The sequence below is a fragment of the Phyllostomus discolor genome, chromosome 13 (assembly GCF_004126475.2).
Source record: "Phyllostomus discolor isolate MPI-MPIP mPhyDis1 chromosome 13, mPhyDis1.pri.v3, whole genome shotgun sequence".
NCBI lineage: Eukaryota > Metazoa > Chordata > Mammalia > Chiroptera > Phyllostomidae > Phyllostomus > Phyllostomus discolor.
Window position 1 is genome coordinate 60,805,631 of NC_040915.2, and position 266,608 is coordinate 61,072,238.

Below are 266,608 nucleotides of genomic sequence, written 5' to 3' on the forward strand. Positions count from 1 at the left end.
TCCAGCTCCTGAGGTCCCTCAGGCCTCCCAGCCCAGCCGCCTCCCCTGGGAGTGGGAAGGCAGCCTCGATGTGGCTGAGACTTTCCCAGGCAGATAAAGCTGCCTCCTTCTCCCCTGCTGTGCCCCAACCCAGAGCTGGCCGCGGAGGAGCAAGAGCTTTTCTGGGCCCCAGATCCCCCTGGGCCTCAGGTAAGCCCCCCTGGGGTTGTGAGGAGCTGGGCTAGGGTTTGAGGCCAGGCGCTGTGCCCGATCTACTCTCTGGCCTTGGTTTCCCCTCCTGGTACTGACACGTGAGAACCAGGCCTCGGGGCTTGGACATTGTTTATGGAGTCTTCGAGAAAAATATGGGGCGGGGAGTGCAAGCCTGGGTCTCCCAGCAGGATGTCTTCCGAAAGGCAGGATTTGTCTGCCTGTGGGGGGCTGAGCCAGCCTCCCTGCTGCCCGCCCAGGGAGGAGGGGATGCGGGTCAGCACCGCTCACACCCTCCCTGCACAGCCTGGAAGTCTAAGCCACTCTGGGTACCCCTGCCCCTTGGGGAGCCCACTTGGGTTCTTGGGTGGGTGGATGGAGTGTGTGGAGAGGGGAGGCTGGAGTGTGGACCTAGGAAGTCTTGGCTTGCTCAACCCAGGGGCCTGAGGGGAGAGAGGAAGGCCCTGAGGGGCGTCTGAGCCGATGGCTCTAATCCCTGGAGAAAGGAGACCAAGCCCCCTAGGTACCCAGCATGGCCTGCGCCAGTGGAGGGCTCCTGTCCCACCCAGCCCTGCTCCACCGCACGGGACGGGAAAGTCCTGTGTCCCCAACAGACGCTGCCTGCTGCCAGTTAGCTCCTAAGGTCCCTCAGACCTGCCAGCACAGCTGTCTCTACCCGGAGGCCCCCCACCGGGACCCAGGGTATGTCCCGGGGGCTGCCAGGTCTCGCAGAGGCTGAGGGCGGAGCACATGGGCTGTCCCTGGGGACACCGGCAAGGGGCAGGGCCTGCTTGGCACTTCGGAGAGAGCCCTTGTGCCAGCTTCTCAGAGGACCGAAGACCAGGAGATGCCGGAGGGGGTGGGGGCGGCAGTGCGGTGTCCTGCCAGAAACCATGTGCCCAGATTCTGTCAAGGTGGAGCCGAGGGGCTGGCTGGAATCCCGCTGTGGGTGTGGGGTGGTAAGCGGCCTGCTGCGTGACCGCCCCCTGAGCCAGGGGAGGAGAAAGCCCTCCCATACTGGTGTCTGGGTGCCCCCCACGTGGGGTCGGGGCTCCATTTCTAAACTGTCTCTGGGTCACCACCTCTGGCCCTGGCGTTAGGACCCTCGGAATAAGGAGAGAGCGAGCCAGACGGGTGCCAGCCCGGGGCTCACCGACAGACACCCGCCCTTTGGAGGGACCTGCTTCTGGGGGAGGGAGACCCAGTACCTCTGACACTTCCCCCCTCCTTCCCTGTTGGGGTCATGCCCCTCACCTGCTGCCCCTACCTACCAGGGGGACCTCAAGGGTAACTGCTGTCACTCCCAGCACAGCCTGGAAGGAAGTCAACAGGGGAAACATTGAGGAAGAGGCTGAGCAGCTTCTCAGCCGCCCCCTACAGGCCTCCAGGTGGCCCCCCCACGCCCCTCACCCCCGCCCAGCATAGCCCAGCGTGGCCAGCACTGACCTAGCTTTTCACACTTTCCGGCCCACTTAACCTTCATGGCACCCCAAGCGGAGGGCCTCTGTCCTTCCCGTGGGACAGATCGGGACAGATCGTCAGTGTTGCCCAAGGCCCCACAGCAGCAGGGGGCAAGTCCAGGCTCAGAGGGAGCAGGCGGCACGCCCCCCCCAGCCCCAGCCCAAGCCAGGCTTCACCACGTGGCCACATGACACACTCACCGCCCGACGGGCCTTGTACAGGAATGCCCCCGCCGCTCCCTCGCTGCCTTGCCCAGCAGAAGGAGTGCTGGGAGAATTCATGCCAATGTGTGAGCTGCTCACAGCCTCCACTTTGACTTCAGAGCTCCTCTGGAGGCAGAGAAGCCTCTCAAAGCCCCCTGGGGAGGGCTGGGGCACCTCTCCGGAGCAGGTTCTGTGACGCAGCCTCCTGCAGTGGGGGAGAGAGAGAGACCTCCCCCATCCCTCGGTTATTCCACCCGCTGCTTTAGCCAAACTCTCCCAGCTTTTGCGGCCACCTCCCCAGGCGAGGCTCGGGGCTTCCGTCCATTGAGGACGGCATCGCTCCGTGGCTGCTGACCCGATGATTTCGGGAGACTGCAGGTGTCCCCGTTGGGGGCACAACGGGAGCTGAACCCCATACTCTGTGGAAGGCCACTCCGGGGGACCCATGGGCAGTGCTGGGCTCTGAGATGAGGTGGGGACACAGAGGAAAGCAGGCTAGAGTTGTCCCTTCTAAAGCAACCTGTTGGCGGTGGAGGGCTCGGTCCCCAGGACGAGGCAGACGAGGCACCGCAGAAGCAGGTTCATATAAAATCTGGGAGCTCCCAGGAGTGGTCCCTGCTAGAGAGGCGGTCCTCACTGGGCCGGGCCCTGTGGGGAGGCAGGGAGGGTGTGGGCGGGCAGAGCTGGGACCAGGAGCTCCTGGCAGAGTGACCCGGCCCCCACGTGTTCCGGGCGGCAGGCAGGGAGCACACGCAGGGACATCTCTGAGCCTTGACTTTGGGCTGCGCCCTGCGGGGGTGAGGGTCAGGATGTGCCCAAGGCCAGGCTGGCACGGCTCCCTGACCCTGCTCCCCGCCCCCTCTGCGTGCCCACAGAACCATGAAGAAGCGTTTCGTGGCGGTGGCCTTGACAGCTATCGTACTGGTGCTTGTCATCATTGGCCTCTCCCTCTGGCTGCCCACCTCCAGGCCGCCCAGCCACGTGTACCCCAGGGCGGCTGTGGCCGCGGACGCCAAAGTCTGCTCGGAGATCGGGAGGTGAGTGGGGCGGGGACAGCCCTAGGGGACAACCACCGGGAATGGACCTGGGCAAGACCCTTGCCCCTCTCAGTTTCCCCACCCATAAATGGGCTGCTGGGCAAGGGGCATCCTTTCTTTGCACCTTCACTGCAGCCTCTGCTCAGGGGAGAAGGGACACTAGCCCCAAAAGCAGGACACGGGCCTGCCCGTGCTCAGCTGGGCCCTTGCCTCTGTGCTGAGGGCGTCTGTTTCTCCGGCTACACTGTGCTGGCCGATACGAATCATTCTCAACTCCTGCCTCACAGGTGCAGATTAGTTCCCACTTAAGGACTTAAACAGAAAAAATGTTATTAATGAAATGAATGTTACTAATGTAACAATTCTTTTAATTATAAAAATTATGTGCATTTGTTTGCTTAAAAAAGAGGGAAATATAAGCCCACCAGTTTTAGAGTTACATTTAAAATAAAATAAAAAAAAAACTCCTGCGGACTTCTTTTCAGTCTCTGTGGGTGGGACACCGGGCTGGCGGACGCCGGGGGTGGAGGCTGGGCGGCAGGGCTGGGGGTCCGCCGGCTCTCAGCCTCACCAGTGTGCCGTGCCGTGGGCAGGGACGTGCTGCAGGAGGGCGGCTCGGCGGTGGACGCCGCCATCGCGGCCCTGCTGTGCGTGGGGCTCGTGAACGTGCACAGCATGGGCATCGGGGGCGGCCTGTTCCTCACCATCTACAACAGCACCACGCGTGAGTGCCCGCGGGAGCAGGGGGGGATGCCAGGGAGTCTGCCTCCCGCTGGACCGGGGCTGGGGGGAGCGAGGTCGGGTGGCCCCTGGGTCCCGACGGCCCACCTGCTTCTCCCTCCAGGCAAAGCAGAGGTCATCAACGCCCGGGAGGTGGCCCCTGAGCTGGCCTCCCCCGACATGTTCAACAGCTCGGAGCAGCTGCAGCAAGGTGAGGGGCAGGTGCAGGGTGAGGGGCAGGTGCAGGGTGTGGGGTGCCAAGGTTTAACATGCCCCTATGGGGCCAGGGACAGCTCTGGCAGCCCCTGACGCCCAGCCCCGTCACATCCTCCGAACTGAGTGTCCGGGACCACCATCATGGAGCATGAAGGGGCAGAGATTCTGCTGTTTCTGCTCAGGCCGCCCAGGGCCTCCCTGTGCTGGTACAGGGAGGGTAATTACCATTACAGCAGCTTGCCGTCCCCGGGGGCACTGGGGCTCACTCTGCTCAGCCCTTTCCACTGACCAGGCCCTTGAACCCTCCCTGTGCCCTTGGCCAGGGGAGCGCCACGTCGGCTCCCATTTTATAGGTGGGGATGCTGAGTCTTGGGGAGGTCGTGCAAACCAGCTGAGGTCCCACAGCTCTATGCTGATGAAGCAGGCTGTCCAGACCCTGCATGTTTCACAGATATCCAAGTCGTTTGTTTGTTCATTTGTAAGGATGAGTATGGGGGGGAGTTCCTTTTTTCTACTCTGGACATAAGCAAGGAGCAGACCTGTCTCCTACAGTGGCCACCAGGGGGCGCTGCTACAAGGCCACACCTGCACCCCTGCCATATGGACTGGAGGAAAAGAGGTCCAGAAGGAGGAGGGGCAGGGCACGGGGACCATAGTTAGCCTGAGTCCTACTGCAGGCCATGGACGGCCTCTTCAAAGTCCTCTGCGACGTGCAGAAGCTTTGAATTTGTAGCCATTGAGCACTCCAAATGTGCAGAAGAGAAGTTAGAGTGTGAGATTGCTGGAAGCTCAGGGACCTACTTACTGGCATGGTGGGGACGCTCAGAATTCACTGATTCACTAGGACTTACTGGGTGTCCCTACAGGGTCAGGGGCTGTTCCTCAAGCTGGCGTCCGAAACAAAAGCAACAGCGGACATCCGAGGCCTGGTCAAGCCGACCTCGCCGGTGCAGAACCGGGGCTGAGGGGAGAGGGGTGTGCCGGTGCTGCCCGGAGAGCAGGGATGGGAAGGGCCAGTGGGTGTGCGATTCGCCGAGGGCGGCCTGGTCAGGGAGGCGGCATGGAGCAAAGACCCGGAGACCGGGGTGTAGTGGGGGGGGGGAGCTGCGTGGGTGCTGGGGGAGGGGGAGGACATGGACACGGGGTCAGACAGAACAGCCCAGGCTGCATCAGACCGTGCGGGTCACTGTGGAGGCTGTGCCTCTTATTTGAGGAGGGAGAGGTGTCTCCTGGGTGTCTAAGCGTGGGGTGGGTGCAGTGGACCTGGCCCATGTCTGGTGGGACTCCTTGGGCTCTGTGGCAGGAATAGAAAGTAAGCCACCTGCCCAGCAGGTGGTCCATCATGGGGTCTTGGGGATCCAGCCGGGGAGAGATGAGTGGGTGGTTGGTGGTTGACGCCTGTGGGCTTGCTGACGGGTTGGGTGTGGTGTGTGTGCTGGGGTCCTGGTGGCGGATGTGGGGGGCTCCGCCCACGGCCCCCCCCCCCCCCCCCACGGATGAGAATAAGTCTACCAAGACATGATCTGCTTGGGGAGGAAAAGTGGCCGATCTCTCAAAGGAGAAGGGCCAAGAACCTTTTCCTCAATGGGCTTTTATTGGGTTCGTTTACACAGGAATTCAGGTAAAGCTCATTAATCATTGCCAGGCAGTAAGGATCAAAGAATAGATAACAAAGAACTCTGAGGGCCTATTCTGAGTCAGGGTCAGATAGCTAAAGAGCTGTAAAACTTTGAGGAACAAACTACTTCTTGCTTGGACCCTTATTGTTTAATTGAGAGCATTCTAAACAAAGCAGGTTTCACAGGATTTTACATATTCTTTCTTAGGCCTGATCGCCCCAGGAACCCACCCTTTCCAGCACAGGGCTGCACCACCCTCTGTCATTGTTTCAAGTTTAGGTGGAGCAAGAGAAGTAAGGCAGCCAGGAGATTAGGAGATTTCTCAAAGACAGAATGAGGACTCAGGCTCTGTCAAAGCCAAGGGGTAAGGGTCCATCACCCCCTTTTGCTGTAGCCCCCAAAGTCCTTCCTTGGGGGCCTCCCATGTGATTGTGCCTGTGTTAGGTCATTCCCCCCTTGGGGAATCTTACCTGTCATTGGCTAACTGACCAAGCACTGAGGGCCAGTTATGGATGAAGTAAAAGGAGCAGAAGCAGTGCTCCTGCCAGGCAGATAAGCTTTTGTCTCCTTGCTGGCTTACCGTCCAAGGTCGTTCCCTAAGCCTTCGCCTTGGCGGGGGTTACAGCTTCTGAAGCCAGGCAGGGTGGTTCGCAATAACCGAGGGTCTATGTCTGCACCTGGAAAGGCAGGGAGGCCCTGGCGGAGACTGTCAAGGTGACAATCAGAATTTGGGGGTTGGCTGTGTTCAGTATGAGATACCTTTTTCTGATGGGCCGGTGCACCCCAGACCCGGCCCTCAGGGAGCTGGCTGGGGAGTAAATCTGGGAGCTGTTGGCTTGCAGATGGAACCCGAGGCCCTGACCTGGGGCAGGTCGCCAGGGGAGTGAGTGCAGACGGAGGAGAGGGTGGGGAGATGTGGGGAGAGCCAGGTGTGTGCGGTCCAGAGGTGACGCAGGAGGGTCGAAGGATGGGCTAGGCAAGGCGAGGCTGGGTGGGGCCCTGGTCTGGCCGTGTGGGGGTCACTGTGAGCGTGGTGAGGGGGGTGGTGTGGGGTGCTGACCGGCCCAAGGTGATGGCAGCATTTATTTCAGGTGGGAGGAATTTCGTGCTGGGTGTCAGACCTGAGATATGCAGGTGTTGTCACAACCCAGCCCTGGGAATCGAGCCTGGGCGTAGCTGAAATGAACCTGTAACCTCACAGGGGGAGCAGGAAGGGGTCTGGAGTGGGGGCTGTGGCTGTACCCTTCTGTCAGTGTCGGCTGAGGGCCAGGTGGGCAGTGGAGCCCGGGGGTCCGTCTCCCGTGCAGTCGTGGGCCCCTCAGAGGTCAGAGCTGGAGACTAAACACTCCCCACGGTCCGATGGGAACATGAGGCCCAGAGAGGGGACGGGGCAGGGATTTGGGGTCGGGTCCCAGCCGGGACAATAGAAGAGTGGCCCTTGCTTTGGCACTGGCCTGGGTTTGCACTGGGGGCTTTGGCAGGTCCTAGTGGACCCTTGAGCCTCGTGGGACGAGAGGCCTTGAGGACTAGGCGGCTCAGGCTGAGAGGTGGCCTGGGTCCAGCTCCCCACAGTCTCCCTGTGCCACCGTGACACTGGCACAGGATCTCAGACACAGTGGCGCCTGCGGACATGGACAGCGAGGCCCAGGACAGCGAGACCCGGCACACACGCTCCCACTCTGCCCTCCCCTGCCCTGTCAGACACCCCCGGCTGGTCTGCAGCCTTGCCGGCCGAGTCCAGATACGACCTCAAAAATCCATTTCCTTCCTGAGCCTCGCTGGCCCCATCTGGGGACTGTGCCTGGGACGATGCCTGGGAGAGGCCCTGAGGTCCCTTTTCTGGAACCACTAACTGCGTCCCTCTCGCTTTGTAGGGGGGCTGTCGGTGGCGGTTCCTGGTGAGATCCGAGGCTACGAGCTGGCGCACCAGCGCCACGGGCGGCTGCCCTGGGCTCGCCTCTTCCAACCCAGCATCCAGCTGGCCCGTCAGGGCTTCCCTGTGGGGAAGAGCTTGGCGGCAGCCCTGGAGCAGAGCCGGGAGATCATTGAGCAGCAGCCCGCGATGTGGTACGTCCACCAGGCTGGCCTGCTCTGGGGTGCGGGTGGGGCAGGCGCACCCCCAGGTCCCTGCGGGCCATGTGTGCCTAGCTGGTGGAACACCGTCAGGAACCTGTGCTGATGGAGGGGCAGGCTCCTGGAGACGCAAAACCGTCCCGTCGTGTGAGGGGACGCATTCAGAGCCCGGTGCCGGGGCTCCGGTCCGTACACCCTGAGTGCAGGGAGCTCTAGGAGGCCTGGGCTGGATGCTGGAGGATGGGCCCCGAGGGATGGGCCACCCGCCCGTGGACAGGAGCTGACTGTCCTTCGTTCTTGTTCCCCGTGCCGGGTGGCCGTGGGGATGGTCTGGCTACGCCCCCCACACCTGTCGGCCTCACGGGAGCCTGCTCTGCCCCAGCGAGGTGTTCTGCCGGGATGGGAAGGTGCTGCGAGAGGGGGACAGAGTGACCATGCCGCGACTGGCTGACACGTACGAGACGCTGGCCTCCCAGGGCGCCCAGGCTTTCTACAACGGGAGCCTCACGGCCCAGATCGTCAAGGACATCCAGGCGGCTGGTGAGTGGGTGACCTCCGGGATCTGGGGTGAGGAGCTTCGCAGAGGAGACCCTGAGCTGGGGCCCAGAAGTCTGGGGCCCTTGGGTCCTGCCTGGGTTGGACACTGGGCCCTCGGGGAGCACCTGGCAGGGGAGAGTCACAGATGTGTTTGCAGTCAGTGATGCACCATGGGTCCGCAGGTCCTGGCTAGGTCAGAGCTGAGAGACGGTACAGTTCAGGAGAGAAAGCCCTCCCACCCTGGGCTTTCTGAGTGTGTGTGTGTGGGGGGGGAGGTGGTAAAAGCAGGCATAGGTATGAGCCAGGGCTGAGGAAGTACTAAGTGTAGATCTGGGAGGCCTTCCTGGAGGAGGCAATGCCTGAGCTATAGACAAGATTGCACTTTATAGGCAGGAAGTGTGTTTCTGGGGGAGGGAACAGGCTAAAGCCTGGAGAGGAGGGCTTTAATTCTTCAGGAAGTCTACTGGAGATGAGGGTGGGCTTGGTGCGAGAGGCATTGGAGGGTCTGCACACAGGGTCCCATGGCTGGAACCTAATGGGGCAGGCTCTGATGGAGCCCAAAGCTGCTGCTCTATCCCTGAGCTGTGGCCTTCTTCATCTGCTATTTCTGTTAGTGCGTCATGCAGGAAGGTGATTGGCATGTTGACCTTCACCACGGCCTTCACCACGGATGCTGGGAGTTAGCTTGTAAATACTTGTCTGTCTGGAGCCCCAGAGAATTAAGAGCTTCCCTCCACCCACCCGTTAGTCACGGGAGGAGGGGCTGGGGGGTGGGGATGAGCGATGCTTTCCACTTAGTGAGGACTCCCTGGCTGCCAGGGAAGAGAGATGGCCAACCTGGAGGCCAGCGGGGCAAGCAGGTCGAGGACAGCTGGTCTGGGCCTGACCCCGTGGGGCAGTGCCACCCTCTGGGAGGCCCGAGGACCTGCAGGGTGGGCCAGTGTGGAGGTGGAGGAGCAGCGGCCCTGCAGGGTGGGCAGACCCCCTCCAATGGTGCGACCCCATCCTCAAATGGCAGCCCTGGCCCCCAGTAGTGCAGCCGGTCCCTGTGTCCACTCCCCCACATGGAGCTGCTGTCCTCTTGCAGGGGGCATTGTGACGGCCAGGGACCTGAACAACTACCGGGCGGAGCTGATTGAGCACCCGCTGAGCATCAGCCTTGGGGATGCCCAGCTCTACGTGCCCAGTGCCCCGCTCAGTGGGCCTGTGCTGGCCCTCATCCTCAACATCCTCAAGGGTGAGCTGTCCACCTCGGCCCTGCAGGGGGCGGCGCCCTGTGAGCGGGCACTGAGGGGACACTCTCGGGGCTGGGGCAGTGTCGGGAGGGAGCGAGGCGGGGAGCAGTGTCCCGGGAGTGGGGCTCAAGGGCAACGGAGTCTGGTTCGCCCGAGGCACCCAGTGCCAGAAGATCATCTGTGACAGAGGAGCAGACTGGGCAGCCCTCTGGCTGGATGTATGAGCCCAGGCTCTGGGGTCCCTGGCCCTCTCGCAGCGAGCACTGCGGCTGCTGGGTATTAAATGCTCTGCTTCTCCAGGTGGGCCGAGTGGTTCAGGGAGGTGTGGGTCCGCTCCAGGCACCCAGCTGTCCAGCTGAGCTGGGATGTCCCCAGGGCCCCGGGGTCACCAGCAGTTGCCGGGCTCTGCCTTACCAGGGTACAACTTCTCCCGGGCGAGCGTGGAGACGCCCGAGGCGAAGGGCCTGACCTACCACCGCATCGTGGAGGCCTTCCGGTTCGCTTATGCCAAGAGGACCCTGCTTGGGGACCCCAAGTTTGTCAACGTGACTGAGGTAAGGGACAGGGGCTGGCCCTTGATGGGCGCGGGCCAGCTGCGGAAGTGTCAGGAGGGTCCCCTGGGTTTCTCTACGGATTAATGAAGCCCCACACCTGCTTTACTGATTCGCTTTCACCAGCTCTGGCGGTGGGGCCGCCATGTGGTGGGATGGACTGGTGACTCTGAGCTGAGCCTCTGTCCCAGAGCTCATAGTGTGACAGGCTTGACCATGAGTGATCAGTGCCCCTTGCTCCCCCACACTCCCACCTCCAGGCCTTGCACGTGCTGTGCCCTCAGCCTGGAAGGTTCTGGACCAGTCAGTGCTGAGGTGAGGCCTGCATGGAGCTGGTGCAGCCATCAGGGGCGATGAGAAGGACTGTGACAGGCAGAGGACCTGTGTCCCAGGCGGGCAGAGGCCTTGGCCACCTGCAAGCTGGTCACATCCAGGAGCTGACACTTACTTCCCAGATCCCCACCTGGTTCTGCACTGCCCACCCTCTGACCACCAGCTGCCCCAGCCCCAGGCTGGGCCTCACTGTAACCCTGTGACAGCCCTCCAGACTGTGACCCCGTGACAGCCATCCTTACCTGCTTGGACACCCCGGTTCTGGAGCAGGCCCCTGGACCCCATACACTGACCCGTGCCGCCCAGGGCGGGCCTTAGCTGCCCAGCAACCCCTCTGGCCTCCCAGGCCTTTTCTCGTTCCTGGTGACCACTCTGTGCCCCCATCACCCACCCCGGCCAATGACGTGGTGTCTCGTATCCCAAGGCAACAGAAGCCACTGCATGGCCACCCACTCTGCCCCTGCTCCTGTGTCAGGTGGGCCTTTGCTTGCCCACTCGCTGACGCAGCCGCGCCCTCCCAAAGAGGTGGCTCTGCCTCTGGTGCCCCCTCTCTGCCCGTTCTGGGCCCTCGCTCTTGAGGCCAGAGTGCTCCCGTCTCTCCAGGCCCGCCCCCCCCCCACTACTCCTCTGCTCCCCAAGGAGCAGGCGGCCAGCTCCGGCCCTTCTGGAGCCCTCCCCTGCTGGCCTCTGCTTTGGTGGCCCCGTGTTTGCCCGAGTCAGTGGAGACCCAGTCTCCGAGGGCGTCTCCCGAGCGAGGACTTCTCCCACGCACATGGAGCCGGCCGCCCTGTGAGACGCCTGTGTTGGGGTCTTGCTGAGGGTCCCAGCGAGTTCAGGCCCAGGGCCCGTGGGGCCTGCCCGGGCAGTTTTGTCTCTCCGGTCTCCTGACCTGCAGCGGCCCCCTTGGCGCTCTGCGGGGGTTTTAAAGTCCAGGGCCGTTCTCCCGTACAAGGGCCCACATCCTGCGTTTGACTCTGTTTCCCTGAGAGTAGATCCAGGCTGCAGACTTGCCCCCTGGATTAGTCAGTTAATCTAGGAGGAGCTGCTGATACCTTCTGGAGGCATTTCCTCTGCTGGTCCCCCAGGGTGGTCCTGGCTGGCTCCTCCCTCCTCTCTGCCCCTCCTGTCCCTGGTTTGCCCTTCCTCTGCGTCTGCCCGCCCGGGCTCTCGGCTTCAAGCCGCTGTCTCCACACTCGTCCCTCAGTGGATCTCGCCCGTGATCCTGACACGGAGGTTCACCACCCACTCAAGACAGGTTCCTCGGTGTCCAATGGGCATCTGTCCCAATTTGAGCTCCCTCTATCCCCACACCTGTCCCTTCCACTGTGTTCATGTCCCCATTAAGGGCTGTTCTGGACCGAAGACTCTGGGGCCATGTTCAGTTGCCCCTTCTCTCCCACCTGCGTGAGCCACCTCGTCTCTCCCGGCTGATGCCACAGCCTCTCTATTGGGTTCCACTCATTTACCCCATACGGCCTTCAGAGGGACCCTGGGAGAACAGCCACGGCATGCCCACTCCTCTGTCCCAATCCTGGGTGGCAGAGAGCAGAAGCCAGAGTCCTTGCGAGGCCTGTGAGGACCTGTGAGGTCAGCCCCTGCCTGCACCTCCAACCTCTGGTCTTCGGTACCCAACTCACCATCTGCCTGCCTCAGGGCCTTTGCATTTGCCACCCAGGCCTCATTCAGTGCTCTTTCTAGATGTCACCTCCTCTGAGAAGCCCTCCCTGACCACTCCACCCCGCCCCACCCTTCCCTACCACCCTTACCTGGCTTGTTCTTCCCAGCATGTCCCTGTCTTCCTGGCTGTGAGGATGGGGACCTGCTAGTCTGTTCCCTGCTGATCCCCCAGTGCCAGGCACACAGTGCAAGCTCCGTGAATAAATGCATGTGGCTAGAAGAGAGGCTTGGGGAACAGACAGACAGACAGACAGACATTCAGAGTTGCCAGATGGCAACAGGGCCAGAGGCTGGTGAGGGGGCAGACGAGCCACAGGAGGTTGAGGGTGCAGGAGGCTTGGGCTCAGAGCCATGGCCGGGGGCTCCTGAGAGCTGCCTGCACAAGTCGGTGCCCCTTCCCACCCCTCCGCCTCCTCAGGACAGCTCTGGGGTCTCGGCAGGTGGTCCGAAACATGAGCTCCGAGTTCTTCGCTGCCCGACTCCGGAACCGGATCTCGGACGACACCACTCACCCAGCCTCCTACTACGAGCCTGAGTTCTACACTCCAGACGACGGGGGCACCGCCCACCTGTCCGTGGTTGCCGAGGATGGCAGCGCCGTGTCGGCCACCAGCACCATCAACTTATAGTAGGGGCTGCCAGGTGGCCTGGGTGGGCCGGGGGCTGCCCTCCTGTCCCAGAGGCGGGGCTCCATCAATCCCTTTCAGGGCAGGAAGCTGAGCTTCCACCTTGGTAGAACACTTGCCCCAGATCTCATGGGGTACGAGGCGGAGCTTCGGTGGGTGGGCGGGGCCAAGCCCGGCAGGCAGGGCACAGCTGTCTGACTTAGCCGGCCTGCAGCTTCGGTTCCAAGGTGCTCTCACAGGTCAGCGGGATCCTGTTCAACGACCAGATGGACGACTTCAGTTCCCCCAACATCACCAACCAGTTTGGGGTGCCTCCCTCACCAGCCAACTTCATCAAGCCAGGTGCGGGGTGGGGGTGTTGGGTGGGGATGGGGCTGGTGTCCCAGGTGGGCAGCTGACCGGCCTGTCTGTCCCCTACGGCCGGCAGGGAAGCAGCCACTCTCGTCCATGTGCCCAGCAATTATCGTGGACCGGGACGGCCGGGTCCGTATGGTGGTGGGTGCCTCAGGGGGCACCCAGATCACCACAGCAACAGCGCTGGTAGGTGCCCCCGCCCGGCCCCTCGGCCCCTCAGCCCCTGCCCTTGGGCCGCACTGACCCCGCGCTCCCCTCACCGTCCTGCGTAGGCCATCATCAACAGCCTGTGGTTTGGCTACGACGTGAAGCGGGCAGTCGAGGAGCCCCGGCTGCACAACCAGCTTCTGCCCAACACCACAACCGTGGAGAAGCACATCGACCAGGTAGGGTAGGCGGTGGGGAAACTGAGTCACAGCAAGGGGTGGGCACTGGGTGTCCTGAGATGGAGCTCTGGACCTCCCGTCCCATCATGGAGGGGCGGCGGCTGGCATCTCCTGCCAGAAGCAGGTGTCCTCACACCCACTGCCTGGGCCGGTTCGGGCCCCCGTGCCGTGAGGCCCAGGCCTCAGGCTCCAACAAGACCCAGCAGGCCCAGCTACCCCCGATGTACTCTTCCTGGGAGTTATCTGGGTCCGTGAAGCTGCTGACCGCATGGGTATGGTTCCGAGGGTGTCTCAGGCCCCCTGAAGCCTCCCTCCCCCGCTCCCCCCAGGCAGTGACCACAGGCTTGGAGACCCGGCACCACCACACCCAGGTCAAGTCCACCTTCATCGCTGTGGTGCAGGCCATCGTCCCCACGGCTGGTGGCTGGGCGGCCGCCTCAGACTCCAGGAAAGGTGGGGAGCCTGCCGGCTACTGAGTGTGTGGAGCAGGCGGGGCTGAGCGGCAACCCAGTGACAAGATGCCTACGCAGGACTGAGACTTTGGGGGTTGGGCTTCTCCCGGGAGCGGTGAAGCAGTGCAATAAATGGGGGCCACCGCGCTAGGTGCTGGCTGGCTCCCAGTTTTCTGGGCCTCGGCATTCTGTGTAAAATGAAGCCACCTGGTGGGGAGGATGGCGAGCCCCGCGGGTGGGAGGGGGCACAAAGCAAGCCCATGCCAAACCCTGTCCTTCCTCACCCTGAGCCCCAGCACCAGGGGCCAGGCCTTCCAGTCCCTCTGCCGGGCAGCGGTGCTTCCAGTTTTGGACACCAGGGGGCGCCATAGCCCTGGCTTTCCCGCGAGCAGAAGCCTCCCAACGATCAGAGGAACCTGGGTGTCTCCTCAGCCTGGCGGGTGTCCAGATCACCCTGCCGAGGACACAAGGAGGTGAAGCTGAGGTCTGGGGAGTGGGATTGGGCAAAAGAGTGGAGCAGAACATGCTGGTCAGAGCCAGGCCCCGGGGGTGCTTTCCAAGCACAAATGCAGAATGAAACCCAAGCTGCGATCAGCTCCAGGAGGCCGGATTCTCAGGAACAGAGAACTGGAGGAGGTCCCGAGATCCCCGAGGGTCAGGGCTTGAACCAGTGAATGGCTGGGGAACACAGCGGGGGGCGGGGGGTCAGTGAACACAACAGCCTGTCTCCCCCACCCGGGGCCAGCCCCTCACCTGCCCGCAGGGTCTGCTAACTCATGGGGCACCTAAAGTGAGGTGCTGGGAAGGGCAGGGGAGAGGGGGCCCCGGCCCGACAGATGCTGCCCGTCAGTGAGCATGAGTGGGGCCCGGGGTGCAGGGGCCAGCGTGGGCGTCTGGCTCTCCTTCCTGAGGTGGGAACACCTGTGCTTCCCAAGTGTCTACAGGAAAGCAGGCTTTGTGCCTGCAGGGTCTGAGCCCTGTCACTGGGATCCCCGGGGTGGGATGGAGGCTAGGCTGGGGGGTGTGCCGGTCACTCCCTAGCCCTCATGTGGCCCTAGAGGACAGTCCACGGCCACAGGTGCAGGGGAGCAGACGGAGGCAGAGGGGTGGGCTTTGGTCCTGACAGAAGTGGGGGCTGGCCAGGAGGCTCCCCAGACCCCGGCACAAGGATGGAGTGTACCCCAGTTTCCCAGATCCCAAGGGGCTCCACCACAGAGAGCTCCTTTGGGGGCCCGGGGACTCCGTTTCCCCTCTTTCTGGACACAGACACTCAGGGCCCTTCCCGGCTGGTCCTCCTTCGCTGCACCTCTGGCCGGGCCACTTGTGATGTCAGTTCCTTGCTTGGACCTTTGTTCTGTGGTCCCTGCATCCTGGCTTCTGCCTGATCAGGATGGCTGGGGAGAGGAAGGGGGATGTCCCACCCCTGACCCTGCCTACCCCCTCTCGCCCCTCCCCCCCATGTCCCTGCTTCCTGGAGGGTGACCTGGCCCTGGCCCAGGAATGCATTTTGGTTTCTGGTTGAGCAATGTCACTGGGACGTGGGGGTGGAGGTAGGGTGGGAGGAGGCACCCGCAGCCCTCACCACCCCACGAGGCAGCTGTGGGAACCAGCCTATGGGAAAGCCTGCTCCAGCCGGCGGACAGGGAGGGCCGATGTACCACCCAGGCTTGCTGGGGCAGGCTGTGGGAATGGCAGTGAGGGAGTTAACTGCCACCACTTGCTCCTCTAGGAGGAAAAATTCCCCATGAACGCAGTGGCCTTCCTGGTCTCATTCCAGGGCTGAGAGCAGGAGCTGAGAACTGGAGTGCAGGCATGCGACCAGCTCTCCTGCTGTAGCTCGCACTCGAGGAGGACAGTTGTCCTGCCGCCACGAGCCGTCTGTCCACACACCCACCTGTCCGCTTGGCTGTCCACTGCTCGTCTGTTACCCTGTCTGTCCTTCTGCAACCCCGCCTTTGTCCAGTTGTCTGTCTGACCATCCTCCTCTTGCTGTCTTCTCTCCAATCTGTTTGTCTGCCTGTCAGTCTGTTTGTCTGACTCTGGCCCCATCTGTTTGTCTATCTGTCCTGTCACCTGTGAATCCCTCTGGGAATTGTCTTGTCCATTTAGCCACGCAGCTGTCTGTGCATCTGTCTGCCCACCGGCCTCCTCTCCAGCCTCCTCCTGGGGCTGCAGAGCCATGGCCCAGGGCTACGGGGTCACGCTGGGCGTGGTGCTTCTGGGGCTGGGCCTGGCCCTGGCCATCATTGTGCCCGCCGTGGTCCTCTCCCGCCACCACCCTCGCTGCGGCCCCCAGGCCTTCGCCCATGCTGCGGTGGCTGCCGACTCCAAGGTCTGCTCGGACATTGGACGGTGAGTACGGGGAGGGCAGCGGCTTGTCCGCCCACCCAGAGACACTGTGGCCAGTGGCGAGAGGGTGGAGAAGGTGCGTCTGTTGTGCGCTGGCATGTGGGGATCACGTGGGTTTGGGCTCTAGCAAGGAAGCAGCCTTTGCACGATGCAGGCAGCAGTCTTGTGCACGGGACGGGTGAGCGTCTGGGGACAATGACGGCGTGGGCAGAGAAGGTGTGGTATGTGACTCTGCCCCTAGTTTCAGGAGTCAGGAGGCTCGGCGAAGGCACTGCCACAGTGTCACTGGTCTAGCCCAGGCTGACTTCAGTCACCAGCGTTGGCCCCCTCAGAGAGGTCGTGCCAGCTCCCCAAGGCTGGGTCTTCTTCCAGGGGCGTGGGCGAGGGAGTGGGGGACCCTGTGTACGAGTATTGGTCTGCTGGGGTGCACTCAGTGCTGTCCGGGGGCCCCGTATTCCTGGCTCAGGACCGGGAAACCTGCCCTGCTGGACCACACCCTCATGGTCTCACCTTCCAGGGTCAGGGCCTGGAGCTGGGCCAGTAGTGGGCGGAGTGATGTTTTGCTGTTTGGCAGGCGCGGTCCAGTGACGCAATGGAGAGGGACCCCAGCTGGTATTTGTGACCCTCTTCCAGGAAGCCCAGCCCAGGGGAGGCTTCTGCGGACCCCCCAGGGTTGGACAGGGCAGGGCTCATTCCCCTCCCACCCCCATCTCCTCCCTGCCCGCTGGGTCTGCTTCCCGGAACCTCTGCCTCGTGGGCTGTTGTCAGGATCAGGCTCGGTCGGTGAGCCAAACGGGGCTGTCCCTGAGCAAGGACCAGGGGGAGCACGGCCAAGTCCCAGCCCAAGGCGCCGCTGGGGAGATGGGGTTCGTTCCCACTCTGTCCCCGCATCACCCCGCCTGCACGCTTTCTTCTTCTGTTTCGTTCATTCACCTCTTCATTCATTCCTCCGTCCCTCCATCTGCCTGTCTGTCCCTGATCTGCCCACTCCTGACCTGGTCCCTTGGGCTCCTTCTGTCCTCTCCCTCAGGGCTCCTTATAGGATGGCAGTGGCTGAGGGTGGCAGCTTGGGGCAAGTTGGGAGCAGGCTGCTGAGTCTCCCCAGGGGCTTCCCAGGGGGAGGGAAGGGAGTGAGCCCCTCCGTGCTCATGAGAACCTGCAGAGGTGCCATGCCCACCTGAACCCACAGTTGCAAAGATGCAGACCCAATCGGGGGCTTCAGGCTGCAGACACCATGGAGGGGGACCAAGCCCCCCCCCCCCGAGCGGGGGCTGCTGCCACATATCTCCGAGGGGGTCCGGGCCCGCCCTGCCTCCCTGGGTCTTGCCTGGGGTCTCTGTGACGTGCCCGTGGGAGTCTGGGCTTGGGGTTTCAGTGCTCCCAGCGACCCGTCATGAGGAAAGCAGATGCGGTTTCTCCCCAGTGTTTGTGTACGCGTGCACTTCCTGTTCTTGTTTTAAGAAGCTGGAAGTGGGAGAGGGCCTGGAGCTGTCCCAGTCCCTGTGGCTCCAGGGCGTCCCGAGCCCCAGGGGCGGGGAGCTTGCTGGCCTGGCCAGCGCAGGGTCTCACAGGGGCCGCAGCTCTCGGCCCCTCCCCCTCCTCCCCCACCTCCGCACCGCCTCCTCCTCTTACCAGCAGGGCCCCCCAAACCAGTCTCCTTCTAACCTTTCAGGCTTTCTCCCTTCGGGCTGGGACCTGTGCTGCAGCCCGAGCCCCTAGGGGAGGGTTCCCAGGGTTCGCCCAGCCCCGTCCTCCTCCTCGTGGAGATACAACAGACCCACAGTGACAGGAGGTCTCCCCCCTCTGGCCTGTCCTCTTCAAGCATTATGTCCCGGGGTGTCAGGCTTGTGTGCAAACGGGGTGCCCTGAGGCTCTGAGTGTCTTCCAGGGGGTGGTTGGGGGGGGCAGGCTTTGTGCTGTCTGTCTGCCGTGACCTCTCAGAAATGGCTGTCCTCCCACCACATCCTCAGAAGGAGGAGGGTTTGCTGCTTCCCCCTGAGTCCAGTGGATTTATGGCTCTGCTTGGTTTACGAGGGAATTGGGCCTGCATGCGGGGGTGGGGGAGTGTTCTGCCTGGTGTCTCGGGGTGAGGGGGCCGGGCTGGGACCATGGTTCTCTGCTGCCCTGCTGTGGCAGAAACTCCCCAGGGCTGCTGAGGGGCGGGGCCTCCCCAGAGCCCCCCACCCAAGCCCTGAACCCCAGTGCCTACCCAGCAGCCTCTTGGCACAGAATATTCAAAGCGATGAAAAGCAAAGACCTGCAGCCAAGATTCCTCTGTCCAGCAAAGCTCTCATTTGGAATTGAAGGACAGATAAAGAGCTTCCCAGACAAGAAAACCCTTAAGGAGTTCATCGCTGCCAAATCAGTGTTACAAGAAACATTAAAGGGTCTTCTTTAAGAAAAAGGGGGGAAAGGATGCAGACTCTGGCCCGCAGGGTCCACGGTGTTGTGGATGAGATGAAACAAATTCACACAGACTACCGACGTCCTGTGGAGAAAAGGGGACGGCACGGCCACTCTCTCGAGGGGAGAGCGCCTCCACCCTTGCCTTGACAAGCTGTTATTGCTTTCTAATAGCATATCAGGAAGGTTCTCCTTCATTATGCTCAGGTTCGCTTCAGGTGATTACTTTCACAGATAACAAAGGAAATGATGTCACTGATTACTTCCTGCAGATTAACAAAGGAAAAATGTTGCAAATGCAAGGGAGTGATAAGAGTAATTGGTCTGGTTACACTCCGTCCTTGGGGGAATTAGCACAGACGTCAGGAAGTTACGTTAAAGACATGCAGTAAGCATTTGCAGCTTCAGTTCAGGGTGAGGGAGTTTCAGCAAGAGTGAGCCCCAAAGCAGCCTGGGTACAGTGCAGGCCTGACTCCCACAGGAGGGCCGATCCCTGGGTTTGGCTCCTGTGCACCTGTGGGCTTTCCGATGGGGCTGGGCTACATTCGCCATTCCACGTGGATCGGATCTCTATAGGAAAAAGATTAAAAATATGAATAATAAAATGGCAATGAATATGTATTTATCACCCACATGTTCGTTGCAGCATTATTTACAATAACCAAGATACAGAAGCAACCCGAGTGTCCATCAGTAGCTGCGTGGAGAAACAAGGGGCAGGTACACACAACGGAATATGACTCAGCCATAAAAAAGAATGAACTCATGCACCTGCAACAACACGGATGCACCTGGAGAGCATTGTGCTGAGTGAAACGTCAGGCAGAATAAGGCAAATGCCACATGATTTCACTTAAACATGGAATCTAAAAGAACACGATAAATGAACAAACAGAACAGAAACAGGCTCATAGATACAGAAGACAATCTGATGGTTGCCAGGTGGGAGAGGGGTCTAGGGGTCCTGCGAACATGGGCAAGGGGCTGAGAAGCACGAACTGGTAGTCACGGAACAGTCATGGGCACGGGACGTGCAGCACGGGGAACACGGCTGATACTGTTGTAGTAATCGCCTGTGGTGCCAGATGGGGGCTGGGTGTGTCGGGGTGGTCACCTTGTAAGTTACCTGGACCGGTTGTATACCCGCGACTAATATAATGTTGTGCATCTGCTACAATGGGAAAGTGAAAATGATTAAAAAGAAAAAAATAGAAATGCTGCCTGAGTTTCCAGCCTGCTAGTCTACCACACAGATTTTGAACTGGCCAAACTCCACAATTACGTAAGACAATTCCTCAGAATGAGAATCTTTCCCCACATGCAATCCCATTGGTTCTGTTTCTCCGACACCCCCCGCTGCTGTGGTTCTGTGCTGTGAGTGCCAACTGTCTAGTAACCTCTTCTTCCGCCTGTTCCTCCTCTATCCCAGTGTAGGGCTTGAAGGGGTATCTTTTTTCTCTCAGTTCATACCTATCAGGCAATAAATGAGCTTATCCTATTTTTCATATTGCCTATCCATTCTCATGCATCCTCCTTGGCTCTTCACGCAGCAGACCTCACCAGTCATTGGAGTTTCAGCTGCTTCTATATGGTGTCCCCTTTCCACCAGATGTGGTTTCTGTCCACACAATCATTGAGAGGAAAATTTTCATTGGTCCAATTAATACATTCATAACATCCAATTTTATATGCAGTAACACAGGCAAGCTTACTTTCATTAGTACTTTATTATTCAAGCCATAATACATATCATATATATTTGTATGCACACAAATATATGTAATATATATTTCAGAACAATAGCCATTGTATTGCTGTACTGTTTCCATTATAACCATCACTTCTAGTCTTAAAAATATATTTTATTGATTATGCTATTACAGTTGTCCCATTTTCCCCCTTTTATTCCCCTCCACCCTGCACACCCCCTCCCACCCGAATTCCCCCCTTCCTTAGTTCATGTCCATGGGTCGTACATATAAGTTCTTTGGCTTCTCCATTTCCTACACTATTCTTAAGCTCCCCCTGTCTGTTTTGTACCTACCATTTATGCTTCTTATTCCCTGTACCTTTCCTCCATTCTACCCACCTTTCAGCTGATAACCCTCGCATGTGATCTCCATTTCTGTGATTCTTTTCCTGTTTTGGTAGTTTGCTTAGTTTGTTTTTGTTTTTTTAGGTTCAGTTGTTGATAGTTGTGAGTTTGCTGTCATTCTACTGTTCATAGTTTTGATCTTTTTCTTAGATAAGTCCCTTTAACATTTCATATAATAAGGGCTTGGTGATGATGAACTCCTTTAACTTGACCTTTGTTGGGAACCGCTCTGCCTGGTATCAGAAGCTGTAACCCCCACCAAGGCGAAGACTGAGGGAATGACCTTGGACCATAAGCCACCAAGGAGACAAAAGCTTATCTCCCTGGCAGGAGCTCCGCTTCTGCTCCTTTTACTTTACCCTGCCTGGCCCCTAATGGTTGGTCAGTTAGCCAATGATGGGTAAGATTCCCCAAGGGGGGGAACGACCTAAGACAGGCACAATCACATGGGAGGCCCCCAAGGAAGGACTTTGGGGCTACAGCAAAAGGGGGTGATGGACCCTCGCCCCTTGGCTTTGACAGAGCCTGAGTCCTCATTGTCTGTGAGAAAATCTCCTAATCTCCTGGTTGCCTTAGTTCTCTTGCTCCACCTAAGCCTGAAACAATGACAGAGGGTGGTGCAGCCCTGTGCTGGAAAGGGCGGGTTCCCCAGGTGATCAGGCCTAAGAAAGAACATGTAAAATCCTGTGAAACCTGCTTTGTTTAGAATGCTCTAAGTTAAATGATAAGGGTCCAAGGAAGAAGTAAGTTTGTTCCTCAAAGTTTTACAGCTCTTTGACCCTGACTCAAAATAGGCCCTCAGACTTCCTTGTTATCTATTGTTTGATCCTTACTTCCTAGCAATGAGTAATGAGCTTTACCTGAATTCTTATGCAAATGAAACCAATAAAAAGCCTCTCCAGAGGGGGAACAGGGTGCTCTCCCCACTAGAGAGAGTGGCTGTTCCATTCCTACTTCCCTACAGGACCTGGTTGTCTCTGTGTATGTTTTTCTTGAGTGTTGATGAGCCATCCGCAGCATTCCCAGGTCACTGCTGGTCAGTGATGCGTCAGACCTTATCTGGGAAGCACTTTATCCGCCCTTCCTTTCTAAGTGATGGCTTTGCTGGTTAGAGTGATCTCATATGTAGGTCCTTGCCTTTTATGACTTGGAATACTTTTTCCAGCCCCTGCTTTACTGCAAGCCTTCTTTGGAGAAATCAGGTCTAATGGGAGCTCCTTTGTAGGTAACTGTCTCCTTTTCTCTTGCTGCTTTTAAAAAAAATATGTTTCATTGATTATGCTATTACAGTTGTCCCATTTCCCCCCTTCACTCCCCTCCACCCTGCACAACCCCTCCCACCCACATTCCCCCCCTTTAGTTCACGTCCATGGGTCGTACACATAAGTTCTTTGGCTTCTACATTTCCCATGCTATTCTTACCCTCCCCCTGTCTATTTTATACCTACCATCTATGCTACTTAGTCTCTGTCCCCCTCCCACTCCCCTGATGATAACCCTCCATGTGATCTCTATTTCTGTGGTTCTGTTCCTGCTCTGGTTGTTTGCTTAGTTTGCTTTTGTTTTTGTTTTAGGTGTGGTTGTGAATAATTGTGAGTTTGCTGTCATTTTACTGTTCATATTTTTTATCCTCTTTTTCTTAGATAAATCCCTTTAACATTTCATATAATAAGGGCTTGGTGATGATGAACTCCTTTAACTTGACCTTATCTGAGAAGCACTTGATCTGCCCTCCCATTCTAAATAAAAGCTTTGCTGGATAGAGCAATCGTGGATGGAGGTCCTTGCCTTTCGTGACTTGGAATACTTCTTTCCAGCCCTTTCTTGTCTGTAAGATCTCTTTTGAGAAATCAGCTGACAGTCTGATGGGAACTCCTTTGTAGTTAATTGTTTCCTTTTCTCTTGCTGCTTCTAGGATTCTCTCCTTATCTTTAATCTTGGGTAATATAATTATGATGTGCCTTGGTGTGTTCCTCCTTGGGTCCAACTTCTTTGGGACTCTCTGAGCTTCCTGGAAGGCTATTTCCTTTGCTAGATTGGGGAGTTCTCTTTTATTATTTGTTCAAATAACTTTTCCACTTGTTGCTCTTCCTCTTCTCCTTCTGGTACCCTATAATTCAGATGTTGGAACGTTTAACGATACCCTGGAGGTTCCTAAGCCTTTCCTCATTTTTTCGAAGTCTTGTTTCTTCATTCTTTTCTGGTTGGATGTTTCTTTCTTCCTTCTGGTCCACTCCATTGATTTGAGACCCAGTTTCCTTCCCATCACTATTGGTTCCCTGTACATTTTTCTTTATTTCACTTAGTGTAGCCTTCATTTTTTTCATCTAATTTGTGACCAAATTCAATCAATTCTGTGAGCATCCTGATCACCAGTGCTTTGAACTGTGCATCTGATAGGTTGGCTATCTCTTTGTCGCTTAGTTGTATTTTTTCTGAGCTTTGATATGTTCTTTCATTTGGGCCATTTTTTATTTGTCTTGATGAGCCTGTTATGTAGTGAGGGGCGGAGCTTTAGGTGTTCACCACAGCAGGGCAACCCAGTCACTGGGTTGTTATGCTGTATGTGGGGCAGGGTCCAAGAGGGAACAATGGCACTTGCTCCATTCACTGTTGGATTTCAGTCACTTCCCCCACTTCCCCCAAGCAAACTGGGCCCTTCTGGTGCTGATTCCTGGGTGGGCAGGCTTGTATATGTTCTAGGACCCTATAGGTCTCTCCAATGAACTCTCATGTGAGGTTGGGATTTTCTCCTGGCACCTCAACCCCCTCAGGTGTTTTGAGTCAGAGGTTTGAGGCTTTATTTCCCCGTGCTGGGGCCCTGGATTGTGCGGTCCATCCCACTCCCCAGTTGTTCCTCCCAGATTATCCACATGCAAATATGGGACTGCCCACTCCACCAGCCACTGCCTCGCCTGGGTCCTCTCCAACCCAGCTGCCTGTCTCTGCCCCTCCTACCAGTCTGGATGAATGCTTCTTCTTTAACTCCTTGGTTGTCGGACTTCCGTACAGTTCAATGTTCTGGTTGTTTTTTGTTTTTAAATTTGTTGTCCTTTCTTTAGCTGTAGGAGGAGGCACAGTGTATCTACCTATGTCTCATCTTGGCTGCAAGTCCATTTTTAGTCTTAATTATACATTCAAATATATATTTAAATCTTAGTCCAATTCTTATGCCAAAGTCTTTGCAGTTATTTGGTTGTCTTAAGTTTGTTTTTTATTAGGTGCCTCAGGAAGTATTGGTGGGGGAAAATAGTCACTGAGTTCTCACATGTTTAGAATAGTCTATAGGCCTCATAGGTGAAGGTCAGTTTGGCTGGATATAAAATCCTCAGTTCACATTCTTTTTCCTTGAATGTGTGATTATAACACTCCACTGGCTGTGGCATAAAGCATTGGTGTTGAAAAGTCCGATGACAACCTGATTTTCTTCCTCTTATAAGAGACTCAGTCTTTCTACCTAGATGCCCAAACGGTTATTAATTTTGTATTAAAGTCCAATTAGTTTATTAGAATATGGGTCTGTGTTGTCTATTCTTTTTTTAAAAGATTTTATTTATTTATTTTTTAGAGAGGGAAGAGAGGGAGATAGAGAGAGAGAGAGAGAAATGTCAATGTGTTGTTGCTGGGGGTCATGGCCTGCAACCCAGGCATATAGCCTGGCTGGGAATCAAGCCTGAGACACTTTGGTTCGCAGCCCAAGCTCAATCCACTGAGCTACGCCAGCCAGATGTGTTGTCTATTCTAAATTGATTTCCCCTTGCAGTGGAATGTGTTTTCAATATAGTGTTGATTTTTTAAAATCAGAAACGTTTTCTTGTAGTTTTTATTACTTATTCTGTTCCCATTATTGATTCCGACTCCTGTTAAGTATATGTTTGATTTTCTTTGCTCATCTTCTATATCTGTACTTTAAAATCTTTTTATCTTTTTTCATTAAAATATATTTCTCCCTTTCCAACTTATCTTTCTTTTAAGGTATCTCTGTAAGTACTCTGTGTTTATCCTTGTTTAGCTTTCATTTCTCAGAAGGTTTTCTTATTTAGAAACATTTTTCAACTACAGTGGACATTCAACATTATATTAGTTTCAGGTGTACAGCATAGTGGTTAGACATTTATGTGACTTACAAAGTGATCTCCTGGTAAATCTAGTACCCACCTGGTGCCATGTATGGTTATTATCATGTTATTGACTATATTTTCTAAGCTGTACTTTACATCTGCCTTTTGTAACTGCCAATTTGTACTTCTTTTATTTATTTTACTTTTAGAGGGAGGGAGCAGGAGGGAGAAAGAGAAGGAGAGAAACATCAATGTTCGAGAGAAATATTGATTGGTTGCCTCTCACATGCCCCCAACTGGGAACCTGGCCCGCACCACAGGCATGTGCCCTGACCAGGAATCAAACCGGTGACCTTTTGGTTCTCAGGCCCAGGCCAGCACTGAGCCACACCAGCCAGGGCCCAAAGGGACTTCTTAGTCCCTTCACCTTTGTCACCCAGCCACCCCCCCCCCCCCACCTTCCACCTAGCAACCATCAGTTTGTTTGCTACATCTACAAGGTTGCTTCTGTCTGGCTTGTTTGTTTATTTTGTATTTTGTATTCCACATATAAGTGAAATCACATGGTATTTGTCCTTCTCTGTCCAACCTGTTTCACTTAGCCTGATGCCCTCTAGGTCCATCCATGTTGACACAAACGGTAAGACTTCATTCTTTTTTGTGACTGAGTAACATTCCATGGTATACATGCAGGGTGGGGCAAGAGTAGTTTTGCATTGTGCCTATGGGAAATAACACACCGATTAGTAAATAGTAACACCAGAGTAAGTCCTGTGTTTTGTGTGCTCAGAACAGTGAGCATCCTTTACAAACTCCTCTATGGACTCCACCTTATTTACTCATCTGTCTTTCCATTGGAGGGTTTAATCCATTTACATTTAACATAACTACTGATGGATATGTAGTTATTGCCATTGTGTTAGTTGTTTTCTGATTGCTTTTGTCATTTTTCTCTGTTTCTTTCTTATTCTCCTGCTCTTTTCTCTTCTATGTTGAGAACCTTCCGTAGTGTGTTTTGGATTCCTTTTTCTTTATTTCTTATATATCTCTTACAGAGTTTGGTTTATGGTTGCCACGAGCTTCGTGTATACCAACCTGTTTGTTTCTAGCGGTCTATTTTATGTCGATGGTTATTTAAGTTCAAACACCTCTGTGATCACTAACATTTTTCCTCACCCCTCCACATTTACCTTTGTGTGTGTGCGCACATGCACATGTGCGTGCACCCCTTAATCTACTGCTGCAATTACGCCTGATCTTTCTACTTTTGCCTTTGCACCTTTGGGCTAGCTTTGTAGCTGGCTGATCCACTGCTTTTGTTATGTGTCTGCTTTCGTCAGAGGTTTTTCTCTCTGCAGCGTTTTCATATATATTTGATTTTTTCCTTCTTCTTATTCTTAAAGAGGTCCCTTTAACATTTTTTGTGATGCTGGTTTGAAGGTGATGAACTTCTTCAGCTTTTTCTTGTCTGAGATCTGAAAATATTTTCCATCATGCTCCATTGTTTCCTGAGTTCTGTCATTTTGTTTTTTCAGTCTTACACTAGTTTCCCGTCATTTTACTTCAGGATTTTTTTCCAATTCTGAGGTATGCTGTTTTTTTTCACAGATTTTTTTAATTTTAAAAAATTTACTTGAGCACGTTTTGAAATTCTAGGCTGCAGTCGGCTCTGTGGGTCTATCTTCTGGCACTCCTCCATGCAGCATTACTCTGCTCCTCCTCATCCTTTTTTTTCCTGTAACAATTTTGTATGGGGTGCGACTTCAGTGCTTTTTACCGTTCATGTTTAAGCAAGATGAATTTTCCTGTGCTTTGAGGATGATGGCTGGGTTAAAATAGCTCTTATAGCTTCTTGATTTCAAAAATACACACTGGCTGTGACCAGTGTGGCTCAGTTCGTTCGGCATCGTCCCACAGATTGAAAGGTCACAGGTTTAATTCTCGGTCCAGGCACATGCCTGGGTTGCAGGTTCAGTCCCCAGTCGGGGCACGTAGGAGAGGCAACGGATCGATGTTTCTCTCTCTCCCCTCTTCTCTCTCTAAAAAGAAATAAAACTTTTAAAAACTACAAATGGCTTCCTGCTTTTGTTATTTGTCTTCCCTGATCACCTCCACAACTTTAAAAAAATAATTGAACTCTTTCAGTCGCCCCTGTTGTTTCTGTCCTGCTCCATTTGACCCCTGCTCCCAGCAGCCTCTCCCGAGCGAGCAGACCTCTGCCCTGGAGGAGAGCACGTGTTCCCTTACCTGGGGGGTTCCTGGGACCCAGAGCTCTTCGGCATCATTCGACCCTTTACTCAGCCATAAGCTGGAGACGGCAAAACGCAGTCAGTGAATCTGAACCAAGGTGCTTGGGTGGATTGGCCTTCCCGGCTTATCTGTGGGGGTGGGAGTTCTCCAGGGCTCTTGCCTTCCCTCCCCTTCCTTCACTGAAAACCCCACAATTTTTGATGCGTGGCATTTTCATTACACTCAGTTCGAAATTATTTCTAATGTGCATTGTAATGTCTTCTTTGTTTCATGGGTTACTTATTAGTGCTCTTCCTGATTTCCATATATATGGGGATTTTCTCATCAGTTTGTCTGATTTAAGTTCTTTGAAAGTGGTTGAGACTTACTTTAAGGTCCAGCAAATGACCCATTTTTATGAACATGCGATGTGCTCTGGAAAAGAACATGTATCCCCTGCACGATGGTCGAGTGGGGCGTTCTCTGCGTGTCCGTTCGGTCAGTTCACTGTGACGCTGTCTGTCCAACCTCTGCAGCCTCCCTGATTCTTTCTGCATATGGAATCAGCTACTGAGGGAAGTGTGTTTGAGTCCTACACTGTCTATCTCTTCTTTTCACTCTGCCACTTCTCACTTTATATATTTTAAAACTGTTCAGTGCACGCTCATCTAGGTTGTTAGATCTTTCTGTTGAATTGAGCTTCTGTGATAATAATGTGACCCTCATTATCTCTAATATTACTTTTCTTCTTAAAGTCTACTTTGCCTAAAATTAGTGCAGTTACATAAGTTTTCTTGATTAGTGTTTGCATGTGGTATTTTTTTGGTCATTTCACCTCCTATGTCTCTTAATCTATTTTCTGAATATTCTATCCTTTTTCTCTCTGTAGTTAAATGTGGTATTTGTAGTGAATAAATCTTTCTTGCATCTGTGCATAACCTATTGTTAATACTGTTAGTACTGAGCTCCTAATTCCACATTTTATAATCTCCTGTCCTCTGTCGGAATTTTTAATTTTGTCTTTTATATCCTTGAATGTGGTTATTTATTTTTTCAGATTTATTTACTTATATTTTATAAAGATTGTATTTACTTATTTTCAGGGAGAGGGGAAGGGAGGGAGAAAGCGGAGGAGAGAGACATCAGTTGGCTGCCTCTCGAACACCCCCATTGAGGGACCTGGCCCGCAACCCAGACATTTGCCCTGACTGGGAATTGAACTGGCAACATTTCTCTTTGTGGAGCAAAGCCCAGCCCACCAAGCATACCAGTCAGGGCTTGAATGTGGTTATTTAAAGTCTGTGGTCTGACCGTTTCATAACCTGGAGATCCTATGGGCTTGTTCCTCTTCCTCATGTCCGTGCTTTCCCTGGGGTTCTGTTTGTGCCGTTTTCCTTGTTTGCCTGGCTGCTTTTCATTTAGCACTAGAGCGTGTGTATCAAACTGGCTTAGGGTAATTTTTAGTAATAATCTGAGGTCTAAACTACCAATATTCTGGAATCACCTTAGCCTCATTTGAGTGACGTGAGGTGATGTGCTTGGAAGGGCTGGTTTCCTTTTCGCTCACTGTTACTCCCGGAGTCGGGACCCCCCTCCAAGTGCAGTCTGCAGCACGTCCAGCGCACAGACACGCAAGGACGACCAAAGCACTGGGCCTCTCAGCCGCCTCTCCCAGGACTGGCGACCACGGCAAGAGGAAAGCATTTCTGAACGTCAGGCTCACCTCTCTCGGCCTGTGTTTCTTCCCTCCCTCCAATGCCTTTATAAGCAGGTATTTTCTGTATGTCTGGCTTTTTAGTTGTCTACAGGAAGTCTGACTTACTAGGTCAGTCTCCTGCTACTGATGTCTGATTCCCATTTTGACAGATTATTTTTTAAAAGGCAAGGGAGCAAGGTGCATGCAGCTTCCACGTGGGAGGCAACTGCCCCAACCCAGGCGAGGGAGGCTGGTGGCTTGGGCCAGGCGGTGGTTGTGCGGGCGATGAGGCAAGACCTGCATCTGGGTATATTTTGAAGGTATAACCAACTGGCAGGATTTTTCTAGTGGATTGATGTGGGGCAGGGGCAGTCACCAGTCAAGGACGACTCCAAGGTTTATGGCCCGGGCAAAGAACACTGCTGTGTCCTTTTCTAAGGCAGAGAAGACTAGGAGAGAAGCCATTAGGGGGCAGAGGCGGGAGGCACATGGGAAGTTCCGTTTAGGGCATGTGAACTGTGAAATGCCTCCTGCACGCCCAGGGGAGGTGTCTGGTGCACGGACGGGGGTAAAGTGTCTGGAATTTAGGGGAGGGGACTGGGGGAGAGATAAAATTTGGGGATCATCAACACAGAGGTTACATGGGCTCGGATGAGCCCCGAGCTGGGTAAGCTCATCCAGGAGGGGACACAACTGCCCCAGGACGGCGGACTGAGCCCAGGGCCCCCGACGCTGACGCCGTGAGGTCAGGGCAGTGGGAGGGGAACCGCAGCACAGCTGGTGGGGCGCATCTCCGGGAAGCCTCCGGCAGAAAACGCCCCGTGGGGAGGAGCAGGTCAGGAGAGGTGAGGTCTTTGTCTGCGATGGAAATTTTAAAATATTTCTCAGTTTGTCTTTTGACTTTCTGGTATTTTATTCTTATTGAAAGAAATTGTGTTTCTCTGTGCCTGAGTGTAACGGTCTTAGTTATTCCATGCTTCTGGCTTTGTGCCCACCTTCCCATTCCAAGATCATGTGGGTCCATGTGGCACCAGTGTGTGTCCATGTGCTGGCCCAGAGCAGGGACATGTGGCTCAGGGCAGGGTGTGAATGCGGGAGGGAGGGGCCAAGCCAAGGGGCTCAAGCTGAGGGAGGTGCTGGGGTCAGAGGTCCCACAGAGTGGAGGACAGAGACACACGTCCACTCCCTCTCTGCGCTATGGTTTCCCAGTCTGTAGCTGGGGCTTCAGTGCTGGCTTCCCAGAAGTTCTGGGGAGGGCTCCAGGGTGTAAGGGAAGAGGCAGCCCCTGGTGAGCTGGGCAGGGCTATGTCCCAGGGATAAGGGCATTTCCAACACGGGTCAGTACGACTGCATCTCAAAGCTGGAGGGCGACCTCCTTGTTGCCCATGGAGAGATGGGGAGACTGAGGCCGGAGAGCGTTCCCATAGACACGGGGCCCTGGGAGGGGTTGGGGGACCCATCAGCCCAAGCCCCACAACCTGATGGCAGGGGAGGATCCTGGGGTCTCTTGAGAAAGTCCAGTCTTTCTTTTTTTATTGTATGACATTTTTCTTTGTCTTATTTCAGCAAAATAAAATTATCGCATAGTTTGTGTTCTTCTGACAGTGTTTTCAGGTAGATAGCCTTTAGTAAATTTGGTTCTTATATCATTCTTTTCTTCTTTTCTAATTATATTTTATTGACTATGCATTTGCAATTGTCCCTATTTAACCCCTTTGCCCCCCTCCAGCCAGAGCCCCCCACTCCCTCAGGTAATCCCCATACCTTTGTTCAGGTTCATGGGTCATGAATGCAAGTTCCTTGGCCTGTCCGTTTCATACACAGCTATGCTGTGCTTTCCATCCCCATGGCTGTTCTGTCACCACCGATTTGTGCTTCTTAATCCCTTCACCTTTCACCCATTCCTCCAATCCCCCCTCCCATCTGGCTGCCGTCTGACTTCTCCCTATCTGTAATTTTGCTCCTGTTCTGCTTGTTTGCTTAGTTTGTTTTTTAGATTCAATTGTCAATAGGTATGTATTTATTGCCATTTTATTGTTCATAGTTTTGATCTTCTTTTTCTTAACTAAGTCCTTTTAATATTTCATATAATAATGGTTTGGTGATGATGAAATCCTTTAGTTTTTTTCTTGTCTGGGAAGCTTTTTAACTGCCTTTCCATTGCTGGGTAGACTAATCCTGGTTGTAGGTCTTTGCTTTTCACCACTTTGAATATTCCTTGCCAATCTCTTCTAGCTACAAAGTTTCTTTTGAGAAATCAGCTGATGGTCTTATCGGAACTCCCTTGTGAGTAACTACCTATTTTTCTTTTGCTGCTTTTAAGATCCTCTCTTTATCTTTAACTTTTGGCATTTTGGTTATGATGTATCTTGGAGTGGACCTCTTTGCATCCATCTCATTTGGGACTCTGTACTTCCTGGACTTATGTGTCTATTTCCTTCACCAAATTAGGGAAATTTTTCTTTCATTATTTTTTTCAAAATGACTTCCAATTTCTTGCTTTCTCTTCTCCTTCTGGCACCCCTATGATGCAAATGTTGATATGCTTGAAATTGTCCCAGAGGGCCCTTGTATTATCCTCATTTTTTGGATTCTTTTTCCTTCTTGTTGTTCTGGTTGGTTGTTTTTTGCTTCCTTGTGTTCCAAATCATTGATATGATTCTCAGCTTCATCTACTCCACTGTTAATTCTCTGTAAATTGTTCTTTATTTCAATTAGTGTATCCTTTATTTCCTACTGGACCTTTTTTATGCTGCTGAAGTCCTCACTAAGTTCATTGAGCATCCTTATAACCAGTATTTTGAACTCTGTGTTCTGAAAGATTGCTTAACTCCACTCTGTTTAGTTCCTTTTCTAGAATTTTTTGTTCTTTCATTGGGGCCATATTTCTTTGTCTCCTCATTTTGGCAGCCTCCCTGTGTTTATTTCTATGTGTCAAGAGAAATAATTTCTACATTTCTATGTAGAGCTGTCATGACTCCCCATCTTGGCAGTGTGGCCTAATGTTGTCCTGTAGGGTCCAGCGGCACAGCCTCCCCTATCACCCAAGCTGGGTACTCAAGGTGTGCCCTTTGTGTGGGCTGAGTACACCCTCTTCTTGTAGTTGAGCCTTGATAGCTGTTGGCAGGTCAATGAGAGGGATTTACCCAGGCCAGTCAGCTGCCAGGACTGGCTGTGACCATTGACCACCAACTTCTGCTCTCCATGGGGGGTCAGCTGTTCAGGGGCTCACTCTACAGAGCAGGGCTTTCTTCAGCAGGGCTCAGGTACCCCCTTGTGTCCTGTCTGGGGCCACTTGGCCTAAGCTATAAAGCAATCAGCAGCTGGCTGCTTCTTGTAACAGGCTTAGAGGTGCCCTAGTGAGGCCAGGCTGTGAACCAAGGCCAGCTGCTGCTAGTGTGAGCATGTGCCAACACAAGTCATTTCTATGGAAAAGCCATTGTTAACACTTGGGTGGGTCCCTAAGTTGGGTGGGGCAGATTCCCAGGGAATCGTCAGGGTGGGGCAAACACTGTGAGCCAGGTGGTTGGAGTCTCAGGTACGGTGCGTGCTGTGCTCTGTGGCATGAGGGCTCAGAGAAGGAGCAATCGCCTCTGTCAGCAGTTCTGTCTTGGAGAAAGCTGCCCCAACCTCTCACCCTGATACCAGACACTTCAGTTCCTCCTTGTATGCCACTGGTGCCTTTCAAGCTGCTGCCCCTGTGCTGGAGCTCAGAGGGAGTGAGTCTGAGTAAGTCTGTGCATGGGCCCTTTAAGAGGAACTGCCCAGGACTCCAGAAGTTTCTTCCACTGACTCAATCTTCATTGGTTTCTACAGCCAGAAGCCACAGGGACTTATCTTCCTGGCACTGGAACCCTGGGAGGGGGGGCCTCGTGTGCAACTGGAACCCCTTGCTTCTGAGATACTCGTCCAGATTTTTATTGGCCACATGTGGGTGTGGGACCAGCCCATTCCGCGTCTCCTACCAGTCTGGATGGATGTGGTTTCTTCTTTAATTCTGTGGTTGCAGCGTCTCCATTCAACCTGACTTCTGCTGGTTCGGAGTGATGGCTATTCTACAGTTTAGTTGTAATTTTCATGTGATTGTATGAGGAGATGAACCGTGTTTACCTGGGCCGCCATCTTGGAGATCTAGCTCTTCTATCATCCTTTATTAATTTCACTTTGGATAAATTTCACACTATGACAGTAGCATCCAAGTTTCCATAGCGGCAGATAGAGGTTTGAACCTTAGCACCACAGGAGCAGAGTAAGGACAATGGGCCAGACACAGAAGGTCAGCAGGGTGGAAAGCCCCAGGGCTCTAGCAACGGGTCAAACTGCAGAAACAAGGACCTCACCCCCAGGGCAACCTTTCCTCCTTTAGCAAATCCACAGGTCAGGCAGTCCAGACCCTCCCTTCATGCATAGAAGACACCCAGGAAACGGGAGTTACTCCAAAAAGTCCAGTCTTAAAGAGGCTAGAGTTCGTGTGTCCCCAGTGAGATGGGTAATGGTGGCTGGGCCCCTGGGACTGCTGGGAAGGACCGAGGGGCTGGCCCAGGCCTGATTCAGGCCTGGTTCTGCCTGTTGCAGATGAGCCGGTGCTGCTGGGAGGCCCTAGGGATAAGTGGCAAGAGAAGAACTTTGCATGTTGAGAAGCATCTTATACATGGCAAGGGGCCATGTACCTGGCACCGTGGTTTGCAATCTGTAGAGTTCTATGGATCTGTGAGTGGCTGGACTTGATGGGGCAGCCTGGTCTGTTTTCTGATGGTTTGGTGACAGCAGATAGGCCACCTACCTGTCACCGTTCCCCAGTGATTGCCAGCTGAGCAAGCCCGCTGGGGAGGTCAGGGCACAGGAGCCAGGCCCCTCCCTTACTCTGTGCCATGCCCTCTAGAGCCGTCCTCCAGCAGCAGGGCTCCCCCGTGGACGCCACCATCGCAGCTCTCGTCTGCACCAGCGTTGTCAACCCCCAGAGCATGGGCCTGGGTGGAGGGGTCATCTTCACCATCTACAATGCGACCACAGGTGCGTCCATATGGGACCCCCGTGGGGAAGATGATGGGCTTGTCCACAAGCACAAGTATCCGGCTGAGCCTGTTCCATCTGCCCATGCCCCTTCCTGGGTCTTCTCGGAGCCCCTGCTGCTCCCCACCCCCGCCTCACCTTCATGGCAGGTCCTGTCCTGAGTAGAGGATTCTCAGTTCACAATACGGGGAGGGAAACGTAGGGTGAGGGATGTGTGAGGAGGACCACGGTATGGGCTGAGGCTGGGCAGCCACAGGAGTGCCCCTAACCACTTTCTCCCCCTGCCCGGACTCCAGGAAAGGTAGAGGTCATCAATGCCAGGGAGACGGTGCCCGCCAGCCATAACCCACGTCTACTGGACCAGTGTAAACACACCCACTTCCTGGGCACAGGTGAGGCCCCGGGAAGGGCCACTGGTGCTGACCAGAACACCCCCTGGAGGGGTGGCAGGCTTCATGGACAGGCTGAGACCCTTGGGCACTGGGGGACAGCAGCTGGGGGATGGGGAGCCCCCACAGAGGTCCTGACCTGCTCGAGTTGGGGAGTATCAGGGGGGAGGAGCTCTCCGAGTAGGGAGGGGGGACCTAAACAAAGGCACCAGCCCAGGCAAAGACTGAGGGGTTCAGTGGAGAGGGGTGTGGGGCTGGGGGAGTCCTAGGGCCAGTCTGTGCTATGGACTTTGCACAGAGGGCAGCGGGCAGCCGGGGGCGTTCAGTGGGGAGGGACAGAGTCAGGAGTGGGCTCCAGAAAGCCCACTCGGGCTGCTGTGGCTGGGGTGCGAGGCTGGTGGGGTCCAGTGTGGGGGTGATGGAGAACCTGGGGCGGGCCGGGAGCCATGGGGCTGAAGGCCGAGCAGGGGAGCATGAGGGCAGGAGCATGATGCCGCCCCGCCCCGCAGGGACCTCATGGATAGGCGTGCCCGGGGAGCTCCGTGGCTACGCCGAGGCCCACCGCCGCCACGGCCGCCTGCCCTGGGCGCAGCTGTTCCAGCCCACCATCGAGCTGCTCCGCGGGGGCTACCGCACACCCTTCGTCCTCAGTCAGTTCCTGAACAACAGCCTGCTTCGCCATTTCTTGCTGAAGTCCTCCCTGAAGTGAGCGGCGCCCTGAGCGGGGGTTGGGTGCAGGGACCCTTGCTCAGCTCCTGGGTTCAGGCCATGGTCTGTCTGAGCCCGGTCCCCATCCCAGCTCCACCTGAGCCCCTGGAAGACTGACCCTCTGCGGTGTGAGGGGACCTTGAATGGTCAGCACTTTGCTGTCTCAGTTCCTACCTCTGGGCTCCTTGTGGCAAAACCTAATGGGAGGGGCTCAGGCTGGAGGAAGTTTGTGCCTAAGTGATAGGACCCCAAGGCCATGGATTTGGGCTCCACCAATGCCCTCTAGCTCTGCCCTCCTTCTCACGCTCTCTCAGATGGCAGGATGACTTTGGCCACCCCCCTGCCCACCTTGCCAGCCCCCTGGCCAGGTCCTCCTGGGACCTGGAGGGCAGGTCCTGAGTGGACACAGGCCTGACTGGGGAGCACGTCCTCCCTGGGCAGGGTGATGAGTGAGGTGAGAGGTGCCCACCCCGCCCAATCCTAGAGACTCTGTCCCCTCGATGTCCACCCCGGTCCCTCAGGACCAGGCTGCTCCTGTGTAGGGCCCTGCAGGCCACCCTCCAGGCCCCAGGCCCACCCTGACGCTGCCCGCTACCCCCTGCCCCTAGGCAGCTCTTCTTCAATGGGACGCAGCCCCTGAAGCCGCAGGACCCTTTCCCCTGGCCCGCGCTGGCCGACACCCTGGAGACGGTGGCCAGGGAAGGGGCAGAGGTCTTCTACTCAGGGAGGCTGGGCCAGACGCTGCTGGAGGACATTGCCGAGCAAGGTGAGCCACACTGAGGCCTGAAGCCCCTGCCTGCCTGCCAGAGAAAGGGCCAGGCTCTGGCCGTGGTCTCCTGGGGGCAGGCTCTTCCCTGGGGCCTGGAGGAAGTGCTGCTGCTCTCAGGGCTCGGAGAGGCTGTGTGCCCCGGCCAGCCTCAGTGACCCTGCTGTCACGGCCCTCAAGGAGCAGAGTCCCCGTGGTTTAGGACCAACAGAGGAGAGTTGTTTGTGGCCACGGGGGGCTATGGGGGGCTCCTGGGCCTGGAGCTGGCAACCCTCACAGTCTCCCGAGGCGAGCTTGCCTCTCCCACCTTCCCCTCCTTCCCCTCACCTGCCTGCTGTGACCCCTGCCCACCCATCCCCCACCTGACCCTAGGGCCAAGCCCTGATGCCACTGCTCACAGAACCACCCTCACCTCTCTGGGTCTAGACTGTTCCGGGACAAGGGCAGCCCCACTGTGTGACAAGTGGCTGTCACTCCCCATCCGCTTCCCCATCTGAACACGGAGGCTTCTCCGTCTCACTCCAGGCAGCAATCTGACCATGCAGGACCTGGCATCGTTCCAGCCCGAGGTGGTGGACGCCCTGGCGACGCCTCTGGGGAACTACACCCTGTACTCGCCGCCACCACCTGCAGGGGGTGCACTTCTCAGCCTCGTCCTCCACGTGCTGGAAGGTGAGGCCCGGCCCTCCTGCCCCGTCCTGCCCTGCTGGGCCCCTGAACTCCCAGCCCTGCCCCTGGGCAGCCATTGCCCTTTCCGGCTCAGCCCCTCGTCAGATTTGGAAGACAGGGCTCGCTGTGGGAAATGGGTCACGACGGGGTGCCCTAGGGCTGGCCCAGGGCCTCCGCGGGAGGGAGGGTCTGCGTCACCCACCCACTGGGAGTCCTCCCCGCAGGTGGCGAGCTCAGAGTCCAGCAGCAGGTAGGCTCACAGGCAGAGAGCTGCCGTCTAGTGCGCACACCCTGTGGGGCCGCCTGGCCTATGGAGGCCTGCAGGGCGGTGCGGGTCGGGGCGGTGTCGGGGGCTGGGCTGCCCGAGGCTGTGTTTGTTTCCTGGGGCTTCGGCAACAACAGACCCCAAGCCTAGGGCTTCAAACAACAGATACTTACTCTCTCATAGTTCTGGAGGCCAGAAGTTCAAAACCAGGGGGCCAGCCAGGCCACGTCTCCTCTGGGAGCTCTGGGGGCTCCAGAGGACCTTTTCTCTGCTTCTCCCAGCTTCGGTGACGGCCGGCGCCCCCAGGCCTGCGGCCGCATCACTCCAGTCTCTGCCTCTGGGGCCACAGGGCCTCCCCTCCTCCTCCGTGTGTGGTGCCGAGGGTTACACTGATCACATTTCCACCCCAGTTATATCCAGGATAATCTGCTCCTCTTAAGATGCTTAATTTAATCACACGTTTTTCCATAAAAGGTAATATTCACTCTTTTGCCGTATGTGGCAGTATTCGCAGGTTCTAGGGACTAAGACGTGGACAAATCTTTCTTGGGGGGGCTTGGTCAAACATTCAACCCACTACCCAGGGTGACCCCCACCTGCGCCCGCCCCCTCTGCAGGGTTTAACTTCTCTGCGGAGTCAGTGGCCAGTTCTGAGGGGAGTGTGGACTTGTACCATCACCTCGTGGAAACGTTCAAGTTTGCCAGAGGGCTGAGGTGGCGGCTGTGGGACCCTCGAAGCCACCCGGAAGTCCAGGTGAAGAGGCCGGGGAAGCCCAGGGCTCAGCAGGAAGGGAGGGTTGGCCAGTGGGTGCTGCGTCCGTGAGCCTGAAAGCCTGGCCGGGTGAGGTTGGAGGGCTGTGTACGTGGTTGGTTCTAGAACGGGACAGCCCAGGGCATGGAGGGGTCAGCAGGTCTGGGCACTGGAACAGGCAGGCTCGAGGGTGGCAGCAAGTTTCAGAGGACCTGGAGGATGGGCGGGGTGTCCCCTGGGCTCAAGGGAGAACAGACTGGAGAGTCTCTGTGGGCCCCATCTGGCCCCCCATTTACCTTGCCAACCATCCTCCCACCCCAGAACAGCTCCTGGGAGCTGCTGGGGGAGTCTCTGGCCCAGCACATTCGCCAGAAGATCGACGCCCGGGGTGACCACCAGCTCAGCCACTACAACCTGGATGGGACCCAGAGCCACGGAATGGGCACGGCCCACGTGTCTGTGCTGGGGGAGGACGGCAGTGCCGTGGCGGCCACCAGCACCATCAACACCCCGTGCGTGCGTGTGCCCTGCAGACAGACAGGCCCCACCCACTCCTTTGCCTCCTAGACCTGAGTCCCCCTCCCACTCCCGCCCCTGTCCCCGACCTGGTCTCCCAGCCCCTGGCCTCTTCTTGGTTGTCTCCATGGGGCAGCACCTTGCTTTTCCTGCTGTTTCTTCCTCTCTGTCAAGGGGCTCTACACCCCTCATCTCTCTGCTGACCAGGCTGGCCATGGGTGGCCCTGAGCCAGGACCCACCAAGGGGTGGGCTTCACCCAGAGGATGCCCTGATTGGGGCACACGGGTGGGTCTTTGGGGGAGGTGCCAGGGAGAAAATGGCAGCTCCGGCATGCTGGAGGGCCGCCACTAAAATGAGGGGCTCCCGGGAGGCTGGGGAGCAGGCCTCCAGGCCAGGTGTGGGCGACAGGAGCTTGCAACCCAAGCCTGGGCTCTGCGCCCCCCTCCCTCCGCAGCTTCGGAGCGATGGTGTACTCCCCGCGCACGGGCATCCTCCTCAACAACGAGCTCCTGGACCTCTGCTGGAGGCGCCGGCCTGGCTCTGGGGAGGCCCCTCCGCCTGGTGAGTGTGGGCACCAAGGGGGAGAGGGAGGAGGCGGGCAGGAGTGTGTGGCATGGAGGCTCCCAGAGCAGCCACCCACCTTGCCAGGCCACGGCTTGTGAGGTGGTGCACAGAGACTGAGATGGAGGGGCGCAGCCCTGGGGACGCTGGCTCGGATGCCAGGCTGCCCGTGACACCCATCTGGGCTCCAGTTCCAGGCGAGCGGCCCCCATCATCCATGATCCCCTCCATCTTGGTCAACACAGCGCAGGGGTCGAAGCTGGTGATCGGAGGGGCTGGTGGGGACCTCATCATCTCTGCTGTGACCCAGGTGAGTCTGGGGGCTCCTGGCTGGGGCGTCCCCTCTCCGGGCAACCCTGCTGTCCTGCTGTCCTGGGGGCGGGGAGGGGTGGTGGGGATGGCTGCTGCCCCCTCCCTCTCTGCATCCTCCTTCTCTCCCCCAGGCCATCGTGAACAAACTGTGGCTTGGCTTTGACCTGAGAGCAGCCATTGAAGCCCCCATCCTGCACGTGAATGACAAGGGTCAGGTGGAATACGAGCCCCAATTCAGCCAGGTGAGGCCGAAGTCTGAGCCACCTCTGGGTGGGGCACCTCCATGCAGGCCACTCGCAGCTCCCAGTGGGTGTCCACTCTAGAGCGCTTCCGGCCCAGCGCACGTCAGCTCTGGGTACTGTGGGCTGAGCAGCGCCGTGGGGGAGGCACAAGGCCAGTCTCACGGCCTCCAGGGCAGAGAGCAGGGTGGTGTTCGTGCTTTTCCCAGGCCGAGCGTCTCAGCACCTTGACCCTGGCTCTGTCTGCACCTTTCCCTCCAGAAGCTAGTTTTCCCGGCTGTGGCCTCTCAGACTCTTCCTCGTGATGATCTGTTTCCTCACATGATTTGTAGCTTTTACGTGCAAGTTTATTTATAAAAAAATTTATTATTCCCATGCGAGTCTGCAGAGGAGCTGAGGCATCAGGGCTGCACTGGTGCCGGCTCTTACGCCGTGTCTCGGTCCCCTGCACAAGCGGGTCTGGAAGCTGAGCTGATTCCACTGCACCTGCATCCCCGGGAAGCCTTCTCGATGCTCCTCTGGGCTGGCAGATGCCCTTTGCTAGGACCTAATTCAAAACACTAGCAGCTTTTCAAGGCTCCAGACTTCGTGCCCGGGGTCAGTTCAACCAGCCAGGGTTCAAGATCTTCAAAGCTGCCTTTTCTGTTAGGAGCCGCCCCTGGCCTTAGGACCCCCCACTAACCGCAGCGTGAGAGGCCTAGAGCCCAAGGGGACGGGTCAGCCCTGGGAAGCTTGGTCTGCGGGACAGGAGAGGGAGGGCCTCCACCGGTCAGGCCCAAATTCTCAGAGCCTGAGGCCTTTGCTGCCTGTTCAGGGTTCTCCCCATGGAAGTACATCATGTGCTCCCTCAGGGGTCGTCTTAGGCTCTTTGCCTTGACCTTCCCTTACTCTGTGAACACAATTCTCTGTGGACCTTGGACTCTAGGACCTTCTATGGAGAGATTCCTAGACCCTGGGTGGTGACTGGGAGTCTCCAAGGGCCTTTCACAAAAAGTCCCAGGGACCGAGGTCCAGAGAGCCATTGTTTCTCAGGGCCTCGGGGCTCGGCCAGTGGGCCGAGAGGAGCAGAGTCTGTGAGACTGCGGGCCCTGCCGCTGTCCTCGGGTTTGGGACAGAAATGAGCGTGCATCTCAAGCGCCTTCTGTCCTGGATGATTCTTCCCCATCATGCTTCTCCTTTGGGTCCTTTTTTTTTTTTTTTAAGATTTTATTTATTTAATTTTAAAGAAAGGAGAAGGGAGAGAGATAGAGAGGGAGAGAAACATCAATGTGTGGTGGGGTGGCCTCTCACAAGCCCCCACTGGGGGCCCACAACCCAGGCATGTGCCCTGACCGGGAATCGAACCAGTGACCTTTCTGTTTGCAGGCCAGTGCTCAATCTACTGAGCCACAGCAGCTAGGGCCTTCAGGGCCATTAGGGTGGGAAATGTAGACTCCACGTCCTCCCATCCTCACCCCCCACCCCACCCAGTCCTGTGTTCTCGGTCGGGGTTCCCAGGTTCCAGCCTGGGCCTTGTCCGCTATGAAGACAGAGCTAAGCTGCCCTCACCGACCAGCCGGCCTTCTCTCCTCTCCAGGAGGTGCAGCGGGGACTCCAGCTCCGAGGCCAGAAGGCAGGCAGCAGGCCCTTTTTCCTGAACGTGGTCCAGGCCGTGTCCCAGGACGGGGCCTGTGTGTATGCCGCGGCAGACCTGAGGAAGAAGGGGGAGGCCGCAGGCTACTGAGGAGGCTGCGCCTGAGAGCTGGCATCTGGCTCGACATCAGTGCGTGGCCCAGGCTGGCCACGGCCATGACTGTGAGACTGAGCGTTCCGCCAGGACCTGGGCCCCTCGGCTGGAGAGTCAGCCTGGGGTAGCGAGAGGCGGGGACACTGCGGGTGGGGGCTGAGCCCTCCCTCAGAGCTTCTGGTGGCCCTGCCCTGGCCCTTCTAGCCTTCCCCAGGCCTCTCCCCTGGACTGTGGCGCGTCCTCCCCCTCTGGCCCCACTCCCCAGCTGTATATCTTCCCGTTCAAGATTAAAGAGGAGGCTGACCATAGCCTCATCCAGGGCTGAGGTGGGGGAGGGGACCTTCAGAACACATCACACTGGTTCCTATAGTCCTTCACAATTAACCACAGTAGAGGTGGGGAAACCGAGGCCCAGAGGCAGCTGGGCCCCTGCAGGCCACCCTTGGACGGAATTGGTACCCCCTTCACTCACTGGGGCTCCAAAATGTGGCTGCCAAGGGGGCCACTTATTGGGGAAAAGGCAAGGGTGTGGCCTGGGGGCCCTTGGCCAAGGCCTGTCTCTGAGTCTTGCCTTGTGTGCCAGGAAAGCGTTGGGTGCAGCAAGACCTAAGACCCCAGCCCCTCCCCTGGCCCCACCAGCCCATGTTCTCACCCTTGGCACTGCTGACACTTTGGGTGACACATTCTTTGTCGTAGGGGCTGTCCCCACACTGTGGGATGTGGGGCAGCATCCCTGGCCTCTACCCATGAGATGCAGCAGCCCCCGGCCCCCAACAGCCAGTCACTGAATCGCCCCTGATCGAGAGCCACTGCTTGGAATGAGCCCCTGGACACCATGAATGGCGTTGCCCATTGGTGGGTGGGCCACCCTCACACTGGGGGGGTCCTCACTGGACTGACTGGACCCCACACTAATTCCTGAGGGCACTGGGGCTTCCCTTGCCCGCCAAACACCCCTTGGGGGCGTGCCTTTACCTGGCAGGGCCGAGAATCAGCATCACCTCAGGTCATCGCTGCCCCCTCTGCCCTGGAGTTGGGCCACACGGGGTGGGGGCGGGGGTGCGTTCTCCATGCCTGCGGAGACAGAGGACCACAAACGGAGCACTTCCGAACAGCAGAAACCTGTTTTCTCCCGGGTTAGGAGTCCGAAATCAGTCTCACTGGGCAGAAGTCAAGGTGTGGGCAGGGCCACATTCCCACAAGGCTCTGGGGGAGACTCCTTCCGGCCTCTTCCAGCTGCTGGGGCAACTCATGTTTGCGGGCCTGTGGCCATGCCTCTCCATCCCTCCCTTGTGGTCCGGTGGCCTCCACTGTGTGCGGAATCCCCTTCTGCTCCAAGCGAGTCTAGGCGGGGAAAGCACCCTCAGAGAGTGTAAGGACCCTGAAGGACATACGGGGCCCACCCCGAGAGGTCAGGAAAATCTCCCGTCTCACAGCCTTAACTCAATCATGAAGTCGCTTTGCCATAGGAGGCAACCCCCACAGCCCCCAGGCATCCGGACGGGGACCTACTTGAGGACTGTTACTCAGTTGGCCGCACAGGTGGAGAGCAGTTGACATCCCTGGTCTGGGCTTGTCTAGGACCATGGGATGTGCGGAGGCGGCACTCTGGCAGATTCGGGAGGAAGGTCAGGGACCACAGCACCCTGTGGGATGCACTCATGCCGCCTCGAAGCCACTGACCCCTCCCAGGGTCCGCCCTCGGGAGGCTGCGGACGGAGCAGACTTTCTGCAAGAGCGGGTCTAGTTCGGGGTCAGGGGAGGCAGAAGAGGTGGGCTTAGACACAGAGCAGAGGGGCTTCAGACCTGGGGGGACCCAGAGGCTGGCCCCCAACATCAGGACCGGCCTCGGGGTGGCCTCACACTAGGCAGGCTCCCTGGCCACCATCTCAGTGGCTCCAGAACATCCACCGAAGATCACAGTCAGCAAGGTTGACCATGCTTCTGCCCTGCGCCCCGGCCCCTTTCAGTTTAACAGAAGTTCTGGCCCAGCTCTCATGGGCCCCGCGGGGCCCTCCCTGAGCCATCTGAGTGGGAAGGGGCTGCTCCGCACCAGCCGCAGCCGTCCTGCCAGAGCTGGCATCTGTGCTCCCAGTCCAAGCCCGTGCTCGGCCCGGGCCCAGGGAGGCCGCCCTGCGCCAGTGAGGCCTGAACCGGCCTGCGAAGGCCTTGGCAGTCCCTCCTTGCAGTGCCTTCCAGCGTTACTCCTGTCCCTGCCTGCTGGTGCCCCCTTCTGACACCCCCTCAGCCAACCCTGGGGCTGTCACCCTCCTGGAGGCTCAATCACCACTGATGAGGGCACGGGGACCCTGACCAAGGCCCGGGCCCAGCTTCTGGAGCATCAGGCCACACACCCACTCTCCCCCCTTCAGAGCATGTGGGTCCACAGGGAGCTCAGACTCAACACACCAGACCGGGGAGCCAGTTCTGAGGCAGCGAAAATCTCTCTGCTATCTGCCTCTCCCCTTCCCAGATTACTCTCTGCTCTCCCTCCATCTACATGGCTCAGCCCTGGGTCCATTCCTTGTCCCTCTCAGCCTCCTCGCCACTGCCGTCACCTTGCTCCATTCCACACTCGTGACAATGACGAGCCTTGGACAAGCGTTTCTGCCCCGGTCCCGGGCAGCATGGAGCCCTGGGCTCCTGGGGCCCCGGGAGGAAGCCCACTTCTCTCCCTCCCTGCTCGTCCTGCCCAGGGGGACCTGCCCAGCCCCTGCCCACACCCCACCTGGACCCTCTGGCAAGGTATTCCCAGCCCCGCCGGCCACCTGACAGCCGGCTCTTTAAACCTGTCACACAGAGGAAATCAAAACCAAGACCGTGGGATTTTCAAAATAACATTGATGTCAGCACGGATCAGCTCCCACAGGATACAACTAAAGTAGGGGTCAGGGAAAATGTATTGCCTTAAATGGTTACATGAATAGGAATAAAAATAAAGCAACTAACTTACGAAGTTAGTAAAGGAGCAATCGGAACAAGCAGGAGAGGAAAAGGAAGGACACAGTCAAAGTTGAAGGAGAAAGGGATAAATGGGAACTCAAACAACAGGTCTTTGAAAAAAAATATGACAAGCTATTTAGCTAGCCAGTCAGAAAAGCAGAAGGAAGTGTGAACACAAAAAAGAAGAAACAAAAATGGGAAAACAACCTAAGGTATAGAGAAAGTTAAAATATTATAAAAGATTACTAACCTTCGTTCAAATAAATTTGGAAATGTTGACAAAATAGATTACTTTTTAAGACAATATAATTGTACTTGGGGAATACTTACACTAAAAACGTTTTTCTGAAACTAATTGGGCACCTTATATTTTTGTTTACTAAATATGGCAACATTGAGTGTAAATGACACGTGGACCCAAGAAGGGGCAAAGATCTAGACACGGCAACAACTGTTTAAAAAACGGAGGACGTTGGCCTGGCTGGGTGGCTCAGCTGGTTGGAGCATCGTCCTGTGCACCAGAAGTTTGTCTGCGGGTTTGTTTCTGGTCGGGGCATGTGCCTATGCTGTGGGTTCGATCCCCTGTCGGGGAGCGTATGGGAGGCAGCTGGTCAATTCTCTCACACTGATGTCTCTATCTGTCTGTCTCACTTCCTCCCTTTCTGAAATCAATAAATGTGTCCTCGGGTGAGAAATTAAAAAAAAAAATTGAGAGCATTGTGGGGACACTAGCCTACCTGCAGTGCACTTTAAGAAAGACCCACAGGTGAAGTTTGTCCTGCATGAGGACCAGAGACCTCACCTGCCAGTCAAGCTCCCGCAGTCGAGGGCGAGAGAGAAGACGCCCACCTTTGCCTCGTGAAGCCAGAGCAGCACTGACCGCGGGTCTGGCGAAGCCAAACACAGGCCGCTTGGGCTTGTGAAGCTCAACAAAAGACTCTCAAATAAACTACCAACAAGGAGAACCCAGCAACATAATAAAACGAATGCGTGCCATCCACCCCGGGGGAGACTCACCAGCTCTGCAGGGAAGGAGGAGAAAGGTCACGGGGCAGTCTCCATGGAGACTGAAGATGCACTTTCAACACCTATTCTTGATTTAAAACAAACAGACATACAAAAAACCCAGACCAAACAAAAAAGAAAGCCCACAATGCTGTTCCCCTACATGCGTTAACCTGAAAATAAAAAAAGCCCAGGTGGTCGGAAAGCGAGCCGCAGTCGGGGAAGCACTGACTGGGGTGGAAACCGGGCGGTGGCCGCTAGGAGGCGGAGGCGGAGGCGGCCAGGTGTTGGTGGGGAGGGAAGGGGAGCAGCCTCACGCCTGCTTTCTCGTGATCGCTGCGAACAGCTGTTTGGGATACAAAGCCCAGGCCAAGGGTTGTTTTGTCCAGTGTTAACGTCTGAAGTTGGAGCGTGAGCCGCGCGAAGCAGCCCCTCCCGGGATGGCAGCTCCGACTCCACTTTAAAGTGGCTCGGCTTGGGTGACTTCTGACACACGAGTGTATGTCTCAGGACAATGATAACGTCATTGTAACAACAATATGGCGTAGACCATGGGCTGGGCGCTATTCTATTGCTTTGCACGTGTTAATTCATACGATTCTCCCTCGTAGAGGAGAGCTAGAATGATTCCAGTTTCACAGATGCCAATACTGAGTACCAATGCTCCCAGAACCACGCAGAGGAAATGCCAAAGGTACAGACGCAGGGCAGACAGAGGGAGAACACGGACCTGAGCCTCCTCCACAGCACACATAAAAGTGAACGTGAGATGCATCTCAGGCCTCTCCAGGGAATAGCGGCCTGCACAACTGCTCCAGCATCAATTATGAGAAAGGCCTTCATTTCCTGTTTGAATTAATCACATCAGTTCCTTGGTAAGAAAAAAACCAGCTAAACACATCTCTCACTTCGTAGAGCCAACGCTAAACGTACAGCAGCTCCAACACCCCCGCGCGCAGGCGCAGACGGACCTCCACTGGCACAGCGCTCACGAAGCGGTGTGGGTGAGCGCGGGTCGGTCTCTGCTACGGGAAGGATCAACTCAGTGGGGAAATGAGTCATTAACAACTGGTACTGGAACGAGTGGGCAGCCATCTGGGAAAATGATAATCTAAGATCCTTATCTTTCTGTTTACACCAAAGTAAATTTCAGTTGGACAAAGATTTTTTTAAAGGGTTCAAAATGAGCCCGTGTGCCTATCGTGGGAAAGCACAAGAATGTTTCACTCCTATTCTTCCAGTGAGACAGTCTGCTGTAGGCCAGACACAAAATCGAGGGGCCATAAAAGAAAAAATGGGTACATTTGAACACATAAAAATTTAAAGTTTTGATGTGGAAAATATCTTAAAAGACCAAAAAAAAAAAGCGTGGGGGGGGGGGGATGCTTTCAATAAGTAATATGATATGGGGTTGGCTTCTAAAATGCTCACATACTTAAATATTTAATGTCAAAGACCAAATATCCATTAGAAAGATGGGCATGGATGTGACCCATTAGACCACGGAGAGCTACAAAGGGCTGTTTTGATACACAAAACACTTGCTCAACTTCACTCATAAGTGCGTGTTGCCAATTAAAACAAAAACTGAGATTCCACGGGGACAAAGGAAATGACTCCGGGCCCAGAAGTCATCCTCAGTGAGTTGTCCGAACTACTCACAGAAGAAAAAAATGCCGGTCTTACACAAGCGCTTTCACTGAACAGCGAAGAGAAAACATTGCTCAACTTTGTATTTATTTATTTATTTAAAGATTTATGTATTTGTTACTAAGGAGAGGGGAAGGGAGGGAGAAAGAGAGGGAGAGAAACATCGATCAGTTGCCTCTCACGGGCGCCCTACCGGGGACCGAACCCACAGCCCAGGCCTGTGCCCTGACTGGGGATCGGTGCTCCACCGACTGAGCCACGCCACTCAGGGCTTGCTGCCCGACTTTTTAAAGGAGACCAGCAGAAACTTGAGAAGGAAACTCAACAAAGAAATGTCATAAAGGAATAGTAGAGGGTGATTTTATTTATGCACAGAGATGCAAAACTCCTAAATAAAATATAAGCAAATCAAATGGGAAATGTAAAAAAGAGAATTCATCTCCACCAGTTTGGGTTTGTTCTGTGAATGACAGACTGAGTCAACATTTAAGAATCAACCGACGTAATTCACCATGTTAGCACAGTAACAGAATAAAGAGGGGAAATCATCAACCATCTCAGTAAGTGCAGAAAAGCATTTGAATTCCGTTATTTATTGATTTTAGGAAGAGTGAGGAAGGGAGGGGGACAGAGAGAGAGACAGAGATTGATTTGTTGTTCCACTTACTGATGCATTCATTGGTTGGTTCTCATTTGTGTCCTGACTGGGGATCGAACCTGAAGCCTTGGCGTACAGGGACCATGCTCTAACCAAATGAGCCACCCAGCCAGGGCCCTGAAAAGCACTCAATAAAATTTCACAATTTTTACTTCCAGTCAAGATATGGCAGTGCAGGCAGACATGGCTTGCCTCTTTGCAAAACCACATCAAAATTACAACTAAAACATACATCAATCATCATTCAGAACCATCAGAAATTGAGGCAAATGGAAGTCTGGCAACTAGGGAATTAAAGAAACCACATCCGTCCAGACTGGTAAAAGGGGCACAGGCGGGAACTGGCTGGTCCCACACACATGTGGTCAATAAAAACGTGCAAGCGCTATCTCAGGAGTGAGGAGTCCCAGACCCACACAAGACCCCCAGCCGAAATTCCAGTGCCAGGAAGATCAGTCCACACAACTTCTGGCTACAAGAGCCAGAAGGGATTAAGTTGGTGGAAGAAACTGCTGGAGCCCCAAGCAGTTCCCTTAAAGAACCCACACTCGGACTCACCCAGACTCACCCAGACTCCCTCTGAGCTCACACACAGGGGTAGCAGCTTGAAAGGCACCAGTGGTATACAGGGAGGGACCGAAGTGTCTGGCATTGGGGCAAGCAGAGGCCATTGTTCCTTTTCTAAATGCTTTCCCCCATAGAACCAGCAAGCTGGTGCCCTATCTGAGGCTCCATCAACCTGGCTAACACTATTTGACCTACCTAGAGACTCTGCCCCACCCAACTAACAGGCCCACTCAAGCTGCTTTTCCATATAAATGGCTGGTCTTGGCTCATGCTTCACAACTTCCTCAATCCTATCAAACAAGCAACAGCTGGCCTTGGTGAGCCGCAGCCCCAGCACTGGCAGCAGCAAGCCAAGATTCACAGCTCGGTTTTGCCTGGGAACCTCCAAGCCCAGCATAAGTAGCACCTTTGTCAGATTGCTTTATAGCTCAGGCAGGGTGGCTCCAGGTAAAACACAGGTGGGGGCTGACCTTGGCCTGCACCACCTGGGAAACCCCAGGGGCCAGCACACCCAGTGGTTGGCTACAGACCACCACCCTGCTCCTGCACAGCTGATACTCCACAGAGGGCGAGCATCAGTGGTCAGTGGTCACAGCCAATCCTTGCAGCTGACTGGCCTGGGTAAATCCCTCCCATTGATCCGCCAACAACATCCAAGGCTCAACTACAAGAGGAGGGTATACTCAGCCCACATGAAGGGCACACCTTGAGTACCCAGCTTGGATGATAGGGGAGGCTGTGACACTGGACCCTACAGGACACCTACTACATTAGACCACACTACCAAGACACAGAGTCAAAGCAGCTCTACCTGGTAGACAGAAACAAACTCAGGGAGGCTGCCAAAACGAGGAGACAAAGAAACATGACCCAAATGAAAGAACAGATCAAAACTCCAGAAAAAGAGGTAAATGAAATGGAAATAAGTAATCTGTCAGATGCAGAGTTCAATACATTGGTTATAAGGGTGCTCAAGGATCTTAGTGAGGACCTCAGCAGCATACAAAAGATCCAGGCAGAAATGAAGGATACGGGGTACTTCCGGTTCTGGTACAGGCTGGCAGTGGGCAGTGGCAGAGGCTGCCTGCAGAGGAGGTGGAGGTACTACCAGGCGACCGCTTCCCACCCAGAAGCCAGTTCTGAGTGAAGTGGATCTGAGGATGGGCCGGAGCTGAGCCCCCGACCATGGCCCAGAACACGCTGTCCTGACGCTTCCATCCAGTGGACATCAATGAGTTTGATGAGAACAAATTCTTGGACAAGCAGGAGGAGGCGGCGGTGGTGGCAGCGAGCCAGGCCCGGACCCAGGCAGGTGGATGGGCTCCTGTGGCAGGGGGACATGCTGGGGGCATTTCGTGCAGCCTTCCAGAACTCCCCTGCCAACACCAGGAGTCGAGCCGTGCAGGAGCGAGCCCAGGGCGTGGTGCTGGAAGTACTCATGTACTTTAAGAGCAGCGAAAGTGAGCAGGCCGTGCGGTCACCAGACAGAAATGGCGCTGACTTACTAATGAAGCACATTTATAAAGGGTTTGAGAAGCCCTCAGAAGGCAGCCGTGCAGGGCTACTCCAGCGGCATGAAGAGGCATTAGCAGTAGGAGGACCAAGCTCCCTTATAAGAGTGTTTACAGCAAGACAGACTTAAAAAAAAAATAAGACTCGTTACCTTGAGAAGAATTTTGGATGCACAGGCTGGTGAAGAAGGGATTGACAATGGGTCGTCTTCCTAGGAACTGCCAACTTTTTCAGGACGTGCATCCGCTGAAGTGTATTTTATTTTCAAGGTGGAGGGAGAAATTGTCTTACTGTTTCCTAAATCCTTTGCAGGATCTGATCATTTATGCCTTTGTCCACGAATAATGCAGAACTGACATTGTGACTGTCTGCCAGAGTGGTGTGGGCTGCCGTGGTTGCTCAGGCGCACCTGTGGGCGCTGCCTGTTTAAAATGGCGGGGGGCTGGTTTGGGAAAGGGCGAGCTTGTGTGTTTGGAGTGGAATCCCCCACTCCCCGCCGAGGGTTTGCACAGACGTCCCATTCTCCCAGAGAAGGCGGGCTCTCTCGGGTTGGTTGTGAACTGCCTGCTGCATCGATAAAGCTCTTGGCTTATTAGGACTAAAAAAAAAAAAAAGAAAAGAAAGAAAGAAACAAAGGACACACTAATTGAAATACAGGACAATTTACAGGGAAACAACAATAGAGTGGATGAAGCTGAGAATCAAATCAATGATTTGGAACACAAGGAAGAAAAAACAACCAATGAAAACAACAAGAAAAAAGAATTCAAAAAAAATGAGGGTAGTATAAGCAGCTTCTGGGACAACTTCAAAAGGTCCAACATTCACATCATAGGGGTTCCGGAAGGAGAAAAGAAAGAAAAAGAAAGAAAGGAAGGAAGGAAGGAAGGAAGGAAGGAAGGAAGGAAGGAAGGAAGGAAGGAAGGAAGGAAGGAAGAAAAGGGAAATCTATTTGAAAAAATAATGAAGAAAACGTCCCTAATTTGGTGAAGGAAATAGACATGCAAGTCCAGGAAGCACAGAGCATCCCAAACAAGAAGTTAGTTCCCTACAGGGGAGTTCCCATAAGACCATCAGCTGACTTCTCAAAAGAAACTTTGCAGACTAGAAGGGATTGGTAAGAAATATTCAGAGTCAGGAAAGGCAGAGACCTCCAGCCAAGATTGCTCTGCCCAGCAAAGCTATCACTTAGAATCAAAGTGCAGATAAAGAGCTTCCCAGACAAGAAAAAACTAAAGGAGTTCACCATCACCAAACCATTATATGAAATGTTAAAAGGGACTTATTTAAGAAAAAGAAGATCGAAACTAGGAGCAATATTATGCAAAAACACATATCTATCAACGACTGAATCTAAAAAGCAAACTAAGCAAACAATAAGAGACAGAATCATGGATACAAAGAGCGTTTTGATGGTTGCCAGATGGAGGGGCATATCGGGGAATGGGTGAAGAGGTGAGGGGATCAGGAAGTACAAATAGGTAGTTACAGAATAGCTGTGGGGATGTAAAGTACGGTATAGGAAATGGAGAAGCCAAAGAACTTATACGCATGACCCATGGGCATGGACAATGGTGGGGGGTTGCCTAAGGGAGTGTGGGTGCTGTGTGGATGGGGGTAAGGGGGGATCAGGACAACTGTAACAGCGTTATCAATAAAACATAATTTTAAAAAATGTTCCAACTTTCACTCACAATAAAAATTCTCAGCAGAAGGCGACTGGCTTGGGGTGGTGAACGCATCATACAATATACAGATGATGTGTTATAGAATTGTACACCTGAAACTTATATAATTTTACTAAATGTGGTTAATGGCAATATCATCTTTTGGTTCTTGAGTTTGGCGAAGAAAGGATTCAGAGCCAAGAACTTGGCGAGCTCTCCCTCCTGGGAGCACGCCCATGCCTTTCTTCCCTCTCAAGCATGCGTCTCTTCAACTCTAAGGGCCGCCACGAGACTTGCAACCAGGGGAGCAACGGGCAGCGGCAGCCCCTCCCAGGCTCACCCCTCAACCTGCCTCCAAGGGCCCTTTTCTCTGAGGTGGGCCGCAGTGAGCCAAAGCAGCCCCGCCTGCACTCCCTGCTGCTGCCGCTGCTGCTGCCCGACACCCTTCGCTGTTTCACTGGCCCCAGCTTTAGTAAGTGTACTTTCACCGTCACCTGGACTCAGGTCATGAAACCTTTCCCGCGTGACATCCGGAGCCCCCACACTACAGGCTGCCGCGAGGCAGACCCGCTCCGGGCCCAGTTCCTGTCTCATAACAATCGCTGTCCGACCAAAAGGCTGATCATCAGTGCATCCTATAGTTTGATTTGTGACCAAAGGGGGAAACATGGGCCACAAAAAGAGGGGGTGTTCAATGGAAAGTAACCTCCCAGGGTGAACTGATTATAAATCCCTAGCTGGGCAGCTCATAACCAGTAGTCACAGCTCAGGGTATGTGAGTTCTTTGGTAAAAGGTTTGTCTTTGCCCTAAGCAAGCCCCGCCCATTGTTTCCTTGCCTCTAGGCTAAGGGATCTTTGAAATAAGCTGTGACCACACTCGAGAGAGCACGTAACCTTGTTGACTGTTTTATCGTCTAAACTCTGCCTCACTCTTTCCACCTTCATGTAACCTTCCTTACCCTCCTTAAATTCTTAAGTACCAAAATGCTACTTCTGGAGCATTGGAGATTTTCCTCCCTGGCATAGGTCATCGGTTTGGGCTCAAATGAGCTGTATAACCCCCCTGCAGGCCCTGGCCTGGTAGGTAAGTTGGTTAGAGTGTCATCTCGATACACAAGGCTGCAGGTTTGATCCCTGGTCAGGGCACATACAAGAACTAACCAACGAATGCATCAATAGGTGGAACAATAAATTGATCTCCATCTCTCTCTCTTTCTCTCTCGCCTCCCTACCCCCTGTCTCTCTGAAATCAATTTTTAAACATTCTCAGAGCCAAAGAAAGCTCTGGCACAAGAGGAAGTTCATTTAGCAAGTGAAACAAAAGTACACTGTAGAGGAAGAATTTAGCGGGCCGCTCAGATTGCTGCCTGGGCCTCTTAGGACTAATGTCGCAGAGGCAGGAGTGAGCCAGCTGGGCTGCGCGTGCTCAAGTCGTGGTGCGGGGGTGGGGCGGGACGGGCTCCCAGAGTCAGGTTCAGGGGATTACCAGGGATGAGCGGCCATGGCTCACCGCTCCCTAAGTTGCACGTCTGGCGGGGACCCTCAGAACTTAGGAGAAAGAGAGCAGAGATACACGCTGAAGAACGGAGGTGCAGGTGTGCTCCAGAGAGAGAGCGTGCCCTGGGTCCTTTGTCTTAGGGTTTTAAATTCTTTTCTAAAGGCAGGAATTTTAGGGGAGTTCTCAGGGGACAATGGTAATAGAATACTGTACTTAGCTGTGTATAATGCGTGTCCACGTTTTTGGCCCAAACTTTTGGGGAAAAAAATCTTTCGTTTTAATTTTTTAAAAGCTTTTATTTATTTATTTATTTACTTATTAATTTTTTTATTTTAGAGAGGGAAAGGAGGGAGATAGAGAGAAACATCAATGTGCGGTTGCTGGGGGTCATGGCCTGCAACCCAGGCATGTACCCCCGACCCGGAATCGAACCTGAGACTCTTTGGTTCGCAGCCCATGCTCAATCCACTGAGCTATGCCAGCCAGGGCTTCATTTTAATTTTTAATTCAATTATTTATTTATTTATGTTATTTAGATACTTATTTTTTGTATTATAAAGGAAATTTAGCTGTCACTTTTGAACATATTATGGTACAAGAAACTTTATGTAACAAATAATTACAAAACACAAGAACAGATACACGGCACCAGAAGGTTTATGTACCGGTAACAAATTTACAATATTTACACACCACAGAAGGCCAAGAACCCTGGGTCACTGTCAATATCAGAAGTGTCATCTTCTCCAGTTTTGGCATCACTGGTGTCTTCTGAAGAGTCACTCTCCTCATCCCGGTAAATTTCATCATCTTCAGTTCCATCCATAGCATTGCTGACGCCGCATTTTTTAAACGGTTCCACAGCCACTTCCTTCTCGGCAGCGTTCCATGGTCTTGGGATCCAGTCTCCAACTGGGCGGCGGATGCTTCTGCGATCCTGCCCGTAGATGCCACGTCGTTAGCAGCTGGCTGCCCCCACAGGCCCGCCCTTTTTTCCTTCTGGCCTCCCTGGGCTTGTTTGCGGAGAGGCTGCAGTGGGCTGGATGGCCCGGCAGCTCCCACAGCAAGTTGGGCTGCCAAGCCTGCTGCAATTGCTTTTGCACTCTGTGTAAAAAGTACCACCCATGTACAGAGTGCACCCTTATTTTCCCCTCAAAAAGCGCTCATTATGTTACAGAACACAACAAGGGAGGCCTGGGATGATATACTATTATTGAAAGAAGGCCGCGGGTCCGTTATGTCCGCCGCCAGAGGAAAGACGTCTCTCAATGCCAGAGATTTGTGAAAAGGAAAGGAAACGTTTATTTAATGCTATACAAACTTAAAGTAGTGACCTAATGTCTTTATCAAAATATTCTAAAGTCCCTAAAAACACCCACAGTCCTTCCTTCCTTCCTTCCCCCTTTGCCCAGTCCAGAGTACCGTATCTCAGGGAAGGAAATAGAAGTCCATGGCTCAGGTAGTCCTCTGGTTCTTCCCAGTTAGTACTCCATCTCGAGTGGGAGACCTCCCTGTATTCCCAGCACCCTCAGCTGAGTCGCCAGGATCTCTGCTAAAACCAGGTGGTGGTTCCCCCTTCTAAAGCTGTGGGGGTCCCCACTCTGCCAGGCCGCGTGGTTCTCTCTCTCTCAGGGCTGCAGGAGTCTCCACTCCGTCAAGTCCGCATGCTTCTCCTTCCTTAAGCAGCATGGTTCTCCTCTTCAGGGCTGCGCATGGCTCTCCTTCTCAATGGCCACCAAAACTGGGTTTTAAATCCCCGCGGCCAATCTTCCTCTGCAGCCTCATTTCTGACTCCTCCCACACTCGGCTTCACATGCCGGAACTCGTGTCCTTCCAGCTTTACTGGGCTGCCATCATGAGTCTGGGCAGGTGTGGCCCCATGTCCTGGAGCCAATCCTCTCTGAGCTCCCACGCAGGCACTGTAACTCAGGGGACCTGCCCCCCCAGTTATATCTAGGTGGGGAAGTTACTTCTGGGTGGGGAAGTTACTTCTGTTCCCCTGTCTTAGAGCTGATCACAGCTACTTAACATATCTATGCAACCAGCCAAAGGCTATAGATATGTTAAATGACCAACCCAGAGGTTAGCTGCAAGGCTGTTGCTATGCTAAACAGCTCTCAATGGCCCTGCTCCATTTGTCCCTTCCCCCAACCCACACCCTAGGCGGGGGGAATGGAGACATCCCAAAATCTCCTGGACACCTTAAGTTCTGGACCCCATTTCAAATGCCTATTTGGGGCCCCCCCTCTTGGCTGCACCCTGTAACAACCCCTCCTTTCAGATATACACCCACTTTAAATTCTTTTAAAGGACAATGGACGAAGATCTCATCTTCTTGTAACTGCTTCCTGCTGGAAAATGGACGTTGTTTTACCCACCCATGGGTCAGGGGTACCCTGAAAGGGGGGTGCAGCGCAGAGGGAGTCCTTCCTGCAAGGGAAGGACCTTACAGAATCCTGGTCAGTTGGCTGTCACCAGGAAGTTGCAGGCTTGATGTCCAAAGGCTGGCATTACTGGACCATTGGTGTCCTGGTCATATTCTGGAGGTGACAGATTTGGAAAGAGTTGGAAGGCACAATTAAATCATAATTAGTAAATGCACTCGGGCTGAGGGGAATATGTTAGGATTTCCCTCCTTTCAAATATCTGGGCCTTTTCTGTCCAAGCCATCAAGACAGAAAAGGCAAAATTAGTTCTAAAGTGAAGCCCACAGACTACCCAAACCATTCACCAACCCAACCACTCAGTTCAGCCAAACCATTGAGTCTCGGGGGTGATGATGAAAATGGGCTCCTTAAGCGAGGTTTATATTCATTCACTCATTCAACCAATTACTCAGGTAATGAAGTCATAGGCATATGCCCTATGAAAACAGAAGAATACACAGGTTAATTCACACAACAATCCCCAAACCAGTCTCTGTGCCTGTGAGACTGTCTTTTGGGAAGACCTTCAATTGCAAGGTTCTTCCTACAATAACATTTAGCAATACCAATTTCACAGGTCCTCCGTACCTGTAACTTGTATATCTTTGGTGATATTACAAACTCAGTTTCAACTTTCAAATGAAAACAAACTTTCAAGACAGTTAGCTACACCATTCTGAATATAATACTAAGCACTGTGATTTTCCTTGAACCACAATTTTTCTCCTTAAGATCACCCTCACTGTTATTATAGGGATTACTTTGAGTCCTGCTTTTAATTTTGACTGTTCGTTTGCATAAACACACCAAGAGCAGCCTGGATCACTTATGATCCTTGAGTCTACCTTGCTGGAACTCACACAGGGAGCCTTTAGATTGACTTCTCAGTCCACCCCTCTTGGGGCACAGAAGCCGAGCCACACATTTGCCATCTGGCTTCGCCTGTACCAGTTGTTTCACTCAAATCCTTGAGGCTTCCATTGTGCTTATAGGTTCCTTTTGGCCATCTTTCAGGAAAGCAACCTTTGTTCCTTCCCTGGAAAGACTGCCATGAACCACACAACCAACCAAAGTACCAGGCTTTTTCGTGGGCTTACACTAGCTTCACAAGTCAATCCCAGTTCCTCAGGGCTTTCTGGTGATGACCAGAACCCATACATGCCTCCTTTAGGCGTGACATTCCAGTCAAAGTCTTGTTAACAAAACCACTATTTATGACCGGTCTTACTGGTTTTATGCAAAGAAACCTTATGTTATCACTCACTCTTTCAGAATGCCAAATTCTGGAGGGATCAGGTAGGGAGAAAAATATAAAGCGTGAAGGAAAATCCTTTTCTTTCTGATTATCAACAAGGCTTCTCAAAACTTTCCTACAGAGTGTGAAGTTTCAACCTTCCCTGGAATCCTCAATCTCCTTTTCAGAGCAGATACAGAGCAAAATCCAAAACACAGAGTTCCAGAATAATACCCAGGTAGAAGCATTCTCTTGCACCAATGCGTCCATTGGTGCCTCCCAGAGACATGCTCCTTCAGGTCCGGTCTCTTGGCAGAGACATGCCCCTTTTGCCTCTGGCTGAAGCACTCGTCAGCCCCAAATGACCCTTCCTGGGTCCCACGTGGCAAAGGCATTCTCCCCAACTGGTTACAGGTGACCTTTCCTAGGTCCCCAAATACAGGTTTCTAATCAGAAACAACACCAATGGCAGAGACTTGCTCTCTTCCGATCTGGTCTCATGGCAGAGACATGCCTCCCTTGCCTCTGGCTGAAGCACTCAGCCCCAAATGACCCTTCCTGGGTCCCAAGTGGCAAAGGCATGCTCCCCAACTGGTTACCGACGACCTTTCCCTAGGTCTCAAAGTACAGGTTTCTGATCAGAAGCAAAACCAATGTGAGAAAGTTGCTCTTTTCCCATGAAACCATAAAACAAGTAGTTCAGGTTTCCTCTACTCCAGGTTTAAAACTTTCACAACCTTTACACATAATTTTCACATCCAGATTTAGCCATCAATCTCTCTTAACCCTGGTTCCTTTCCCACACTGGGAAGGACTATACTTAAACTTAGTACTTAAACTCAGCATGTGGCAGCCAAAAGTCCCTAACACTACAGGTACCTTCCACTAAAAGTCCCTAGATTCGCAGGGACCTCCTGCAGCTTTCTGAAGCTTAGACCTTGCAAACATCCTATAAATCAGATGGTCACCTTTGGACTTCAGTTCATGACCTTCAGAACCAGAGCCATTCCTCTCAGAGCCAGTTACACAGAGAACCTGACTGATGCAATGCCCACACAACAGGAGCACACAGCCCATAATCTGGAGAGATCCCTTAGTCCACCTTGTCCAGTCCCAAGATGGCGGCGCCCATGCATGCCAGGTCATCCAAGATGGCGGTGCCCATGCACAACCCACCCTCCACGGTGGGGCACTCACGTGGCTCATCCTCCATTTTACCCAAAATGGCAACACACCCACATGGTTTGCTGTCCGATCCCCACCATACATGCAGGCTCGGCTTACAGAGCCTAGGGGTTTGCTTCCTCCCCAAACCTGAGCACAGGTTTCCTTACTGCCACCTGGGCTCACCAAAACTGTAAGTGAGCAGACAGGGGCAACCTGGAAGCAACATACTAACCAAACTATTATCCACAGCCCCATTATTCCAAAACGGTATTCAGAAACCAGTTTTCAACCAAACCATTTTTGCATTTCTGCTCCCTCCCCGTTTCATTTCCTTTTCACCTTTCCAAGCACGATAAGCGGCCGATGCCCCCAGGAGGAGTGCAGAGGAATTCTCAAGACTGGGAAAACTCCAGTCTCACTCTCTCGCACCTGAGGGGGTCGGTCTGCCACGGACAATTATCGTCCCTTCGTGGTCGCCAAAAACTGTTACAGAACACAACAAGGGGGGGAGCCTGGGATGATATACTATTATTGAAAGAAGGCCCCGGGTCCGTTATGTCCACCACCAGAGGAAAGACTTCTCTCAATGCCAGAGATTTGTGAAAAGGAAAGGAAATGTTTATTTAATGCTATACTAACTTAAAGTAGTGACCTAATGTCTTCACCAAAATCCCAAAGTCCCTGAAAACACCCACAAACACACAGTCCTTCCTTCCTTCCCCCTTTGCCCAGTCCAGAGTACCGTATCTCAGGAAAGGAAATAGAAGTCCATGGCTTAGGTAGTCCTCTGGTTCTTCCCAGTTAGTAGTCAATCTCGACTGGGAGACCTCCCTGGGTTCCCGGCACCCTCGGCTGAGTCGCCGAGATCTCTGCTAAAACCAGGTGGTGGTTCCCCCTTCTAAAGCTGTGGGGTCCCCACTCTGCCAGGCCGCGTGGTTCTCTCCTCAGGGCTGCCGCGTGGTTCTCTCTCTCTCAGGGCTGCAGGAGTCTCCACTCCGTCAAGTCTGCATGCTTCTCCCTCTCAATGCAGCATGGTTCTCCTCTCTAAAGCAGCATGGTTCTCTTCCTCAATGGCCGCCAAATCTGGGTTTTAAATCCCCGCGGCCAATCTTCCTCTGCAGCCCCATTTCCGACTCCTCCCACACTCAGCTTCACATGCCGGAACTTGTGTCCTTCCAGCTTTACTGGGCTGCCATCATGAGTCTGGGCAGGTGTGGCCCCATGTCCTGGAGCCAATCCTCTCTGAGCTCCCACGCAGGCACTGTAACTCAGGGGACCTGCCCCCCCAGTTATATCTAGGTGGGGAAGTTACTTCTGGGTGGGGAAGTTACTTCTGTTCCCCTGTCTTAGAGCTGATCACAGCTACTTAACATATCTATGCAACCAGCCAAAGGCTATAGATATGTTAAATGACCAACCCAGAGGTTAGCTGCAAGGCTGTTGCTATGCTAAACAGCTCTCAATGGCCCTGCTCCATTTGTCCCTTCCCCCAACCCACACCCTAGGCGGGGGGAATGGAGACATCCCAAAATCTCCTGGACACCTTAAGTTCTGGACCCCATTTCAAATGCCTATTTGGGGCCCCCCCTCTTGGCTGCACCCTGTAACAATTATACATGGCAAAATACGGTATTCATAAGCTTTCCAGGTGTGCCCTTTAATGTGCTGATCAAAATGAGCCCATTGAGTCAGAATCTCGTCTCTGTGGACTGGCCAGCGCTAGGGTCAGGGGTCATTGGTCATTGCGCCTGGTCCTGAGGCGGCTATGGCGTCGCTTCATCTGGTTATGGGCTTTTCTGGGCCTGGAGCTGAAACACTGCGAAGACCTGATGTCGTCTCTGTCTCTGTGGCCACAGACCCCAGGCTTGGTTTCCGGGGTTAGCTGATGCTGATCGGAACCTCCTTGTCCGGAGGGCGCGATGATTAACAGGCAGCCGTCCTGCAAGGGAGAGGGGGCAGCGGAGTCAGGGGGCACCCAGCGAGGCCGTGTGAATCAGCCGTGGGTCTCAGCTTCCTCCTTCCGCTTGCCAAGGACTTTCTTAGCTTCTCACTCTCCTGCCTCAAGGTCACCCCATTAAATTCAATAAAATTGTAAAAAAAAATCTCAGTAATTAGAATGGGAAGAAAAGTATTCTGGTAAATTGTGGCCACCAAACCACATAGTAAAAGTCGTACTTCATGGGAAAACATAAAAACCTTCCTTTTTGAGATGGGAGACCAGCTCCTTTTGAGGTGAGGTAAACATCACTAGCTTTCACGATTTCCTTTCCATGGCATAAGGGAAGTCCTGCCAGGGGAGTGAGGTGAGAAGAATAAAAGGTTAAATACTGGAAAGGAGGACATGAAACTGCCATTATTTGTAGATACTCTACAGATGAACTGCTAGAAATAGGTAAATCGAGCAAGACCACTGAAGTCAAGGGAAATATGCAAAAATCAACAATATTTCTCCATACTGGCCACAAATAGAAAAAATACCTCTTTGAACTGAAGTCGCTTAGAATAGCAACAAAACAAAACACACACACACACACACACACACACACACACAGATCGAAGCCCAGAAGTTAAAATAATGAAGGTATGGGAGACCTCAGAGACGTTCAGTGCCAGACCTCGAGACTGACCACTACAGAACAGACTCGGGAGGACTGGAAGAAGACCTGCGCAAGTGGAGGGCTATCCCATGCTCATGGACTAGAAGGCATGATGCTGGGAAGACGCCAGTTCTCCCCGCGTCCATCGATAGACTCAGTGCAACCCGAATCCAGATCCTAACAAGTTTTTTTGGTGGAAATTGGCAAGCTGACTCTAAAATCCACATGGAAATGCAAGAAGCTGGACACGAGAGAGCGCTGGCTCTACAGGTTCATCTCTGTCAAGCGCACAGCTCCACAGAACTAGTCTCCGGGGTGGGAAATCCGTGGGTAGCTTGGGAGGCGGGGGAGAGCGGGGCCTGACGGAGGAAGTGACTGGCGGAGGGGCAGGGCTAGTGCTGCCCCGTTTCTCCACCCGGGTGCTGGCTAGCCGGGCCCAGAGCTGGCTGTTCACTGCGGACTCACCCAGGGAGCTGCATCCCGAGCGGTGTGCTTCCAGGCATGCAACTTATGCTATATTTTTATTTTAAAAAATTTTTATAGCCCTGGCTGGCGTAGCTCAGTGGATTGAGCGAGGGCTGCGAACCAAAGTGTCACAGGTTCGATTTCCGGTCGGGGCACATGCCTGGGTTGCAGGCCATGACCCCCAGCAACCACACATTGGTGTTTCTCTCTCTCTCTCTCTCTCTCTGTTCCTCCCTTCCCTCTCTAAAAATAAATAAATAAAATATTAAAAAAATTTTTATAGCCAGAAGTTTGTATTCTTTGATTAATAACCCCCTATCCCTCCCCCCATCCTACCTGGCCCCCACCCACTCCCCCCATCCCCTAGCCACCATTCTACTCTCTGAGTTTGGAAGTTGTAGGTCCCACATTTAAATGAGATCAGGGAGGAATTGTCTTTCTCTGTGACGCATCTCACTTAGCATAGTGCCCTTGAGGTCCATCCCTGTTTTCACAGCTGGCAGATTTTCTTTTTTCTCATGGAAGAGAAAATATCCTAGTGTTTGTATAAACCACATCTTCTCTATCTATTTATCTATTGACAGGCATTTAGATTGTGTCCATATCTTAACTATCATGAATAATGTTGTAATAAACATGGGAATGCAGATACCTTTTCAAAGCCCTATTTTTATTTCCTTTGGATAAACACCCAGAAGTGGGATTGCTGGATTATATGGTAATTCTACATTTAATTTTTTAAGAAGTCTCTATACTCTTTTCCACAGTGGCTGTACCCATTTACATTCTCACAACTTATACTTAAGAAGAGTTGAAGACATCGCGTATGTATCAGTACAGGTTCAGTCTGAGAACTAGGAGCCCAGCCTGGGAGCCGGCTGCTGGCCTTCTTGTCTGTGATCGGACACTGGAGCTTGGGGTCCACATGGCGGGGAGTCAGGGGGGAAGTGGGCAGAAAGTGGACAGAAGGACCCGGAGCTGGCTGCCATCCCGAGTGTGGGCTGCAGCCCAAGATGGTAGGCTGAAACCCACATCTCTTCTTGTTGCCAAGAGCAACAAGATTTCTTGCAGAAGCTGGAACCCTTCATCGCACACCTGGCCCAGGAGTCTGGGAAGCCGCAGGTGGATGGGGGTGGGGGGTGGGGGCGGGTGGAGCAGTTGCGGGCCTGGCCCCTGCCCCTGTGGACCAGCCGAGTCAGCAGACACGCCACAGTGAGCGTGAGCTTAAAAAAACTGGATTCACTTCCACCCTCTTGGTCTTGCATAGGAATCTCTTGTGGCCCATCCTGGCCCAAGACACACAGGGGAGGGAATTCTGGGAATGTCATGCAGCCGAGCTAAACTAACACAAGCCTGCGGGCCAGTGGTTTTTCTATCTGGCAAGGAGAAACATTTGAAGTCCCCTCACCCCAACGAGGGTGTAGGGGGTCAGGCGCTCTCGTGGGCTGGTGGTGAGCACCACTGGGTACAGTTCTAGGAGGAAAGCGTGTGTGCTGTTTAACCAGCCAGGTCTTTCTTTTAATTTCTCCTACAGGTAAGCCCGGACTTGTTTTCAAAGCACAACAGTGTTTGAGGCAAAAGACTGAGCACGGCTTCAGGTCCACTGACTGGGCATTAAGTGAATTTGTCTTGTTTCCATTTATTCTTTAGTTTTAATTGTAGTGAAATGTACAAGTACATAACATTTGCCGTCTTAACCGCTGGTAACTGTACACTCAGTGGCCGTGAGTACATTGACACTGGTGTGCACCCATCACCACCCTCCGTCTCCAGAACTCTGTCATCTCCCCAAACTGGAACTTGGTCCCCAGGAAACAGTAACTCTTCACACCCCTCTCCAAGCTCTGGGCAGCCCCCGCCCTGTCTCTATGAGTCTGACTGCCCCACTCATGTACGCGGGATCCCACAGTACACGTCCTTTCGTGACCGGCTTGTTTCACTCAGCATAATGACCGCCCGGTTTCTCCGCATGGTAGCGTGGGTCAGGAATTCCTTCCTTTTTTTAAGGCTGAATAATATTCTGTTGTGTGGATGGATCACACACAGCTTGCTTACCCATCTCCCACATGCTTGATGCCCTGCGCTGCCTACCCCCTTGTCCGTGGGTGGCGTTGGGCCATGAGCCCTGTGAGGAAGGGGGGGGCGGGGGGCAGCCAGGATGTGCACTGGGCCATCTGGGACTTGCAGAAGGAACCAGCCTGGCTGAGGAGGGGCCCGCTCTCACTGTGTCCTGCTGGTCAGCACCGCCCACCGTGGTCACCCACAAGGAGTCCCCAGAGGGAGGCTGGAGACAGGAGGAGGAGGGGCACTCCCCCATCTCAGGCCCGCCAGGGCGTCTGTGGCGGGGCTGAGCTTCTGCGGCTCCTGCTGGGTCCCCACAGGCCTGTGTGATCCGTGCTGTGTGGGACCTGAACCTGGCTGGGCGGCACCCTCCTCGGTCGTCCCTCAACCCCGGGGTGGGGCTAGGAGCATGTGGCTGTCTCCTCAGCTCCCTTTGACTTCCCAGGTCTACCATCACCTGCATTTCCAAGTCCCTGGATCACTGCCCCCCAAACCCTGCCTGATACAAGGGTAGGGGGCTGGCCATTGGGTGTCGGTGTCGTGATTCCCAGGGAGCGCACTGGGGAGCACCTCCCTGAGGTGTGGGACCCTGCCTTTGGTGCCTCTAGGGAGTCCATGCCTGGTTCTGGGAACCTCCCCCCTCATACAGGCCCAGATGGAACCCGTGACTCGTCGGGGCCCCTGGGGAAAACCTGCCAGGTGTTGGGGCTTCCCAGCCCGGCGGGCCCCTGGCACAGACAGCGCCTGATGTCTGGTGCCAGGGCGACCGACCGTGCACCCCTTCTCCTGCGGGGGCGGTCAGAACAGCTCTAGGGCGTGTCCAAGGGGGACAGGGGTGGGACTCGGGGACACTAAGGGGAGCCGGGCTTTACTCTTAGGACGAAGCCTAAGGGCCATGGCCTGATGGGGGAGGGGCCTTGGCTGCCACCAGTCCTCAGGCCCAACCACACTTCTCTTCCTGAGCCTTCGCACCTGCAGGGACCTCTCTGAGAGTCCCATGGCCCTCTGCAGCCTGTCACGGGAGCTGTGAGACCACCCCAACCCCTCGGCCCCTGTGTGTCTGCTCCCACATGTCCAGACTGCCTTGACCGTGACACCAACATTTCACCCACTGACAATGGCCCAGCATGGGGTGGGGGTTTGAGGGGGTGTGCACTGGGGACTCAGGTCGGTGGGGGCCAGCCCTGCCTTACTTCATCTGGAGAGGAAAGTACCTGCCCAGCAGCCAAGGAGCTGTCCCTCCACCCCACCCTGTCCTGAGTGGAATGCCAGAGTGGTCGGGAAGTGGGGGTGTGGGCTCTGGAAGGGTGGGAAGCACCAATCCTATCCCCGTTTTAGTCTTCTGAGCAACCCCCCCCCCCCCCCGCCGGTGTCCCCCAAGCCCCTCAGTCTCGGCTGTCCCTTCACTTGTGCCCCTCTGCGCACCCACCTTCTTCCAGAAACCCTGCACACACAGCCTGCCCCGCCACCTGGCGCCCCACCTCTGCCCAGAACCTTCCACCAGAGACGGGCCTGAGGGGCTGGGGAGGTCTGGGCTCTGAGATCTGGCAGTTGGTGCCCACTGGATGACCCCCGGTTACCAGTGCGACCTCTCTGAGACCTGCATTACGGAAGCTGGGGATGACTCAGAAGCTCCTCCAGCTGAGGGGAGATGCAAAGGTGGGGCTGCCTGAACTTGGGCTGCGGTTGTGACCACAGGCTTGCTGGCCTGGGCCCTAGTGCAGCCTGCCCCTTGGTTCACTGTTCTGACCCTCTGCTGCCCCCACGTGGCCACTCTTGGTGCTGTAGGCCACTGTGAAGAGGGCGTCAGCTCATCGCCTCACCCAGGGCTCTTCATCCTGTAGGTGAGCATACCCCCTGACCCCTGCCCTTCTCAGGCTGAGGGGCCTGCTGGTCTAGGGGGCACCACCCTATCATCCCACCCCCCTCAGTGCTTTCTCTGACACCTACAATGCAAATCCTACCCTGTCCAGGCCCTCCCACAACCCCCATTCAACTCCCTCATTACAAAGGGGCACTTCGGGCTCCAATTGTCCCCAAGCCAGCTCCTAGTCTGTTTCCAGGCCTGGCCCTGGAAGAGGGGCAGGGGCTCAGGTGGGCAGCAGCGGCATGGGGCCCGTTTCCGTCCTTAGCTTCCGGACACTCCTGGGTGGAGAGCCCAGGGACCCAGGGCATGGACCCCAGTCCGGGGACGTGGGCATGCCACTGGCCACAGGGCAGGGTGGGTGCCCAGGCCCAGCCTTCCACAGGATGAAGGGGCAGACGCTGGCTCTGCCTCCTCTCCTGGGTACCCAGCATGGCACCCCCAAATACCATCCCTTCCTCCCTACCCCACGGAGTGGCCAGTATTCCCAGATGGAGGCGAGGCCGAGGAGGAACCTGTCCCAGGTGGAGTGGCAGTGGATGAAGGAACCAGACCCAGCTTGCTCTGGGCCCCGCCGCGTGGCCTAGAGGAACAGCACGAGCACCAGGACACCGCGAGGAGCACCAAGGGCTTCTTTCTCTTTGTAAGGCAGGGAGGAGGTTTCAAGTGACATTCCAGAGTTAGAGTTACAAGCTCAGAGCTCAGAGGGTGACTTTGCTCAGGATCCCGTGGCCACTCCGTGCCCTGGGCTGGGCACACCTGCAATCTTGGCTGGGCCCAGAGTCTGGGAATCAAGGCAGCTGGGTGCTGGGGCTCCATTTGGAGGGCACCAGGTCTCAGTATATCAGGGGTTGGGGCATGGGCATCAGACACCAGATCGGAGGTATTGGCAATAGAGTATCAGATGTTGGAGGGCTAGGGCTGGGGAGGCAGGTGTTAGGGTTCAAAGGCCTGGAGTCGAGGTCAGAGAGCTAGAGCTGCGAGCACTGGGAGACAGGGCCTCAGGAGCAGCATGGTTAGAGGTTGGGGCCTGGGGCCGAGGCTGAGGCAGCAGGGCAGGGCACCGGGCCTCCGGCCCACAGGCATTAAAGGCTCAGTTATCAGGTGTCCAGGTCCAGGTGCTAAGGGTTTGGGGGTTGAGGTATTGGGGTGCTCGCTCCTGGGAGTGCGGGGCCTTCTCCTGGGAGGCTGGTCTGCAGCCCCCGAGGGGCCCGGTGTACGGAGTCTCCAGCCAAGAGTGCTCCCTTCAGGGCTGCGAAGTCCACGACGTCCTGCAACAGAGACGAGGTCTAGAGCCGGTGTGGGGGTCCCATGGGCACCCCAGGGGCCCAGGGTCTAGGGGAGCTGAGGAGGGCAGGACCCTGGGCTGGCGTGGTGGGGTCTCACGTGTTGCGCTTCCTGCGTTGCAGCAGCACGTAGAGCAGCGCGACCAGCACCACCAGTGCCAGGCCTCCGAAGATGATGCTCAGCAGCACAGTGTGGCTCCGTCCTGGGGGCAGGGTGGGAAGTGAGGGCAGCCCCGGGCAGGGACTATGGGGGGCCTGGGCACTGGAGTGAGGCATATGGGAGGGGCAAGTGCATGAGCGGGCCCAGGCGGAAGGGGCAGCAGGGGCCAAGGACAAGAGACACTGGTCATCTCACCTGGCTGGCATGCCGGAGTAGGGTAGGACCAGTTGCCATTAGCCTGGCAGGTGCTGACCTCTGCCCCCTCCAGGCTGTAGCCGTTATTGCAGTGGAAGTAGACCGTGGAGCCCATCAGGTACTTGCTGCCCTCCTTCAGCCCATTGTCAGGTGGGGCCAGCCAGCCACAGGACACCACTGGGGTAGGGACAGGGTGCAGATAGCCCCGACCCACTGGTTGCCTCCTGCAGCTACCTGCCTTGGGGACCCTGTACCAGTGCAAGGTGCTTGCCCCCTCACCCACGTCCCGTCACCCTCACCAGGCTTCAGGCTCTGCACACGATGTTGGTGCAGCTGGTGGGCCACCCGGGTGGCGTTGCCCACACTCAGGCTCCCGGTGGCTGCAACGTCGAAGCTGCAGAAATGGTTGTCCCCACACAGTTTGTCTGCCTCTGTCTCCTGGCCGGGGCTGGGGGTGATGTCCTCGGGGAAGAGTGGCTGGAAGGTGGGGTCATGCTTGGGCCCGTACAGGAAGTTGTTGGCCAGCAACCGAGAGTCATAGGTGAACAGGGAGGAGGCGTTCTTCACGGCCCCTGGGGAGACACGCAGCAGGCCCGGCTGGTGGCAGGGCCCCGGTCTCCCCTCACTGCCGTGGGCCCGCCCCTGCCAGGTCCCTTCCTCCAGCGTGGGTCTCGGGGTCACTCACAGTCGACCCCGAACTGGAACAGCTCCCGGGAACTTGCGGTCGGCGGCAGGACCTTCCCGCTGCGCAGGGTGAAGTCGTCTGTGGGGCTGTCATTGAGGGTCCCCAGGAGGCCTTGCGTGTGGTTAAGGAACTTCTCGGGCAGCAGGACGGTCACACTCAGGAAGGGACCCTGGACGCTGACCTCCAGGCCCGCCCCCGATGACAGCATGATGGATGTGCGATCCCCAGCAGCCATGGACAGGAACATGCCTGGGCACAGTGAGGTCAGGGGAAGGGTCACCTCCTGTCGTCACCATGCGGTGACCCCAGAGCCCCAGGATAGGTGGACCTGTACTCTTGGGTTTCAGGGGAAGGGTGGGACCTCCCCAGGAACAAGGCTCTGGCAGTGACACTCTGCCCCTCCGGGCCCACACCTGTGCCAGGACCCCCATGCGGATCTGCGGTACGGGCCCTGGAGAGAAGCTCCCCCATGCTGAGGCCAGGCCTGTTGGCCCTGGGTGCCTGGCTGGGAGGCAGCTGCCTCTGCCCGTTCCAGGGGTCCCAGCGTTCTCAGTGCCAACAGGCCCATCCTAGGTCCCCACCCAGGCCACCCAGGAGTCACCTCATTCGTTCAGTTCCCCGAGGCAGCACCACTGAGGGGAGGGGATGGGTGGGGATGAGGAGCTGGCACTCCTTAACCCTTAGGCAGGCTTCCTTGGGGCGCTGCAGCTCCCAGCAACTCTGGGTTCCAGTGGGACTCAGCCCCCTGTCCTGGCATCTCAGGGCTCTGATCAGGGTGTGTCTTGCGGCTCCATGGGTGTGAAGGCTCAAGGTCAGATCAGGTTCTCCAGGCTGGACTTTGCTCTCTGGGGCCTAGAACCATGTCTGCCTGCAGGCAGCCATGGGCACACGCCCACTGTGCCGGCCCTCTGCAGTGGGGCTCAGTGGAAGGGGGCTGGCTGGTGCTTGGAGCACGCCCTGAGAGACCTGTCTCCACATCTGTGCCTGGCCCCCATCCCTGTCTCCTGCCAGGGCCGGCGAGAGGGGTGCAGGCTCAGGCGGAAGGGAAGGGGAGAGAGGGCAGGCAGCTCACCGACCTCAGCTGGCGGGCTGTCCTACTCACCCTTCAGGTCCATCCAGCTCTGCTCCGCAAAGGTGAGCACCTCCTGGTTCAGCAGCACCTGCAGGCCCCCCACCCTGGGGGCCAGCCGGACCTCCACCACATCAGAGTTGCCCTCCTGGACAGCCACGGCGGTCAGCCCTGTGCCTCGGTCCTGCATGCCTGCGGTTGTGGGTGCAGAAGGGGATCTGCTCAGCTCCAGCCTCCCACGGCGAGTGACCCTGCGCCATCGCCAGGCCCCGGCCCAGCTTCACCTTCAGGTGTTGTCCTGGGCTCCGCGCGACCCTGCACCCTCAGGTCTGTCAGCCCCGACTCCAACAGCACGTATTCGCCGCGTCCGTTGAAGGTGAACTTGGCACCATCGAAGGTGATGAAGTGTGGGTCCCCAAAAGCAGAGGCTGGGGAGAGTAGAGGGTCGGGTGAGCTTCCCTGGCCTAGGCCCGCCCAGGGCCCCGCTCTGGCTGGCACCCACCGAGGCGAGGGGGCCGGTAGGTGCGGCAGTCGCTGGAGCGCCGTAGGCGCATGTAGCGGGAGCATTCGGGTGCCCAGAGGCAGCAGTAGTAGAAGCTGATGACGTCGTAGAGCCAGTGGGAGAGGCCAGGCACACGGGGTGGTGCGCGGAACGGGGGTGAACCCCAATCGTGGCCACGGTCGGGGGTGCTACCGCTGGTGGAGTCGGCGGTCAGGAGCTGCGTGCCATCCGCCGTGTAGCAGCACTGCTGGCCGGCGGCGTACTGGGGGCTGGGGGCATGGACAGGTCAGGCCCAGCGGCTGGATCCCGCCCTCAGGCCCCACCCACACCCCGCCCCCCTCTGAGGTCTCACCTGGCTTGCACAGAGCGCACACAGTGCACGGCCCCTGGGTGGTAGGTGCACACGCTGCCATGCTCGATGTCACAGCCGTAATCCGTCTGTAGAGCAGCAGGTTGCTGTCACCTGCCCCCGTGTCAGGCTCTGCCATTCCCATCTCCTGTCCCACAAGGGCCCTCCCCCCACAACCCGAGGCCTCTGTCTGCCTCCCCTGGTGCTGTTCTGGGCGGGCACAGTGGGGTCTGTGGTAGGGGCTGCTGGCCCACTTGCACCCTGGCTTGCTCCTGGGCCCAGACCTGGGTAGGGACTCACGTGGAAGCGGCCAGAGTCAGCCCGGGCCTGGGCCAGGGTGCAGGGGCAGTCAGGCAGTTCCCCCAGGAAGTTGGGCAGTTCGTCCTCCAGCTTCTCCCAGGCCAGGCACTTATTGGTAGCCCAGGCCACAGAGTTCGCCCGGAAGTCGTCGCCCAGGTGCCAGGCCAGCGCGTGCTCGTTGCTCCAGAGCGCGTGCACGTCCCTGTGGGGCCGCGTGCACGGTGAGGGCTGCCTCCCCGCCCTCGGCCCCGGGCCCCGCCCATCCCCTGCACGGTTCTCACTTCTTCCCCGTGTAGTGTTCACTGCTGATGATTCGAAGGGCACCCACTTCCCATCTCTGGTAGTTCTGAGGCGCGGGGTTGGGAGTGAAGGTGAAGGAGCCAGAGTTGGGGACATTTGTGGCCAGGGGGTACAGGTATGACCACTTTGCTATCCATTCCCCTGAGTATGGCTTCCCTGAGGGAGAGAAAGTCCCAGTCAGCCCTGCAGCAGGTCGGAGGACCCCCGGGGTAGGGGAGGTGTTGGCGCTTGCCTTTGGTGCTCACAGAAGCCTGCTAGGTGGACAGATGACTCCCATAAGGGACCTTCTCTGTTGCTCCCATAAGGACCCTGGCTGGAGGGACCACCACCTCCCCACCCTGCCCCCCTGCAGTCCAGGGCCCTCACTGTCCCTGCTCAGGGCCAGGCCAGCCATCCAGGGACTCAGAGAGGAGGGGAGGGAGCCTTGTCTGCTTCCACGACAGACCTTGTATGCAGGAGCCAAGCATCCGTCCCCGAGTCCTCCCCAAGGGGCCCAGTCCCTGCACTGCTCTCCTCCGTCCCTCCTGCCCCTGCCATTCCTCCCCGCAGTGCCCCCAGGAATTTCCCCCCTCTCCGGGGGGCTTCCCCCACCTGCGATGCTCTTTGCCTCATCTCTGCAAGCCCAGAGCGTCTGACCCAACCGGGTCCCGCACAGGCAGCCTGCAGAGTGCCTCACCTGTCTCCTCGTAGCCCCACAGCTCGATGGTGACTTGGTTGGTGGGCAGAGCCGAGGTGTTCCAGGTGAGGGAGAGGGCATCCCTGGTGTCGGTCGTGCCATAGTATTGCCAGTGGGTTTCGTTTACCAGCTGGCTCTTCTCCGTCTCCGACACTTTGCTGGGGTGAACTGGGCAGGGGGAGGGGAGGGGAGGTGAGGGAGGACCTTGGACCCAGGGGTCCCAGGGGCTCTAAGAGCTGTGGGGCCCTCCCAAGGACAAAGTATGGCAGTCTCATTGGAGCCATGATGTCCCCTAGACCCACAGTGGTGGGAAAGGACAGAGGCCAGGAGACCAGGGCTCCGCTGAGGAGGCAGGCACTGGCCCACCTTGCTGGGGACCCCCGCAGCCCGCACTCCTTCTGGGCTGACTCCTGTCGGGATACCATAGGGAGGGAAAAGGAGCCACAGGAACCCACACCCCACAGCTGGGCAGGCCTCCCAGGGGACTGGTTCAGCCAGAATGCAGGAGCCCGTGGGTGGGCCAGGTGCGCAGATTCACACTGGGGAAAGTCCCCACGGGGGTGCCAGGGCCTGCGGCGTGTGGAGCCTGGTGCACAGGCCTGGCGCGACAAGGTGGGGCTCACCAGCCAGCCAAGTGCCTGAGCGAGGGAAGGAGCGGCCGTTGTCCAAGGAGAGCGTGAAGGGGATGCGGCCGGTCTCGTAGAGCAAGGGGGACACGCAGTGCACTCGCCCCAGGGAGTCCACGTGGCCCAGGGTCTGGACACTCTCCTTAAACCTGTGGAGGGCGGAGGCGGCAGAGAAGCTGGGCAAGGGTGGGCTGGCCTTCTCTGAGGCCTGGGCCCCTGACATTCCTGGGGAGCCCGTTCAGCCAGCTGTCCCCATCCTTGGTCCTCTGGGCTCCACCCAGCCAGCTGAAGTGGGGGGATTTGGGCCCCCTGCATGCATGGACCCCGTGCCCCCACCTGCAGATCACGCTGTCGACGGGGCCGGACCACGTGAAGTGCTGCACCACGAAGTCCTTGCCGCCCATCATGGAGCCTGAGTAGGGCTGGATCTCCAGGCAGAAGTTCCGCATGTCTGAGCAGCAGGTGCCCAGGCGGACGCAGGTCGGGTGGCACGAGCACGGCGGGCCCAGCTCCCCACAGCGGAGGGAGCAGCTCTGCTGGGCATCTGGGGGAGAGGACTCTGAGAGCCGGTCCCCAGCGGGTGCCGGGCTGACCTCCCCATGTCTATGTCCCAGAGAGAAGCATGCCCAGGAGAATGCGGCCAGGGATCACACTGACCACCACGTGGACACCAGGGAAACCGGGAGGGCCTGGGGGTTGGGGCAACTCTCAGTACAGATCACCCAGCCGTTCACCTGCTGGTCGGCTGGAGTGAGAGGGGAAGCTGGAGAGGGGAAGCACTGCGGGTCGCATGCTCTGCGGTGTCAGAAGGAGCCCTCAGCCTCCAAGTCTGCAGCGATGGCATCCCCAGATGGCCACCGATGCCCGAGCCCTTGACGTGGCCCGGGGCCCTGTCTCTACTACCCGAGACTCTGTGGACACACAGCCCGGAAGAGGAAGAGGACCCCTCGGCTTGCCCGTACAGGGTCTAAGTACGTAGCCACTGTGAGTCGCACTGGAGGCAGGTGGGGGCAGCGGTTTGAGCTGAGCCGGCCCCTCTCGCTCTGCAGGGCAGGGCTGACTCACTGCCGGCAGCCCCAAAGGGAGGCCCCCCTCTGGGGAGGGGGCGAGGGGTTTGTTCCTCCTCCAGGGGAGAGGGATGTTTCCAGCAGAAAGCCCAGCTTGGCTGGAGGGGTGGGCCCTGGACCGCAGCCCTCATCTTTTCCTCCAGCTGTGGGGACTCCTGGCAGGGCTACGTCTCGGGGAACCGGTCCCCTGGGCTGGCAGGGCTGGGCAGGTTGGAGGGTGGAGATGGGTGGGGTTCGGGCACAGGCTGGGGTCGCACGTGCCACTCGGCCCTTCCCTGACACTCCCTAAAGGGGACGAGTCAGGGCTGGGCTCGGCCGGGCCATCCCGGTGGCCCCACTCGAATGCAGGGCCAGGCACTCCAGGGCGTCAGTAAATGTTTACTGACTGAGGATGTGATGGCTCAAGGAGCGGGGGAGGGGGCCGAGTGATGCCAGTAAGCGAGCTAAGTGGCAGAAGGGTGGTGGCACTTTCCGGCAAGGGAAATAGGGATGGTATGGGGCTGGGAGGCCTGTGACATTTGGCCTTGCCCAGCAGGGGAATTTGTGGGGTAGAGTTCTGGCCCTGAAGTGTGGTTCTTCTGCTAGACTTTCTGGGGCTCCACTCCACCCTGACAAGGCCGCATTCTGGCTCTGGCCAGATGGGGGCAGTGGGACTGGGGGCTCCTCCGTGGGCAAGCACACCCTCCGTCAGGGCTTGGGGTACAGGCCAAAGGCTCTTCCGAGCCCGTGGCTGCCTAGTCTAGCCACCTCCCTCCCAGGCAGCCAATGCCCCCCAGCTTCCAGCAGGTTCAGGGTGGGCACCACCCGGAGTCCCCCATCCCTGCTGGGTGGCCCCTTGACCTTGGATCCCACTTTCTCCCCACAGCCCCCAGTACAGCCACAGCTGGCCTGAGAGACTAGCAGATGCCCAGAGGGGTGTCTGCCCTGGGCGGGGCTGCAACAGACAGATGGAAGGCAGCAGATAGAAAGGTAGGATGAGGACGTACCTGCTGCAGGCCAGGGGCCTGGGCCAGGGGCTATCGCCAGCAGCAGCAGCAGGGCCCAGGGCAGGAGGAGCAGCTCCATGGTGTGGCCTGCCTCTGCAGCTGGCTGCGCAGTGGCTGGGAGACTGGGAGGCTGCCTCCTTCACTCCTAGAGCCTGGCCCCGCCCTTCCCGAGCTCAGCACCAAGGCCCCGCCCCACCCCACCCCCCCTCTCGCTGGTTCTCTCTCAAAGTCCATAGGTGCCCGTGTGGGCCAGCAGGGCCCAATCTGCCCTGTTAACACATTCCTAGCCGGCCAGCCTAGAACATGGGGGAGGGGGCCTGAGCTTCCAGCTGTCAGACTTCTGGCACTAGAGGAACCACAAGTCCAGAGGCTACGGCTCTGAACAATGGATCCCAATGCTGGCCCAGGGCTGGGTGGCCAGGGCAGGGCTCCTGCAAGGGACTGAGCTTCAGGGTGGGTGAGGCTGCGCTTGCAGTCCCAGGATTCCAGTCCCGGGGATCTTCTGGCAAAGATGCCCCATCTCTAGCACTCAGTCAGTTACCCTGTAGGGCGGTGCGTGGGCACTGAAGGAGGGGCCCCTGGGGAGTGAGGGCGGGTGGGCGGAAGCCGTCAGGTTGACACGTCCTTTGCAGAGAGGTGGCGAGGGGTGAGGGGTGAGCCCAGGATGGGGAGCAAAGACCAGCACCCTGTGTTCTAGAGGGAGGCCACCCGGCCCCACCCACTCGTGCTGCCACCCGAGGAGTCTGCATCATCTCTTCTGTGCTCCCCTGCCTCCTTGTGGTGGAGGTGAGGACACCGAGGCCCAGACAAGAAGGGCAGCCCTAGGAAACCCTTGGTAGCATCCGAAAGCCCGAGGCCGGGCCTGTAGGGGGCCCAGGCCCGGATCGCACTTGGTTCCTGTCACACGGGCCGGGTGTGGGGACAGGCACAGTCCTCTCTGCAGTGGCATTTTCTCAAGGTGTCCAGAAGGGGCGCCTCCCTGACCTCGCTGGGAGCTGCAGCCAACCCTGGCGCATGAGCTTAGACTGCCTGGCCGTGTCCTGCTTTAGCGCTGGACTGGCGGGCATGCCTGCGGTCACCCCCAAAGCATCAGGGAGGCTGGCCCGGGGAGTCCCAGCTTGGTTTTGGGGGCTCGGAGCACCTCTTGTAGGCGTGAGGCAGATTAGTAAGAAGCTAGGAAAATTCCTTGGCAAGTGGAGTGAGGAAACTGAGGCAGACAGACCCCTGGTCAAGTGGTTTTGACCCCCTTGACCTTTCCTCCCTGGAGATAACATCCAGGCCTCAGTTATTCCAGCTCCAGGCCCAGGAAAGCAGCAAAACTGGGTGGGCGAGGCCAGGACCAGCTGCAACTACTAATGACCCCCTGTCACCGGCCAATCAGTAGAGACCCAAAGGTCCCACCTGGAAAAGCTAATGAATGTTCTATTGAATTCTCCCCTAAACTCCTGTCCTTTACAAAGCCCCCAAACAAAGGGCCCCAGGAAATCAGGCTGCAATGCCCAGTGCTCTCCAGGGAGCACCCTGTACCCTTCTCTCCCATTCCTCCCCCCACACTCGCATCTTCCCCCTTCCCAGGGTCCCCAAGAGACTTGCAACCAGGGGAGCAATGAATGGGCAGCAGCAGCTTGTCCTGGGCTGACCCCCTGAACCCATCCCCAAGGTCCCCTTTTATTTGACTCCCCAGTGAGCCGGAGCAGCCCTGCCTCGGCTCTCCTGTTGCTTCTGATAGGGGACTTAAGAGTTGGAAATTTTTAGTTTAATAGCTAATAAGCTTAGTAATCAATGCCTGTAAAAACTTTCGTTCCGGGAACTGAAGGTATGACCCACCCTGACTGCAGGAGACCATAAGCAGTCCCACCTTTGTGCCCCAGGAGGACTGCAGGCAACTCAAGATGGTATCTGAGCCACGTGCTCCAGGGTGAGAGGACCACCGCCCAGGACACAGCTGAAGACCACCGCCTGGGGCACGGCTTAAGGCCACCGCCCAGAGCGAGAATGAGGACGTTGTTTTTTAATCCAATTACCTTTTCCAGGAATTTCAAACCCCCTCACCTCACCTTGTTTATTCCCTGCTATAAAAACCTTGGCCTGGAAAGAAAAGGGAAGACGGTCTGTTAGGGTGTGACCCGCCATCAGGCCGTCTGAATCAAGTGCCCATGAAGAGCCAATCGCTGCCATTGCTGATCGGGCTTGGTAGTGGCCGGCAGCCCGAACGCCGGTGTCTTTTTCAGTTTCACTCCTTCTATCCTAAGCCCTTGTTTCATTGTCAAAATTAATGGTCAGCTTCAATAAACATACCCTGAAAACCAAGCCCCGGGCCAGGCCCCCTTCCCAGTACAGACAGAGGGTGTGGGCACTGAGGCCTGCCCCAGGAGCGGCCCAGACACCCAGCCTGGGGGCTGCTGCTGACACTCGTGCCAGGCCCAGGGCCGTGGACACCGGTGTCGGACACCGGACACCGGTTAGGGAAGGAAGAGGGTGGGAATGCTCCCGGGGCGGTCTGAGGTGCCATGCAACCAGGAAGGGGAGGCCCTGGGAGACGGCTGGGTGGTTCCCAGGGAGCGGGGCTGCGGACCAGAAGGGAAGGCTGCTGTTTCCTGTCTTCAGGCTGAGCACTCTGGCTGAGGGCGCAGGAGGGGAAGGATGGAAAAAGTCGAGAGGCTGGGAGTGCGGCGTGGGGGCCTCTGCGCCCTGGGCCCTGCTGGGGGAGGGGGGAGGTGGTCAGCTGAGGAATTCAGCCCCAGGCGGCCCTGACAGGGCCCAGACACAGCAGGCTCGAGGAGGACCCATCCAAGGCGGCTGTGCTTCTGGGTCCCCCCGGTTGGCTCTGCCAGGCCTGGGCTGGGGGCACGAGGTGTCCAGACCATGAGGGGCAGAGAGCACCAAGGTGGGTCCCCGCCTCCATCCTGGACAGAGCCTTTGAGGGGGGGCCCAGGGGCAGAGCCAGCTGGAGCTGTGGGGGCAGCTGGGCCCCCAGTGGGCATTGACAGTGTGGAGAAGGACCGGTTGGGGCTCCTTAAACCTGTGCCTTCTCAAAACAGATGGGCCTGAGCCTGGGAGGGCAGAGCCAGCACGGCAGGCGGGCTTATCGCTCTGCCGTCACCAGCAAGGGGCCCCAATCTGTGTCTTGCACTGAACCCCACAACTTACGTGGCTGGTCCTGTTAGAGGCCAAGTTCAGTGGGAGGTAAGTGCCCTCCCCTCTGGCTCCTGTTGCCCCACCCCCAACTCACCCTTCCTGACACAGACCCTGCCCCTCAGGACTCCCCAGGACCCCTGTCACACTGGGATGCAAGCCAGCTCCTCAGCACGGCCTGGGCCCTCCCCTCCCCCGCAGCCTCCCCCACCCCGACTCTAGAGGGACAAGCCCTCAGACCTCCGTGTCCTCCGGGGGACGCTCCTGACACCCGCCCCAGGTCTGGCTCCAGTCTCTCCCAGGAGGGCCTGTACCGCTTGGCTCCCAGGCCTGTGCTTACTTCCCCCACCTGAGCACCATCACCCGCTCCCTGGGGTGCCTGAGGCCTGCACCCAGACCTGGGGGCACAGCCCAGAAACGCTGGACAGCAATCGGCTAAGGGAGGCCCTGGGGGGTGAACGAAGAGGCAAAAAGAACTGCTCCATCTTTATTAAAAAAGAAACCAAAAAAGGGAGTGGGGTGAGCCCGGCCCTAAATGACCCTCCTGTGGTGCGTGGGCAGAGCCTGGCTGGTCCGGGCACGGAGGTGTGGACGGCCTCCAGGGCTGGGCTCGGGCACATTTACAGCCAACATTTCATAGAAAAGGGTGCCGGCCTGTGGGGGAACTTCGACCCGTGCGTCCATTTTCACGTGGCTGAGCTCGCTCCTCCGGGTCCCGCTTGGCGGGGACAGTCCCCAACTCCGGTGGGCCGGAGGACGCCACAAAGGAGGGGGGCAGAGCAGCTGGGGGCCCCCGTGGGCCCCTCAGATGTCCATGTAGTCGTCCTCCTCGTCCGTGTCACTCTCCAGCGAGGACTCCTGGCTCGACGTCTCCAGGACCTCCAGGGCTGGCTGGCACAGGCGCTCCTTCCGCACGGTGGCGGCCGACTGGGCAGACAGGATGGCTGACTGCAGACCGGGCAGGGCACTGGTCAGGGAGGCCCGGCCTGGCCCCAGGCCCCCTGCAGACCCAGCCTCGCCCCCTGCCCCCTGCCCAGCACCCTCGGTCACCTTCAGCTTCTGCTTGGTCTCCTCCGAGATGCTGCCCTTGGGCGAGAGCAGCGTCGGGGTGGGCGGTGTGACGGTGATCTCGGGGGGGAACTTGGTGGCGGCCGAGGGGATGACCAGCTTTGGCATGTTGGGCAGGAGGCGAGACTTGGCCCGGCCGGGCTCCGCCTTGCCTGGGTGGCCTTCGGGTGGCTGTGCACTCCCACTGCCGGGCGCCTTAGAGCTGGCAACTGCAGGGTGGACCGAGGACTCTGAGCCTGGCCCACAGTCTCCGAGCATACCCGCCCCTCCCCAATCTGGGCCTCAGTTTCCCTTCTGGAAGATAGGGGCCCAAGAACGCCTCCCCGACCTACATCACACCCTGGGTGCCTTCTCTTGGCCTTCCCGCCTGTGCCGGCTGCAAAACCCAGGTCCCCGGCATATTTCACCGCCACCCTGACCCCTGGCTCTGGCTCCTGGCCATGAGCTGTGGGGGCTGGGATAATAGCGCTCCAGGAGCCCAGGCCTGGGATGAGGGCGAGGGGGATTTCACAGGCCCTCTGGGGGCTGTGTACACGTGAACGCTCACTTCCCTGCAACTATCATAGGACACGTCTCAGCAGTGCCCATGTCACAGGGAGGACGCCGAAGCCCAGGGCCCCAGGTCCACGTTCCCCTCATGCCCCAGGGTGGGCACGGGCCTTCCTGCGCCCAGAGCCTGGAGGCAGCAGGTCTGGGCGGAAGCTCCTGGGAGCCGCATGAGCCTGGCTGGTCTCCACATTCCTCTCCGGCCCCATGGCTTTAAAAGGAGCAGGGCTCACTCTGAGCTCAGGCCTGGCGCCAGGCCCTGCCGCCCAGAGTGGGGTCTGTGAGAGGCTCTGGCCCCACGAAGTCCCCAGGGGCTTGGCTGGGTGGGGCAGCTGCTGGGAATGGGCTCTGACTCGGACAGGCACGCTGTCTGACCCAGCCCTACCGGCCACCCCTCCCTGCCTGCCTGCCTCCTCCCCCCATGTGCCTGCAGCTCCCCTGGCACCATCTGAGCACAGCCCCCCTCAACCCCCGCTCCACACGCAGCCTGGGCCCGGGCTCTGCTCGCCCTAGCTGTCCCCTCTGTGCAGCAGAGGGTGGAATGACGGGCTCTCGGGGGCTCCTCTCCTACCCTCTCAACACCTCACCCCCACCTCACCTTCAGTGGAGGCCTCCCGTGCCTATATCTTACCGGTGCGCCCTCCCCAGGCCCCACCTGCCAGCCCCTTCCATCCTTCCGGGGGAGGGAGGTGCCTCTGCTGGGAAGCCCACCCTGGCCACTGGCCAGCGGGGGGCTGCTCCGAACTGCCTTACCCTGGCTGCAGGTGGGCTCGCTGCCTGTATGAGGGGTGGCCTCTGCGGGCCAGCAGTGTGGCTCTGCTGGGGGGCCCTCGGGGGCCGTCTTCACCTGTTCACTGCATGGAGGCTCCTGGGGTGGGAAGCTGGCACCCTCTGCCCCTCCTGCCGGCTCTTCTCCCTCTGTGGGGACACAGGGTGGCTGTGGGTCACATCCTCATCCAGCTCCAGGACCAGGGCCCCGCCCACCCACGCAAGCCCTAGGACACCCAGCAGGGGACCTGCCCCGAGGCAGATGTCCACCTCTACAGAGCGGCCCACAGGCCGGCACAACTGCACGGGCGCGGCAAGGGTGGTGCTGGCGGGAAGCCTCTCACCCCGACCAGCCCCCCTCCCCCCCCGTGGGCCCTGGCAGGGTTGGCTCCCCACCTGGACTGTCGTGTACCTGACCCAGTGCCTCCCCACACCCCCAGCCTCCAGAAATAAATGGCAATAATAAACATGGTTTAGGACCCAAAACCAAACGAGCCATCTAAGACCAAAGTGGCTGGAGTGGCGTGCTGGCACGGTGCCCTCCTGCCAGGCCATACCTTCCCGGGCATGAGACAGGGACCGGGCCACGTGCCAAGGCCTGGATGGGCCCGAGGGAGAAGGACTGCATTGTGGCCACCGGCCAGGCCATTAGTCAGCAGCAGGCTGCTTGCGCCCAGGCCCCCCAGGCCCTGTCTCCACCCTGCCCTCCGCCCTGGCTGCATCCAGGCATCTCCATGGTCCAGTCTGTATGCTGCTCTCCTGTTCTCTCTCCTTGGGGCCCAGAACCTCCCACCACACTGGCCACCGCCCTCCTCCCCCCGACCCTCCACTCTGCGCATCGAGGTCCTTCTGCCAAGAACATTCCCCACTCTCCGTCAGGTGAAGTGCCTCCCCACCCCGCACACAACGGCAGGCGGAGACGAGCACCCTGGAAGGCTCCTCCTACTGCCCTCCTGGACCCAGGGGGTAGGGGGAGCGCCGGACTGCCAAGTCACTGGGGCAGGACTTGGCCCCTACAGCGTGGCGCACACCCATGAGGCAGGCCCTCTGGTCCAGGCCTTCGGAGGTGGCAGTGCCCTGCCTGCCTCTCCTCACACGGCTGCTCCCTAAGGGCCTGGCTGAGTGGCCTGGGGGCTGCATAGGTGGGATGGTGGGGGGAACGGTGGGGGGAGGCAGGAATCCATAGGACAGGGCCGTGATACGGAGGCGCCTGGCGTGCCTGGAGCTGGGAGGCTGCCCTCGTGGGGCCAGGTGTCAGGCTGACTCCCTCCCGACCCAGGGTACTGTCCGCCTTTCCCAGGCCCTTCCTCTTTGGTGGACGGCCAGGAGGAGGGACACTCGGGGCAGGGGAGTCCAGCAGAGACTCCAGCACACGGGGCGGTGCTCCTCAGGCCAAGCAGCCCCCTCCTTCCCCCAAAGCAACTGTGATAACACCTGGGGGGGGAGGGGCCTGCCAGGACACCAGCCTGGGGGAAGGGCTGTCTAGGGCTCCCAGTGCTCCGGCCTCAGGCTCTCTGTGGGGAGCTGGGGGCCAGGCTGGAATCCTGAGCATCGGGCCCCTCTCTCTGCTCCCTGGGCAGTCTTGCAACATGCCTGGCCCTGGTTTATACTCTCCTTGGCTTCTTGGCTGGCATGAGGCCGGCACTGCAGCCTCTCAGCCCCACTGGGTGGGTGGTTCCCTGCTCCGAGTCCTCACCTAGGCTGAGCCTGCAGTCTCCCTTCCTCCTCCCTGTTCTACTCTCCCCAAGCTTGGAGGCCTGACCACCTCGGTGAGAGGGACCCTCCCTCCCTCCCTCATGAGCCCAGAGCTCTGGCAGCTGTGGAGGCAGAGGAGCCCAGGTCCTGCCCTGTGGTGGGCAGGCGTCCAGCAGACAAGGATGAGCAAGCGCCCGTGCCTGGCGCAGGGGTAGGGGACAGCGGCAGGCGGCACCATGGGAAACGGGTGGTCAGGAGCCTCCCTGGATGCCCGTGGCCAACCATGAGGTCCCCCAGGGGTATACCTGCCACATGCGGCCACTGGCCCTGGCACACATGGCCTGAATGGGCGTGTGACATCTTTCCTAGTGACCAGGGAAGCTTGCGAGCACCCCCGCTTGTCTCAGGTGGTGGCAGGAAGGGAGTCAGGAGCGGATACTGCCAGCCGCCTTCCCTCTGGCTGGAGGTGGAAGGCCGTGAGGGGCACCCCTGTTGGGGGAAGGCCTGCCCACCCTGGGGACAGTGTCCGTCAAGGTTTCTCCTGTGACTGACCTCCCCAGGCTCACACCTTGGGGACAGTGTCCTGGGAGAATCGTCCTTAAGCCTGCACTCCCAGGGGCTCACGGCCTCCGGTGTTGCCACACCCAGCTTCAGCCGCACAGCCTCTGGTCTCTGGGCACCTGCACAGGGCAGCCTCCACCCCCGTCCCGAGCCCACCGCCGGTTCTGGGCTACCCACTGGTCCCCAGGAGTGGCAGAGGAGGCCACAATGCCAGGCCACCCCATCACATCCAGTAAAGCAGAAAACCCCGCTGGGCGGCTCCTCCCTGGTGCCTTCCCTGTTCCAGAGGCCGTGGGAGGCGGGGCCTGGGGAGACGTGCCTGTCCCAGCCTTGACCTCACACCCTCGCAGAAAGCTCTGGGAACCACTGGGGACACCCACCCGACACAGCCAGACCAACGCCATCCACCTGCGGCCGCCCCGAAAGACAAGGAGCTACTCTGCAAGGCAGGGGTGGGTGTGCAGGTGCAGGGGTGGCTGGTTGGTGGTGGGAGGGCCCGGCTGTGCACCTGGTCCCTCTGGGACCACCTCTCCCCTCATGCCCAATGTCATGCAAGAGCTCCATCCCAGGAAAAGGTCATTTCATTTAGTTTTAGGGAAGAAAATTAAAAAAAAAAAAATCAACTCTCCAGACTGAAGGCTATGTATCAGGAAGTGCATGCTCTTCCATAGCTCTAACAGTTAGAAGAGGTGAGAGCTAGTTTTCGCCCTGTGTGGGGCAGGGGCCAGGTGCGCAGGGGGAAGGGGCAGACGGGCAGGCGGCAGGCCCTGCATGCCCCGAGGACCCGCCCTCCTGGCACCAGGCTGTGTGCGGCCAACGCCAGCGATGCTCGCTCCCGCATTTCTGAGGTTAGGTCACAGAGGACACCAACGCTCCCTTTGAGCGCTCTGTCTGTCTGTCTCAGACCCCAGGCCCTGGGGGAAGCCAGCGGCCATGCTCAGGGCCACTCGAGCCTCGGGAGCGGCCGACGGCGGAGGACCTGAGGCCTGCCCATGACCTGGGTGAACCCAGGTGAGCAGTGGAAGCTCGAAGCTCCCGCATTCCTGGTTCTCAGAGGCTATAGATAAGACCACAGGGGCAAGAGTCAGGTGGAGGCAAGACGGCCTGAGGGGCAGACACACGGGGGGACAGAGCATGGTCCCCATGGGATTGAGGGACTTCCCTATGCAGTGGAGTCTTACCACCAACTGACCTTAGAAACTGCCACCACCACCGAACCCCACGCCGCGGCCTCGCCCACTGCCTGCTGAGCCCCATCCTGAGTCTGAAGCGCCAGTGTCAGCACCTCCAACTCCTGGAGCGCAACCGAGTCCGACGGGCCGGCCGAGGCCGCCTGGCGGTGGGGCCCCACTCACAGCTCTCCAGCTCCCCTCCACCCTGAGGCCTTCAGAGGCCCCTCTCAGAACAAGCGGCTGCAGCCAGCACAACTGTAGCTGACTGGGCACAGTGCTTCCACCGCCTCGCTCCTAAAAGCAGGTGGGCGGGGGAGGGTGGGGAGCTGGGCAACGGGGGAACATCGGGTGAAAACGTCGGTGCCTGAGCTGGAGACGCGGGAAAGAGCTGCGAGAGGGAGGCCTGCCACCCTCTGCCTCCACTTAGGCAGAGCAGCCTGGGGGCAGTGCTCCTGGGTCACAGCGGCGGAGCTTTGAGGCCTGGCACCTGTTGGGCTCTCCTGCTGGGGCGGCTGTCCCGTCCTTCAGGAAATGATTCAGCCACGTGCACTGGGCCGAAAGTGGCAGTCCCAGGTGTGGCCCTCGCACGGACCGCAACTGGGAGGACCAGCAGGCCACCAGCAGGCTGTCAGGGACCCCCTGGGTGCGTAGGCAGGCGGGGGCCGGCCTCTGGGCCAGCACAGGGCTGCAGCCAGTACGCAGGCTGGGTCTGCGCAGCAGGAGGGGAGCTCTGAAATGGAGGGTGCAGACAGCGCCTCGCCCACTGGCCTGTGACGCTTGGCCTCAGCGCCCCCTCCTCAAACAGCCTCAGGCCGCTCTGCCCCTCCCTGCTCTGCTGGCTGCCCCAGCTGCCGCTGCCATTCCCAGGGGCACCTGGGTCAGTAGAAGGAACGAGGGCTCCCTCTCTCCTACTAAGGAAGCCACCCCACCCTGCCCTTTTCCTCTGCCCCTGCCCCCCACAAAACAGGCCTGTGAGGTCACGTGTGTGCTCAGGGTCAGGAGCTCCGCCCCTCCTGAGTCTCCTTCTGACTGTTTCATCTCTGTGTTTATCCAAAGGCTTTGTGGGAGGAGGAGACACAGTCTAGGCAAACCAGGAAGCCAGTGCTCTGTCCCTCCCTCCCGGCCCCTCCTCTAATGCACAGCGGGACTGAGACTCGGGGTTAGGTTAGCAGTGGTGTGCAGGGTGTGCCCACCCGGGTGTGTGGCTGATGAGCAGACCAGGAGGGCCTGCGTCCCCGCCCCCCTTTCACAGCTCAGGGACCCCCACCCTGGCGGTTGACCTGCTCCCCCCAACCCCTCCACACTTTTCGGGCAAGAAGGACTCACCTGGGCACAGAGAGACCATGCTGGTGGTAGCCTCAGGCCTATGCGGCTGTGGGGGCCTGGGGTCCCTGGATGGGTCTGGGGTGGAGGCTGACACAGAGGGAGGGCAGCTGACGATAGCTGTGGCGGCAGCCAGCGCAGGGCGGGCCTTGGTGTGGCCGTCACTGGGCCGTGGGAGAGTGTCTGCTGGCACAGGGTCGGGGGCGGTGGGGGCCACAGCCACAGGGAAGAAGTTCTCTCGACTATCCTTGGGGTGCTTTGGGGTGGTGGGTGTGTCCCCTGCAGCCTGTAAGGACAAAAGGGAGGTGAAGAAGGCAGGCTGGGCAGCCCTGAGTCCACACTGTTCCCCAGGACCCCGGTCTGTGCCCGGCACGGCCCACATTACCCTTACTCGCAGGGCCATGCTCTGGGTCCCCACTGCCAGTGAGGCTCACAGGCAACCCTTTGGATGCTGCTGGGGACCCAGAATCCCTCTCTGGGGGGATGTCCAGGCCAGAGTCGGGGGACTCAGGGGAGAGGCCGCAGGCTGGCCAGGACCTCCAGCGGGCGGCACCCTCCCACTTCCAGTGCCCGCCGGAGAGGTGCAGGCCTGGGAGGTGCACAGTGGCCATGACTTGGGGCACGGGGCTACAGTGTCTGATGTGGGGACTGCAGTGACCAAGGTCAGTCCTAGAGGGCGACTTCCCAAAGGTCACTGCTGGGAGGGCTGAGAGGGAGCTGGAGTGACACAGCAAGAGTCAGCTCCCGGGGCTCAGAACGGCAGCCCCAAAGCCATGGCATCTGATGCTGCCGGCAGCCGGGCCCTGGTGGCCCCCGCAGCTCCCCACTAGTTTTCTGCTCCTCTAGGGCCGCCCAGTCTTCGTCCACGCAGTTTCTTCCCTCTGCCTCCAGGCCCTTCTGCTCTGCACTGAAAGCCCGGCCTGCCGGACGGGTGCGACAGCGCAGCTCCTGGAGGAGGGGGACTGGCTGCAGGGCGGGCACGTGCCTGTAGAGCCCCACAGAGCAGCACCGAGGGGCTGGGTGCCGGCCTGTGAGCAGGCCCCGGCCCTCAGGCCCCAGTACTCCTTGGGGACAGTCTCATGCCCGCTGGGGGCACCTCAGTCAGGTTAGTACCCCCGAGGACCCCGCCTCTTCTGACACTGGTTCTGCTTGAGATGCCCCTCCCCCAGCTGCACGCGGCGGCGCCTGGAGACCCTGCAGTGCAGTGTGAGTCCGGGATGAACCTGCACCTCCACTGGGAGGGTGGGCGGGACAGACCGCCTCTCCCGGGTAGGCAGGCCGGGGGGCAGGGGAGCGCTGCGTCCCTGTCCTCAGGCAGTGGGCCTCAGCCGAAGCGATGGCAACGAGCGCACTCCAGGCATGCTGCCATGGCCACCTCCTCCCTGCAGGAGACAGAGTGGGCCCAGGACAGCTGCGACTGTCCCCCTCGCCTTCTCTGAGGTCCCTTCCGGGGCTCCTCTGACAGGCCAGGCCCCAGCTGGGTGCTGCCCTCTCTGGGCCTCAGTTGCCTCATCAGAGAGGTGGGACCCCTCTGGCTACCCCGGCAGTAATGGAGTGGTGCAGACCACTGGTGGGCAGGGCACGTGTGTCCCAGTGTGACCGTGTGTCCCCGTCCTCTGAGAGGAAGCCCCCAGGCTGCAGCTGGCACCCGCCGTCCTGTCCCAGGATGCCCTCATGACGCCCCTCTCCAGGACCAACCCTAAGGGACAGCCCCGAGTAGGCGGGCCCACTGACTTGTGGGGCAGGGCAGGGCTGGGCAGAGGCTGTTGGGCCCCCGGGGACACTAGCTGTACCTATTCAAATGGCAAGTACCCACCCTCTGACCCAGTGACCCCGGCTCAGGGGTCATTTCTACAGAAACAACCACTTGCGGTGCAGAAAGATGCCCCTCGGCAACGCTGAAGGCGGCAGCTGCGGTGCCCCTCGCTCTGTGGGCCACCCCTGCCCAAAGGGCCTTCCCTTGAGCGGGGCCGGGCCCCTCTCCTTCAGCCTCGGCCCAAACATTCCTCAAAACCAGCCCGGGTCTCTAAGCCCCAGATCCAGCGGGTCCCACCCCAGTGGGTCTGGCATCTCTCCTTCCTGGACACCAGTGGGTTCTGTCCTGACTCTCCCTGTGCTGGCAGCCCGGCCTCGGAGCTCCGCCCTGCTCGTGCTCTCTGCTGCTCCATCTCAATGGCCTCAGGGACACCTGCACCCGGGGCTCCAGCCTGGACTGTCCCTCTGGGTGCAGACCCCCACCCTTTCTGCCCACTCACTTTCTGCCTCGGGAGAGTCTCAGACTCAACACAAACCCATTCTCGGCTCTGGCTGGGGCCTCCCAGGGGAAGATCCATCTGCCAGAGCCCAGGAGGTCCTCGCCCCTCCTCCCCATCACCAAGTCTGGCAGCCCTGGGTCTGCCAAGGCCCCACCCCCCGTATGATGCTGCCCACCCAGGCCAGTGGTCAGGCACTCCCCTATGGGCCCGAGGTGCGGCTTCCTCCTGCCCGCCTCCCTTCAGCCGCGCTGACTACAGGACCAGTCCCGGCATGAGTCATACTCGCCTCCTGGGGCGCCGGCATGGGGTAGGCCCCGTGCGATGGGGCCGGCAGACGCTGAGTCACACTTACCTGCCTCTGGGCAGCGGCCCCGAGATGCACCTGACAGAACTTCACGGCTTGCTCCAGCGCGGCCTCCTCGTCCACCTGAGCAAGGAAACGCCCTGTCAGAAGGCCCGGCCCCAGCTCCTGTGGAGGCACCTCACTTTGCTGACCCCCAGGCCTCAGCCCTGCTGGGAGGCCTGGGCAGGTGCACGTCCATCTCCCAGGTCCATCCCTGGAGGACCCAAGCTCTGGCCAAGCTGGCCATGCCAAGTTCACGTCTGTGACCATGTGGCTTCACCCTCAGGAGCTGGAGTCGACTGGATGCATGGCCTTTTGGAGTCCCACGTCTGAATGACGGGGAGGTCTGATCTGACTTGGAGCCCCAGAGCCAAGGCACAGGGGGTGGGAACAAGGCTGGGGAGGCACGGGGGCCACCTTGGAGAGGGGGCAGGGTGTGAGGGAGACAGCCTGGGGTGTCGGGGCGACCAGGGAAGACAATGTGGGGACAGGGGCCCCCTCGGCAGGGAACACAGGGCTTGCCCTCCCCCTAATTAATCAGCAACAAAACCAGGTCGGAGTTAGTGCTGGATGCTGGTGATTGGTGACGAGCAGGCACGCTCAGAAGGGGCGCTGCCACCGACTCGGTGTGAGAAGAAACTGCGTGTGATGACAGTCACCCTGCTTCGCCAGTCGCTGAAGTTTTGGGGGTTAGTCTTGGGGAAATCATTTTGAATAGGGAAAAGGCTGTGTGTTTAATGCACTTTTTTAAAAAGAGAAAAGCCAGGCAAAATCAGAGGGGCGACAGACGCTCCCCAGGGCCTCGGGGCCGGCCACCAGGTGGCAGTCCCCAGGGCCCCATCCCTACAGGGGCCCGGGCTCCTGTCTCCCTATCCTGCAGTGGGCGAGACTTCTGCCGAGTGCTTTCATTTCCTTTGAAATTCAACATAGACTTTCTAAAGCTTGGGTTTTGGGTATATTTACCCAGTATTATTGAGGTGCAGTGACAAAACTGTAACGCATTTGAAGTGTACAACACATGCCCTGAGAGCGTTTTTTCCGACCCTAACTCAGCGCACGTACACTATGGGAAGCCTCAAATACAGGAGAGTGACCAGCAGGGGCAGGGGCAGGGCCGGGGGTGGAGGGAACGACACCTCACACGCACCCCAAAGGGGGAGCCCTGAAACACCTGGGTGGACTGGGCACGGCCCTCCAGGAGAACAGACCCCAGACCCGCCCCTGGCCACCCACCTGCTTGATGAGCATGTAGGTCTCAGACATGATCCTCTCGATGCGGCCCAGGTCATAGGCCACGCCCTTCTGGCCCTGCTGCCACACTCGGTAGGCGTCCAGCAGCAGCGTCTTGCCTGACTCTGTGTCCTCCAGGAGCTTCCTCTTGCGGCTGGGCCGTGCAGGGGGCTCCTCAGGATGGCCGCCTGCCCTCGCGGCAGTGGTGGCAGTGGCGGTGGTGGCTGTGGTGGTGGCAGTGGCGGGGGCTGGCTGGGCCGGAGCGAGCGGGCAGGGCTGCTGCCGGGCGCTGATGCTCAGCTCCTCCAGGGACAGCTCGGTGGGCCGGCTCTCGGGGGCCCGATCCCGAGGGGAGCGGGCTGGTGGCAGGGGCAGTGTCCGCTCTGAGTCTGAGCGGCGAGTGGCAGCCTCACCCGTGTCCATGGGCTCGGTGGGGCCCACACGGGGGCTCTCCTTGTCCTTCCGCTCCCCACCCTGGTCGGCACTGTCTCCTGCATCCACGGCCACAGGCCGGTGGTTGAGGGGACACACTTTGCCTGCTGGCTCAGCGCCCGGCCCTGAGCCATCAGCCAGAGGGGGCTTCTTGGGGTGGGGGAGCCCTTCTTGGCCATCTTCAGGACTGGCCTTGTGGGAGACATCAGAGGTCATCCTGGCTGCAGGGAGGCCACAGGCCTTGGGCCCTGGGTGTTCTGACCCCTACAAAGAAACCAGAGGTAAAAGACTCTGTCTTTGGGGTCCCCACAATAGAGCGCCCTGGGCACCAGGTGTGTCCCCCCAAGACCACTCTGGCTCTGTCCTCTACTGCGGGCCAGGGCTGGGCCCGAGACCTGCTTGAGGAAGGCCTCCCTGCTCTGGGCTTCCAGCCTCGAGAGGGGCCAGGCCTCTGGAGGTGGCACCGCAGCAGGAGACCAGACCTGGCCGTGCGGGTCAGCCTTCCTCAGCGGGAGCCTCAGGGCAGCCCTGGGGGTCCGAAGGGGAGGGGACCTGCCTGGCTCACTGCGGGGCCCAGCCCTCCTGTTCTGTGCTCCCACGTGCCCAGCACACAGAGGCTGGGGTGAGGGTGCCAGGAGGTGCTGTCCTGGGCCTCGGTACCACAGCCCGGCCAGTCCTACCAGGTGGGTAACGCTGCCGTCAGACTGCTCTGGCTCAGATCCCAACGGCCCCCACCTGCTCAGCCAGTGACCTAACCTCCTGGGCCTGCAGGTGCCCAGCTGTGACATGGGGCGAGGACTGCGGACTGCCTCGGAGGGTGGCCTCAGAGGGTGAGAAGGGACCGTGTGCCAGGGTGCTCTCAGAGGCCTTGCTCAGCCCGTGGGAAGCTGGCCGGGCGAGGGCAGCCACGGGTGGCAGCAGGCTGGGGAACGTCACTATTACTCTCACTGCCCACAAGCCCACGTCTGCCTGGCATGTTGGCACGTCACTGAGCGCCTGTGCCTCCATTCCTGTGCTTGACCTCCCCATCTGGGGAGACAGGAGGGTGATGCTTCACAGGTAAAGACGCAGGGACCTGCCTAAGGACACTGGCGTGTAAATGGCGGGCAGGGCTACCACCTTGGAGAGGAGGGGGATGCCAGGAGCATACCTCTGCGAGCTCACTCAGCGTGTCCTCCAGCACCTTCACAGTGAGGATGAAGGCCCGCTGAGCCAGGACCTGGCGGTCAGCATCTCGCAGATACTTCCTGCAGGCACACAGAGGTGGCCGGAGAGGTGGCAGAGCGTCAGAGCCACACAGCACTGCTGGATGGTGGCCCGAGCCCCTCCCCACACCAGTTATACCTGCTAGTCCCTCAGGGTCCCCCTTGTCCATCTGCCCAGGGTCTGCTCCCCAGAAGCCTGCCCTGGGGGCAGGGTAGGTAGGGCCAGGCTCAGTGGGAGCCAGGGCCTCTGGCTTCTCACCCACAAGCCTGACTCCAGTGGGCCGCAGGCTCCGGGGGAAGGGCACAGGGCAGGTGAATGAGATAGCGAGGGGAGGCCCGGCTGGCAGTGCGAGGACCCTTGGCTGGGCCAGATGTGTCTGCGCTGTGTCTCCCCCGGGACTCCCCACACCCTCTGCACGCGGCAGCTGTAGCAGACACCCGTTGGTTCTGTCTGTCCCACCCTTCCTGACGAAGGGATGCCTGGTTACCTCAGAAACCCAGGTCCTCCTGCTGCCTGGCATATTGCTACCAACCTTCACCTGGGGTGCCCCAGCTACCACCTGGATGCCTGTGCCCGTGACCAGACAGCATCCTGGGCGCCCCAGGTTGGGGGAAGCAGAAGAAAAGGAAAGACTGATTTGTTCAGAGTCTCGGTGGGGGAATCAAACACCGTGGGGGGAGTCTGTGTCCGCCCCAGGTGTCCAATGCAGGGGTGCTGCCGCCTGGCTTCTAGACTCTGAACAGAGAAGCCCGGACCCGTGTAAAGACAGCCTGGGCGGATGGGGCCAAGGGCCTCCAGCTGTGTGTGCTGCACTCACTTGCCCTGGTCCGGGGTCCGCTGCAGCATGGAGGACACCTTCAGCAGGGTGCTGTGGTCCCGGAGCTGGGCCAGCACCTTGAGCAACAGCACGATGGAGCGGTTCATGTGCCAGGCGAAGCTGCCCGGCCGGTCGATCTCGTCCACGGGGATCCGCCAGATGCCCTGTGGGATGGAGGGGAGGGTTTCTGAGAAGGTCGGCTGCGGCTGGAGCTGCCATGGTGCCAGAGGGCGCTCTGCCCAACCAAGGGCTCCTCGTACCCCTCTCACTGTCCCAAGGGGGACGGAAGTGTGGCCACCCCCCCACAAAGTTTCAGGAAAGGGTACATGTGCTGCCGAGCACCTGCTCTCTTTTGAATGACTGCACGGCACACGTCCATGGGATCTGCCCCTCCGGGAAGCACGCCAGCCACGGCTGGTCAGATGCAACCACCGGGAGAAGCTCACTGCCTACTCGTCCGCACAGAGCCTGGTTCCAGGAGGTAAACTGAGGGTCAAGATGTGGCCGCCATGAACTTCTGGCAGGTGGGTTGCTGGCCTGACAGGTTTAGGCATGGGACCCTATCCCGAGTGTGGACTCCCTCCAGCAGTGTAGAGAATCAAGGTTTGGGCAGAAAATGACCTGTGGTCCCTAGAACACCTGGTTTCCACCAACTTGCCTTGGTCCACAGTTTACTTTGGCCAGGACCCCCTCCACCACTTCTTGCCCATCCAACCCACTGTCTGGAAGCTGAGCGGGGGCAGAGCTGGCTCTGGAGAGCCCCACCCTTTCCTCTGCCAAGCCTAGCCTACTGTCAGCCCCAAAGTCTGGCTCTCTGCAATGTCCCCACACCCAGCATGGCCTCTGGAGCCCACTTGGGTCCAGACAAGGTGTGCTGAAGGGAAGGGTGAGCCAGGGAGGGGGTGACAGTGAATAGCAGCTCACGTCTTCTGAGCGGCCAAAGGCTCTAGTGCCTGGACATCAGGAATCAGGCCCCTGGAGCAGGCCCCTGGAAGGAGCTGGCAGGCTCCCTGACAGGTCCCAGTAGCCAACACCCTAGAGAAATTCCTGCCCAGAATGAAGCAGGGCTGGGAGTGACACCGCCGCTCTGCACAGGGCCCACGGCGAGGTTTCCCAGTGGCACCCCTCCTGGGCTCTGGGCCCTGAATGCCCAATGACTGTTCGAGGTGCCCACTCTCGCCAGCAGTCCAGGGAGGGACGCCAGGGCACCTCTCGACCTGGGCTACTCAAGGAAGAGAGGATCTGAAACCCCTAACTGTGAGTCTCCACAGATTCCACAGTGGGTCACCGGCTCACACTGAATACACAGGGCTCACCCAGGCAGGCTGGGGGCGGGATGCTGTGTGGATAGGGCAGCCACCCCCATCCCTGGTGGTGCCAGAGAAGGCACTGTCAGCCCCCCAAGCTCCATCTGGACAAAACCAGGGAGCAGAGGCCACCCTTGCCCAGGGCATTAACACCGACGATGCATCTTCCCACCCAGCAGACGTGGCTTCTGCAGGAGCTCAGGAAAAGGTGCCAGCTGAGAGAACGACAGAGCCTTGAACAGCTGTCCCCATCAGTGTGGCCCTGGCATCCCACCCTCCAGTGTGACGGCAGTGGCTGGGAAGGCGCCGGCAGTAAGGGCCTGGCCCTGCCGAGGCACAACAGGCACCACCTCGGCCCTCACAGCCGCAGATTCACACAGTGACACCTATGAGGGCAGAGTTCCAAGTCCCTCAGGGTCACACAGCACAGGAGGCGGCCCCAGGGTCGGCCCCTCGCCACCCGAGGACAGATAAGGAGAACGCGCCCAGAGGGAAGCCTCTGCCGCCCGCCACTTGGCTCCTCTCCGCACCTGGCAGGAAGGGCAGAGGAGCCGGAAGCACCGCCCAGCCTCGTGCCGGGACAGCACAGGCGTGCGCTGGGGCTGGCCCTGTGCCACGGCCCGGCACTCTGGGTCTTGCTCCTCCTCGGGCACAGGGGGCGCTCTCAGCCACGAGATCCAGGCAACTGTGGAATTCACTGTACCCCGACTCCCCCAATACCTCCCCACAGAGCCTCTCAAGACTCAAAGGACAGGTCTCGGTCACTTCTGGTGTGCTTTGATCCAGGGTCAGGAGGTCTCTCCCTGCTACCCTTAGGAGCAGCTGGGGTGCAAGGGCCCTGCCCTTCCTGGGAGAGCTACCAGGAAGAACGAATGAAGGCTCAGGTCTGCCTCCCGATCCTGTTTGGGGGTGGCTGTGTGAGGAGAGGGGTGTTGACGTCTCTGGTCCCACCCCCGGGCAGTGGCCCTGTTCCTCCCACGTCACCCCTGCCGACCACACCAGTGGAGTCAGGGCACAGGCAGGGGGAGGGGAGAGAGGGAGGCTCAGGACAGGCCTGTCAAGGACTCAGGGTCAGCCTGGCTGAGAGGTGGGCAGAGGCAGGGGTCATGGGGCCTCAGATATGGTGCCAATGCCTTGGGGGGCTCCGGGTACTTGGGGTGCCAGGGCCCAATGTCTGTTCTCCACACTCGAAGGGCCTGCACGTCTGGGGAGCTCACCACCTCTGGAGGGGAGCAGTTTGATCTTCGGTCAATTGCTAGAAAAGGCTCCTTCTTCACAATGTCCTGGAGCCCAAGGTTCGTCCCCATGTCCCCGCCCCTCCCTGGCACCCAAGCCTGCACCCTGTACCCCTAACACCCCTGCTACAGCCCAGGCATCACCATGCATCTCCCTTCTACTCTCGCCCCTACAGCCACCCACCCAGCCTGGGCCATGGCAAGCTTGGAAAAGGATAATGCAGCTGCATCCCTCCCTGCTCAGTCTCGACAGATGGCTCCTTCCTCTACCTCAGCACAAGTCTGGGCCGTGCTGGCTTTCACACCTCTCTTGCCTCAACTTGGGACACTCACCACCCCCTCGCACAGCTGTGAATTCCATGCTTCTTGTCTTTTCGGGTGTCTTCTACCTCTTCTGCCCAGCCAGCTCTCCCATGTCCCTCCCAGTCCCAGCTACAACATCACCTCCTCTCTGAAGTCCTCCTGGCTTGCTGCCCTTCTAAGGCTCTGCCCGGACCACTTGAAGCCAGCCCCTCAGAGGGCCAGTGGGTAGGTCTGTGGCTGGGAATGTGTCCTACATAGGAGAAGATCTTCTCCAGCTCTGGGTTGCTAGGGCCCTGACCCAAACCTGGCAGCTTGAAAAAGGCTTGGAGAAGGGTAGCTCCTCCATCCCCCTGCTGGCTCCTCATCCTGGGATGGAAGGTAGGTGGGAGGCGACCCTGCTTGCAGTGAAAGGAATGTTCTGCAAAGCTCTGGGCACACGCGGCCCGACACTGGGTTGAGGGAGCAGGTGGGGGCACTCCTCCTCACAGAAAAGGCGGTAAGGCAAGTTGCCAACACCCGGGCAGTGAGCAGCACGCTTGCCAGGGCGGGCAGAACCTCGGCCACGCCGGGGCGGTGGAGACCAGGCTCCAGGTGAGGGCCAGTTCTCCTCTTTCCCCTGAAAAGGGGGGCCGAGGAGGCACCGCCGGAGCTAACACACATTTGGCCCCCTACAGGGTTGGCCAGGTGCACAGTGGCCTTAGCAGATGGTGGGGGCACGGGCAGGGCCCTTGCAGGGAGGAATCCCACACACCTGCTCTCACTCCCAAGCTCTGCAATAGAAGACCCGGCATTTACCTGTCTGGTTTGTTTTTTTTCCCTGGGTGGGGGTGGTAGGTGGAGGTGCGCCAGAATGAGCAAATCAGCAGGCTAAAAATGCTCCCTGGGGGCCTGCAGGCCGCCTGCTGCCGTGGGCTAACCTGGGGCTGTGCAGGAGGGCGTCCTGACACTATCGGCCTCCCCAGGAGTGGGGGGCGGGCAGGGCTGCCATCTGGTTAGAAGCAAGGCAACGCCTCACTCACAACACTTCCTGGAGGCAGGCGGAGGCAGGTCTGCCTGCCATCCAGTCCCCACCACACCGCGGCTCGTCCTCCCACCCCCCCTCCTCTCCCTGCACCTCCTTCCTGATCCCCAGGATGCTGCCCCCTGAGGAATCTGGTGGCATCAGAGTTACACAATCACACACATCTCCAAGCACATGTGGCTGGCCACACCTGCTCATTGTGTAGGTGGGAACCCGAGTCCCAGGGAGGGATGGCTCGCCCTCAGCTGTACTGCTGGACCCCAGCTGAGCCCGGACTGTGTGTGGGTTCCCTCCTCATGTCTGGGGCGGGTGGGCCTGGCTGAGCAGCCTCTCCACAGGCCAGGGCCATCTGCAGCCATCACCAGAGGAAGGCACCTATGCCCAGGAGTCAGGCTTCTGAGGGGCTTCCAGCTAGCCCCCGAAGAGGGCCAGGGCCAGGGATGTGCCCCGTGGGGCCAGGTCTAGTTTACATCGAGTGTTTCAGGGCACAGTTTGGACCCCTTCACAGAAGGGCTCCCTATCGACCCATTCCCCCTCGTGCACGCAGGCACACTGTAAGCCAGCAACCTCCAAAAGGATGGAGGACAGAACACGTATCAGGCAACATGTGCACAGAAAATCAGAAAGAACCAGAGACAACACAAGCCCCGAGGAAGTTCCCGCAGACTCCGCGAGGCTGGCCTCCAGGGACGGCTGGCCTGAGGGCGTGGAGCCACCAGGCAGCGGGTGGCAAGCCAGCTTTGTGCCCAAGCAGACAGTGCTGGGCTCCTGTGTTTACAGCCGGAGCCCGGACACCGGCAACCCCAGGATGGCTGGGGCACGTCCTCAACCCTGCCCCCCTCCCACCCACGCTATCCCCCCGGAAAAGATGGCCTTCCCACTCTGTGCCTGTGGATGGCTAGGAAGCCCCCGAGGGAACCAGGGGCTCCCAGGGAGGGGGAGGCACCACAAGGTAGGAGGCAGCCACACACGGGAGCCAGAGGACCCCAGAAGGAGGGCCTGGGATGGGGATCACCCTAAAGGGAAGGCAGTACTGGTGCCAGGCGGGGCTGGGGGCTATGCCTCAGGCCCTCCCCAGTTCTTCCCCAGCACCCCATGTGACTGCCCCTCCAAGACCCACTCCTAGCGCCTCAGGCACACAATCCGATTCCCGGCTGGGAAGATGCTTGCTTGGAGAGCGGTGGGCCGACGGGGGCAAACGGTGGCGGCCTCAGGGCACTTGGAGGCACAGGGACCTCGCTCAGAGCTCGCTGTGTGCCCAGTGTCTCGAAGGGAGCGTCTCTGCCGACCCCCCAGCCCGCCAGAAAGGTTCCAGGGTTCGGGCTGGCAGATGAGGTCACCAAGACAGACTCGAACTGCTGAATAATTCATGGACCCCCAGACTCTGATACAAGTGACCCAACACTCCCTGCAGCCCAGAGTCTTGGGCGCCATCCTCCTGCTGCTCTTAAGGAAACAGCTTCGGAAGCTGAGCCCCACAGTGGGGCCCGGTCGCCACAGCTGGGGACCCTTGGAGCCTTTCAAAGGGGGCCAAGAGCTGGGTCGGTAGAGGGGTGGGTGCCGTGGGCCAGCCTGCGTTCTTGCCCACAAAGTCACTGTCTATCCACAGACGGGGTGGGGAGTGGGGCAGAGCCAGTGCCTGGGCAGGACAGCCATGGGGCCTGGCCTCCGGTCGCCACAACCGTGGCAGGCAGCACCCCAGGGAGGGGAGGACAGCAGATGTCCTGGCACAGCACTGCTCCTGGAGGGTAGGCCCAGGCCATGCTCAGGCCTCCAGGCCACGCTGTCTCCGGAGCACTGTAGTATGAGGGGAGCTTCCTCCTGGAGGAGCAGAGGCTCCTGCTCCCCCACCTCCAGATCAGCTGACCAGTCCACACCTCCCTGACTGCCTCAGTGTGGGTCGGAGACACTGCCTATCCACACTGCTGGACCCTCATGCCCTGCACACCAGTGGGGCTGTGGGCACAGCCTCTTCACCGGGCGCAGGGCCAACTTGAAGCTTGGCAGCCTGAGGTCACAGACCCAGGCACAGTTGAGGGTCTCACAGTAGCCCTACCACGCTCCACTGGAAGACTGGCTTCAGACCAGTCTTGACAGCACACCCCAAGGCTGTCCTGGGGCCTCCAGCCCCACATTTCAGTCACATCTGCCCCTCCACTCCGAGGGCACAGGCAGAGGCCCCCTGGCCGCTGGGAAACTCAGGTGCAAGAGGCACAGCCCAGTCAGGCTCTGCTCTGTCAGGGCCACACTCAGACCCAGGGCATGAGCCTATCAAAGAGGGGGTGGGCTCACACTGGGGCATGAGCCTATCAAAGAGGGGCGAGGCTCAGATAAGGGCTGAGAAAGAGAGAGAGAGAAGACTCCTCCCACGCCCACCTGGCACAGACAGTATGTGCAGTCGACCCACCTCTCATTCTCCAGAGGGGGAAAACAAGTCCAGATGACCTGTGTGAGGCTGTCCATTGAACCTGGGGTGGGACAGGACACAGAGGCCAGGTTGCCCTCCTTGGGTCTCCCCTGCACCCTCCCTGAAAGCTAGTAAGGGAAGAGGAGGTCAGTAATGTGACCTGCGATTTACGGATGTAGAAAGGAAGACACAAAACGACAGTGACACCCAATCACTTCAGTGTGGAGCCACAGTCTCTAGAGACCCGAGGATGCTCCCTCACAGAGGCAAGCTGGGGCTGGAATGCTGGCCACAGAGCGACGGGAAGCGGTCGGCCTCTGCCAGCAACTGAATGCTTCAGGGCTTTGGAATCAAGTCCCTTGGGCCCCTGTTGTGGGAATGGCCTCCAGCTTCGGCCTCTAGGACCCCACTGAGCTTCTCCTGCTGTCCTCCGCTGCCACCCATGGACTCCAATGTGGCCCCTTTCCCACTCTGCAGTACCCAGGGCCATGTCCAGCTGGAGCAGCACGTGAGGCTCAGGCAGGCAGCTGTGACCACCCCTGGGAGCAGCCAGCAAGGCCCTGAAGGAGCCAAGCCGAGAGCCTCACGGAGACACCGGCAGGGAGAGGCAGTGAGGCGCCCACGGCGCTCTGGAGAGAGCCAGGGTGTCTGGCTTGACCAGGTGACAGGTGGGCAGCTGGTGGCCTGCCACACGCTGTGGACCCTCTCAATCCAAAAGGGCCTGTGTCTCCCTGGGGACTTCTGCCCATGGGCTGGTTCCACGGATGACCTAGCTCTCAAGGTCGGCAGCCAGTCCCAAGGGCCTGAACCCCAGTGTGCCCTACCATGGTCCCCTGGACTCCGAGCTGCCTGAGGATAGGCGGATGGGCAGGAGGGGCTGCACTTCCAGCCGCCTGAACAAAGCCTGGCCTCCTGGTGTGCTCACAACCCGAGACAAGATGCAGTCTCAGGGAGCTCCTGCAGTCCCGCTGGGGGAGAGGAAAACCCGCTTCCGTGAGAGTCAGGCCAGGCAGAGAGGAAGGCAGGCCCAACGGGCCTGCCTCCAGAAAAGGAGTGTTCTAGGTCAGCCACAAGCCCTGGCCTCCAAGGCTTGCAGCTGCTCGACGTTGCCGCAGCTCTGGGCAGCTCTCAGTGAGGCCCCCAGTGTGGCATCTGGGCCACAGTCTAAGCAGGCTCTGGGGGGTTTATGCCCAGGTGAGTGCCCTCTGGGTGCTAGAGAGGCCCAACTCAGGAGTGGCCCCCAGGTCCCCCAGGGCAGGTTGGCCTGGCGTGCCCTTCCCTCTCCAGCCTGGCAACTGCACAGGAAGCCAAGTGCACTCCAAGGGCCTGGGGTCATGTGGATGGGTCAGACACCCCTCCATGGGGGTCCCTACTAGTGGGACAGAGAGACACATGTGCAGTTACAAGCAGTAATGGGCCAAGAGAGCAAGGAATTCAAGGAGGGGTAATTGGGGAGCCAGAGAGAAGCCAAGAAGGAGCAGAAGCTAGAAGAAGAGGAGGGGAGTCTCCCCCAAGTGAGGAGGACACGGGCAGCCCAGTCGCGTTGATCTCGTCACCTGGGTGTCCCGAGCAGAAGGAACAAAGGAGCGTGTCATTTTTAGCTTCATTTTTAACTCAGTAAATGAGGCATGCGTATTTTCTCACACCAAAAAGTCCCCATCATTTAAAAGGCCGTGGCACATCAGCCCAGAGGGATCCCCTTACTCGTTAAGCCCGCTATGGGGGTATCCAAAGGTTTATCATGAAGAATGCTAGCTGAACAGCTGTTCGCCCTCTCCTCAAGATGGATCCCAGAGGAGACCGAGAGGGTGGGCAGCAGCAGGTGCACTCCTGCAGGCAGAGCCTGGGCCCTTTGTCTTCCGGGGCCCCCCAGCCCCCTGCCAGCCCATGTGCCACAGTCTGACAGGTGGGCAAAGCTTCCTGGAGCCTCTCAGCTTCAACATCTCTGTTCACAAAGAACGCAGTGCTGGGAGCGCCCAAGGGAGAGCCCGATCCGCCCCAGCAGTGGGATCCCTGCAGCTCCCCTCCGTGGGAGGGTTGCAGCGGTGACTCAGCTCCAAATGAGCGAGGGTGGGAGCCTGCTGGCATCCCATTCCCAGGAGCAGCAGGTGTGGGGCTGTGGCAGCAGGCTGCTGCTAGCTGAGGACCAGCTGCATGGGGGTGGCCGGCCCTGGAGAGAGTGAAGGAGCCCCTCAGTGGGGAGGGGTGCTGGGGTAGCCCCCCCCCCCCCAGAAGCACAGAAACTTTCTGCTGTTTCTAGGACAACCAAGAATAGGATGGAGTCTGGGCTGTAGGCCCTGAGGTTAGGAGCAGCCTTGGAGAGAATACCAATGTCCTCCAGTCTTAGGGAGAAACCTGTAACCTGCAAACTCCCAAGAACCTGCTAAACAGCAAGACCAGCTGGAGAGGGGTGGCGAGGGTGTGTAGGGCCGCACTTGTGTGCATGGGCCGCTGGGGCTAAGGGTCCTCACAGGGCGCTTGCCCAGCTTTCCCCACACAGGATCTCACTCATTCCCCGCTGGGAGAGTCTTGTCCAAGGACGCACTGCCAGTGAAGAGGTGAGCCTACAGCAGAACTCAGCCTCCCCAGCTCTTCCCACTCCAGCCTGCTTGCCCCACAGTGAGGTGAAGGGCAGAGAAAGCAGGAAGGCAGGGCAGCATCTGTCCCACCCTTGACCCAAATGTTTCCGTCTCCAGCAGCAGCCCTGCTTGGGAACCCTCAGGCCTCTGGGGCCAGAACTGAGCTTCGAGGTGTCAGCCCCACATCATACCCCTCCTACAGCACTCAGAGCCACCAACCTGCCCCAGGCCTAAGGTTGGGGGTGCCACCGGGAGCGGGTGAGGTTGAACACCCCTAGGGGCAGGAAGTCCTGCAGTTTCCACAGCAAACCCCTCCGGGCTGGCCTCTCTCGCCGCAGGGTTGTACGGAGGCCGCCAGGGGCGCCACTGCCCTCCCTGCGCAAGCGGTCCAGGCTAGGCTGCCGAGAAAGCAAGGGATTCCCCGCGCCATCCACAGGTAACGAGTCCCCAGCACTGGCAGGGGCTGGGGAAGCCTGCAATTTGCCTGCAGTAGGAGCCCGCCCGTTTCCAGCCTCTTCTGACAAATGAGACGTTGCACACTGGGTTTCAAGAAATGCCGAGTGGTCCCTCCCCCTCCCGGAGAAAAACTGAGACGACAAACAACAAACAACTAAGTGCACGGGGGAGCCCGCCAGATAACTCCTCCGTGGCCCCACCTGGGCGTGCCGCACTCCACCCTGTGACACCCACTGCTTCCCTCTACACCCTCCTCCCACTCTGGCGCGGGGCAAGGTCCTGGCCCAGCTCAGAGCTCCGAGCAGGCTGGGCGCCCACGAAGCCATGGCACCATCTTCCCGCCCCCGCACAGAGCTATTTATAGCTGGGGAAGCACCGCTCGGCGCGCAGCTGCCCACCGATGGGTCTGCTCACCATCCCCAGGAGCGCCCCGCGCAGCTCCTTGTCACGCCGCCGCCCGCTGCGAAGTTGGTAGGGCCCGAGGCCCAGGGAGCAGCTTTCGCTTTCGCACAGCGCACACCCCGCGCCTGCTTGTGGTCCCCGGCTGGGCTCGCTGCGCGGCTTCTCCCTGTGCTCCGCCAGTGCCCGCCGTCCACCCCCGCGCGCCACCACCCGGCCCGCCCTTCCGCCCACCTGACGCTGTGCAGAGCGCCGGCCCGGAGCATGGGGTGCCGTGGCCCACCGCGGGCAGACTTCCTCCGCAGCAGCACCCGGGAAACCGCGGCCCGCGGGCTTCCTGCTGCGCCAGGCGGGCCGGGGGGCCAGCCGCTCGGGCCGAGCCTGGGAGCTCCGGCAGGGCAGAGGGGAGAGGCAGTCGCGGCACAGGCCCCCGCCCCCGGGCAAGTTCCTACCCGCTGGCTCCGCTGTGGCATCTGTGCAGCGGAGCTAGTGCGGGCGCTGGGCCATGGCCGCGGAGGCTCACTCGCAGCGGGCCGGGGCGGGGCGGGTAGAGCTGGACGGGGCGCGGGCTCTCGCTCGGCCTGGAAGCGGGCCCAGCAGCACAACTGACTTTTGTCGGCCAATCCTCCATAGCTCAGCTGCCTGCGCGGCGGCAGCAGTGGGCCGCTTACGGTGAGGCTGGACAGAGCCGTGTAGGGGTGGCCAGGGGTGCAGAGGGCTGGGCTGGCAGCGGCCAACCACACGCTGGCCGGGGCTGTCCTCACCCTGCACGCGATTAGTTATGTGAATGGCGCCCCCTGGAGTTGTGCCAGGAGGGCCCTGTGGAGGGCAGAGGTGTGGGTGTGCAGGGGGCAGAGAAGGCATGTAGCCACTGCGAGCTGTCTTTGCTGCTCCAGTGGAAGGTGGAGTGAAGACTTTTTAAGTAAAAGACTACTTCGTCAGAGAGGGGGGTAGGGCAGATCAGAGATGCTGTGGCAGTTCCCCAGTGGGTTGGACAGCTGAAAGGGGCCTCGTTTTCCAGCTGTGCTGTGAGGCCGTGAGGAGAAGGCGTGGGGCCAAGGGGTGAGAGCCGTGGGGCTGGGCAGAAACCAGGTAGCCTCAGGACTCCGCCCTCAGACTCTGCATTCCCAAAACAGGAGCAGCACCCCTCCCTCTCAGCTTGGGGCAGCTTCAAGTACAGTGTGGGGAGGGCTGCTGTCCTGCACTTCTGCTCTGCTGACCCAGGAAGGAGGTACGTGCCCGCCCCCTCCCCCCCCCCCCCCCCCCCCCCCCCCCGCAAATGAAGAATGGGCTCAGAAGGGAAAAGTCTCACCCAAGAGCAAGCGGGCCAATCTCCCAGCACCCACGGCTTCAGTGTGTACACAACACTTTCCTCCACAATTTCCTGTGGGGCAGGCTGCGCCGGGACTGCTCAGCAAATGCCGTCTGCGCCTCCCATCCCAGCTCAGAAGGGCCGAGCGAAGGCGGGCCTGGCTGGATGCAGAGATGCTGCCCCCAGCCCTAGCCGGGCACCAAGCCCCACACAAGTCTCTCTCTCACCGCCTCGGCACCACAAGCTCCTCGCTCCCTCCTCCCTCCCACACACCCAGAGGCTTCAGATCTACTTGGCCCCTATCCTGGTGGCACTTGTCTAGGTGACATCTTCCCATGTCTTACACCAGGCTGGCTCCAGCCCACTGGCGTTCTGAGGTTTGCCACGCACCCTTGCCAGGTGCCCCCAGTGCCTATCAGCCAAGGTCTACCCTCATCCTTTAGCCGGGTCACGACGTTGCACTCTTTGCCCTCCTCCTGGGACACAGAGGTGGTGTCCCAGCACCCCCTGGAGGATGACGACCACTCCCTGCCAGGTGCTGGAAGAAGCAGGCCAGGCTCCAAGAGGTACTGAGGAAATGAGCAGGAGGACAGGCCACCGGAAGTTGTGTGAGGAAAACGGGGGCTCCAGCTGAATGCTCCCTGCGGGCAGGGTCTCAGGGCAGGAGTTATAAAGCTGCCTGTCACTCAAGTCACAACAGCTCCTCACCCACATGTGGGGATGGGTCAGAGCACTGGGCACAGGCTCAAAGTCACACAGCAGTACGGCCCATCTGGCCAGGGTTCACCCCAGGCCTGCACAGCTCCACAGCTGCCATTCCTCCTGGCTGTCCCCAGGGCAGGAGCAGACACGCAACACCTATGCCTCACGCAGCTCGTGACCTCATTTCATACCTTATCCACTTCCTCTAAGACAGAGTCAGACCGCAGGAAGCTGAGCACACGTGCCCATCACACCTGGGCCAGGAAGACACGGTCCGCGCTGACCGTGTGCCTCCAAGAGCCAGCCCCTGCACCCAGGAGGCCTCCAGGTCTGATCCTTGGCAGCCCCCGAGCTGCCACGAGCCTGCAGCACATGAGCCCTCACACCCAGAGCTTGGGGGAGCAGAGCTAGGGTGGGCTGGGGCAGCCCAGGGTTGTGGGTCGTGTCTGTCACGGCAGGAGGGAGGCCCGTGGTGTGTGAGGGGAGCTCAGGGGTTCTGTGCCAGGTCACCACTGAGCCCAGCCTCTGAGGGGACCTCCCTGGGAGAAGGTCTGCTCCTGCCAGTTTCCAGCCTCCTCGGCCCTGCTCCCAGCACCACAGGGTGCCCGGTACCCCGAGCCCAGTGTGTGCCAGAGCCATCCAGAGCCCCAGGACACGGGCGTCTCCATCTCTAGCTGACAGGCCTAGGACAGGGAGGGTCCGGTGACTCTCCCTGACCCCAGGGGGCAGCATTCCTTGGCACTCCGGGAGCCCCTGTGGGGTCACATAGGAGTGCAGTGAAAGTAGACACTTGGGCCTGGACATCCCAGAGCCTCGAAAATTCTTTGAACCTGGAAGATCCTGCACCTCTTTTGGGACTTGTCACACCGTATGCTAGAGAGCCCTATGGGTACCAATCGCCCACAGGACACCTGGACATCCAGGACACAAGCTCTGATGCTGTCCAGAAGACACAGCCACTCGCTCACCTCAGGGCCACCCCTGAAGGCCTAAGGGGTCAGAGGCCCCTGTAGTGGTCTAAAGCCCTGGGGATCCAGGAGGCCAGACCACCCTGGCCACACTCGCTCACAGGCCAGCAGGAGCCCCAGTGGGCAGGGTGGGGCTGGTCTAACCTGTGAGCTGGTTGCTCCGGGTAGTCAGGAGTTGGGGGTATCCCCAGCCACACGCTCCAGCATTGCTCTTGCTCACTGGCCTAGTTACAGCCGAGAGCCCAGGAACTCCCTGAGCTTGGGCTCGGCCTAGGGAGGGGGGCTGCTGCTAGAGGTGGGGGCAGGGCCCCGGGCTCAGACTGGCCTGGGCTGCTGAGAAGCCCCCTTACTCTCAGGCAGGATGAGCCCCACACCATCAGGGAGCCCATGGCCTCAGAGGGACATCCGACCTTCAACTTCCCAGAGCAGATTTCAACAATCCTAAGAAAAATGTCCCGAGGGCGAGGATGTCACCTGGTCACCATGGGGGCTTTCCCTGGCAGACTCCTCTGCTTGCTCCCGCTCCGGAACAGAGGAATCGCCACAGAGAGGGAGAAGACGGTAGCAAGGGCAACAGGTGGTTGGCCCAGAGAGAACCCCCCCAACCCAGGGCCTTGCTTGCTGACCTCTTCTGGATGGGAGGGGGCTGGGGGCCAGGAGGTGGAGGTGGCCAGGCTGAGTTGAGGAAGAAAACAGCCCCTCCTCCTGCCCTCTGCCCATAGCCTAGGCCTTCCTCCCATCGCCTTCACCCTGGGCAGCCCTCACTACCTGCAGGGCCTTGCTCTCTCTGCTCCTTGCCCTCCTCGTCAGCCCCAAGGGACAGGGCCAGTCGTGGGAAGTCTTGATCCTTCACATCCTCAGCTGTTGTCCACCAGCGTCCCCTGGAAGCAGCGGGGAAGCAGGCTGGCCAGGGCTTCACCCACGTCTACATTGGGAAGGTGGACAGGCAGCTTCTTCTTGCAGCCCCAGCCCGGCCACCCTGTGCATCTCTACACCGCAGCTGCCCCTGAAGGGCACACTGCCTGCTGCTCTAAGGATTTGGGCCTGGCCTCCCCGATGCACATGAGCTCCTGTGGGTGTCTGCAGAGAGGGAGATGGGGGATGGCGACCCGGGAGCCCAGGAGAGGGACCAAAGAAAGCAAGACCGGACGACCAAAGCCTGGTGTATGTGCGTAGCCCCTGGCAGGGGCAGATGGGGCAAGGAGGGTGAGTGGGGTCAGAGGGCGAAGTCCAAACTATCCCAAGGTGTCGGTGTCAAGAGAGAAGCAGAGAAGGATGAACACTGGCGGTGGGGCAGATGCTGACATCCAGTGCTACCACCGAGTGGCAGACTCCAAGGTCAAGAGGCATGCCACGGACCTGGGTGTGGAACCCAGAATAACGGGGATGAATGTGTACATGTCCCCAAACCCCTGCCTGAGGTAGACTGGCAGAGAGGGCAGAGGGAGCCCTGCTCATGCCTCTCCTGGCCACCCTGAAAGCACAGTCCCCTTGAAAATGTGCACTTGGCCTTTGGCTCATGTGGCTGGGGAGGGTAAGCACCCCACAGGCCACCGCCCCAGGCAGAGGTGGGCTCGTGGCCCTGTGAAGCCAAGGCCCAGACCCCAGGGCTGGGCTGCTGCCCATGGTGCAGCTGGCTGAGCAGTCACGAGGACGACCCAGCCCCAGTGGCCCTCTGCAGCCATCCCTTCTCAAGACCTGAGCCAACGCAGACCTACAGGTCGCTCCTGGTTCCCTTCTGCCGACTGCTACCTCTGTCCCCACCTGTCCTCACCCCAGTCTTCCCCAGGGCTGAGATCAATGCTGCCTTTTAGATGGCAAGAACGTTTCTTGGAGTTAACAGTCTGGATTTTCTGCCTTGGCGCTCTGAGCTGCCAGCTAATTGGGAGGCGCATGCCTTGCCACTCCTCGCCTGCCTCCCCGCTGTGGGACATGCTTCTTTGCTGACAGTGCACCAGCCGGAGACCACTGGGCCTCACAGTCCTACCTGGCCAGCTTCCTTTCCTTCCCTGGCCGCTGAGACAGTGAAACACGCCCCTCCTCACCAGGCACACAGACCCCCAGCTACCGCCCTACTTCCTTCTCACAGGCTAGGTTGTCTCGTTCTCAGAAATCATCCAGACTGCGCTCTGTAGCTGCATGGTGCCTTTGAAGTCAGCGAGTCCAGCTATTCTAGCCTGTTCTACCCGTGAGTGAGAACACAGGTGGGTCAGGGCAATGACCTGCCCGCCCTGGGAAGCACAGCCAGGCTCGACGCAAGGATCCCTGTCCCTCCGTCTAGGACAGCATTCACCTCGGCAGACAGCTGTGCCCACGCCATGCTCAGCTCCAGGGGACCGGCACGCTCCCAGAGGGCGGAAAGGGATGCCCCGAGAGGGTTGTGCCCACATCCCCAAGCCATCACAAGGCAGAGGGGGTCTGGGTCACAGATGCCAGGGCTCTTGTGGGCGGGCACCGATGCAGCCACAGCCCACATCAGCTCAGCTTACCTGGCACTCCCAGCCCAGCTTAGAAGTCAAATGCAGAGCTGGCCACAGAGGGAGGGACACAAGGACGAGGACAAGGGACAGGGGACAGGGCAGCTTCCTGGGGAAGAAGCAGCAGGTGTCAGGGTTGGATGCTGAGGGACTGGGATTTCCCCACAACACATAGGGAGACAGGGTAGAACAGGAGAAACAGGTGGGGGGCCTGTTATAACTAGGGACCACCAACAAGACCATGTGGAGGGCAACGGGAACTTAGTGGGTGTGACGGAGTGGCACGTGGCCTCGGTGGAGAGAGGGGCTGCAGGGGCGCAGACGGAGCAGGGAAGGGAGGCCGACAGGCCCCAGGGCCTCTTGGGGTGGAGCTGGCACTCGGGATGTAGTCTGATAGGCCCACGGGAGCCTCCTTGGATGCTGACGCTGGGTTCCTCTAAGCCTACCCCCACAACAGGGTTGGAAATGAGAGCTGCCATCTAGGCTTCTAGAATAGTCCACTCTGCAGGACAGCTGAGCTGCTTCTGTTTCATCTCCGGAGGGGAGCCCCACATTCTAGAAAAGCCAGGCCTGACATGCACATTGAGAAAACTAGGGCAGTCCATCTGTCACCTGACCCCGGGTCCCTAATGAATGGCCTTGGGGAACTTGGTGGAGAGGGGGCTCTGGTCTCTCTGGCTGGCCTACTAAGTAGTCGGGGGAGTGATGGGACCACAGTTCAGGACATGAGTGGTGACAGGGCCGTCCCTGGACGACTCACACGGGATCTTTCAGTGGGGTGGCAGGACCCCAAGCAGGCCCACACCCACCACCTCTTCCTGCCCCCTGACAGCCACAGGGAGACGCCCTTCCAGTCTGGTGTGCGGCATCAGAAGGGGAGCAAACTCACGTAGGCTTGCCTGGCGGGGCAGGACTCAGTCCCCAATCTGCAGAGGTGTCCCTGAACCAGAGGAATGAATTTGAGAAGTGACCAGAAGACACGACCCAGACACAGCACCCCACTCCCTCTACAGCGATGTGCAGCCCCTTACGGCATGGGAGCCCTGCACCCCCATGGCAAGGGAACAGGATGGGCTCCATCCCCCAGGAGTGGGGTTACCTGTTCAGGGAGGCTCCCACATCCGCAGGATGCCCGGGCTGGCCCGAGACAGACATCGGCGCGGGTCTAACTGCAAACACAGCGCGCTCCCACAAGCAGAGCCACACTGAGCTGCAGCCAGAGTACGTCTGACTGCTCTGTGGCCAGAGCATACCCTCCCCAGGCTCCCCTCTGGCACCTTTAGACACAGGATCCTCTTGGTCCTAACCAACAACCTCTACAACCTGTTTCGCCCTGGCCTCTCCCCAGGCCTGACCTTCGCGCTGTGCAGCCCACCGCTCTGAGAGCTCCCAGCTCGACCACAGCACACCAACCTGGATCCCTGAGGTGGCTCTGCTGCTGCAGAACAGATCCGGCCTGCTGACCATGCATGCGGGTGACCCTTGAGACGGGCCCACCTTCTCCACCATCACCTGCCTCTAGCCTGTGATGACATCCCACACTGCCTCCCTAGGTTATCCCTCGTCTGTCTACAATCTGGCCAATTTCAAGGTCAGTCCAGGCCTTCAGGAGCGTTCCTGACCACCTCCCGACTTCCCATTGCTGAAGCTGGTAGACACCCCCTCCTGCACCCACACACCCTGAGGCTCATGTAGTAACTAATACACTCAGGGTGCTGGGCCAGGGCCGGGGGTGGGTACTCACACCCAACCTCACTCGGAAGTGGAGCTCAGCGCTGCGGGCTCTGAGCCCGCCCTCTGAGTGCTCCCTGGGCCCCTGAGCACAGCTACTACCTCCTGCTTCCCAGGAGAGGGTTCCCCATCTGCAGCCCTTGGGGGCCAGCTTTCCATTTCAAGGGACTCCACAACACAGCCTTGTTGGGTCTCTAGCCCTGGAGTCACGGCCAGGTTCATTCCATACACAAGGAGCTGGAGGACCCTGGGCCTGAGCTGCGGCACGGCCTGGAGCCCCAAGCTCTCCTCCCGTCCCGAGTAGGGCCAGGTGGATGACAAAAAGCCCGGCGCTGAGCCATGGGGCCGGGCTGCCAGTGCCTGCCACATGCCCCTGCTGCCGGACAGTCTGAGTCTGCCGCCACCAGTCACCGCTGGGGTTCGCGGAAAGCTCCTCGAGGGGAGGTCCACCTGTTGCATACCCCAATTTTAGAATTCTTGTATTAAGAGATCAGCGTTGCAAAATTTGTGTTTCTAACCAACCAAATTCCTACATGTCCTTCAAAGGGCCTTCTGAACTGACCCCGAGCCACCGCACCCCCTCCTCCCTGACCCCTGTAGGCCTGTCACTCACGTGCCCTTACCCACAAGGCCCCTTCCCGGGCAGCCCAGAGCTGGCCTCTCCCTCCTCCTTCTGCAGGGCTCTCCCCACCCCTCCTGGACACAATGGCCCCAGGGCATGTGCTGGTTTTCTCCTGTGGTCCCCAAGAACCACGTGAGGTACCTGGTCAGCCCCACTTTGCAGACGAAGAAACTGAGCCTTATAAATACCGACTGGCTTGCCCAAGTCACCCAGTTGTCTGGGCAGAACCAGGCACGGAGCAGGGCCTGGGGTTGGCCAGGGGGCACCTCTTGAGGCTCACAGGTGGCTGAGGGTAAGCACGGGGACAGGGCACACCAGCAGAGCAAGGCGGAGCATGGGAGACCCACGTGTGGGAGGGAGTCCACAACCCATCTCTATGGAAACCAGGCAGGAGCTCCTGGAGCCCAAAGCTCTGGTTTGGATTTCAAACCCGATGCTGTTCTCTCAGAAGCAACTTGGTCAAACTTTCCAAATAGGAAAAGTAGAAAAAAAGAGGGAGAGAGACAAATTCCCAGGACAAAGCCACTCGAGAAGGAAGGCCTAGCCGATGACCTCGGGCAGCCTTGTCTGTGCGGCGGAGTGGGGACAGACAGGAGACCCCCACAGCCTCTCCCGGGCTCACGCCCCTCTTCCCAGGGAGCCTGGGTGGGCAGGGGGCACAGCCGCAGCAGCTGGGCCCCGCCCTTCCTGCCTCTGCGGGAGTGGCTGTCCTTTCAGGTTTCCGGGAGGGCAGTGAGAACGGGTTCTTTTGGAAAAAGCGCTGGAAAACCACTGGCCCACCTTTGGAGATGGGAAAACTGAGGTCATGTGGGGCTGGGACCAGGAAGCCAACAAGAGGACTAAACTCTGCCGGCCCCGTGACCGATCGGAGATGTTCTCGGACAACTGCAGCCGTGTCCACCGCTGGGCCCCGACCCGGGCTCCCACGGCTACACTCCCCTTGGGGAACCCACCCTCCCTTGGGGGCTTCCACTCTAGCTTAGGGTGCCGCAGGGTGGCCGAGGGCTGCCTCTCTGAACATCCCTGGGGCCACCGATGCCCTGCCAAGGGGACACCCAGGAAGCCTCGGCAAGGAAGGAGAGGTAAATTGTGTAGAAAGGGAAGACCAAGGGGCAGAAGTCCAGGGTGGATGGGTAACAAAGGTGACCCAACACACTCTGCCCTCCCCTTTGTCCCCAACCTTGTTGCCAGACCCCTTTGAGACCCTCAGCTGCTCTCTACCCCTGCCACCCCCACACCCAGAATCTTTTCTGGTGGGGGAGGGAAGGTACAGCTGTTTTTATTGTCCAGGCGGGTTTTCTGGAGGCACAATGGGACTGTTAAAGGGGGACAACAGCCTACCAGTCACCAGTACTATGGCAAGTGTCAGGCACAGCAGGATGGTCCCTCCTGAATGACCTGGGGACCCTGCCTGACTTCCCAGGACGGGGCGGCGAGGGGGGGGGTGGCGGTTACTCACACTGTTGGGGGCATGCCCATAGCAGGCCACATCCTCACTGTACCAGGCTGCTCCTTGGGAATCATACGTGTGCGCTCATGGCCACCTCAGCAGTGCTGGGACCACGGGGCTCTTGGGTGCCACATGCTGGATGCCCCTGTCTCCCACACTACAGATGAGACTGAGCCTGAGTGGCCGAGTGGCACCTTGCAGAGGACACAGCACTCCTACACCCTGGCTCAGTGGACCAGAACTCGCCCCCTCAGTTTCCTCATCTGCACACAGGGTAATGGAATGCGCCTCCTTCTGGCTGGGTTTGGATGGGGCCAGCTGACCAGGACATGGCCCGGGGCAGAGGTGGGTAGCCACAGCAGCGTGAACTCTGCTTGGGCTGTGATCTTGAATCCTGTAGGCTGGGTGCAGGTGGGGATGGGGACAGGTGCAGGCCTGCTCTCCACTGCCCGGCTCTGGGGCGGGAATCCTAGCTCTTCTCCTCACGGGCTGAGTGACCCTGGGCCTGTGCCGCCAGCACTGTCACTTCGGCTTGCTCACCGTGAGATGGGCGTCATGGGGCCTCGGGCGGAGTAAACGGAAGAGTATGGGGAAGGTGCCTGCCATCCCCGAGATTCTGTGCATGGAAACGAGCCCTGTGGCCCCCTCCCCTCGGCAGAGGCCCGCCCACTGACACTCCTTCCCACCTCCGCTCAGGAGCCAGGCTGCACCCATTGCCTCCCGCAAGCTGGGGGGTGGGGGTAGAGGGAGGACCCACACTGGGCTGAGTGAGCAGAGCAGAGACTGGCATTGCCAGGCCTTCTCCTTCCCAAAGGGCACATTTCCTAGTGACTGCCATAGCAAGGGCGTGGCAGGGGGGCCCCTCTTACTCCTGGCCTTGAGATGGGGCACCCATAGCCCCCGCCCCCCTGCCCCAGGGCCTGCTGCCTCAGCAGCCACAGCCCTCCTGCCGCCTCTCTCTCCTGTGGCTCCTAACCGTCCTTAGTCCTTGGTCTGAGTGGGCTGCCTGCCCTACTCCGCTGCCCAAAGCCTCCCAGAAGGCCCCGTGCCTTCTCCCTCCTCCCGGAAATGAGCCTCCCACTGTGCTCTCGGGGTGCTGCCCCTCCACATGGGGAACCTGGGGTGGTATCCAAGGAGGATGGAGCTCAGAGGACCCTGTCCAAGCTGAGTCTGTTAGGTGTATGCCTCAGAAAGACATGGCAGGGACACTTACTACAAGAGCGAGCCTCTGAAAAAACCTGAAGTGGGAAAAGCAGTCCGCCCTGAAAAATGTTCTCCTCTTCAGGAATGTTAAACAGAGAGCTCCTGACCAGCACCCTGGTGTACACAGACGCTGCCAGGGCCCCCTGGGCTGGCCAGAAACTCTGGCATGGAGGCTGCCTGCAGGATGTGGGGTCCCGGCCTGGGCTGCAGGTTGGGCTCTGCCATTTACGGGCTGCGTGACCCAGAGCAAGTCAGGTCTGTGCCGACTGCAGGGGCTTCTGCACGCCCCTGCGGGACCACGTAGTGCAGCGGTGAACCCGCACCTGCAGAGGGGACACTGTTTCCTGTGGCCGGAGAAGAATGCATGCCCAGGCGACCATCTAAGGCTGCTTGCATTTGTTTGTTTAACTCTGGGTGTGAGTGGGGGTGGCTTGGCTCGGGCGGGGGTCCTGGCTGTGCTGTGGTTCTGTCAGGGCCCAGCCCTGCCTCGTTCCCACTGCATGCTTCCTGCTGGCCCCTTGGGTGAGGACGCACCACAGCTTCCAGGACGGGAATCAGCCCTTCCCCACCTGCTGCCTCTGGGCTCACACCGTCCCCACGGACAGGGAGGCAGGGACCCGGGAGAGAAGGCCTCAGACACCTGCTTCCGGCCACACCGACCCTAGCAAGCTGGAATCGGAGGGTTACCGAGGCTTGCAGAGCCCAGGACGGGGAAGGCAAGAGAGTCTGGGTGTAAGTTAAGAAGCCACACAAGTTTGCTAACCTTTTTAAGACTTAAAAACTGGACCTGTTTTCCCTGGAGAACTTGAAATGATTCTTTTGTTTACTCTGCTTCTGCGACTAGCCCGTAGATCATCTCAGTGAGGCTGAAAATAGCGCTGGCACGGCAGTTCCTACTACAGCCGAGGACTCCTCTTTCCTCAATTTAAAGTTTCTCCCTTCTTTCCTGTCCTCCGATTCCCGCTGTGACGTCACTGGGTTTCCTCGAACCTCGCTGCGGCAGGACTGGGGTCTTACTGAAGAGGAGAGCAGGAGTCTGGGTCACCTGCCACAGTCACCGCCACCAATGGCGGGCCCAGGAGGAGAGGCTGAGCCCCTTTCCTCAATGGCCAGGGGAGTGACTGTCCGTCCCCATTGGTAACTAGGTACCCTGGTCACCTAGATGAATGGCCACAATAAACCCGAGGCGGTTTCTTCTGAGAACCAGAAGACGGTGCACAGGAACTGAGGCCACAGCGGGGGGACAGTGGGATGGCGGGCAGTGGCCCTTCGGCGGCCCACAGGCACACACAGACCCTGGCCCCACACCAGGGGCCCATGGGATGGTGGCCCTGGTGCACTGGCGCAAAGCTGAACACCAGGCCAGGCTCCCTGGGTCCACCCCCACGCCCGTCCCCCATAGTCCTCACCCTCACAGCCCTGCCCATCATCCCACAGATGCCCTGGTCCTTCCTCGGCCTGTCTCTGGGGCCTGTCCATTGCTCCTGAGCTGGTTCTAAGGCTGATTCCTGCCTGAGAAGCTGACATTGCTGCTGAGTCTAGATGCCGTTTCAGGGGCAGAAAACCTGTGGTATGGCCAAGCCTCAGTTTCCTCATCTGATAATGGCACCACCTGCAGGTCAGGGGTCATGAGGATTCAATGAGCTGCTGGGCGAGGTGCGGCCCCAAGAAGTGGCTGGTCAGCAGCACTCCTGGCCCTACCCCAGCCGAACCCCCCCACCCCCCGTACATCTGTGTCACAGAGTGATGCCTGGAAGATCTCCTCCACCCTGGCCCCTCTGCCCTCGGGGGAGGTCCACACCCTGTGCCCGGCCCTGGTGCCGCCGCATGCACGCAGCGCCCGTCTCTGCCCTCAAGCTGCTCCCTGCGCTCGGAAGCCCATCCCTGCTCTGCCTGCAGGTACCTCCTCCAGAGTCACTTGCTCTGCCTTCCTCACACTCCCTGCTCCCCCTCAGGTCATGGGGTCTGAGTTCCAGGAGGGGTGGGGGCTTATTTGGGCCCAGGGGTCTTAAAGAACACACCTGCGAAAGTGACTGCAATGGCAGGGCTCAGTGGGGCCGATACGGGCTGGCGGCAGCCAGCCAAGGGCAGGACTGAATGGGTCAGAAGAAGGTGGCCTGAGCTTGCAGGGGGGTGGGGGGCGGGGGGGGGGGCCTACACATCGACACTGAGCAGAAAAACAAAATGTGTGAGGGGAGCACAGAGGGAAGCCCTTCCGTGCAAATGGTCCCCAGCCTGCATGCTTTAAAAGGCTGGGGGAGGCCAATGGCCGTGGGCAGCCAGGCAAGGTTCCAAAAGGGAGGCCCAAGTGTGGAGGGACTTGGGACTCCAACAAACCCACCCACATCCCCACATGCCAGTGATCTTCCTGATCTACCCAGTCCTACCCCAACCCCACCATGCGCTCTGGACTTCCACAGCCGCTGTTCACCCGGTCACCTAACCAAGGGACCTGGGTGTCCCTCAAGACTGGGCCTCTCATGGCTTAATGAAAGACTAAATGCGCCAAAGTGATCAAGGGCCAAGCAGAGAGTGTTTTGCCACTAGACAGTCTCAGAGCAAAGAAGGGCAAGGGACTCCACCCTCTAACGGAGGGGAATAGAGAGTGAGGACAGTCTGTCACCCTTACCACCCCTCCCCATGCCCCCACAGCAGACATCACTAATGGAGCAGAGAGGGACTGGATGGGACTCCTGCATATCCATCGACATAGCGGGAAAGGGCATGGGCCTTGCAGTGAGTCAGACCCGGATTTGAGTCCCAGCCTGGCTACTGCTACCTGTGAGATCCGGGCCACTTTCTCAGCTTCTGCTCCATGTTTGAGCAGGTCTGAAAGAACCAGCTTCCCGCCGGGCCTGGCCAGCAGCTGCTGCTGTGGAAGCACACTCAGCAAGCGCCTGTCCACTCCTCCCCCAGAACCCAGAGCAGCCGAGTCAGCCAGGAAGTAGCCTGGGAGCGGGACCTGCAAACAGGGTCACTGGCTCTGCTGTCTAAGGGGAGGGGCCCAGCCTCTGATGGGCCTGGTGGAAGAGGGCAGAAGAAGGCTTTTGGAGACACCTGTTGCCACCAACTCCCCACCAGCAGAGAGGGGTAACAGTACCTCAGCCTCACCGATGTGCTGGGGGAGCCCAAGGAGGCACTGCAGCAGAGCTCCCGGCGAGGCCATCAACCGGGCCAGTGCTGCCACTGCTGCTGTGGCTGCCCCTTCCCCAGCCCCACAGAGCCGGGTGGGCCCGGCTCAGCTGCTCTGGCAGCGTGGCAGCCTCCACTGTTGCTGCACTTGGCCTCGAGAGCCCTAGCACTTGGGGGGGCCTGGGGGGCGCTACTAGAGAGAGGTAGCATGACCCAGCCCGAGAGCCACTCAAGGCCATGCCCACACAGGCCCAGTGCCCAAGTCAGCTGACAGTGTAGTGTGACCCCAAGGGTGACTCTGGTTTATATGTGACCCTGTCTTCCACCAACCTGGAGGCAGGGCTAGAGGCCCATGGGCCCTGCTCACTGCCACGCCATCCTCCCATCCCGCCATTGGAGCAACACTCCTACTTGGGAATGACTGGGCCAATCCCAAGGTAGGAGTCAGTGGGTCCCTGGCTTCCCACCCTCACATGCGGCTGCCGGCCACCACCCACAGGCTTCAGCACTAGACAGCGAGGATTGCATCCCTCCTGCAGCATAACTTGGTTGTGGGACCTCAGCCCAGGCACCACAGCTCCAGGGACCTGTATGAAATGGGGCCAATGGCACACAGAGGGGTTAAGAGTGGTGTGGCACCCTCCTTGAGGTGCGGGCAAGCAGGGGTGGACAGCGAAGTAGTTAAAACCGGTCCTGAGTGGAGAGCAGGTGACGTGGGTGGCACCAACTTTAGGAAAGGTGTGAGTCTGCTGCCACCTGGGCACTTCCTGTCCAGACAGTTCCCAGCCCTGACCAGAGAGGCAGAGCTACAGGGGCCGCACTGGGGCTCCCCCGGCCCAGGCGGGGCACCACCGTCACTGATGCTCCTGAGCCTGGCTTACTGCGGGCAGACAGCACAGAGATGCCACTGTTTAAGACGGCGTGGCGTGTAATTAACTGGGTGGAAACCAACACCTCATCCCCGGGCCGTGCCTTGGGCTCTGCTGATGTCTGCCTGCAAAAGCCTGAATGTGGGGCTGGCGTCCGGGGGCAGGTGTCAGTGACTCAGCTCTGGGGTAGGTGTGAGTGAGGTGGCAGCTCCCACAGGCCCCCAGCACCGTGCCTGTTGGGGGCCCAAAAGGGGCTGGGAGGGAAGGGCCAAGCCTGGCCCTGCAACGGGAGGCAGCTGTCTCAGGCACACACCCGAGGGCTGGGTTCCGGGGCACGTAGGCCAGGATGACGCCTGTTCCCCTTGCTCTGAGGCTGCTGCCCCTGAGAGTGCCTTGTCCCAGGGAACTCTGGACAGTGAAAGAGACTCGCAGTCACCAGGCATACCCTGCCTGCTGGGCACCATGCCAGAGGATGCGTCAGGAGGTGATGGCAATGCTCTTCCACATGAGGTCTGCCTGGGGCACCAGAGGCTGTGCCCTTCCCGGCACCACTGGCCTATCTAGACCACAGGGTCTCTCTCTCCATCGGCAGAGGAGCCCTGGCTGAGGTCTGGCCTGCACAATGGGCACCATCTTGGGCTGGGCCATGCACAAGGGTCAGAGGCTGGGCTGCCTGCCAGTCTCTGCAAAGGCCCTCTCCTTAATGCCTGGCATCTCCTTACTGCGTGGTGGTGGGTGGGTGGTACTCCCACAAGGTCACACAGCTAACTGGGGGCAAGTCAGAGTAGAATGGAAGGATGGGTGCCGGGGGCTTTAGGGATTAGAGACCAGCCCTTCCTCCCAGTGAGCAGGGGCCCTACCTCTCACGGCGGGGCCCCGCAGTGAGCCCTCACACTCCAGAACTGGGGATGGCACAGCACAAATGCTAAACAAAGATGGCTGTGACAATTGTAACTATCATCAATATAAGCCATGCAGTCATGACAAAGAGAACCACCAGGCCTGTGTGGTAGCTGCCAGGTAGGTGTTCTCGCCAGGGCCCAGGCAGACAAAGGGACTGGCCACAGGTGTGGGAAGGGGCTCAGACTCCCTGGCCACCCACAGACGGGCTAAAATGAAAGTGGTCTGTCGTTCTGAGTGCCAGAAGGGGCCAGAACAGTGCTGGGGGAGGGAGCCAGGCTCAGCTCTGCAGAACCGTCTGGCAGTGTGTGGAGGCCCGGGGTGCAGAGGGCCAGTAACCCAGCCTCCAGCTCCATGCACGTGTCCTGGACACGTGCACAGGTGAGGAGGGAGAGCAGGGAAGGTAGCATTTTTGTACTGGCGGGAAACTGGGAGCCACCAATCCGCTGGGAAGAGGGCAGGTAGGTAAGCTATGGGACAAGGGGCAGATGCGGAGCCCTGCACAGCTGTGACCAAGAAGGAAGGAGCATATCCACAGGCACCAGCAGCCAAGCCCGGCCGCATAGTAAGGGGTCCACGTGGCGAGCAGGGAAGGCTATGTCTGTATCTCAGGTGGCCCCACTTGAGCCAGGACAGCCCTGGAGCCTCTGGAGGACCCCAGTCAGGCAAGAGTTGGGGCTCCCACCACCCCGACTCCAGCCACACCCCTTCCAATACCAGCACTGTCCCAACGCACTGCTGGGACCCACAGCTGAGCCCGTCAGGCTCTGTGCAGGCTGCTTTCTGGTCCTAAGGACAAGTTGCGTGATGTACTAAGTGTGTACGGAGGACTTCCATCCACCTGTTGTGACCTCCCTTCCTATGGCCAGCCCTGTGCCCTGGTGTGGGGCTGAGTAAGAGGCAGAGTGGCCAAGAGCTGAGCCTGCCTCAGCCCAGAATCTGTGTTCTTCTCGGTAACCCTGGGGCCCAGGGACCTGCTCTCAGGTGCCTCAGGACGAGAGCTGGTTGGTCCCCTGTGCTAGAGGCAGACGCCCCCCCCCCCCATGGGGGCAGGAGTGGCTGTTGCGGAGGCACTGAGGCAGGGCAGCCGAGCCGCAGCAGACAAGCCCCTCCCTCCTCTCCCTCACACGCAGGCCACAGCCGCTGCCAGCTTGCACAGCCCCAGAAACAGGAAGCGATGCTAGCCGGCCTCAGCTCCCTTTGCTTCTTTCACAGTGGCTGGAAACTGGGTTGAAACAAGAAAAAAACCTGCTTGCTAAAATAAGCAAACGTTTTGGGGAAGGAGGAAGAGCCATCTCTAGCTTGGTTACTATGGGAACATTTTTGCATCCACTACAGGAGGGAGAAAAGTTCACCCTGGCCAAAGCAGCCCAGCTCCAGGGGTCCACCTGCCCAGAGGTGTGCATACCTGCACCAGGAAGCCATGGAAGCTTCTGGACACTCAGAGATAAGCCACCAAGCCAGTTATGTTTAGTGTCTGCTTTCCTGGCCCCTCTGCCCAGGGAGAGAGAGCCCCCTGGCTCCCTTCAGGGATGACACTGTCTCAGAAGTCTTCCTAATGCCCCCAGGCCCAACCACGGCCTCCATGCCTTCCCTGTCCCCACCCCTCTTCCTGCCCCAATGCTGTGAACTGTGAAGGCCAGGCACCAGGGCCCAGGCCAGGCCCTGCCAGGGCAGGGAGGGCAGATGGACCTCCGACAGCAATGTCCAACAACTCGGGCTCTGTTTTGGCAAAAACTGAACTCTTTTGCCCAGTGGGAGAGGGCTGGGGCAGGGGCCCATGCTCTGGAGTGTAAGGCCCGGCCCAGAGCTCCAACCTGCTCGGCAGGTGACCCACAAGCAGCAATTTTCCACGGGGGAGGAAAGGGCGGGGCGAGGAGCTATTCCCTCTCAGTCCGGCTGGGAACAGTGGGACCGGCAATGCACCAAGTTCATTCCTCTCTCTCTCAAATGCTCATCCGGCCGCACTGCTGGGCCCCACTGCACGCAGCGTCTCTGCTGCTGCGGGGTTGTCTGTGAAAGACGCTCTGGTCAGGAAAGCTGACGGAAGGCCCACGCTGTACTCACCTGCCCTCCAGCACCCATCCTTCACACTCCCCATGGAGGCTCGGCCAGCCTGGAGGAGCTCCTCTGAGGGGGCCTCCAACCCTGGCCTCCTCTCACCTTCACTTGGCCCAGCAGCACCCACCCTGCCAGTAGAAGCCCCGCCTCCAGCCCACCAAGACTCCTCAAGGGCTCTCCGTCTGTCCCACATCCCCACAGCACACTATAAGGGCCTTGCATGAAGGGACCTGCATGCGGGGCTCTACCGCAAGCCTTCCAGCATCCTACGGCAGGGGCCCGGCACTGGCCAGCACTGCCTGCACCAGAAGGACATGCGTGCAGACCATCTGTTAAGGGAGAGGACACGAACGGAAACGATCCGCCAACGCTCAGCGGGCCCCTCCTCCGAACCAGGCCGGGACGAGCCAGGGCCTGGACGAGGAGCACAGGGATGGCACAGAGACACGTGCACAGGGAGGCCCGCTGCACCCCGCTTGTGAGCGCAAGGACGGGCCGCACCTGCGCGCCCACCCAAGGGCGCTGTGGCCAGCACACAACGCGTCACTGGTGGCAGCTGCAAGGAGTGAGACGGCCTGCACTTCTCATAGGGAAACTCTCCCAGATTTAGTGCCAGTGACAAAACCAAGTTGCCAGAAAGCATCCCCTCCCACACATACACACGTGCCTATTTTTTAAAGCTGCATGACAAACTTGTCTGATTATGTACACACACACCTGGAAAAAAAGGGAAGCCCTGCCACTCACGGAAGTCCCTCTGAGAAGAGCACAGCACCTGCGGGTGGGCTGGCCGGGGGTCTGGGCTTTGCTGTGTGTCTGCACTGTGTCATGAAAAATAACAGGAGGATCCCCCAGCCTGAGCCCCGAGGCTGGAGGGGACACCCAGACAGCGCCATGGGTGTGTGACAGCAAAGCTGGGCAGCGTGGGTGGCCCAGGGTGGTGGGTGTGGCAGGTCAGGGCACCCAAGGACCCTGCCCTTGCCCATTTGCATCTCCTCACAGGGGCTGCCCACCGCTTGTGCCTCTGTTCACATGGTGGGCAGTAACCCCCGTGCACCCTGGACAGGAGCAGAACCAGCCCACCGACCCTGACTCCAGCCCCAGCTGTCAGAGACACCGCCCCACCGCAGCAGTCAGCCAGGGGATGCCCTAAACGTGCCTCCATAAGCAAGGGAGTAAACGGCTACCTCACACTTGGTAAAATCTGCTGGACAGACTCATGAGCTGAGAGGGTGCAGGGTCACACTTTCTGATGTGCAGGGTGCAAGGTCCAGCCAGTGGTGTCCACTCTGGAGTGCCACCTGCAGCAGCAGCAAGGACAGGGCAGGATGTGTGTGGCAAGGGCCATCTTGCCACCAGCCGCTGGCAGTGCTCATCTCGCAGGTGCTTCACACATGAAGGTGCGAGTGTCTCGCCTCTGTCCAGAGGTTAACCTTTCAGGCCCAAGGAGTACAAGGAGCCCCAACCCACCTCCAAAGAGAAGAGCTAAGAAAGCAGAGTGTCCAGGACTCGGGCTGGGAGAGGGCCACTAGGAAGTACAGAGGAACCCAGAGCTAACCCAGAGAAGGCAAAACACCCAAAGTACCAGTCCAGGCTGTGTAACCCGCGTCCTTACGTAGGGGCTTCCAGCTGTGGGGGAAGGGCTGGCCCTGTGCCAGGCCCACCGGCCCTCAGCTGGCCTCCCTCCCCACTGGCACGGCCTGACTGCCTTTCTACAGGACTCACTGCTTGGAAGGCCCCGGAAACCACCGGAGTGAGCCCAGTGGGGAAGGGGCCCAGAGAGCCCCGCTGCCAGCCCTAACATGCTCCCGGCGCGCAGGTGCCTGCAGTGCGGCCCCCTAACCCCACGGGAAGGCCGTGCTCTTCACTGCGAGGGAGAGAGGGATGTGGGTCTCTCCTTCCAACACGACTACTTCCAGTCTTTCTTTTAATTTTTATTTTTTATTTCAGAGAGAAGGTAAGGGAGGGAGAAAGAGAGGGAGAGAAACATCAATTGGTTGCCTTCTGTACGTGCCCCAAATGGGGACCACGAACATGCAACCCAAGCACATGCCCCCTCCTTCTGGTTTGTAAGACGACGCCCATCCAAATGAGCCACACCAGCTGGGGGTCACCGCAGAGTCTTCGAGGGCAAAGCGCCAACAACGGTCGGGGGGGGGGGGGGGGGGCAGGGAAACTGTTTTCTTGAAGCCCTGCCACGTGCCAGATCCCAAGTTAGAGGCATTCCCCCATTATCTGTTTGATCCCTGCACTTACTCACTTACTCCTTAGGGCAGGTAGTGGGAGCCCAGGTTATATAAGGGGAGCCACCCAGGTGCTCAGGGAAACTGAGCTACCTTCCTGGCTCTAATTTTAGTTTAGCAGCTGCCAAAAAGAAAAGTCTGCAAAACACTGACAAGGGCCCATTTCATTAATATATAAGGAATTCTTGTAAGTCAATAAGAAAAGGGCCGATAATCCAACAGGAAAAGGAACATGAGTAGAAACTGCACAGAGGACGTGAAAACTGCTAACGAGCTGTCCCAGTTAGTCCCACTGATAACGAGTGAGGCACAACAGCGCCTTCACCTCCGGAAGAGCGACTGCGAGCGCTGGAAGGCGCAGAGCGGCACTGACGGTCGGGGGTGTGGGCTGGGGCTGCGGTGTCCGCCAAACCTTTGAGGGCACCCCCACCCTCTCACCCAGAAACTGTCTATGGCAATTTACCCCACGAGTGGACTGCCATGTATATACACAAAGATGTGTTACAAAGCATCGTTTGTAATAACGAAAGACTGGAAACAACACAAGCTCCCACCCACAGAGGACGGGTAGGTAAACTGTGGGATGTCCATATGTTGGGAGCACCATGCAGCTATTAAAAAGAACAAGCCAGTTCTAAAACACTTTCCAACACACACTATTAAGTGAAAACAAAACAAAACAAGGGGCAGAAGCATGTGCACTTTGTCCTTTGCGTGTGTCTCTGCACACTGGCTTAGAAATGGACAGACACCCTCGGGAGGACACATCGCATGCAGGACGAGGAACAGAGGCCGCTATGGGGCAGTGGCTGGGGCCTGGGCATCTGGGTAGGAGGGAGCTTCTCCTTTGCTGCAAAGCCCTTGGTCCCATGGAGGTCAGTGAGAGACACATCTACCACCTGTCTGTAGAATATCCACGGAGAGAGAGCCGGCAGACACAGGGCTCTCGGCTCCAGAGCCCCACCTGGCACCCAGAAGCTCACAGCCTGAGAGACGAGAGCCAGGGACCCAGACGCCACACGACCCAGCCAGCTCTCAGTGGAGACCTCACCTGCCCATATGCTTCCAGAACCAGCCGCTGTCACACCCCGCTAGACCTGAGACCTGTCCTCCTCTACATGTAACAAGGAATCACGGAAAACACAGAGGAAACCAAAGCTCAGGGGGTTCCCATGACTTGCCAAAGAGAGGCAGTGAGAGACGGCGAGGACTCAGGAGTGGAGAACGGAGGAACGCCCGCCTCTGTGCAGGACACAGTGAACAAGGAACAGGTAGAGGCAGGTCCCAGGGGCTCTCGGGGCTAGGAGGCAGGTGGGCCCTGGTGCTGGGCCATGTCCCACCTGAGAAGTGGGTCTCCATTCTGCATGGAATGTGAGGGCTGGAAGGGCACTGAGAGCCCAGCAATGGGCCAAACTTGTTTTTAGGCAGCAGACCCAGCTTCAGTCAGAATTTCCAGCTGCCCCAGACCACACAGGGGCACACGGAGCTGCTCTCGAGGAATTGGGCCATTGGCCTGGAGCCCTTCTCACCACTGCCTGCCATGGCCCCAGGATACCTGGGGCTCCAGAGAACACGCCAAGCTTGACCATGCTTCTCCCCAAAGATGGGCAAACTGGTACCCGGAGGGGGCAGTGCCACACCAGAAGTCCCTCAGCATGCATGGACCCACTCCCGAGTCTGGCGCACTCTCGACTGCACCACCCCGCCTGCCCTCTGAGGGTGCCGCAGACCCATGGTCCTGGGAACGCCCACCCAGGGGTCCATTCACATGCCTTTGGTGAAAAGCAGTGGCAGCAAGCAGCTTTGGAAATCAACAAGGCAAAGTACTCACGTTGAAGAAATTGGTCTTGTTCCTCTCGCAGAAGAGCCCCTGTGCCGGCATGTGCTGCAGTTGTTGCCACGGGATACTGCTGCCTAGCAACACGTCGCGGGCCCACTGGAGGTTCTGGGGAAACAAGAAGTAGGTTGGAAGTGAGTGTGTGGGCAGCTCACGGCGCCCACGGGGAAGGGAGGCAGTCCCCTCCTTCCTGGCTGCATTGGCAAAGCGGTGATGAGTGGCAGCTCCTGCCAACATTGATCCTGCCGCTCCAGGGAGCTCTGGCTGCTGGCTTTGATCATCTGGCTGAGGGGCGCATTTCTGGAACTGATTTCTCGCCTAGCACAGCTGAATCAGGAAAGCATGGCCTCAGAAAGGGCACAGATAGGGACCCCTCCACCTTGCCAACCTTGTCAAGCTGCTGCATGGACCTAGAGCCCCGCCTTCTGTAAGGAGACCCCCACCAGCCCAAATGGTCAGTCCTGACTTGTCAGGACACCAGTAGAGCTCCTTGTCACGGCCAGCAAGACAGCCAGCTTGGGTTCGGGCTCACGTTCACCGGGGCTCTGCAGGATGCCAGCGGCCTGCATGCCTGCAGGGGAGGGGCTTCTGCCCAAGGGCTCGGGCGGGTGCTCTCTGAGCAATGGTGCCACTTGGTGGAACCTGGCAGGGCAAGAACAAGAGCCCGCTGGCCTAGGTGGCACTGGGGGCAGAGTGAGGCTGGGCATGGGCCTAGCTGCCTCAGCCGTCTCACCAACCTGGAGAGCAGCCCTTCCCCACCCACCCCATGGCCGGCCACCGTCCCCTGCAATGTCTTTACCACTGTGACTCCCATGGCCAGAACCAGTGCTGAGCACCCTGCACGCACCCTTTTACCCTGCCTCAGGACAATGCTGTCCTACACGGGACAGGCCTGCAGGGACACAGCTAGGACTGGAACCCAGGACTACACAGTGCCGGCCACTTGTTTTCTCCACAGCCATCCCCCTACAATCCCCAGCCAATCAGTCCCATCCCACCCTCCCATCCCCCAGCTAGCTCCCTTACTTGCCTTTATAGCCCCAAGGCCAGGCCTTGATCACCTTATCCCAACTCCGGTGAGCACCCTCTCACTTCTCAGCCTGTGATGTGGGCCTGTCCCACCTGCTCCCACACTGTTCGCTAGTGGTCAGGTGGAACTTACGAAATAGTTGCTTTTGTCACAACTTCAGGCAAAAGTGCAAACCCAGCCCGCCGGCTTGCTGGCTGGGACCCCACACTGGTGTGCATCTGAGTCTCTGCTCTCACTTCTGCACAGAGGGACAAGCCTGCTATGGGGTTGAGGTCTGCTCCACCCCAGCACAGGACAGGACCCCTGCCACAGATACGAGGGTCTTTCTGGGATGGGGACAGGGGAGGTTTCAAACACACATCTCCTAGATGACACACTCACAGAAGACAAAGCTGGCTCTTTCGTGGAAGCCCGAGGGAGAGCATCACCTCCTGGGTGGCAATTTTCAACTGGCGTGCTATAAGAATTTTTAAAATATGCAATACCTGACTATTTAGTCAGGGTCACTGATCTCTTTTCCCTTAGATTATCAAATTAAAACAAACAAACAAACAAACAAACAGCCAATACAACAGCTGTCCAGTGTGAATGAATCAAAATTATACCTTTTATTTTTTTTTGTCAGATAGGCAAAAAATATATTTTGGCGTGCTGTAGAATTTAGTAATTAGTTTATGTGTGCCACAAGACAAGAAAGGTTGAGAATCGCTGTCCTAGGAGAAGCCCGGATGAGTGAGCCTGGCATCGACTCCAAGGCTGACTTCCACAGGGACACGGCCTGGCCCTGGCAGCGGCTGAAGGCGGGGCCCCATAAAGGCAAGGCTGCCCTTGCCCAGCAGTGCTGCAGCCCGACCTGGTCTAACTAAGCAGGTTCGATGTGGGGCGTGTTCACGTCCAGAGGGACGTGGACATCCTAATGCACCAGGAGCGCAGGGACAGCCCCAAGTAGACAAGAGGGCATGTGCCACCCACAGCCCTCTCTGCACAGCGGACTCCTCTGGCCTGGCACTCAGGTGGCCTGCTCTCTTGCTCACGGCCCACTCCCAGAGGGGAGCACCCAAGCAGGAGTCACACCAAGGGCCATGTGGGGGCCCCTCTCACTGAGGTTCAGCGGCTGTCAGGGAGCAGCGGCTGCAGTTTGCTGAGACATTTTTTCCTCCAGAACTCACGGTCCTTTCCAGGGCCTCAGGAACTGATGCTACAACCATTCACAGTGAGCGATGGGGCTTCCTGCCTACTGAGGTACCCCTTCTCTGCCCCCTCCCCTACCTGGAGGAGGCAGAAGTGAGCAGAGGAGAGGGGCTACCTGGGCAACAAGAGTCCTCAACCCTTGATCAGGTCCCTCCCTAGTCAGGAGCACAGGGCCACTTGGCGCCACACTCAGAAACTATGAGTGAACTACGCAGCCCCAGCCTTTAACTTCTGAGCTCCAATACGCCAGGAGGATCAGCTTGCAGCTGACATTCCAATGCCTCTAGCAGTGCCCAGCAGTCTGGCTCAGAGAACCCACCTCCCAGACCAGTCCATTAAGAAGCCTCCTGAGGCTGTATATGAGGACAGTATAAGCAGCCTGGGACAACTTCAAGAGGTCTAATGGTCACATCATAGGGGTGTCAGAAGGAGAAGAGAAAGAGCAAGAAATTAGAAATCTAATTGAAAAAATGATAGAAATCGTCTCTAATTTGGTGAAGGAAATAGACATGCAAGTCCAAGAAGCACAGAGAGTCGCGAACAAGATGGATGCAAAGAGGCCCAATCCAAGATACATCATAATAAAAATGCCAAAGGTTAAAGATAAAGAGAGAATCTTAAAAGCTGCAAGAGAAAGAAGTTAGTTACCTACAGGAGCGTTCCCATATGGCCATCCGCTGATTTCTCAAAAGAACCTTTGCAGGCTAGAAGGGATTGGCAAGAAATATTCAAAGTCATGAAAGGCAGGGACCTACAGCCAAGATTGCTCTGCCCAGCAAAGCTATCACTTAGAATCAAGGTGCAGATAAAGAGCTTCCCAGACAAGAAAAAACTAAAGGAGTTCATCATCACCAAACCATTATTATATGAAGTTAAAGGGATTTATTTAAGGAAAAGATCAAAACTATGAACAATAAAATGGCAAAAAATACAAATCTATCAACAATTGAATCTAAAAAACAAAGCAAACAAGAAGAGAGACAGAATCATGGATACAGAGAGCGTTTTGATGGTTGCCAGATGGGAGGGGGTGTGGGGGAATGGGGGAAGAGGTGAGGGGACTAAGAAATACAAATTGGTAGTTACAGAACAGCCGTGGGAATGTAAAGTACTGTATAGGACATGGAGAAGCCAGAAAACTTATATGCATGACCCATGGGCATCAACAATGGTGGGGGGACTGCTGAAGGGAGGGGTGGCAAAGGGGGGAAAATCGGGCCAACTATAATAGCATAATCAATAAGATATCATTTAAAAAACAATAATTTAAAAAAGAAATGCATAGCTAAGATTCCTGATGTTTATAAAAATACTGAGTTTTCATTTTGCAAACCATGTAAGGCTGGCTGGGATCGACAGTGGCCAAGGCTTCCGCGTCGGGGGCTGGGGCACAGCGTCTTTTTGCAGTGGGGCCCTTCTGTGTGTTCGGACAGGGAGTAGCAGGCAGAAGGGAGGTAGAAACGCCCTGCTCTGCGGCTGGCACGCCCTCATGACGCCTGGTCCTACTGCCTGGTACGGGTCGGGAAGCTCGTCACCTGCCCCTGGGACCAGGCTGCGATCAGGGCAGGCTAACTAGCCTCTCGACCATCTCGCACTCCTCAGTCTCCTGAACGATCCTCCCTGAGCATCACTTCCTGGTGACAACTTGGTGCTAGCTGGGTCAAGGAGCGGTTCCAGCCCAGAGGGGAAATCCTCACAGCTAAAGGTGGGCTGCATCCCACACCATGGCCAATGAGACTCAGGCCTGCCCTCAAGGGCAAGAGGAAGGCCCTCTGGCTGAGCACAAGCCGACCAAAGGCCAAGCCTTGAGGTGAGCAGTGCAGGGGCTAGACGACCAGGCAGAGCCCCAGCCCAGGGCCCAGAGGCAGGCTGTGCGCTACGCCCCAGGCAGCCTCTCCGGTAGAACAGGCCCTTCTCTTCTTCCCTCCCACCTTGCGTGGGGGTGCCAGCACCTGTGGCTCACTGCCTTGCTCCTGACACACTGACCAGCAGCCACCTATTACTGTCTAGCCGCTGTGTTTGGCCATGCTCCTGAGGGTGGGGGCTGGTGGGTTGGCCTTACTTCTGCTATCCCCCAGCCTCTGCCACCAGGCCTAACGTGCACTGGGCCTTCGGTGAGCATCTCCTGGGGCAGCCTTGAAGCAACCATCAATGGTTACGTGCCTTTGGCAAGAAGGTGGGCATCCACCGCACCTGACCAGGTAAAGGATCTGGGTCAGAGAGCCTGCCTCCTCGATCTGGAAGGTGAAGGCAGAGTCAAGATTTGAGCCCTAGGAGCCCTCACCAGCCTGGCCACCGCTCAGGGCAGAGTCCAGACCCCACCACACCCTCGCCAAGGGGTGCGAGACAAGCTGCTGTCTCCTCTGAGCGTGGGCTCCCTGCTTCTCTCCAGCAGGGTGCTATGAGAAGCAACACTGGGGTGCCAGCCCAGGCCAGGCCATCCTGATGCCCCGCTGAAGCTGGCTTCTTGTTTCTTTTAAAACACCGAGAATTGGGAAGACCAGAAACTGGAAAGAGTGGGAAGAGCAGGCCCGGGCTGAGACGGAGGGACAACTACAAAGCAGGCCTGGGGAGCAGCAGGGACCTAACCAAGAGGCCTTCCACGGAAAGCTGGCTCTGGAGAGAACCACCAGGGTTCCCAAACCCTGGCCCCCGTGCGGGGTACACACAGCCCTAGTGTGCCCACGCTCTTGCCCCCCAGAACTGCCACTGGGCAGCAGCTTCTCATGCACCTCCAGGCCCAGCACCAGAGAGGTGCCTTCGAGCAGAAGCTAAAGTCTTTTTAATCCTAGCCGTCCAAGTGGGCGTGAAGCAGCCACGTCAGCATGGTTTGGACTCACACTGGCCTGATGGCTAATAGTGTTGAGCATTTTTTCCTGTGCTTACCGGCCATCTGCATGTCTTCTTTGGAGAAACGTCTACTCATATCCTGTGCCCATTTTAAAATTGGGTCATCTTTAATTCTCTATGAAGTCTAGATATAATCCCTTATCAGATACACAACTGTGAACATCTGCCCTGGTCTGCAGACTGTCTGTTCACGGTGGTAGCGTCCTTCAAGAACAAAAGCCTTACATTTTGATGGTGTCCGGTTTCTTCGGGTCACCTGTGCTTTCGGGGTCGTATCTAAGAAACCACAGCCTAATCCGAGGCCATGAAGATTGACACCTATGTTTTCTTCCAAGGGCCGTAGAGTTTTAGCTCTGAAATTTAGGCCTTTGATCCATTTTGAGTTAATTTTTGTACATGGTGTGAAGCAGGGTCCAACTTCATTCTTTCGCACGTGGCCATCTAGTCACACCGGCCTGTGTGCGGAAAGACCGTCCTTCCCCCACTGAGGTATCTCGGCCCCCATGTTGAAATCAGTTGCCCACAGATGTACGCGCTGGTTTCCGGACTCCCAATTCTCTTCCACTGATCTCTGCGTCCGTCCTTAGGCCAGTACCACAGTGTTCTTTATTTTTAATTGTGGTAAAAACACATAACATTCACCATCTTAGCCATCTTTTAGTGCACAGTTCGGCAGTGCCGAGTGTATCCACGTTGCCATGCAACAGATCTACACAACTTTTTCATCCGGCAAAACCCAACTCGGTGCCCATTAAACAACTCATTTCTCCTTACCCACCGCCCGCAGCGACTGCCATGCTCCCGTCTCTCTGAGTCTGACTACCTTGCGTACCTCATGTAAATGGAATCATGCACTGTTTGTCTGCTGGTGACTGGTTTGTTTGGCTTAGTACAACGTCCTCAACGTTCATTCATGCTGCAGCACATGTCAGAATTTCCTTTCTTTTTAAGGCTGAATAATATTCCACACTGTTTTGATTACTATAAATTTACAGTATGTTCTCAAATTGGGAAGGTGGATTCCTCCAAGTTTGTTCTTTTTCAAGACTGGCCGCAGGGACTATCTTATAAACCACTCTGTCCTAAACCCCTCCAAGCAGGAGGTAGAGGGGCTCAGTTCCCCAATATCTGAGGACAGTGAGGGGGGTGCGGTCAGGGAAGGACCATCCTGGATCCCATCTGTGAAGGCCAGGACCCTCATGATGAGAGGTGTCCCAATCCACATGGCCTTTCTCCTAGGCTGCCCGCAGGCTCAAGAACCAGGTTTTTATGAGGACAAACTGCATCCAGGGTTCAAAATCCTGGTGAAGACCATGATCCCAGAGATTTTACATGATGAAATAGTGAGACGTGGGGCCCTGTGGCCATCAGTGTAAGCAATCTTTCCTAAGGTGTGGAGAGCATTAGGGAGCACACCTTGGGTATCCCTGGCCATGGGTGCAGGCCAGCAGGAGGCCTGTCTTGGGGCACTGCAGCCAGCCTGTGTGCAGCGAGCCCCACCCTGGGCAGGAGGGCAGGCACACCAAGGGTTCATTAGGGAAAGACCCAGCCCTCAGAAGGACCAGTGAAGGGTCTAGAAGGCATGGGAGATGCTGACACAGAGGAACCGGGCCCAGCTGAAGGCACAAGGGAAGAGAAGGACTGTGGGCTGAGGGCTGGTGCGTGGCGTGCAGGGTACTGCCCAGCACCCCGCCCTCACCTTGGTGTCGCGTTAATTCTGTGGGAGCACCATGAGACAACAGCCCTGAGACCTGCAAGCACCCACACAGAGCCAGCACCCGAACCCAGGTGAGACAGGCTTCAAAGCCCACATTCCCTCCCCTCCCACAAAACACTGCTGCCAGCAGCTAAGCTAGTAGTGCTCCACACCCTGAAGGCTTGGGGAGCCCTCAACAAGCAGATCCTCACTTGGGGGCACTTACGAAAGACCACCCACAGCCCTGGGGCCTCTCCAAAGACACGGAGTTGGATGCTCTGGCAGCCCCTGAGCCACAAGACGGCAAAAGTAAAGGGCCACTGCCACACCCACAGACAGGCCTTCATGAAGCAACACACACACAGCAGGAAGTGTTTGTTAGCAAAGAGCTATGTGTTTGGAAAGTGTGGCTACTTGTCAGTTAATGGTCCTGTATCAGTCACTGAGAACACTGGGCGTGTCCCCAGATCTGTGGCCACGCTGACACCCAGGGCTCAGCCCCCGGGATGGCAGCATTCCCCGGGTCGGGTCAGCATTCACCTAGGCTCTCGGTGGAGTCAGTAACCCGCCCTTCAGGTTGGGGTGGCAACGACTACTCAGCCAGGTCTGAGTGGAGCAAGCCAAGGAGCCATCAGGGGCACGGTCAGGACCTAGGTGTGTGGTGGCCTCCAGAGCGTGCGGCATGTCTGGTGCCAGGCAGAGCTGCTGCACGAGAAAGAGGGTGATTTGTGGAATCGAGGCCAGCATTCCGTTTCAGAAAACCAAGGACCCCAACCTGGGAACACAGCTAACAGAGGAGCCACAGAAACAGAACGTGACGTCTGTGGGGGGTTGAACACTGACGTCCAGGGTGCAGACAGCCATGCCAGCCTCCGTCCCCACTACCAGGGATGGCTGGGTCAGTGGGAGACCATCACAGCGTGACCACAATGACCTGGCAGACGTTCACAGACAGCAGGAAACGGCCAGCTGTGGGCACAGATGCTCTAACGTGTGCAGAGGCCCGTACAATGACTGGGCCTGGGTGAGGCTGCTGGACTGACACCGGATGGCCACCCACGCCTGCGTGACCGACCCTGAGCCAGGTACCCAGATGTGAAGTAGGAAAGACATGGTCCCCTCTCCTGGAGCCTCAGAAGTAACAGAAAACAGTGTGTACACAAGAGCTGGGAAGAAACATACACATAAACCGCTCTTGTTTTAGGGTGGCGGGACTGTGACGAGGAGAATGTCCCCTCTCCTGTTTTTCTTTAATTTTGACATAAATACTGTTTTCCACTTTTAAAAAACTCACCCAGCGAGGGAACAGGCCATGATGATAGCAGCCAGTGTCTGGGACTGGGGGAGCCCCTTTTGCCTTCAAAGGCTCCCTCCTACTCAGATGAGAGCCTTTTAGTGGGAGTGGGAGAGTGGGAGGCAGACCACCAGAGACTCTGTGGGGCCCGGATCATAGCTCAGCTCTCCCTCCACCCAACCCTTCACCCTCCTCCCTTCCACAAGGGCTCATCCCTAATAGGCATCTTGCACCCCAAATTCCATCTCAACTTCTGGAGAAGGCAACCTGCCATATTTTGTCCTACTCAGAGTGACCACACCTGGCAGGAGCCACATGGTTGCCTAGGGGAGCCTCAGAAGAAGGGTACACCCAAGGCGGGGAAAGGCCTGGATGACGGTTGCCAGCATCCCTTCCATCCCCAACTAGTGAGAGCTCCTGCCCTGGGCTCTGCTGGTCCTGAAAGAGGGAAGGGAGAAAGTTCCCAAAGCAGTGCTGGTGCATGTCGGGAACAAGAAGGAAGCATCAGCCAACGGGGCCCCGCAGACTGCTACTGAAGGGGTTTTATTAAAACCCAGATCTGCCTGGGCCCAGAAAGCTGGGACCAGAGGTAAGCTCCACTGTGAAGTGCAGGGAGAGCAGTGAGCAGGCCAGGCTCAACCTGGCACCAGCAGCAGTGACGCGCAGTGGCGGCTGGGAAAGGCAGAAAGCCTGCGGCAGAGACGGAGCCGGAGATCATATGCCCAGCCCCAGGCCTGACGACACCAGTTCCACCTGCTCTGCCCTGAGAAAACCAACCAGGCCACTGAGCATGCTGGGCAGTCACTACTGCAACAGGGCACTCACCTGTGCCTGGTCCCCAAACAGACTGCTGCCAAGTGACAACTTCCTGTCGTATAAGCAGTGCAGCGTCTGTCTGACCAACTGCCCTTCCTGAAGTTCTTCAAACATCCCACAGAAAAGCCAGTGACAGGGGCTGGCAGGGGCCTCTGGGAGGAGGAGGTTTTCAGCCCGGACCTTGCTGAGAAGGCAGCCAGATGAAGCAAAGACCAGAGCCGACCCTATTTGCTCCTGCCACCCCGGCCCTCAGTGGCCCTCACCCTCACCCCGGCTGCTCACCCAGGCCTGCCACGGGCCCAGACTGCTTGCTCTCTCCTGCAGCCCACCACTGCCCCCCAGTCTGCTGACGGCCACGATAAAGGTGTCAACATAAGAGGTGTTTTCGAAGAGCCACGGTGGCACCCCACCTCTGTGTGCCACCCCATTATCTTCTCCGTAGTATTTATCACAATGTACTTATTTGCTCAACTGCATGTTTTCAACCTGCCTGCCCCTCTGAATAAGGCTCAATAGGAGACATAGACCACACCCAGGGCAGTGTCTCACAGTGCCTCCTGGGAGAGCAAGGAGAGAGTGAAAGAACGCACAATGTGCCACAATCCCCCCACGAATGCTAAATGCCAGCTTGAAGGTCTGTCTGGGAAGCCCCTAGGAGCACTGAAGCCTGGGCACAGCTGTTAGGAATTGCTGCATCGTCTGCTTTCCAAAAGAGCTGGATGAGGCAGTCAGCACCAAGCCCCCTGCAACCAAGGCTGTGAAGATGGCTCTGGCAGCTGCACCAGAGGCAAGGCCAGAGTAGGGAGATGGCAAGAAGGCCTCTGCAAGATGCACCCAGAGGGGACAGGGCCCAGAGCTAGCAAGGCCCTGGGACAGAGAGGAGGGAGGCCCTGGGACAGAGAGGAGGGAGGCCTCTCTGCATCCAGAGGATGTGCATGGTGGGCGGTGTGGTGAGGGGACCTGACAGCAGCATGTGAGTCGCTACACAGACCCTCACAGGTCAGAGGACAGGAGCCTACTGCACTGGCCCTCAGCCTTCACCCACAGCAAGCGCCCACACCTGTGGTCCCGCTGTGGGAGCAGCCTCCAAGCCCACACCCCCTGTGACCCCTCACTGCAGCCTGCAGCCCTCGCCACCTCTCACCTGGGAAGCTAACCACTCTGGGGCTGACCCTGCTCCCGCAGTCACCGCTCCCATCCCTGCTGGCAGTCCCACCCGAGACCCTTAGCAGCTCCAACCTGCTTTCGTTCTGCTCACCAACCCTCAAAGATGTCTTCGAAGCCTAGGAATATTCACCCCCTCTCCCGACCTGCTCGGCCCGGCACCCGCTCCCGGCGCCCACTCACTCGGTGGGTCTTGCTGTAGCTGTACAAGAAGGCCAGCCGGTAGAGGCTCTTGTAGTGCTGGGGGAAGCGGCCGAGGCATAGGCGGAAGGCAGCGATGCACTGCTCCGTGAGGAACTGGCGCTGCTCCTCAGCGCCGGCCGGCAGCCCCTGAGGGAAAGCTGCTGGCTCCCCCGCCGGGTCCCCTCTCTTCCTCCCGTCCCACGGGGCGGGCGCAGATGCTGAGGACTTGACAGGGATGCAGGCGGAGGCTGGGGGCTCTGCGACAGGCTTTTGGCTGCCTTGCTCTGTGGCTCGGAAGCCTTCTGTGCTCTCCAGGGATTCGTCGGTTTTTCCTACAGTTAAGAAGAAAGAAAAGAAAGTCACCTCGGTTTTAGGCTCTGCCCTAAGCGGTCCATCGCCAGCGACGGAGGCACCTCAGTGAGCCGACTGGTGCAGCTCCCAGTCTCCTCCCTGTGACACAGGATGTCCCAGCTGGCACACGGCAGAGGGGCCCCGAGGCTGCAGAGAGCAGGGGTTACAGCTGGGCTCTGTGGCGGCACAAGGCTGCCCCGCCTCCGGGGCCTGTGCAGGTGCACCTGGAAGCGGCGCGGAGAGGGCAGACGTGACTGCTGCCACCACAGAACAGAACAGCCAGGAAGGGCACACAAAGGGCCGCACCTGCTCCACCAGTCAGCGCCTCAGCCCACACCCCGCCCGACATCCTTCCCCAGGGCGGCGGCTGCGCTGCATGGGAGCCCTGAGCGCCTGGACACCGGGACGGCTCCACCGGAGTGGCAGGGCAGGCTGCGCAGGCGGGCCTGGGCTGGGCGACAGGGCCTGCAGAAGAAGACAGGCCGGGGAGGAAGGGATGGAAGGAAGGTGGTGGGAGCGTGTCAAGGGAGAGACGGCCCCCAGGCCCCCAGGACGCCGGCACAGACTGCCTGGAGGACGCCAGAGAAGGAGTCTGGCACCAGCCCTGGCGCCTGTGTGTCCCATGTGCTGAGCCCCTGACGGCCCCCAGCCGGACAGCCCCTTCCTCACCGTGGCGGCAGCCAGGAGAAGGCTGGGACGGCGCAGACTGGGCAAGGAGCGAGGCCCCAGGTTCCCTCACACCGAGCCCACCCCCCACCCCGGCCCCCTTGACTGCCAACACAAAGACAGGCTCCTCCCAGGACACCCAAAGCCACCTGCTATCAGTTCTGCCATCCCCCCAGCTCCCCTCCCGGCCTCACACCCTGTGACCAGTCCCTGGGAACCTGTCCTCCCTGTTGCTGCCCACCCCCCTCCACTGTCTCCCACATCCTGGACACACTCCCTGCCCTCCCCCCCTCTGGCTCCACCCACGGGCCCTCAGCCCTCAGGACTGCAGTCAGCATCCCTCCTCCTTTAGGCCTCCCCGCCCCCAGGGCGGTGTGTGCAACGTGTGTCCTGGGCCCACCCGTCCACTGGCACTGATCCCACCGGGCTTACACGTGAGTCCCTCCCCCTGCCCTGCGGCCCAAGCCTAGCACAGGGCCCGTGTGAAGCTGACTCAACGACTGAGGGATGGGTCCTACCTCATCTCCTCTCACGGGAGCTCAGGAGACCGCTGAGGCCCCACTACTGTCCCAACAGCAAGTCCGTCAACCCAGGAAGAGCAGGGCTCAGAGGGGAGGCGCGAGTCCACGATGGTTCCCTTCAAGCCCACCACTGCTGCAGCACCTGGTTCTATGCCCACCTTCTTTACCAACAGCCAGCCTACGCACCACCTGCCTAACCCACGGGCTCCGAATGGAGGCGGGAAAAGGCAGCGTGCTCCTCACATGCCTGGAGAGGCCTGCATGGGCTGGGCCGGAGTAAAGCTGACCTCCTCTCTGCTCCCCAGGCACAGGGAGAAGCCTGTGACGACACAACAGCAAGCACGGCAGCTTGCTGCCCAGGCCCCAGGCGCAAGGCCTCACTTGTGTGTCAGTAAAATAATCTTATTTCTGAGACTGGTGGGAACGACGGCCGCTGTGTCAGAGGCTGGGAGTGCAGGGCACGTCTTCCCTCCCCTCCCGCAGCCCCGGCGGTGCTTCCAGCAGCAGCAGAACGTCACCACTGCTGTGGGACAGTGGCCTGATGGCCTCGTGTGGCAGCAGGGCGTTGGCCTCATCTCCAGAAGGGGGCCCGGGAAGGTAGACCATGGCCCATTCCATGGCCCCTCGATCCTAATGGGGACACTTTGTCCACTCTACAGGGCATGCAGCCTCCTCCCCTTTATCTGGGGCCCGCTAGGGGAGGCTGGCGAGGAGCAGAGAGCTGGGAGAGGCCATCCCTAGTGCGAATGGCTCTGGCCGCACTGCCACGACCACATGTGAGCTCCTGAACCGAGAGTCCCCCATCTGGGGCCCGGGTGGCGACTTCTTGGGGCTTGGCCCCAGACACTGGAGTAGCCAGGTCCTCATCAGCCTCTGAGCCCAACCAGAGGGGCAGCATGGGGCACAGTTTAGGGCACAGAACCACCGTGGGCCAGTTCCTGCTGCACTCGGAATCCCGGGTTTTCCACCTGTAAAATGGGACCCACCCGTGTGTTTCACTTCTAGGCGGCTATGAGTTAAACTGGTGCCGAGCACAGGACCCCAGCCTGGGTCTGGACTGCAGTCGATACTGCTGGGCAAGCCCGTGCGCCCTGGCCCCGGTCAAAGTAAGAAAGCTCTCACAGTCCTCGGACGGCCAGCCCATCGCAGCCTCAGAGCAGCACGGAGGACGCCTGGGCCGCACTCCACCTCCGGCAGGCCTGGGTGTGGGGCTCTGGCCACTGACGTCCACAGAAGGGACTTGGGGACTCCAAAAGAGCTGGGCATACCCCAGGATAAAACCAGCCCTACCCCCCACCAAAAAAGGGGATATTTTTCCTAAATGTCTGATATGATTCAGACTAAAAAGAAAACACATTTGTGACACTTAGGATCTGAAGGTTTTCTAAACAGCCATTTGTTGAGAGAAGCATGGGGGGCCCACGCCGTGCCACGGACACGGCTTTCCCACCCTGAGCCACCAGGCGGTCATAACGACAACGACAAGTGCCACCAGGTGCATAGCACGTGCAGGCACCATGCAGCCACCTTCCGAGCCGTCTCATTTTATCCTCACGACCCTGGAGTGGCCTCGGGACACTGCCATGCACAGGAGGAACAACGGAGGCCACAGAGGGGAGCACCTTGCCCAGCCGAGGCCCAGGGCGGCCGGCGGAAGCACAAGGACGAAAGCCGGGCCAGGCGGGGCCCCTGCACAGCCTCTCTCTGCAGTGCTGCCCCGACCGCCACTGACAGCCACCAAGTCGGGTTTCGTACCTCTTTCCTCTGAGGCCCCTGGAAGGTCTTTACTGGTGGGTCCTGGTTGGGAACTGGGAACAGGCGGCCTCTTCTCAATGTAGGGTTTCCGGGAACCCTCCAGTGAGCTGGAGGGCTCGTTGAAGAAGTCCTGCGTGGAGCTGGAGTCCGAGAGCGCCACGGCTGTGCTGTCCTGGCTCCGCTCTGCAGGGAGAAGGGGGGGAAGGCAGCAGCGTGAACCCACCATCTCCAGCCTGGAGGAGCCTGCCCAGGGCGAGTCTCCCTGCCGGAGGCCTGGGGACTGCCCTGCAGAGGCAACGGCCTGAACACAGCCACTCTGACAGTGCTGAGCCCGACCCGTCCTAGAGGCCGCCAAGCCACTCACCAAAGCACCAAGCTCCACAGTCAACCTTGTGGGAGTTTCTCCAAACAATAGTGTCCTCGTAGATGTTTAACCACCGGTTCTCAATGGGGGGGAAAGCCCTGATTTGTAGCATTTATCGATTTCTGCAGTGTCAATACTCCCATCCTGGCTGATGTCAAGCTTCTGACGTGATGTTGTTGAACACAGAGTTGGGGAGAGATGCACGGCAGCACATCATTGCACAGTGTTTGTATCATGTAACATAACAGGCCTATGTAACTGAAGTAGGTAAGAATCCCGCAAAAACTTTTAACGAGTTGCCAAAGGCTGAGTATCTAGCACAAGAGCACAGATTCCCGGGCATCGCAGACACACGGGAGGCCAGAACCTACTTGTTGACTCATCTCTGCAGCCCCTCGCAGGAGCTGATGAGGAAGAGTGGGGTTAGGGCTGGGAGGGAGATCAGACAAAACCCCACTGGGGGGCAGGCCTGGAGCAGAGGAGCGGCTGCCACATGGGGAGGCGTAAAGCCCTGGCTGGACCTTTCTGCCTTGAGGAGCAAAGCCTGAAGCCACCCAGGGAAGGGGACCAAACCCTGCGGCCTCCAGGTGAAGGGGTGAAGACCTATCGCAACTCGGGGAGAGGAAAAGAGAAAGCCTGCCCTAGGGAGGGACAGGAAACCGTCCAGGGCCCAAACACAGCTCTCGCACCCCCGCTGCGGGAGGAACTCAATCACTGAGAGGGACCCGCTCCAGACACGCAGGGACAGAGCCCGAGCACGGGGCTGTCTGGGGCTGAACCCAACAACGGAGAACCCACCCCGCCCCCTGCTCCAGGCTGCCGAGCACGAGGAACACACACAGCAGTCTCCCGCGGGAAGAGAGGCAAGCGCACGGAGAGAAGGTGGAAACGGAACACTGAAGACGCCTTCTAGCAAACGAGCCCCCACTCTCAGCACAGAATAGCATCCAAGCAATCCGAAGCTGGTGGGACAGGGAAGGTAACCACAGTAACAACAAAGCCCAACCCCAGCTCCCCTTGCTGACCAGCCTGACTCAACTGCCCACCCCCTCCCATGCTTGGAAACGAACGAGGAAAGCCCTTCCAGGCACAAATATTATTATTTATTGCAGTCTCTCTGCCCTACACGTGATACCTGGTGTCTGATGTAAAAATCACGATGAGACACAGACACAGAAGAACAGAACACTGTCAAGAGACATCATAATCAACAGACCCAGACTCGGAGATGACCTGGATGTGGGAACTACCTGATGGGGAGTTTTAAATAACTGAGATTAACGTGATTCATGAATATGGCGAGTACATTAAAAGGCTCTAGTTGAAAAGGTGGACTCATCCATGAGTAGACTCGGAGCTTCGGGAGTGAAATGGAAGCTACGAGTGAGAGTCAAATAGAGACGACAGAAATTAAGGAAAAGAACACAGGAAAAGAGATAAAGAATGTCTTTGTCAGGCTTCTCAGCAAGTTGGACACAGATGAGGGGAAAATAATAAAAATCTGAAGACAGGTCTGTAGAAGTCATCCAACTGAGAGAAAGAGAGGGGGGAAACCAGAACAGATCATCCAAACAGGCTCACATCTTAATTGCGACCCCAGAAGAAAATGAGACAGATACAGAAGAAATATTTCATGAGATAATGACTGAGAACTTTCTAAAACTAATGAAAGATGTCAAATCACCAAGACCCTCAGAGACCACCAGGCAGGTCAAGGACTTCGTCACACACATTAAAAAAAAAATCAGCCCTCTGCATCATTTTCAAGCTGCTGAAAACCAGAGACACAGAGGACACCCTGAAGGTGGAGAAAGACGCACACACAGAGGGACGGAGTTAGGAATCGCAGCACGCTCCTCAGGGAAACCATGCCGGTCACACACCACTCAAGGGCGGAAAGAAAAGTCACCCGCAAGTCCGGGTCCAGAGAAAACCCTGCTCAGAAGTAAAGAGCAGGCCCTTTCAGACAAACAGAAACGGGGGCATCCCTACCATTACAGCTGAGTCAGTTAGAAGAAATGTTAAACAAAAAAGTTGTTCGGGTGGAATAAATCGAAACCAGACAGAAACATAGATCTACATAAATAAAGTCCCTCTGAAATAAAGTAGTGATAAATATAAAGGATATTCTTTTTCATGTTTTTAATCTCTCTCAGATACTCACTACTGTCTAACGCAAGGGTGGCAACAACACTGTGGGCGCACACAGAACACGCCAAAAGCGGATGAAGGAGACCCAGAGTGGAGGCAGGGTTCTCACACCGCACAGGGCGGGATGCAGTGTCATTTGAAGGTAGGCTGTGATCACTTAGGAAAGTATTTTTTGTCACTTTTTAAATAAAAGAGGTATAAATAATAAGCCAACAGTATTGATAAAATGTCATCATTAAAAATAAAACACGGTGCCCTGGCCGGTGTGGCTCAGTTGGTTGGAGCGTCGACCCATAACCAAAAGGTCGCCAGTTCGATTCCCATGTGGGCACATGCGGGAGGAAACCAATCTATGTTTCTCTCCCCCACCCCCACTTCCCCTTTCTCTCGAATGAGAATAAAATAAAATAGGAATCAAGAAAGCTTGTGCCACTCACTAGTTGTGTGGCTCTAACAGGTAAACCTGTCCTAATCAGGGAAAAAGTCAAATGTGGCCCCCAGGATCCTCCAACCCTTTGCTTGGCGACCCTGAAAACCTGGTCTCAGGTGAGGCACGAGTACCTAACAGACCATTACCCAGGGTCCACTGGGAGGGCCGACAAGAGCAGCCTGGTGGGCAAAACAACTTGCAGCAGAACGTAAAGTCGTCTCAATAGAGTCAGCACCTGGACTCGGGGGAGGTGCAGGCGGCTCCGCTGCCGGCCGGGTGGGGGAGCTGCTGCCGCGCTTTCCTTATGCTTCGGCTTCCTCGCAGGTGAGACCGTGGTACCTCAAGTGCCCACTTCCGAGTTGTTAGGAGGACTAAGTAGGTTAGTATAGGCAAAGCACTTGGAACAGGGCCTGATACACAGTAAATGTTCACAAAATGTCAGCTCAATTAGCACTGCTATTACCTCCAAGAACCCGGACCTATTTTATCTCTCACGTCTCAAACCTGCCCTTCTAGGGGCTGAGTTCTGAGGGGCAGAGGGCTCTGCTTACGCCACACCGGAGACAGTGCCTGAGCGGCACCGTGGCGATGGGGCGGGACCACTTCTCACACACTGACGTGACAGGACGCCCGGAGTGGGTCTGCCCACATGGAGGAACACCGAGAATCAGGCCCGTGCCTCCAGAGGCCACCCACAGCCCTGCCCTTGTCACCCACATCCGGTCACAGACCAGGGTTTGGGGACAACCACCTCTCACAGAGCCTTCCTCCAGTGCTGCCTTTGCAATGCCCCCACCCCCCGTAACTGTAGGTCATCCGCGTCAGCACAGCTGATGAGGCGTAAGAAACTAGGATGTGAGGTGCGTGTGAGACCCCCGAGTGACCCACAGAGAAACTCTGCATCCCCCCAGTGGGGCAGCAGGGGCCTAGCTGGACCCCTCTGCCTCACACTCAGCTCGGGGCTCTTCCCTCACTCTCCCGACCTCCCCAGGCTCCGTAAGCACTGACCAGGGGTCACAAGAAGGCCTGCAGCCCTCACGAGCAGTCCCAAACCTCATTCCCGGGCGAGGGGACCACTTCTCCCAGAGAAGAGCCGGTGCCACCCGTTCTCGGGGTGATAACAGAGGGCTGGTAACGACACCCTCCACTCCAGAGGCCACAGGGAACCACTGCAGGAAGTCGGGACTCAGCAGGCCCGGACTGCATTCCAACCCCAGATGGGCCACTCGGGCCGTCCAGGCCTCCACTTGACACTTTCCAACATGTGTCACTGTTCTCCCGCCTCTGACACTGACACAGGCGTGGCCCCCACAGGGCCTGGCCTGGTACCTGGCACACAGGAGTGACAGCCTGTGGAGTTTTAAGAAATCAGGCCAGGGCAGGCGCTGCTGCGTCAGCATCGTACCAGGTGCAGTCGCTGCACGGCTGAGCAGCACACCGTGTGGCCGGCGTCCAGGAAGCGAGCCTAGCTGGGAGGACTCACGAGAGCTGGCCCGCTGCCCGCTGAGCTCGCGTGCTCACAAGCTGCTGGGCTGTGGGCCTGAAAGAACTGCTAATTTGGTGGAATCCAGTGTGTCATTACAAAATCCCGGGACTGGTTCGAGCAGACGGGTATTCACTCCCAACGTGCTAGCGCCCACTCAGTGCTGCTCGGGGAGGGAACTCCTCATGCACCCGAGCATGCAGCAAGGGCATCAGACCACACCAAGAAAGGTGGGGCCACCAAGGGTGGCCCCGAGCTTGAGGGCGTCTGCTCCCCCGAGAGGGGAGGCCTCCACCTAGCCTGTGTGAAGAGACACCCACAGCAACGACAGCTGCAGCACAGGAGCAGGACCTGGGAAGGCTGAGGGGCCTGACAGGGACGGGGCGGCAGCCGCCCATTCCCGGAACCTCCAGACGCATGTGTGGGATCCCAGCATGGCTGACCCTACCCTCTGAGAGGGCACAGAGCGTTGGCCCTGAGTGGCACTGTGGCGACTCTGGACAAGCCATTGTCCTGGGATGATGAAGGGCACCTGAGAAGCCCTGAGGAGGGCTGGTGCTCAGAAGGGAAGGGAAGAGGGTCTGGAAGCCCCCCAGCAGCAAGCAGGCGTGTGGCACCCCCGAGGCATGGCGCCCCCTGTGGGCTGCTGGGCCAGCCCTGCAGAGATGGGGCTGCGCTCTGCTGCACCCCTTCCCTCGCCAGGCCTGTGAAGCCGAGGGGGCGGGGCGGGGTGCCGGCCAAGGCTCCTGCTGCGGGGGTGCGTGCCTGTGAAACAGAGGAGAGCATCGCAGCAAGCAAGCGACCAGCAGGGACTAGGAAGGCCCATGGCCGAGTTTCTCTCTAATCCTTTCGGGTCCTGTGCATTTGAGAGGGTTGGCATAAGGCTATTTAAAATGATGCTGATTTTAAATACTAAGAAGCAAGTCAGATCAAAAGATTGTTTCACTCTTTTTACATCGATAGGGTGAAAAAAAAATTTAAAAGCTCTTAAAAATTCACTTTACAGGCCTAGGCACCTGGTACCTCACCCCTTCCCTCCTCTCCTGGTAAATCAGACCTTCCCTGGGCAGCTAGACAAGGGCCTCAGTGAGACCCAGACAAGCAGACGGTGGGAGAGATTTGCCACGAGGACCACCTTCCTGCCACGGGCCAAGCCGCCCTAGATGGGACAGCTCAGGGGCTGGGCCAGATGGGATGAGGGGGATAGGCTTGCGGTGCTGGGAAGCAGCTCCGGGAGAACAACGGGGCCAGCCTTAGAACCCTGGGGCCGGAGGGGCTGGCTGGGTGGGTGGCAGCGGGGGAGTCAGGAGCAACAGGGGGATCAGAGGGCTCTCTGGCCTGGGGTGTGCAACCTGACCAGCCCGGGACAGGAAACTCCTGCCTGGGGGCTTTGGCTGTGGGGCAGAAGGAAAGGGAAGGATGCCAATGACCCCTTTCCTCTCCCCATTCCCAAAAGGCCCCTCTGTAGTGTGTCAAATCTCAGGTTACCGGGTCCACTGCCAAGGGAAGGCTGGTGGACCCAGGGAAGGCCACAAATGGGGAAACTTCTAGAATGGGGTAAGGCTCCTCTGGGCTGAACAAGCAAACAGCCCTGGACACCACTCCAAAGCTCTGCGCTCAGACGAGAACCAGGTGGGTCTGCCGATGCTCTGCAGGCAAAGGCTGCAAGCCCTGCCTGCCCGGTGAAGGAAGGCCAGAGGGGGAGGCAAGGGCCAGCAGAAGTGGCTGCTGTCCCATGGCAGCCACCACCTGGAGGTCCTTCAGAAGGACCTGGGCCGGACTCCTCCGGGCCCCTGGGCCCTGAGGCAGAGCAGGAGATAGAGGGACCCCTCCGTGTAGGAGAGCCAGACCTCCCATGGAGCCGGTGGGGAAACACCCACACTGAACGGGACTGCGGGGACCACCCGGGCTCCTGATTCTCTTCAGGAGCTGCCCCAGGCCAGCAAGGAAGAAGACGGGCACTCCCGAGCAGACGGTGGAGGCTGCCCTGCCCTTCTCTCAGAATGTCTTTTTACAGGTCTGCCCACACAAAGCCTGCTCGCACTAACTGGTATTTGTGGTGAGATCACAAATACTTTAATCTCTTACTGTTAACCACTGGGACATCTCACTCCCGTGCCGTTGGGCCAGCCCAGCCCCTCTGCTGAATCCTCAGAGGGGTGTGCACCTGCCAACCAACAGCTGAGGACACCGCCTGCTCCTGAGCCCCGGCACCCTCCTCTTCCAGAGTGGGACCCGTGGGGCCCGCTGCAGAGCAATGAGAGCGGGGGACACAGAGGGAAAGGGGTCTGGCTTGGTGACAGAAATGCTGCCTGCCCCACTCGGCATGAGAGTGAGAGTATTCCCAGGATTTTTTTGTTCAGGTTTGACTCATTTCAACCCCCTTGGCCGCTCTCAGGTGCTCTCGGCCAGTCACACGCGTCCTGACACGGGGTCCAGCGAGTGTCCCCGTTTGCTCCAGCGGTAGAACCGGAACGAGTTCACAGCCATTTGTCCCATCAGCTCGGTTCCGTGAAAGCTTGAGGAAAAGGACATGGTTGTGTCGTCAAAAACTGTAGCAACTCCAACTAGATCACAGATGTTGGTCCTGCCAACTAGAAAACTATGGTTTCTAACAACAGAAACTTGGGTGGAATCAGTATTTTGAGAATTTTGCCACCCTGACAAATCTGCCCCAGTTGGCCCCTGATGACCACTGGGAAAGGGCACGTCCACCGGCTGTGAGGCACGGGGGAACTGTGTGCTAGGGAGGCTACCCAGGTGCTCGAGAGAGACACCAAAGCCTGGGGTTCCCGAAAGAGGCAGACACACGGGCGGCAGCAGGCGGGTGCCAAGGCATCACTGAGGGGCCAAGTTTACCCCCTGCCCCTTCTCTGCCCGTGTCCACCAGCAGGGGCTGACCGGGCAGCGCCAGGCACCTCGCAGCCCTGGCGTGCCGAGCCAGGGGCCCTGCCCCACCGGGACCCTGACGCTCAGAGCGGGGAGGAGACGTGGACTCACCGTGCACCTCTCACGATGTGCTCCTCGTCCCATTACTCTGCTCCCCCAGCCGGGCAAGGCACCAACCAGGGAGGGCCTGGGGAAGCTTTAACCATTTTCCTGTCCAAAGGCAGGCAGGCAGCTGCCCCCTAACACAAACGCCAGGGGAAGAAGAGCAGCTCTTGTCACACGAGAACCCAGAGCCTGCCCAGTCACCTGAGGGGGGTCCCAGGAGGGCTCTTCAAAGAGAACACGACTGGGAGGATCTGCCTCATTTAGAGTCGAAAGACAGAGCGAGGCTGTGGCCACATCACTCTCCCCACTTTCCGCAGGAAAGAAGCCCCTCTGGATGCCGCTGGTTTCCCAGGCCCTCTCCTCCAGACCTCCGGCGCCTTCCGCCCACCCCAGTCACCAAACCTCCGTGCCTTTCTCCTACTGTCCACCACCCAAAGGCCTTGCTCAAGACCCACACCCTCCAGCAAGCCCTTCCAACACATCAAACCCCAGCGCCTGCTCACGGCACTGCCTCTTGGCACCAACCACTGCCCTGTGACACTGCCTGGGGACACACCGATGCAACCAGGGGTCAGGGATCTGGGCGCCCTCGTCTTGGCCTTCCCCATAGCGCCCCTTTCCATCCCTAATGCAGCAGGCACTCAGTAAATCCATGACCAGCTACGGCCTGAAGAGGTTTTAAAAAGGTGAGAGCGAAGGAGAGTACCAAGCGGGTGACTGGCTCTGCCCTCTCGCAGCCTCCCCCTCCCCGCCCAAAACCAGTCCCCACGCTGGGGGGACACACAAGACAAACCGAGCTGCACTCGGAGCCCCTCCCGCATTGAGGAGGCCTGTCCACAGGACACGGCTGGCCCACTGTGAGCTCACGGCCTTGCCCGGGGGAAGGGGCCGGTGAGCAGAGGCCAGGCCAGGCGGCCCTCCAGCACTCACCGCCACCTGCAGCTCCTCTCTTGTGGCATCATGGCTGCTATGACCAAATCGTATTTTTACACACCTGTCCTTGCAAACGTGACTTGGTATCTTAGAGTCTGTCGCCTCTGTTATTTTTTTAAAGCAGGAAAAAGCAAAGCAATGGGAACACAGGACTGAGGCGCCTGCCGGGCGGGCAGGCGGGCCCGCTGCAGGGGCGGCCACCACCGCACCTGCATCTGCCAGGAGCTGGGAAGGCGGGCCGGGGGCAGAAGCCAAGCACATCAAACACACACTCTCCACATCACAGGACCAGCAGATGCGGAGGCGCCCCAGTCAAGGGGAGCGGGCGGCCGGACTGGGGGCGAAGCATGCGGTCTGCGCTGCCCCCCGAAGCGCGCCGTGACAGTGCAAGCAGAGAGACAAAGCCTGGAGACAGAGTGTGGTCAGGGTTAGGGGCAGCACGGGCAATATTGACGGAGGCACTGTGGCCCAGCAGGCAACAATGAGCACAGACAGGACACGACACAGACTGTGACAGCATGGCAGGTGACGATGGATGTTGCACAGGGGGTGGCACAAGGTACCCTGGGTTCCCCGGGAAGGTCCACCTAGCCCACTCTCTTCAACTGGGGGCTCAGGGCAGCTCTACTCATGCCATAAACGGGGCCAGATGGGCATCCTGCAACCATGGACACCAGCCCCTACAGCCCCCACTCTTCTGACCCCTTCTTGGTCCCTCTCACCCCGCCCCTCCGATCCCAGCTAAGCTCTGCCTCCGCAGGAAGGTCTCCCACCCCACCGGGAGGCCAGGCCAGGTCTCTTGGGACAGTTTCGGTTGCACCCCAACCCTGAGCTGTATAATGCACGGATTCACACCTGCCGTCCCTCCTAAGAGCCTGCTGCAGGGACCAGGGCTGTCCTGGGCACCTGGCACAGCACTGACGGACACCTGGAAGGTCACAGCCAGAGGCAGCCCAGAGAACCCCACAGACGGCTCAGCTTCAGAGCTCTGAGGCCCTGTCTGGCTTTGGCATTCTCTGGGGACACGGAGCCTACCAGGCAGATAGCAGAGGCCTTGGCCGGCCCAACAGAGCCACTGTGGACATTCCCCAAAGGCCGCTGAGCCAGGCCAAGTTGTGGACGAGGCCACCTCTACCAGCCCCACCACCAGCAAAACCCCAGCGAAGAGGGGCATGCACGCAGGCCCAGTCTTCATTCCGGTCAGTGGACACAGGGACCCCACTTGTGGCAGCCTCACCCTGGCCTGGGGTGGAGGAGGCAGACCCCAACCAGCCACGTGGCCCTGGGTGCGCACCCACCTGTCCTCAGCTGGGCTTCCTCGCGGGGCACAGACCACATGGCCAAGCCAGCGGGGCAACAGTGAGGACGGGAACACACTGCCGCACTGCAAGCACCCGGCCCCGGGCCCAGCCTAAGCGCTGCTGAGTGGCAGGGTCGGGTTACTTGCACACTCACTCACACATGCGCACACTGCACGTGGGGAGAGGTATGGATTTTGTTCAGAAATCTCCTTATGCTTTGTTTGAACATGTGTGAAGAGCAACCGCTGGAGCCCCTTGAAGGTCAAACTGTGCTCCCCACGTGACTCTCTTTTCTGGGTCAGGAAGCGTCAATGCTAAGGATTTCAGCACGGTGGAGAAAAGCCAAGACAGATGGCAGGCAGGAGTGGTCATTCAGGGCCGCCAGGACCAGCAGCCCGTGGCTTAATTCGGTCCTCTGTCTGTCTCTCGGCTTGGCTAAAGGGCTCCTCCTCAGCCCAGCTGTGGGTGCCCTGCCATGGCAGAGCCTTGGAGGCATCCAAGGGCCCGTTCCAAGGGGCCTGGACCAGAGCTGTGGACGAGCTGCAGGAAATTCCCCACCTTATGATGGGTGGCACGAGGGTGCCAGTGGGGCCGGTCCAGAGGCGAATCTGAGTCCTACTGAGGAGCCATTACCCAGTGTGGCCCTACCTATGTGTACCTGGAGCTATTTTTCTAAACCTTACACCAACCAAGAACTGACCCAGCTGATTTCCGGTTTTGAAGCAGAGGCATATAAAGTGGACAGGTGGCTCTAAGGCAGCGTCTCCTACCCATGCCCTGGGGAAGTCCTGATGCTTGGCTCCCTGTCCAGTGGGTGGCAAATCCGCCTCTGGCAGGGTCTGCTGGTGCAGCAGACTCGGGCCCAGAAGGCCCAAGGCCCAGGCTCACTCAGAGATTGCTGCTTCAGGGGACACTGCCTGCCCCTCTTCTGATCCATCGCCAGCTGGAGAGCGCTGGGGTACAAACGGAGGGAGACTGGCCCCGAGCCTGGGCTCCCCTGCCACACCGGGCTGCCTGCTCCTCAAGGCAGAGCTCTGATGATGTGGGGGTGACCGTGTCTAAGCAGCAGCTGTAATGTGGGGGCGTCTTTGTTTATTCCCCCCGGGGAAAACATCCCATACGAGTGAGGAAACTGAGGCTCCGAGAAGTGAACTCCCTTGCCCAAGGCCACCAAGCCAGTGGGCAAAGGAGCTGGGAACAGAACACAGGTCCCCCTGACTCCAAAGCCCGCTCTGCCCTGGCCCCCGTCTGACGTCAGGTGGGTCCCTGACTGCTTCCCTTCACCTGTACCAGGGCTCTGCTCTGGCCTGGAGTGAGCGCTAAGGCCTCGTCCTTCCTCAATAGGAGACCCAAGGCTGGTCTCAGGCCACACGTTCTCCCAGGGCCCGGCCACAGGAGGCAGGAGTGCAGGTGGGTAGTGGGGACCCTTGAGGCTACCGGTGTATCCCTGACACCAGCAATCTGGTGCTCCTGTCCGAGCCAGGGTCTTCCCCTGGGAGCTGGCGCAGCTGCTGAAAGAGCCACTTCAACATTCTGAGATCACGGCTATGTTGGGGCCCAAACCATTTTCATGTTGCAGACACCGCTTTCTCCCCCGGGGTGAGGAGGGAAGAGCTCTAAAGCACCTCAAGGCCAGGCCTGGGCAGAGCACGATAGGGCCAGTGCCAGGCTTCCCGGCACACTGGGCTGGGCCAGGCAAAGGTGGGCCGCGGGGTCTTGGTGGCTCCGTGTCATAGACAGGAATCACTTAGGAAAAAAGTTTACAACCATTGAAAACCCACTCATATGGCTCCCCCTGAAAACTTCTACAACAAATAGCCGTGATCTCGGCACCAGGATGAGTCACAGCAGCACCGGGCCCCAGCGCTCCTGCTCCCCCAGCTTGTGTACACGTACACGTACACACCAGGCGGGGGGAGGGGCGGAGGGTAGCCAGCAGGGCCAGGTGGCATCACAGCCCCTTTCGAAGGCATCCCGCCTCCCTCCTTCTCAGCTCCCTGGGGTGCTCACACCAGAGAGGGCACACCAGGCTCTGTGGACTGACAGCGCCCGACACAGTTCCTGCCGCCTGAGTCCGGCTCAAGCCTGCAGGGCTGAGGAGGGCGCCGTCCTGCGCCGTGACAAGCGCAAGCAGCAGTCCTCTCTCCTGAGGACCAGCAGGGCGCTCGAGCCTCACAGGAAGTGCCGGGCAGAAACAAATCCTGGAGCAGGACTCACTTCTGATGTGTTTTGTCAACATTTTCGTGAGCAAAAGGCTGGGAGCAGGGTGGCTTCCCTATTTAACTTGAGTAAGTCGGGAGGGGGAGGGACCTTCCTTGGGGAATGCCTGCAGGACTGCAGCACGGAGGGGGAGGAGCAGGCAGGCCTGTCACTCACTCCCGTCCCTGCTCCCTCAGGGCGGTGAGGGAGGGCCCAACAGCTGGGCCGGAGGGAGGTGCGAACCACACAGCACACACTTGGATCTGCAGCCTCTCTCACACACACTGTGGGCCAGGCCAAACCCAGAGGGGGCACCTGCAAGTCTCCTTGCCTCTCAGATCACCAAATGTCCCCTGGCCTGTGGCAGCTGAGCACCGCCACCTCGTCGTCCTTCGCCAGCTCTGCTCTACGCCTGCTCTCCACCCCGCTCACTCCACGGTGCCTGCACTTTCCAGAACCAGGCACTGGACGTTAGGGGGGTCTCCTCTCACGAGCGAAGGCTCATCTCATTTCCCCACAGGCCCATGAGCTGAGCAACCTGGGCGTCTGTAAGGACCTGGGTGTCTTCCCACATTGTCACTAGCTCCACAAGGCGCCACTTTAACGGCCCTCCAGGTCCACCAATTCGGCTCATCCCAGCAAACACAGCTCATCGCGTAAATGTGAGGAGAACATGAAGCAGTTGGGCTGCGAGGTCAGCATGCGAGCCTCCGAGTGTTAGTAAGGAATGTGGTGGGGCGGTCGCCACCTGCCTCACCTCACCTGGGATGGCCTTTCCAGTCCCCACTGACACACACCTAGCCGGCCAGGACTCCCGGGTGACAGGCTCAGTGCAGTCGCAGCCTGCCCGTGGCCATCAGAAGGGCCGCCGCAGTAACGCAGCTGACTGCACAGAAGCCACTGGAGGCGGCCCGCAGACTCGGAGTCTTCCAGCTGCTCTTTAGCGCCCCCATTTTGCAGGTGGGGAAATGCAGGCTCAGAGAGGCACGGTGCTTTAGCCCGCCCCACCCTGCCCAGGCTCCCAGGTGAGTGAGTGGGCTGGCAGGTGGCGACCCTGAGCATGTCTTGGAAGCACAGAATCACCGTGAGTCCATGAGGTTAATGAACAGCCACAACATTGCCCGTGTCACCCCAGGCCCAGCACCCCCCTCACCAAAACGAAGCGACTCATCGCCCAAGCCCCCACCCCCGACTGGCGTGCCGCCCTGGGCTGGCAGTAGGGAGAACAGGGACTGTACCGTCCGGCGTGGCCTGCTGGTGGGGTTTTTTACATTTGACGTAATCGTGGTCAATCGGAGTGGCTGTGTAAGGTGGGGATGTCAGACCTGGGCCAGAGGAGGAGGGAAGGGAGGCTCCGGGGCCGGGCAGTGTCCCAGCTGAAGAGTGGGAGTCCTCATCCACCAGGCAGGCCTTCTCCCTGTGGGGCAGAGGGTTGGGGTGCGGGTCAGGATCTCCACATGGCACTGAAGGATGTGTACAGGTGTGGGATACTTCTACGCTATCCCCAAGCCACCTTCCCCAGGGCCCACTATTCCCGTGCACTTCCCTCCACCCCTTTGGCTGGTGTTCCCAGGCATCCAAGGAGCCGCCCTCCTCGCACCCACTCAGGCTCAGCCCTCAAGTACGGCAGGGCTCTGCAGCCATCTCAGGTCTTGGGCCCCGGGGACTGCAGGGACCCTGATGAGGCCCACCTCAGAAATGCCCACCCTAGCACCCTGCACACTGAGTCAGTGTCCTTCTGCGTAACAAGGGGCATCCACGCTGCGGAGGCCACAGCCATGGCTGCAGGCAGGCTGGAAAGGACGGGCTGAGTGGGGCGCTAGCCTGTGCATGGGCCCCAGGCCCGTCGTCAGAGCTCGTTTTCACGAAACAAGCCCTGTGGCTGTGTGTGGGGGGGTGGGTGCATGAATGCACAGAACATCGTGTGAGAAACCAGTAAGTGTGAACAGTGGCTAACTCGGAGGAGAAGAGGAGGTTGGTTTTCCTACACATTTATATACTGCTGGAATTTTCTGTAACTATTTAACAGAATATATTCATGTATCATTGGTATACCTTAAACTTTCTGAAAAAGAACTACGATCAATAGAAGACATCACTAAGTTGGGGGCCCTCTGTGACTAAAAAATACCTTATCTATGACTTTCGGGCACACTGCGTCCACCTGTGTGACCTGCTGCCGTGGGCCCATCTCCCCTGCGAACCTGTCCTCACGGACAGGGTCCAGGTGCGGGTCCCACAGGCACTCGGCGCCCCACGCGGTGCCCAGCCAGGCAGAGGTCCAGAGGCAGGGCGAGCTGAGCTGAAGCTCCAGGACATGGATGCCCACAGATACAACTCACAGTCAAGGAAGGGCCTGGGGGGTCTGTCCCAGGCCCAATGAGGGGGCACACCAGGGCCCCGGCGTCGTCAAGCCCTCCGACAACACAGAAAGAGCCCACACCTCCCACAGCCCTCCCACCGCTTCCTGGACGAATGGGCAGTAGACCAGGCCCTCAGAGGCCCCACAAGGACCCAAGGGCAAGGATCAGAGACTCGAAAACTGCTCTTCCACAGTGCTCTGCACGGGGCAGCACCGTGCCCAGCGGCGAGGGGACGGAGCCGGCTTCTCTCCCAGGCCAGGCCCGGGGTGGGGTAGACCAGGCATGTTCGCAGGGTGGGTGACTGGAAACACGCTCAGCCCCTCCTTCTCAAGTTCAACAGAAATGCCTATCAGCCCAGCCTCTAGAAATCTCCAGGTGAGATGCAGAAACTTCACAAACTCCGGTTTACTCAGCAGTGCCCCTTGGATGCCACCGTGCCATAAATGAGCCATCACAGTACCCAGGGGACAGGCTGGCTAGATGAGAACGTGCCACTCACTTTTCTGAAGCTTTGGGTGTATTCTTCTCCTCGCCCCTGGCAAAGGGTCCTTCCGCAGCCTCCTTCATGAAGTTGACCAGGACCTCAGCACCAACCCCTAACTCGGGCTTCCCCAGGAGCTTCAGGATGGACGCGTGCAGCCGGAAGTACACCTAGGGGGATGACACTCGGGTGTGAGCAGCCCTCTCAGTCGCTGGGGTTTGCTCCGTGGGCCAGCCAGCCACACAGAGAACGGGACTCTGAAGGGGAAGCCCAGCCGCCACACACTTCCTTTTCTCATTAGTTTTTAAACCAGCCAACCTATCCCTCACTCAGAGCAAGCTCTGACAATTCACATGGATCCAAACTGCCAGCATTCTGGCCCAGGTTTGTGGCGATAAGATAATGAGTAACCACCCCTCGGTTCTGCTCACAGGCTTCTCCTCCAACCAAAGCCCTCTTTGTGCCCCTCTCTGGCACCCATAGAAAGGGAGCTGCCAGACCTGACTGGTGTGGCTCAGTGGGTTGGGCATCGTCCCACAAACTGAAAGGTCACCAGTTCAATTCTTGGTCAGGGTGCATGCTTGGGGTGCGGCCATAGTGAGGGGCAACCGATTGGTTTCTCTCACACATCAATACTCCTCTCTCTCTCCCCCTTCCTTTCCCTCTGAAAATAAATTAATTAAAAATCTCTTTTTTAAAAAAAAGGAGCTCCCACACCTGTCTCCTCACTGGACCATGGACGCCTTGAGGCAAGGAGTGGGCTGGATGCATTTGTGCCCCAGCACCTGGGCAAGCCGGGCACCACAGGCCTCAAGAAGCCCCGCCCAGTGCGTCCAGAAGACCTGCTGCACCAGCCAGGCCCCCCCTCAAGCCCACTCACAAACATGTGAAGTGACTTGCCCAAGGCCTCACAGCAAGGAAGCCCAGAGTCAGGGTAAACTCAGGGTCGTCCTGTCGCCTGCCCTTTACTGCCCCAAACACACATTTGCCTCCACATGCAAATCGGCCTGACCTTCCCACCCAGGTGCAGATGTAATGCAAGTCCCACCTGTGACATACGCTCCTTCAGATAGCAGAAGGGGTGCTGCAAGGGCAGAGAACCACTGTGGCCACAGGCCCTGATCAACCCAGCCTCCTGTCATCCAGAGGTGGCTGTCGAGCGAGGTGGCCAGGGACCCACCCAGGTGAGATGTCTGGAGGTCTGACCCTGGCAGCACTCCAAGGAGGCATCCCAAACAGAGGGGCTCCTGGCCAGGACCCCTCCCCTCCAGCCCACCCGTGGACACAGAGGAAGTGGTCCGGCAACTCCATTTTCCGGCAGAGGAAACCTCTGAGGCACCCCGCGTGCCCAGGGGGCCATGCCTGCAGGAGGGCAAAGTGTCAAACTAGCAGAGATCATTGAGTGGCAGGTGCGGCACACTGAATGAGGGCTCTGCAGCAGAGGGAACTTTCACAGGGGTGAGGTTTGATTCTCAACAGAAGTATCGTTTTTAAAGCAAGATATACACGTGTTCTAGCTGAGCACCCTCTCCCGAGAGCCAGTGTGGTATGCTCAGGGAGGGCACTCTGCACGGCCTCGGCCGTGGATCCTCATCTGGGAGTCCTTGGGCGCCATCCTGCCTGCTCCCTGGCTCTATCAGGTAGCAGCAGAGGCCGGAAGATGGAGAAAAACCATGGAAGGAAAACAGAGCCATCATTTTCCCGAGTGCTGGGGTGTTGGGGACCGCCCTGCCTGGTATCAGGAGCTGTAACCCCTGCCAAGGCTAAGGCTGAGGGAATGACCTTGGACTGCAAGCCACCAAGGAGACAAAAGCTTTTATCTCCCTGGCAGGAGCACCCCCTCTGCTCCTTTTATTTCACCCTGCCTGGCCCCCAATGCTTGGTCGGTTAGCCAATGACGGGTAAGATTCCCCAAGGGGGGAACGACCTAAGACAGGCACGTGGGAGGCCCCCAAGGAAGGACTTTGGGGGCTACAGCAAAAGGGGGTGATGGACCCTCACCCCTCGGCTTTGACAAAACCTGAGTTCTCATCGTCTGGGAGAAAATCTCCTAATCTCTTGGTTGCCTTAGTTCCCTTGCTCCATCTAAGCCTGAAACAATGACAGGGTGGTGCAGCCCTGTGCTGGAAAGGGCGGGTTCCCCAGTGATCAGGCCTAAGAAAGAATATGTAAAATCCTATGAAACCTGCTTTGTTTAGAATGCTCTCAGTTGAATGATAAGGGTCCAAGGAAGAAGTAAGTTTGTTCCTCAAAGTTTTACAGCTCTTTGACCCTGACTCAAAATAGACCCTCAGAGTTTCTTGTTATCTACTGTTTGATCCTTACTTCCTAGCAATGAGTAATGAGCTTTACCTGAATTCTTATGCAAACGAAACCAATAAAAAGCCTCTCTGGCCCTGGCTGGCGTAGCTCAGTGGATGGAGCGCGGGCTGGGAACCAAAGTGTCCCAGGTTCGATTCCCAGTCAGGGTACATGCCTGGGTTGCAGGCCATAACCCCCAGCAACCGCACATTGATGTCTGTCTGTCTGTCTATCTGTCTCTCTCACTCTCCCCCGCTCCCTTCCCTCCCTAAAAATAAATAAATAAATAAATAAATGCCTCTCTGGCGGGGGAACGGGGTGCTCTCCCCACCAGAGAGAGTGGCCATTCCATTTCTACTTCCCTACAGGATGTGGTTGTCTCTGTATAAGTCTTTCTCTCATGTTTACGAGCCATCCGCAGTGTTACGCAGTCACTGCAGGCCGGTGATCGCGACACTGGGGCACTTCCAACTGCAGGAGGGTCCAGTGCTGCCCAGAGAGGCCTCCCGAGAGCCCAGGCTCAGGGATTGGCCCCAGCTGCCCCTCACACCCACTGCTGGCTGAGGTCAGGTCATGGCCGTCCTCTGGGACTCAGGCTTCCATCTCCTAACAGACAGAAGCCCATCCAAGAACCGGCACAGGAAGCCCAAGTGAAAGCACGAAAGAACTGTGACAGGGAAGGATGGTGACCTGGGCCGCTAGTGACAGCCATCCGGGGACTGACTGGCAAAGACATGTGTGCCAGGAAGTTTTACAGACGAAACCCTCCCTGACGAATACGGCCCCAAAACAGCTATAATAAACCACTGGGCACGATTCATTTTCAAAAGGGAAATTTTTAAAAATAAGACTTTTTACTTGTTCTCAAGATTATCAAATATTAAAAAGTGGATACGAGTTAGGTTGGTGAAAAACATACAAGTTCATAGATCAGGACAACCTGTCTGGGCAACGAGACATTGTCGATCCAGTGTCAAACGGCCCTTGGAAACACCTTGAACAATGCACGTTTGACCTGGGCAGGTGTACCGTATTTTTCGGACTGTCAGGCTCACTTCCTGCCCCGCCCCCAAATTAGAGAGGAATAATGGTTGTTAATGCTGCTGTTGAATTCTGTTTATATTTACATTGGTGAAATATTATGTTATTAATATTTTATCACATTTTTTGCTTCAAATTTTTCTCCCCTATTTCCCTCCTTGAAAACTTAGGTACATCCTATGGTCTGAAAAATACAGGCATGTATATGTGGGTTTTCCTCAGCTGACCTGTGCAGTTCAAACCCAAGTTGCTCAAAGGTCAGCTGGTGGTTGGGAATCGGAGCATGGGGAAGGCCACTGCAGGTATCCATGGACTTCCGGCTGCATGAGCAGTCAGAGCCCCTAACCCCTCACTACTGAAGCATCGACTGTACTCAGTTGAGTGCCCCCTGCTATGTGGTCAGGGCCATGCCCTGTCTGCACCTGTCATGGAAGAGGTGGAAGAGAAGGCCAAACCCATGAGGAAGGGGCAAGACCCCAGGGCACAGAAGGAAGCCCACAACTCCTCTACTACCCCTTGTCCAGTGAAAAAGGCAGGTCACAAAATGATGACGCATCTGTATGTTAACAGGAAGAAACCTAGAAGGATGAGGATTTGCCCAAACTGCACATAGGCACGACTGGGGTGGGGGAACTAGAATCACTGGGAACTTGAACTTTTTGTTCATAAACACTTCTGAGTTGTTGATTCTTTAATATGTTTTAACCATGGATATCTGTTAACTTCATAATCAGAAAAAATAAATAAATACAGAAAAGACTTAAGTGAGCACATTCTGCCCCAAACTCCAGGCAGCTGGGTGCATGGGTCCTGGGGGAGCTGGGCATGCAGCCTCAGAAAGGGCGAAGCCAATACGCTCTTGGCCTCAGGAGGCAGAGCAGCCTGGGCCAGGCCGAGCATATCCGGATCCGCATCCGTGGCCTTCCTTTCCTCTCTGCAGAATGTGCTGGTCATGGCCACCCAACCCGCCTCACGGGACGGCCGTGAGCACCGGTGAGGGTGCCACGTGAAATGGTCCAGAAAACACAGCAAATCCAGAAAGCACACGAGAGCTCTCTGTTCCCGGGGAGCAGTGGAAGGCCCCAAATCCGGGGTCAGGAGTGCAGGCTGTTGCCCTGTCTCAGTCCTGCCAAGGCAGGCCTCAGCCGTGTCATCGACACCTAGAGAGCAGGGTGCCAATGCCGCACTGCACCGGTGTCATGAGGCCAGGTTCTCAGAACCTGCGTGTGCTAATGAAAAAAGACCATTTTCTTCAGGGAGGTAAGAGTGAAATGCTCACTGTCCCAGAAAGGATGGTAAGCACCCCTGAGACAGAGAGGAAAGGCTGCTTTAATTGCACACAAAGCTGCTAAACACAGAGAAGTTTCTGGCAGGTTGCAGGGGAGTCACTGGGACAGCATGCCCCGTCCCCAGGGAGACCGAGAGGCCGGCCCGCCCCCGCCTGCATTTCCCACCCAGGACCAGCACAGTGTCACCTCCAGGGCCTCCATGGCCAGCTCAGGTGGGTTGTGGTAGTGGATCTTCTTGGGGTAGCGGGCAGCCTCCTCATGCAGGTAGTGGCCAGCCTGCCTGTAGTGCAGCAGGTAAACAGTGGGCGGCTGCTGCTGCTTCTCAGCCACCTTGCCCAGCATGTAATGGATGAGCCACTCCTCCTCATCACCGTCACCCTCACAGCGGGCCGCCGACGTGAAGCAGTGCCTGGCGGTCTCCAGCATGCTGTCGCGCCGGCCCTCCATCTGTAATGAGACCAGGAGAGCAGGCCGGCCTCAGTGCAGGGCCAGAACCTGTGCAGGATCATGCCTGGTCCTGCAGGGAGCCCTCACTCGCAAACTGGTAATCCCCGCAACAGCCCTGAGACACAGAAGTGCCACTGCCATTCCATAGCGGGGACACTGTGGGGAAGCCTGGGGACGCCTCAGAAGCCCACATCAAGTAAGGCACAGAGCAGGGCTGAAACCCAGGTCCCCTCATGTCAACTCCATGTTCTTTCTTCTACCTTCCCCTGCGGCATCTAACAGTGCATGCCCTTATGACGTACCAACCCTTCTGAGGGTCCCAACTATGACCTGTGTGGCTGCGGCGAGGGCCTGTGCCTGGGAGAGGAAGACCACCTGGGGCTGGGGCTGCGTGGGCTGGTAGCCCTCACTCCAGGAGGGCTGAGCCAGCGGCAGCTCTGCCACATCCACCCGAGGAGGCCGGGAACCAGAGCCGACACGATGAGAAGAGCCGCCACTGCAGGTGGTGATCACCCCGTTCTCTCACCCTCTCACTGGGCGGGGGAAGCAGAGCTGGAGAGGACGTGCGCCCAGCACCCAGCTCCGCAGCACTGGAGAGAATGGACACCCCTCCAAGCCCCGCTGATTCGGAGCCTGTGTGTCAGCCGCAGCACCTCCAGTGCCCTCTCACACACTCAGGTGGACACTGCAGGGCAGAGTCAGGGAGGCTGCAACCTCTTCTTATCTCATCTCAGAGCATGGTAGAGGCTTTGGGCACCAGGCTCTGGTAAGGGCGCTGCTCGGGGCCTGGAAGAGGAGGCCATCCTGTGAACGCCTGTCCAGTGGGTGCTTGTTTCTGCGACTCTCTGGCAGCAGTCGCCCTGGGGCTGGCACAAAGCAGACTAGCGCTGCCCCTAGTGCTCGGCTAGACACTCCCAGGGAGAGAAAACGGCCCCTAAGAGTCAAGAAGCCAGCACTGGGTGACACCCGGGAGGACAGAAGGAATCACGGTACAGGCCCAACACGGCACAGAGTGACGGACTCCATCACAACCCTGCCCAGATGGGGTTCTCAGGCACATCTGCACAAGGGAAAGTTAGCCGTTTTCATGGGGTCCTTCCGTTCCGACTGCTCTGCAGCTGTGTGGTTTTGACCGAGTCACCAGCCCTCTGCCCAAGCAGCTCTGCGCTGGGGCGCACATGGCCACCTACTGAGAAAAGACGGGTGACTGCGAAAAGTCCCCCCCGGTCTGGCGCCATGAGGAGCCTCATATGAAGAACACACTGCCAGTGTCCCTGTCCTTGGTAGGTGTGGCAGTCAGAACACCCCAGACAGGGACAGGAGGGACAGCCACTGGGGATCCTCCCTGTTTCAGAAGCTCTGCTGGACACCCTCACGCCACCCCCCTGTCCTCAGAGCAGGAGGTGCCCCCTCTGTGTGGCACCGCATTCACCTCGTGGCCAGGGTGCCTGGCCCAGAGCGGGCCAGTCAGAGGGGCTTGGGAGATGGTGGCTGCCAAAACACTGCCACGAAGAAGGAGTGGTCAGCTCATTTACAGCCAAAGCCAAAGCAAGGAAGTCGAGCTCCTCCCTCAGGCCATGCAGCTGGCCCTGAGTTTGCCCACACCAGACCGGGTGTCCACAGACCAGGGACCAAGCTGCCACTGACCAAGGCTCGAGTCTCACGAGCAGAATCATCCACGAGCTCCCAGCATGACCGTGAGGACAAAAGGACAGAAGGGCTGGGACAGAACTTCGCCGACCCAAGGGCCTCTGGGGTCGCAGCCCTCCCACAGCGCCCTCCGTACCTGCTGCACGAGCTCGGAGGGCAGCTCGCCCCTCCACTGCTTCAGCTGGCGAGAGGCGAAGGAGTGCAGGGCGTACGACATGGTGCCGTACTCGATCCACAGGGACAGGTTGGAGCTGTCGATCTCCAGGGCCCGCCGGAAGCAGTTCAGCACAGGCGTGGCATGCTTCCAGATAGGCCCATCACTCTTCAGCTCGTTGGAGTTCAGCTTGTCCTGAATGCGACTGGCCCGGGCCAGGGCCATGCCTGCCCAGGAATCGAACCTGTGGTCACGATGAGAGCACCTGTCAACACACCATCGCCCTCACAGCCGTCGCAGACACGACAGGCCGAGAGCAAGCAGACAGCCATCCTGGGAGCCCGCCCCCCAAACCCAGTTCTGTCATTCGCCAACCCCGTACTGTGCCCACCGTGTCCCTGAGCCTCCTTTTCTGGTCCGTGAGACGCGGTAAGAAGGCCTACCGTGAGAGAAGAGCTGCTGGGACACCACAGTCACACATTGTGATTTCAGGGCCCTTACCGGCACTCAGTAACCGCCCAAGAGATTCCCGACCAACTGGAGCTCAAACTGTGCTCACCAACATGGACGGGCTCCCAGACTCTGCTCCCCCGCTTTGTGGGGTTACCCACAGACTGTCTCCGATGGAAAGGAAAGGGGATGTTCTGCAAGGCACTGAAGTACTGGCCCCAAGACAACAAGAAGACTCGCGTCCAGCTGTGACCCTAACTAACCCTGCACTGGCAGAGCCTGACATCGGTACACCCCTGACCAAAGCACAGGGCAGCCACGACCCCTGAGACGGCAGCCACCCAGCTTCTCCCCCACTCCCGCTCCGGACCCTCTCCAGTGTAGTGCCTAGCAGCGCGATGGGTGTGAAGGGACCACATGACGGCCGAGCCCACCAACCTGAGGTCACGTAAAAGAAACTGAGGGTGACAATGCAGAAGCCTCTGAGAGGGTGAACGGCCACAGAGACTCCGAGACCAAGACGACTGCTGGCCACCTGAGCGAGTCTGGAGTCTCCTGAGTGCTGGTACCGAGGACAGAGAAGGCAGCCACCACAGGCAGACACTACCCTCCGCACACCGACACTCTTAACCCACGCCTACACTCGCTCTGAAGCTGGCTAACCGGTTTCCGAAATACTCGACGGTCCCCGAGACACGGTAAGGACGGAGGGGACTTGTGAGGCTCCCGAGCACTTCGCTGCACTCCGGGCACTGGAGACGAGAGCGTGTGGACGAAGGAGGCCTGGTGGATGCACGGTGACAGAAGGGAAGCAAAGATGATGGCCGTCCCCTTCGTGTGGGGTTACTGAGTGCACCCCTTTCTCCTCAGAGGCCTGGGGACCCGGGGCCCCCAAGCCTCCCCCAGCTCTGCTCAGGTCACCCTGGGGAAGGGAGCGAGGGGGCAGGTGTGTCAAGCTCCCCTCTGGATGCTGGGAACTGAGTTAGGGACTGTCGACCAGGCCAGCTCCCGTCACACCGGGGAGTTTCTTAATTTCCAGAGCGCCTCCGGCAACTCCCTCTACCCTCGGCTTAGGGGAAGAGGCCACACCAGGGTGCAGGCAGGCCCCTGTGCCTGCAGCGATGCCAGAATGGAAACTGCCATCTCCTGTCCCAAACACAAGTCACCGAGAACACGGACACGTTGCCACAAAACTTAACGTGCTCCTGTGTGCTGCCAAGAGCCTTACTCTGATGTGGGCTCCTGGGCCTAGCAGAGCAGCACACAGCCCACACTCAGAAGGGGCTGACCTGAAGGGACAGTGAGACCCGAGGGGTGGTGACCCTGTGACTGCAGAAGGAGGAAGTGTCCAGAGCCTGTGTGCTGGGCTCCCGCCCACACGGGCCAGGCCCCATCCTGGCACTGTGGCAGTGGGGTGAGCCGTACTGGGGGCCACGCCCGGCTTCCCCCTTCCCAGAGGCCACTCCACAAAGCGCCCGGCCAGAATGTGGGCCACTTCCAGCTCAGCAAGAAAAGGAATGGTGAACCGGTGGAAGAAAAACAAAACACATCACCAGCATCCTCACATCCTCACAGACTGTGTTCCCACAGGAACCACCAACAAACGCTGCTGCCAGAACATTCCACTAGCCACTGAGCCATCTGCTGTGGGCTTCATTTATACCTAGTCACCTCAGAAGGCTTAAAGGAAAAATAAAAAACAACAAAACAGTACCCAAACTTCCAGTCTGGCTGGCACAGAAGAAGAGACTGAGTCCGTCTCCCCTGGCACGTGCCTGGAAGGGCTGGAACGAAAGAGGCCCAGGACCCGGCCGCCAAGCCCTCCGTGCTTCTGGGGCAGGCCCCCACAGGGCACTCCGCTTCCCCGGCAGGGCCCCTGGTGGGCCGGGCCCGTTGAGTCGACACCCTCCAAACGGCTGGGCGTGCAGGCTGGAGGAAGGCCTGGCTGGGCTGTCACGACCCCCACTTTGCTGACTGAGGGGCTGCCAGGTGAGAGGTGCCACGGCAGGAGGGTGAGTGCGACCACCCTCACTTTTCAGACGTGGAGGCAGCAGCGCAGGAGGTGACTCCTCGCTGTTTCACACAGTGACACTCTGCCAGCCTGAGTGCTGGTCTGCTCTACCACACTGTTCCCAGTGACCCCGGGGAAGACAGCCCAGGCCACTCGCACATGGCTCCCCACCTGGAGGAAGCCACTGGCTGAGTAAAAGGGGTGAAAAGCTTTCCCACGAACGATGAAGTCCTGAAAACTGCCTTCTACACTCAGGTCCCAGCCCCTTGTCCCCACAGCCAGATGAGTCCTGACAAGAGGGAAAAGGTGGCTTACCTATGGTTCAAGGTGACCCCCACGGGGTGGACCATGATTACTTCCAGGAAGGCTGCCGACAGATGGTAGTCTGGACCCTCAGAGGCAGGTCAGCCACAGAGGGTAGCCTTGTTTTGACCTTGCCCCAGGTTCCCCTCCTAGGTGTGGCAGCCATGAGAAACTCCGCCCGCTCAGTCAAGCTCAGCAGGCTACCGCAGGACGAGCAGGCCCTCACCGCATTTCAGCGCACAGCGACCAGGGTTCCGTGGGAAGGAGGCACGGGCCTGACGCACGACGGGCTCTGCCGCACTCACCACTGTGAGTGTCGCTGCGGCCAACGCCCCTGCGCCAGAGCAAGGAACAGGAGCCCCGCCGCGGTGTCTCCTCACTCCACACCCCGAGAACGGGAGCTCCACCGTGGTGTCTCCTCACTCCACACCCCGGGAACGGGAAAGCACCGTGATTAAAGACACTGAGATGGAGGCAGGAGTGCACACCAGCCAGCTCCCCAGAAAGGAGCTAGAAAAGGGGTGACGGCACATAGCCCACGTGGGCCAGGCAGCGAGCGCATCCTTGCCCTGCAGCTCAGGACCCCAAGGGACGCCTTCTCTGATCCCACTACCAATGCCAGGGGTCTTCCAGAAAGGGCTTTCTCCATTGTGTTTCTTTTTATGGAGAGACTTTCCTAGTAATTGTAGGGTCTAAGCCACCTTGTCATTCCTCCGTCCCTGGCCTCCGTGCCATGCAGGAAAGAGCTTGCTGAGCCGCAGTCACCCCAACTGCCCCACCAGCCTGGCCTCACACCGAGGTCACTGGCCCGGCCACTCGCCTGTCGGGGCAGATGCAGATGTCATGCATGTAGAACTTGATGGCCTTGGACTGCTCCTTGTTTTTAAAATGGTAATCAGCCAGCAGGTAGTAGAGCTCATTCACCACCGGAGGAGAGGGGTCAGCCCCTTCTGGGAGGCAAGGCACCTGGCAGGTGAGAGGAGGGCAAAATAAGAGGAGGTGGAGCCAAGCTCTCAGATGTAACCAGTGATCCTCCAACCCGGGGCCATTCACATCAGCACAGGACACACCCTCGCTTCCCACGGCCCTGACCGCTGGCGCAGAGCCAGGCGCAGAAGCAGCAGTGCCGAAGAGAAGGTGAGACAAACAGCCCCTACCTCAGCCGAGGTGCCCTCGATGTAGGCAGAGACTTTGTCCAGGCTCAGGGCCGGCCTCTCTGTGCGGGGCACGATGGTGGCGATTCTCTTTAGGAGGTTGGCCAAGTCGGCAGAAACGGTGCTGGTCTTGTAGCTGTCAAATTCAGGGAGAGTCTTGGGCTTAAAATATTCAAACATAAACAGGGCATCTTCCCATATAAGGTCCACCTGGAAACAAAGAGAGACGGCTGATCATCGTGCAGTCTGGGCAGAACACACAGGGATGGTTCTCCCAGGGAAAGGCAGTGTCGAAGGAGACACGGTCACCACGTGTGAGAGAGTCTAGGACAAGTACCGTACACTTTGGAAAACCGGCATGCCCTCTGTAAGCCCCAAACCCGAGTGCGTGAAGAGGAGAAAAGTGAACGGTGCAAGCCTGGTCTTTATGAAGAACATGCTGCAGACTGAGGGCTGCACTTGGTGTGCTCACGTGGCCAGGCCGGACGGCGGGCATCGTGGGCCACTGACCCTCGACTCGCCTCAGCCGCCCCATCGGTCACGTGGTTGAGAAACGCTGACCAAGTGCTCGCCTGCACCCGGGGGGGCTGCACGTTCCACGCAGCAGCCAAGGCAGGGCCCTGCCCAAAGGAGCACATGTTCAGGGGTAGAACCTGTAGGGTCATAGGATGACTGGCAGTACTGCTGAGCCATATGCTCCTGACAGTGCTCTGCAAGTCAAAACCACAAAAAATGAAAAACCTCTAAGAAATTATTCATGGCATCCAAACTGGTCAGAGGAAAGCTATTAGAAACTGCCATGCTGCATCTTTGAGTGACCAGTCAACACTTACGAAGCCAGTGGTGCAGGGATCGGACTACGTTGGACTGTCTTCCTGTCCTCACAATGCAGCTCCAACCCGGGATTCGCAGCTGCATGTCTCATCCTCTGGGAGTGCACGGAGGCCTTGCTTCCCAGGGTTCCACTCTCCCCGGCAGGGGTGGGGGCCCTGGGCCTGCTGTGGCGCCTCACCTGCTGGGCCGAGTGCTCCTCCAGGTACCTGGCCTTGCTCTTCTTGCTGGGGAAGCTGTACAGGCAGTAGAAGCACTGCTCCAAGGCTGTCTCCAGCTCCTCCTTGTAGGGGTGTGTGTCTTCAGAGGTGGATGCAGCAAGCTCCTTCTGGAGAACCCGCACCTACAGCGAGCAGGCGGGAAGAGATGCCTCAGGAGGGGCCCCAGGATGGCCGCCACTCTATCAACTCTCAATCTGAGAGGCCAGGTCTGTTGGGCCTGTTTTCTGGAAAGGGCCTGGCACCCTCACAGGGGCCAGTCTGGACCCAGCGCTAGGAGTGGCCTCCTCAGGGGCTTGCCAGGCAGGCTTCCCTTCAGCACACCCAGTCGCTTCCACCAGCTGCTAGAAGGAGACATTATATGCCCTCTGAGAAATTCGTACTCATTTATTTATCCATTCATTTGCTCCTCAAATATTAACTGAGCACCTTTCTATGCTATGCACAGTGCAACACAGTCCCTGCTTTTAAGAAGCTCAAATTCCAATGGGGGGCAATTAATTAACAAAAGTTACAATGTAAGATGATAAATCCCATTAGGGCTGAGGGACTCTCTCTCAGACAGAACATTAGTGAGGATTACAGAGGATGTGAACAAGCCACACAGTTAAAAAGTGTTATCTCTGGACAGCAGATCTAACCACTATCGTTATGCCCGACTATTAGCAAATACACATTCTCTCCCAGCGTCCACGAGATCTTGACCAAAACTAGACAAACAGCAAGTCTCAGCAAGTACCAACGACTAGATGACACAGACCACATCCTCCGAACACGATTCAGTTAGATTAGCAATCAGTCACATAAGGATAGCAAATACCAAATGTCAAAATTATGGCATATAGCTAAAAATGTACTTGGGAAAACATAACTCTCAATACATGTATTAGAAGTATGAACACTAAAATAACCACTTACCTTAATAAGTTAGAAAAAATACAAAGTATATCTCAAAAAGAGAAGATTAAAAGAAGCAAAAAACAAAAGTTTTAAAAACTCAAAGTGAATTTAATAATAATAATGAAAATAATAAATATTAAAGTGGCAATTAATGAACTAGAAAGCAAAGAAAAAATAGAGCAATAAGCCAATAGCTGGTAGTTTGAAAAGAATTAATTTAGATAAACCTCAGAATAGACTGGTTTTCAAAAAAGGGGTGGGGAAAAGACAATTCAGCGATGACAAAGGAGTCACAACTAGGGGAAGCACAGAGGCGTTTCCAACCATAAGCGAACACCACAAACAACTTGATGCTTATGTGGACACAATTCCAAAACGCAACCGACCTAACAAGAGAAGATCTAGATGGGCCTGCACTGTAATCACTAAAGAAACAGAGACAATAGTTTAGAAATCATCCCCACCGCCCTCTCAGAAGGGAGAGCATTAGATAAGTGACAAACTGTGACCCATGGGGCAAGTCCTGCCACTGCTTGCTTCTTGCCCTGAAGCTAAGGACAGCATTTACACTTTTAAATGATTTTAAAATATCAGAAGAGGAGTAACACCTGAAACATGAAATGCAAGTTTCAGCACCCACACGTTTTTACACAATGTCTTTACATTTCACCTGTGGGTGCCTTTGCACTGGGGTGGCCGCGACAGAGGCCTGCAGCCTACAAAGCCTTAAAGATTTGCTATCTGTCCCTTCACAGAAAGTTTTGTTGAGCCCTGGTCAAGAGAATAAGAAAAAAAGAAAACGATAAAGATTGAAAAGAAGATAAAAAAGTTATTTATGGACAATATGACTGTCCACATAGAAAATTCAAGAAATCTACAACCCACCAGAATTAATAAAAGCAATATGCAAAGAAGCTGTGCATAAAACAAACTTACTTCTTTAATTGATTTTGAGAGAGAATGAAAGGGCGGGAGGGAGGGAGAGCAAGAAAGAGAGAAGTATCAATTTGTTTTTCCACTTACTTGTTGCATTCATTGGTTGACTCTTGTATGTGCCCTGACTGGGGATCGAACCCGCAGCCTCAGAGTATCCAGATGACACTCTAACCAACTGAGCCATGTGGCCAGGGCAACAAACTATCATCCTTTTAAAAAATAGTGTTCCCAAGTGTCCGCAAAAACAAAATGGAAAATTTTATTTTTAAATGTCTATTTATAGCACCAATAAAAAAATGCCTAGGTATAAATCTGACAAAACATATGTGAATCTTAAAGAGGAAATTATATAACCATACTAAGGGACATGAAAATACAAGACCTCAACAAGTGGAGAGAGATGCTATGTTCATAGCGGGAAAGATTCAACCACATAACAATGGCAACTCTTCCCCAAAATTAATGAGGTCAATGCCATTCCAATGAAATTCCAATATTGGGGGAGGGGTGCACAAAACTTTTCCTGACTAATCTTACAATGTTTTGGAAGGGGAAAGCATCAAGAACAGCCAAGAGAATGTGATTAATAGGTATGTAAGTCGATCAATCCTAGCAAGAATCAAGATCTCTCAAAGGTAAGGTGGTGTTAACACAGACACCTAAACCAACAGAAAGAACAGAGTCCAATGACAAACCCTCAGGCATATGAAGGGACCGTACACATCAGTGCGGAGAGAACAAACTCTTCGATAAATGTACAAATACTGAAGACGGAGGGGGCCTTCCTGTGACATTCTGTCTTTAATAGAAGACAAGTCTGCAGCATACAGCAGGTGGTTACTGTGTGCGCGATCTGGGTGGTGACACACAGGACATGGTGTAGGGGGACCTGGCCAGAAGTCAGCAAAGGCTCCACAAGAGAAGGGCCGTGTGAGCTGAGTGCAGATGAGTGGACGAGCATTCAGCAATCCAAACTGAACACACGCAAAGAAACAACGCTCAACACGAGATCCAAGAGGATCCCCTCAAGAACATTCTCACCCTGTGCAGGAAAACGGCGCACACGAAGGCCTCCGCATGGGCCGCAAAGCGCTCTCCGACGCAGTCCTCTCCCTGCAGACCGGGAGTCTGGGGCCCTGAAAAGAGGCAGTAATGAACTGTTCGCCTCCCTCAGTTCCACAGTGCCCAGAATGAGGAGCCCTGTACAGGCACTGCTGGGTCAGGGATGGATCGTCTTTATGTCTGGTCACTCATTCATTCAATAACATCAACGGGGCAGCCATCCATGCCAGGCACTGTGCAGGGCCCTAGAGATGCCTCCAACAGCACGACTTCTAAAGGTCCCCGGTCTCTAGATGCCCCTTGCTGGGGGAGGGACACAGAATACAGAAACAAACAGCAAGGATGCCCAGCAGTCAGTAGGACAGAGAGTGGCAGGGCCAGGGAAGACCTCTCTGAGAAGGTGCCTTCTCAGCCGAGACCTGCATGGCCAGAAGGAAAGGATGAGCCAGCCGTGCAGGCCCTGGGGAAAAGTGTGGCAGGCAGAGCGCTCAGGGACAGTCGGGCTCTGGGCAGAGGGAGGGTGCAGTCAACAAGCAGGGGCCGTGTCTGCAGAAGTGAAGTCTGTGGACCTGAGGCAGGAAGACTAGGAGCCATGAAACACAGCACTGCTCATACCACTTCTACTCCCCCCAGTTCAACCAGCAGATCCTGGCAGCCCAAACTCTTGCTCCATCAAAAAAGACACAGACAAAAAAACCCAGGAGTAGGACCATCCCACCATCACCCCCTTCCTGCTCTTTCCTCTCTGTGCCACTCCCACTGGATGCCAGTTTGCAAAGGTGCTAACTCATTCTCGACTTGCCCCTACGTCAGCATAAGGCGACTGCCTTGTGGAGGTGATCCTGTGGAAGTAAACAGTGTCCCAACACCCTCTAAATGGGAGAGGGAAGGCAGAAGGGAGTCACTGATTCCCGAGAAACATTGGAGACTCGGCCTGGCATGATTTTTCCAAAAATGGTCCTGGAGCATGGAGCTGACCCAGGGTGAGCACCCCAGAGGCCCTCGAAGCTCAGGGTGGGGCAGACACTCAGGCATCTGCAGCTGGGGCTGGAACCGGCCTCAGACACTAACCAGCTCTAGGGCCCTGAGCCAGCCAGACGGGTCTCCGAGTCCTCCTGCAAGTGCCTTACACATATATTAGTCTCATTCATTCACTCAGCCCATATTTATTAAGCACCTACTATGGGCTAGGTGCTGTGCTAGGTACTTGGATCCAGCAGTGAACAAACCTAACAAAAATCCCTACCTACCTTTGTGGAAGTTGTGTTTCAATGGAGAAGAAACACATCATAAACAAAATTAATTACGTGGCATGCTAGAAGGTGAGCAGAGGGCAGTGCAAGAGGATCAGGGCTGAGGGAAACAGCAGCTGTGCAGAGGGAGTGCTCACTGAAGGGGTATAAAGCAGAGGATGGCAAACCTTTTCAAGGGCCAGACAGTAAATATTTTAAGCGCCCCAGACCATATGGACTCTATCAGAGCCAATCAACCTTGCCACTGCATTGCAAAAACAAACCTAGTTAATATTAATATATAAATGTGGGTGTGTCTATATTTCACTAGAATATTTACTTATAGACATTACTGGCTAGGTTGGGTGCCTTTCCTGTGCTCCATAACTTGGCTGAGAGCTGCTGGGCCTTGAACTCAACATTATGATTTGGGGACAGGATCATGCTGCTTATTGCCAGTAAGCTGTCCGTCAAGGCCGGCAAAAGCGAGGACGTCTATTTTCGCTCACTAAATATGTATTTACTGATTGAGTGAATGCAATAGTTATCGACTGAGCGACTACTGCCTGGCATGATGCGTGGAGCTTAGCAAACAGGACTCAACAGAAGGTGGTGAATGCAGTGTTTACTTCTAAAATTACTCTTAAAGGCCTGGCCCTGCACCCAACACATAACAGACTCAGTAACAATGAGTGGATCTAAGTTTACCTGCAGCTCAAGGCCAGGTCCAGAGCCCCTGAGCCTCAGGTGCACAGGACACCAAGTTCAGGCTTTCTGGAAACTTTGAGCTGTCACACCTGTACAACAAGTCAAAGAAGCACAGCAGGCCCCACGGCAGGAGCAGGCCAGGCAAGCCCAGCAGCACTTACGTAGAATCGCAGCAGAGCCCCGTCTGAATTGCAGCACCAGGATCTCCTGCCCAAATACTCATGGGCCGTGTTGAGCAGCATGAGGGAGGACGGGAGCAAGGGCGTCTCGGCCATCACTGGGGAAAGACCAGACCGACGGTGAGTTAGCGGTGGGGGGAAGGGGGGGAGGGGGGAAGGACACATCTTCAGGCAGTCTCTCTCTTTCGTGGGATTTGCTTTCGTTACCAAGGTAGCTACAGATTTTTCTTTCCTTTGTTATCTTCTTGTCTTTTTAAATAAGTAATGACTGGCTTTACTAAGCAATTCAAATCATACGGTAAAGTATAAAGAAGAAATGCTTCATTCACTAAGTAGACATTTGGTGAACATCACTGGCAGCATCTTTCTCTGCATATGTGATACTTTTTGAAAAAAGTGAATAATTTGTAACAGTAGAACCCATACTGCAAACACCATTTCTTAAATAAAAAATCCTTATATATAGGTCTACTTGAATATTAGAGAAGAAAAAAGAACTATCATATTTCAGTAAAATGTTTGTTCACCACTAGAACTATTAGTAGTTTCTTTAAAGATCCCTTGGTATTTTTGAAACTGGGCCATAACCCATTAGTGGGCTTGTAAGTAACATTTTTAAAGAGGATTAGGATAGAATACATTAGAACAGAAAAAATACTAGAGGGAATCACACCCAGTAGAATAAAGATTCTTTCATGAAATTTGTTTCTTGTTTTTTTTTTTTTTGCTATTGGTCAGTCCAAGTTAAAGTGTGAAAAGCATTGGTTTAAAAAAGTCACAAGATCATTACGAAGTTCAAGCCGTTAGGCTTTTTAATTGGTCTTCCAGTTCCCATTCCAACAGCATCAAATGGCTATCACACAGATGAGTAAGAGCTCTGACACTTCCTTCTTTCCCCATCTGCCAATTGTTTGTTGGTGTGCATCATTTGTAGGCTTCTAGGTTTCTAAGGTTTACACTCTGTTCTGCAGCCTTCACTAGCCCAGGTACTTTCTGGCGCCCATCACAGGTTCCTTCCCCGGGCTTCTGCATTCAGCCGCGTGCTGGTTCGCTGGCTCCATCCTCCAGCAGTGTTTTCAGGAAGCACTCACGGGAGCCGGAATCCCTGTCTGTAAATGCTACCACTGTAATTACAAGTAACTTGGCGAGACAGCTTAGGTCACTCTGGCTTTCCTTGAGGGCTGTGTGAACATACAGACGTCACCACAACTGCCCCACGTGCTGCTCTGGGAAAACCTGAAATGAGCCTCAGGGGCCACACACTTTGAATCTGAAGACTCGGTTTTTATTACAATTCAGGGAAATTTTCCTATATTAACACTGGGTCGGCTGCTTCTTCGGTTTCATTGCTGAAGTCTTTCCATCGGAGTGCCTTCACCCTCACACTGGACCGTCTCTGTCTCCCGCACCTGCCACCCCCTCTTCTCCTCGGCGGCGTGCTTAGCTCTCAGTCACACCCGCTACCGTCTGTCCGCTGCGTTCATTCCACTCCTTGCTGTTCTGGTTTACTAGTTTATGATGGTGAGATCCGCTTTGTGGTGTTTTCCCTTAGTTCTGCAATTTTCCTTTCCATTTCATTTTATCAGCTCAAGTGTTTTAAATAAATCATTTTCTCGTGCAAATTGTTTACAGAGCCTCTGCCTCTGTTTGTTGGAACATATTTTCTTCCAGACTGAGTTCGTCTGTTTTTCCGCATGGCACGCTCTTCCTTTCCTTTTTGCCCCCACATGGGGTGGGGGTGGGCCTCAATGGTAGAATACTTGCCATGTCACTTCGTTCAACCCTGTTTACCGTCCGCTGAGGCGGTTCCTCCAGACCAAGGGCTCTACCCCATCGTAAATGACTTGTCCAGGGCACTGTCCCACGTAAGACCTTTCCTCGAGGCTCTAACTGTAAAGCATGTGTTGCTCTCAATCCATTCCTCTGGGGCCTGTGACTACAGAGGTAGAAGAAGGGAGGGCCCCGGCAGGGCTGACACAGGGCGTAGGTTTTGTCTTCCCCTCCGAGATCCCCTTAAGGCAGCACTTGCTGCCTGCTGAGAGGCTGCAGCCGGCAGGCAGCCCTCGGCTGTCAGTTCCTGCAGGGTCTGCTGCCTCTGTCTGCAGAGACTCCCCTCACCCGAGGTCATGCCCTTCCTGCGGGAGCCCACATCCGTGACTGAGACGGAGGGGAATGTGAAGGCCTGGCCACTTCCGTCTAACCCGGCACAACAGCCTGGACGGCCCCTCCTGCTCCAGGGCTCCCTGTTCTGAGCCCGGTCTTTGTCAGGCCTGCGTCGCAGCTGGACTTCTCCCTCTGCCCCATCCTGCTTCCTCCCGCTTCCTCGCACAAATAATGATCCCCAGTCAGCCATCTCAGTGTCTGCTTCCAGAGAGCTCAGTGTGTGACGAGGTCCTACACCAGGCCCCTCCCCACCTGACCGGAAGTGGGTTTCGTCCCTGGGCCCCTTCCCTCAACACAGTCTGGTCGCTGGACGATGGCAGGACCCAGCAGCCGCTCCTGCCCCTGCCAGGCCCAGGGAGATATGGAGGGCCTTCCTGACCAGTCTGTTCTTTACAAATGAGGACATCAATAATAAATCCCAGGATTCTGTCAACTCAGCATCTCCCCTCGGTTCTGCTACTCAGGGCAGAGGAGGGGACAGGAGCCATACCTGCTGCTAGTCCGCCAGAATCCTTGATTTCTTTCCTTGGCCTCCATTTTCAGTTTATGGCACCCGACTGATGCCCTTTTCTTGTTTGTGTTCTGGCAGTTTTTAAAAAACTATTTTGTTTGCATAATTAATCTGGGGGGGAAGGAGACCCTTAATCTAGGAGAGTGTTTTTTTATATTATTTTTATAAAAAAATAGTAAACATTTATAGTTGTAAACATTAATGTTCACCACTCACTAAAACCCTTTTGGAAAACACAGAGGTACTATTTGTCAAGAACTTTAAAGATATTCATCCTAGAAATTAATTGCTAAAAAATCAGTTTAGCAGGAGCAACAAGGTGTGCACAGGCGGTTCACCTGAAGTGTGGCCTGTGAGCTGCAGCCAGCTCGGCAGTGAAGCGGGGCGCCACTCAGCAGCTTTACAGGGCTAGGGAGCTTTACGGAGTGGGGTGTTAACGTCCTTCTCAGTCTGGCCCTTCCCTGTCCACCCCGCGTGGCCCAGCTCTGCTGTGTCCCCCTGGGTCTATGCCACTCCCTCTCTCCATGTGCTCCTCCGCCCCTGCTCTGCCCTCCGGCCTCAGCCCACCCCCCACCCGGCTAGCCATGTGGTTGTTGCTGTTGGTGTTCTTGTCCATCTCCTCCCACTGTCGGCGGCGCCTGAAGCACCTCATCCACAGCGGTCTGACAGGCGGTGAGGGGCTGACCGGTGCCCAGGGAGTGGGCAAGCAGGCAGCGAGTGGAAGGGAAGTACCACAGGTTAGCTCCATGGTCACTGAAATAGGGTTAGTTTCCCTCCCTTTCCACTTCTCTGATTTTTCAAGTTACTGAGGGAAAATGCCAATAAATTTAACTTTAAGCTAGTTAAATATGGGTGTTACAATCACAGCTATAGATGGAGTATATTTATATTGGCCAAGTTTAGACAGAAAATGCAAGAAAGCCAAAGGGGAAAAGATCATTCGGTAGAATTACAGACAATCTCACTTTAATGCCATCTCGCTGCTACTGTCGTATAACTTGTGCACCTTGGCGCCACTGCACTGGCGGCTCACGTGCCATCTCCAGGGAAGGGGGTCCTCGGCGCCCTCTCCAGCCTCCCCACTCGTAGCGACTACTCCGCACTCAGAACCCCCACGGGCCTGCCCTCATTTGCCACGGCAAGTGATGGCTTTGTTATTCCATTTTGTCCTTGGAACAGCCCTCTGGGACAAGCACCGTTATTCCCAGCATGACTATAGGGAAGAGAGAGGCTTGAGAGGTTGTCTGATTTGCCCAAGGTCGCACAGCCGAGAAGTGCCACTAGGGACCTGGAACACGCTGCGCCACTCTGGATGGGCACACCCCCACCTCACTGGCCCGCACATGGGAGGAGCCATGGGGTGCGGTGGTTACGTGCGAGGGCCGGCGCATGGCAGCCCATCTCCCAGGCTCTTGTGGAAGCCAAGGTGTCGGCAGGCATGGGGCCTCTCACAGCAGCGGCGGCGCCCTGCTGTCATTTCCTCTGGGCTGGCACCTGCACCAGACAGGACGCACTTCACACACCCACTGACTCCTGACCCCCCTGCACAGTGAGCTCCCTCAGGGAATCTCTGCCTCTGAACAAGTGACCACAGAAGCCTTGTCAGCGAAGCCTCCAGCCCACTCACAGCACCTGGATAGGGCTGCAGGCCCTGGGGCAGACGCAGGAGGCAAGGGACACACAGGTCAAGGACCACCCCCACCCAAGCCCACTTCCCACCACCTTCGTCCGCTGGGCTCTGGAGCTGCTGGTGGCACAGGGACTGGAAGGTGTCCTCTTCCTGCCAGATGATCCGGTGCAGGATGATCCAGGGCAGCACCGAGGACACGTGGGGCTCCTTGGGCTCCTCCTGCACAGCCATGCTGCAGTCAATGATCTGCGGGGTGGGGACAGGGATGTCACAGCAGGGCCAGCTCTCCCCCCAACCCAGGGTGAGTCCTCAGGGCAGAGCAGGGGCAGGGGGCCCGTCCCCACTGTTTGGTGCGGGAACACCGACGCCGCAGCAACCGTCAGGTCACCTAACAGAGGGCACAGAGCCTGCCAACAGAGCCACGCCCAGGCCCCAAAGGAGCCAGCTCTGACCATCCTCTCTCATGCCACGTGCGGCTCCAACTGGGTGTTGGGCCTGTGCCAGAAACAAGGGTGACAGAGGTGAGCAGGGCACAGGGGAGCTGCCAGCCCAGGGGGAAGAGAGCCAGAGACAAGCCCCACGAGAGCCATGGAGTGGTATGGTTGCTGTGACGGAAGCAATGGAGGGCTGTAGTGGGGTCGCAGAAGAGGGGTGGGGACAGATGGAGGGCAGCCCTGGAGAGAAGGCTGCCAGGGAAGTGGCTGTGGTGTGCCCGATCCCCAGGGAGGGCAAGGAGTGATGGCAGGGGACAGATATGCACACGGAGGTGGCCCAGAAAATGAAAGATAAGGATGGAGAGGGAGGCGGGGGGATCAGTGCACTTTGGGTGAAGGCCCCTGGAGGGGATGTGAAGGGTGAGGTGAGGGAGAAGCACTCTCATCTTTCCGTTCTGGAAACGTGCCTCTGTGGCAGGTGGCAGCTGAACGGGGGTGGGGGCGGGTAGCGTGGGCAGGGAGGTGTGGAGGGAGCATGCTGCCCCAGTTCAAGCAAGAGGGCATTGGCCTGGGCTGAAACAAAGCAGTGAAGTGTAGGCAGAAACAAATGGGGGGGGGGGGGTGGTGTTAAAGATGAGGACGTGGCAGAACTTGCTGACAGCCTGAGTGGGAATTGTCAGGAGAGAGCCAAGAGGGCCTCAGAGGAAGGTTCCCTGTCACAAAGTCTGCCTGGACAATGCAGAGTGCTGTGAACACCCCTCAGCAACAAGTGCCAGGCCAGCAGGGTGTGGAGAGCCCAGGAGGAGACAGGAGGCCTGGGCTCCAGCCCGAGCTCTGACTCTGGCTCGCTGCACACCAGCCAGGGCCTCCTGCGCTAAGCCTGCGTCCTGCCCTCCGAATGGGGCATCTGGAAGAAACCCGCGGTGCCAAGTACTACACTGTCTCCAACCACCAGGCCCCGCCAGCTCCAGGAAGGTTTGCAGCCAGTGAATCACCTGAGGTACCCACCTTTCCTCCACCAGAGAAGCCAGTGAATCTCCTTGGGGTAACTAACTCACCATAAAAGCTAGTGAGCTACGAAGAAGGGGGACATCAGACAGACACCCCTGCTGTGGCAAGGCAGGGCAAGAAGGAGCAGAGGGTTACCTGGATGAGGTTGTTGGTGAGCCGGATGAGGCCAGTGGCAGAGGACGATTCCTTCAGGATGCTGCCACTGCTGTCTGCCAGGAGTGCCTGCTCGATGCCCAGCAGCAACCGGGTCACCGTGGCCACCCACTCCTCCTTGGCCGCGGCCTCGCTCGCATTCACCATCTGCTGGACCGCCTCGTTCAGAGCCACATCGGAGCACTCAAAACACTGCTGGTGGTCCTTCAGCCGGAGCAAGGACTCCTGAGAGCGGGGAGGAGTGCTGTGAGAGGACTGTGACAACACTCCCCACACCTGGTGCTCAGGACTGCGGGGCAGGTGGCTGGGGTGTCCGAAGGAAAGGGGGAGCATACACAGCCCTGGGGCATCTGCAAGGGCCACAGTGACCTGTGTACAATCACAGCATGGCAGGTCACCTGCCAGGGAGCTTCCAGAGAGGTGGAGCTCCCTCCTGGAGCTCCAGTGTCATGGCTCTGGAGGGTCTCAGCAGGGGAGGGCAACTGTCAGGGAGGGACTGTGTCACAGAGGAGGGCCTGAGCCGAGACCAGGGCAGGGGCACTGGCCAGGCACCGCTGAAGCCACGGACCAGGTGGAGCAAACAAGGTACTGAGCCCCTCGGAGCCCCAGCCATCCCTCCTGCTGGGGGCCCTGAGTGTCAAACGAGCTCATGCCCACACTGCACTCAGCACACTGTCCCGACGGGAAGGAACTCTCGGAATGCCACGCTGCACTCTGACTGCTATTTTAAAACCCCCCTTTGAAAGCCATCGTTTCTCATCACGCTCCCTTTCCTCTTGTTCTAGAACAATCCTACTCAAGCTCCTCTGGCCTCAGCCTCCTCCATTACCACAGAGAAACGGCCTGACTGTGCGCGAGCAGGCCTGGCAGGCGTCCTGTTAGACTCACAGAGAGCACCTGCTGCCTGGCACCCCCTCGACTCTGACCTCACCACAGCTGGGGTGCAGCAGTGGCTCCCGCCAGCCTCGGCACGTGCGGCTGTCACGCACCGAGATGACAAAGACAGGTGTGGGGTCAGAAACATCCCAAACTGCCTCTGGTATGTGCTGCAACATCGGAGCACAGATCGAAACCATCCCCAACTTGAAAGCCCTGATTGCCAGGGACACAAGGCCCGAGTTTCTTCAGAGGAAACGGGCACTCCAGCAGGAGGCCACTGAGGTGTGACGGAGCCCGCTGGGTGCAGGCGCGGAGCCCCCAAGGCCTGAGCTGACCCCTCCAGATCGAATGCCAAACACGCACAGGACAGGAGGCTGTTTTCTAGCAGGATGCAGACTGTTGGCCTCACAACCTCACGCTGCCGCCCGAGCTGCAATGGAAGTGAAGGACGGGGGCCTGCCAGCAGCGCTCTGACGTGACAGTCCCCAGGGCTCGAGGCCAGAAAGAGCTAAAAGGCAGAAGAACAGCTGCCAACAAACAAGGAGACCAAATTACTACTCTCGGAAATAAAGGGAATTCAGAGACGCAGCTGGATTCAAAGTAAACACGGCAGAACTGAGCAAGGTTCCGACACCCTGGTCGAGCACCACCAGGAAACACGGCCAGCAAAAAGGTCCTGCTCAGAACAGCACCCCAAAGGCTCAGAACTAAGAATCAGCTCAGCCGGAAGGAAACTACACACTGGTCTGAAGGACACAGAAGGCAGGAGAGGCAGCCACCGCACTCTGGAGGGGAGGGTTCCACGGCAGACCCCACCCTATAACGGCTTGATGAAGCGACGTAAATGCAAAACGTGAAACAGTAACATCCCGGAAGGAAACAAAGGCGAAACGAACACAGTAGGAACTCGGCCCATGTGTGTGGAATAAGTGGATGCATATTTTTCCAGTCTTGGAAAAGCTGTCTAAGCATAATGGAAAAAATCAGAAACATATGAAAACATCAAAAGATTTGACAACATAATTCAAAACTTATGCATGTCAAAAAAAATACGAGCTACACTTAACAAGCAAACACACACTGGGAAAAATATTTTCAACATTTGATAAGAAAGAGATCAGTATCTTTAATAAATAAATAGCTCTCCAGATCAGTAAGAATCCCCCCAATAGGAAACTGGGCAAAAACCAGGAGTCACTTATTTGCATAAAGCAGGAGCTTCAGTGGTTCCTGGCCCAGGCCCCGCCCTGCCCCACCCCACCCCGCCCCGCCCCCAGTTCTGTTGAGTGCCTGCCCAAACAGCAGCCCCTCTCTCCACAGGGCATCTGCCACACCAGGAGTTGCAGACTACAGGAGCAAAACGACATCTGAGCCACTGGGTCACCTTACAAAGGCAGAGAGGACTGGCCTCTGCCTTCCTACCCACCCAATGGCCTCCATGGGTACACCCAACGGTCCCTCCCATACAAAGCCATGCTGGACTATCCCCCTACCTGCCATGGTAACTGAGGCCAGACGAATCTCATCCCTCAACCTCTTGACTTCCTCTGCCCAGAGCTGGACCCTCCTTCCCACCTCTCCTCTCTGCCCCTCTCTTTCCTTTCCACAACCAACTCTTTCCTCCCCTTTTACCAGGGCGGAGAGGCTTCCGTTTATTCCCACAGTTCCACCTCTACTTTTTCCCAGTTCAAGAAAGTTATTAACTACAAAGTCTCACGTAATCTAAGCAAAAAACCTGAGAAAGGACTGGGCTCTCTTTCCAAAGTGAAGGAGAAAGACCCAGCAGTAAGATAATAAATACAACGTGTGATTAGCGTGTGAACCGCACGGGACAGGACACTAGACCACCCGATGCCATTAAGCACCTCACTTTTATTGTCTCCATGTCCAACCCCGTGCTTCCTGAGGATGGTGGCAATGATGGTAGCCGGCTCCCCTCTGGTGCCTGCTACAAGCCAGGCATGGCGCCAACACACACTAACTCTTATAAACCCCACAACGGGCCTCCGAGGTAAGGACAGTGATCATTCCCATCCCAGGCTGGAGGACCTGAGCCACAGAGAGGCTGGGCCAAAGTCCAGCGCCCAGAAGACCCTGCAGCTGGCGAGCTCTCGGGAAGGGTTTACCTCTTTAAGGATAGAGACAAGGAGGAAGCCAGGGGGGGCACGTGGGCTTCACGCGTCACACTCGTGTTCTTTTCCTTCAACAGCATGACCGTGCGTGGGTATTTATTTTACCTCAATTCTTTACATGGTACAGATATCTTATCCATTTTTCTCTACTCAATAGTTAATTTTAAAGTAATTTAAAAGACAGGCAAAGGAACAAACAGGTGGATAGATGGCTAGCATCCTGACCATTCCTCCTCCTCCTCCTCCGCTACTCGAAAAAGTTCAGAGTCAAGTGTGGACTCACCTTGAGCCATGTGCAACCCTAGAACCTGCACACCTGAGTTCCAACCTTCTCCCACATTCCCTGCCTGGCATCTTCCTGGGCGCCAAGTTAGCGGCTTTTACTCCCACTTTTCTAGGTTCTCAAGGGCCACCTCGAAGCCTCCAGGGAATAAACCCACACCAAGCAAAGAAGGCACGAGTGGGTGAGGGGGCGCCAGCAGCACGCACCTGCAGCAGCAGCAGCTGCGCTGGTCTCTCGGGAACGGATGTCATGAACTCCAGGTGTTTGGCCCGGTCGAGCCCACTGGTGCACAGGGTGGGGCGGAGCAGGTGCACCACGGCCTCGTAGTCGCCGGCCTCGTACAGCCGCTGGATCTCCTCCAGGGACTGGCACCGCTCCAGCGACTTCAGGTTCTTATCGATCTGGAAGAGACCCAGAATTGCTGCCCAATGGCAAACCCCTCACATGCTCACTGAATCCAGCCGATGTCTACATTTATCAGACCCAAAGTTGGACTCCCCTTAACATGCCAGCATTTACAGTAGGTGGATACTTTATAAAAACTATCTTTATTAACATCAAAGCATTCAATTCCTTAAAAAAAAAATACCAAAAACCACCCAGAAACAGAGAGGTTCAGAAGAGTGTGTGCTAAAATGGCTGGACAGCCTTGCAGCCACAGTTCAGCGAACAGACTCGGGGACCCTGGGGGCATCAGGATACCAGAGACCCACTCAGCCCCAGGCCGAAGGCAGGTGCACATCGCTAACCCACAAGACCCTCTCCTCACGGGAGTCCTGTTGGTGCCCGGGATGCAGGCAGTAGGTGCTGCTCTTCTCCCTGCCCCGAAACAGCTCTGTAAGAGCCCGAAGGCCTCTTTCGGCAGACACGGACGTGTCACAGACGGGAGCAGCACGGGGTCGAAGCAGCACAGTGGGAACAGGAGTAGGAGCTGACGGGGCCTGGCCCACACACCGTGTACCGCCAACCCAGCCCCATGGCCTGACCAGCCCTGTTGTGCTCCCGCTGGAGTTCCCCTCTGATTCTGCTGGGGCTGCTGCCGCACACAGCCCAGAGAATGTAGCAACAGTCTCTCTAAATCTCGCTGGCAAATCCTCCACCCTGCCCCCTGCCACCTGGGCAAGGTTACCACTGGGGGTGTGAGTCTGAGGTGCCCCTGTGTGTCAGAGCTGCCCCTCCCGGGCCCCCGCCTCCTCCCCAGGGGGAAGGAACCCTACTCTGCATGTGGGCTGCTCTCCTGGTCCTCAGGACAGCTGCAGCCTGGTCTAACCAGGCCCACGCAACATAAACCTCCGACCGAGGAACACCTTACGAACCCTCCCACTCACCTCCTCCAGGGAGACGACCGAGTGGTTGTGGAGGTTGGGCAGTCGGATGACGATGTCTCTCTGCTCAGCGCCCGCCTCCGCCTGGATGGCCATGGAGCTCTGGAGCATTTCTGTGCAGATGTCATAGTTCTCCAGGGCCTGCTCCATGTCCCCCTGGTCCAAGGAAAATCAGTCACAGGACACGGCCAGAAGCAAAGGGAGTCCTCTGCTGTGCCAGGTGCCTGGCGTCCCTGGTCCCACTAGACTGCAGGCACCGTGAGGGCAGCTTTATCCAGTTACTGCTACCCCCTCTGAAAAGGGACCTGACACATGGCAGGGGCTCAGCGGGTGTCTGTGGGAGGGATGCACAGACAGACGGACAGACAGACGCATGAACTCACACCGCTGCTCTACGGGGAGGCTTCGTTAACCCCGTGTCACAGGTGAGAACACTGAGGACCCTTGAGCAAGGCTGAGTGTCTTATTCAAAGGTCACAATGATACATGGATTAAAAGCTGGCCCTGTCCTAGCTCCAGAACTGCGACACCCTTTCACTCCTTCTACCACAGGGCACCAGGTATCACTGTGTGCGAAGGTGCTGGGTGACAACCAGTCCACCCGGCCTTCCAGACCAGACTCCAGAGGGAAGCTTCCCAAGGATTCACAGGAGACGGGTGGCTCATTCCCTTTTAGAAAGCGCTGCAGCCATCCGTGTATTCGCTCAGGCTCCCTCACAAAAACATAAGCCAAGAGTCACGACCCCAAGGCAGTCTTAAGTGAGGGCTCTAGAGGGCACAGGGAACCCCGTCCGGACCTCCGTTGTGCTGATATGCTTTAGAGGCCGGTGGCCACGCTGGGACTTCTGGAAATTCCCCACGTGTCCCATGTCCTCAAGCTGAGCCCAGTGCACAGCAGCAGGTGCCACACACACACACACACACACACACACACCCTCAATGAGGTATCCAGCTCTCTCTCCCATCCCTGCTCGGTGCCAGGGCATGCTCCCCAAGCAGCTGACCACAGAACGAACCTGCAGAGCCAGGAACCGGGCCTTCAGCCAGTACACACGCACCACAAACTCCAGCCAGCCATCCTCAAACAGGTCCCGCTGAGATGAGGCAAATGACAGCTGCAGGAGGTCACCCAGGAAGTGGGTTCCCGGGAAATCAGGCCCGAACCTGCCATTCCCCACGCCAGCAGGGCAGTTCCGGGGAGACACTGAAAACAAGCCAGGCCATAACGAGTCAATTTCATGTGCAGGGTCCAGATGTCCTGCTCCCTAGAGGTCACCCTCAGCCCTCTATCTGGGAAAATTAATGGGACATGTAAATTGTCACGTAACTTGAGAGAACTAAGATCCCACTTCCTTCAATCCTATGTAACAGAAAAGCGGGTAGGTGGCTCCCCCTGGGGACCAGCTGCTGCTAACCACTACTTGAGTGTCTGAGGGACTTTTCTCTGAGACCCTGGATTTTTCCAGGCCTGACCAGCCAACCCAGGAAATGTGCATACTGCAGATTCAAGTCTGAATTCCATGATTCCACACGCCCCCTTCCTCCTGACTGCTGAGGGTTCAGAAAGTTACCCAGCCACAGAACTGAGAATGCCCCCTACCTGCAGAGCTTCTGCCTTTGGTCAGCAGCCACTGGTCCAGCTGCAGCTCCATGCAGGAGAGAGACATCAGCATCATGTCCTGCAGGACAGACCCAAAAGGTCAGGGACAGAGTTACAAAGGGTTGTCAAAGGATGGGGAATGGAACGATACTAAAGTAAAGTTACTTCAATAAAAATATCATTCTTCTACCTCCTTCCCACCGAGTAGATGACAATCAGTGGCTCCCTGCCAGGACAGTAAGAGAAGCAGATGGACCTACCATAGGACAACACCCGGGCCTAGAGACCGGTCTTTAGTCCTGAGGGACTGCTCCGCGCAGACGCAGACCTGCTGCCTGCCCAGTGCGTCCACACTACAGCACCCCATCCTTAGAAGTGCCCAGGGTCAGCGCACTGCTCCCCGGCGCACGAGGAAGCAGAGGCTCAGCGGTAAGGAAGCACTGCACAGAGGCAAGCGCAGGCACAGCTGGGAAATGACCAGCCCGCTCGTCTGGGGACCAAAGCCTCAGCTCCTCCTGCCACTCCTCACAGCCCCCAGGGGGACAGGCTCAGCAGGCAGAAAATGCCAGCAGGCAGTCCCTGGGTTCCCAGAGGGGGTTCCCAGCGGAGGCTGCAGGACCAGGAACACTGACCCATGTGCCTCTAAGTACTGCCCACCCCAGGCTCTTTCACCTTCAGTGAACCCAGCTAGAACCCTATCACCAGCGAGGGCCCTGAGAGCTCCCAGTGCCCCTCCTCAGCATTTAGCTGGGAGAAGGGGCTGGAACACCCTGGGGAACCGTGAGCCCCGGGAGGCACGGAATGGAGAAGCTGAGGGTGCGGAGTGCTGCTGGTAGAGCGGCTGGGCATGCTTGGCCCCTGACTGCCCTAAGCAACCGTACTTAGCTCCTGCGCATCTGTTTTCTCTCCTGTTTAAAAACCGGCCCAGTCCCTAGAACCTCAAACATAACCAAGTCTTTACTTTCCCCAGACTCTCTGCTGGCTCTCCTCCATCTCGGTCCCAGCCCTGCCCCAGGCCCGCCCGTCTCACCTCCTCACCTGCACGTGGGCCCGGTTCATCCTGTCAGCTCTGCCTCCAGAACTCCCACCCCACTGCCACCACCATGGTTCACCTCGCAACAGCTTCCTGAAGACCCTGTGCCCACTCTCACCCCCAAGGGCATCCTCCCCTCAGCCTCCAGAGATCTCTCCAGGCACAAACCTCATTCCATGGTTTCCTGTTGCAAACCTCCAGGGGCCCAGGTTCCAGGCCCAGAAGTCAACGTAGCCAAGCAGGCTCAAGACAGCAGCAGCCCCACACCCCAGAAGGCCCCCATGTCCACCCCCGGCCCCAGTCTGACAGCGGCCCTATGGAGGCAACCGCCCGGCCCACCTTGATGTGCTTGTCACTGCAGTCCCTCAACAGCGGGTTGGGCAGGCTGGTGCTGTGCCTCCTCCAGCTGTGGTAGATGCTCAGCACAACCTCCGCCAGGCCCGGGGGCCACCTCAGCAGGAACTTGTGACCCATGGCCTTCAGGTAGCGCATCATCAGCTCCAGGATGCCCCCATTGGTCAAGTTCTCCAGCAAGAAGGTGTGTACATCCTGCTTCTCTGCCCGGGGAAGGAGAAACAGTCTGACTTGAACAAAGGACCTCCTGTGCCAGGGTCTCCCATTTTCTTTGGGAGAGAGAGAGGGGCAATGGCAGGGCCGGGGCGGGAGCAGAAGAGACCCGTGTCCTCCCACCACACGGCGGTGCTGGGTCAGGCTGCCGGGTTCCCATCCCAGCTCCAGCCCTCACCAGATGAGAGCAAGCCTCTCTGAACCTCCAGGTCTAAGGTGGGTATTAAAGGGTGGCCCTCAAAGCGCTACCGTGTGCACTTAGTAAGAGTGTGCAAAAAAACACAAAGCACAGTGTTTGGCACACAACATGCACTCACCAGGTGCACCAGACACATCTGACTTGCAAAGCCACGCCCCCAGGTGTGACCCAAAGCGCACGCCCTTCAGGGAGCACAGCCAAGTGTGAACCTGGACGTTTCGGCAGACCTCCCAGCTGGCCGAGGAGCTCAGGCCCCAGACAAATCCAGGCAGCCCCCTGACCGCATTTTAAAACACACCCAGAGCTGCCCTGGCTGGTGTGGCTCAACGCACTGAGCGCCAGCCTGCAAACTGAAAGGTCACAGGTTCAATTCCCAGTCAGGGCACATGCTTGGGTTGTAGGCCAGGTTACCAGCTGGGGCTGTGCGAGAGACAACCACACATTGATGTTTCTCTCATACATCGGTGTTTCTCTCCCTCTCTTTCTCCCTCCCCCCTCTCTGAAAAATAAATACATAAAATCTTTTAAAATGCACCTAGAGCCATTCCCCCGGAACAGAACCCAAGCAGGTTACAGGACGATGGGAGGAAGAACCCCCACATCGAACAACCGCGCAGCCCGGTCCCTACCGGACTCCATGAACGTGGCCGAGTCGAATGACAGTCTGTGAGACCCAAGGTTTGGGAAGCTTTCCAGCTTGGCTTCCGACTGAACTTCGTAGCCGTTGAAGGGGTCGTCTTCCTCCTCAGGGTCCAGTTTTCTCAGCCTACGCGAACATACCAAATCACAAAAGCCACACCACACATTTTGAAACTCGAATTCTTACTATTAAAGAAAAGTGAAATCCGCACCAGGCAGAAGCAAGCTAGAATAAGTGAGCGGCAGGGTCCAGCACCCAGGCCTTCCTGAGCTGGAGACCGGTGGGCACCCTCACCCACTCATCCGCCCCAGCAACAGACGACTGCTGGGCCCCGGCCCGTGCCGGGCGCTGCGCTAGGCACCAGGATTCAGCCGTAATGTGGCAGACCCTGCCCACAGTAGGCTTGCCTTCTCGTGGGAGAGACAGACAACAAGCAGATGCACCAAAATAAAGACCCCAAATAGGGACCAACAGAGTGCTTGTCATAAGGAACTTCATCAGATGGCAGAGTCAGGAAGTCCTCTGAGGGGGAATGCTCACACTGACCCTGGAGGAGGGAAGGGACTGGCCACGCAAAGCAGCGGACGGGCCAGAAGAACACCTGGGATGTTCTAGGACCCTAGGGGAGCCCAGTGAGCGAGGAGGAAGGAGGTGGATGAGTGAAGGGCGGGGGGGTGGGGGGGGCTGCACATCAGCCCTGCAGAGTTCGGTCTCCCCATGGCTCTCACACTCTCACAGAGCTTTGGACGTGAGGGCCTCCGGCAGCGAGCGCCACTCTTTCCTGCTCCTCCCCAGGCCCACATTTCCACGTCCGCAGCGGATCCCCCCACCCCACAGCCCCGCTGCACACACACTCAGGGCGCTTTCCGACGTCCTCACTCCCTGACTACACATGCCCCGGGTGCCTGCTGCAGTTAGGCAGTCACACAGCCCCTGCCTGACCACTCAGAGCAGCTGGTGTGAAACCGCACGGGACCGCTCTTCAAGGTAAGAAGATGGAAACCACTCTGGGTGAAGGGGTGAGGCCACATGACTGAAGGGCAGGTGGGGAGTGGGTGGCTCAGCCCTCCGGCGTCATCGCCCGCAGTACACCCCGAGGCTCCCCCACAGGGAAACCTGTTTCTTGGGAGGAGCGGACCCAAGAACACTGCGTCTTCAGCTTCCTGAGCACAACCTCCATTTCTAAGCATTTCACTTTCACCACAGAAAGGCAGGCAATAAACTAGGGAAAATAGGAATTCTGCTTTGCAACGAGTTTACAATCCACCTAGCGCCTCTGGCTCCTCCTCCACTTGGGCACGGCCACCACTGAAGTCAGCTGTCACGGGCCACAGCCCTCGCTGAGGACTCCCGGGTGAATATGCACACGGAGTACACGCGGCCACCCCCAAACCCACTCAGTGACCACGCAGAAACAAAAATGTGTCCACTCACAAGGACACAGACAGGGGTGGGGGAGGAAACCCCAGCAGGTAAAAACTGTGACCACCAAACGTCAGAAGCAGACAGATGACGGACAGCAGAAAGGGAGCTGTTTTCTCCACTCAGCTTAGGGTGGGAGGAAGGGAACATCAAGAAGCCCACCCAAACAAAAAAAAGAAAAAGGAAAAAGAGAAGTCCATCCACGGGCCCCATAAACCCCAGGACGGCTCTGGAACTGAGGGCCCCGGGGCCCCTGAGAGAGGGGAGAAGGCAAGGACAAAACTCGGCAGGGCTGGTGAAAATCTACGGAAGGCGCCCTGGGGTCCAGGACTCCCAGCTCCAGGCCTCCTGGCCCCTTCCCCTCCCTGCGAGGCTCCTCCGAGGAACACCACGAGGCAAGCTGGCGATGCCAGGAAGGATTTACCAGCCCACCCTCCACCTCCTCCGAATGCGAGGAGACGCTGCCGAGCCGGGAGAAACCAGACAAGCACTGTCCCTGAGAGCAGCAGGTGAGCCTCTTCCGCGGGGTTGCCCGGTGAATACATCCAAGGCACAGCCGCCCCGGGCCTCCCAAACGTGGGTGTGAGTGCACAGGGACATGAGTGTGTCGCCCCAGAGGAGAGAAATCCACTCATGTCTTGAGGGCCCCGAAGTGCCTGGTCTTCCAAAGGAAGCGCAAGCCACGGTTCCTGCCCTCGGGAAACTCAGAGGCAGGAGAGGCAAGAAAAGCCCCAGACCCCAGCCCAGTGAGGTCTGTGCTCCAGTCACTCGCACAGATGTTGCGGGACCACGGCGGAGGTGCCCAGAAAGGGCGGTGATGGAACACGGAACACGGCTGGTGCGGGCTGGAAGTGTGTGCGTCTGCCAGCGGGAAAAGCAGGCACTGTACCTGGACGGCAAGAACTTCATCAGAAGCTCCTGGAAGTCTACTTTCTCTTCTTTCTTGCACTTGGTGTTTCGGACACGGGCAGACCGCCGCTTCGCTGTCTCCCCGTTGTCTTCGGAAATCTTCTTCCGCTTTACTCCCTTCTTGGCTTTATCGCCCCCTGAAATGTCACCTTCGAGAAGAGTGCAAATCGAAATGACCCACGGGGCAGAGCACGAAAATGCAGCACGAGGCGCATCAGGCCACCTCTCAATCTCTGCCAGCGTGTTTACCTTTATCTTCCTTAACATTCGAGAAATCTCCCATCTCTCCTTTAACAACAGCGTTCTGAGTACAGTTCATTTCAAAGTGCTTAGCCCTCACCCCTTTCTCGAACCCACGCAGCCCACAAGCTGGATCTCGAGACTGCTTCCGTGCCTGCAGAGCTCCAGGGTCTCGGAGTCAAACACCCCCCACCCCCACCCTGCACGTGGATGGTTCCCAGGGCCTCTGCGGCCTCGTGGGTGAACCTGGGTGGGTGAGAGCGAGTGGCAGCAACCCTGACTCTACCCTCTGCTCAGGACCCTGAGAACCCAATGACACGATGGGGGTGAAAGAACGACATGACTTATATAAGGGCAGAGGACAGTCACACACGATTAAGTCAAAAAGATAGAAACAATCACGTATGTGCTCATTCAGAAGCTTCTTTAACTGCTAGATATTTTTCAGTGACAGAAAATCAAGAAAAGACTTGGGAGTTTTCGTCTGAAATCTTTTACAACCCCACTGATGATAAAAATCGGTAAAACTATTAAAAAAAAAAAACACTACCGCACGTGGTGGTAACTGTGCCAACCACATTTTAAGGCCAAAGCACTCGGACTGTGAGTGCACGGCAGTGCTGAGTGCTTGGCACGTGGCTGGCAACTGGCAGACCGGCAGAGGGACCTGCCGGCTCACGCCTCACCAGGTGGAAGAGCAGCCTTCACGCCAGGACTTACCAGCCAGGTGCAGAGTGGTCCCAAGGAGCTGCATCGTTAAGCCCCAAACCCTTCCCTGAGGGGCTTCATTACTGAAGCAGCACCCGAGGAGCAAAAGCCCCTAAGGAGCAGCAGCCCCAGAAGCAGGCTGAGAGGCCCTTCTGCAGGTCCAGGGGCTCTTGCTTAAACCTCAGACCAGGAGTATCGGCAGGACCCGTCCCTCTGAAGAGACCAGCGCCACCCAAGATCCATTCCTGCCCAGCAAACTGGGTCTCCCCAGAAGCCAGCCCCAGAAGACCTGCTCACCCATAGGGACGCCTGTCTCCAGCAGGCTGGGACAGTGCAGCGGGAAGCTGGCTGTGGCCACGGGGGAGTAGGAAAGCACAGGCTCTGCCACGGTCACAGATGGGTTGGCACTGACAGGGCTTGGCTGGATCACGCTGACAGGCGCCACCACCACAGAGGGTGCCAGGGGCTGGCTGGGGTCCTGGTAGTCAGAAAGGTCGATCCTCTTGCCGAGGCTGGGCCGTGGGGGCTCGCAGGTAGTGAGGTGGTTGTACATGGCCAGCAAACTCTCTCCGAGGCACTTCCAGCTGCAAGGAGACAGTCACCACGGTTGGCCAGCACCCCGTGGTAAGGTGCTCTGAACACAGGGCCGGCCAGCCTACGGAGAGTCAGCAGAGCTGGCGCTGGGGCTGCCATCCCCACAGGTGCAGGGAAAGTTGTCATAGCTTTGTCACTGTCATTACTGACAAAATCTTGAGTCTAGCACGGCTGAGATGGAGCAGCTAGAGCAGGGCCAGGGGCCTAGCATCCTCCCCTCACCCCCTCGGAAGCCCTGACGCATCTCAGCCTCAGGCACCTTCAGCCTCAACCAGGCGGGCATCAAAGCCACTGACTCACTCTACAAGCTCCTTCCCTGCAGGTCAACTCTTTACAGCATCGGTGACATTTCTCTGCTGCCACTAATCTGGGGTTTCTTTGCAGCAGGGAGGGGAAGGGGAAGGCTGCTACCAAGGACGGGGTCTAGGAGGCTAAATGGGCCCTTGGGCAGGGTCTCTTGGGAGCAGCTTCACAGCGGGTCCCCACGTGGGCCAGAGCTGCTGGGTGGCAAACCAAGACCACTGCGTGTTACGGTGTGGTGTGGTGCATGATGTCATGTTATGGTGTGGTGTGGTATGTGATATCTTCTGTGTTCTCTGTTGTGGTGTGTGTTGTGTATTATGTTGTGTTTTGGTCAATGACATTGTATGGCATGATATATCCATCCATCTGTCTGTCCGTCCATCCATCCATCACCCTGAACGCTCTAAGGCTAAAACTCGAATTCTCAGCCTGGCCCCACGGTGCTGGCCAGCAAACTGGCCCAGCCTCATCTCACGCCTCCCCCACACTGCTGCCAGGTGAGCTTTCTTTCAGGTCTGCAGACTCACACTTCCGCATGCCCCAGGGCCTTCAAACAGACTTCCCTCCACCCAGAAACAAGGCTCCCACTCAGGCCCCACCCCCTGTGCCTGGTCAATGTCCACTCCTCCATCAGGCTCCTGCTCTGGTATCCAAGCCTTCTCATCCCCCAAGGCAGTGTGGACCCGTGCTGTGCTTCTGTCCTCAGGGTGCCCATCAGCTTGGGGTGTGTGCTCCTTCTGGGTGACTAACTGCCCCTGGGGTCACCCCATGAGGGACCAGGCCCCGCTATGTTAAGCCCCCAGCACACAGCACAGTGCCCAGCATGAAGCTGGCATCCAATAAATACTGCAGAAGGAATGAAAGGGTGGTACTTCAAAGCCCAGAATCTAACCCAGTGGGGGCTCCTGGAACTGCAAGGGGTTTCTTACTTTTCTTTTCCGGCCTCCAGTCAGGGCCACATCCAGACAGGGGAGAACTAAGAACGGTTTTCACACACACACACACACACACACACACACACTCGCGTGCACCAAAGATGGTACCTGGCCCACACGGTTCAGGTATTTACTGTCGGGTTCTTTACAGGCAAAGTGCGCCAAATCCTGGAATAGATGGTGGTTATTTTAAAGCCAAACACCCTTTCCTCCCAGAGAGAACTTCTACAGTCTGCCTGTACTAGTCCAATCCCATGCTTACCTAGCAAGCAACACCTCCCTCAGCCAACCCACCCCCCTCATGCATCCATTTGGCCTTCACCCTGCGCCACGCAGGGTGGCTGTGACTGCAGTTCACAGCTTCTCTTCCCCAGCGACATCGCCACAGTCCCTCAGAGCGTCATTCCTCAGGACTCCTGCTCCTTCACTAAAGTAACAGGGAGGTACCCAGGGCCCTTCCAACACCCTCGGCCCTCTTGGCTAGGGAGCCCACACTCACGACAGGATGGGGGTCCCAACCCAGCCAATGAAACAGCAGAAAGAGCACCTGACAGGAGCCTCAAAGCATCCCAAAGAGCAGCCCCGTCTCCCTGGCCACCTCGGCGCCTGTGTGGGAGGAGTTTCTGGGCAACTCGACACTCGGGCACAGACAAGCAGCAGCAGCGACCCAGATCAGTGCCAGCTCTGCGCTGGCCGCCAGGCGTTCTGTTTCACCATCACCACGACTCCACAAAAGAAGGACGTTGCCCTCCCCACTTTCAGGGGGTGGCATATAATATCTCCAGGGTCACCCAGCTAGGGGTGCCAAGGTTAGGCCCAGGTCCACCTGATCCAGGACAGGAGTGACAGGCCACTGTGTGACAAAGTCTCTGCGTATGAGGAGGGGGGAAGGGACGCTGCTGCCATGGCATGTTAAATTCAAAGATTCAAGACTCAATGGCAGGATTTTAAACACAGAAACTGTACACCAGATCGCACTGAGGCGCTAAAATGACCCCAGTTCCATTGGGCTGCCAACAGCGGCTCATCCTGCCCAGGCTGGGGCAGGGCCTGGAGGCGGCTCTCACACACCAGGGGCCCTGGAGGGAGAGCACAGGCTTGCGAGCCGGCCACCCACCCTGCGGTCAGTGCAGACTCCCCACTCCCCACTCGGCTGCTCTGAACCTGGCTTCCGCCTGCCAAGTGTTTGCAAATGTTAGCTTCCTTTTCCTGTCTGGGCAGGGCAGATCGAGAGGGACTTACAGGAATGTGGCAGGTGGCTGGGGTCAGGGATGGCAACAGCGAAGAGGGACTTAGACTACACCTACTTGGGACAGGCCTGGCTGCTTCTCAGCGGTCAAAAAGTAGGCCACACGCCTCCAGCCATGTCAGCGTGCACCCGGGGCCCACCCCTGCCACCAGCCTGGGGTCAGTCACTCACTCTCGTGTGGGGCCCACCAGCCGACCCAGCAGCCCCAGAGACCCGGGCAACCTACGTGAAAAAGGGGATGGGCTGCACCAGCTTCAGGTCTGGCTCCTTCTCCCGCACGGTCAGCGCTTGCCTCTTCCTCCGCAGCCCCAGGGCCTCGTCTACGATGGCCTGCGTCTCCGCCGCGCTCACCGACACGTTGTGGATTGACATGTCACTAACGGCACAGCGTGTAAGTCGGGGAGAAATTACAATGTTACAAACCAGAGCCAAAGCTGAAATTTTACAAGCAGGGATGCAGTTAATACCCTTTACTCTATATTAATTATTTCCACAGATAAAATAACCACTTGAGTCTGGCCTCGGAAGGGCAGTAATTAGCATTCTCAATACCCACATGCACCAGAAATGACTAACACCCTTTGTCCCTTCTACAAGTCAAAACTGAGCAAGGGTTTTCACATGTATTAACAGTATCAGAGTAATGTCAAAGCCACAGGAAAATAAAATCTTGCTAATTATTTATACAAAAATCTTAAAGAAGTTAACGAGGCCATCCTGCCCATCCCAGCACAAAGTCATCAGACCGGCCGAGCTCACCAGAGTCTACGGTGTCTCCAGCTACAGAAAGGGCGGGGCTCCGAGGCCCCAGGCGCCCTTCCCCAGACAGCCCTGTGCCAGAGGTGGCCCAGCAGCACCTGCCCTCCTGTCTAGGCTGTCCTGACATCCCCCATCAGGGCTCCACCACAGAGCCACTTGCTTAAGGACTCGCGTGTTTTATGTCTCTCTCCAAGAGAGACATATGTCCCCTCAGGACAGATGTGAACAAGAGACAGCCTTATAGGGACAAACTGAGATAAATAACCTGCCCCCCCCCACACCAGCTGAGTTCCAGGGGACAGTGAGACACCAGAGGGCAGAGGAGTTGGTTCGGCAGGAAGGCAGCCCCAGCTTGGAAGATGCTGGCAGGTGGCCCGAGCACTAGAACACAAAGGACGCACAACAGCACAGCAAGGGAGAGGTGGGAAGACAGCACTCCCAGTGAGGGCCCAGGGGGAGCCAGGGTGCAGGACAGGAAAGAGCACCATGGGGCCAGGCCAAGAATCGCCCAGGGACCTGAGACAGTTCTCTTCCTAGGGGAGGAGAAGCAGAACTGCCAAGGACCCCCTGGGCAATGCTGTTAAGCATGGGTTTTGTTCTGGAGCCAAGGCAGGGATGGCACAGGGTAAGGGGTGCATGGGGGAGAAAATCCTGGAAAGGGGAAAGGTGAGTGTCAAGGAGGCACGGTGGACATCAGGCTACTACAAGCAGCCAGAGAAGAGCTGGCCGTCACCAAGAGCCAGTGGGGCAGTGGGGAAGGAGGGCAGCAGCCAGCCAAGCAGGTGGCGCTGAGATCAGGCACACAGCCGAGTAATACACAATGCCAGTTCACCGGAGGATGATGAAGGGGATGAAGTGCGGGGCTCGTCCTCTAGGTCGGGCCCTCAGAGAGGCAGGTGCACACCCCCCTGATATCCACCAACTACTCAGGGAGGGAAGAAGGGGGTGCAGACCCAGGAAGGAGAGAGGCAGGACCTACCATTTAAGAAACATTCGGAGGGAGTCTTTCCGGAGGCAAGGCTGCTCCTCAAAGATCTTCTCCTTGAGAACCAGCCCTTTGCTGTACCGGCAATCCTTCTCCAGAGCTTTGCAGATGAAGTACAGACACGCTGGCAGGGAGAGAAACAGTTACGCCTTCTGAGCGTGCACTCTGACGCTCTAACCCTGCCAGTGAGTACCAGGAATAGGCGCCTGCTCCAGAATCAAAGAAATGGACAGTAAACAATAACAAGCTCTCATTTTACCTGACTCACTCAGAAAAGATTTCTGAAAGTAATAATGCCCACAGTAGAGTGGGCAGCCCAAACACTACTGGGGAAGATAGACTGAATGACCTTTCTAGAGAACCACAGGCATCACACTCGATTGACCCAGCACCCCCACTTCTAAGAATTGCTGTAAAAAACCTGCGGGGCCCACAATGCGTAGCTATTAGCTAATTGCAAAACAGCCTTCAAAACAAATCAGGGACCACTCAGTGCCCCATCACAGGAGCCTGGTTGAGGAAGGTGTCCCCAGTCCTCACACTGGGTTGCTGAGCAGCCCCTGCACAGCGGTGGAGGGGTGTGTTTCCTGACCAAAAGGAAGGCCCCAAGACAGCTCAGGGGAGAGGCAGGGGACAGTCACAGTGCAACTCCATTTGTACGCAAAGGTATGGCATCTCTGGGACCACAGTGGACTGGAGGGTGACCAGCAGGGGCTCCCAAGAGAAAACCAGGGAGGCCCTGAGCATCTGAATGATGCCAGTTCCCAGCAGGCATTTCAGCTGCAGCAAGGCCAACCAACCTAGCTGCAGAGGGAAAGTCTGAGAAGTCTCAAGCGCCCCTGCCTGCTCACCTCAAACGTCTCAATGCCACTGGGAGTCAATTTAACACGCCGCTTTCCCCTGTGGGTTTACAGGGGTGTCACGTCCACCAGGGCTCTCACAGACATACCTGCTCTCCCTGCCTAGCCTAAGTTTACCGAGCACGACCTCTCCTGCCACGAGTGCGGGTACAAAGAACCGCACCGGGTGGCCAGGCACAACAGGCTGATGCTGACTTCCCAAGCTGCAGGGAGAGCATGCCAGGAGAAATTAAAGCCTCTGGAAGAAGAAACTCCTGGAGTCAAAATAGTGCCCCATGGGGACTCCCACATTCTGCTGGTGGGAGGGAAAACCTGGGCGACCAACAGAAGACGGGCGCAAGAACATTCACAGCAGCACTATGTAAAAGCCCAAATCTGGAAACAACCCAGATATCTGAGCCCAGAACACTCAACTTGTGTATGCACACGACAGACAACACAACAGTAAAAAGAGGCCTGGCCATTGCCACACCCTCCCTGGGTGTACATGCAGGGACAAGACAGCCACGGCCTAGGAAGCCCGCTGAGAAGAGTACCCGCTGCCCTCTGACGCCACCTAGAGGCGGCTTCACAGGAGGCAGAGCTCATCTAGGGTGACAAAAGGGAGAAATCAAGGTCCCCTCAGTGGGTAGCAATGACTGGAAAGACACCGGAAGCAGCCTGCCTCCTAGGGTTCTGCAAAGGTTTTGCACCTTCACGCGTTTTCACACACACAAACTGAAGGTCCTCAGGTGTGCACTTTACTGTGTATGTCTTTTACCTCAATTTAAACGATTTAAAAAGTGTCTGCAGAGAACAAGGGCTGGAGGTGGGGTCAGGTGAGCAGGCTCTAGTGCTTCTCAACATGCTCCACCCTGGTGCTATTTGTCCTTCAAAAGGAAAGGAAAAATCCTCTGCAAGTCAGCTTCTCGGGCACATACCCTGGACGTGACAACAAGTGCTCGTGAGCATGTCTGTTGTCAAAAGAACGGCCAGGCTCTGCGGGACCTAGCTTGCAGTATACGTGCTCAGCCTGGCTCAGAGCACTCCTGGAGGGCCAGCCTGTGTGCCGCGGAGAGCATGCAGAAGAGCTGGCCCCGTGGGAGGCCCAGAACCCCCAAGGCCACAGCACATCATCAGTGCCTGCCTGGGGACCAGCCCGTGCAGTGGGGCAGAAGTGCTCTCTGCAGAGCAGAGGAGCTGAAGCAACTGGAAGGCAGACTGGGGCTCTGCCTGGCAGAGATCTTTCCAGCAGCCCTGCTGCTTTGCAAAGGAACAGGCCGCTTCAAGAGGTAGTGAGCTCCCTGGCACCAGAAAAAGTCAAGCTGCAGCCCTGAGCCGTCTGTCTGCAAGTTGTAGAAACAGGTCTGGCACAGAATGGCACAATGCAGGGATGAAATGGGATGACCGAAGGGAAAACCACTCAGAGAGCATGTTACTCGCTACTGTAATACACTCGATAAGTTCCAGTGGGGTGAGGAAGACGAGGAGAACACAGCAGAGATGCAGAAACGCCTCCATTCTCCCTGGTCGTCAGGCAAAAAGGCCATCGGTGTTCACTCTGGCTCCCAGCGTCCCCAAGCCACCCTGCCCCCTCTGTCCCTGAAACACAAGCACCGGGGAGAAAGCACCAAAGCCCGACTCACTTGTGTAGTCGCTGAGGGTGTACAGGACCGTGATGAGGTTGTCCAGGCAGGGCCAGTGGTCGGGGTTGCACCGCAGTCCTTCCTCAAAGGCGTGGCGGGCCAGGGGGACCCGGATGAGCCTCAGGGCCACGTGTCCGATTTTGTACCAGAGATTGACGTCCGTGGAGTCCAGCATGACCGCCTGCAAGCAGCATGAGCAGAGGACGCGCACGCCCGTCAGCTCCCTCAGAGCAGGTGCCTGTGGAGGTGGGAGGGGCACGGCACCGGCCCCCACTCAAACTACCCAAACAGCAAACACAAGGACCGATTTACCCAATTCAGAACACTTCTTACATATTTTGTCACTCTGAACAGCTATATTTCTCATATATCTGACAGAAGTGGAAGTGAAAGAAGCAGAATTAAAAGAAAATACGAGAGCCCTGTGGGATTCTGGAGAGATTCTGGGTTCTGGAGATAAACCTCGGTCCATATCCCTGCTCCTGCCTGGACAGCGGCACGATCCTGAGCCTCAGTGTCTTCACCACGAAAATGGGGATGACGACACCGTCCTTGCAAGACCATGAGAGGGTCAGCGCGTGCACAACAGCAGTCAGCTTGGTGTCCGGCCCTTCAGAGGTGCTTACAGAGATGATGGCAATCACAGAGAAAGAATGGCACCACTACTGTGCATGGGCACAGGGTGCCAGGTGCCAGGCTCTGTCCCTAGCACTGTATACATACCAATTTATTTAATTTTCATAATAGTCCTCTTTTTGTAATACTTCCATTGTATTGGTGTGGACCTGGAGGCCCAGGGAGATTAAGCTCCTCACCCACAGTCAGGTGTGGTCTAGGCGGCGGAAGAAGAGCACACAGGTCCCTGATCCCCGGGCCTCTCTGAACTCCCCGTGAACACCCACAGACCAGGGCCTGGGGGACTGCGGCTGGGTGACGCACACTGCAAGTTCTTTCCAACCAGTAAGGCGCAATCTCACCCGCTCCACCAAGAACTTTCAAAAACACCAGGGAGGTGGCACCACCAGAACCGCACCTCCAAGTAGAATTCCATGGCTGTCTCCAGGTCCTCTCGCTGGGCTGCCAGTTGGGCCAGGTTCTTGTACGTGGAATATTTCAGCATCAGCCCAGGGTGTTTCAACCCCTCTTTCTCATCACCAGATGAAACTGCCTGTGAACAAAACAGAGGAGTAGGAGTGACACTACGTCCTGAAGCCTTGGCAGGCGGTCAGCAGGACACCTGGCTTCCAGGCTGGCCTCCGCCACAGGCCCGTGGGCCAGTCTGCCGCCGCCCTCCACTGGAAAATGCAAGTGCTGCACCACAGGTCCTTACAGGATCCCTCGAGCTTGGAGCACACAGGCAAGGAAAGCCAGACCACCACGAGGCGGTCTGCAGGTAGTCTGGGCACCAAAAGACGCAGACGGAAACCTGAGGGTTCGAGTTTGGATGGTGACATTTATGGTATTGGTAAGCCAGCCAGTGGGCCTGCACAGCAGGTTTGAGGACGGGGCACAGAGTGTCCCCATCCTGGGGACAGCAGGCAGGGCCTGGAGCTTCTCCCAGGCAGTCAGCATCCCTACATGTCCCTACACAGCCCTGCACAGTCCTTCATGTCCCTACACGTCCCTACACAGCCCTGCACAGCCCTGCACAGCCCTACACGCCCTACAGCAGGAAAAGCACTGGAATAAGAGCTAGGAAGCTAAACTCCAGACTCTGTAACTTATCACTTGATCACAGACAAGTTACTTTAACTATAAAGTTAGTGTCCCAAGGAGCTCTGTAACATAAAGACAATAATTCCTAACCTAAATTTAAATATTCAAAGTGAAAACAAGCCCAAAGAGCATAAAAACTGCAAATACACTCTATATAAAAAGCCATGACAACTCTGAGGAAACACAACACCTTCTGAGAAACCGCTGACCATGCAGCTGTTGCTCCAGCCACAGGACGCCCAGTGGGAACCGACCAGCACAGAGAAGTACTTTCGGGGGGTGTCCAGTCCTCGTCTTGGGACGATCACATTCATACATCATTCTTCATGCTCAGAACAGGCAAGACCCAAGGAAGCTCCAAGAAACACCCTTTGGCTAATCCAAGAAACCCACCCTAGTGCTCTTACAAGAATCCCATCAAAAACACCGAAGATCTCAAATCAGGCTTCCCTCACCACTTTCTGCTGTTGTCCGGCTCATGCTGAAGAAAGGTCCCGAGACAGGGCTGACCGGGGTGGGCCCTGACACCCCCGCCTCCAGCTGCAGACTGTTCCGAAAACGGTGTGAACGCAGTGACAGAGGCTGTGCGTCCACTGCAGAGGCGAACTGGGCAGTCATACATTCTCACACCGCGGCGGCAGCTCTCGTAACCAGCTTCTATCTCGCCGACCGGCTGGATTCAGGGCTACTTTCCATTCTCCACGAGACACTCTGATGCCCACGGGAGCTGAAGAGCCGAACCCAACGAGCTTGCCCTCCAGCTAGGCTGTACGCTTCCTAGAGGCCAGCTGTGTTCCAAGCTTGTTTATGCCTCATGGCTGTAAGACTGTAATTACATAACTTAGTTTACTATTAAGTACCCCGATACCAGATGAGTATGAGAAGAAACTTTTCTGTGCTTTTCAATTGTTTACAATGAGCATGTTTTACTTTTATAAGTGAAGAGGGAGAATGCTACAATAATCTTTCAAGGCGGAAAGTGATGATCTCCAGATCATCATAGGTATGTCCATCCAGATGGACATACCTACAACTAGCAGGCTGGCACACAGCCCTCAGGCAAAGCCCTACCTGGTCCCCTGTCTGGTGCTGGCCCACCTGGAATCAGCTCTGTTGTTAGACTGCTGGCTCCGTGCTGTGTTCGCCACTCACGTTTCCAAGGCCCGCCCCACTGTGGTCTGACGGGAAGACCCACACCTGAAACGTGTCTAGCACCTGGCCCATAGCTGGCGCTCAGTAAAAGTGGTCTAGCATCATCTTCCCTCTCCGGGCCCTCACTCACTCCCTACTAAGAAGGGAAGGGCAGGTCCCAATTCCTACAGCCCTAAAGTACTCTTGACAAGCTACAGAACTAGGAGTAGGAAGCGATCACTTGAGGGAGAGAAGGAACAGACGCTTTCTGCTGACGATCCGAATGCAGCACCTGCCTTATCGGAGGTAGAAACCATCCAAGGACAGGGCTTGGGACCAAGTGTCTGCCATCCTGGGGCTGTAGGAGACTCTGCTCAACAGAAGGACTACGTGGTCCCGAAATGCCTGTGGGGTGATGTCTGCCGTTTGCTTACATCATCTCTGTGCTGAGTGCTTGAAAACAAAAACGATTCCTCTTAATGAAACACACATCATCTTCCTGAATCAATTCCAGGCGGCAACCATTCCCAAACCCCCAGGTAACATCTCCGTGACCCAGCTAACTCACTCATCACTAGCGTGGTCCCCATGCGGGATCCAGGTCCTGCCCTCCCTGCCTGCCCGTCTACACCATGCCCACCGTGCCCATATCTTCGGTGCAGCTCTGCTCCCTCAGCCTGTCTCTGTGTTGGCATCCCAACCCTTCTCTCTAACTGCATTTTGCAAAAGCCCATGGTACACCCACACAGGTTCCCTTTATTCCTGGGCTGCCTGAAGTTCAGGCATTTCGCCAAAATGTGCTGTCAACAGGTGGCACATAGGAATCAGAAAACCAGGGAATATAATCCTTACTCTAATTTTTATGTTTTAGATTTTATTTATTTATTTTTAGAGGGGAACGGAGGGAGAAAGAGAGGGAGAGAAGCATCGAACGATGTGCAAGAGAAACAGCAATCGGTTGCCTCTCTTGCACCCCTGACTGGGGACCTAGCCCACAACCCAGGCATATATGCCCTGACCAGGAATCGAACCAGCAACCTTTCAGTTTGCAGGAAGATGCCCAACCCACTGAGCTATACAAGTCAGGGCTGATGTTTCACCAGTGAGGTAGCTCTGGGCCATCAACACCTTACTGGCCTCCATTTCCACAACGACAGAATGAGGGCAATAACCCCCACCAACTTGGCAGAGTGGTTGTAAAGATCAAGTAACAATGACAGCTGGCACGTCCAGAGCTCTTGCTATGTACCAGGATCCATTCCACATGCTTCACTAGATTCATTCAACCCTCACAGCAACCCAAGGAAGCACACACACGCTACAGGCGGGGAAGCTGGGGGCAGAGAGGAGAGATAATGTGTCCAAGGTTACAGCCAAGCAGTGAGAGGGCAGAGGGCAGACCCAGGCCACCTGGCTCCAGGGCCGCTGGCCCCTCACCTCTCGCAGCAGGCGCGCCTCCAGCAGCTCATGATAGGCCTTGGCAGACTCCTCAAACTGGTCGTGTTTTTGCAGATCCAGGGCCTTGTGATACAAGGCAAAAGCCTCTGCTTCCTGCAAACAAAGACAGGAGACGTTTTCACACAAAGGTTTGTCTTTTTTAAGCCCAAAATGTATGTGATGGGAGCTGCAGTCAAGGCCAGGTTAACTGTCAGCCGTACCCTCTGGTAGCAGAAACAACCTTAACTCTCCAGCCTCCCAGGATCTCACCCCTAAAATCCCACTGAGGATCATCTGAATGCATTGAAAATGCAGTGCCACCGACAGAAATGAGCAGCACGATCTACCTGCGGAGGATAACTGTGGAGTACATACCTGGGCCTCCTTTGTCTGTGTTTTATGACTTTTAAAGCTTCCTTCATGATCATCCTCAACTGTGGAGCTGGCATTTAAGGCTGCAATTCGAATCTGGAAACAGAGGTTTGACAAAAGAAAAGAGTAGCTTTTAGATGAGACGTCACTTGTTCCTTCAACAAGCCGCAATGACTACAACCCCGCTCCATAACCTATTCTGCCTTGAACAGCCATGGCCTTCTCAAAATGTGGGGAACGAATAATAAATGGACATCTAGTAAAAGAAGAAGTGTTAGACAGGACAAGGTCTCAAGGTCTGAGCCATTCCTTCTAAATGTTATTCTGGCTAAATGTTAAAATGTAGCACAATATTTTACAGACCAGCTGTGAACAGGATAAGCTTCACAGGAATTCAAGGAATAAAGGTAGCCAACTGTAAAGAAGAAATCAATGTGTAATTGACCAAATAGGGTACACAAGCAATAGCTAAAGCCTCTCTTCAGGAGACAGCTTTGGATACGAATTCTGCGTCCTTTACTTGCTGCAAGCAGTAAAACTGCCTAGGGAAAACTGCCTATCTCATTCTTGAATACAGCACCCCAAGTGTGGTGAGCCGCTTGAGTTCAGCAGCAGTAAGACCAGAACATGCCTTGGGGATCACACCAATCTGTTCAGGGAGCGTGTCCTAGGCAGGATCCATTGCAAAGGGAATACAGGCTGGGGATGCCCAGCCATGACCCAAATAGAGAAAGATCCAGGAATTGGAATAACAGCTTCCAACAAAAGGGGTTAACTGTCTCCCTCTCTAGCAACTATGATGAGGCCCCTCAAGCCACTTTAACAGAAGTCCAGCATTCCCACCCTCAAATGTGCCAACACCCTGCCGACACCCGGGAGGAAGGCTGCCCCATAGTGAGAGCCTTCAGGGCCCACCCAGAAAACGCCCCTCGCCCCTAGGAGTGAAGCAACAGAAGAACACCGACACCGGCAAACGAGGCAAGCCTCAGTCCTTACCATACTCAGAGCTTCAGCACTGCCGCTGAGCACCGCTTCCCATCACCCGCGAAGGCTGCACCCGTCCGCAGGTCTCCTGGAGAGGACACAGGACAGACAGAGAGGAGGCCCCTGAAGAGCCGAGAACATACCAGTGCCCGTGGGGCTCCCTGGCTCTAGGCCTCGGGACGGCTGTGTGGTCCGTCACACAGGGAGCCCCCCGTCCCTCAGCTTGAGCACGTGCCCTTGCCGGGCAAGGCACCCGGTGCCAGGACACGGAAGGGTGAGACCAACTCCAGTCCCCAGGCCTCACTGCTCAGCAGAGGCAATGGGTCTATAAACAGTTATTTCTTTTTCAAAAGTTGAATAAAATAGAAGCAGGCAACATCTAAGGGTGGAGAAGAACAATTCATTCAAAGGGACCAAGAAAGGTGAGGGGGTGAAGTCAGCCCTCGCGCCAGCCTGGGGAAAGGGACAGCACGGCAGAGGATCCAGGGAGGCCCAGGCAGGGAGAGCGGGCGGCGGGGAAGCCGGGGCCAACCAGGGGCCTGAGAGCGGGGGTGGGGGTGGAAGGTGGGGGGGGGTCCTCCCGTGCCAGGGAGTCGGAACTTTATTCCACAGGCAATGGGGGAGCCACTGTGCGTTTTCAGGAGAACACAACTTTATAAATACAGAGGGAAACAAACTGGAGGTCGGCAGACCAATCTTAAGTGTGCGAAAGGGACAGGACCGGTGGAGAAGTCGGAGCTTCACGCACCGCCGGGGGGACCGTACAGCGGTGCAGCCGCTGCGGGGACTGCCTGGTGCTTCCCCAGAATGTCAGACACAGAAACTCCGCTGCCTGGGAGCCACTTGAGAAATAAAAGCCTATGTCCACACTAAAACTTGTTCGCCAGTGTTCCCAGCAGCACTGTTCATGACAGCTTATGGTGGAAAACACCCAAATGTCCTTCAAACGCTGAGTGGATAAATAAAAGGTAGTATGTCCATACAATGGGTTATTATTCAGACTAAGGTACTGACCAATACACACCACAGTGTGGATGAACTTGGGACAACCGCACGCTAAATGAAAGAAGCCAGTGGTAAAATCACATACTGTCTGATTCCACGGTCAGGAAATGTCCAGAACAGGCAAACCCACAGACACAGACTGCAGACAGTGTGGCTGGGGGAGAGGGACAAATGGGGGGTGACTATTAATGGGTATGGGTTTTCTTTCTAAAGTGATGACAAGGGTCTAAAATTGACTGTGGTGACGGTCCCACAACTCCGTGAGTACACTAAAAACCACGCCTTGCATAGGGGAACTGTATGGCATGTAAACTGTCTCAGCAAAGCTGTCACCAAACAGAGATGCTGGGAGCCTGGAAGGAGTGGTGGCAACGGGGAGGAGGGGGAGGCGTTCCAGGGGGTAGGCTCACCACGGTGGACACCTGGGAGGCTGGAGGGAGCAGCGGTGGTTCTGACCTGAGGAGCGGGATGGGAGAGGGCACCACCGAACAAGCCGGGGAGGGGAGGCAAAGGAGCCAGAAAAAGTCCCATCTGAGAGGCTGGTAGAAGGCCCTGGGAGGACCCCTAGGGCAGCAGGAATGAGCCTCAGCAGACAGACTGACCCCAACACGCGCTCCACCTCCATCAAATGCAATATCCACTGCCCTCACCAGCAGTGCCCACAGCAATGACTTCCAGCACGGCCTCCGCAGTGGGCCCCAAGTTCTCCAAAGGTCTTACAAGGACAGAAGTACAAACTTTTTCACAGATCTAGGAGACTAAAACTTTCCTAGACTGGTATTTATTTTACCTCCTGTTTCTACATTTAGAAAAAAGAAGGCTGCTGGTTAAGTCTGAAAATGCTGCTTCCCCATAAACTATGCTATGACGGACACAGTGAGCACAATACAATGTGGAAAAACTAACCAGATAAAAGTAGAAGCTGCAGCATTAAAACCCTGCATCTAGCCCTGGCTGGTGTGGCTGAGGGGGCTGAGTGCTGGCCTGCGAACCCAAGGGTCGCCAGTTTGGTTCCCAGTCAGGGCACATGCCTGGGTTGCAGGCCAGGTCCCAGGCTGGGGATGTGCAAGAGGCAACCTATCAGTGTGTCTCTCCCTCTCCTTCTGCCTCCCTTCCCCCTCTCTAAAAAATAAAATCTTAAAAACGAAACAAAACAAAACAAAAAAATAAACCCTGCATTGAGCTAGAGAGAGAGGGAGGGAAAGAGAGCAAGCACTGACAGGAATCCTTGAGCATTGCTGCTGTGGGAGACAATATGGAGGTTCCTCAAAAAATTAAACTTAAAGGCCCTGAGCAAGTAGCCTAGTTGGTTAAAGTGTCATCCTGAAACATCAAGGCTGCAGGTTCGATCCCAGGTGAGGGTACATACAAGAATCAACCAAGGAATGCATCAGTAAGTGGAACAACAAATCGATGTTTCTGTCTCTCTCCAAAATCAATAAACTTTTAAAAAATAAACATAAAGTTACCATATGACCCAACAATTACACTTCCCTGATGCATCTGAAAGAACTGAAAGCAGAATCTCAAAGCTATTTGCACACCCAAGCTCTTGGCAACATTATCCACAACAGTCACAAAGGAGAAGCAACCCAAGTATCCGTGGATGGATAAAAGGATAAACAAATTGTGCTATATCCATGCAAGGGAATATTACTTAGACTTAAAAAGGAAGGGCGTTCTGATGCAAGGCTACAACATGGATGAAACTTACATTATGCTAAGTGAAATAAGCCAGTCACAAAAGGACAAATATTGTATGGTTCCAGTTATATGAGGTACTTAGAATAGGCAAGTTCTGGAACGGTGGCTGCCAGGGGCTGGGGGAGGGGATAGGGGAGCTGCTGTTGAACTGGACAGAGTTGCAGTTTGGGGAGATGAAAAGGTTCTGGAGATGGACAGTGATGATGGTTGCCCAGCAACATAACGTACTTAATACCATAGAACTGCACACTTAAAAATGGTTAAACCGGTAAATTTTATGTTGCATATATTTTACCACAACCTTTTAAAACCTTCATGTAGTGAATTAATAAAATAAAAGGGTTTCCAGTGGGATGAAAGCTGAATGTGTGTTCCAGGTACAAAATGCTATTCCCAATAAAGTCTCGGCCACACTCTGATCACCCCCCCAGAGGCCAATGGCCCCTGGTGCAGACAGCAGCTTGAGCCATTTCCTGGTGACTCTGAGCAGAGCCCTCAGACCCAGGGGCCAGGAAAACACTAGGCAAAGAGACTGGAAGAAGTGGGGGGAGCCTGTCAAGTCACGGCTTCACAATCACTGTCTTAGTTCCCCCACTGGGTCTGCCCACTGAGTCCTACAGGACGGGCCTCTGATCCCAATCCCCAGGGCAGCACACCACCTCCACCCAAACTTCCACCTTCACTTACAGAGCGGGCACTCAGTAAGTACCTTTTGGTTGATTTTTTTCACAATTCTGTTATTCTAAAATCTGCTCTTCTTCCTACATCTGAGGGTGTAAGAGGAAAAAATGGAAAGAGCACTGGGTTTGGAATGGGGAGCTTTCAGAGTGTGACCAGGCTTTGCCTCCTGATGCCTGAGTCCCTGACCCTTTGCTGGCTTCAGTTTCTCCATGTATAAAATGGGATCAACAGCCCGACCAGACGAGGAACTCCTCTGAACAGAGAACAACAAACTCAGTGGGATTCCCCATGGCAAGTCTACAAAGTATGGACCCTCAGGAGGTTCTTGACTAGCTGCAGCTGCATGGAGCCTGTCACCCGAGCTCTGCCCCCACTGCCCTGCAGAGGCTGGCAGTTCTTCCGCAAAGGAATGGAAAATACAGGAGAGAAGGCAGAGGGTGGCACTCCGCCCGAGCCACAGGCCTCTCAACTTGCTCTCCACTGGACAGGTGCTAGCTCCATGTCTCGGCAAGTCTTACCAAATGCCATCTGGTAAGGATGGCCCAGGGAGAGCTGAGAAATGAGATCTCTGCACGGCAGTGACGGGAGAGCACCAATGCAGCCACCACACCCAAGGTCCGCCTACTCCCTCAAGAGGAGAGCTCCCCTGCCTCCTGACTCAGCAGCACCTTGCATGAAGGTACCCAACAACCACTGGGTCTGTGCTAGGTGCCTGCGCCTTCCCCTGGGGCTTCTGTGTACCCCCAGCACCAGAGTGGCACAGAGAGGACACCAATCTCAGAGCTGACAGGAGATAACGCTCTCGGGACACCTTGAATAAATAAATGACCAGGCAAGTCAGAGGAAAAAAAAAAAAAACAGTGAGCTCCAAGTCAGGAGAAGCGTTTCTGGATCTACAAGCTGCCCAGGTCCCTGCCCATCCCCCTGCCCACCCAGCTCCAACCAAGGAGGCACCTGGACTGCCCAAAGCTGCAGCTCCCAGAGCCTGTGATGACCTGGGTCAGGACACCTTCAAGAAGCCCACAACACAGAAGAGAAAACAGAATTTTCAAGCTTCCTAATTAAGTGAAATAAGCCAATCACAAAAGAGCAACAGTACATGATTCCACTTACATGAGATATCTACTAAAATAGGCTAATTCATAGAGACAGAAAGTAGAATGGTGGCTGCCAGGGGCTGGGAGAGGGAAGAGTGGGCGTTGTTTACTGGGGACAGAGTTTCAGTTTGGGATGATAAAAAAAAGCTCTGAAGACAGAGGGTGGTGACGGTTGCACAACAATGTGGATGTACGTAGTGCCACCAGACCATGCACTTAAAAAATAGTTAAAATGGTACATTTCATGTAAGGTACACTTTACCACAATTTTTCAAAAAAACAAAAACAACAAAACTTAGGGCAGAAAAACAAAAATCTAATAGAAAAATGGAGAAAATATATGAACTGACAATTCACCAAAAAAGACACAACTGGCTCTCAAATATATGAAAATAAGTTCAAACGTACACATAATTAGAAAAATTAAAATCCTAACAGTACTTCACACACCATTTCTCACCTACCACACCAGCAAAATTAAAGTGTAACAGCACATGATTCTCATACATTGTTGCTGGGAATGCAACAAGGTACAATTCATCTGCAGGGGAATTTGACAAAATTACAAATGCAGCTAAGGTGCCTTTCAACTCAGCAACTACACTTCTAGGAATCTGCCCTGAAGATGGACCTCCAACAATACAAAAATATATATGTGCAGGGTTATTCATTGCAGCACTGTTTGTAATTGAAAAACATTGAAAACCACCTAAATGGCATAGATACATGAATGGATGTATAAACTATGGGGCATCCACACAATGAACTAATATGCTACTGTAAAAATTAATGAGGGCATGCTCACAGCAGCATGATTCATAATAACCAAAAGTGGAAATAAGCGAAATGTCCATCAACTGATGAATGGGCAAGTAAAATGTGGTATATCCAAACAACGGAATGTTATTCGGCAATAAAAAAATAATGAATTATTGACAATCTGAAATAAATGAACTATGAAAACATAAAAAGTCACAGATCACATATTGTATGATCCCATTCATATGAAATGTTCAGAATTATTATATTTTTAATTTGCAACAAAAGTTTGCCGACTTCAAACAAAACCACTCTCAGGATATTTTAGTTCTAACCAGTTATATATCACACAGAAGGAACCCTAGCTGCACGGAATCCCACCATCTCACGACCTGTAATAACCCTGGCCCCCAAAGAGTTAAGGGGCTCCCAAAGACACTTGTGCAGGCACCTGCGAGCGTCAGTAAGTTCATCTAGCCCCGTCTGCCTACTCCAGGGAAGCAGTGTGGTCAAAAATCCTCAGCGAGGAGTCGGGCTGACCCACTGGTTAGCTGAGGGACTTTGAACAACTCACTGCACCCCTCGGCCTCAGTTTCCACCCCAGTAAATGGCGATAATACCACTCACCTCGCGAGGCTGTAATGCAAGTGAAGTGAAAGGACGCCAGTCAAGGGTTAGCGCCGGGCTTTGCACCCAGCAGACGCCGAATCGATGGTGGCTCCTTGCTGTTGTCACTGTGAACCATTCCGCAGGCCGAATCCCATCCTAGGCACCCAGGACAGCGGCAAGAGCTGTGAAACCGCCCGAGGAGCAGCCAGAAAACCCGGCCTCGTCGCTCTCGCTCTCCGGCCTCTGTTTCCCCGACTGTGACACTGGGGCTGCTGCGGAGACCCCTCCGTCCACACCGGCTGCGACCCCGCGCTCGCCACCACTCAGTCCCCCGCCCCTGGCTCAACAGAGCGCGCGCCCCACTCCTGCAGATGCCCATAAACCCACTGCCCAGGAATTCACCAGGCGTCTCCAAGGCAACTGCCTGTCTGCCCGGCCCCCCCCCCCCCGCGCCGGCCGGCTGCGCGCCTGACAACAAGACGCGCCCCTATTGGCTCCAGTGCCGGCTCTGCCAGCCAATCAAGGAGGGCGCCTGCCTCGCTTGCAGCCGAGCTCCCCGAAACCCTACGGGCCACCTCTGGTGCCACTCCGAGCTTGGTGGTGACCGATCCGGAACCTTGGATTTGGTCCTCTCGGTTTGGAGGCTTGGACCGCGAGCTCGCGCTCGGACTCCATAATGTTTGGGAAGCGCCGAGCTCGGTGCCTAACCCGAGCGGTACCTAGTGACGGGAGGTGTTATTGTTAACTATCTGGGGCAGGTGCTCTGAAGGCAATGGAAATTGGGAGAACACTTAAGAGGGAACTAGAGATGGAACAGCGTTCTCCTTCATATTACCTGTACTTCATTTCTTCTGAGAAGGTTTGGAAGACCCCCCCCCCCCGGGCCAAAATACAGATACAATCAACTATTGAAACAAAAGGAAAAAGGGGGGGGGAGAAAAGAAACCAAGACTTGGTAAATGAACGGCCAGCGAGGGAGTGACAGAATTTCAGAGCCCAAAAGAGGATCCAGTTTGGAAGGATTTCTCACCAGGCCTCAGGCTGAGAGAGGTTACTCTCAGGAGCTAAGCGGTTTAGGGAAGGACTTGACACTGGTTGAAATACATAGCTATTGGAGGTCCAGCAAGAATGATTTAAATAGGAATGAATGTTACGGCTTTCTCTTTGATCTTAAAGACAGTAAAATCACTAAGAATTCAACAGCCAATTTAAAACAATAACACTTTACTGATATGCCAGGAGTTACAAAAATAATTGTGTCACCAGTGCTGATTTTGAGAGTGTTATAGCCTTGGGAGAGAGGCAGTGAACAGAAGCATATAGATGGGTTTCAAAGTTTCGGTGGATAACATGCAAACTTGGATGTAGCTCCCACCCTTGAGTTGTACACTGAAAGATGCTTTGGAATGAAAGTTGAAAAAAGATGGAAAAGGTGGCCCAAGCACCAGGGAGCTGTGTGGCAAGGATTTGGAGGTTAGAAACAGTAAAGCCAAGCAGGAGCCTCTGGCAGCAGAGTATTACCAGGGGGTAAAGTTCAGTCAATGTAGGGGATAATGCTGGAGAGGGGCAAGGGGCCAGTCCCTACAGCAAACAGATGACGTCACTTTCACTAGAGCGGTGATCAGAGATTTAAGGTGGAGAGACCAGATAGGTTGTTCTTGCCTTGCCCCTGGATCCCTCCTTGGGCACTTCACCCATTCGTTCACATTCAACCCACATTCCCTGAATCCCTCTGGGGAAGCAAGACCCCCATGCTGGCAGAAGGAATGAGTACAGAAATGGGGCAGGTTGCCAGGGGAAGGAACTACAAGTTCTAGCTTTTAATGAGAGTCCTCAGCGGTGGTCTGGTCCAAATTCAGCAAGCAGGCAGACACGTGTTCCATTGGAAACTTGACTATATTGAGACTGAACATCTCAATTTGGTGTATTTCACTGGTACACAAAAGACAAGGTGATCAAACCTTTACCTGTGCCAGGAAACAGTGCCCACACCATGTTTGTCCTCTAAAATGTGAAAGCATGATATGGTACTGAGGGAAAGTGGGGGAGATCCCATTCATTCAGTTTCTAAATGCAGACACTGCATTTCCAGGTTTGCCTTTCTGCGACATGGTGCACAGCTAGGGAATTCTCAGCAAGACTCACAGGAGTAGATGGGAACGCCCAGGGAAGGCTCCCCTGCTAGGCACAGCAGTCTGTGGCAGGGAACTACCTAGGCCAGCCCAGGATGAGAACAGGAATATCTGGTCAACAGAGTCAGCAGGGAGGCCCAGGCTGTCAACCCCTTCTGAGCAGCCTGCACATGGGCATGGAGAACGGGGCCTCCAGGCTGAAACCTCCGCATCTTCCAATTTAAGCAGCCTACAAACCATACATGAAACAGCAACCCTGAAGATAAGAACCATCCATCCCCCCTAAGGTCCCTTTGTCATAAAGCAACCCCACTGCCCAGGGTGGACCAGAATGCCTTGGTACAGTAAAACAGTCATGTTTGAAAGACGAAGCTCTCTTCATTTATTTGGCATGAGAATGGGAAAGAAGAGGATTGTGAGGTCACAGTCATGTCCGCATGAGGGGCTGCCAGAAGCTGGTATCCACCAGGCTCTCACTCTGCCAGGAGACCTCTCTGGAAGAGGTGACCAGCTCACAAATGCCCTGGATGAACTCTGTGCCAGTCACAGAAAAGTCATGACCGTCCCCTTCTTGCCAATCTGCCAGGGCTCCAGGGGGAAAAAGCGGATAACTATCCTTCAAAGGACAGAGAAAAAGATGTCATCAGCTACTTGGCCATCACCTCATATTCCAAGACCCCTAGCCAGGCATCCCCACCATGGGCTCTCAGGCCAGCCAGCCTTGGCCCACCAGGTATTTTGCAAGCCTGCACACCGCCCCCCCTCGCCCCCGCCCATTACTGTTCTCCCTCTGGCAAGGCAGTGGGCGTGTCAGGGGTGGGATGGTGGCTGTACATTAGCGTGTCCCACCCAGGACTACACTCAGTCAGAACTTCCTTCAATTCCGCTAGCACTCTAAAGGTGAATCCAAAACCCGGGGGCCCCAGAACACTAGACCTTTCTGGGGCAAGGTGAGGAATTTACTTTTTTCCCCAACCTCAAGAGGAGCCCTGACATGCCCCCGGTCGCGCAGCAGGCCCAAGAGTGTCCTCTCCCTGCCCCCTACGCACCGGTCCTGGCCCAGTGCCAGCTCTTTGGTGAGGAATTCGAAGAAACGGGAGCTGTGGCCGCGGTTCTCCTCGGCCGTGCCCACCACACCAATGGAGGAGACTAGCAGCTGCGCGCAGGGCTCGGCCGAGCCATTCACCGCCATGGCCAAGCCAGGCCGCACCGTCACATTCACGCGCTGCAGAGGACACGAAAGATTCGCCTGAAGCTGGCACAAGCCAGGCCCGCGCTCAGGACCGAGGAGCGCGGGAATGGAGACGCGCGAGCCCCACGGAATCAAGGTTAGGGCTATGGGCCGGGGTCCTTGCAGATCACTTCAGAGTCATGGCTGGGGAAGGCGACACTGAGAGAAAGGGGGGGGGGGGGGCCGCGAGGTCAAGGAGAGCGAGAAGTCAGAGCTTGTTGGGGTTCCGTGGGAGGAGGAGTCAGGATGTTGGGAAATCAGGGTGTGGACAGAGCCCGACCCCTCGTCCATCACCCTCTTCCAGCCCGAGCTCCCCAGCCCACGCTCACGTCCTCGGGTTTGCCCAGGATGGCGGCGGTGGCTGTGCAGAGCCGCTTCTCCAGCCCTGCAGGCACGCGGCCAGCGGGCAAATTTGTGTCCAGCTCAATGAACGGCATAACCAGAGGGAAGGTGCGCGACGTGCGGCGGCGAAGAAGAAAACTGCAGAATCAGGCTCCGAGTTCCCAAGCCCCTAGGGGCGGGGCGCCACGGAAGCCGGGATCCTCATTGGCTTTGCAGGCACACCGCACCTCCCAACTGGCTGCCTGGGTTGCAACCCCGGCCCTAGCGGACAACCTTCTGTGGCCCAGATTTCCGGAAGTCCTGTTGCCCGGCCCACCCCGCCCCCGCCCCCGCCCCGCCCCGCCCCGCCCCCGCACTTTGGCTTTCCAGAGCTGCGGTCTTCTGCTGTTGATCCTATTTAGACGGAGGTCTGAACACCCCTAAACATGCACATACCTCTAGGGACCTTCCCCAGGTCTGACCCTAATAACGTTACATCGTCAGAGAAATTTTTTTAATGAGTTGCCACCACCTCAGGCAACTTCACTTTGAGTGAGACTCTGCACTTTTCTTGATCAGGAGACAAAGTGACACACGTGTAGGGGAACCGTGGGGACCTGCAGAGATGCTAGGGATCACTGAAATCCTGCCTGGCCCAAACGTCTGCCTTTGTGTCCTCTTGAGCCTGCAGCACCTTTGCCACAGAGGAGCTGTCCACCAGGGTGTGGGAGCCAGGTCCCAGTAGACTTGCTATGTTTATGGTAACATTTTTATAGGCAAAACAAAAGGTGTTATGCACTTTTTATTTTCACAAAAGATGTTTTTTAAAACATGGAAGTCTGCTGTTGTGGCTAACCATGGTATTGTTTTATCATCAGTGTTTTGAAGTTACTGGAATTATAAATGAAAATGTCATTGAAACCATGTAGGTATACATTTATAATTTCAATTACACATCTAAAATTCTGTATGTGTGCAAATTAAAGGAACCTCTATGGGAAAGCACGTGGGCTGAGAGGCTATCTGTTCATGACCCTGTCCCATTAGCAGCAGTTTATTGGACGGTGGATGACTCTGGAACACAAGACAGGTGGGTTGTGAGTGTTGAGGGGAAAGGGCAAAGTCAGGTGGCAAGTCTGGAACCCAGAGTGGGGCATGGACTGTGGTCAGGGCTGCAAGTAGGCCTGGGAGAGCAAGGCCTCTTGGCAGCACTTGGGGGGCCAGGAAATAACCTGGGACTTCCCTCCCTTCAAGGAGGTTCATGCACTGGCCTGTACTCCCCTGTGGGAGACCCAGAGACCGAGGAGAGATGCCATTCCTGACTCAAACATCTCTTCCCAGGGCAAACACCCACCGGTGACACGTGCTCAGCTCACGGGGCATGGAACCAATTTTCTTCCAGGACAGAGGGAAGCAAGCACTAGGGCTAAAGAGCCCAGGAGGGTCACCTGAACCAGCCTGGGGCTGGATAGGTCAAGGACAACTCCCTGGAAAAGTGGAATGGTGACAAGTGCCCAAAGATTGGGGTGGGGGGGTACCAGACAAAAAAGGTAAGGATGGGTTCTGTAAGCAGAAGAATGGGTACCAGCCAAGGCCAGGAAGCTGAGGCAGGAGTTGTGAGAATGACTGGAAAATGATGGGTTACTGTGTGCAACCAGAAGGGGACAGCCTGGAGGGGTGGACACAAAGCCTGGAGGCAAAGTTCAATGACCTGACCTGTACTATATGTAGCCTCAGGGTAGTGAGGTGCCAAGGAAAGTTTCAAACAGAAGAAGGGCAGGGTCAAACATGTATTTACTAAAGCTCTTCCCAGAAATCACATGCAAGTTGGAGTGGAAGGGGCAAAAGTAAAATAAGGAGATAGACCAAAGAAGGAACAGGAGGGACCTGGGGACCAGAGACTGTGCAGGGTATCTTGCTCATGGCCAAGGAGACATGCAGCTCCGTCTCTTTATTTTGACAAGTCTCCGTCATTGGCTGCAAGGTGTGTCCCTGCTCAGTGCAACAAAACCTGCACCAAAGGCTTCAGCCTCTCTTTCACAGCAGGGTCTGCTGGAGGCAGGTCCTTGGCCTTCAGGATAGTTTTGTGGGCCTCCTGGAAGAGGTCCTCCCCGATCGCAGCCTCCACACGCTGGCGCCAGGCAGCCAGCTTGGGTCGGTTTTTGAAGACAGGGCAGCCAGCGCTGACGGGCTATGGGAAGAGGGAGGGAGTCAGGTGGAGGGGGCTGGGCATGGTGAAGCACAAGATAGCATGACCTGGTTTAGGGGTCCACTAGGTGGATTTTCCCTCCTCCACCCCATGTGTGATAGGCTGGGGGTCCTCTCCCCAGAAATACTGAGAAGCTCCTTGATATCCCTGCAATGTGGGGTTTTCAAGTCCCATTTTACAGATGAGGACACTGAGGCACAGAAGAAGTAGCTCACCCAAGGTTCCACAGCCACAAAGGGCAACATGAGCTAGTACCCTGGCTCCCTCCCAGGACACCCCATTGCCCAGTGGGCAACCCACCCCATGGCACTCACATGCATCAGCTCTGTGATGGCCACCAAGTCAGCCACCGAGATGTGGGGCCCAGCAAGGAAGTCTTTATCCTTTAGAAACTTGTCCTCAAGCAGCTGCAGGCACTTGTCCAGCTCAGCCAGAGTAGATGCCAATGTCTCAGGGGGCACCAGTACACCCAGATACACAGGAAACATCATCTGGTGGGTGGGCAGGCAGGAGAGGGCTAAGGTTCTGCCCAAAGACCAGCCTGGCTTCTGTTCTCGTCTAATTTATCACCAGTCCTTCAGATTTCTCCTTGTTCCCACTCACCCCTTTTCTTTTTTTTTTTTTTTTTTTTTTTAAAGATTTTATTTATTTATTTTTAGGGAGGGAGGAGAGAGAGAGAGAGAGAGAGAGAGAGGGAGAGAGAGAAAGAGAAACATCAATGTGCGGTTGCTGGGGGTTATGACCTGCAACCCAGGAATGTACCCTGGCTGGGAATCGAACCTGGGACACTTTGGCTCCCAGCCCGCGCTCAATCCACTGAGCTACGCCAGCCAGGGCTCCACTCACCCCTTTTCATCTACAGCCACCATCTGCCCGGCCTCATCTCCTACTCAAACAGGGACAAGCTCCACCTCTCCCTGGGTGCTCACACAGAGCAGCCAGGGGATCCCTCTGCAACCTCAGGCTGCCCACATCTCTTCCCTGCATAAGGCCTTCCATGGCTCCCGCTGCCCTCACCACAACGGCCTCGCCACCAGGCCCTCTGCAGTGTGGCCACCATTCTCCCCCACTCTCCATCTCCTAACCCACCCAGACTTCTCAAATGGGGATGTACTTGTGAACCCCTCTGCGACATGGTTCAAGTGCACATTCCTAATCAGTATGCTTGGGTGGGGCCTGAGACTCAGCATTTCCAGTGAGCTCCCAGGTGACGCTAACATTCCTGGTCTGTGGACCACACTTTTGAGGAGCAAAGGTCTACACTCACTCTACTAGACCTCTCTCCATTCTGCACTCAAATGTACCAGGATCCTGCCCCCATCAGCTTGAGGAGCTCCCTCTCCCAGCCCCTAGAACCTCAAGGCAATGGAAACCTTTTTGCCAAACGGCCTTTCAGAACAGTGGTCCCCTATCTGCCACAGAGTGTTAAGTGTGCCCGTCTCACACTCCATCACATACATGGGGGCACCCACCGTGTGCCAGCACTCTACAAGTAATTACTCCAAGTGCATATTTCAAAAACTACCTGCACATTTAATACATAAAAAATGGCATAGATGTGCCGTTTTAATATGCATTTGCTTGAGTTTTACTGAAGTTAAATACGTTTTCATCCATTTATTGACCATTTCTTTCTGTCCTTCCATTAAATCCCTGCTGGCTTCCTTTGCCCATTTTTCTCCTGTGCCTCCATGTGATAGATTTCTAAGAGCACCTTAAATATTAAGAATGTTGCTTCTTGCCCTGACCAGTGTGGTTCAGTTGGTAGGGTGTCATTCTGCAAAGCGAAAGTTCACCGGTTTGATTGCCAGTCAGGGCACATGGTTCGGTGGTGGGTTCGGTCCCCAAGCGGGACACATATGAGAGGCAACTGATGGATATTTCTCTCTCACATTGATGTTTCTCTCACTTTTTTCTCCCTCTCTTCCCCTCTCTCTACCTATAATAAAATCTTTTTTAAAAAATGTTACTTCTTTCTAACATATCTTTGCCAAGATCTTTCCCAGTTTTTTGCCTATTTTAAATGTAATCCTTTTTGTCCTTTCACAAAATTTCCTTGTATGTGTAAAGTTGATTAGGCCTTTTTAAAAAAACAGATTTATTTTAGTCTTAGAAAGAGGGGAAGGGAAGGATAGCAGGCAAGAAACATCAATGTGTGGTTGCCTCTTGCACACCCCCTATTGGCGACATGGCCTGCAACCCAGGCATGTGCACTGACTGGGAATTGAATCTGCAACCCTTTGCTTCTCAGGCCCGTGCTGAGTTATACCAGCCAGGGCTAGGCTTTTCTTTAAGTCTTCAGCAGTTCATAGGCTTAGAAATCCTTGCACACCCAGAAACCAGATCAAATTTATTGAAATGTCTCTTCATTTCTCCTGGTTTCACTTTTCACATAACACCTCTCTATCTGGAAAGTATGTGTGTAGTAAAGCAAGGATTTGGTTTTTTCTTTTCTCTCCCAAAAGGCAGTATTTCCAGGCAGCAAAGGGGCAGAGGGTTGATTTCCAGCAGCTCAGGGATTAAGGCACATTGGGTAGTCACTCCCTGGCTCAGCGTCAATTTCCCCTCAGAAAAACAAGCTGGTTGGAGTCTCTGGCATTCTAGAGTTTGGTGTTCTGAGGCCTTAGGTCTGAACAGAATGTTTTAAATAGAAAGCACTGTCCCCTGAGCATCCTGAGAGGGGTCCCTGCCCCCGGGACTCACCTTCTGCCACATGGCTCGGGTGCAGGCACTCCGCAGAGCCGTGTGCTGCCACGCCAAGTACTCATCCACACAGGCACGGGCCTGCAGGTCCTGGGGGTACCAGTGGTCAGGGGTCTCATACTTTCGGCTAAGATACAGCAGGATGGCCACGCTGGGAGGCACAGCAGGGGTGAGGGAGATGTCCCAGTTACTTCTCAGCTACCCCACAGGGGCCAGGCCCTGAGTAGGGCAGGCCCCTGCTCCTGACGTGTGTTTCCCCAACTCCTGTGGGTGGCATATTTCACTATCTGCATGGTGCAGAATAGGAACGTGAGGCTCAGGGAGGTTAGGTGACTTCCCAGGGTCACACAGCTCTACCCTGAGTCATCCTATCACCTGAACTGAGGGCACCAAGTGACATGTTATAGGATTTCAGAAGGGGGACACTCAGAGAAAATTTCCACAAAAAAGGGGCACCGGCACGGGTCCTAAAGGATGAAAGCAACTCCACTCCTGCTCCCCAATACAGGCAAAGCATCAACACGACAGGAGCAACACCTGATGCCCCTCCCAGCCCTGGCACCTCTGCCCACAGCAAGCCACTCTCCACCCTGGGGCTGGCACAGTTGCTTGGGGTACATAAGCCATGATCCAAGCCATCAACAGTGTACACAGGGATGGATGGATGGCCCCACAGGGCAATGCAGCATTCCAGGGACCCATTACCTCTCAGCCAAGGTGAAGTCTCCATCCTTCAAGGCTGGCACCTTCCTTAGGGGGTTCACCTGGGCAAAGGCATCGCTGAAGTGCTGGCCTGTGAGACAGACCAGAGAGGCAGTAGGGGAACCCCTGAGACAAAGGTCTCTGCCCAACCCCACCCAGCATCCAGGAAGTTTCTGAGGCTCCTATCCACGTGGGGCACGAGGGAAGAGGGGGCCACTCCACTGACCACCAGATCACAGACCCTGACCCCACCAGAGGGCCACCATTCCTGTGTCCACCCCCCTGGAACCTGGGCCAAGCAGCATCTTGTCTTGGCTTGGGAGGAGGGCGATTTCCTGAAGCTGTAATGCACATACATACAGCCATACCGATCCAGGTGAACAACCTTTTCCCAGAAGATGCAGAAACTCAGAGATGGGGGAGAGTGCTAGTAAATGAGGAGGCAGCTTCATTGTTTTCTCCAAGCCCGGGTGTAGAGTTACTGGGGCACTCACCCCACTTCCCCATCCCCACCCCAAAACTCTAATGATCTCTACCTGCCCTACTCCCTCTTAACCTATATTTTAAGGAATGTTTAGATTTCACTAGGTAAAGGACGGAGCTCTTGAAAATACCCAAATAACTGATGCTACGTTTCCGAGCTGGAGAGTACGCACTCGCAGCCTGGCCGTGAGGCGGCACCGGCGGGCGACAGTGCGTCAGCACACTGGAGGCCCAGACCCCCCAGCCTGGCCCACCTTTGAGCAGGTCCACGGTGCGCAGCTCGAAGGGGATGCGGTTCTTCTTGGCGAAGATGTAGACGGCGCGGCATGGCTGGGACAACAGGTCTAGGTAGAGCTCCAGACCCATGAAGAAGGCGGCAGACAGACCCAAGTGGTGGCGTGATTGGAACCGGGACAGATCCAGAAACCGGAACGGCAGGCAAGAACCGCCCCCCTACCCGAGCTTATTTACTCGCGCAGCCCACGACCGGAGTCCCCCCACGCCCTCCCCGCCTATTGGATAGCTCCGGGGAACTTTGGGCCAACTGGCAGCGCTCCCGATCTCCCTCCTTCCCTCGGGGTCAGGGCTGCGACTCCCTCTCTCCGTGGGGAGGCACAAGGAGATCTGGACTTTGAGCTGAGCTCTCACGGCCAGTCACGCCCCTTCTCTGGACCTCAAATGTCTACCTATGTCAAATGGGACAGGGGAAATGATAACGGGAAACGGGAGGCCAAGGGAGCTCCAGCGCTGGTCCTCAGTGAATTTAGGCCACCTCCCCACCCACGAAGGAGGCTGAGTTGGAATCGCTGAGAGCACTAGGGCGGAGGAGAAAGGGAGGGAGGGGGAAGCAGCCTCCCCTTGGCCTAGTGCCCAGCGCCCAGTGCCCAGCGCCCAGCGTGGGGAGCTTGGGAAGGGTGTTTGGATCTGCTCTCTAAAGAGGCCTAACCCACATTCCAAGAATGAGCCGCTCCTCCCCAATCCCTGGAGTCACACCCACTACACTCCAGTTAATCGCTTTCTGGAAGCAAAAGCCCCGTGGGGCTCAGCTAGAGGCTTGCAGGCGGGCCTAGAACTTCCCCACTTGTTCAGCAGGGCCAAGTCCCTCCAACTGTGATGCTGGAGCTCCTGGGGTCTGTGTCTATAATGCCTTATTCTCCAAGACAGCCTCCTGGGTTAAGAAAACTCTGTCCCCGAACTCGAGATTGAGAGAAAGCCACTTGGCAAGAGGATCAGCTACTAGAAAACTTGAAAAGAGCTTGGCCTCCCTGGTCCCCCATGCTCCCCAGTTAAGGAAGGCCTACCCCCTGTCCCCCACCCCCCCAGGAGAGTGCCTTCCTGGCCCAGTGCTGCAGCCCTCTCCAGGCTGCAGGGAGCGTGCTCTCCACCCCCTGCAGTGGTCTGCCCCCCTCCACAAGCCACCTTTGACTGGATTACTGCCATATCCAATCTCCCTGCTTCCTTCTTGGCCACCCTCCAGTCCAACCAGCACCAGCCAGAATGTTATTCTCAAACACATTCTGGGCACACCATTTCTGTTCACGGTTCACAAATCCTAGGCATGACATTCAAGGCTCTGAGTGACTGAGGCCTGACCCCTAACAGAGTGAAATGCTTGGTCTCTCTTTGACTCCATCTTGTTCAAGCCTGCTTTGTTCCCACGCCCTTCAGGCTAATAGATTCTGCTCAGTCTTGCATACGGACATGCTAATCATCAGAGAAATTCTGCTTGAGGCTTGAGTTTTACAAAGACAGCCCCTCCCATTTCCCTGTTTCTTGACACAAAAGAAGCCTGAACTCTATCCGTTCTTTCTTTCTTTCTTTTTAGAGGGGAAGGGAGAAAGAGAAGGAGAGAAACATCAATGTGTGGTTGTCTCTCGAGTGCCCCTAAACCCCCTTAACTGGGGACCTGGCTGGACTGGGAATCCAACCAGCAACCCTTTGGTTCGGAGGCTGGAGGCCAGTGCTCAGTCCACTGAGCCACACCAGCCAGGGCCTGAACTCTATACATTGGTAAGATGAATTTGAGGAAGCACAAGGCTCCTATCTTCTCAGCTGGCTCCTTTTCTTACTCTGTCCAGCTCTGACATTTTGAGTTCTGGCCTTTCAAAACATCGGACTGGTAACAACCAGGAGTGCTGCTGTTCAGTTTCCCCCCTCCCCCAAAGGAGGAGCCAAAACTCATATTTGGTGCCAAAGGACCACATCCTTGGAAGCTGGCCCAGCCACCTGATCTACCACCATGCCCACAGCCAACACACGGGCAATGGCTGCTGACCCCTATGCTGATAAATCACCTTCTCCAAGAATTAGGCTAGAGGGCTGTTGTTAATTTCATTTTTGGCAACTATCAGGGAGAAGCTGACCCACAGGGCCCTGGAACGGGGGTTGTCTTTTGGATAGAGACCAAGACCAGGGCCAGGGCAGAAGGAGGGTCAAATAAATCACACACCAGAGCTAGGAGCAGAGGCTCAGGTTAAGCCAAGGTTTATTTCCCAAACTGAAAACGAAATGTAGTGATTAAAGGAGACCAGGTCTGGATGTGCCATTCTCATCATGGCTTTCAGGCAACTGTGGAAGACGGAGTAGGGCTGGGGAACCGGGCTGAGGACTGATGGGGCTTGGGCAAGTCAACTCTGCTCTCTGGGTCTGCCTCCTGTGCAACAGTGAAATGCAGGTGCTCTGTGAACCACCTAGGGCAGAGCAGGCGCAAGGCTTCCTGTCTCATCGGATCATGGCCAGCACCCTAGGCATCAGCTTCTGCTTTACAGAAGGGTCTGCAAGTGAAACTGTGTCCTTGGCCTTCAGGATGACCTCATGTGCCTCCTGGAAGAGGACCGCCCCCACTGCTGCCTCCACGCGTTGGCGCCATGCAGCCAGCTTGGGTCGGCCTTCAAAGATTTGGCAACCAGCACCCACGGGCTGTAGGGAAAAGGGGACAGGACAGGATGGGGTGGATGGGTGAGGCCAAGGCTGGCAGCATCTGCCTAGTTTGGGGACCACATAGCTCCAGAAGAGGTTACCATAAATAAGTACGGTCCCACAGCGAGGGGGTGGGGGTGGCATGAGCAGGCCACACCCTGCCTAGCGGGCCCACCCTATGAGGAGCACTCACGTGCATCAGCTCCGTGATGGCTACCAGGTCAGCCAGGGAAATGTGGGGCCCTGCAAGAAAGGCCTTGTTCTGGAGGAACTTGTCTTCAAGTATCTGCAGGGTCACATCCAACTCAGCCAGTGTGGCTGCCTGCACCTCAGGAGATACAGGTTCACCCAGGAACACAGGGAACATCACCTGGTGGATGGGCAGGCAAAGCAGGGGAAAGTGGGGAAGGGGGGGTAGGAGCCAGCCCAGCCTTGGGGTCAGGAAAGGCAAGCACTGCCCAACCCTGGCCTTGGACCTGCTTTCTGGCTCCATACACCTTTCTTCCATGGCCTGGGTAGGGTTGCAGGGAAATTCCCGAAGGACCACTTTTTCCTGAACTACCTACTTCCATGAGCTCTGATTGGCTGAGCCTCAGCAGCTTCTGAAGGACTCAAACCCCCTTAATAATGACTCAAAGGAAACCCAAACTTTGGTGGAGGGGAGGAGGCTTGCTTAGAAACTATACATTTTATAACCTCTTTTCTCCTGATATAAAAATCAATCCTTTTTACAGTATAAGTAATTAGCAGTATGGGCTTTTAAGGTCTCCATTCTGTCATTTACAAACTGTGACCTAGAGCAAAATATGCAAACCCACTGAGCCTCGATGTCCTCATCTATGAGATAGGAATAACAGTGCATGACTCATGCTGTATGTAAAAAGTGAGGCCCAGAAAGGGACAGTCAGTTTCCAGAGATGGCACAGCCAAGAAAAGACTCAGCCAAGAATAGAACCAACATCTTCTGACTCAGTGAGCTACAAGGAAACGGAAGGAGAGCCAGGGAAGGAACGTGTCTAGAATTTAGGAAGGAGGGCATTTTAGGGCAAAGCTATCAAAGCCTCAGGTTTGATAGCTGTCACTGAGACAGAGTGGATAGGGAGCACGGGAGAGGGCTTCACGCTGAGCTGCATTCTAGGAGCAGCAAAGTTGCTTGGAGGAGCCTGGGATTTGGGAAAGGTAAACGGGGCTGGGACCATCCCCAGACCTGGGCACAGGGCTTCAGTTCCCACACTGGTGGCCTGGAGGCCAGTGCTGAGCTCATGACATTCCTTTGGCTAAAGAATTTTTAAAAATATGGATCAGCTGTTGACTTTTAAAAATGGAGACACTTCCTATAGAAGTCCAGATTTCCAGCTTTTTTTAACATAAAGGGAACTGGCCACACGGGGCCACCATTGCTACCTCGTAACCCTCAGCATCTGAGGCTGCTGCAGGGAGAAGCTGCTCCTTCGGGAGTGGCACCTGCGCTCTCAGTCCGCTGGACCCCACCTAGCCCACCTCCCTCGATTATCACCTACCTGCCTTGCACTTGCAAGAGACGGTCCACACTTCCCTTCTGTTCCGATTTGGTGGTTCCAAAGTTCTTAGGGTTTTAAAAAGTGTTTTTGTTTCTCTTTATATATAAAAGACCATAAGAGGGTAATAAATTCTGACTTATTCACATGATGAAATACTACAGAATAGGTAAAAATTAATAAATTATAGCCACTCATAGCAATACAAAAAATGCAAGTTGCAGAGTGGTACGAGAGCATTTATATAAACTTTTTTTTTAGATTTTATTTATTTATTTTTAGAGAGGGAAGGGAGGGAGAAAGAGAGAGAGAGAGAAACATCAATGTGCAGTTGCTGGGGGCCGTGGCCTGCAACCCAGGCATGTGCCCCGACTAGGAATCGAACCTGTGATGCTTTGGTTCGCAGCCCGCGCTCAGTCCACTGAGCCACGCCAGCCAGGGCACATTTATATAAACTTTTAAACATTCAGAGCAGAACTGTATGTTGCTTATGCCTACACATACATGCAGTGATGGATAAAATCATGTACTGGAAGGACTTGCACTGGATCCCAGAGTGGGGTGGCTCTCAGGAAGGACTGAGGACAACAGAGAGGTCTTTTGACTTTTGTTCTCTAATGTTTGTTTCTTTTTTTATAAACATTTTTAAAAGCTTCTTGCTTTTATTTTTTAAAAGATTTTATTTATTTATTTATTTATCTTTGGAGAGAGAAGAAAGAGAAGTAGAGAAACATCCACGTGTGGTTGCCTCTTGGGCACCCCCTGCTGGGGACCTGACCCGCAGCCCAGGCTTGTGCCTTCTGCGGGGATGGAACCTGCGACCCTTCGGTTCTCAGGCTACTCAGTCTACTGAGCCACACCAGCGAGGCCCTGTAATGTTTATTTCTTATATAAAAAATGATGTGAGTCAGGACAATAAAACTCATGATCCAGAATTGGCCTTACATTTTTTTAAACGAGGAGTTCTACTTCTGATTAGGCTATCAACAGTCACACACAAAAAACATTAGTCCCACCACAACCATCCTGGAAAGAAAATAACCTTATTTTTCTTTAAAGCCATGGAGAGTTATAGAACTTTTATAAAAAGGAAGGAAAAGAACAAAGAAAGAAAAAAGCCTAAATTTGTACCGTAGCCACTAGACTCAAGTGGCTGTGGAGCTCTCGAAGTGTGACTGGTCTTGGCTGTGTTATACATGTAAAACACATGGCAGGTCCTGAGAACTTAGTGACCCCCCAAAAAAGGAAGAAAAAAAAAGAATGCAAGATATTCCATCAATAAACTTTCTATTGATTACATTTTAAAATGACACTTAAAATTTTTTCTTTTTTTACTTATTGACTTTAGACAGAGGAAGGAAGAGGGAGAGGGGACGGAAGAGAAAGAGAAACGCCGACTTGCTGTCCCACTTACTGACTGATGCACTCACTGGTCGTTTCTTCTTAGGCGCCCTGACTGGGGATTGAACCTGCAACTTTCAGGTATGCGGACAACGCTCTCAGCAACTGAACTACCCAGCCAGGGCTAAAATATTCTAATTATGGTAACACGTGCCATAAAATTGACCATTTTAACCAATGTTAAGTGTTCAGTTGAGCAGTATTACCGTATTTTTGGGTCCTTAAGACACACCTGGGTTTTAGAGGAGGAAAATAGAAAAAAAAATTGAAACAAAAAATGTGGTAAAATATTTAATAACATAAATAACATAATATTTTACCAATGTAAATGTAAATAGAACTCAGCAGCATTAACAACCATTATTCCTCCCAAATTTGGGGGGTGGGCCGGGGAGAGTGCGTCTTACTGTCTGAAAAACACGGGGCTTTAGGTTTTTGAGCAACCGTCGCCATCACCCCTTTCCAGAACTCTTTTCTTTCTTTCTTTCTTTCTTTCTTTCTTTTTTTTTAAAGATTTTATTTATTTATTTTTAGAGAGGGAAGGGAGGGAGAGAGAGGGAAAAAGAAACATCCAATGTGCGGTTGCTGGGAGCTGTGGCCTGCAACCCAGGCATGCCCAGAACTCTTTTCATCTTGCAGAACTGAAGCTGTGTCTTCATTAAACTCGTACCCATTCTTCCCTCTTCAGCAGCCACAGGCAACCATTACTCTAGCTTCTCTCTCTATGAATCCGACTACTCTAGGTACCTCGTGTAAGTGGAATCATACACCATTTGTTCTTCTCTGTCTGGCTTATTTGTTTCATGGAGCATGATATTTTCAGGACTCATCCATGTTTAGAGCACGTGTCAAAATTGCCTTCCTTATTAAGACTGAACAATATCTCATTTTATGTTTGTACCACATTTTGTTTACCCGTTGGTTTGTCAATGAGCACGGAGACTGCGTCTACTTTTGGGCCACCGTGAATAATGCTATTAAAAGGACGTGAGTGAGAAATCTCTTTGAGACGCTGCCGTCAACTATTTTGGGTTTCCACCCAGATGTGGAATCGCTGGACTATTTGGTAATTGAATTTTTTTTTTACTTTTTTATAGAATTTATTGGAGTGACCTTGGTTAATGAAATTATATAGGTTTCAGGGGTATGATTCTACAATACGTCATATGTATATTATATTGTGTGTTCACCACCCCAAGTCAAGTCTCCTTCCCTCTCCATTTATCCAACTTTTAATATTTTTGAGGGTCTGCCATATTGACTCCCACACCTGCACCCCTTTATATCCCTAGCAACGGTACACGAGAGTTCCAGTTTCCTCACGTCCTCACCAACACAGCCTTATCATTTTCTGGTATACATCACCTCAACAAGTATGAGGTGGTATCTCACTGTAGTTTTAATTTCCATTTCCCTAATAACTAGTGATGTTGAGCATCTTTTCATGTGTTTATAAGTAATCTCACCTGTTTCCTGTATTTATATTAATTTCACCTGTTTCTTTTTACTTTTTAAATGTGGCTACTAAAAAATGTAAAACTACAAAGGCAGCTCACTTTATAGCTCCATGGTGCAGCGCTGAACTAAAGGAACTAAATTCCCAGAGGGCCGAGAGCCCTTCCGAGATAAGCCACTTTCTTCCCTGGGGCTAAGCAGGCAGGATTCCAGCTTGCCCTCTGCGTGGGATTTTTCTAAGAAGCCACATGGGGAACTGAGGGTGGGGTTGAAAAGTAGGCAGATCTCAAGGCTGTAGTTGGTGCTTAGGCTCCAAATCCCCAGTGGGGAAATCAAGGAATCTCATCCCACCCTCAAGATACCTACACCCAGAGATGAAGGGAAACTACAGCAGCCACCCAGCCCGGTCCTGATTAACCTCCACCCAGACTCCCCGTGAAAAGTGCAAGCTCCTTCTTGGGGCACTTGTTATGTACTTCAATCTCTAGCCTTATACATAATGTCTTGCACACAATAACAAATAACAAAACATGCAAAAAAAAAGAAGAAAATGAGACCCATATTCAAAAGGATAAAAAACAACTAATAGAAACAGACCCACCAAGAACCCAGGTGTTGAAATTAGCTGACAAAGACTTGAACCAAATGGAATTTCCAGAAATGAAAAAATACTATCTCAGATGAAAAATGTATCAGATGGGCTTAGCAGCAACCCGAGCATAACAGATGGAAGAATCAGTGAAGTGAAGGTCAAGGCAGTAGAACCCATCCAAACTGGAAAGAATGAGAGGGTACCCCAGTTTCTTTGGGGTGACGCCCTCACCACCCCACTCTCAGGGCCTCACCTTATGCCACAGGGCCCGGAGGCAGTTTCTCCGCAGGGTCACGTGCTGCCACGCCAGGTACTCATCCACTCGGGCACGAGCCTGCAGGTCCTGAGGGTACCAGTGGTCAGGGACCTGATACTTGCGTGTCAAGTAGAGTAGAATGGCCACGCTGCAGGGCAAGGGAGGACGTGCTGGGTGCGGGCAGGCACGGTGCTAGAGGCTTCATACAGAGTCCCTTCTTTAATCTTCCTGACAACGTGCCCAGGTATTTGCTTCATTTGCCAGACAAGGAAGCTGGACTTAAAACTGTGAAGGGACCTGCCCTGGGTACACAACTTTTGGTGGCAACAGGGCTGAGAGTCTGAGGCAAAATCCCACAGCACAGTGTCTCGCCCTGTGCTGAGACAGTTTCTGATGGGAAGGCCGGAGAGAGCTTCCTGAAGAGACAGGGTCAAAGCTAGACCAGAAGAAGTTCCGTTCTTTCCGGTCTGCATCTAGTGTCATTATCTGGCGTTCAGACCAGCCTCGGATGGCCTGATGGCTCACAAAGTCTTTCCTGTCATCCCTTTTCGTTCCTTGTCATCCCTCTGTATTCCCGGAGGAAACACCAGGGCTGCTACAGGATCGTGGAGCAGCAGAACAGATGAGGCCCCTGGGGCTCTCCTCCTGCCCTGGGTTACGGGGGCTGCCATGGGGTTGGGACAGGGATATACCGGGGAGGGAGCAAAGAATGTGTGAATCTGGGGCCACAGGATGACTTTCAGGAACTTGGGAGTACCCCAAGGGATGGGGACCCCAGCCAAAAGAGCAGAAAAACCTCTGTATCTGCCACTGGCCCATCTTCCTTTCAGGAATTCTGCCCCCGCACCCCAGCCTAACCGCTCGCCTGTCTGTGCAAGGTACTCCAGAGCTCCTTCTGTGCCCAGCCACTCTCAGGAGGGAGGCAGTCCCTGGGAGCCACAGACCCCCGAGAGGGAGAGAAGAGACAGAAAAATACAGACACTGCACGCCGCCCCCAGCAGATGCCCGTGGCTATCCACCACCTGCTCAGCACCAGGCGACACAAGGCCTCGGGAGAGGAGGGGCCTCCAGAGGGGAGATGGCCCTGACAGACCATTCCTTCCTGACGGAGGAATGCTTTGGGGTGCATTCACCTCCGTCTTCCAGAGAAGAGTTCCAAAGCTCTGGGGTGTCCTTGTGGGAGGGTGACGTAGGTGACAAAACGGACAGAATGAAAAGGTTTGGCCTTCCCTAAAGAGGCTCCCACTCCTTGGGATCTGTTGCAATACAAAGTGTCCACATGTGTAGGGGGTCCTCCCTGGGTGAGTCCCACTCAGGGAAGCTGCAGCTGGGAGCTGAAGCCACTGGGTAGGCAGACACCCCCAGGCCACCTCGATACAAGTTTGGCCCGAGAGCTGCTTCTCTGGGGTTAATGCTGCTACGTCCTGCCCTGACACCCTCTCCCGGGCATTCTCACCAAAATCACACGATGAGCACAGACGTAAAATACATCCCTGTGGCTGGTCCAGCAAATAGGCGGGGGCTTGGGTTCCAGCCTTGACTCTCTGTGGCATGCTGGGTAAAGGGCTTTTCACCTCTGAGGACATTATTTTTTTTTTGTCTATAAAGTAGAGGGTTAGGACCCAGGGCCCCAGTTACCTCTCTGTCAAGGTGAAGTCCCCATCCTTTAAAGCAGGCACCATCTTCAGGGGATTCACCTGGGCAAAGGCATCGCTGAGGTGCTGGCCTGCAGAGAGTGCATCATTGTGGGTGGTAAGAGGAAAACGCTGAGCCCTGGGTGGCCTGCACCCACTCCCTGCAATGCCCAGGCCCCAATTTCCCAGCTCTTTCCCAGCCCGCAGCTGCTTTCCTGCTCAGGAAGCTGCTCTGGCAGGTGCTGCAAACAGGCCTGGACACCCTTTGGCAAGTCCCAGGGGGCAGAACATCCCCCCACAGCACACCCCTCTGCAACACAGCTCAGGGTTCAGGTCATGGTGCTGCAGGTGGGCCTTCATACACACCCCACCCACCATCTTCGCATCCTCATCAGCTTCATGAACTCACATTTGGGGTGTCCCAAGCTTCAAGTGCGGAGTGGCTGAGCTCAGACTTCCTATAGTACCCTTAGTAGGGCCACCAAACACAGAGAAATGGCCTTTTCCAGATATCAGTTTAACTGCAGCCAACTTCTAATGGCTCTTCTGTGTTCTCTTGCTCACCTTTCCCTGGGCACTGGGGACAGAGAGCTGGCCCTGCCTTTGGGCTCTGCTGGAGCTGGAGCAGTAGCATTCTGTTCCTCCCCACAGCACCCAAAGTTACAGCCCGTGCCCCATTCCCCACTCCCCACAGGACTTTGGTCTCTGCTTGAGTTTCTCTGAGAGGTTTCTGCTCCTGCAGATGCACCCAGAGAGAAGCTTCTGAGTGGCACTCAAGTCTCATCACTACCCTGTTCAACAGCCTTCCATGGCTCCCCATTACCCCAGGATCCAGGGAAGCTCCTCAAAACCACACACATTGCCTCAACCCTCCAGCCTCATCCACACCCACAATCCTCCCTTTTCCCTCCCTTCAAATGGCACCTTCCCCTCCTGGTGAGACACATCTTCCTGTGCACCCCTCTATTTGACATCCCTTTGTCCTCATGCCCTCTCTCCTGCCCCACACTCTGCAGGGGAAACCCCTGGGCAGGACAAGTGGCAGCCCACAGAGGCTGCTGGGAAGGGACGATGATTCAGGCAGAAGGGCTGGTGCAAACACACAAAGGCGTGCTGGGGCAGCACTGGGTGGAAGCCTCGGCCAAGTAGGGTCACCCTACTTTCTCCCCCAAGCAATACGTGGGTTCTACACCCAAATGCCAGAAACTCAGCATGCCTGCTGTGTCCTTGGGGCTTTGGGGACCTGACAGAAACAAATCCTCCTGGTTGGGGTATAGGGTTCATCAAGCCCCCACAATCCCCTCCTGCTCCCAGTACACCCCATGGCGTGTGTGTCCCCACCCCCCACCCCCCCACCGCCCCCCCCCCCCCCCCCCCCCCCCCCCGCATCAGGAAAAAGAGAAACAGAGGGCAGGGTGAATAAAGGCAACGCTTGAGAGGGAGGAGGAAAGGATTGAAGGGGACTCCAGTGCAGACTAGGCCGGTGCAGGGGGCAGGGCTAGAAAGTTGGGGCAGTGCCTGCTCTTGCGAAATTTCAGCAGTTGGAGACCACAAAGGAGGGACTGCACTGCCCCAGTCTCTACACTTGGACGCCTTAACCCCTCTCCTCCCGCCCTCCTCTCTTTTCCAGAGATCCCCTGTCTGCAGAGCCAGGTGCGTCCCCTTCTCCGCCAGGTCTCTCTTTCTTTCTCTGTGACCTCCCCCACCCCGCCCCTTTACGTGGCCTCGGCTGAGTCCTGTCTTCTATTCTGTGGGACCAAGCAGCGTTTAGAGGATTATTAGAATCTCGGATCTTCCTCGAGGTTCACCTTTTTAGGCAATGGGCCCAGGAAGGAGGTGGTGTAGGGAAGGGTCCCCCTAAGCAATATTTGGCCTCCTCGTTCCTCCCCGACCTCTAGGTTCCCGAAACCCCTCCCGGCCCACCTTTGAGCAGCTCCACGGTGCGCATCTCGAAGGGGATGCCGTTCTTCTTGGCGAAGATGTAGATGGCGCGACAGGGCTGGGACAGCAGGTCCAGGTAGAGCTCCAGACCCATGGCGGGGGCGGTGGGACCAAACTCCGGACACAGCGAACCGAGCCCTGGGACGCTGGTCCGGATTTGGCAGCGTGGCCACGCCCCTTTGTGGCCGTTCCCCATTGGACAGCTCCAGGCGCCTGGGCACTTTGGTCCAATTGCTGGTGCTGCCCCGCCAGATGGGTGGGAAAGGAGTGGTCACTCCTCCAAGGGTCACGCTGAGGGCCCCAGTCCAAGCCCTCTGTGACTGGCTCATTGAATTTAGAATAATGGCTTCAAGTTTTTATCGACTAACATGTATGAGAATCCCTGTCGTGCCCATTTTACAGATGAGGAAATTAAGGCACTTAGAGTGAATACAAACCCAGAAAGTTTTCGTATATCCCGTTTTTATTTCCTTTGGATATATTCCCAGAAGTGGGGTTGCTGGATGTCTCCTCATCGTTTTAAAGATAGACAAACTGAGGCCCAGAGAAGGATAAAAAAACAAACCCAGGGAAAGGGCAGACGGAAGCAGGAAGACCGAAGCTGTCAAGCCCCCGGTGTGCAACTGAGCTGGAGTGAAGAGGGCCCTCACGCAATGCTGACCATGAGTCCCAAGGCTTTCACATCTGCTAGAACCAGGATCTCTGGAGTGTGGAGCTAAGAGCACGGAGTCTGGAGCCGGACTCTCTGGTTTAGTCCATGCGTTCAGAGAATACATGTTGTTTAAACACATTTCAATCAGCTTGGCTGGTGTAGCTCAGTGGATTGTGCACGGGCTGCAAACCAAAAGATGGTTGGTTCAATTCCCAATCAGGGAACATGCCTGGGTTGCAGGCCAGGTCCCTAATGGGGGATGCGTGAGAAGCAACCACACAATGGTGTTTCTCTCCCTCTCTTTCTCCTCCCCATCTCTTTTCTCTTTAAAAAAAAAAAAAGATTTAAAAAAAAATCTTCAAAAGAAAACCATTTCAATCTGTTTAAACATATTGAGATTTTATGGCCTAACATATGGTCTGTCGTGGAGAATATTCCAAATGCCCTTGAAAATAATGTTTTTATTCTGCTGTTATTTTTTTTAAAGATTTTATTTATTTATTTTTAGAGAGGAGAGGGGAGGGGAGGGAGAGAGGGAGAAAAACACCAATGTCTGGTTGCTTCTTGAGCACCCCCTACTAGGGGACTGACCCACACCCAGGCATGTGCCCTGACTTGGAATTGAATCTGCAACCCTTGGTTTGCAGGTGGGTGCTCAATCCACTGAACCACACCAGCCAGAGCCACTCTGCTGTTTTTGAGTGGAGTGTTCTGTGAATATATGTAGTAGATCCAAATGGTTTATAATGTTCAAGTCCTCCATTTTCCTGATGATCTTCTCTCTCTTGTTATTCTCTATATTACTGATAGTGGAGTACTGAAATCATCAGTTATTACTACTGACAGTTTAGTCATATTTAACCCTTAATCTTTTAGTTCTTTTGGGAGCTGGGAGGACCCACTGCTGCCCACTCCCACATCAGACCCTACGCTCACACCGACTGTTGCAGGCTCAGCAGCCATGGTGGTTGTCCAGTTCTTTATTAGGCAGAGACACGGAGTTGTGTTCAGCATCTCTCCCCAGGAAAGAGCGCCGGAGGGCCAAGCCCACCAGGCCCTGCAGGATGAGCTGCTCTACTTGAACCTCTCCAGCAACTCGCAGATCCTCTCCTTGACTGTTGGGTCCAAAGTTGAACAGTCCCACTCTCCCAGCTTCACCAGCCGGTTATGGGCCTCCAAGAAGAGGTTGGAGCCAATGGTGAGCTCCACCCTCATGCGCCACTCGGCCAGCCTGGAGCTGTTAAGGAAGACATTGTGGTCGCCCCCCATGGGCTGTGGATAGACAAAGTGGAAGGCATGGTCAGCCTGGAGACTGGCCTCCCCCCACCCCCTGTCTCCTCCTACAGCCTGTTAGTCTGCTGATCCGCGAGGCCTGGACAAGGGGTCACAGGCTCTGTAGTAGGTGTGGGATGGGGAGGGAAGACCCAGAATCCCCCAGGGTTCTTGGTCACTGGTCGTGCTCTAAGTCCCCTGAACCCCTCTCTGAGGTGAACCCTGGCCCAATTGGCTCCTACTTTTCCAGTGTGAGGCCCCCATGGGTCCTGCCTTCTTCCAGAGAAACCCCTTGTCCCCAGATAAGAGTGGAAGGAATCACTTCTCCCCTCTGTGGACCCTCCCTCTGTGGTCAAGCAAAGGTGCTGGGATAGGAGAGCCAGCAGGAAGCCTAAGAAACATGCATCCAAGATGCTCAGGAGACCCACAAGAGGATGGGGTGAGAGACATGTAAGGGGCTATATGCAAACGTAGGGGCTACACCACTTGGGACAGAAAATCTGGAATGGTTTTTCCTGGTGTTGATCTGCACTGCACATTGACCAAAGACCAGGTGGCCACTTTGCAACTGGCTAGAGGTTATGCTGGCCTTGTAAGACACCAGCCAGGATCAGGTTAGAACTGGCCACGCTCCCCTGAATGAAGAAACTACATAAATGACCCCCACCTAGGTATGCCCCAAAATGCACAATGGATGCCTGTCAGACCCAGAGCCAAAGGAGCTGCTCTGTGCAGCTATCTGGAGCTCTAGTAAAGAGGCACTTCAGCAGAAGGACACTCTGGAAGCTTCTGGACACTGCCTGGAGAGTCCATCAGAAGGCAGAAGCATCCAGGATCCTGGCTTACTGACCAAGAAATACAGTGTTCTTCTCCCTATTCCAGGCTTGCCCTCCTGCTACGCCCCCCTCCACACTAAGGGAATGTTGTGAAGCATGGATGACAGTCACCCTCCCTGGTTCGAAACTCTGTGTTTCCTCTGGTCCCCAGATCAAGTCCCGCCACCCAGGCTGGGCTGTCACAGTTCCATGTTTCCCTCTTCACCAGCCTGTTTTTAAGTTATGGCCCCCACTGGTCACAGGGGTGTCCCCCTCTGCCTGGGCTCTGTCTCCCCACCACCAAACTCCACACCTGCATCATCTCCACCAGGGCCACCAGGTCCGCCAGTGAGATGGTGTTCCCAGTGATGAACATCTGGTCCTGCAGAAACTTCTCCTCGAAGAGCTGCAGGTTTTTCTTTACCTCCGCCAGCATTTCCTGTGTCTTCTCAGCTGGAACCTCCTCACCTGTGATCTTCGGGATCAGCAGCTGGCCGGGATTGGGGAGAGTGGGGAGAGTGAGGCGCTAGTGCTGCACCCTAGCGCCTCAGGCCTGACCCTCCAGGCCTCAGTACCCTAGTCTGCCAGAGAGATGTTGGACAGAACCAAGGATGAAAGTGGTTTCACCTCTTTCAGGAGTTCTGGTTGGTATAAGTTACCTGGCGCCATTGTTCAGAAGAATCTTGAGATCCCAGCAGGAAAGAATCCTGTGATTGACTAGGGAGGCCTCTCACAGGTGTAGGATAAGAAAACACTGGCACATGTACTCATTACCATCACGCACTGTGATGGAGCACACATGACGGCGATCCCAGGAGATTATCACAGAGTTGGAAATTCTGATTGCCTAGTCACCTCATAGCTGTCATGACGTGGTGCGATGCATGACTCACCTGTCTGTGCTAGTGCTGGTGCAAACGAACCTACCGCGCTGCCAGGTGTATGGAAACATAGAACATGCAATTATGTACAGAATATAATACTTAGTAATTACAGTCAATGATTCTCTGGCTTATGTATTTACAATGCACACTTTTACCATTTTTAAAGCATAGTCTTTCTACTCATAATAAAAGTTTGCCATGGAACAGTGTTCTGTGTTACACCAGCTATGGCCTCATATGTCTTGCGTTTATCACATCTCCCGACAGCATCATTTTTTCTTGTGCTTGATCTAATGTTGTGTTGTTTCGTACAGTACGGGGCTGTGCGGGCTCGTAGCCTTGGAGCAGTGGGCTGTCCCATGTCGCCTGAGTAAGTAGTTGGCTACCCCATCTAGGTTTGTTTAGGTGAACTGTATGGTGTTCGCACAACGGTCGTCCAACAGCGAATTTCTCAGAACACATCCCTGTCGTTATGTGGTGCATACCTGTATTTGTCATCTTCAAGTTGGTGGTCTCTATGGGCCCTTCGACTCTGATGTATTCTAGTTTGGAATGAAATTTCTTGAACCCTCCCCTGGGGTGAGCGAGATCAGCCCCTCCCAGCTGCGCTTCCCCTTGCCCCGTGGTTCACCCCACATTCCTGAGAGCTCTGGAAGGCAGGAGGGACAAGAGCTGAGGAAATGAGACTCAGGGATGAAGGGACCCTTGCTCAAGCTCGCAGCCGTGATCCCAGCCATGGCCCACTCACCTTGACCCAGAGGATCTTGCTCATGGGCACCTGAAGGGCTGTGTGCTGCCAGGCCATGAACTCGTCCACCCGGGCTCGCGTGTGCAGGTCTGGCGGGTACCAGTGCGAGGGAGTACTGTACTTGCGGCACAGGTAGAGGAGGATGGCCACGCTGCAGAAAGGGCAGGTCGGGGCACAGCTCTTGCCATCCCCAGCTGTGCTGCACTGACCACCACCCCAGGGTGGCCTGGACCCAATGCAGGGCTTCCAGCCACAGGTGCAGTCATTCTTCCAGGGGAAGGATGCCCCCAAAGGCCCCAGGAAAAGCCATCAGTCTGCTAGTCAGCAAGGGAAGGAAGGCGGACCTGCAGGGTGAGTGGGGGTTGGCGGATGGCCTCAGGAAGGGCGGCCCAGACAGGGAACAGGTGAGGAAATATGGGGGTAAAAAGGGGCGTGGTAAGTTCGGAGAAAGGAGTCAGAAAGCGTGACTGGAAGAAGGGTGGGAGGACATGAGTTTGGGTGCAGACTCTCATGGATTCACTTGTGTCCCTCCAAAAAGATACATTCAAGCTCTAATGAACGGTGTCTCAGAAAGTGGCTGTATTTGGAAACAGGGTCTTTACAGAGGTAATCAAGCTGAAATGAGGTCTTTAGTGTGGACTCTAATTGAATACGACTGGTGTCCTTACAGAAAGAAGACTTTTGGACACAAGGACATACGCAGAGGGAAGGCGATGTGAAGAGACTCGGGAGACCGTGGCTGTCTGCCAGTCCAGGAAGTCCTGAGGCTGCCGGAATCTGGGGGACAGGCCTGGCACGGGTGCTTGCCAGCCCTTGCAGGGGAACACGCCCCTGCCAACACCTTGCTTTCGGACTTGTAGCCCCCCAGACTGTGAGACAACACATTTCTGCTGTTCTAAGCCACCCAGCTGGTGGTACTTTGCTATAGCAGCCTTACGAGAGTACGAGGCCCCTGGTCAGCGGTCAGCTTGGGAGAGACACTTGAAAATTATGAGACCACCTGTGAAGCAGTCTCAAAATCAATCAGCCCTAAATCTCACCAAAACTCTAGATCCAACTACCTATTTACAGGCAATGAAGGGACAGAAAAACATGTCCCACGACACCATGAGAATGCAATCAGCAAAACTCAAACTGTGGGAACACCACAGGACAAAGAACCTGGTTTCCTCAACCACAGCAAAAATGCAAAGGTAAAAGTGGGGCGTGGAGGAGGCTGTAGATTAAAAGAGGTTTAAGAGACAGATCGGCCTGTTGCCCTGCTTGCAAGTTATCTGGACCCTGACTCAAACACACAAACTGCAGAAACTACAGAGGGAATTATGAGATAATCAGAGACTTTGGCACGTGAACAGGATATTGGGTGAAATCCAGGGAGTGTCATTCGTTTTATTAGGTGTCATCATGGTATTGTGGTGGTGTCGTGGTTTGGGGTTCTTGTTTTTGTGTTTTGTTTTTCTTTTAAAGGGTCCTATCTCTTAGAAGTACATTCCTAACCTTATGGATGAAATAATGGGGTGGCCAGGAGTCTGGGAAATAAAGTGGAGTACAGAAGATGAGAAATGGGCCCCGGAGTGGACACCCGCTGGAGCTGGGTGATGGGCACCTGGGGTCCCTGGACTCCTCATTAGTTAGTTTTTGTCTACTTCAGTGCACGTGTGAAGTTTTCCATAGCAAAAAAAGTAAGTAAGCCCTAGCAGGTCGGCTCCAGGTTAATCTCCCAAGAAGAACATAGGCAGACGGTGGAAGGGCCCCCAGAAGACTGTTACTGATGGGGAAACTCAAGGGTTAACATTTTTTTTAGCTTTAGTCATATAGTTAATAGGCTTGGCGATGAATGCGTGTAGAAAGCTGTTGTTCCCGGAACTGAAATGTACACCGGCCCTACCCTGACTCCGGGAGAGCCCCTGCAGTTCGCCCTCCGCGCCCCGGAGGGTGCAAGCGATCGCGATGGTATCCGAGCCACAAGCCACGGTGCCCCAGGGAGGGAGCGTCAACCCACCAGGACACAGATAAAAAGTCGCTGGTCAGCAGATGAAAGGATGCTAGAGAAATTGCTAGACAGCCACTTTTCCCTGATTAATCTTTTTCCTGAATTCCAAACCCCCTTACCAACGCTCCTCCTTCTCCTTATAAAAATGCCGGCTTGCGATGAGACCTGAGATGGCCTGTGAGGGCACCTAGCGGGCTGTTTCCTCAGGTCGCCGGCCCTCTGAACAAAGCGCCCGAAAAGATTCGACCCCTGTCCCTGCCCGCTGGCTCTGGTGGTGACAGGCAGCGCAAACGCCCCACTTTTCCAGTTCCCTTACCTTTCGGATAAGATAAACTTTCCATCTCTGAGGCCGGGCAGCTTCTTCAGGGGGTTTATTTCCATGTATTCCTTGCTGTGGTGGTGACCTGAGAGGGGCAGGGAAGGGCTGAGGCTGCTGGCACCCCAGGGAAGAGAGAGCCAGGCATCCCAGAGGCAGAAGTGCCTCCCCCTCCATTTGCTCAAAAGGAGAAACTGAGGCCTGGAGGACATCATTCCTCTCCCCAGGTCAGGGCAAGTCAGTGCCGTGGCAGAAAAGGGATCGGACTATGACTCCTGCCCCCCATCCCAGGCCCTGACTGCGACCAGGACAACCCTTTGGCTCACGGGAGCCAGAGGGTGCCAGTCCCACCCCCACCTCCAGGCCTGAAGCCACAGCCCGCTGCTGGCAGCCCCAGCCCTGGCGCAGCTGGAGTTCAAAAAAAGAGCCTTTCCCAGGCAACCAACCCAGGATGGGGCAGAAGTTCTAACTCTCCCTTGACCAGATGTCTCTGGGTGAGACATTTCCGGGGCTCCGCACTCCCCTCGTTCATTTCTGGAGCTCCTGTATACCCGCCCGCGTGTTCTAGAGCAGCGATTTTCAACCTTTTCCACCTCATGGCACACACCAACTAATTACTAAAATTCTGCAGCACACCAAAAAATATATATTTTTTGCCAGTCTGACAAAAAAATAGATATAATTTTTATTTATTCACATCGGATGGCTGTTGTTGTGTTGGCTGTGGTCATTTTTTCTTTTGACAATCTAAGAAAAAAGAGGTCAGTGCCCCGACTAGATAGTTGGGTATTGCATTTTTAAAAATTCTGTGGCACGCCGGTTGAAAATCGCCATTCTAGAGGCTCCTGCAAGTTGAGCTGTTGGAGCTCCCTCTGTGTGGGGGGTGGGAGCTGCTGGAGACCAGTGCCCTGAGCCTCATCAGGGTCTGCGCCACCCTGAGCAGGTCCAAATGCTGGTGGACGATGGATGTGGACCAAAGTAGCATCTGGGCTCTCAGGTGCAGGACCACAGGCACCTCTGTGACCTTTGCCAACCTCAACAGCAGGTGCTGCAGCTAACAAGATTCTGGACTCCCACACAGAGAAGGTGAGGGCACTGGGGGGAGCCCCGGGGCCCCTCCACAGCTCTTTCTCCCACTCCACCCTCTAGAGCCTGTTCATCAGAGTGGGGCAGAACCCGTGGGACTGGTGAAGGCAGGCTGGGCAGGTGCTCAGCCTGCCATTCCCTTAGGAACCTTTTCTTCCCCTGTGGAGTCTGGAACAAGGCCATCTCCCTGGTCTCAGTCTCCACTTTTCAGAAACACCCCGACCTTGAGTCCTGCCTACTCCCGGCACCAGGCTGCCCCTGGGGAAGCAGTGGGTGCCAACCTTTCAGCAGGTCCACAAACTGGAATTCGAAGGGGATGCTGTTCTTCCTGGCGAAGATGTAGACGGCGCGGCAGGACGCCGACAGCAGGTCCAGGTAGAGCTCCAGTCCCATGCTGAGATGTGTCCTGGGCCCCCCTCCAGCCCAGCCAGCAGGCCCTGAGCCTATATGCAGCCTGAGCCCCTGGTCCTGGGCCCCCCAGGCCTCTCCGACTGAGGCCCAGGACCCTGCATTCTGGAACTTCTTGTTTCACTTGGGTTGTCATGAGGCCACGAAGCCTGGAATTCTCAAAGCAGCAAGGGTTCTGAGGACGCCCAGAGGTAGTTTGGGGAGAGGCCCAGGAATGGGAGAGGGAGGGTAGAGGACTGGGGGCAGCAGTCACTCTGCCCTTCCCCTCCCTCGGGGGTCCGTGTGTGCCCACGGCTGGGTGTCAGAAAGGGCTCACTCAAGGGGATTCCCAGGGCCAGGCCTTCATTGTGGAACGTGACCAGGAGGGCTTTGCAGGGTCCAGAAGGAGCATGGGTAATGAGATCTCACCCTGGAAGGGTCCAGAAGTAGAGAGTGGGAGAGAGGGAAACAGGAGCTGTCAGAACACTGGGGACAATACCACAGGGGAGTCGAGGGCCAGCCAGTTAGGCTATGCCATGCGGAGGAGCCCAGAAACTTCTGCCTGGGTTGGGTCTGGCAGTGGCCCGGCCATGCACCTGGAACTTCACACCTGGCAGCTGAAAAATGTAGACACTGTGGGAAGACTGCGAGCTGCTCACTCTGCCGTGTGACCTTGGGAGATTCCCTGTCTGTTCAGTAATGGAGAAACCCCACCTCCTGGGGCAGGTGTGAGGCTAAAGACAAGCAGAGGGTGCACCGCGTGTTTACTGCAGGTAGCAGGGTGCAGGAGAGTGGGCAGCACCCACACCAGCTGCTGGACCAGCCAAGCCTCTTGAATGGTGGAGGGGGTTCCCAAGGCTGGAGCACAAGCCTGTGGGCCTACTGAACGAGCTCAGGGCCCAGGGCAGCCTCCACAAGGGCTACCGTGCTGCCAGCCAGGGCCAGTCTTGGAAGAGGTCACGGTGGACAGCAGTGGGTTGGGAAGACACGGCAGCTGGCGCTGAAGCCTCAGCCCTGTTCAGTGAGACCCCCAACAGGTGAGCAGACGGGAGAAACTCAGCTGCATCAGCCCTGTAAGTGCCATCAGTTCTGCCAAAGAGACCTGCACAGTTGCTAGGAAGCACCTCCCCATTCCAGGTGTTGCCCAGCAGGCATCAGTCTCCCCAACAGCCACTCCAGCTGTGCAGCATCCACAGGCTGCCTGGGGTAGTGGGGCAGGAGAGGCTGGGCTGGGAAGAGAGGGAGCAGCTTATCCTGTGCTCCTCCAAGCTCCTTGGCCTCCTCTCCCCTCCTCCCCAGCCACTGTCCGTCAGTGAAGCCCTCTGGGACTCCATGTGCAGAAGGATTCTGAGGTTTCATTCAGGCTCGGGGGAAGAATGCTGTGACGGATTAGCAGCGTCTGCTCAGGGCAGTGGAGGGGCAGCAATATGTGGGCCTTTCCAGCTCTGCATCCTGGCTCCTGCCCAATTTTGCTCAGTAGGGCAGGTAGGCTCACCTTGCACAGGTAGACACCGGGGGCAGGCAGATGGCTGGCAGTGTGCTGGCACACCAAGTACTTGTCAGCTCGACATGGGCCTGCAGCTCTGGTGGGTACCAGTGCGCCTCCGTCTGGTACTTGCAGCTCAGGTGTGAAAGCACGCCATGCTGAAGACAGGGGGGTCAGAGATCTCCCCACCCTGCCAGGATGGGGCGGCTCCATCTCTTACAAGTGGGGTGATTTGACGGAGTTTCTCTCCAACTTCACCTCTAGGGAAGGACCTCCTCCTTCCCACACCCTCTTCCAGGTAGCATCTTTCCCCCTCCCCCACAGCCACACTGCTCCATTCCTCCTCCCCGAGTCCCGTTTTGACCTCTCCTCCTGGCTACTACCTCAACCTGCCCTCTGCCCCCAGGCCCAGCTCTCTGGCACCAGGCTCCCCACTCAGAGGGAGAGAGGCAAACCTGCCAAGAACACCCTCCCCAAGGGGTCTCCATGTTCTTCTCCTGGGCCAGTTCTCCCTTGGGCCCCAGGTCTGAGGCAGGGGCTTGGAGGGTCCCCCTGTTTCCATCCCCCTTGTGTTGCTCTCAGAGCCCAGTTTGCACCCTCAGAGAAGCCTCATTTTACATAAAATGGGGCCTGTGGTCTGTGCCCTTCCCTAAAGCCTAGTCCCTCCATGACGGGCTGGGTGCCCTGCCAAGCTGCCATCCCTCCTGGCCTCTCAGGAGTGGGAACAGGTTGGGCTGTGGCCCTGTTGGGGCTTAGTCATGGGTTTTCAAGAGCAGGGTCCCCAGCCGGGCCATCCTCCTGATGCAGATGCCGGCCCTCAGTGTTCGTGGTGTTATAGATGAGATATGAGATAAATTCACACAGACTACCGAGTCCTATGGAGGAAAAGGCACAGCACGGCTACCCTTTCAAGGAGAGGGTGCCTCGGAGCAGCCTGGCCACTCTCTCAAGAGGAGAGCGTCCCAATCCTTGCCTTCACAGGTTTTTATTGGCTTTCAATTTGCACAGGAATACAGGCAAAGGTCATTCATCATTGTCAGGCAGTAAGGATCAAACAATAGATAGCATACAAAGAACTACGAGGGCTTATTCTGAGTCAGGGTCTGTTAGCTAAAGGGCTACAGAACTTCGGGAAACAAACTCATTTCCTGCTCAGACCTTCATCATTTCATTAAGAGCATTCTTAGCAAAGCAGGTTTCATAGGAGTTTATGCATTCTTTCTCAGGCCTAATCACCCGGGGTGCACGTCCTATCCAGCACAGGGCTGCACTGCCCTCTGTCATTGTTTCAGACTTAAGTCAGGCAGAGGAGGCAAGATAGCCGGGAAATTAGGAGACTTCTCACAGGCAGAATGAGGACTCAGGCTTTGTCAAAGCCGAGAGGCAAGGGTCCATTACCCCCTTTCTCCATAGCCCCCCAAGTCCTTCCCTGGGGCCTCCATGTGATCATGCCTGTCTTAGATTATTCCCCATTGGGGGAATCTTGCCCATCATTGGCTAACTGATCAAGCACTGGGGGCCAGTTATGAAAAAAGGAGCAGAAACTGTGTTCCTGCCAGGGAGATAAGCTTTGTCTCCTTAGTGGCTTAGGGTTCGAAGCTCACTCACTCAGCCATAGCCATGGGGCGGGGGGGCGGGGGCCGGTTACAGCTCCTAAAACCAGGCAGGGCAGCTCCCAACATCCTCCTCCTTCTCAGGGTGTTGAGAGCCCTCAGAGCCTCCCACCTCCTACTCCTCCCATCAGATGGGGCCAAACACCTGCCCTCCTGGGCTGCTCTGATCTTTGCTTGGGGCAGCCAGGGCAGCTTCCACCAGGCTTTTAGGAGGGACGACACAGGCTGAGAGAAGCTGGCAGGCACACAGTTCAGGTTCTCAGGTCCTCAAGGTCTTCTGTGTCTTCCCTCCCACTATGCTGGTGACACACACACAAATCACACATTGACACACACACAGGGCCCACCCTACCCACCCCCAGCCCAGGTCTCTCCTCTGTCCGCACCAAGTAACTATCCTGACATCTTAAAGACACCTCGTTCTTGACTACCCTCCTCTAGAGCTCCCCACCTCAAGTGTGTCCCCTCACCCTCTGGGGATCAGGCCAGACCCCTAGGAGTCTTTCGTCTTCCCCATCCCAACCCCACCCCTGCAGCGTCAGGCGCTGTCATGCTGTCGCTCTACGTTCTACATTTCTTATCACCCCCAAGCCTCTGGGTGGCTTGGCCAACCTCACCAGCTTCCGGAGCAGCTGCCCTGCCTCTACCCTGGGCCCTTGGTCCTGGTTCCACACAGCAACAGAGGGCATTTCTCAAGCCCGAGTGTGATCCCATGCTCCCTGTGCAGCAGCCTCCCGTGGCGGGAGTGCCCCCTCACCCAGTGTGGCCGTACTCCACAGCTCCATCCGTTCGCCTTTCAGCCTACAGGAGCCTTCTTCCCGGACTGCTCTGTGGGCCTCTCTTCTGTCAGGACCCAGGTCTGGGATGCTGAGGGCTGGGTTGTAGGCAGGGCCTCCATGGATCCAGAGGACAACCCACAGGGGCCTGTGCAGGTTGGGTGGGCCATGGAGTGGGTAGCAGCCAAAGCGGCCCTAGCACTCCTAGGCACCCAGCCAAGGCCTCTCAGGAAACCTTCCTGGTCCATTCTGGGACCCAGGAAGATTGGAGCCATTCTCTGGCCTTCCTGACCTCTGCAAGGGGGCCATCACGCCTTCCTGCATTTTGACATCTGCCAGTGGACAGGACTTTGGCCAGTGCATGTGTGTGTCCATCTGACACACACACGCACATACTTGCAGGCCCTGTGTGGGGCTTAGGCAGGACCAACTTCACCTTTGGTTCCGGGGACAGCACAGAGCCCAGCCTGGCCAGCAATGTTCCTGAGGAGTCGGGAGAACAGGCCAAACCACGGGCACCACAGAACCTGCCAGCACAGTAAGTTACTTCGGTTAGGTATGCTGAAGTTTCCTGGGATGTATTTCACTCCACGCATATCATACAGGTAATAAAAATGTAGGGTAAGTGGAGGCAGCCTGGCTTCCTCACCCAGGGGTCTGGGTAGCTAAGGGAAGCAGTGTTCCCATAGCCTTGGAGGGACTGATAACCAGTCCCATCCTTTGATCCTGGGTCTGATAAACCGTTCCCACATGAAGTGGGCTCGTGTGCACAGAATTATGTTATATAACATTCTGACATTTTTCTGGCTTTGTTCACCTTTAATACTTAAACACATAGGGTCTTCTCACCAGAGAGACATGCAGATAGACACGCAAGGGGACAGGTGCCATGATGGGTGCCATGTTGGGGAGCAAGGGCCACGCCATGTGACATGCAGGGAGACAGGCAGCTTGCGGCATGCATGGCTTGCCCGCCCGTGAGTAAAGGCATGGCAGGCATCCCGACGGCTCCGTGAATATTATTCCATCTGCATGAATACCATGGACCTGCCTGGCCTTGAATAGCCGCAACACAAAAACCAAGAATTAATTCTTTTTTCTTTTTTAAGATTTCATTATTTTTTTAGAGAGAGGGGAAGGGAGGGAGAGAAACATCAATGTGTGGTTGCCTCTTGAGCACCCCCCACAAGGACCCTGACCCTCAACCCAGGCATGTGCCCTGATGGGGAATCGAACTAGTGACTCTGGTTCACAGTCCAGCGCCCAGTCCACTGAGCCACACCAGCCAGGGCTCTCTTTTTTTCATTTTTGATTTTAGAGAGAAGGGAAGGGAGGGAGAGAAACGTCGATATAAGAGAGAAACAGCGATTGGCTGCCTTCCATAGATGCTCCAACTGGGGTCTAAACCTGCAACCCAGGCCTGTGCCCTGACTGGGAATCAAACCAGTGACCTTTCAGCTTACAGGACGGCACTCAACCCACTGAGCCACACCAGTTAGGGCAAACAAAGAATTCTTGGTTCTGTATTAAAATATCAGAATCTTCACTACATTTAAAAGACCAATGATGACATTTGATGATTTTTAGTTGCTTTTTCTTCATGTCATTGAATTTTAGGAGCTCTTCATATACATATGGTAACTTCTAATTTTCTACTGATTACATCTGGTGCACCTGAGGAGAAGCACTGCCAAGGACACCCAATGTCCCACCTGTGAAGAGTTCCTCCAGGAGTCGGAGACAAGAGACTGCGACAACATGAAAAAAGATGAAAAGGGACAAGTAGATGAAAAGGGACAAAAGATAAAAAGCAAGGAAGAGAATGAACACTACCAATCTTCTGACCCCAATCGACCTTATCCACACCCTTCAAGGGATCCTGGCTATACGAAGCAGCATTCTTGATCGCATTTCTGGGGGAGGATCCGGGAGTTTTTTGTTGGCTGCCAGCTCCCGGATGCTCCAGATGACGCTGTGGGTCTCCCGGCACAAATCAGCACCCAGGAAAGCCTCCACTCGCTGGCGCCAGGCAGCCAGCCGTGGCCGTCCCTCAAACAGGTCACAGCCAATAGCCACAGCCTGCGAGGACAAGGACGGGAAAGTTGCTAGGATGCCAGGAGCACTGGTACAGGCGTTGTTGGGAACCGCCCTGCCTGGTATCAGAAGCTGTAACCCCCGCCTAGGCTAAGGCTAAGGGAACGCCCTTGGAACCGTAAGCCAGCAAGGAGACAAGCTTACCTCCCTGACAGGAGCACCGCTTCTGCTCCTTCATACCTCACCCTGCCTGGACCCCAATGCCTGGTCGGTTAGCCAGTGACGGGTAAGATTCCCCAAGGGGGGAACAATCTAAGGCAGGCACAATCACGTGGGAGGCCCCCAAAAGAAGGACTTTGGGGGCTACAGCAAAAGGGGGTGATGGACTCTCGCCCTTCGGCTTTGACAAAGCCTGAGTCCTCCTGCTCTGAAGAAAATCTCTTAATCTCTTGGCTGCCTTACTTCCCTTGCTCCACCTAAGCCTGAAGCAATGACAGGATGGTGCTGCCCTGTGCTGGAAAGGGCGGATTCCCCGGGTGATCAGGCCTAAGAAAGAACACGTAAATTCCTGTGAAACCATCTTTGTTTAGAATGCTCTCAGTTGAATGAGAAGGGTCGAAGGAGGAAGTTAGTTTGTTCCTTAAAGTCTTACAGCTCTTTGACCCTGACTCAAAATAGACCCTCAGAGTTCCTTGTATCATTTGATCCTTACTTCCTCGCAATGAGTAATATGCTTTACCTGAATTCTTATGCAAAACGAACCCAATAAAAGCTGGTTTGGATGGTAAATCGGCGCACTCCCCACTAGAGGGGGCGGCCGTTCCGTCCCTATTTCTCCACAGAAACTGGTCTGTCTCTGTGCATGTTTTTTTCGCATTTTGACGAGCCATCCGCAGCGTTCCGTGATCACTGCTGGCCAGTGACCCACACATCAAGGTGTCATGTCCGTTTCCCAATTGCCATGCACAGCCCAGGGCAGTGTGGCCAACCTCAGGGCTAGAGAGTGCCAGGATGAAACCCCACCCAGAAGGGAAGCAGCAGGTCTGGCTCCAGCACCAGTTCTGCCAGGAACTTGCTCTGGATGCCAGGCAAACCCTAACTTTCCCTAGCCCTCAGCATTGCTGCCTAAGGGGGTGGCAATAAGAGGGATGTTGCCCACAAATGCTGCTCCCCCAGCCAAGCTCACACCTGCATCAGCTCCTCCAGCGCCATGATGTCCGCCAGCGTCACCTGCTGGCCAGTGAGGAAGGCCTTGTCCCCCAGGAACTTGTCCTCCAGGCACTGCAGGGCCCTGTCCATGGCAGCCCTGTTGCGCTTCAGCTTCTCCTCAGGCACCTGAATCCCAATGAGCGGAGCCAGCACCTGACAAAGGATAGACTTAGACTGTGGCCCCTGCCTCCTCCCAGACCCTGAAAGCCAACTACTCCCCAGATGGCTCTCCTCACCTGAGCCCACAAGGACACACCAAAGGTGCTACGGATGCAGTCACCATGCCAGCCCAGGTACTCATGGATGCGCATGCGGGCCTGCAGGTCTGATGGGTACCAGTGATCCGCTGTCTGGTACTTAATGCTCAGGTAAATCAGGATAGCCACACTGGGGGAACAGAGGTAGGAGCAATAGCTGTGAAGACCCTGGCTGGTGGCCTTTATCCCCAGCTGCTCCCCTCCCCCAGTGGGGCCCTGGGCTTCTCTGCCTCTGATCCCACCCCCTCCCCCCTCCACCCCCCAGCTCCCTGGGCACTGCCTCCTCTCTCTCCCCTGGCTGTATCCTCCTAAGTCTCCTCCTTCTCTGTCTTGGGCACAGACTCTCGACCAGACCTTCCACTTTGTACTTTAAGAACCTCATCTCTGTGATATTCCAGCAGCTGCCCCATGAGGTAGAGACACTTGTTATCTCTTTCACACATGAGGAAACTAAGGCTTGGGACAGTTAAGTGACTTCTCCGAGGCTGCACAACTCAGAAAAGGCTCCCTGGAGCTCTGGAAGCCCGCAAGGGGCTGGCACACAGTGGGTACACCTCAGTGCCTGAGCGTACAGGCCAGGTGCTGAGAGGGGAAGCATGTCCTCAGACCTGCTGCAGGTCCCCTCTGACAGGCCCCCCAGCCATCACCACTGTCGTGCCTGACCTTGTGTCCCCTTCCTGCCCGGTACAGGCTGCGCCATGAACTGGGTGCTCAGGCCCAGGCAGACACAGGGGTGTTGGGAGAGGCCCTTTTGGGTTGTATCTGTTCAGCCGCATCTCTGTGCAGTGCTGGACAAAGGTCCCATATCCTGTCTTCCAGTGCCCCTGCGTATGGGGGTACAGAGGCCCTGGGGAGAAGCAGAGGCTGAGGACAAGAAAGGAGCAGGGACGTGCTACGTCAGGCCCAGTCCAGGCCAACTGCCCCTATCACACCCTTCTGCACCTGGGCCCTCAGGGCTCATGGGGTCTGGGAGGGTCCTAAGGACATGAGCCAGGGGCCAGTGGGCTGGGGGCCTGGGAGCTGGGTGGGAAGTAGAGTACCTTTCAGTCAAGAGGAAGTCACCGTCCTTGAGGACAGGCACCCTCTGCAGGCTGTTAGCTGGGAGGAACTCTGGGTTCAGGTGGTGACCTGCGGAGAAAGAGGTCAGAAAAGGCCCACAGCACAAGAGGCGCACCTGATCCCTCCTCCTCCCCTCTCCTCCCTCCCCCCCTCTCTCTAGACCAGAGCCCCCTGGGTGGGCTGGTCTGAGAAACAGCAGGGGTGGGGAGCTCCAGGTCTGCTCCACTCCCTCAAGGGCCTCCCAGGCTGGGCCTCCTGACTGGGGAGGGGCTGGCCTCCTGCCCTGCTACCTCCCAGACCAGCAGAGGGGCTGGTGGGTGCAGCCAGGTGCTTTGGGTGGATGAAGAGAAGTGTTTAGACAAGATTGGGGTGGGCAAGGGGAGGGTTGGCTCAGCTCTTCCCACCCCTTAATTCTCACCACCACACGGTGGTCTCCCCAAGGTCTTTAGGGCTTTATGAATTTAAATACATACAACTCTGAAAATCCCAGTTTTCTCCCCACCCCACATAGTAGAAGGTGACATTATCCCCCCTTTCAGAGGGGAAGCTAAGGTTCAGAGGCCTGTCCAAGGCCACACGGCCGAGGACGCCCCCCCGTGGGGACGCTCAGGGAGCTCAGGGAGTTGCCAGGCGAGGAGCCTGTGGGCGCAGGGGCCAGTGGGGATCTGGGGAGCACGCCTGGGCCCACCTTTGAGCAGGTCCAAGGCGCGCAGCTGGAAGGGAATGCCATTCTTCTTGGCGAAGATGTAGACGGCGCGGGAGGGCTGGGACAGCAGGTCCAGGTAGAGCTCCAGACCCATGGTCGCCGGGGTGGCAGAAGTCGAAGGCACCAAGGGCAACAGCGGGGGCAGGTACCGGATATCTAAAGGAAACGAGTTCGGAGGCTCCGCCCCAAAAGTGCCAGTGAGAGGCCTGCCCCACCCCTTTTGATTCTGCTCCCGGCCCCGCCCATCTCTGCCCTCTTCTGGTTAAATTACAAAGAATATTTTTCTGTAACTCGACCTGGCTCCGGGTCCCAGGTCACGGGCGGGAGACACATGTACACCCGCGTGCGATTGCTGCTAATTAAGTGGCTGCTCGCCTGCCAGCGCCTCTCACCAGGTCCACTTGCGCTGCCCGGAGGGTCGCGCGAGTCGGGGGAGGCACCCGGCGGGACCGGGCACAGGGGATCCTCCGCCAAGGCAAGCTGCCAGCCTCGGAATCGGGTGAGAGGTCCGCACGGGAACCTCCTTTCTTTTCCGTTTCTTCTCCCTCTCCGCCCCCCTCACCGCACTCTCTCCCTCCCCCGACATCTTCCCAGGGGCCACAGTGACGGTGCGGGGCTGGGCACAGGGCAACACCAGTAGTCCGTCCTTCTGGCCGGTGACTCAAGTGGGTAAATCAGAATGCTTTTCTGGGATTTCTGAACTTGGAACCTAGGCGAGAGGGGGGGACCTTTGGGAAGCTAAAGGTGGGCTCCGTGAACTGGGACCACTGCTGGTCACGTTTCGGAGTTCAGTAAGCAGGCTCTGCTGAGGAAAAGGAGAAAAGGGGGGCTGGGGAGAGAAGCAGGTTCTGATCCCAGTTCCCGATGGGGGTGGGGGCGCTGGCAGGCAGCTACACCTCCTGCCGGGACAAGTGGAGGAGTTTTCTAGGAAATCCCTCTTTTGGCCTAAACCAGTTAGCATTGAGTTTCTCACCCTTCCAAGAAAAGGAATTCTGACTAATAGCAAAGTGCCAGACGATCCAGTTACGCAGCGGTAGAAACTTAAATAAATTTCGTCCTACAGATGTGTGGAAGGCAGAGCTTGTAAACCGTGAACTTGGATATTTAGTTGAGATTTCCAAGCAAACTGTTGAAGGTGTGACCTGGTTCCTTCTTCCTGCGTATTGTATAATGCCTGAGGACAGAGAGAATGTAAGGGAAGAACTGTCCAGCCAAAATGAGGTAGGACTGGACCACTTGGGAAGTCCTCCACCTGCCCTGGACTTAGCCAGTCAAAACAAAGCCCATCTTAGAAAGCCAGATGGTTTCTCCCTTGGGTTTCCTCTATGAGCCTCTTTAACTCTGGCCCAAGGCACAGCTCTGGCCAGCAAATTGAAGCTATTCTGCATGTTTTCCAGGGGTGTCATTAAAGTCGGGGTGTTCCTGGGAAGGGACTGGGCGGAGGCGGGCAGGTCTGCCCCAACACACTTTGGAAAGTGTGGGTTCTTGACTTCACTCGGGACAGATTTCAAGATATGAGTCCAGGTGAATTTGAGGGTGTGTTTCATAAAGCTGGGGACACTGAGACAAAGGAAAGACTTAGGACAGAAGAAGCAAGATGACAGCAGCGGGGGCCTGAGACAAGGCGAGGCAAGAGGAGGGCCTTCTGAGCGTGCGAGAAAGTAAAAGTAAAACTGGAAAAGACACCGGCACTCAGGCTGCCTGTCACTACCAGACCCAATAAGCAAAGACAGTGATTGAATCTCTATGAAGCTCATCTGAGCTTTATTCAGATGGCTGGTGGTCTGAGAAGATGGTGGGTTCACACCCTAACAGACCTCTTTCCCTTTTCTTTCCAGGTCAGACTTTTTATAACAGGGAATAAACAAGGTGCGGTGAGGGCTTTGAGATTCGGGGAGGGCCAGGTGAAAGAAGCTGCAACATTCCTGTCCTGGGCACTGAGCTGTTCCCAGGGGCGGCTGGTCCTCTGTCTGTCCCTGGAACACGAAGACCCTGACGCCTCCCCTTGTCCCCAGGCAGTGTCTTCAGCAGTGTCCCAGGAGGTCGCCGTTTTCCAGGAACCAGGATGGGGTTTATCTGTAGTTTCTGAAACAAGAGCTTTAACACATGCATTGCTTACTAGGCTTATAACCTTTTACCTTAAAGTAAAATTTTCCAACTCTTGAGTCTCCTAGCCCAAGTACTCACCTGAGGAAGAGCGGGGTGGGGGGGGCGTGGCGTGGACGTTCTCCAGAGACAGTGCACCCTGCGTCCTTTGTCTCGAGAGCTTTCATCTGGTTTCTGCAGGTGGCAATTTCAGGGGCGGTCTCAGTCAGAATATTCACCGGCTTTCCAGGTGTGTCCTTGAATAGGCTGATGCATTGAAGTGAGTGTATAGTGAGGTTTGGGGTCATTTTCTAGTCAGCTTCTCCTTTATCTTTGATTTGTCTGGCTGTAATTGGGTTTTTTGTTACTTACTCTCCTGAAGTCATCTGTTCTTGGGTTTGGCTGGTATTAATTGGGTCTCTGTTATCTATCACCATGACTAGGGTGATTAAGCTACCTGCTGTCTCTCTGGTCAGGAAGGAGAGATGTTTGCCATCTGCTCCTAAGTGTCTTTGGTTAGGGAGGGTAGGGTCTTGTGATTTATTAATTGGCTGCTAATTACTCAGCCATTTGTTTAACTGTTTTGTCTCTGTTTCTCTCATTCCAGTTGTAAGGAATTTTCCTGGTTTAGTAACCTGCCTCCAGGGCACACACAGAAGTACGATCCCAGAGGGCATAGGTGGTCCCACGGGGAAACTGACAGCTGACAGTGTGAGGGAACCCCAAACCCCATACGGGGACCTGCCTGACTGCGTCAGTCAGGCGGTATGGTTGGCAGGCTCCCCACAGGGCCTCCCCCCTCGGGGATCCCAGTCCTGTCTGCACAGTTCAGTTCTCAGTCCCGCAGGTTTCTAAGGCGCTGCCTGAGGCAGTCAGCTCCTGACAGTTTTGCTCATCTGTAATCCCAGTTCATCCACTCGGGGGTGTGGGGGACAGCTGGGGGTGCCCCGTGTGGGAAGTGCAGGAGCTGGGACCCCACCGATCCCTCGATCCCTCGTGTCATTGTTCTTCGGGTATGATCCTCCGCTCAGTCTTGGGCTGCTGTCCTTCAGGAAGAGGGGAAACCTTCTGGGAACAAAGATCATGAATGTCTCCCCCCATCTCCACACGCCCCACCCTCACTTCCTCAGGTGCCTGGAGGGGATTTTTCCCCTCATTAGAAAATGGAGGTGGCCCATGTAGTAATCAAAATGTGACATCCTTGGCTCATCCAGACCTTTGTCCGGAAGGGCTGTGTGCAAGAGGGACAAACGCATTTTCACAGAAAAACATTTTGTACCAGTTAATCAGAGAGACACATCACATTCAATAAATAATCATGATGAAATCCTGAACTTTCAACAATTTTCTAATGGGTTTGCATAACCTCCCATCCCCTTTGTCCCACTTATTTAATCAATCAGGAGCCTGGAACAGCTTGATCTTTCTCTGAGAACAGTTGCGTTTCACAAACTGCCTTCATGAGGTGTGTGTTCCAAGGAGCGGTGAGTGACCCAGAGCCAGACTGTGTGTCCACCGCTGCAAAATGCAACTCATCTGGAAGCTACAAGCCAAGGGCAGCGAAGCATCCCTGTGGTGGAGTCGGGAGTCCCACCTGGGCAGAAGGGTCACAGCCCCCACATGTCCTCACCCCACACCCAGCTTTTTGGGGGATTCCGTGCTAGGAACTCAGTCAGTGTCTGATCTGAAATACACAGCCTATCAGAAAGTGGTCCCAGCAGAGCACAAGCTCTTCAGCGCGGGTACTTGCATGTGATCTAGTCAGTCTACTCATTAGTCGTGAGGTCTTCACAGTTTAGGGCCCCACAGAGAGGCCCTGCACCTGCAACATTCCGGAGTCTGTGATCTGTCCTTGCTCACAGGCATCCCACCTGCCCACTTTCGGTGGGGCGTACCTTGTGCGGAGGCTCGGTCCACCCATAGTCAACAGTGTCAGATCTCAGCCAAGTTGGCCAGCTGAGATCGGATCTGTAGGATGAGGATTCCAAAAAAGCCAGCAGTTTTCTTTAAGAGACTGCTGCGCCAGACAGCTGAGTTCCAAGTCCAAGTGGCCAGCAAGGTTTCCTTGAGTCCTTTCACTTTGTCCAACTTAAAGTCCAAACTGTTCCCGTCAAAAATAGACCCACTAGGTCCAAAAATGACTGACCTCAAAAGATAAGACTTCCAAATCGCAAGGACTCTTGGGCAAACCAGCAGCCAAACGTGTGTCTCCATTTAGAGGTGGCCTCTCTTTTCCATGTCATCTCCTTTTTCACAGTGACTCTGACAGGCAAAAACCATCAGCCCTGGAGACTTGTTCTGTTTTCAGTACTCAAATAATTTAACTTGAACTAACCCAAAAGCAAGTCCATTGTGCGCCACTAGTGCTTTTTCTTTGCAGCTTTCCCTTGTAGCATTTGTGAGATTAAAGCATAGAAAATTTTATATCAATTTTGCCAGAGATTTACACATAAGAGCCAAAATATGTGTAAAAATAACAAAGCCATTGTAAAAAAAAAACTACCCTTTTGTTCTCATTGCTGATTGCTCAGACCTGGGCAGTAGATTCAGCGCTGACGGAGCTGACATCATGGCTCCAGGGAAACACTGGGCTGGAATCTGGGGGTCTAGAGGACTGGAGCTTGGCTGCAGAAGGTTGGAGTGTTTTGCTCCCTTTTGCCCCCCTGACTTTTCTAAAATTTCACATCAGCCCTGTGATTCCCTTTTTATTTTTTTCTCTGACTTCACAGAATGAGCGATGCACACTTATAAATGTGTTTGGCCCATCCAAAGCTTACCTTTGAGAGTTTTGGGGGTGCTTTCTCCTCCCACCTGGAGAAAAAAATAAAAGCAATGTATCAGCTGGGCTGCACTTTCCCCCACTTTGCCCTACCCAGCACAGCCCACCCAGCACAGCCCAATGCAGCGGGGCCGCCAGCCTACTCTGCTGAGGGCTGGGTCTTTCACTTTCTGATTGCACAGGTGACACTGAGCTCTCGCAGCAGACAGCTCAGCGGCTGCTCCACACCAGGGAGGGTCCCTTAGCCACCAGGCACTGAAAGCATTGCACACCCTGCTCCCTCAGCCTTCCTTTGCTCAAACAATATTTCAGCTTAACAATACCCACAACCTTTGGACCAACTGCTCAAACAATATTTCAAAGAGTCCAGATTGTTCTTGCAAATCCCGTGCCATCTCTGGGGAACTGTGAGGAAAAACTTCTTCCTTCATCATGGTCATTTGCATGTCTGCATGTCTTACCATACTGATTAAAATAAATCCTGGGTACATTTTAAAACAATATGTGTGTGTATATATGTAGATGTGTGAGAACATATATGTGTGTATATATGTGTGTGAACATGCGTAAGTGTGCGAACTGGTAGGTAAGAGTGGACACGTGTATGCATATTGGGGAGTATCTGTGTGTATATGTGACACTGTGTGCTTGAGTGTGTAGAAGAGCATAGGTGTGTGTTTGTCCTGTGTGCAGGTAGGTGACTGGCTCTTTTTCCTTGAACTTGCCTGACCCCAAGTGTCTGGAACTCCTCACAGAGACTTGCTATTTTTTAAGTGTTCCAATTACAGTTGATATACAGTATTGTGTGTGCTTCAGGCATACAACACAGTGGTCGGACATTTATATGACCTACGAAGTGATCACCCCCGTGAGGACCCCACTGCCCCCATACACAGTTATTACCATGTTATGACCCTATTCCCTGGGCCGTGCTCGCACCCCGTGACTGTGTTTGTAACCAGCAACGTGCGCTTCTTCACCCCTCCGCCTTTTTCACATACCCCCTGCCCTCGCTCCCTTCTGGCAACTGCCCATTTGTTCTCTGTAGCTGTAAGTTTGTTTCTGTTTTGTTTGTTCGTTTGCTTTGTTTTGTTTTGTTTTTAGATTCCACGCATAAGTGAAACCATATGGCATTTGTCTTTCTCAGCCTGACTTAGTTCACTTAGCGTAATAGCTCCTCCATCCAGGCATATTGTCAGAGGTAACAAGGTTTCACCTTTTTTATGGCCGAGTTATGCTCCATTGCATATATGTATGTGAGAGAGGATCGTTCTTCAGGGCGGAGCCAAATTCCCCAAATATTTCCTGACATCTTCCCGGATGTTCCGCAGCCCTCCGAGCTGGGGGCAGCCTCCATGAAGAAGGAAGTCTCCGCTCAAGAGTCCGGGTCTGGTACTGCTGGAATCACCGATCACACCCGCAGGCCCCGCCCCGCCCCTTAGCCCCGCCCCTTAGCCCCACCGCCGGCGCGGAGCATGCTGGGGCCTGGACAGCCTCATCTACCTTGCCAGGCCTGTCCTCAGCCTGTGCCCTGGGTGTGGAGCTGGAGGGAAGGAGGTGGGAGTTAGTGGGCAGGTTGTCCTGGCAACGGACACAGCAGGCAGCGGGTGTTTGAGCACGCGCTGGTCCGTTAGGCTCGCGCTGGTGACCACAGAGGCCACTGCGCCGAGGACCTCTGAGGGTCCCATTGCCAGAAGGCCTCCGAAGCCGAAGGGAAGGGGGGGACAAACCTCCTGGGAGTGGGGAGCATAGACAGTGCTGGGGCCGCTGAGGCCGAAAGGGAAGGGTCTCGGTGGGGGTGGGGGGGAGTCTCAGACTGCTTCCGATCCTGGGCAGAAGGCAAGGGTCAGAGGCTCCGGCTGTGCCCACCAGGCCAGGGAAAGAAGCACCTCCGAGTCCTCAGCGGAGTCGAGCCTCTGGCCCTGTCCAGTGGAAGGAACTGTGCAAAGCCCCAGAGGGAGAGCAGGGGAAGGGGACCCAGGAAAGAATGAAGAAAAGAGGGATGAACTCAGAGAAAAAGTGAAGGAAGTGGAGATGGAAGAGAGAGCCAGGAGGCCTCCCCCAAAGCTGAGTCTATGGCATCGTGCCCCAGACTTACAAACCAGATCATTGAGCAAATCATGACCGGTTTTAGGGAAGTCAGTAAGTTTCATGTACAAGATAGAGTAGGGGCATAAAGAGGGAAAAGGAACAAAAGCTCTTTGCAGGGGAACAGCTCTTTTGACCTGAATCAAGAGCCCTGAGAAGCTGCTTTCGCTGGTACTTGGAAGTCCCACCAGCGCTCGGCTCCTCCTGGTGCCTCAGGCTCTGTCTTAACCACTCTGAGACTTACCTTGAGGGGAAGGAGGGGAAGGAGGGGAAGGGGGTCCGAAGGACAGTGGCAGTGCCAGGAAGGAGTGTCAGTGGGAGGTGAGGGAGAGAACACCACAGAGGTGGGGGCCAGGCTGGCAGAGAACTAGACCCTGCTTTTAAGAGAAGTATGCGTCATAGGCACACCAGTTCCATTTCAGGGCTGCTGGGGGTGAGGGGCCAAGCGTGAGACTAGGGGGTGTGGAGAAGACCCCTCTCAGTATTCCTTGTCAATTGGGAGGCTTCCTGTGGGACCCACTCCATGGGCTTGCCCCCCGCCATCTTGTTCATGCATTATTCATCCTCTGCTGCAGGGCAGTTTGGGGTCTCAGCCCACATCCCTGGGGAGGAGCTTGGTGGTCTTCCCCTCTGATGTAAGGCAAACGTTCCCTGGGCCTTTAGGGGCCGCTAATGCTGGTGGGGAGGTTCTTGAGCTCCCCAAGTTTTCTGAGGCTGTTTTGTCCTCTGTAATCACTGCTCTGCCCCTTTCTGAGTGTGTTATAGACAATTAATGAGGCACGAAATGGTTCAAAAGGGCATGGGCCCTCAAATGCAGGGACATGTTACTAGAAAGCCCAATCCACATGGCTTGGGGAGTCGCTCGGGGAAAGATGGGGCTGGAGCCAACCCGTTCAGGCCACAGCCTACTACTGCCATATTCTCCCTGCCGCCCCATTTGCCAGGAGAGCTGGGTCAACTTAGTCAACCCCCAGTGCGTTTGCCCTCATTCTCCTTGGCCCTGCTCTGAGTCGAGAGACCTTCATCTGAAACCTGGATCTGTCACTTACCAGCTGAGTGACCTCAAGTCATTTCAGCTTTCCTGCTTAAGCAGAACGAAGATGGTCTGTGAATGATACTGTATAAAAACCAAGGCATTTCTAGCTCCAGAGGGAGGCAGCTGCTGTGGGAGAAGAGCCCTGGCTGGGACTCGGATAGTTATTTGGCCCTCAAGTGGAACGGCCTTGGGACAAAGCATTGTGGGTATCTTGACCTCATCCATTGCCTTGACTTCATCTCTTATGTTTCGCTATCACCCTCAAGTGTACACGGTCACCCCCTTCAGCCTTAGGATTGGGCCTGGGCTCAGTTTCCTCATGGGTATGTTGGAGATGGTGATTCCTGCAGGGATCAGTAAGCTTGGGATAAGGATGCTATTAGGTTCGATTACAGTTGAAATGCATGAAGGGGGGCGTTCGAGTCTAGAGAGCAGCAGATGGCATGGCCCGAGAGCGGAGCCATGGAGGACATGGGGCCCCTTCAACACACGATAAGAGTCTGACACAAGAACCGGGGTCACCGAGTCTCTCGTGAAGAGTCGGTTGGAAAAGGGGGCCGAGCAGGAGACCAGGCCACTGCCAACACACTTGAAAGGAGCAATCCTTTTTTTAAAAAAAATCAATTATTTAAAAAAAATCAATTATTTTGAGAAAAGAAATGATGAATTTTACCAAAAAAAAACCCCACAAAACGATCACAGACTCAAGAACAATATCTTGACTTTGTCTTTTTAAAACACGTTTTACTTAATGGCTAGACGTAACTTTGCCTTTAAAAATGGCCTCCCCCACCCTACTTTTGGACTGAAGACTCTTCGATTGTTACCTTTTTATGTGACCATGATGTTGTAACATTTTCTACAGAAATAATAGACATTCTGTCAGCCTTCCTTTGTCAGTAAGCCACTTAGGCACCACAATAGCTGTAATTAGGTAGACGCAGGAGTGATTTCAAAGCGCACAATATATCCTGCTCGACCCACACATTCCCAGCTCCCCAGGTTTGCCTTCCCCCTTCAGCCACAGCCAAAATGCCCACGGCTACCCCCACAGGAGATGTGTAACAGACAGAACTTTCCATGGAAAGAGAGTATGGGCCTCAAACAACTTGTGAAAATACCTTCCGCACATTTTTCAAGAGCACCTGACAACTGAAAGCTTTGCTCGGTCCCCCCGGAACAAACAGAGAGGCCCAGCTGCTCAGGCTCCGTTGACCTCGGCTGTAAAGACACTTCTAAATGACCGCAGCTGTGCGGGGCTCCAGGTCAGCCCCTGGAGAGTTCAAGGAAGGATAACTAAGCCTTTGAACAATACGGGAACTGCTTGACTCTTAATTTTGGCTAATTCTGTGGTGACACCCAAGCTCCCTAGCCCACCTGCCTCCCTTCAGCCCCTCAAACCTGCAGAGCAGGGAGGTCCCTGAGATTTGCGCTCACCCAAAGGACCCCTGCTCTGGACAGGAAGAGGGTCCGTGGCCCTGAGCAGATCTCTCCCTATTGAGCCCCCTCTGCCCTCTCTTGCACACACATAGCTGGTCAAACCAACCTTTGAACCACAGGTGCGCCTCCTGAACGGGCAAGGGGTGAGAGCCAGAAATGCTGGTGCAGGCCCCAGGCAGGTGTTTTGGAATGCCGTGCCAGCTCCCCTTTCCCTGCCTGTCCTGTACTAGGACTGCTGAGGACTCGTCCACAGGTATCAAAGATCCACGTCATCGGGGGAGAGAAAACGGGAGAGAAAGAGTGCAGAAGGAGTGGAAGACGGGGGCCACAGGTGGGAAGAGAGGCCAGTGGGGCGAGGGTGGCTGTCTCCCTGCTTCTGTACCTGAGGTTGGTACTGCGTTTAACTTGCTGCTCAACTTTCAGCGAAGCTCCCTCCTTCACCTCTCTGGGCCTCGGCTTTCCCTTTTGAGTAGGGCTGCTACTGCCCGTCCGGGTGGCCAGTGCCATGGGCTGTGAAAGAATTCACAAAGAGAAGAAAATGCAGAGAGTAAAATTCATGCTCACTTTCCAGGAGAGGAAAGGCGCTCGGTGCGAAGACCGTGAGCTTTGAACTGGGCTCTGGAGGGCGAGGGGCTGCCGCTGGCAGCTGGAACTAGGATGCCTCAGTTGGTTTCATGGGGGCTTCAGTTCGCCCCGATGTCATCTTCAGGAGCAGGGCCCAGTCACTGCGACCTTGAGCCTCCTGTTTGGCGATTTTTCAGGACATCGGTGTCTTTAGGGTACTTGCAGCAATATTCCAGTCCTGATAATAGAGGCTCAGAAAAATAACAGTTAATTATGGCTGACAAGGTCAAGAAAAGGCTGGCTAGCTCCGTCCGGTAAAGAGAGGCTGAAAGAGGCTTTCTGTCCTTTTAATTCCTACCTCACGGGGTAGTTGTGAAGGTAGCACAAGGTAATGTCCGGGGAAATGGCTTGGGACACTAGGGAAGGTCACTCACAAAGAACCACCTCATAATCCCTTTGGCCAAAGGGCGAAAGCAGAGTCAGAGGTCCTGGCCCCAGGCCTGGCCCGGCCTGTCTGGAGAAACCGCCCTGCCCTTTACCCTGCCTCAGGCGGAGCAGCCCTGCTCAGAACACCCCATCCCTGGGGTGAGCGGGCCCATCACAGGCAGAGTCGCAGCTGAGTGGAGGGGTGCCCAACGGGTGCCCTTCGGAAAAGCCTGGAAAGCTGAGGAGTTGCTGTTCTGGCCCCGCAGGCCCCAGCTGCCCGGAGCAGCTCAACCTGCCTGTCCAGGGGACCACAGGGAAGGGGACCAGAGATGGCCCAGGACCAGAGTAAGAAAGTGTGTCAATGGTGGGGGGGCCAGTCAGCAGAGGAGAAGACAGGGTGGCCCTGGGCTGGGGCCAGGTGGCAAGGAGCAAGGGGTCCACCTGAGCAGGGGCTGCCAAGCCAAGGGTTCGCTCAGTCTCTGGGCCCAGGGTCAGGGCACCACCGACACCAGAGGCCCCACAGCGGGGCGGAGAGCCAGCTCTGGAGGCTGCAGCGTTCTGGCCTTCTCGCTTCCCTGGTTGATTTTCCTCGTGATGATACCTGGTGCTTGCTCTTCCTGCCCCTCTCCTGCTCCCCATTGCCTCCACTCTCCCAACATATTCTGTCTCTTCAAGGTGTGTAGAGTGAGCCCTTTAAAAAACAGAAAGTTTACCTGAGATGACAGCCTGGGGCTCACTTCCTGAAGAGAAAGCACGGGTGTCAGGTTCTGGGGACAAGCTGGCTGCAGGCAGGAGGGTGAAGCTGAAGCTGACGGCAGCATTGAGGAGGAGGAAGAGGAGCAGGAAGCCAGAAGGGGAAGGGTGGGGACACAGGGCGCTAAGTGGCAGGGTGGCTCCGCAACAGCCCATCAGGGGCCTGAGGGGATGGATGGAGAGAGACCTTCACAGGCCAGGCAGCCCGCTCTGCCTCACCCCCAATAGGACAGAGGGCACCCTGTGGCAAGGTCAACCAGGCCCCAAGAGAGGACACAAAGGCGCTGAACTGAGCCTGACCCCTTTCTCTTCCCAAACTCAAGGGTCAGAGATATTGCTGCTGCTTGCTGAGCCGAGTGGCTGGATAGGGACAGAGAAGGGGTCCCCCAGAGGGGAGACCATCACCCATTCCAGCCACTCCGCCTTTGGGGCCCCGAGGGGACTTCAGATTCCCCTACCTGGGCCCTAGGATGGGTCACAGCCTGGTGTTACTGAACGCCAAGGGCACATTAGACCCTAAACTAAAATTCCCGCCCTGTTCTCTTTCATCCTAAACTAGGCCTAACTTCAAATTTGGCTCAGGCGTTCTGCCAAGAGACAAGATGACGGTGACACTCCAGTAAAAAGTCAACACAGAAATGGCCTCTCTGTGAATTTCCCGGGGTGAAATTCAAATCGAAAAAATTAAATTCCTTTGCCCTTCTAGGTTAAAGTTCAAAAAAAATAAAAACTGAAAATCATAAGATCAAAAAATTAAAGTCTGAAGCAGCCCCAGGGAGCCCAGCCATCCGTCAAAGCCCAGCAGCCTTCACCACCTCTCCCAGGCCCACCACCCACCCAGCGGTCAGGGAGGGCTGAGTGGCTGCTGGAAGCAGTCCTCCTGCACAGTCAGCGTTTTAACCTGTCGGAGTTGCTAGAAGTGACTCCGACCCTGTCGGAGTGACAGCCTCATAGGCTTGTCCACCACAGGGAAACCCCCAGGGTGCCTGCAAGCTGCTGGCTGCACCCAGAATCCAGCACTCAGCCCCATGGGTACCATTCTCCCTGCTGCGTCCAGACCCCTGCAGAAACTACCAGGCACCTGAAGGGAGGAGGGTGGACAGAGAAGAGAATGACAGCCCAGACTCCAAACACGCCCTGGGAGGCTGACCCAATGGAGGGTCCGCTTGAGGCCTGCTGGATCACATTGGGCGGGGCAGGGAGCAGCTTCGGCAATCCTGCTCCTCTCTCTCTGAGCACACCAGTGCCACTCCCACCTTCCTACCAATGGGCATCGCCAGCCCTGGGGGCAGCTCAGTCATTGGGTGTCATTTATCTTCGTGTGTCCAGTGCATGCTCCCTGCAGGGGGGTGGCACCAAGGAGCAGCAGCTTCGGCCCACTGGGCCTGGGGCACTGACTGGCCTCCACTGGGTTTATGCCCAGCCTGGAATGGCATTTATTTCTGGAACACACGTCCTGGTGGGGAGGGCTGCGCACTCCTGACTGATTCTTTTCTTCACCACACATAGGGCCAGCCATTTTTATTCGATTCCAGCGTCTTTTCTCCTTTTATTTTCTCTTTGCTTCCTGGCCCAAATATTTACTTTTTTTTTTTACTCATCCCTGAAGATTTTGCCTCTTGGGGTCTCTCATGGCAAGAGAGAGAAAAGCCAGTCAATTCCAGGCTTTTCACAAACATCCACCATTGAAACGGCGGCATGGCTCTGCCCGGGAGAGACCAGCCAGGGGCCACTGTACTTCCGGCCCAATCCCCTCTGGCACCTGGTCCTGCTCGCCTCCGCCCAGGCTCAGCAGACCCTTCTTGAGACCTAATCCATATGTCTTAAAACATACAGCCTCAGGGCCCAGGCAATCCCCGGACCCCCCACCCACAGTAACTATGCTGTCCACTCCCAAACCATCTCCGTATTTGACACCGACCCTCATTCTTAAATTCCGTCCTACAGCCTCTGAGAGCTGCCAAGCTCATGGGATGGCTTCTGGTTCTCACTGAGTCCCTGGCTGCAGCATCGAAGAGCCAACCCCTCCAGGGTGTTCTGGGTCGCCTGGTTCCCCCAGGATGGGGGCGGGGGTGGTGGCCGTAGGGTCCTGCCTCTTCCTCAAAGCTTGCCCTTTCTTCCCAGCAGAAGCTCAGCTGTCCCCTGAGTTGGTCCGTGCAGCCTGGTCCCTTCAAGCCTCATCAACACCATCTCTACCCAGCCTGTCTCACACCCCTCACGTGGGACATTCCTCTTCCATAGCTGGCCTCTCTCATTTTCCACAGGTCCTGCTCTAAGAGTGAGGCTGTGGTGTGTTTCTCAGACCATTCCAGTTCCTTCTGGATCTCCCAAGTGACCCTGACTCCCTGGGACAGATGGCTCCCAGCCCAAGCTTTTTGCACGGCCTTGCTGGCTTTGAGGTGTGCGGTGATTTCATCAAGTTGTTTTTCTATCTCATCCCACGAAAATGGCACATTGTCTTAATGGCCCTGATTCCTTTGAATGTTGCCCATAACAAACTACCAGTCTTTCATGGAAGAGGCTTCAGGCTCCCAACTCAGGGGACTAACTCTGGAGAGCCCAGGAGGTACTTCCAGGGGCAAGAGGGATCCTTCACAGCCCCTACTCCGGCAGGAACTCACAGGTTGCCACCTCCTGGTGGTGGCCCAAGATTCCCACCCACGTGCACTCCAGCCCCTCCCTGCCTTTGCAGTTGAAAGTTCCTACATGTGGTCAGGCTGAGAACCCCCCACCCCCACCCTCCCTCAGAAGACTCTAGCCATCTGGAGCCAAATCCACTCCATTGTCTCTGTCACAGGTCAAGGCTTACACCAAACCCAGCAGCCAGAGCTTGCTAAGGCCTTACCCGATGAAGAGCACAGCGGTGAGCTTGTAACCGCCCCCAAAGCACTGCCTGAGCTGCTGAGGTCAAACCCCCATGCAGACCCTACTTCATGCAGCAGGACGAAGCTTGTCACCAGGGCCACTAGTTAAAAGCCAACCACACAGCCATATGCATCAGTTCACAGCACCAAAGCATCGTGGGGCACCCCGAAGTTCCCAGGAAGTCCCTGTGTGCACACCAGCCTCTCCCAAGCCTTCACAGGGGTTATGGGTGTGGACTCCACACTCGAAGCCAGTGTGCAAGATGTGGGTTTGAAGGGGCCTAAACTGAACACTGCTTTTTTCCAGGCCCAGGCTCGGGGCCTCTGCCATAGAGTTGGCACAAGTCATGGCACCTGCCAGGGGACAGGCAGGAGCACGTGGCAGAGCAGGCCTGGCAGGGGCTGGGGGCAGGTGGGGCAGCTTGGGGTGGGAATGGGGGTTGGAGAGCTCCTCCAGGGATGGAAGCACCTCATGGGAAACAGGAGACAAGGGGGAAGGGCCCCCTAACCCCTGCAAGAGCACCAGTGGCTGGAAACTCAGGGAGGCTGGGTGTGGGCTGGGGTGAGGGTAGCCCGGGGCATTGGCTGGAGTGGGGCAATTCCTTAGAGGAACAGGGGAGTCAGGCAGCACCTCTGTACAGTATGCTAGTGGGGGTCTTCCCTTTGTCCTCCTGCGTGTGCATGTAATCATTGGTGTTGTGAACTATGACACACAGAAGAACGCGTACAGTTTAACAAATATAACACAGACACTTGTAAGAACAGAGAGGAAAAGAATCCCACAGCAGCACCCCCTCAATTCCCGTGAGTCCGTCCCAGTCACTGGCCTCCCTCCCCGCAGTGGGACCACTGTCCTGACTGCAGGGAAAATCATCTCCTGGCTTCCGTCAGTTTCATCATCTAGACCCGGCCCTCTGAACAACGTTGTTTGGGGTTCCCTCTGCTTTGACTTTAAATAAATGAAATTGTATTATCAGTATGTTGCATCCTTTTTTTATTTTGGTTGTTATTTCCAGATTTTTCAACTGTGGGGTAAACTGCTGGCCCATGTGGTGGTCTTAGGCAGGGAATGATGCTCGGCCCCGGTTGGGCTGTGATTCACGGGCAGCGCGGGACGTGGCGCTCAGGGGCGTCAGTCACCAGCGCTGTGTCCTTGTCTGCTGGAAGAGAAGCTGCTGCAGGGACTCACGTCCCTGTGCTTGGGTTGTCGTGCCTTTCCAGGGTTCGCCCGGCCCTTCCACGTGCTGTCAAAATTGCTCTCAGCATCAGATTCTGGAGCAGAGGACACAGCGACAGCCCAAGGAGGATGGGTTCTGTCTGAAGCAAGACTTGGACACAAGGGGGAGCTCCTTGCATTTGTCTTGAGTGCACAAAGGAGACACCTGTCTGTCACTTGTCCCCCTTTGCTTCCAACAGCTGGAACTGGGCATCCAGAAGCCTGCCCTGGTTATTCGCTGTAGTTTGCGGGGAGTCTGTCTTTCCCGTCAGCGGCCGAAGGGTTTATTGAACCCGTGTAAAGGTCACTTGCATGAAGTTCACTGCTCCTTGTCCATTTTGTCACCTGCAGAGTCGATTTCTCTGTAGAAACTCCTCCCATTGTTGCCTCTGCCCTTGCAACAACTAAGGATGATGCTTGGGTCATGGGTCCCTGTACTGGCTCCAGCAGCAGTGCTGGAGGCCTCTCGTGCACGGGCCCTGTCAGCACGCGTGTGTGTGCAGGCTGCAGCTCTGCTGGTCAGCAACACTGGTTCGGGGACTGGGCGCTGTGCAGTGATTTGTACACCTTGTACATTTGTACACCTGTGCCTTCTGACTCCAGAAGGTTACATCTTTTGCTCCACATCTTACGTGTGTGAGATTCATCCACGGTGATATGAGTGTATGTAGCTTGTTTGTGTCACTGCTGTGTAGTGTCATTCCATGACATGAACGTACCACAGTTGATTCATCCATTCTGTTCTTGATGGACACGTGATTGTGTCCACATATGAGTTTCTTTAGGAAACATGCCTAGGAGTGGTTTTGTGGGCACGTTAATTGTAGCCAACTCACTGGGTGGTAGTGGTATTTTGCGGTGACTTTAATAGCATTTCCCTGGTTTCTACTGAGGTTGAACACCTCTTCCGTTTGGATAATTCCTTTTATGAAGTGGCTTCTAAAGTCCTTGGCTAATTTCTTATCGGGCTGTCTACTACCAGTTTGCAGGAGGTTTTGGGGGGGTTTTTAAATATGTTCTGGGTATCAGCCCTTTGCCAATAATGGGAGTTGAAAACACCAAAGCACGTCTTGTCAGTCTTACTAACAGAAGGTCAGACGTGTTCATCTTTTTCTTAGTTGTGTGTCCTTTCTGTATCTCATTTAAGAAAACGTTAAGCTGATAATGCTCTTACATGGTCTTTTAAGATCCTTTTTTAAAGATTTTACTTATTTTTAGAAGGGAGGGGAAGGGAAGGAGAAAGAGAGGGAGAGAAATATCAATTGGTTGCCTCTCACACGTCCCCAGCTGGGGACCTGGCCTGGAATGGGAGCCTGTGTCCTGACCAGGAATCGAACTGGAAACCTCTCAGTTCACAGCCTGGCACTCAATGCATTGAGCCACACTAGCCATGGCTGATCTTTTAAGATCTTTATAATCTTGTCTTTATGGCTTGAATTCACGAAGAACTGATTGTTATAAGGGTAGGAGTCCAGTCTGATATTTCCCCCTAGTGGAAGCCAGCTGTCCAGCACCCCCTGAATGACCAGGGCCATCTTCACATAAACTTCGAGGCTGCCCCTGTCACATACCATGTCATGTATGGGGAGGTCTGTTTCTGGGGTTTCCTTTCAATCAGTCTGTTTGTTGTCTGCGCCTCTCCTAAAGCCACTTTGCCTTCACTGTGGAGCCAGGTGACAAATCCTGAGGTCAGAAAAGCAAGTTTTCCCACCTTGTTTTCTTCAAGAAGATGTCTTGGCTCCTCTTGGCCCTTCGGGTTCTCATGCAAACGTTAGAATTTGGTCATCACTCTCGGAGTGCTCCATGCCAGAGCAAACTGTGGCCTTGGGCCATTGCCTGGTCCCTGCCCACAGGCTGCAGGCCCTGAAGCAGTTGCACAGTAGGAAAAAAAAAATATTTGGCCATTAAATTCTATCCAAATATCTGTTGGAAATTCCAGCAGACCGTGTTGAACCATGAACCACATGGGAGAGGTGACATTACCTTATGGCCTTCAACTGGGGGGGGCAGTTCTCTCCTCTTTACTCAGATCTCAGGGTTCCTCGGGGGTGAGTTTTCTCCGTCGAGTTCTGCACATCGAGTTCTTGGATCTGTTCCCAGATTCGGGGTGACATGTTCTGGGCTTGTTTGTTCCCTGTACTGCTCCTGCCTGCTACCCTTTGAATGTGTGAAGTCAAGCTCTGTGTGGTGTCTACGGTCACTTTCCATTCTGAAAAATGTCTGTTTCTGCACCGATACTTACCGCATATATTGTAAATATCCTGTTTTGCTCGTCTGGTAAAGACATTACTGCCATGATGCTACACGGGCACTAATGTTAAATCGGGTAAATCCAAACTCTTCATGTCCCCCTTTGGCCGTCGGTACCCACTCGTGACCACCAGCACCCACATCAACACAGAGATCCTCCTCTCTACCCCGGAAACGGCGAAGAGGGGCAGCAAAGGCTAAACATTCTTCTCTGCTTTGTAGCGGCTGTGTTTTGTCTGGACTGCCTGCCACTCACCAAGGAATCAACTGTCCCATCACTGAGTCACTCAGCCCTGGAAACAGGGCTTCTCAGCACACGGCCCGCCTTCGGGGTTCGGTGTTAGCGGGGGAGCCCTGTGGACGGATGGGGCTCAAAGATGGAGAGTCGCTCACCTGCTGTGACCAGGTGTTTGGGGTGGGGTATAATCAGTCACATTGTTCCGCTGACAGATTCATTCACAGTCCTCTGCAAAGCCATATGTCCTTTGGAAGGAGTCTGGCCCTCCTGTCCCCTTTCCCTTCAGATTTAATGCGAGAATCGAAGTCTGGGTGTGCAGAGAAGAGTCCAAAGGGGTTAAATGCAGAGGGTCTTTTCACTTCTCTCTGAACAACAAAGAAATGGGCTCATTTAATAAACAAAATTGTTATCCTCTTAATTTTTCGAGGGCAAATGTGTGTGTGAGGAGACTCACCACCCAGAGAGTCAACTTTTCTCCTGGAGAAAATCTGAAACGCATACCATTGAGGATCTCGTGTTAAAGGAACAGTTGCCATGGGAACTGCCTCCGCAGCAAAGCGACTGGCATGAGATGAGGGAACAGACTCCTCAGGGAAGATTCTGGCACCACCCAGAGGTCCTCGTTCATAAGCCAAGTTGAAAACTGTGGCATTGGTACAGCTCCCTTTCCACTGCTGACAGCCTTGTGCAATACACGAGCACACCGCCTACCTGATACTCAAGACATCTGCTGCCCCTGTGCTTGCGGGCTGCCTGCTGGACTCGGTGGGCAAGTGCCTTCAGGAGAGCAAGACCAGAAGGGTTGACATTTAGCAGGTGGGGAGGCAGGCAGCGGGGGAAACTGAGGGCAGGTAGGAGGGGCCAGGATGAGGCCTGAGAGGGAAGGCCCCCGAATGGGGTGTGGGGGAAGGTACCCTGCCTTCCCCAGTGTGGGCGCAGTCTGAAAACAAGCTTGTCTGTTACAAATGAAATCCAGAGAACCCACTGGGGGCACAGAAGTATAGAGCTTTCAAGGACAGGCAGAGAATAAATTCTTGCTGATTCATTATAAAAGACCTGGGCTGTCCCTGGAGTTGCCAATAACAAATAAGGGTGAGAAGTACAAACTATGACCTAATCTTGTTCTGGAGGGTCAATCTGATACCAACATCTTGGAACTCTCTTGGAGTCACAATTAACCCTTATATACAGATGTTTTCTAGTAATAAAAGGCAAGCCCATTTTCCAAGAAGGCTGGAAACAGCCTTGGAAGCCAGCCATTATAATGCCATGGGCTAGTGTGGTTGGGAGAAACAATTCTAATAATGGGTGCTCCGGTACCAGGCCCTTCCCCCCACATATTAGTATAGACCTTTTGAGGCTGAGCCAGAACTGTTGTTGCGTTAGGCTTAGCTAAAATTCCCCAATCAGCTCCCCAGTTCTCTATCATTAAAGGACTTTTGGGGAGAAAAGCAACAGTGGCATTTGGTCCCCTGCATAAAGACCAATAGGCTGAATCTTTACGATTATTGTTTAAAGTACAAGGAGGAACCAAAGGCAGATTAGAAGTATGGTAAACCCCCTCTTTAACACGTAGGCCAACTATGGCAATCATGGAAAGTTGATAGTGAGTGCTGCACTGTTCTTTGCTTGCAGCGTAAAGCTGTTCCTTTAGAGGAAAGCATAAAGTATCCAGAAGAACAGAGAAACAAGCTGGTAGATGTTCAGCAACATAAAAAGTATTTTTAGGTACCGGTAACCAGTGCTTGTTTTCCTCCAAAGGGCCATCAGGGGGCATCCACACTCCTCCTGTCCACTGAGTATCGCTAGTGGGAAAAGGAGGCTCAACATTCCATCAGGTATGCATCTTAAACACCGGTGGATCGATAATGTGACCCCAATAGATATAAGAGGCAGTATCTTTAGCAGCTAGGCCTTGCCCCGCTAGGCAAAATATAATGGCAATTAAAAGCAAAGTTCTAGTTGATTTGGCTGACAGTATTGCTAGATAAGCAAGAAACCTGTCCTCCGGGGTGTCTTCCACCCTTGCCTCATTAAGAATTTTGTCAGCTTGAGTATTGAGAACTTTAATGCCTTCCCATGTAACAGATACACGCCCACTGGGAACATTCCATGGTGTCTCAGCCCTTGCCGTCGACGGAGGCCTCATCCTTCTTTGCTGGTGGGCCCGCACGCTGGCTCGCTGGCAATATTCTGAATACCAGACAGTGTATTGAGCTGGAGTTAAAACTGCCTTGGCAAGAACGTACCAATCACACGGAGCCATCTTATAACTATCAGTAATAGCCTGTAATAAACCACTGGCATAGGGAGATCAGAGTCCATTCTCTTTGATGCTTCTCTTCAAATCCTTATAAAATGGAAAGGGGAGGGCCTCGTGGACATTCCTTTGTCCCCTAACGATAATGGGGTAAGCGGACAAAGCCTCCCAGTCTCCTTTCTCCGCTGCCTGGCGGAGGACTTTCCCCATGGATCTATCGGGGGATTTGTCTGAATTTTCTTGCTCACTTGGGAGGAACTGCCTTCCCCCTACGGCTGCGTTAAGCCTCTCGGTGGGGGTGAAGGCGGGGCCTCCCTAACCTGCTTCCTCCCTGGGAGTGAAGGCGGGGGGGGGGGGGGGGGGGGGGGGGGGGGGGGGGGGGGGCCCTTAACCTGCTTTCTTTGTGGGGGAGAAGATGGGGCCCTGTAATCTGCTCTCTGGAATCACACACCGTGTCATTGTCAGAATCTGATTCCTCCTCGGTTAGATCTGTTTTCCTTGCCCAAATGGGCTCGAGAGTATCCCTGACCAGCCTCCAGGTTACAAAGGTGTGCGCTCCAATAGAGATAATCATTGCCTTGCAAAGATTTCAACCTGGCACCCACTTTTCCCCATATATCAATGTCTAGCGTCCTTCTATCAGGAAATGAAGGACAATATTTTCTTATAGATTGCAAAAGCTGAACCAGATGCTTTTCTTTCGCCTTATATTTTGCCTCTTTAAGAAGTTGTTGTAATATACGCAGAAAAGCTTTTTGCCCTTTAGATAAGTTAGAACCCATGTTTGCCTTTTAAAAACAAAGAAAAAGCTTCCTTTTATTTATTTTTAACTGGCCAAAACGGATCACCTGATTACTTTTTCAAGGCAAACTGTTTGTTTTCCCAAACTTGAGAGTTAAATTTTTTTTTACGCAATTATAGGCGGTCGAGAAAAGAGAGAAATGACCTGGAAAGGAGAAACCTACTTCCCTGGAAATTCAACGCATCCTACAACATGCCCGAGAAAGAGTACAGGGTCGTCGGCCCTTACCTGGGCTGATTACGCGTAAATTTACCTGAAGTTGATGCGTTGGCCACAGCAACGGCTCGTAGCCACTGGTTCCAAGTGGTCCTGAACAGGGCTCCACCTCTGTGGTCCTGAATCGGTGCCATACGTTGGGCGCCAGCTGACATGTGATCACCAGCCGGCAGTGGTCACGCAACGCCGAGGATGGCTCGTCAAAACACGAGAAATGAATATACACAGAAACAGGCAATTTTCTGTGGAGAAGTTGGGACTGAGTGGCCACTCTCCCAAGTGGAAAAGCACCCCGCCCCCCTGCACAAGCAGGGTTTTATTCTTGAATACCAATACAGTTTGCAAATTACAAGTAGTTAGCTTTTAAAAGGTGCTGGCAGATTTCCTACTGGGATCCTAAGCCAGAGATTTGGGGGTTTTATCATTTAAAAAGACTACAGGACTTAAAGCTTAGTTCTGTTTCCTGCCTGTGACTTCATATTCTCATTAAAGAGCATCCTCCAGCAAGCAGGTTTCACAGGGTCTTTCATATTCTGTCTTAGGCCTGATTTCCCCGGGAGTCCACTGTTTCTGGTCTCTGGTCTGAACTGTACTGCCCCTGTTCCTTCCAAGGGACCTGAGTTGGGCAGAGGAGACAAAGGCAGCTGGGAGACTTGGATTTCTCATGGATTCAGGCATTAGCCAAATTGGTGATTGATATTGATCACCCCGTTATTTCCACAGCCCCTCGAGTCTCGTCCCTGTCATTCCTTCGTGAATGCGTCTGTCTTAGATTTATTCTCTATCCAAGAGAATCGTTACCCATCATTGACTGACGTTCAAGCATGAAAAGGAATGAGTCATAGGAACAGGCAGCGTTCATGCCAGGGAAATAAGTTTTGTCTCTTTAGTGTCTCCTGGTTCAGAGGCCTCTTACTCAGCCATAGTTATAGGCAGTCACAGATTCCTGAGACCAGGCAGGGTGGTCCCCAACACAGAAGTAGACCCAAATACAAAAAGGGATTTAATTTGAAGTAAAAGTGTCATTTCACCTGTGGGGTAAAATGGGTGATTTAACAGACAGCGAGGGGAGAGGTGGGTGGCATTTACAATAAAAACAAGAGGCCACAACTCAGACCTGACAAGAGGAACTCCAGACAGGGCAAAAACATAAATGTCGAAATGAAATTACATACCCTGGCTGGTGTGGCTCAGTGCCAGCCTGAGAACCAAAGGGTCGCCAGGTCGATTCCCAATCAGGGCACATGCCCAGGTTACAGGCCAGGTCCCCAGTAGGGGGCGTGCAAGAGGAAACCACACATTGATGTTTCCCTCTCTTTCTACCTCCCTTCCCCTCTTTAAAAATAAATAAATAAAATCTAACAAAATGAAATCACATGAAGTTGTGGAAGAAAACATGGGAAACAGTTTTGATAATCACGGAATGGGGGAAGCCCAAAGACGACACACCCAGAAGAAGAGTTTGACAAGTGTGTCTCCCAAGCCTGCCCCCAAAGTCAAGCACCAGATGACAAACAGGGAAAAATATTTGCAACTCATGGCAAAGGGTTAATTTCCCTAATTCATAAAGAGCTTTAAAACAAAAACTCCACTGGGAAAACGGGCTTGAGGATTTGACTTACTTCCCAAAACAGGGAAAAGGAATGGCAGTTCACCAACTGAAAAGAGAAATGTAAATTTAAACCTCCTGGCTTGAGAGAAAAGCACTTTTCCCATCAGACAGCGAAGTCAAAAGTTGGATTGGGAGGGCCTCTAGTGCCCAGCCGTGTGGTACCACAGACCTCTCCTCTGCCAACTGAGAGGGACACCTGGCCACATTGCAACAGCATCGTTGCCTTTGACCAAACAGTCCCACTTCTAGGAGCCTATCCTGCAGGCATGCTTCCGCAGGCGTGGGCTTCGGCAGAGCTGGGCTAGGTGCTGAAGGCTGGAGACAGCACAAACGTTCATGATAGGTGCTAGTTGAATGGAATCATGGTCTATCCTGGCCCTAGCCAGGGAATAGTGGAGACTCTTCAAGTACTGAGATGGTATATGTATATTCCTCACCCAAGGACATTTTTTCCATTGCTTTTAGAGAGAAGAAGGGAGAGAGAAAATCATCGATGTGAGAGAGAAACATCAATTGGTTGCCTCCCGTGTGTGTCTGGACCGGGGCTCATAAGTGCCCAGACTAGGGATCAAACCTACAACCCTTCACTTACAGGATGACCCTCCAACCACACTAACCAGGGCAAGATAGACTTTTAAGTGTTTTTTAAAAAGGCACAAGGCAAAACTTGTCTAGATTACGCTACCATGAGCGGGGGGGGGGGGGCTGGGGATGGGGTTATACACTTGTACACGCACAAAATGCCGCTAGGAGGACGTGAGAGAGGGTTACCCTGCGGAGGGAGAGGCCAGGAAGGGTTCCTTAGAATGCCTTGAATTGAGCCATGTGAATATATCACCCACTAAAATGAGAATAAAATTAGGTGCATGAGAAACCAGGTCTCAGGGGGACATGGTCACAGGGGATGCGGGGGATGAGACTTCTCATTTGGAATTTTTGGATTCAGAGGCCTGTCTGGATGTTTTGGGGGCTGGACCCATGAGACTATGGAGTCGTCCAGGCCCTATTGTCCCCAGACCAGGGCCAAGGCTCCGGGAGTGAGGGGACAGAGCCAATTTCTGGAAACTGGCAATTTTTGTCTCTTTGAGGCATGTGCTCACTTAATTAACTAGGAAGGGAATTCTGGGCAAGTGGCTGGTGGGTTTGCATTGTGTTCCTTCACACATCCCCATCCTAGATCTGCAGCATTCTCACGGGGAGCCCCCGAGGGCTGGGACCTGGCTTTGCCACTGCTCAGCCACTGCTGGGAAGGGGGGTGGGCTGGCAGGAGGACACTTTCCGGAAACACTGCTTGGGGGGTCAGCACTTAGCTGACCAGTGACATGAAGAGTCAAGGAAGATATCAGCAGCCCAGAAATGCTAGAAACTTCCTAAGCTCCTGGGGGTCACCCTGCACTGTACCTGTTGCTTTAGAGGCAGCAGGGGAGCTAGCCCCACGGCCCGAGCCACCAGCTCCTGTGCTTTGGCGGGCCCCTTGGTGTGAGTCAGGGTCCACAGTGAGGGTTTCAGCTGCAACCCCACAAGAACCTTGCCCTACTCCGGGCGGTCTTCCCTCATCCACCTCCAGCACTGCCCAACTATGGGTGGAGCCAGCCTCCAAGACACCTGCCTGCCCACACTCCCTCACAGTCCCAGGAAGGCGGTTCACAGTTTATGAAAACCTGACCACAGGCCCCTTACTTGATCCTTCCCCACCCTCTGTGCCCCTGAGACTGTGAGATGCCCTATCGGGCTCCATGGTTGCATCAATAGGTAGGAAGGACATCTGGCGAATCCCTTCAATTCACAGATGGGGGAAACTGAGGCCCAGAGCGGGAACAGAGCAGGCAGACTCCAATTTCTCAAGGGAAGCAGGCAGAAGACTGAGAGGAGCTGGGTGGAGGCGGGCCCTGAGGGAGGGGTCTTGGCTGAGGCTGGGGCAGGGGGCAGTGGGACCTCTGCAGTGAAGGCATGCCTGGGGAGTTGGGAGGCCCGGGTCGGGGGCAGGGGGCCTGCACTGCTGCCCAAAGGTCACAAAGCCGGGTGCAACCTTCTCTCAACACCCACAGGATGCTGGAGGACACACGGAGAGAACCCCAGCTCAGGGGATTTAAGCCAAAGCCTGGAGGGAGAGGGACTTTGGTGTCATCACATACTGGGTGGCCGGGGTGCCCATCAGGGGGCAGATGGGGAAATAGGTATTCCATGCAGAAGAAATAGCACCCACAAGGTGCCAGGGCCTGCACACAGGGGCTGGGAGGACTGTGTGTTACCCTGTAGTTATCAGCAGATGACACGGTACCACCGGGATGATGGAGAGAGGGAGAGCAGGTGGCAGTCTGTGCTCCTACAGCATCTTCCCATAGTATCTGTTCCACACGTCACTTTTAAGTGTTTGGAAATTAGTTTCTGCTGCCATCCTGAATGCTGACCACACTCCTGTGGGCCCTAGGGTGGTCATTTGAGGAACAGGCTGCTAGGTGGACGGTGGAGCCCACGCTTGGGAAGAAATGAGGCTGGCCAGGGGGTGACTGGGGTGAGGGGCAGGGCCAGTTACTAGCTGCAGGGAACTTGGGAGCATGGTGGGCAGGGTCAAGACTGTGGATCCCTCTACCCTTTCCAAGGTGCCACTGCCTTGCAGATGCCCAGGCTGGTCAGAGCCTCATGCTTCCAGCTTCGTGGCAGGGAGCAGGCTGATCTCCACTCCCCTGACTCCTGTGAGCCCCTCCAGCCTTCCACACAGCAGGTTTCCACACAGCAGAGGCCCAGCCTGCCCTGCCTCCTTGGCTGTCAGAGTCCCCCACCTTTAGTTGTAGAGGTACTCATTGCTCAGGTGTGGACTCAGGCAAACACTCGAGCTGGCGATAGTGAGGATGAACACACAGCCAGGCTCTGGGAGGTGGCACACCCAGCAGTGCCGCACCCAGGGAACCCAGGGTCAGTGTTCCCATCTGTGAAACGAAGGAGTTGGACTGAACGATCAGAGACCTTTGCCCTGCTCCCTCATGACCACCACCCGTGGTGCAGGCTGAGGGCCAGGGAGAACGGGGCCTGACACAGAGGAAAGAGGTCCCGCTAGGAACTGGGGGACTGGAGGCACACGAGAGCCGAGGTGATGTGGCAAAGGCCAGGGCTCAGGCACAGATAGGTAGGAGCCTATTAAGTGGCAGGTGCTGAGACCCAGGCCCACAAGCTAGGCTGAGTAGGACCTTTGGCTGCAGCTGGGGCCATGCTCCTGACCCCAACAGGGAGGCAAAGGGGAGGTTCCACAGCTCTTCCATGGAGGACAGAATGAGGTAAGCTGGAGAAAGCCCCTCACAGACCTTTGTGTAAGAGAATCAATCCCCCAAAGACGGGTCACACCCCCCTTGACTCCAAGCTGATTCTGCCTTCTAGGTGCTTTTCTGGAAGTGAATCTATGATGTCCCCGGCTGAACTGACTGAGGCTGAGCCAGGAGAGCTTCTTGCTCACGACTGTGGGATGTCAGTGATGCCACAAGCTGACACATGAGCAAGGGCTGTGGGTGTGGGATGGGCTGGGCCACTGGGAGTCATCCTAAGGAAGGAACTTGTCACTGCCTGTGGCCTTGCTTGGCATCCACTGCCAAGGTACATGGAGGCTCTCACACTGTGGGGTGGGGAAGTATTCTGGCCCAAGGCAACACTCCCGGGCTGGGAGGATGGGCAGCAGGGCAGCCAAGGCCCCTGTGGCCCAGGGGCATTCACTGCAATTGCCCTAGCAGCACCCCCACAAAGGGGTAATCCGGGTCCCCAGTCATACTGGGCC

At 56.1% G+C, this 266,608-nt stretch overlaps 9 protein-coding genes and 1 pseudogene across 14 annotated transcripts in view; 3 read left to right on the plus strand and 7 right to left on the minus strand.

Annotated features, from left to right (window-relative positions):
• GGT1 (gamma-glutamyltransferase 1) overlaps nucleotides 1–13,851 on the plus strand; it is a 17,567-nt gene extending 3,716 nt beyond the window's left edge. Inside the window, exons 1-13 of one of the 2 annotated variants that reach the window (XM_028527846.2) lie at nucleotides 47–189; nucleotides 2,729–2,890; nucleotides 3,484–3,614; nucleotides 3,735–3,821; nucleotides 7,320–7,512; nucleotides 7,901–8,058; nucleotides 9,143–9,292; nucleotides 9,708–9,844; nucleotides 12,292–12,479; nucleotides 12,692–12,819; nucleotides 12,905–13,017; nucleotides 13,104–13,217; nucleotides 13,547–13,851. In XM_028527846.2, coding sequence (XP_028383647.1) covers nucleotides 2,733–2,890; nucleotides 3,484–3,614; nucleotides 3,735–3,821; nucleotides 7,320–7,512; nucleotides 7,901–8,058; nucleotides 9,143–9,292; nucleotides 9,708–9,844; nucleotides 12,292–12,479; nucleotides 12,692–12,819; nucleotides 12,905–13,017; nucleotides 13,104–13,217; nucleotides 13,547–13,693 — 1,704 coding nt within the window. In that variant the 5' untranslated portion in view covers nucleotides 47–189; nucleotides 2,729–2,732 and the 3' untranslated portion in view covers nucleotides 13,694–13,851. Of the gene's footprint in view, nucleotides 1–46; nucleotides 190–2,728; nucleotides 2,891–3,483; nucleotides 3,615–3,734; nucleotides 3,822–7,319; nucleotides 7,513–7,900; nucleotides 8,059–9,142; nucleotides 9,293–9,707; nucleotides 9,845–12,291; nucleotides 12,480–12,691; nucleotides 12,820–12,904; nucleotides 13,018–13,103; nucleotides 13,218–13,546 lie in introns of those variants that run through there. The other variant, XM_036014962.1, reaches the window with a different exon arrangement.
• A 1,149-nt stretch (nucleotides 13,852–15,000) lies between these two features.
• Nucleotides 15,001–43,426, plus strand: GGT5 (gamma-glutamyltransferase 5). Its single transcript, XM_036013711.1, has 12 exons — nucleotides 15,001–16,021; nucleotides 33,385–33,515; nucleotides 33,812–33,907; nucleotides 34,414–34,609; nucleotides 35,221–35,378; nucleotides 35,904–36,050; nucleotides 36,930–37,066; nucleotides 37,385–37,575; nucleotides 38,035–38,141; nucleotides 38,333–38,451; nucleotides 38,585–38,695; nucleotides 40,269–43,426. The coding sequence occupies exons 1-12, from the start codon at nucleotides 15,849–15,851 to the stop codon at nucleotides 40,413–40,415; spliced, it is 1,713 nt and encodes a 570-aa protein (XP_035869604.1). The 5' UTR covers nucleotides 15,001–15,848; the 3' UTR covers nucleotides 40,416–43,426.
• Nucleotides 43,427–48,426: 5,000 nt separating this feature from the next.
• Nucleotides 48,427–49,206, plus strand: LOC114509074 (annotated as a pseudogene).
• A 15,141-nt stretch (nucleotides 49,207–64,347) lies between these two features.
• SUSD2 (sushi domain containing 2) lies at nucleotides 64,348–72,086 on the minus strand. 2 transcript variants are annotated; one of them, XM_036014867.1, is made up of 15 exons: nucleotides 71,934–72,086; nucleotides 70,217–70,424; nucleotides 69,878–70,029; nucleotides 69,255–69,422; nucleotides 68,560–68,734; nucleotides 68,279–68,480; nucleotides 67,982–68,067; nucleotides 67,630–67,898; nucleotides 67,412–67,555; nucleotides 67,161–67,325; nucleotides 66,059–66,307; nucleotides 65,673–65,945; nucleotides 65,374–65,550; nucleotides 65,119–65,221; nucleotides 64,348–65,003 (listed from the first exon to the last, which is right to left on the minus strand). In XM_036014867.1, exons 1-15 carry the CDS (start codon nucleotides 72,010–72,012, stop codon nucleotides 64,979–64,981), a joined length of 2,475 nt encoding a protein of 824 aa, XP_035870760.1. In that variant the 5' UTR covers nucleotides 72,013–72,086; the 3' UTR covers nucleotides 64,348–64,978. The 2 variants fall into 2 exon arrangements, with proteins under 2 accessions (XP_035870760.1, XP_028383733.1); XM_028527932.2 differs by having other exon boundaries at nucleotides 67,161–67,319; nucleotides 71,934–72,085.
• A 3,455-nt stretch (nucleotides 72,087–75,541) lies between these two features.
• CABIN1 (calcineurin binding protein 1) lies at nucleotides 75,542–201,878 on the minus strand. Of its 2 annotated transcripts, none has more exons than XM_036014866.1 (37): nucleotides 201,443–201,878; nucleotides 195,582–195,657; nucleotides 194,589–194,681; nucleotides 194,214–194,327; nucleotides 190,963–191,097; nucleotides 189,930–190,110; nucleotides 187,439–187,568; nucleotides 185,927–186,076; nucleotides 182,917–183,203; nucleotides 181,652–181,820; nucleotides 179,330–179,466; nucleotides 178,274–178,491; nucleotides 176,902–176,980; nucleotides 176,318–176,505; nucleotides 175,305–175,457; nucleotides 174,183–174,377; nucleotides 170,665–170,907; nucleotides 169,177–169,330; nucleotides 164,763–164,878; nucleotides 159,727–159,888; nucleotides 158,718–158,924; nucleotides 158,381–158,526; nucleotides 154,779–155,040; nucleotides 152,732–152,992; nucleotides 147,933–148,084; nucleotides 146,396–146,487; nucleotides 133,216–133,398; nucleotides 129,923–130,254; nucleotides 119,693–119,806; nucleotides 88,485–88,648; nucleotides 87,612–87,708; nucleotides 86,033–86,725; nucleotides 84,809–84,883; nucleotides 82,205–82,487; nucleotides 77,436–77,600; nucleotides 76,119–76,345; nucleotides 75,542–76,016 (listed from the first exon to the last, which is right to left on the minus strand). In XM_036014866.1, exons 2-37 carry the CDS (start codon nucleotides 195,582–195,584, stop codon nucleotides 75,873–75,875), a joined length of 6,504 nt encoding a protein of 2,167 aa, XP_035870759.1. In that variant the 5' UTR covers nucleotides 195,585–195,657; nucleotides 201,443–201,878; the 3' UTR covers nucleotides 75,542–75,872. The 2 variants fall into 2 exon arrangements, with proteins under 2 accessions (XP_035870759.1, XP_035870758.1); XM_036014865.1 differs by having other exon boundaries at nucleotides 146,309–146,487.
• Nucleotides 201,879–203,909: 2,031 nt separating this feature from the next.
• LOC114509736 (D-dopachrome decarboxylase) lies at nucleotides 203,910–205,292 on the minus strand. Its single transcript, XM_028528218.2, has 3 exons — nucleotides 205,117–205,292; nucleotides 204,606–204,781; nucleotides 203,910–204,172 (listed from the first exon to the last, which is right to left on the minus strand). The coding sequence occupies exons 1-3, from the start codon at nucleotides 205,222–205,224 to the stop codon at nucleotides 204,100–204,102; spliced, it is 357 nt and encodes a 118-aa protein (XP_028384019.1). The 5' UTR covers nucleotides 205,225–205,292; the 3' UTR covers nucleotides 203,910–204,099.
• A 1,592-nt stretch (nucleotides 205,293–206,884) lies between these two features.
• LOC114509465 (glutathione S-transferase theta-3-like) lies at nucleotides 206,885–211,679 on the minus strand. The gene is made up of 5 exons (XM_028527807.2): nucleotides 211,460–211,679; nucleotides 210,726–210,813; nucleotides 210,021–210,171; nucleotides 207,632–207,808; nucleotides 206,885–207,299 (listed from the first exon to the last, which is right to left on the minus strand). The coding sequence occupies exons 1-5, from the start codon at nucleotides 211,569–211,571 to the stop codon at nucleotides 207,105–207,107; spliced, it is 723 nt and encodes a 240-aa protein (XP_028383608.1). The 5' UTR covers nucleotides 211,572–211,679; the 3' UTR covers nucleotides 206,885–207,104.
• A 1,981-nt stretch (nucleotides 211,680–213,660) lies between these two features.
• LOC114509683 (glutathione S-transferase theta-1) lies at nucleotides 213,661–223,078 on the minus strand. Of its 3 annotated transcripts, XM_028528137.2 has the most exons (5): nucleotides 222,903–223,078; nucleotides 220,984–221,071; nucleotides 219,343–219,493; nucleotides 214,318–214,494; nucleotides 213,661–214,124 (listed from the first exon to the last, which is right to left on the minus strand). In XM_028528137.2, the coding sequence occupies exons 1-5, from the start codon at nucleotides 223,012–223,014 to the stop codon at nucleotides 213,927–213,929; spliced, it is 726 nt and encodes a 241-aa protein (XP_028383938.1). In that variant the 5' UTR covers nucleotides 223,015–223,078; the 3' UTR covers nucleotides 213,661–213,926. The 3 variants fall into 3 exon arrangements, with proteins under 3 accessions (XP_028383938.1, XP_035870761.1, XP_035870762.1); XM_036014868.1 differs by lacking the exon at nucleotides 222,903–223,078 and having other exon boundaries at nucleotides 219,343–219,432; XM_036014869.1 differs by lacking the exons at nucleotides 219,343–219,493; nucleotides 220,984–221,071; nucleotides 222,903–223,078 and adding an exon at nucleotides 215,645–215,743.
• Nucleotides 223,079–224,448: 1,370 nt separating this feature from the next.
• Nucleotides 224,449–232,062, minus strand: LOC114510064 (glutathione S-transferase theta-4-like). Its single transcript, XM_028528749.2, has 5 exons — nucleotides 230,968–232,062; nucleotides 229,601–229,688; nucleotides 227,292–227,442; nucleotides 225,973–226,149; nucleotides 224,449–224,844 (listed from the first exon to the last, which is right to left on the minus strand). The coding sequence occupies exons 1-5, from the start codon at nucleotides 231,077–231,079 to the stop codon at nucleotides 224,647–224,649; spliced, it is 726 nt and encodes a 241-aa protein (XP_028384550.1). The 5' UTR covers nucleotides 231,080–232,062; the 3' UTR covers nucleotides 224,449–224,646.
• A 4,466-nt stretch (nucleotides 232,063–236,528) lies between these two features.
• Nucleotides 236,529–240,415, minus strand: LOC114509790 (glutathione S-transferase theta-2B-like). Its single transcript, XM_028528318.2, has 5 exons — nucleotides 240,196–240,415; nucleotides 239,489–239,576; nucleotides 238,428–238,578; nucleotides 238,171–238,344; nucleotides 236,529–237,027 (listed from the first exon to the last, which is right to left on the minus strand). The coding sequence occupies exons 1-5, from the start codon at nucleotides 240,305–240,307 to the stop codon at nucleotides 236,818–236,820; spliced, it is 735 nt and encodes a 244-aa protein (XP_028384119.1). The 5' UTR covers nucleotides 240,308–240,415; the 3' UTR covers nucleotides 236,529–236,817.
• Nucleotides 240,416–266,608: the final 26,193 nt, after the last annotated feature.

Bases quoted from the DNA above. Each gene is read 5' to 3' on its own strand.
- GGT5 (XM_036013711.1), top strand. From the start codon at position 15,849: ATGGCCCAGGGCTACGGGGTCACGCTGGGCGTGGTGCTTCTGGGGCTG. The intron at 33,516-33,811 runs GTGCGTCCATAT...CCCGGACTCCAG, and splicing joins CATCTACAATGCGACCACAG to GAAAGGTAGAGGTCATCAAT. The intron at 35,379-35,903 runs GTGAGCCACACT...GTCTCACTCCAG, and splicing joins GGAGGACATTGCCGAGCAAG to GCAGCAATCTGACCATGCAG.
- SUSD2 (XM_036014867.1), bottom strand. From the start codon at position 72,012: ATGGAGCTGCTCCTCCTGCCCTGGGCCCTGCTGCTGCTGCTGGCGATA. The intron at 70,425-71,933 runs GTACGTCCTCAT...CCTCTCCCCCAG, and splicing joins AGGCCCCTGGCCTGCAGCAG to ATGCCCAGCAGAGCTGCTCC. The intron at 68,735-69,254 runs GTGAGGCACTCT...TCTCTCCCTCAG, and splicing joins GTGGGGCTACGAGGAGACAG to GGAAGCCATACTCAGGGGAA.
- CABIN1 (XM_036014865.1), bottom strand. The intron at 133,399-146,308 runs GTACAGTCCCTG...TTCTCCCTGCAG, and splicing joins CCAGCAGGCCACGCCGGACG to AGCGGAGCCAGGACAGCACA. The intron at 76,017-76,118 runs GTGACCGAGGGT...CCCGGTCTGCAG, and splicing joins AGACCAAGCAGAAGCTGAAG to TCAGCCATCCTGTCTGCCCA.
- LOC114509736 (XM_028528218.2), bottom strand. From the start codon at position 205,224: ATGCCGTTCATTGAGCTGGACACAAATTTGCCCGCTGGCCGCGTGCCT. The intron at 204,782-205,116 runs GTGAGCGTGGGC...TGTCCTCTGCAG, and splicing joins TCCTGGGCAAACCCGAGGAC to CGCGTGAATGTGACGGTGCG. The intron at 204,173-204,605 runs GTGCGTAGGGGG...TGTCCTTTGAAG, and splicing joins CTGGCACTGGGCCAGGACCG to GATAGTTATCCGCTTTTTCC.
- LOC114509465 (XM_028527807.2), bottom strand. From the start codon at position 211,571: ATGGGTCTGGAGCTCTACCTAGACCTGTTGTCCCAGCCATGCCGCGCC. The intron at 210,172-210,725 runs GTAATGGGTCCC...TGTGCCTCCCAG, and splicing joins GACTTCACCTTGGCTGAGAG to CGTGGCCATCCTGCTGTATC. The intron at 207,300-207,631 runs GTGAGTGCCATG...CTCTTCCCATAG, and splicing joins CCATCACAGAGCTGATGCAT to CCCGTCAGCGCTGGCTGCCC.
- LOC114509683 (XM_028528137.2), bottom strand. From the start codon at position 223,014: ATGGGTCTGGAGCTCTACCTGGACCTGCTGTCCCAGCCCTGTCGCGCC. The intron at 219,494-220,983 runs GTAACTGGGGCC...CTTGCCCTGCAG, and splicing joins GACTTCACCTTGACAGAGAG to CGTGGCCATTCTACTCTACT. The intron at 214,125-214,317 runs GTGAGTGCTCCT...TTTTCCCTACAG, and splicing joins CCATCACGGAGCTGATGCAC to CCCGTGGGTGCTGGTTGCCA.
- LOC114510064 (XM_028528749.2), bottom strand. From the start codon at position 231,079: ATGGGACTGGAGCTCTACCTGGACCTGCTGTCGGCGTCCTGCCGCGCC. The intron at 226,150-227,291 runs GTGAGTGGGCCA...AATCCCGGCCAG, and splicing joins GCAAGATCCTCTGGGTCAAG to CTGCTGATCCCGAAGATCAC. The intron at 224,845-225,972 runs GTGTGGAGTTTG...GTCTATCCACAG, and splicing joins CCCTGGTGGAGATGATGCAG to CCCATGGGGGGCGACCACAA.
- LOC114509790 (XM_028528318.2), bottom strand. From the start codon at position 240,307: ATGGGTCTGGAGCTCTACCTGGACCTGCTGTCCCAGCCCTCCCGCGCC. The intron at 238,579-239,488 runs GTACTCTACTTC...CTGTTCCCCCAG, and splicing joins GACTTCCTCTTGACTGAAAG to TGTGGCTATCCTGATTTACC. The intron at 238,345-238,427 runs GTGAGGAGAGCC...ATCCTTTGTCAG, and splicing joins GTGTGTCCTTGTGGGCTCAG to GTGCTGGCTCCGCTCATTGG.